Source organism: Bombina bombina, chromosome 3 (assembly GCF_027579735.1).
Source record: "Bombina bombina isolate aBomBom1 chromosome 3, aBomBom1.pri, whole genome shotgun sequence".
NCBI lineage: Eukaryota > Metazoa > Chordata > Amphibia > Anura > Bombinatoridae > Bombina > Bombina bombina.
This window is the reverse complement of record NC_069501.1, coordinates 843,982,579-844,270,936: the sequence shown is the minus strand read 5'-3', so window position 1 is coordinate 844,270,936 and position 288,358 is coordinate 843,982,579. Positions and strand designations below refer to the sequence as shown.

The following is a 288,358-nucleotide window of genomic DNA, read 5'->3' as shown; positions in this document are numbered from 1 at the left end:
GGGTTTTAGAGTAGGGTTGGGTGTGTGGGTGGTGGGTTTTAATGTCGGGAGAGTATTGTACTTTTTTTTACAGGTAAAAGAGCTGATTGCTTTGGGGCAATGCCCCGCAAAAGGCCCTTTTAAGGGCTATTTGTAATTTAGTATAGGGTAGGGCTTTTTATTATTTTGGGGGGCTTTTTCATTTTATTAGGGGGATTAGATTAGGTTTAATTAGTTTAATTTTTTTTTATTATTTTATTATTTTCTGTAATTTAGTGGGGGGTTTTTGTACTTTAGATAATTGTTTTTAATTGTATTTAGTTTAGGGAATTAATTTAATTATAGTGTAGTGTTAGGTGTAATTGTAACTTAGGTTGGGTTTTATTTTACGTGTATTTTTTTATTTATTTTAACTAGAAAGTTATTAAATAGTTAATAACTATTCAATAACTATTCTACCTAGTTAAAATAAATGCAAAGTTGCCTGTAAAATAAAAATAACTCCAAATAAAAATAAATACAAAGTTGCCTGTAAAATAAAAATAAATCCTAAAATAGCTACACAGGTGTCCGAGATTGTTTTCAGTGATCAAAAGAGCCCTGAGACACAATGCCATCCATGAGTTAAACTGAAAAAAAATAATAATAATCTTTGTGACACTGAAATAGATTTTGCATAATAATTTGGAACAGGGTGTAAAATAAACCCTAAGATGGCTACAATGTAACTAATAGTTACATTGTATCTAGCTTAGGGTTTATTTTTATTTTACAGGCAACTTTGTATTTATTTTAACTAGGTAAAATAGTTATTAAATAGTTATTAACTATTTAATAACTTCCTAGTTAAAATAAATACAAATATACCTGTAAAATAAAACCTAACCTAAGTTACAATTACACCTAACACTACATTATAATTCAATTCCCTAAACTAAATACAATAAAATACAATTAAAAACAATTATCTAAAGTACAAAAACAAACAAACACTAAATTACAGAAAATAATTACAATTTTTTTAAACTAATTACACCTAATCTAATCTCCCTAATAAAATAAAAAAGCCCCCCAAAATAATATAAAGCCCTACCCTATACTAAATTACGAATAGCCCTTAAAAGGGCCTTTTGCAAGGCATTGCCCCAAAGTAATCAGCTTTATTACCTGTAAAAAAAAGTACAATACCCCCCAACATTAAACCCAACCACCCACACACCCAACCCTACTCTAAAACCCACCCAATACCCACTTAAAAAAAACCCTAACACTTACCCCTTGAAGATCACCCTACCTTGAGACGTCTTCACCCAGCTGGGCCTAAGTCCTCCACGAAGCCGGGCGAAGTCGTCCTCCAGATGGGCAGAAGTCTTCATCCAGGCAGCATCTTCTATCTTCATCCATCCGGTACGTAGCGGCTCCATCTTCAAGACATCCGACATGGAGCATCCTCTTCATCCGGAGTCTTCTTGAACAATGACGGGTCCTTTAAGTGACGTCATCCAAGATGGCATCCCTTGAATTCCGATTGGCTGATAGAATTCTAGAAAGTTATTAAATAGTTAATAACTATTTAATAACTATTCTACCTAGTTAAAATAAATACAAAGTTGCCTGTAAAATAAAAATAAATCCTAAAATAGCTACAATGTAACTATTAGTTATATTGTAGCTATCTTAGGGTTTATTTTATAGGTAAGTATTTCGTTTTAAATAGGAATATTTTATTTAGATTTAAATTCTATTTAAGTTAGGGGGTGTTAGGGTTAGTGTTAGGCTTAGGTTTAGGGGTTAATACATTTAATATAGTGGCGGCGGTGTAGGGGGGCAGATTAGGGGTTAATAAATATAATGTAGGTTGCGGCGGTGTAGGGGGGGCAGATTAGTGGTTAATAAATATAATGGTGGCTGTGGGCTCCGGGAGCGGCAGTTTAGGGGTTAAACACTTTATTTAGTTGCGGCGGGCTCCGGGAGTGGCAGTTTAGGGGTTAAACACTTTATTTAGTTGTGGCAGGGTCCGGGAGCGGCAGTTTAGGGGTTAATACATTTATTAGAGTTGTGGTGGGCTCCAGAAGTGGCGGTATAGGGGGGTAAACAGTTTAGTATAGTGTGGGTGTTTAGTGACAGGGTAGCAAGAAAGCTGTGAAAAAGCTGAAGAGCAGCAAGATCGATGACTGTTAGTTATCAACAGTCCGCTGCTCATCGCCCTGTACTTGGTGCGTGGCTTTTTGACAGCATTTTTGATAATTTTGGAGAACGTATTCAGTCCGCGGCGGCAATGTTAGGCGATCTTAGGTGAGCGTATTGTTGCCGGAGAATGCAAGAAAGTCGACGGCTTGATACATAGAGGCCACAGAGTGCATTGTCCTCTCAGAATAGTCAGTATTGCCCAGATCAGAGCGCAAAATCCAGTAGGGATTAACCACAAATCCAAGCAAATACTTCAAAAGAATTGTGGCCGAGGTCAGGGAAAAGACACAAAGAGGATATACCATTTATCAACAAAGGGATATAGACCTTAGTATATATAGCTCAGGAATAATTTATGCCAAACACAATAATAGCTGCATTGAAAAATTCCACTCTTTTGCAAAACATTTACCACATATACTTAGAATAAGCACGGCTGCACAGGATAATCATCCAAAATATGACCTCTTTATTTTTTATTATTATTATTGTATGAGATATACAATTCCTATGTATAGTTTTAAATGCAGAGTTTAAGCATTCTTTTCCTTTTAGATCGCTAAAGGATGGTTTCGTTTGGGCTTTTGTTGGTTGTTTCCCTGTTCTATATTACAAAATTCCCTTTATCTCTTATGCACAATAATTGTAAGGATCCAAGAGTGTTCCTTAGCTTTAGTAAAAGGGACAAAAATTAGGACATTTAGACAAGATGTACACTCTCATTCCCTTGATGAATGTATGTCTTGATGAGAATTCAGCTTCTGTAATGTGTATTTCCTCAACAAAAATATTAAAATTAAAAAAAATAAAATGTTGTTTTGTTTATAATGTTTTTTAAACCAAGTTTTTCTCATATATGGTGTGATATTATACTCTGAAATATGTCAAGTCTGGCATTTAGATATAGGGGCATATTTATCAAGCTCCGTACGGAGAGCCTTCAGGCTCGCCAGAAACACAAGTTATGAAGCAGCGGTCTAAAGACCGCTACTCCATAACTTGTCTGCCTGCTCTGAGGTGGCGGACAGACATAGCCGGAAATCAACCTGATCCAATACGATCGGGTTGATTGACACCCCCTGCTGGTGCAATGATAAATGCAGAGAGCATATGCTGTCGGCATTTATCGATGTGCAGCGGACATGATCTGCAATATCGTATCTTGTCCACTTGCACAATGTTAAATCGGCCCCATAAAGTGATCATTATGATAACATTCTTTATGTATGCTAAAAAAATTTTTGACTTTTTAAAATACTGACATAAGGCTTTATCCTGAAATTGTGGTTACACAGAAAGTTGCTATCAATTGCAGTTTGAGTGTGATCAAACTCTTGTGTAGAGAAAACACATAGCTGATCTCCATGTATTAGACTCCGGCAATGATATAGCTAGCAGTCACACTGTGTTAGCTTGCAAGTAGTAGCAACAAATTACATTCTATAGGAGACACTAAAAATAATAATAGTGACAGAGTCTCATACCAGGCATCTTTGTAGTCAGTTATTCATTTATCACATTGGTGACTATGGAACCTATTTATCAAGCTCCGAACGGAGCTTGTGGGCCCATGTTTCTGAAGACTCGCCAGAAACAGCAGTTATGAAGCAGTGGTCTAAAGACTGCTGCTCCATAACCCTGTCCGCCTGCTCTGATGAGGCGGACAGGAATCGCCGGAAATAAACCCGATAGAGTACGATTGGGTTGATTGATACCCCTGCTGGCGGCCCATTAACCGCAAGTCTGCAGGGGGCTGCGTTGCACCATCAGCTCTTGTGAGCTGCTGGTGCAATGCTGAATACGGAGAGCGTATTGCTCTCTGCATTCAGCGAGGTCTTGCTGGCCTGATACGCACTGTCGGATCAGGTCCGCAAGACCTTTGATAAACAGGCCCCTATGTCACAAATGAAGTATTTAACTGCCAAGCAAATGTAAAACCCTCTGTGTCAGGAACTCTAAAGAAAGACAACAGTTATCCCAGTAAATAAAAAGTACAACATATCAACAGACTGCTAAATTATCATATCTGTGCATTCCTTGATATGATTCTTTAAGTTGCAGCTAAACATAAAAACACCAGTATCCATGATGATCATTACCTGTCTCCATATCAAGCAAAAGTATTGTAAGCTTTCCAGCCACTCCCACCTAGAAGATATACCAAGACCGCAGCCCAATCATAATGCTGCCCTCATTTGGCACTCAACTCAAAATGCAAAACACCATACAGTGTAAAAATTGTGTGAAAAGAGTGTATATGGTACTAGAAAAAGTTTAATTCCAGATCCATTGGCTACTACTATCAGAATCAGAATCCCAATCTTCAGGATCTTTAACCACCTTTAGCCATCCATGCTGTCGGTCACCTGATTTCCCAGTGCTTCAGAGTAGAATGGGGTCCCCATATCCCCAAGACATCCCCCTTACTCAACAATCACAACACTCAAGACTCAGTGGCTAATTTTAAGGGGGAAAAACCTTCAGATACTTTCACTAGCACTTAAGATAGTAGGTACGTCTAACAAATGTATTAGACATAGTCAATAAAGTTCCAGAACAGGTCAAATTCAAATACAGATACATTTAAAAAAGAATGGTTATAAATAGGTAAATAGGTTTAACTGTCTATTGCATTTGAGATGCCAACAATTTCTTCTTTTCTTCAAGGTTAAAGGGACATTTACGCTAGATTTTTCTTTGTATACTTTTTTGGTAGATTATGCATTTATATAGCACATTTTGGAGTGTTTTTATAACAATTTATAGTTTTGATTTTTTTTTAATAACATTGTGCTGAGTTTTAGACTCATAACCAAGCACCTAAGTATCAGATGTAGACCCAGGTCTACAGATTCTTGCTTATATTGTTTGTGTAATCTTTCTTTTCATACACAGGGAAGAGCTCTATATAACCCTTCCCACCTCTATGGTAGTTAGTTTTATCTTAGTCTTAATTGAGAAGGTTTCTCAGACTGAGTTGAGCCCCATTTCCCCTCAGAGTGATGTGTTTATCAAGAGAGAAGTTTAAGGAGTTTGAAGTGTGTCTTATTTTTTCTTTCCCATGAAAATGTAAGTTACTATCCTCCCATGGATGTCACAGGGACCTCTCTTTAGCCTCCTCCTATAGGGTCTACAGTTAACTCCTATATTGTGTCCTCTGCTTATTTCTTCAGTACAGGACTGGATTTCCTGCTATTGAGCATAGTAGGAGAGTGTTTTAGGAAAGTCGCTTTTATTGTTCTTTAAACCTATACATGGCATTGTATATATTATATACTGTATAGCCTAGGATCAGAGTTGTTTCCACCCCATACATAAGGTGCTCTCTTTTGGGTAAACCTCCTGGGTAGTATTTATCACAATTTTTTGTAAAGACATCCGTTTTTAAAAAAAAAAAAAAAAAATCCTTTCCTTTGTGTTTCCAGGCCGCATGTGTGCAGGTGGATACGCGCATCATTAAATGTGTGGGGCATGCATAGTGGTGCCCGGTTGCATGCATGTGTGTGCTTGTTTTGGCACTTTTTTGTTACTTTTACATTTTTATTTGTTTGGGCGCTTCCAGCCATAGCTGTGATCCCAGGATTGGGTATTGTATACTCATTTCCTAAGAGCTCTTTTGTTATTTGGGGTTATTTATCTGTGTTTATCACTATGGAAATCTTATAATCTGTTCCTAATTTTCCTTTGAAAGCTGATATTTCTGAACACCTTTCTACCAATATTAAGTGTGTTTATTGTAAACAGGCTGAGCTTTCCCCTCCTTCATACTTACCTGATATCTGTCTTAGGGCTATATTACGAGTGGAGCGATAAAAATAAAAATAATAGTCGGCACACCCATAAAATACAAAATCCTTATTTAATAGTAATAATGTGAACCATGATGTTCAGGATAAACACATCTAACGCATTTGGGCTGACACCTTAATCATAGATGCTAATATACTCCTAGTAACACAATACCTTTAAAACCTGAACTGAAACATAATTGGTACATCAATAGTCACATGATCACTTGATACAGGTTATTACATTTCTAAATTTAAAGCAGTAGTCATCATATTACAAGTCTTTGTAACAAAGACATATAAAATACATTTAATACATGTTATCCCTTAAACATATTATTTTAAATCATATTGATCACGGAAGTTAATCCTCAACTGTGTAAAAAAACATGTTGAAATATTCACAATAAATTATCCAATTTCTAATGCTGCCCATACCCACGTGCTAACCCGAATTGGCATAAGCCCCCTACTCTAGTAACCCCTAACCCACCACATAACCCTTTGCAAACTATCCATAACCCACCACATAGCTCACTGCAAAGTAACCCACTACACTATTAACCCCTAACTTGCCATATAGCCCACTGCAAAGTAACCTAGCACACTAATAACCCCTAAACTACCACAACCACCGCTGCAAAGTATCCCACTACACTATTAACCCTTAAACCCCCACAAGCCTCATGAAAAGTAACCCACTACATTATTAACCCCTACACTGCCACAACCCTCACTGCAAAGTAACCCACTAACATCTAAACCCCCTAATTAGCTAACCCCCCTAAATTACCCCCCATAAATACTGACAGTACCTTTTAAAACAAAACTTAGGTTTTTCCAGTGGCTGATGCTGGAATTATTTCTAAAAAATGGTCTAAACCTGGTAGTTAATTTAATCCTTCTGAAAGGTTTAAAAAACGTATTCTCTTCCAGCTTCTAATTAGACATGTACAACGAGAAAAATTTAGTTTAGTTTTCATTAGTTAAATAAATAATTTTGTTTCGGGAAATTAGTTTAGTTAAGTTAAAAAAAAAAATTGTTTCTGGAAATTTGTTATGTTAAGTTAAATAATTTTTCGGATCCATTCGTTTTTCAGATCCGTTCGTTATTTCGGATCCATTCTTTATTCATATTCATTATTCTATTCTGAAGTTTAGAATAGAATAATGAATATGAATAAAGAATGGATTCGAAATAAGGAATGGATCTGAAAAACGATTTTACTTAACCTAAGGAATATGCCGATTCCCAAAACAAAATGATCTAAAATAAAAATAAAACCTAAGCATAAACTAAAAAAACCTAACATTACCAAAAAATTTAAACTACAATTACAAAAAATAATAAACACTAAAAATATATTGTCACGGATACCAGGCAGCTAAGGCTACCCCCAACCTCCCCTACAACCTCACCCCTGTTGTTTCTCAGTGGTTTTGGGCTCATCAGAGCAACCACAATCTCTGGAAGCTTTTGTTTGCTTGTTTTGGGAAGAGCTGGTGTATGACCAGGAAAACCCTCCTAGGCTGGCCAGGCTCCTGGAACTCCCAGTCAGCTGCCTCACAACGGACACCCGCCTAACTCCTCCCAGGCTCCTGGAACTCCCGGTCGGCCACAGTACAGCAGGACACCCGCTAACTTTACCCCTGGTCGCTCCAGCAGCCCTTTGCCCCAGAGCTTTGCTATTTTGGGGATTGGTAGCCCCTAGGGAGGACAAGAGCTGTGGCAATTATCAGAGGGGAGCTCATTTGGGAACTGGGGGTTTTGGACACCCCTATCCCATAAATTCAACGGACTGTAAATCCAGTCCCCAGTAACAAATCATGCTGATGTTTGGACTGTTGCATCTGGGGAATGAGAGCTTTAAAATGACACCCTGGAAGTGCCGCCGCTCCACCGGAATCACCCCGAAACTGCCACCCCTAGGTATTGGGATTATGTGAGGATGTGGCGGGCTGTCTGGAGGGGCCGGGCTGTCTGGAGGGCCAGGAATCGTGGGAAAATAGTGGGATTGTCCAGGGTCTTATCAAGATGAGCTGTCTGTATAAAAGGAGTGTGTGTTTTCAATAAAATCAGTTTTAGTTTCACCTGAATACTAGTCTATCTTGTTATTTGGGTGAGCTCCTGCTACAATCACTTGCCTGGGCTACATAGCAGCCTGTTCCAGGCAGAGGAAGGACCCTCAGACAGAGCTACCCAGTCTGGGTAGCTGGAGTCTGCCACAGGGTGGGACCCTGAGTACTGATGCTGTCGGGCATCAGGGGTGGCTACAGGCTGTGGTCACTTGCCAGCTACATAGCTGCAGTCGGCAGGGAGGAAGCAGGACCCATTTGGCAGAGCTACCCAGTCGGGTATCCGGGGTATCCATCACATTGGTGGCAGTGGTGGGATCTGCTTCTTCCACATGATTCCTGCTGACAGAGAAGGGCCACAGTAGCTTGTAACTATGGAAGCCGAGTACCTAAGGAGAGTACAGGAGGCACTGACCCAGCTGGATGGTCCTGGTTCTGAACTGGACCAGCTGAGCTGCGGGAGCATTGTCCGCTGGCAACTATGGAGGGAGTGGCTTCAACAAGAAAAGGATTGTGATGGAAAGGACCTCCCCACAGATGATGAGAGGTACTGGGTCCAGTGGGACTTGCGAGTTCTTTTCCTGGGAGAGCAGCCCATGGAGGAATGGCTATCGGAACTAGATCGACTGGTTTGGGCAGAGATGTGGGTGGAGGACGGCTATCGGGACCCCCTCCAGTCTGGGGTGGGAATACAGCCGGGAAACCGGCACTGGCTTTGTTTGTGGGTGGGTCAGCCAGTACTCAACAGAGTGTCACAGATGGAGACATTTTGGCCATGGAACTTAAGGACATTGGAACTTGTGGAACAGCAATTGTTTGGGAGCCGGCCTTAAAAAACTTGTTTGGGACTTTGCATCATGTGACTATCCCTGTGCCCAGGGCGCAGGGTATAAACACCAGTAGGAACCCCCTAGGATGCCCGAAGCTCAGGAGAGATGGGATAACCTCTCCCAGCAACTGAGAAGTGGAGGGCCACCGTCGGACAGCCCCAGGCTGACCCGTTAAGGGTCTAGCCGGGTCTTCCGAACTGGAGGGGGGAGATGTCACAGATACCAGACAGCTAAGGCTAACCCCAACCCCCCTTACAACCTCACCCCTGTTGTTTCTCAGTGGTTTTGGGCTCCTCAGAGCAACCACAATCTCTGGAAGCTTTTGTTTGCTTGTTTTGGGAAGAGCTGGTGTATGACCAGAAAAACCCTCCTAGGCTGGACGGGCTCCTGGAACTCCCGGTCGGCCGCCTCACAATGGACACCCGCCTAACTCCTCTCAGGCTGGCTGGGCTCCTGGAACTCCCGGTCAGCCACAGTACAGCAGGACACCCGCTAACTTTACCCCTGGTCACTCCAGCAGCCCTTTTCCCCAGAGCTCTGCTCTTTTGGGGATTGGTAGCCCCTAGGGAGGACAAGAGCTGTGGCAATTATCAGAGGGGAGCTCATTTGGGAACTGGGGGTTTTGGACACCCCTAACCCCATAACTTCAACGAACTGTAACTCCGGTCCCCAGTAACAAATCATGCTGATGTTTGGAATGAGAGCTTTAAAATTACACCCTGGAAGTGCCGCCGCTCCACCGGGATCACCCCGAAACTGCCACCCCTAGGTATTGGGATTATGTGAAGCTGTGGCTCCTATGGAGGTGCCGGGCTGTCTGGAGGGGCAGGAATTGCGGGAAAATAGTGGGATTGTCCAGGGTCTTATCAAGATGAGCTGTCTGTATAAAAGGAGTGTGTGTTTTCAATAAAATCAGTTTTTGTTTCACCTGAATACTAGTCTATCTTGTTATTTGGGTGAGCTCCTGCTACAATCACTTGCCTGGGCTACATAGCAGCCTGTTCCAGATAGAGGAAGGACCCTCAGGCAGAGCTACCCAGTCTGGGTAGCTGGAGTCTGCCACAGGGTGGGACCCTGAGTACTGGTGCTGTTGAGCATCAGGGGTGGCTACAGGCTGTGGTCACTTGCCAGCTACATAGCTGCAGTCGGCAGGGAGGAAGCAGGACCTATTTGGCAGAGTTATCCAGTAAGTGTATCCGGGGTATTCGTCACATTGGTGGCAGCGGTGGGATCTGCTTCTTCCACCTGATTCCTGCTGACAGAGAAGGGCCACAGTAGCTGGTAACTATGGAAGCTGAGTACCTAAGGAGAGTACAGGAGGCACTGACCCATCTGGATGGTCCTGGTTCTGAACTGGACCAGCTGAGCTGCAGGAGCATTGTCCGCCGGCAACTATGGAGGGAGAGGCTTCAACAAGAAAAGGATTGTGATGGAAAGGTCCTCCCCACAGATAATGAGAGGTACTGGGTCTGGTGGGACTTGTGAGTTCTTTTCCTGGGAGAGCAGCCCATGGAGGAATGGCTATCGGAACTAGATCGACTGGTTTGGGCAGAGATGTGGGTGGAGGACGGTTATCAGGACCTCCGATGGCTCGCTATGCAAGTACGGCCATGGCTGGAGGATTGCTCCCCCACAGAGGTCTTTGGCTTTGGCGGCCCTAGGTTACTATTGGGAAATTTGACAGAAGACCCAGAATTTGGAAATGGGGCGGAACTGAGATTAACAAACATTGGCCACTCCCGAGAGCAGCTGTAGGATCTCTTGGGGGTACCCTGGCTGGTATCCGATATGGTATCGCTTATTGTCCAAGAATGGGGACTGGAGAAGGCATACAAGAGGCTGCTAGACCGAGTTCTGCAGCATGCCACGGAGTCTGCACGGAGCTGTGGTACAGCACTCTGGGAATCATGGAGGTTGGCCCCATTTGAGTGGCAACAGAGCATAAGCGATGATGAGCTGCTAGATACAGATCAGCAGCCTGGGCCTGAGCTTATAGACCTGGACAAAGGAGCCACCCCAACAGAAGCGCTGGCAACAGGACAGAGAGCCGCCGGCATCTGCCCAGCACCTGTAACAGCCCCAGGTAACCAGGGAGAGGAGGTAGGTGTCCTCCCTCCCCTTACAGAGAACCCCTTTCAGGCAGAGATGGATGTTGGCTTCTCTCCCCAGCGGCAGAGCCATCCCCTGGGAGCGGAGGTAGTCATCCTCCCTCCCTCCCCGTAAACATAACCCCTTCCTGGGGGAGGAGACATTCGGTCTCTCTCCCCAGCAACAGAGCCAGGAGCAGGGAGGAGAGACAGTCGGTCTCTCTCCCCAGCAGCAGAGCCATCCCCTGGGAGCAGAGGTAGTCGTCCTCCCTCCCCATAAGCAGAACCTCTTCCTGGGAGAGGAGACAGTCGGTCTCTCTCCCCAGTGGCAGAGCCAGGAGCCGAGATGCTGATTTTTGAACTGTGGCATCTGGGGACCGAGAGCTTTAAAATGACACCCTGGAAGTGCCACCGCTTCACTGGGATCACCCCAAAACCGCCACACCTTGGTATTGGAATTATGTGAGGCTGTGGCTCCTATGGAGGTGCCGGACTGTCTGGAGGGGCGGGAATGGCGGGAAAATAGTGGGGTTGTCCAGGGTCTTATCAAGATGAGCTGTCTGTATAAAAGGAGTGTGTGTTTTCAATAAAATCAGTTCTTGCTTCACCTGAATACTAGTCTGTCTAGTTATTTGGGTGGGCTCCTGCTACAATCACTTGCCTGGGATACATAACAGCCTGTTCTAGGCAGAGGAAGGAGCCTCAGGCAGAGCTACCCAGTCTGGGTAGCTGGAGTCTGCCACAGGGTACTGGTGCTGTCGGGCATCAGGGGTGGCTACAGGCTGTGGTCACTTGCCAGCTACATAGCTGCAGTCAGCAGGGAGGAAGCAGGACCCATTTGGCGGAGCTACCCAGTCGGTGTATCTGTCAAATATATAAATATATAAAAAAAAAAACCTACCATTACAAAAATTAACAAACAAAATAATAAAAATTATTCCTATTCAAATACCCCTGTTTTTTATTAAAAAACACCCTAAAATAAAAAACCCTAATCTATAATAAACTACCAATGGCCATTAAAAGGGCCTTTTGTAGGGCATTGCCCGAAAGTTAACAGCATTTTTGCAAAAAAAACAAAAACAAATACCCCCTAACATTACAACCCCCCCAACTCACGAAATAAAAAAAAAACTGTGCGGCAGCAGCGGTTTATAGGTTAAAAGGTTTATTTAGTATCGGGGATGTAGGAGGGGTAGCAGTTTAGAGATTAATAGGTGATGTGATGTGGGGGGCAGTTTAGGGATTCATAGGTTTAGTTAGTGTTGGCGATGTGGGGGGTGGCGGTTAAGGGGTTAATAGGTTTAGTTAGTGTCGGCAATGTCGGGGAACGGCGGTTTAGAGGTTAATAGGTTTAGTTAGTATCAGCGATGTCGGGGAACGGCGGTGTAGGGGTTAATAGCTTTATTTAGTGTTTTAGTTAGTCTTGGCAATGTCGAGAGAACTGCGGTTTAGAGGTTAATAGCTTTAGTTAGTGTCGACAATGTCGGGGAACTGTGGTTTAGAGGTTAATAGGTTTAGTTTGTGTCGGCTATGTCCGGGAATGGTGTTTTTGGGGTTAATGTCTTTATTTAGTGTTTTCGTTAGTGTTGGTGATGTCGGGGGACTGTGGTTTAGAGGTTAATAGGTTTAGTTAGAGTCAGCGATGTCGGGGAACTGTGGTTTTGAGGTTAATAGGTTTAGTTAGTATCGGCGATGTCGGGGAACTGCGGTTTAAGGGTTAATAACTTTAGTGTTTTAGTTAGTGTTGACAATGTCAGGGAATGGCGGTTTAGATTAGAACAATGAAGAATTCGGAATATTAATAAAGAATAAATTCAGAAACTGATTTATTCGTTTTCTGAATTATCATTATGGTGCCGATTCGGAAATTCAAATTCAACCGGTTTAGAGGTTAATAGGGTTATTTAGTGTCGGCGATGTGAGGGAGCAGTTTAGGGGTTAATAGGTTTAGTTAGAATTGGCGATGTGGGGCGCATCGGTTTAAGGGGTTAATAGGCTTATTTAGTGTCGGGGAACAGCGGTTTAAAGGTTAATTGGTTTAGTTAGTGTTGGAGATGTCGGGGAATAGTGGTTTAGGGGTTAATAGCTTTATTTAGTGTTTTAGTTAGTGTTGGCAATGTCGGGGAACTGCGGTTTAGAGGTTAATAGCTTTAGTTAGTGTCAGCGATGTCGGGGAACGGCTTTTTAGGGGTTAATAGCTTTATTTAGTGTTTTAGTTAGTGTTGGCGATGTTGTGGAACTGGGGTTTAGAGGTCAATAGGTTTAGTTAATGTCAGGGAACTGCGGTTTAGCGGTTAATAGGTTTAGTTAGTGTCAGTGATGTGGGGGGCAGTTTAGGGATTCATAGGTTTAGTTAGTGTTGGCGATGTGGGGGGGGCGGCGGTTAAGCGGTTAATAGGTTTAGTTAGTGTCGGCAAAGTCGGGGAACGGCGGTTTAGAGGTTAATAGGTTTAGTTAGTATCTACAATAAGACTCTGGACTGGTATATGTGCTTCATTTCAATTTTTCAATTTTTAATTTTCAATTTTTAATTTTTCAACTATTTATATTTTTTCACAGCCTTATTATATTTTTTTCAATTTTGTCATATTTTAAAAAAATTTCATTTTTCAAATTTTTCTATTCTCACATTCACACCGTAACACGTGTGGTTTAGCTTCCTTTGAAGCACATATACCAGTCCAGAGTCTTATTGTAGAACATAGACCAGTCCAGAGTTTTATTTTAACTGTTAGCTAGAGCTAGGTGGATCCATCAGTTTATTGTTTTATTGTATCAAATCATTTTTATTGTATATTGTATATTTTTAATACTTTTACCTTTATATTAAACTACATGTATGCTTGCTAATCACATAAAGAGATAAATTAGATTTATTGCACCTGCCGCTTCTAACATCCTACTATCTATTTCCACATATTGGCCGGCTAGGCGTCCTTTGTTTGAAGCTATTGGTGCACAGTTCAGGCGCTTTACCCACCACCGTAGTACTTACATTCACACTCCTAGCAGGGTTAATAGTGGCCGGATGGACACACTGAGAACTTTAAGACAAGAGATTGATTTCGACTTTTCTGCCAATAATGATAATATAGCTGATGATGACCATATAGATACACAGACACTTTTTAAGGAATTAGAAAAATTACTCATATCAGAGGTTAAATATAAAGCGGAGGTATCATTTTTAAAGAAATGTCTAGAACTTAAAATTATCCCTAAAGGTCTATTAGTGAATAAAGAATGTGCTTTTCCAATTACGGAAACACAACTCTCCACTAAATGGAGGGAAGCTCTGATTAAAGTATCTAGAACACTTATGAACATTATCATAGAATATAATGAAACCCTTATCAAGAGTATCGATAAAGATATTAAAGAAAATGAAGAAATTCTAACAAACCTAGACAACTCAGGCACAGATATTTCAGAAGGGAGAAATAGTATTATTAAGAAAGTCACCAAAATTAGGGAAGATGTCATCAATAAGAAAACAAAGAAATTAAAAAGAGAAATGGAGGGGGGCGGAGTTAACCGCCAAAGCTACAGGACGCATTGACCGGGAGCTCCCAACTTCAACCTTAAAATAACATGGTTCACCCCTGACAAAAATTGATTTACACAGCTTATGCCTAAAGGACAATAACACTGGAAGAAGCCTAGGATTTTGAAACAGTGAATTGGTTGAAACGAGAGCAGTGCTGAACAGGAGAACTGTTGTGGAGCTCCCTATTCCTTATTGAAGCGCCATCTTGGAACAGATACACTATTGCCCGCTATGAAGTCTCAGATGCTATACTCTGGCATCAGGGACCTAATCGAAGAATATGGGAGACAGATATGTGAGAGACTCAACACCTTCAATGCCTTAATGCAAGCGGCACGAACACGCAGTGATACCGCTGCTTCACAGCAGGGAACAGCGCTGGAGTTACGGGACGCCGTAACATCAAAAGACCCTCGGAAGTATCCTGTGCCACTGATGCTTGTGTGTGAGGCCCCCAAGCCGGAGCCCCGCTCTCCCTCTATCACAAAAGGCTGCCTGCAAACATGGGCGGTATTACTATGCAGACGCTCACACAAAGAAGAAGGCTCCGTGGAGTATGATGACTGTCGCCGCTGCACTCATTTCTCTTGGGCATGGGCTGTGCGAGCATATCGCCTGGATCGATCGGCTGTGGGGATCCTGCAGAATCGTCTGCGCAACGGTCTGGTCAGGTAGAGCTCTATGCCACTCAGCACGCCACACTACTAAGCCGCTTATACAGAACTGGCATAGGGTAAACTGCCTTTTCCTAATGGGGCTTGTCTTTTAATACTGTGGCCTTATGTCTTTTAAATGACGGCTCTTTAGCCTGAAGATTTGACCCATGAGACCCATCCTATGAGAACAAGCTGTGGGTTTGCACCATAGACAGCTCCATAAGCCAGCTCCTCTGTGGGACTTATCATATGTGAAAATATTTTTTAACTGGAAGCAATTGTTTTCCCGGCACAAATGTCTACAGTTTAACATGGCCACATGGGAGGGGAGCATTCATATTTGGACATAATTGTTGGGGTCTAATTCTTTTTGGATGTCATTGCCATTACTTGTTTGTATGCTCCCGCTGACTAGATGGGGGGTGACCACCATGAGGTGGGGTACTATTATATTCAGATCTTAGCAGAATCCCTACTGACTAAAGGTCACCCGCAGTACCTACAATATGCAGATTTATGCTACCCCTTACCATATATATTTTATAACTAGATCACTCTCTATAATTTACTATAGCTTTCTTTAACCATTTTATTATGTTTAGTTGAAGAGATTATTTACTATGTATTGATTAGGCTGCCTGGTGTACTTGATGAGAGGGAATCCAAACCCAAAGATTTAAATATTGTTAACCTGACCCAGACTATATCACGCGGATCTGTGGGATTCACTCCATCAGTACTCTCAGGTTGAGTCTAAAGAGTTGTTCAGTGGTTTTATCTATATTGTGTGCTTTATAACTGGTGAAAATCTGAGATCTTGAGGGCTGTACTAATTATCAGAGCCTGGTAAAATGGTAGGGCACGCTGTTTTCGGCCTACCCTCCGCCTCCCCACCACTTCTGTGCGGTTAGGGATGATTCTTTTCTCCTCCGCATACCCTTATGACAGAGTTTAGCAGTCTCTGTCCAACCCGAAGAGCCATGACTTAATCTTTCCCTGCATTGTGTAGAATGGCTCTCGGGGTTCCAATACAGGAAATTTAACCTTGTTTGTGATTTCCTGTTTTTCTGTAGTTTATACAAGATAATAGTTCTAATATCGTCTATGTTTTAATAATTGCTCAGTGTTGTTTGATAACTTTTATATCTAGATAGTGTATATCCATATTAGAACTGGCATTTACCCCATGTATACTGAAGCTGCAATTTTATCTTACTACTATCTTCATTAACATGTCCTCAATTATTGTGCTTGAGTACTGGTTCCTTGCTTGGACCTGTTTTGTTTGAGGGCCTTGCGAACTTATAAGATTCAAAAACTGAGGTGCCAAGAGTAATAGGTCATGTCAGTATAAGTATGTTGTGTTTTGTAACCTGTTGCTGAGAACGTTGTATATATGCCATTGTAACCTCAATAAAAAAAAGAAAAAAAAAAGATAAATGGAAGAGAAGAAAAAAAGCAGAGGATAGCTATACAACTGAAGAAATGATTGAAGAAGAAGGAGGTATTACCAGTTCAAGAGAGTTATACAATGAAATACCAGAGAAGGGCGATCCTAAGGGGCATGGACCCAGAACACATGAGTACACACCAGAGACTTTGCCCACTGACAAGGCTTTGGAAGAAGAAATTCTAATCGCAATTGGCAAAGAAGGGAAGACGATAGATACCATGTCCCACAGAGGAACACACATACAAATTGTTACCCCAGAAGACGGGAGAACAGACCATACTACAATCGCCAAAATTATGGAAATTGGGAAAAACCACAACATAGGAATGAGTTGAATTATGAAAGAAGACATTGGAATCATGAAGAACAAAAACAAAGTTGGGACTATACAGACGGAAACGTCAAAGAAAATGATTACCCGAGACAAAATGGATTCAAAGAAAAACGTGACTATTATAATGGGAGAAGAGAATTGAGATGGAATCAGCAGGCCAGATATGGATACTATGAAGACTTAAGGCCATATGGAAGGAATCAAAATAGTTATTATGATGACTATATACCATATAGCGAGAGACGTGAAAGAAGAGAAAATGGGAGAAGACCTCAAGATCCTCCTAAAAGGAGATATTCAAATATCTACACTGAAGGGCAAGATGTTCAAGATACACACAAAAGAAAGAGGGGTGAACATAAGAGAATGGGGGATGAACAGTTAAGAATACCGATCCAGAATAAACAAAGGGGGGTACAAGAAGAACAGATACCTTCAACATCGGCTTTTTTAGAACAGAACCAATCTGTTGCAAAGAACAAAGATAGGAATGCATAAAAGAGGAAGAAATTAGAAGAAAATACTCCATCAAAGATAAGAAGAAGACTTATAGAGGGAAGAGAGGGGGCAAAAGACTAAATAAACAGAAAAAAGAGACCGGAGCATTGACAAAAGAAAATGAACAAAAAACAAAAGATGGGATATTTAATCTAAGCTCATACAAATTGACTAAAGAAGAAAATGAAATACTACAGTATGGACTTTCATTTGCCCCTACGAGGAGTTTAGACAAATTTCAAACCTTTGTAAACACAAAGGAGTTTATTAGAAAGTTGACCCTTAAGAGGTTCTTTCTGAAGTCTCCGCTAGATATGACCATACCTAAAAGTTACAGTATGGCCACGAATCTAGATCCCTTTATACACACACACCTCAAACCGAAGTCAAAGTTTTACCCAATCAACAATAAAGGGACTGCTATTGAAGCATTTGATACTATAGTATGTAAAGAAATAAAAGACATCAAACCAAAAAATCTAAAAAATATGAAACATAATCTTTCAAGAAAACAAATGGAAACGATCAAAGAATTGCAAAACAATAAAAAGGCAACAATAAGACCTGCGGACAAGGGTGGAGGATTGTGATATTAAATAGTGAAGACTACAGTAGAGAAAATAGAAGGATTCTAGATGACGAATCGACTTATGAAAGGCTCCTCAACAATCCAGTGGAACAATACCAGACTGAACTCAAAGTACTACTTGAAAAGGCAAAAGATCTGGGCATTCTAAATGAGAAGGAATTTAGATACATCAACATCAAACATCCAATCACCCCAGTATTATATCACCTACCCAAAATCGGGGATAGGCTCACTTACCAGTAATCTTTCAGAGTATGTGGATAAAATACTACAAAAATACGTAAGACAACTTTGGTCATTCCTGAAAGATTCCACACAGGTATTGAACATATTGGAGGAGAACACATGGGAGGAAGGATATATTCTCGCAACGTGTGATGTAGCCTCGTTATATACGAGCATCCCACACAAGGAAAGATTAGAAACAATAAAATACTATTTGGAGAAGGATCCAGAGATGCCAGAAGAACAAAGCACATTCATACTGGATAGTAAACAATACATCCTGTCCCACAATTATTTCTGTAATGAAGATAGATATTACAAACAGATATGTGGAATGGCTATGGGGACCAGGTTCGCACCGAGTTATGCTAACCTCTACATGGGTAGATGGGAGGAGGTCTTTTGAGACTCTTGCCCAGCGAGCGCGGACCTGGTCCTCTACCAAAGGTATATCAATGACATTCTCATTGTTTGGAAAGGGACAACTGAAGACCTTGAGTACACGATAGAGGTGATGAACAGGAATGAGTATAATCTAAAATTCACACATGAATGGAGTACAAAAGGGATCAATTTCCTAGACCTGAGGATCGAAGTAGCAAGTGGAAAATGGAGCACCTCGACATTCTTTAAAGAGGTTGACAGCAACAATTATATTCATAATTTGAGCTGTCACCACCAGAGATGGAAAGAGAACATCCCAAAGGGACAGTTCTTGAGGATTCGGAAGAACTGCTCCGATCCAGAGAAGTGGGAGGATCAAGCTAAACAATTGAAAAATAAATTCATAGAAAGGGGATATGATGCAGACCTCCTAGATCAAAAACTTGAAGAAGTAAGGAAAATAGAGAGGAAAGAGCTCTTAAGATATAGAAGTCATAACAAACATATCAAAGAAAATGAAGAACTAAATGTACCAATGATCACCAAATTTAGCAGCAACAGACATATTATAGAGAACATCTTTACCAAACATTGGGCACTGCTAAAAGAAGACGACATCATTGGAGACAAATTACCTGAAAGGAAAATATAGGAGAGAAAAAAGGAAGGTATCTTGTGGCACACTTGAATAGGGAGCCTAGGAAACCAGATATATAATTGAGTAGGCACTAAGATGAAAATGAATTCAAACGTAACTTTTATTGAATTGTCAAATAAATAAAAATTGAAGTGTATGCAAAAATTAAAATAGGGTGTATTTGTTCTTAATCATATGTGCAATGAGGCGAGATACCTACTGTCATATATCACACGCGAGGAAAACAAAAATATCTATTGTTAAGGGGTATACCCTATGGTCTGTATTTATTTACATACAGTTCCTCTTGTCTGACTGTGAGTTCACTTACTCAAATGTCAAATATACCATCATTTTCGTATTTATTCACATGTAATTCCTCATAACATGATATGAGTACACTTATGTTAAATGTCAAATACCCCTAGCAATGACAGAAAAACTGTGAAAAAAAGTTAAAAATTAAAATCAGAAAACAAATTAATGTGTTATTTGGGGCCACACTAAAAATATAGAATCAAATGTTACTCTCCTTGTGCTATGAGGAGAAAAACAATCTCTCATATGTGAATTAAACTTAAAGAGTCGTGTGGTAGAGAAACAATAGGTCTGTGTTATTTACACATATATGATAAGAGAGGCTAAATGCTTATGGATATCAAGGGGGGGCGCAATAAGGTCATAGACACACCCCTCAAGTAAGCTCCACCAGTTAGGCTTAGTTTAGCAAGGATAACAGCATTGTTTTCCCCTACAAATAAGAGTTAAGCTAGTATTGTGTCCCACGACTACAACCTAAGGTATCTATTGGATTGCTGAATGTAACCGGCAGGTCTGAGGAGTAAAGTAATATTATTACCACAAGGAAGATTCCTTTACAATAATTATTTTTTAACAAAGTGGTTCCCAAAAAAACACAATATAAACTATGTACAAAAGGTCGCTTCTCTAGCAAGGAGGGAGGGGAATGGTTCCCCAAGTATTACTCAAATAAATGTTGAGTATTTCTAGCTTCAAAAAAGGGCAAGGTGTATGGTATATAAACCGGTATAGTGTTTAAGCAATATAAATCATGTCAAAAAAGGAAATGGACACCGGGACCAGCGTTTATAAAGTCCCACACTATATCATTATTTAGCTCTCAAGCTGTTAGGTAATTATTAGTGCCCATTGTATTTTTGCCATTATGTTATATCAAGAAGATTAAGCAACTGTTTATCAGCGTAATATACCCGTAACCCAGAATTGATTTAAGCTAAAGTGCCGATAACGGCCAACAGAGATTATAAGTTCTATCTGATTTTTTAACACTATGTAGAGAAGCAGAGTGAGCGCCTGACGCACGTTTCGCCTACTGCTTTGTCAAAGGCCTATATATATACCGTATACCTTGCCCTTTTTTGAAGCTAGAAATACTCGACATTTATTTGAGTAATACTTGGGGAACCATTCCCCTCCCTCCTCGCTAGAGAAGCGACCTTTTGTACATAGTTTATATTGTGTTTTTTTGGGAACCACTTTGTTAAAAAATAATTGTTGTAAAGGAATCATCCTTGTGGTAATAATATTACGTTACTCCTCAGACCTGCCGGTCACATTCAGCAATCCAATAGATACCTTAGGTTGTAGTCATGGGACACAATACTAGCTTAACTCTTATTTGTAGGGGAAAACAATGCAGTTATCCTTGCTAAAGTAAGCCTAACTGGTGGAGCTTACTTGAGGGATGCGTCTATGACCTTATTGCGCCCCCCCCCTTGATATCCATAAGCATTTAGCCTCTCTTATCATATATTTGTAAATAACACAGACCTATTGTTTCTCTACCACACGACTCCTTAAGTTTAATTCACATATGAGAGATTGTTTTTCTCCTCATAGCATAAGGAGAGTAACGTTTGATTCTATAAGGTTAGTTAAAATTTAACACTTTATTTAACATATATTCAAAGACAGACAATTTACTTAAATTGGATCACTCCGTAGAAACAAACAATCGTAAATTGTTTCTATATCTTATCATTCCAAGTGACCCAACTGTAACATCATAAAACCAAACCTAAACCGAAAGGTAAAGGTAAAAAATAAAAGGGCTACGTGCTCTATAGAGTACTATGGTGGTGAATTTTGTATTGAATAGGTTTCGAGTTTGAATCGTACAGTGCTCACACAGGCTATGCGCTCAAAGGCGTCCTCCTACCTGCGTACTGCTGAGATTTAACTCAGTCAGCCGATTTCTAGCTGGTCCCTATCAATCAATATCTCAACATTCGTACAATCTCAGTGTATCTGTCAGGATTTGTGTAATACTACAGTTGCTAGGATTTCAAAGGTATATATATATGTATATTAGCGATTTCCGTTCAAAGTGCTTATCATCACTACTTGAACTAGTTCTGAAAAATATATAGGCACCATAAGCCCTTTTATCAAATCAGATTATTACCCTTAGATCGCTATATCTATATATTGGTAAAAATGAACACTTTTGAAGCGGCAACAATAGTAGCCAAACAGATTATTCGTAACTAAGTTTCTAACACCACGCTAGAGTTCCAGAGCACGCCCACCGACGCGTTTCGTCACTTGTACGTGACTTCGTCAGGGCATAGGGCCCGCCCAGCCTCAAATGCCGTCTTTTATCCTCGATAGTTGCCATGGTAACGGCTTTTGTATTGCGGAAGTGTCCACCGCAATATCTACGGCTAGTAAGTGTTATTCGCCGATATTACTGTTAGGTAATGTGTGATATGTCCGATGTAGGCAGAATACATGTCATTTATCTCAGATTGTTACAAGGAGCATTTATGCAGTAATGGAGAGATATCCTCCAACTGACTGAATGATTTTTACAGACACATCAGCAATTACATATGTATTGTTTGTTTTTCACAATAGTGAGTGCGTTCTATTTCTGAAAATCTTTTTATGAAAATGTCACAGCAGATTATGTTAAACAATGTATTGTTTAACATTAGGACGAAGGGTTAGATGTTTATTGAACACAAGTCTATAGGTATACGCATACTCGTTCAAAAGGTTTTTATTCTCTAGTGTCAAACCGACAATTCAGTATGCATCTATTGGGTATACATGAATGTAAAGGAATGTATGTCTATGTGACTTAGTGAGCTTTATAGATGATTTTATCATAGCACATTATTTGAAGTTTCCGCATCCGTTCTATGCTTATATAAATGAAGGAGCCAAATCCTAATTCTGTTGCTCACTAAGCGGATATGCATGTAATTTCCAACTATATATATAGTCATCTTTAGTAGCTACATCCCTTACTTCTTGCTTTATTACCAATATATAGACTTAGGTATAGATCTTTGATTCGATCTTTAAATTAGAGAGTGATCTCTAGAGAAAGCTCTTATAAGAGATTGCCTCATTTAAACCCTTTGGTGATGCAGATTTTAGTTCATGTATCCATCTGCATTCTTTTTGAAGTAAGAGTTTATTAATATCACCCCTTCTGCCCCTAAGTTTTAGTTGTTCTATGGCAAAGAAATGTATCTGATATTTCTCTTGTGGATGAACTGTGTTCATATGCTTAGCTACTGGTACATTTCTGTCCCATTTTATGTCCCCAATATGTTCAAGGACTCTTGTTCTTAATTCCCTTGAGGTTTCACCTACATAGATTAGGGGACATTTGCACATGGCTACGTATACCACTCTCTTTGTTCTACAGTTCATAAATTCCTTTATAGGGTAATTTTTCCCTGTTTTTGGATGAACAAATTGTTTCATTGGGGACATATTTTTACACGCTTGGCAGCGGCCGCATTTAAAGAACCCTTTAGTTTCTTGAAGCCATGTTTTTTGAGGATTCTGTACAAAGTGACTCCTAGTCAGGGTGTCTTTCAAGTTCTGCGATCTCCTATTAGTTATCTTTGGTCTATCAGCGATAACTTCAGACAATTCAGGGTCCTCCTGTAGAACGTGCCAGTGTTTTTGAAATATATGTTGAATACTGCTGTGTTTTTCATCAAATGTACCTATAATTCTAATTTGCTGACTGTCTTTATTTCTGTCAGTATCTATTTTTTCCTGTAGTAGGGGTGCTCTCTCTAGTGCCTTAGCTCTTTGGTAAGCTTTTTTGAGGCATCTATTAGGGTAACCCCTTTCTTTGAACCTTTTTCTTAGCTCTTGAGCTTCCAGTTCAAAATCTTCTAATGAACTGCAGTTGCGCCTAGCCCTCAAGTATTGGCCATATGGGATGCCCATCCTTTGGCTTTTAGGATGGTAACTTTTCCAGTTTAGGAGATTGTTAGTGGCTGTTTCTTTCCTAAATAATTTTGTACTTAGGGATCCATCGCACTCTTTTCGAATTTCTAAGTCTAGAAAGGAAATGCTTGTTTCTTCAATCACAGAGGTATAGTGCATACCATGAGTATTGTCATTTAGCCATAACATAAAATCATTAAAGTTCTCTTTGGAACCTGTCCATAGTATAAGCACATCATCGATGTAGCGAATGAATAAATCCATATACTTCATAAAGGGATTCATTTCCTCATTGAGGACATATGTATGTTCTATCCAGCCTAAAAACAAATTTGCATAAGTGGGGGCACAGCATGTGCCCATTGCTGTGCCCCTTTTCTGCAAGTATACTTTATTATCAAAAAGAAAGTAATTGTGTTGTAACACAAAATCAAGTAGTTCAATTACAAAGTCATCAGCCTCACTGCCTTTTGGGTTTGTCATTTTTAAGAAAAATTGTACAGCCTGTTTTCCTAGAGAGTGTGATATATTTGAATATAAGCTCTCAACGTCAATGCTTGCTAGTAGTGTATTCTCGCTAACATAAACATTTTCTAAGCATTTTAGAACTTCTTTCGTGTCTTGGACATATGATGTCAGTGTGTGTACATATTGTCTTAATTTCTTGTCTAAGAAAGTGCTGACTTTTTCAGTCAAGCAACCGTTTCCAGATACTATGGGCCTTCCTGGGGGTGACAGTAGGTTTTTGTGAACTTTTGGCAGGCTGTAAAATGTAGCTACTCTGGGTTTCGATTCACTCATATATTGATGTTCTGATTTTGTAATAATTCTTTCACCATACCCTTTGTCTAATATAGATTTCAGTTCTTTTATATATATTAGTGTCGGGTCTTTAGATAAAATTTCATAATTATCTTTATTTGTTAGAATATCAAGACACATCTTTTTGTACTGAGGGTTTGACATGATAACCAAGTTACCGCCCTTATCGGCATTCTTAATTGTTATATCAGTGTTGTTGGTTAATTCTGCCAATGCTTCTCTTTCTTTAAAACTAAGATTCTTTTTAGTTTTACTTTTGCGATTAAGGGCTTCAAGTTCTGTAGTTACCAATGTTACAAATTTGTCTATCGTTGGATATTTGGAGATTGTGGGCATGAAGGTACTCTTTGGTTTCACAATGCTATTTGTTTGTATAGCATCAGTGTCATCATTTTCATCTAATAGTGTTTTCATTAGAGTGACAATTTCTAAGTCCTCTTCATCCACTCCCATATCCATAAGGCATGCTTTATTCGCCTCCTTGTGGTATTTGTGTAATTTGTTGCCCCAAATAACACATTAATTTGTTTTCTGATTTTAATTTTTAACTTTCCACACATCTATGACAGTTTTTCTGTCATTGCTAGGGGTATTTGACATTTAACATGTGTACTCATATCATGTTATGAGGAATTGCATGTGAATAAATACGAAAATGATGGTACATTTGACATTTGAGTAAGTGAACTCACAGTCAGACAAGAGGAACTGTATGTAAATAAATACAGACCATAGGGTATACCCCTTAACAATAGATATTTTTTTTTCCTCACGTGTGATATATGACAGTAGGTATCTCGCCTCATTGCACATATGATTAAGAACAAATACACCCTATTTTAATTTTTGCACACACTTCAATTTTTATTTCTTTGACAATTCAATAAAAGTTAAGTTTTAATTCATTTTCATCTTAGTGCCTACTCTATTATATATCTGGTTTCCTAGGCTCCCTATTCAAGTGTGCCACAAGATACCTTCCTTTTTTCTCTCCTATATTTTCCTGATATATATATCTGGTATCAAGGCACTGCCTTCCAGGGATACACAGGTTTACCCTGCAAGGATTTTTCTGGGAGTCCTAGCCTGTTCCCACTCCAATTCCCCCTACTCCTAGGTGGAATTATTCACTTTAAATTACCTGAAAGACCTAAATTTGTCTATAGAAAAACCAACAATCTAAAAAACAGGCTAGAACCAAGTGTACAGCATAACAAAATGGAAAGACAAATGATATCTATGGTAAAAGCATCAAAGGCTTCTTTCCGTGCCCCAGCTGTAAGGCCTGCAAATTTGGTAAAAAGACGACAGAATTCTATTCCAACCATAAACAAGAATCCTTTAAAATCAAAGACCTTATACGATGTAGTGATAAGGGAATAGTCTATTTAATAGAATGCCCTTGCAGACTACAGTATGTGGGGCAAACATCGAGATGTCTGAAGGACCGAATACAAGAAAATCTACTAGCAATAGAAAAACAAAGCAAAGAAACTCCCCTCTATAACCACTTCAAAATGAAACATCAAGGTAATCTAAAAGATGTCAAGTTTTGGGGTATACAGAAGATCAAGAAGAATTGGAGAGGTGGGGATTTCGAGAAGCTACTTTCAGCAGAATCAAAATGGATATTCCAACTGGACTGCCTATACCCCAAAGGACTTAACAACAAAGAAGATCTAGCGCACCTTCTCAATTTCGTTTAATTGATACACATATATGTTTTATCTTACTAATATGTGCATATATTATACAGAAGTTGGAATTTGACCCAATCCCCACAAGTAATTAATCCCATAGTTTGATCCTCTCTTGACATTTTGATTCAAATGACTAAGACCTAAAGAACTTCATTCACAATAAACGAGTAAGCTTAAACACCTTCAATATATCGAATCCAAGAATCATGATAACATGACATATTCTGTAGATACAGTCCGCCCATTAAATTGAATCCCTCTTTTAATTCGAATTCCTCATATATTTTTGAACCATGACAGATATTTTAGGAATATATAGATTATACAGGAAGTAAATCCATAGGTGTTAGTATTTTAAACCTATCAGTTGCTGATGATTAAATCAGCACCCATCCAAATAGGGTCAACACACCTGGTCCTGCTTTACCTACTCTGAGGCTAATTATCTAGTCAATCATAGAGTCTACCTGTAAGACTCCCTTTCCTCCTCTCTTTTGGGAATCGACCTCTTATAAGATCATAGATCCAAGGAGTCTACATTTCTGAACTTTACCACTAGTTCTATATTGATATGGCATTCCCTTAGACCCATCGAAAGCAAAGGGACTGATATGATCCAGGGGACAAGTTACACAAACAGCACTGCCCTATATCCCTGACATCTTCAACTTTTTAGGCAGATATTCTTTAGGCTGAGAACTTTTAGGCTGATGTTTTAAATAAGGTACTAGCACAATCAGAGACATAACTTTCAGATTGTACTTAATCCCAGACACTTTGTAATTATTTTTTAGGCTGAAGGTTCCCAACCAGTACAAACTTAGATCAGTGATACGACCCACAGATCACAATATAAGACCCAATTTTAAAATCGGAGCGACCCAGTTTCTCCATGTTAGTTTCAACCCCCTTCTTTATTATTCTTTAAGCGGGACTAGTAGTCCACACCCTACTTTCCAGCTCTCTATACTAGAGTAGGTCGATTCATCGTTTTTCCTCATAGTTATAAGACAACTAGCTTAGCAGTCACATAGCTTGGCATGAAACATGCTAGATTCCTAATCCACTCTATTCTCTCCCCTAAGACTACACAGTCTATGAGACACTTATCCCTAATTTATTATATATATGTTGCTGTTTTTATATATATATGGTATAGATTTTTTATATTGATATAGATTTTTTATATTGATATATATTTTTATTTATATATATGCGGATATAATTTTATATACGCTGATAATTTTGTAAATATACCTCTGTTCCCTTTCTTATATACCCCATGTTATACAATTGTAATATAAAAGCTGAATCGATCATAAGAACACTTAAAATTCAGTGCCAGTTCTACTTATGTACATTTATTATTCCCTACTACAGCGTGACAACATTAAGGATTGCGGTTTTAAATACCTCTAGTTGTAGCGTGTCAGATTTTGGCATCTATAATAACCCAACACACTGCAAGATAGGTGCCGTACTAACACATAACAAGACTTTTCCAGCGATCAGCTGCGGTGTGTAAACATGGTACGAGGGCCAATCAGGCTCCATTTTCTGTAAATAACAAGCCAATCACAATCCAAACTGTCCGTAGTGGATATGTCAATTATTCGGCTAAACAAAACAAAAAGCCGTTCAAGACAGGATAACACCTGTTAATATTGGACTAGAAGCTGTCCAAAAAATGAGTATATGCTGTACTAGAAGCTGTCCAAGAAAGTAGAACTGTCTGTTAGAATATAAATGATAATGAATGAACTCTGCAACTGAAACGGATATATGTATATAGTACCTGTAATTTCTCTTAATAATTAATATTCATATAAATCATTTTTCATATAAGTTTAAAAGCCTGCCAGACAACATGTTTAGTTACAAATGTGCATTGAAGGGATTAGACATCGCTAAACAGTAATTGAAGCGGCCATGTATATGTATAAAAAACGGCTTTTTAAAATAATGATGTGACAAGTGTACACGCACCCTCCGTGCAGCTCTAAACAATCAGCTGTTGTCGGATACATAAACAAAAGACAAAGACCAATCAGACTAAAGAATCTGGAGAGACTGCATCCAATCACTGGCCACTAAAATCGTAATGCACATTAGCAGGACATGTCAGTTTGAGGATAAGACTCATATTTGTATTTTACTATATTACACATATATATTTGATTAACACCTGTAAGAATTCACATCTGGAAGTATAAAGAAATAATTTGTTAAAAACGGTCTTTGCAGGACTTCCGGTTTTCCCCACTTCCGGTTTTTCACCAGCCCTAATTGATTTCAATTGTAATAGGGTATATAAAGCTGCCAGCTTACAAACAATACCAGTCTTGATAAAGGCCCACATAGCTGGGCTGAAACGCATTGACAGGCAGCTGGTAAGCTCTTTTCCAATCTTCTAATACTAGTTTGGACAGTCTTGTACATGTTATTTTATATTTACAGGACATTATCAGTAATGGAGGACTAAGACCAATAGGACAACCATCACAAGATTTTCACCATCAGGATCACCACGACACTTCTCACCACCAGAAAATAAATATACTACACCACGACACTTCTCACCACTAGGAAACAAGTTTGTGTTTACTTTTTTGTGCCTTTGCTCTTGGATTATAACTTTTATCAGGATTGTGACACTTATATACTTTTTGATATCACTCATTTATTTTCTGACACTTACTTGGTATTTTCAGACACTCACTGTGCTATTTTTTGATGCCCATTGTGTTTTTTCTGTTGCTTTTTTACATTTTTTGTTACATTTTTCAATTTTTCAATTTTTAATTTTTCAACTATTTATATTTTTTCACAGCCTTATTATATTTTTTTCAATTTTGTCATATTTTTCAATGTTTTCATTTTTCAACTTTTTCTATTCTCACATTCACACCGTAACACGTGTGGTTTAGCTTCCTTTGAAGCACATAAACCAGTCCAGAGTCTTATTGTAGAACATAGACCAGTCCAGAGTTTTATTTTACCTGTTAGCTAGAGCTAGGTGGATCCACCAGTTTATTGTTTTATTGTATCAAATAATTTTTATTGTATATTGTATATTTTTTAATACTTTTACCTTTATATTAAACTACATGTATGCTTGCTAATCACGTAAAGATATAAATTAGATTTAGTGCACCTGCCTTTGGCGCTTCTAACATCCTACTATCTATTTCCACATATTGGCTGGCTAGGCGTCCTTTGTTTGAAGCTATTGGTGCACAGTTCAGGCGCTTTACCCACCACCGTAGTACTCTGATTCAGAAATTCATTCATATTAATCTGAATATGCGAATCGGCCAAAATTCAGCCGAAACAAATTGCACATATCTACTTTGGCTAAATATACTACTATCCCTCTGGAGGATAGCACTTATTTTAAAAACCCTTGGGATAGTAAACTTGAATCCTTTCTTAGAAGGGCCTATTTGCAGGCAGGTTATCTTTTTAGACCAACTATTGCTATTGCTGATGTCTGTGCTGCTGCTTCTATTTGGTTGGATAGTCTTTCTGATCAGATTTCTGAGGATTCTGACAGTGAAGATTTTCTTAACCTTTTGGGTTTGCTTAAACGTGCTAACTCCTTTGTTGGAGATGCTATTTTGGATCTTATTAGGATTAATCCATGTCCTTGTCTGTCCTTTCTAGGCTTGCCTTATGGTTAAAATCGTGGTCAAATATCTTTATTGTTCCCAAGAAAGAGAACACTTTCAGACCAGTTTTGGATCTAAAGGCTTTGAACAAGTTTGTCAGAGTTCCAACTTTCAAAATGGAGCCTATTCTATCTATTTTGTCTTTCATTCAGCAAGGGCAGTTTATGTTCACAATAGATTTAAAGGATGCTTACCTCCATATTCCAATTCACAAAGATCACTTTCAGAGGTTTTTCTTTTCTAGACATTTTCAGTTTGTTACTCTACTGTTTGTTCTGGGTACAGCTCCAATGATCTTTACAAAGGTTCTGGGGGCTCTTATGTCTGTCATCAGAGGTCAGGGAATAACGGTGATCCCTTATACAAACAGTATGTTGGTGTGAGGTTCTGCTAAATGTAAGGCTCTATGCTTACATTTAGCAGAAAAATACAGGTGATTTAGTGTAGGCAAACGTTACAAGACTCCACAGACACCTGTGCTGAAGCTCTGTTCATATTATCAGGAAGACATAAATAACTCAAGAGCAACATCAAGCAAAAGGTAGGCACTTTAACAAGGAGTGTAAGAGTCCGGACGTAGTGTGCTAGCAAACCACCATCAGCTGTATACAAAGTCTTATATGAACTTTTAACGTGAATTCCAAGTACAATCCTATAAAGGTATTTTAGAACATCTCACCTACTACTTGAATTAAGCTTAAAGAGTTAAAAGTAACACAATACTAAAGGGACACTTTTAAACTTTCTATGATCTGTGGCACTGGCACTGTTCCTAGAGTAAAAGACATTATATCTACCTTAGCCAAAAAAACTACTATTTCTCTTGAGGACAATTCCTCTTTTAGAGACCCTATGGATAAAAAAACTGAAAAATGTTTCTTCATCAGGGTTTGCAGTGGCAACCAGTTGCTTGCATTGCTACAGTTGCTAGTGCAGCTTCTTATTGGTGTGACTCTTTGTCTGATCTAGTTTTCAGAAGAAACTACTATAGAGGAGATCCAGGATAGGATCAAGGCTCTAAAGCTGGCTAATACTTTTATCTGTGATGCCAGTAGGCAAGTTGTTAGGCTGGGAGCCAGGATTTCTAGTTTTGCAATACTAGCCCACAGAGCCCTTTGATTAAAGTTTTGGTCTGCGGATGTGACTTCTAAATCCAAGCTTCTGTCTCTACCTTTTAAGGGTAAGATTTTATTTAGTCCTGGTCTGGCAGAGATCATTTCCACGGTTACTGGTGGAAAGGGAATTTTTTTTACCACAGTATAAGAAGAATAGACCCAAGGGTCTTCAGACTTGTAATTTTTGTTCCTTTTGTAACTTCAAGTGACAGAGATCTTCCTCGTCTTCTAAATCTGACCAGCCCTGTATCAAGGGTAAGCAATCCAGAAAGCCTTCCACTGAGGCTAAGTCAGCATGACGGGGCCGTCCCCAATCCAGTTTTGGATCAGGTAGGGGTCAGGCTTTTCTTTTTTCAGCAGGCTTGGATTTGCGATGTTCCAGATCCTAGGGCAGTGGCTTTAACTGCGTTAGGGATTTGTCCTCTCTGGGAGTGATTATCCCAGTCCCTCTAACAGAACAGGGTCAGGGATTTTGTTCAAATATTTTTGTAGTTCCCCAAGAGGAGGGAACTTTTCGAGCCATTATAGACTTAAAGGGGTATATTTATCAAAGCGTCAACTGGAAATACACTTGAATCCCGCATAGTATTTGTCGCGAGATTGATCGACTGTAGGTATCAAAGCGTCAAGATAGGCAAATGTTCAAATTAGTGAAGTAATATACAATCCCGCTATCTCAATCCGACGCAGATCGATGCTTGTGTCATTACAGATGTTTCAAATTCAGATTCAATTCTATTTGAGCCTTTTCTCAATTTTTTCAATCAAACATTTAACAGGTACCCTTGCGTGTATTCCGATGCAGCATACCTAGTTTTCAATCCGCCACCCTTGAGGTCGCAGATGCCATAGAACTCATTGGGAGTCTGAAAACACAGAAAGCTTATGTTCGATACTGCAATAGAATGAAGTATATTACATAATAAAAGTAAATTAGAAACTCTATTAAAATTGTATACCCTTTCTAAATCAAACAATATTATTGTTCCACATTTGGTGCACCAGTAGATATAGGGATAAAAATGAAAAATACATTACTACTTATGAATTATGCTACAAATGTGTCTCTCATTACAAAGCAAGGGGACAATATTATTTCTACAAATTTGTTGAAAAGTTTTGCCCCAAACTTGTCGCACTAATAGATATAGAGATAAAAATGAAATAAATACACAACATAATATAGCTAACTTCCTTTTTATTTTTTGTGAAAAATCTATGTGCACCATGTTTAAGCCATGTAATACAAGTGACACTCTCCACTTCGCACCAATTTTGACTCAACACTTTTTGCACCAATTATGACTCAAACTCCAAAACAACCCACACACTAGTGAATTTTTCAACCACTTTTGATTGGAATATGCATAATCACATGATTTATGACATCAGCCAATCTGATTCAAATGTACATTTAAACTATCACTAACTAATCAAATGGCTCGATACTTGTGCTATTGATCACTCATCAGAACTTGTAAGTGCCATTTGTTACATTGTTTATTATACTTTGAAAGTATGTATATGTGAAATTAGTATTAAAGATAAACATTGATGCTGACATTAGGACACACAGTGTAATATTTTAGACAATGATTTTAAAATTCGAATTGATGTTTGATTCAATATAATCTTAAGATGATAGCTCAAAGGGATAGCCCACCTAACATTAAACTGTCATGATTCAAATAAAGCAGAAATTAAAATCACCTCTTTACTTTCATGCTATTTTCAGTGTATTTCTCCCTTCTCTTTAATTTCTTTTTCAGTAAGAAATGTCTTCTTATATGCCAGCCTATTTTATAACAACTGTGAAGGGGTGGTTTTTAAAACTAGATTGCAATCAGGAGGGGTTACAGAGAGAAAACTGGCCGAGCTCTTAAAATATCCATTGATTGCAAATAAATAAATATGATTACATGTGATATTTGCAATTATTCCTGCTCAAAATCATAATAAATTCACACTATATATATAAGTATGTGCAAAGATAAATGTACAAATTCTAGCATTAATAATCATTTATAAAAAAAAAAAACATGAGATAAACGCATATCAGGGTTTCTAGAAATACAAATATACATTAATTTATGTGAAAATATCATATAACAGATTTTTTGGTATAACACATATAAAAATAACTTTCTATGAGATATTGTTTGTTAAGGTATAAATGTAGCTATTTCTTGGAGATTAGCAGATGAAAAATAAAAGATTAGCTTTAGAGAAATGAGCTTGTTCATGGAGAGTAATAAAATGGTATAAATAAAGTTTCGAAAAACCCGAATAACCGCGACATTGATGACTGTTAGTTACCAACAGTCCGATGCTCATCGCACCGTACTTGACGCATGTGTTTTTTATGTTTTTTTTAATAAATAAGGGTATTGTATGCAGATCCACAGCAGCGATGTCTGGCGAGCTTATTGACTCCGGCGAATGCACTGAGATTGACGCTTTGATAAATATACCCAAAGTCTCTCAACAAGTTTCTCAAGGTCCCATCCTTCAAAATGGAGACTATTTATTTTATTCTCCCTCTGGTTCAGGAGGGCCAGTTAATTACCACTATAGACCTAAGGGATGTGTATCTTCATGTGCCTTTCAACAGGGGACATTTAAAGTTCCTGAGGTTTGCTTTTTTGGATTGATATTTTCAATTTGTAGCCCTGCCTTTCGGCCTCGCCGCTGCTCCTCGAATCTTTACGAAGGTTCTAGGGGTTCTTTTGGCTGTGGCCAGATATCTAGGGGTTGCAGTTGCTCCCTACCTGGATGATATCTTGGTCCAGGCACCATCTTTTTTGTTAGCAAGATCCCATACAGATTCTCTGTTAGCTATTCTCCGTTCTCATTAGTGGAAGGTAAATCTAGTTTAAAGTTCCTTGCTGCCAAGTACCAGGGTATTTTTTCTGGGGATAATCTTAGACTCAGTATCTTTAAAGATTTTTTTGACGGAGGTCAGAAAAGTCAAGCTTCTGGAGGCCTGTCATTCTCTTCATTTCTCTGTTTGTCCATCAGTAGCTGTATGCATGGAAGTAATTGGTCTCATGGTGGCATCCATGGACATTAGTCCATTTGCCTGCTTCCATCTGAGACCTTTACAGTTATGTATGCTCAATCAATGGAATGGAGTCCACTCGGATCTCTTTCAGAGGATAGTTTTATCCTTTCAGGCAAGGATGTCTGAGGACCTTTTGTCTCAGGGCACTTATTTCCTGAGAACTTCTTAAGAGATTGTGACCACGGATGACAGCCTGTTAGGCTGGGGAGCAGTTTGGGGGTCCCCAAGAGCTAAGGGAAATTTGGACTGCCATTCCTATAAATATCCTAGAATTGAGAGCAATTCTCTATGCTCTATCAATATGGACTCAACTGAGTTTTAGTCCCGTTTATCAGATTTCAATCGGACAGCATCTCTTCGATGGCATATATCAACCACCAAGGAGGAACAGGGAGCATGTTAGCTATGAAGAAGGTGACTCGCATTCTACAGTTGGCAGAGTCTCACAATTGTCATCTCTCTGCCATTCATATCCCAGGGGTAGACAACTGGAAAGTGGATTATCTGAGAAGGCAGACCTTTCATCCAGGGGAATGGACTCTCCATCCGGAAATTTTCTTGATGCTAACCCTCTAGTGGGGAGTTCCCGGAGCTGGATCTGATGGCATCTCGTCTAAACGCCAAGCTTCCAAGATATGGAGCAAGAGCAGGAGATCCTCAAGCATCTCTGGTAGACGCCCTGGCAGTGCCATGGGATTTATCTGTTTCCTCTGGTTGCCCTCTTTCCTTGGGTGATAGCTCGTATGAAACAGGAGCAGGTTTCAGTGAATCTACTAGCTCCAGCGTGGCCTTGCAGAACTTGGTTTGCGCACCTAGTGAGGTTGTTCTAATTTCTCCCGTGGAAATTGCCTCTCAGGAAGGATCTTCTACTTAAGGCTTCCTTCCTCCATTCAAACTTAGTCTATCTGAAGCTGACTGCTTGGAGATTGAATGCTTAGTCTTGTCCTGACTAGGTTTTTCTATGAAAGTTATTGAGACTATGTTTCAGGCTCATAAGCCTATTTCTTGCAAGATTTTGTTATAAGGTATGGCGAAGATACCTTCATTGGCGCAGATCTAGGGCTTTTTCTTGGAGTCAGGTGAGAATTCCCCTTATTCTGTCCTTTCTTCAGGAGGGCCTGGAGAATGGTTTATCAGTCAGTACCCTAAAGGGTCATATTTCGGCTCTGTCGATTCTTCTGCAGAAGCGTCTGGCAATTTTGCCAGATGTTCAATCTTTTGTCCAGGCTCTGTGTTTAGGTCTATTGCTCCTCCTTGGAGTATTAATCTGGTTTCTAAAGTCCTGCAGCAGGCTCCATTTGAGCATATGCATTCTGTTGATATCAAGTTATTGTCCTGGAAGGTTTTGTTTCTGCTGGCAATTTCCTTTGCCTGTAGAGCTTTGGAGCTTTTGGCTCTACAGTGTGATTCTCCTTATCTTATTCTTCATGCAGATAAGGCGGTTCTCTGTTCAAAATTAGGTTTTCTACCTATGGTGGTCTTGGAACGTAATAGAAACCAAGAAATTGTTGCTCCTTCATTTTGTCCTAATCCTTCCTATAAAAAGGAGCGGTTATTGCACAGTCTGGATTTTGTTTGTGCTTTAAGGTTATATTTACAGGCTACTAAATATTTTCGTCAATCTTCTGCTCTTTTTGTTGTCTTTGGTATTGGTTTCCACTAGTAATTGAATAGATCCGTGGACTCTCCATGCCATTGGAAAGAAAACATAATTTATACTTACCTGATAAATTATTTTCTTTCCTGGCATGGAGAGTCCACAACGTTTTAAGACAGCTTTTTGTAATTTTTCTAAACCTCAGGCACCTTTATAGCCTTTGTGTCTTTCCATAATTCCTCGGCTGAATGACTGGGGATTGTGGGCATTGAGAGGATACTTAAGGCTTTGCTGGGGTGTTCTTTGCCTCCACCTGGTGGCCAGGAGTTTAATTCCCACTAGTAATTGAATGTATTTGTGGACTCTCCATGCCAGGAAAGAAAATAATTTATTAGGTAAGTATAAATTATGTTTTTTTGCTGTCTGCTATTTGAAACACATTGCACTAGAGAGTGGCATACATAAGTGTTCAAAGTAATTTGCTCATTACTTAAGTAAGGAAACAGTAGTGATAACCACTATACTACAATTATACCACTTCAGATTTTAAACCTCCATAATTATACAGATATGGGCATCCACATAAATGTTTCCAGGGGAAAAAAATAATAAAGTCCATTAAGCAATACCATAGGCAACATGTGCAGCTTAAAGTATACTTATTGATCATAAATTTGAAAATGTTGACTGACTGGCATCAGGAGACTGACTCTAGTGACTGCTTATGCTTACAGATAAGAGGCAAAATTATTTCATACACCTTTTACCTGAGCCTCTTCTGGACACCCTATATACAAAGTAAGTACATATAAAGACATATCACTAAATACTGTTAAAGTTTGTGCATGGCTCACTGAGAATATCTTATTGGTCAATTTACTTTGGTTAAATATTTTACATCTTTATTTTCCACTCAGACAACACAAGTAAAATTGTTTTGATTACAGAGAAAGCTGGCAAAGTTTTGAAGCACTTTTACCTTTTTATATTTCATTTCCCAGCAGTCCTGTCCCACTTAGCAAGCCTAAAATATTCTTTTTACACAAATTACTTTAGCTCCCTTGTTTTCATCCTGACCTCCAGTTATTCTTGTATTTTAGTAGCAATTTTGGAAAATTATATAAATGAAAATGATTAATTTTTAATAAACTGTTTCATAATTCATTCTACAGCTCAGCTTTTTCTCTAATGAAATAATAACTAATGCTTAAAGGGACAGTAAACACCTTGAGATTGTTATATAAACGGTTTAGTTATGCATAATGAAACAACTTTCCAATATGGTTTCATTATTCATTTTGCCCTCCTTTCATGTAATTTAACTTTGCTCATTAAGGGTTTTCTTTTGCATGATGTACCGAGTCCACGGATTCATCCTAACTTGTGGGATATTGTCCTTCCTGACAGGAAGTAGCAAAGAGAGCACCACAGCAGAGCTGTCTATATAGCTCCCCCCTTAACTCCACCCCCAGTCATTCTCTTTGCTGGCTCTAAGCAGGAAGAGTAAAGAGAAGAGGTGTTAAACTGTTAGTTTTATTATATCTTCAATCAAGAGTTTGTTATTTTTAAATGGTACCGGTGTTGTACTATTTACTCTCAGGCAGGACATAGATGAAGATTTCAGCCTGGAGGATGATGATCTTAGCATTTGTAACTAAGGTCCACTGCTGTTCCCACAGAAGCTGAGGAGTACAGGAAAACTTCAGTGTGAGGAACGGTTTCTTGCTATACAGCAATGAGGTATGTTCAGTCATATTTTCTGCAGAGACTGTGTTAACTCAGAAAGGCTGACAGTGTCCCCATTAGGGGAAGGGTAAGAAGTAATCCTAGTGTTATCAGATGTTTTTACTAGCTTGCATAAAGGGTTAATTTTTTGTGGGCACTCAGTTTGTTATGTGAATTTGGGACATACGTTTTTGTGTCTGGGAGTAACGTTTTCTGTTTTATGGGACATTTGCTTGAGGGTTCTTTGGGGTTGTTTATTACCCACATGGCTTTCAGGCAGGGTTTGTTAGTTTTGTGTAGGCCCCCGCAACATCGAATGAGATGGGCGGGGCCTGCATTTACAAGCAGCAAGCAACTTCTACTGAGATCCTGAGAGTCTTCTGAGGGACTAATTGAAGCTTTAAACCCCATATTATCGATTCCTAAGGGCAGGTAGGGCCACAGCAGAGATGTGACAATGTGCTTTAGGGGTTTTTAACTGGTTTTAGACATATTTCAATCAGTTTTTTTCATTTGGGGGTTTATTGCTTATTAACTTGTGGTGCAATCCTTCTAAAGCTTAGTGTGTACACTGTTAAAATTTCAGAAAAATTGAAGTAATTTTAACCTGTTTTGCAGTTTGTGTATGCCTTTTTTTCTCTTAAAGGCACAGTACCGTTTTTGCAAATTGTGTTTTTTTCATTAAATAAAGTGTTTTCCAAGCTTGCTTGCTTTTGTGGGTGGCAAGCAAATGTTTGAACAATATATGATACTAACATACAGCAACCAACCGCTTTTGAGTGCAGAATACAGTACAAATCAATCTAATACTGACAAAGTTACTAAATACTTAACCCTTGCGGTTGTTTAGAGTATATATACACGCATATATATTGCAACTATCTATCTAAGTTTGAAACCCCAACATAAAATATTAAAGGGCAAGTAACAATTTTATTTAGAAAAAGGACACATTGCTGTTGCGTGTCCTGGCGTGCTGGTAAAGTCAAGCATAAATATTATAAATACTTGAATTTATGCATATGTGAGTAACATTCAATAATATCTACGAGTATAAATTGACCTACTGTGGATAAACTTTTCAACAATTAACCTTTGTGGTTACTTTAAGAAATACATACATAGATTACAACTGTTGGTCAAATATCAGTTTATGTTTGTATATATATATATATCTCAGTAATTTATCAAAAAGAAAGTATCTACTAATTAATTCCAATGAGGATACTTGAGTGTTTTTAATAATTTTTCCTATTTTATGATATAACTAATAAAAGTTAAATTTTATATCCACTTCCACAAGCTCAAAACAAATGTCCTGATTAACTATATCTACTCAAAGTGTATTCTTTTTAGAGCAAGTCTCTTCTTTCTCTCAACATTTTTAGTTGTTTCAATACATTAGCACCAAGATCTAAATAAATATAAGCATTTTTAATCTAAACAAACAGATCCCAGGTGGCTATATTAAACAAGTAGTGCCGTTGGTCTCTTTTTGTTGTTCATAAGTACTCTTCAAACTGGGTAAAACACCTGCATTTTTAGTAATAGATCATTCAAAGATTAGCCGTGGTTCACTTATGTTACTGATGGTATTCTTAATGTCAGAAGCTTGTTGCTATAATTTGCATTTCAGAATATATATACTATATATATATATATATATATATATATATATATATATATATATATATATATATATATATGTTTGTGTGTGTGTAAAGTGTCCCGGTTTTAGAAGGTCTGAAACCCGGACACATGATTTGAAACTGGGAGATGGCAACCCTACTGAGACAGAATGAACAACCGGGTGGGACACTGGGACAGCACCTCCAAACAGGGACAATCCCAGTAAAAGTGGGACTTCTGGTAAGCCTACTTATGGAGGGTAGTACTCTTCGAAATGGGACTGGAAATTTAAGTAGTCATTGTGTAGTATTGTGTTATGGATTTACAATTTAGACACTCTTCACCCACAAGGTCTGAATTTAGAAATTGAACTGAGAAGTTTTTTCACATAGATCATAACACAATACTACAAGAAATCATAAATACATACAGTCTCTATATTGAGACTGTTTCACCCATCTATTACACATTGGTTTGTTCTATAAAACTTAGAATGTCCAGCTTTATATGTATATATTATTTAGTCCTTTATTACCAAAGAAAAAAACGTTTTTAAAGTATATAAATAAATCGGATAATTTTTCTATCTTAACAAAAAAATTAATTTTTATTTTTCATATGATGCAGGTCATATATAGATATGTACAGTCTTTTTAATGTACAGTAATAACTTGGAAATACACCAGCAAAGTACCAATAGAAATAATAAAATGTAAAAATATTTTTTCAACAAAGGAAAAAAGAGAACTAAGCCAACCGATTCTATTCCAGTTTTCACTATAATTATTTACTTAATCTAAAGTGGCTTTTAAACATATTGAAACCACACACAGTATAGTACCAATATAAATATAAAAAAAAATATCTTTTCAACAAAAGAAAAAAAGAGAACTATTCCAGTTTTTTACTAAAATTATTTATTTAGTTGTTTATTTATTTTATTATTTTTTTCTAATAAGAATACATGAATACTCTATAGCGGCTTTTAAGCATATTGGAAACCACACACAGAAATGATATTGGCTTTGACAATGCTTCAATAAAACAATTAAACAATTTACTCAATCAGGAACAAAGGTATAAAAGATAGGATTCTAAGCAGGTCTGACAGAAGCTTGAGAAAGGCTCTTTGGAGCTGAAACGCGTTGCTTTGGATACAGACTGCTTACTGATCACCTTGGATACAGACTGCTTACACTGCACTGGAGAAACCCTGCTCTTTACCTATCTGTCAATCTCGTATTTGGTGGGCGTGTCAAGACTGGACACGGAAGTGACAGAGGCAACTTTCACAGGAGACATACACGCTGCAACAAGCGCTCCTAGAAACTTTGAAAGGACAAAGAAAGTTTCTCATCTATACCTCATTTGGACACGCAAGAACCTTCTTATATGACTTGGAACTGCAAATAAGGTACCTTATTCAAAGTCTGTTGATTAATAATATCGCAAAAGACAAGCTAAGTGTTCAATAATTATTGTGATATAATTACTGTGACATACAGAAAACGGCTCAAACACCTAGCCTAAATCTTTTGGTCATATCACAAAAAGGCTTATTTCAAAAAGGCTGAAAATAAACACCTATTGTTGAACCAGGTGTCAATAGTTGTCTTCAACAACGATCTCTAACAACTGTATTTCTACCAATTATACCTTATTTTCTACCTTTGGTGCATTTTATGAACGAAAAGCCAAATCTTTTACTAAAAGTATTTTTAAATACCTACCAAGGTATAAACTGGACTTGCTAATTTTATACACTGTTTTTACACACATATATCATATACTAATTTGAGCTACACCTCAATACAATTGGTTGGTACCAACTTTCTCACATAACCACTTTAAGATTAAGCAATTTCAACTGACTGTTTTATATTGATTCTAATAAAAGAATATTATTTTTAACCAATAATCTTTGTATATTTTTTTATTATTTTTTTTTTTATTTTTATTTTTGAATTAGAACTGAATAATTTTAAGATATTATTCTATGAAAATTCTTTAAAAACTAAAAAACGTTTTTTTCTATACATTTCTTTATATAAACATAGACATAGAAATACAAATACTACTAAGACCATTGTCATTTGGTAGATATTAAGCCAGTGTTTGCACACAGGTGCACACATATAAGACAATCATAACTGCTACTAAAACAGGAGCGATGCTACTACCCTGTCACACTTGAAGGGCCGTGTTCCTGTTCCATGGCATTGATTCTGGTAAGATCATTTCATTTATATATATATATACTGTATTTGATAATTCAAGAAGACAGGATCACAGTGTGGCTCCTTTTATCTTTATAGAATACAGGGTAATACCCTCGGAAGAGGGCTGTTGAACAGGCGGGATATTATTATGCATAATATTGTTTATTGTGTTTTTCTACTGCATTTGTGTGAGATGTGACTCCGTCAGTGTGGAACACAGTTCATTAGTGAGAGATTGAGGCAGGCTTTTGTGGTGCGTCCTTCTCTCGAGTGCAGATTGGTCCTGCATGGCACTCCATGTGACCGAGTGTGGCCTCTGCAATTTCCTCTTTCTCGACCTGCGTTCGAAGGAGACAAAAGCGGTTTCTAGTAGTCTGGGTCATAGGAGGTGGTGAGTGCCCCAACCATTGGGATATAAAGGTTCCATTTATTTTTGATCAAGTCCGTAATAAAGGCACAAGCTATGGAGGACTCTGATATGTTAGAGGATACACCCTCTTTATCCAAACCCATTAACTGTGCATATTGTGAGGATGTTCCTGTCGAACTGCCTATGCAACTCTGTTCCACATGCTTTGACAATATTGCTATTTCCAAAAAGAATAAGGTATTTAGTACGACTGAGCTGTCCACCTCTGAGGGCTCCCCGCCCTGCAAGGTGCATTCCCTGCAATTATCTCCTATTACACAAGCAGTTCCCCAAGGCCTTACTAATCCTCCTGTGGGAGGGGTCCTTTGGCCTCCAGACTTCGCCGATCAATTACAGATGGCAGTGTCTGTGGACGTTAATGCTATGCCTCGCCCTACTAAGCGCAAGCGGAAGGTACGGCACTGCTATCCGTCTCAGGGGTCGACTCTGCCGGATGTCTCAGACAGATTATCCACTTAGGAGGACAACTCCAACTCATCGGAGGATGACGCTTCTGGGTCGGAATTGGCTACGTCTAGGCCTCCATCAGCGGAGGAGCCAGATTTCAAATTTAAGATGGAGCATTTGCACTTTTTGCTGAAAGAGGTGCTTGCTACGTTGGAGGTTCTAAAACCCGAAACTACTGGAGGAACCTTTGATCCCTAAACTGGATAGGGTTTATGAGGACAGGGTAGTGCCCCAGGCCTTCCCGGTTCCAGTCAAAATGGCTAACTATATTAAGAATGAATGGGAGAAATTTGGTTCGCCCTTTTCCCCTCTTCTTCTTTTAAAAAGCTTTACCCCATTCCGGACGCACAGCTTGAACTGTGGGGAACTGTCCCTAAGGTGGATGGTGCTATCTCCACGCTTGCTAAGAGAACGACTATTCCGCTAGAGGATAGCTCCTCTTTCAAGGAACCCATGGATAAAAATATGGAGTCCATGCTGCAGAAGATGTTCCAACTCACAGGTTCATTTTTCAACTTGCTGCGGTGGTCGCTGTGTGGCTGGGGCGGCTACCTACTGGTGTGACACTCTATCAGCTATGGTCGAGGTGGAGACTCCTCTCGATGAAATTCTAGAATGAATCAAGGCCTTAAGATGGAGCAATCCAAGGGATCTTGGGAACCAGCTAACTCTTGGAACAAGTCCAAGCAGAATCAAAGTCGGCAAGAAGGGGTGGCTCCCAGTCCCTCTTCGGATCATGTAGGGGCAGATTATCTCCTTTTGCGGAGGCCTGGAGAAGAGATGTTATAGACCCTTGGGTTCTGGAGGTTGTATCCCAGGGTTACAGGATAGGTTTCAAGTCTTATCTGCCCAGAGGCAGATTCCTCCTGTCAAACATATCTTCAAGACCAGAAAAGAGAGATGCCTTCTTGGGATGTGTGAGGGATCTCTCGGAGTAATCGTCCCAGTCCCTCCGGCAGAAAGAGGCCTGGGGTATTATTCAAACCTTTTCGTGGTCCCAAAGAAGGAGGGCACGTTCTGTCCAATTCTGGACCTAAAGGCCCTAAACAAATTTTTGTCAGTTCTGTCATCCAAGATGGAGATGATCAGGTCAATTTTGCCCCTGGTTCAAGAGGGACAATTCATGATGACTATAGACCTGAAGGATGCTTACCATCACGTTCCAATCCACAAGGATCACTTCAAGTTTCTAAGATTGGCCTTGCTGGACCAGCACTTCCAGTTTGTGGCCCTTCCATTTGGTCTGGCAACTGCCCCAAGAGTCTTCACAAAGGTTCTGGGAGCTCTTCTCGCAGTAGCGAGAGCCAGAGGAATTGCAGTGGCACCTTATTTGGGAGATATCCTTGTCCAGGCTCCATCCTACAGTCTTGCGGAGGATCACTCGAGAGCTCTTCTCCTTTTCCTTTGGTCCCATGGGTGGAAGATAAACAAAGGAAAGAGTTCATTGGTCCCCAGCAACAGGGTGGATTTCCTGGGAACGATAATAGATTCTTCAGCCATGAAGATATTTTTGACAGATAAAAGACGCTGCAAGCTTGCGTCCAACTGTCTAGCTCTTCAGACATTTTCAAAATCTAGATTCTCTGAGGCTGACTGTGTGGAGATTGAATGACTAGTCTTAGCCAAGAGAGGATTTTTGGAAAAAGTGATTGACACTCTAGTTCAGGCCAGGAAGCCGGTCACTCAACACATCTACCACAAGGTGTGGAGGACCTACTTGTCCTGGTGTGAGGAACGAGGATATCCATGGCATAAGGTCAGGGTATCCAAGATTTGGCCTTTCTCCAGGACGGTCTGGCTATGGATCTTGCCGCCAGTTCCCTAAGGGGACAGATCTCGGCTTTATCTGTACTGTTGCATAGGTTGCTTTTGGAGCTTCCTGACATTCAGTCCTTTGTTCAGGATCTGGTTAGGATCAGGCCTGTTTTCAGGAATCCAGCTCCTCCTTGGAGCTTAAACATGGTTCTTAAGGTCTTAGAGAGTGCTCCGTTTGAGCCTATGCATGCACTTGACATTAAGGTCCTTTCATGGAAAGTCCTATTATTACTGGCTATTGCATCGGTGCACAGAGTCTCTGAGTTGGCAGCCTTGCAATGTGAGCCTACCTACTTGGTTTTTCATGCTGATAAGGCTGTTCTTCGCACTGGATTGGGATTCCTTCCCAAGGTGGTGTCAAGTTGTAACATCAATCAGGAAATAGTAGTTCCTTCTTTGTGTCCTAACCCTTCTTCTTTGGAGAGATTACTTCATAATCTGGACGTGGTTCGGGCGTTGAAGTTTTATCTTCAGGCCACTAAAGAGTTCAGTCAGACTTCATCCTTATATGTTGTGTATTCAGGGAAGCACAGGGGACAAAAGGCTTGTGCCACTTTTCTATCTTTTTGGTTAAGGAGTATGATCCGTCTGGCATATAAGACAGTGGGACACAAGCCCCCTCAGAGGATTACGGATCACTCGACTAGAGCTGTGGCCTCTTCTTGGGCTTTAAGAATGAGGCTTCTATGGAGCAGATTTGTAAGGTGGCCACTTGGTCTTCCTTACATACTTTTGCAAAATTTTATAAATTTGACGTTTTTGCTTCGGCGGAAGCAGCTTTTGGGAGAAAGGTTCTGCAGGCTGTGGTGCCCTCAGTATAGGGTTCCGCCTCCTTTTACCCTCCTGTTTTTTTCATTCAGTGTCCTCTAGAGCTTGGGTATTTGTTCCCACAAGTAATGAATGAAGTAGTGGACTCTCCTCCCATTAAGATTGAAAACATAAATTATGCTTACCTGATAATTTCATTTCCATCTGTGGGAGGAAAGTCCAGTGCACCCGCCCTTTTTCCGGTGGGCGGACCTACATTTATTAATAATCTTCTGGCACCATTTATACCCTTATATTTTTCCTACTGTTCCTTGTTCCTTGGCAGAATGACTGGGGGATAAGGGGAGTGGGGGAGGTATTTAAGCCTTTGGCTGGAGTGTCTTTGCCTCCTCCTGGTGGCCAGGTTCTTAATTCCCACAAGTAATGAATGAAGCAGTGGACTCTCCTCCCACAGATGGAAATGAAATTATCAGATAAGCATAATTTATGTTTTCCTTTTGTTACTCCACATAGGGTTCACTATATATCCCAAAGAAATCTAAAATTTCAGTGTAACATTGCTTCCTGTATGTAGATTGTGTCTTTAAATGGATATACTAACTGTTTTTTGATGTTGCTTGGTTCTGATTTAATAAAGGGATACAATTTAGCAAAGTACTTAGCTATATTTAATTGTGGATTAGCAATTAGGTCTGTCTGTTCTGTTATCATCTGAAATCTTAATTTAGAAATAAATTTGTTAAGAATGGGCTCTGTCTTTTCTTTCCAAGTTGCCAATATAATTGTACGTCCACATAGAATAGTATTGTTAATTAGTTTAGTATTTAGAGATCTGGGACTAAATTTTTATGTGAGTAGAATATCATGTAGATTAAATCTAATTTTTTGTTTTATAATTTTTGATATCCAGAACGCAACTTTATGCCAAAATCTGTTCACTTTTGGGCAATACCAGATACAATGTATAATATCTGCCCTTGCTTTATGACATCTAGTACAATAAAGTGTCTTGCCCTACAACCATCTGGACATCTCATGGGAGGTTAAGTAAACATGTTTAATTAGTTTGATATGTGTTTTTCGCCATGAAATGGAGAGCGTAGAGTTTCTCACTCTGGTAAGACTTTTCATAATTTGCACCTTAGTAAGATCTATACTTTTTATCTGCCAAATACGGACTATATAATTTAGATTTTTGTCCCCTACCACCTTATGTATCCAGTTATACCAATAAGATATAGATGTGAGGCCGCTTTAATAAAGGTTAAGGCCCGTATCTATCTCTTTCAGTGACTCAAATGATTTAGTTTGTTTATTATCTTTATCCCATAGTTGTGCTAAAAATGTTAAGCCTTGGTCTCTCCAGTTATTAAGTAAGATTCTATATTCTCTATTCTACATAATCGATGCCAAGCCATAACTCTCATATTTTTAACTTCATTAGGTAGATGTTTTAATTCTATATGAAGTAATGCAGACAGTGAAAATGGTTTAACTAAGTTTGATTCTAATTCTAATAGCGAATAATATCCAAATGTCATCCAATCTAGTGCTATTTTCGCAATACAGACCAAATCGTACCATTTTATAGATGGTAGATCAAGACCGGCGTATAGTTTACCCTGAGTTAACCTAACTGCTGATAATCTGGCTTTTTTTATGGACACCCCATAAAAATTCCTGATTTTTTTTTTAAATGATGGATAAATCCCTATTTTTTATAAATATGCGTAGGTTTTGTATAACATAGAGTAATTTAGGAAAGATTATCATTTTTATGAAATTAAATTTGCCTCACAATGATATTTGAAGATGTGCCCATTTTGCTAGTTTTTCTTGGAATTATCCAAAAGTGGTTTAAAATTCAAATCGAATACCAGTGTTCAGGTGACTAAATTTAAATCCCAGGTATTTTATATATTCTTTGACTTCCTGGAATGGAACTTATACTGAAAGGTGGGTTTTTTTAATCCATAAAAATTCTGATTTGTGAAAATTTATGCTATATGCTGAAAAAGAACCAGACGGCTAGATTACGAGTTGTGCGTTAGGGTTAAAAAGCAACGTTGGCCGGTCCCAACGCTGCTTTTTAACGCCTGCTTGTATTACTAGTCTTGAAGTTACAGGTGTACCTTTTTTGGCCAGACTCGGAAATACCGCAAATCCACTTACGTCAATTGCATATCCTATATTTTCAATGGGACTTGCATAGCGCCGGTATTACGAGTCTGACCAAAAGTGAGCGGTACACCCTCTCCTGTCAAGACTGATACCGCATTTTAAAGTCAGTAGTTAAGAGTTTTACACTACAACGCTGTAGCATAAAACTCTTAACTAAAGTGCTCAAAAGTACACTAACACCCATAAACTACCCATTAACCCCTAAACCGAGGCCCCCCACATAGCAAACAATAAAATAAATATTTTAACCCCTAATCTGCTGAACCGGACATCGCCGCCACTATAATAAATATGTTAACCCCTAAACCTCCGCACTCCCGCATCGCAAACACTAGTTAAATATTATTAACCCCTAATCTGCTGGCCCTAACATCGCCGACACCTACCTACATTTATTAACCCCTAATCTGATTGCATCAGCCAATAGGATTTTTTCTACCTTAATTCCGATTGACTGATAGAATATTATCACCCGATCGGTATTGAAGGGACGCATCTTGGATGACGTCATTTAAAGGAACCTTTATTCAGTCGTCAGACGAAGAAAGAAGAGGATGCTTCGCGTTGGATGTCTTGAAGATGGACCCGCTCATGCACCCGGATGGATGAAGATAGAAGATGCCGTCTGGATGAAGACTTCTGCCCGTCTGGAGGTCCACTTCTGCCCGGTTGGGTGAAGACTTCTGCCCGTCTGGAGGTCCACTTCTGCCCGGTTGGGTGAAGTCGTCTCACGGGGTTAGTGTTAGGTTTTTTTAAGGGGGGATTGGGTGGGTTTTAGAGTAGGGTTGCTTGTGCGAGTGGTCAGTTTTAATGTTGGGGGGGTATTTGTACTTTTTTTTTGCAGGTAAAAGAGCTGATTACTTTGGCGCAATGCCCCGCAAAAGGCCCTTTTAAGGGCTATTTGTAATTTAGTGTAGGGTAGGATTTTTTATTTTATTTTGGGGAGCTTTGTTATTTTGTTAGGGGGATTAGAGTAGGTGTAATTAGTTTAAAAATCTTGTAATTATTTTATTATTTTCTGTAATTTAGTGGGGGGGGGGTTTTGTACTTTAGATAATTTTATTTAATTGTGATTAATTGTATTTCATTTATTTAATTTATTTAATTATAGTGTAGTGTAATTGTAACTTAGGTTAGGTTTTATTTTACAGGTAAAGGTGTCTTTATTTTAACTAGGTAGTTATTAAACAGTTAATAACTATTTAATAACTATTGTACCTAGTTAAAATAAATACAAAGTTGTCTGTAAAATAAAAATAATCCCTAAGCTAGATACAATGTAACTATTAGTTATATTGTAGCTAGCTTAGGGTTTATTTTATAGGTAAGTATTTAGTTTTAAATAGGAATTATTTAGTTAATGATAGTAATTTTATTTAGATTTATTTAAATTATATTTAAGTTAGGGGGGTTAGGGTTAGACTTAGGTTTAGGGGTTAATAACTTTATTATAGTGGTGGCGACATTGTGGGCAGCAGATTAGGGGTTAATAAATGTAGCTAGATTGCGGCGATATTGGGGGCAGAAGATTAGAGGTTAATAAATATAATGTAGGTGTCGGCGATGTTGGGGGCAGCATATTAGGGGTTCATAAGTATAATGTAGTTGGCGGCGGTGTCCGGAGTGGCATTTTAGGGTTAATAATATAATGCAGGTGGCGGCGATGTCGGGGGTGGCAGATTAGGGGTTAATAAGTGTAATATCAGGGGTGTTTAGACTCGAGGTTCATGTTAGGGTGTTAGGTGTAGACATAAAATGTGTTTCCCCATAGGAATCAATGGGGCTGCTTAGGAGCTGAACGCTGCATTTTTGTTTTTTCAGCCGGCTCTCCCCCATTGATTCCTATGGGGAAATCGTGCACAAGCATGTTTTAGCAGCTCACCGCTAACGTAAGCAGCGCTGGTATTGAGGTGAGAGAGCAAAAATTTTGCTCTTCGCTCCCTTCTTTGCGGTTAACGCCGGGTTTGTAAAAACCCGTAATACCAGCATTTTCTGCAAGTGAGCGGTGAGCATAAACTGCTCGTTAGCTCCGCACAGCTTCTAATGCAAAACTCGCAATCTAGGTGAGAGTTTTTTAATTTTTTTTTAATAGTTTAGGTATATTTTCCTTTGAATTCCTCACAAAAATAAGCAAATTGTCTGCACAGAGTGCTATTTGGATTTCTGTGGAAGCCACTAAAATGCCTTGTATTTGTTCTCTTAAGAGAATGGCCAAAGGTTCTATTGATAGGTTGAATAATAAGGGTGATAAGGGGCATCCCTGTCTCGTATCCTTTAAAAATATTATATCTGGAGAGATATCGCCATTGATTATCAATGCTGATTTCGGTTTTGCATATAATCTTTGTATGCAATCAAGAGTAAGGTAGTAAACAGATGATCCCATTGTATAGAATCGAACACATTCTCAGCGTCCATAGATATAATCACGTTATCAATGTTATCTAGAGGCTCTAATCTCTTAGACCAATAATACTCCAGAGTTAGTAATACCTTCCTAATATTAATCGCTGAGGTTCTATTTTTCTTAAATCTTGCCTGGCAGGTAAGCTCGATTTAAGATGATTTGCTATAATGCTTGTCAATATTTTATAATCTGTGTGTAAGAGGGATATCGGACAATATGACTCGACATTTTCAGGATCTCTCCCTTTCTTTAATATACGTGTAACTAAAGATTTAGTGAAATTAGGTAATATTTCTTTACCTTGGATGTAGTATTCGTTGAATACATTTTGTAAAATAGATATGATGTTTTCTACTAAAATTTTATAATATTCGTTAGGGAGAGCATCTGGACCAGGGGTCTTATTGAGCAGCATATTTTTAATGACTTTTTCAATTTCTTCTTTTAAAATTGGGGCATTTAATTCCTTTTTTATCCTCCTCTAATAGTGGCATTTTAAGTCCTTCCCAGACATTTTCATTATTTAGTTGGTCGATCTGGTCTGCTGTATATACCTCTTAAAAAAATTTTGTAAATCTTTTTGATCTCTTCTGTATGTACGGCTCTTTCATCTGCTTTTTTTATTGCCTAAATGATCTTCGGTCTCTTCTTTTGTTTTATAATTCTGGCTAAGTATCTCTCTGATTTTTCCCCAAATCTATAATGAAACGCAGTCACCTAGATTACGAGTTTTGCGTTCCAGTTTTAATGCTGAAAAAATGGCAATTTCAGCGTAAAATCTGGAATGCAGCCATTACGAGTCTTGTCGGTATAGCTGTACCGCAAACATTTAAGCCTGTAATGCAACGTCAGTCCCGCATTTAAAAAAATTACGTTTTTGCGTTGGATTTCCATAGCGCTGGCATTACAGGTTGAGCGGTGAGGCTAAAATGCTTGCGTTGCAGCCTATACGACACAATCTGTTCCGCAATCTGAGACCAGTAGTTATGAGTTTTGCGCAACAAAACTGTTACACAAAACTCATAACTAAAGTGTTACAAAGTACATTAACACCCATAAACTACCTATTAACCCCTAAACCGAGGCCCTCTCACATTGCAAACACTAAATTAAACTTATTAACCCCTAATCTGCCGCTCCCGACATCGCAACCACTAATAACATTTGTTAACCCCTATACCGCTGCTCCCTGCCACTATAATAAAGTTATTAACCCCTATTCCCCCACACCCCAACATCACCCACACTATAATAAAGATATCAACCCCTATTCTGCCACTTCCCAACATCGCCGCCACTAAATAAAGTTATTAACCCCTAAACCTCTGGCCTCCCACATCACTGTCACTAAATAAACCTATTAACCCCTAAACCGTCAGCCCCCCACATGGCAAAAATCTAAATTAAGCTATTAACCCCTAAACCTAACAACCCACTAACTTTAAATTAAAATTACAATATCCCTATCTAAAATAAAATAAAAAGTTTAAACTATATATTAAACTAACATTACTATTATACTAAAATTAAAATAACCTACAAATGAAATAAACTAAATTACACATTAAAAAAACCTAACACTACTAAAAAAATTTAATCTAAAATTACAAAAAATAAAAAATACTAAATTACAAAAAATAATAAACACTAAATTACAAAAAGTAACAAACACTAAATTATGCAAAATAACAAACAAAATTATCCAAAATAAAAACAATTACACCTAATCTAATAGCCCTATAACCCCCCCAAATAAAAAAAACCCTAGCCTACAATAAACTACCAATCACTCTTAAAAGGGCCCTTTGTAGGGCATTGCCCTAAACAAATCAACTCTTTTCCCTGTAAAAAAATACAAAGACCCTCCAACAGTAAAACGCACCACCCAACCAACCCCCCCAAAATAAAAAACCTAACTCTAACAAAAACCTAAGCTTCCCATTGCCCTGAAAAGGGCATTTGTATGGGCATTGTCCTTAAAAGGGCATTCAGCTGTTTTCCATTGCCCTGAAAAGGGCATTTAGCTCTTTTGAGATAGCCCAAACCCTAATCTAAAAAAAAGCCCACCCAAAAAAAGTTTAAAAAACCTAACACTAACCCCCGACAATCCACTTTCAGTTTCTGAAGTCCGGACATCCAGGCGGCGAGAAGTCTTCATCCAGACGGCATCTTCTATCTTCATCCCGGCAGCGCGGAGCGGGTCCATCCTTCAAGACATCCGGCACGGAGCATCCTCTTCATACGGTCGACGCCGAACACTGAATCTTCAATGCAAGGGAGCCATTTCAAAATGGCATCCCTTGCATTCCTATTGGCTGATTTGATTTTTGAAATTTAAATCAGCCAATAGGATGAGAGCTACTGAAATCCTATTGGCTGTTCAAATCAGCCAATAGGATGAGAGCTACTGAAATTCTATTGGCTGATTTGAATGTCAGGGTGTTAGGTTTAAACTTAACTTTTTTTCCCCATAGACATCAATGGGGTTGCGTTACGACGATCACCATTCCACGCTTCAGGTGTTAGTTTTCTTTCTAACACGCTCTCCCCATTGATGTCTATGGGGAAAGCGTGCACGAGCATGTATTCTCAGCCCTTGGATTTTGCGCGGCATGGAGCTGATCGCCACCATATCGCACGCACAAGGTGGCTTTTTAAAAACTTGTAATGACAGCGCTATGGAGGGTGAAATAATGCAACTTTTGTTGCGTTCGTTTCAAACCCTCTATAGCGCAAAACTTGTAATCTAGGTGATTGCTTCTATATGACTCATTGGTGACTTTATACGTGATAAATATTTCTCTTTCTTTTTTAGCTTCTTTATATTTATGCCATAGAGCCGAATTTGATGAAGCTAAACATGCATTGTATGCATTATATAATTGATTAGTGAGTTGAGTATCTTTCGCATTTTTTTCCTTAAATTAGAGATGTGCGATTCGGTTCGATTTGGAAATTCTGAAAATTCGGAGATTCAGATCGAACCGAATCTCCGAATTAAAATAGTGGCGAATCTACCGAATAAATCCGAATAACTTCGGATTCATTCAGATTTATTCGGATTTATTCGGTAGATTCGGATGGCCATGGATTACACTAGTATTGTACAGTATATTAGGTTATATCACTCTGCTGTGGGTTACACCTAATGTACAGTACATAATACTAGTCTAATCCCACCTAACACTTACCGAAATTCCAAATTTCCGAACCGAATCAAACCGAATCCAGCCGAATTTATTCGAATCCGAATGAATCCGAAACAAATCCGAACCGAATTTAATCGAATCCGAATGAATCCAAAACAAATCCGAACCGAATTGATTCAAATTTTTCCGAATTCGAATCGCTCTGAACCGAAATTCGAAAAAATCAGAATCTATCCGAACCGAACCGAAATTTTTCGCCATGCACATGTCTACCTTAAATTAATTAGGTATGATTTGATCTCTCCCATCAGAACCACTTTAGAGGCTTCTCAAAATTAGACCATTAGACCATTAATTATTATCTTCTTTATATAATTTAATGCAAATTGTTATACACAATGCTCAATCAAAAAGTGCTTTTACACTACTAAAGTGGTGCTTTACTAAAGCTTTACATTTAATCTAAATAAAGGCAACACATTTCTAAAAGTCAATAAAACAATGCAGCTTCCAAATTCAATTCTTGTTTTACAACGATCTATTATGATTTTTATAACACACTATTAACATTGTCAGTCTAATCAGAACATTTGAAAATGGCACGTTCTATTATTACATAATACTTATCTTTAAAAACAAAACATTGCAACAACACTTCTGTTTGACTCATGCCAAAAAATTCTATAATCTGTTTGACATTCAATCTGAGACAGAATAAAACAATATATATAAATGAAACAACTTACTATTGATAGACTTCTAGAATATCTTCAGGTTAATAAAAAAAGTAGAAATTAAAATAACTAAAAGCTGTAGTTACTGTATATGGTTCAATCTCCTTTATACCTTTTCGCCTCTTAAGTCTTGGCAGATAAATACTTGAGACTGTTGTAAAAAGGTATTTGCTAATTCCTTCATCCCATCAAATCTTTTGGCTTGTACACTATTATGAATTTGTATGGATCAACAGGGTCAATGAACTCAAACATAAAAAACATCTTGTTTATGTGTCTGAAATGAGTGAGATGATGTAACAGGACCTGTTTAAAGTAAACAACATTAGTGATTAGTAAACATTTTACATCACTTGAATTAAATGATTTGGACTGACTAGCTTGATTTTTCTCTAGGGCCTCTATTTATCAAGCCATCAACCGCATATACGCTGGAATTCCGCAGCGTATTTGTGGCGAGGCTGATTCGCCATATTTATCAAGCCCTACAGACCGGCAAAAGTAGAATCTAGTGACGTAACATACGATCCGCCGGACTCAGTCCGACACAGATCGATGGTTACATCACTACAGATATTCCGAATGCAAGTTTGGCACAATCTGACTACTTTTGGTAGTTATCAAAGAACAACCAGGTACGCTCACCACTATTCCGGCCCAGCGTACCTGGTTTTCAATCCGCTGCCCTGGAGGCGGCGGATCCCATAGGAATCAATGGGAGTCTGACAGCAGTGAGTGCTCATGTTCGCTGCTGCCCGATATCCCATTGATTCCTATGGGAAGTGTCTGCACCTAACACCCTAACATGTACCCCGAGTCTAAACACCCCTAATCTGCCCCCCCTACACCGCTGCCACCTACATTATACTTATTAACTCCTAAGCCGCCGCTCCCGGACCCCGCCGCAACTATAATAAATTGATTAACCCCTAAACCGCCGCTCCCTGACACCGCTGCAACTATAATAAATTGATTAACCCCCTAAACTGCCACTCCCGGACCCGCCGCAACTATAATAAATTGATTAACCCCTAAACCACCGCTCCCAGACCCCGCCGCCACCTACATTATACCTATTAACCCCTAATATGCCACCCCCTATACCGCCGCCACCTACATAAAGTTATTAACCCCCTATCCTGCCGATCCCGGACCCGCCACAAATAAATAATTGTTTAACCCCCTAAACCGTCGCTCCCGGAGCCCGCCGCCACCTACATTACATTTATTAACCCCTATCCTGCCTTCCCTACACCGCCGCCACTATATTAAATGAATTAACCCCTAAACCGGAGTCTAACCCTAACCCTAACACCCCCTAACTTAAATATTATTTAAATTAATCTAAATAAATATTCCTATAATTAAATAAATTTATCCTATTTAAAACGAAATACTTACCTATAAAATAAACCCTAAGGTAGCTACAATATTACTATATATATATATAATATAATAGTTACATTGTAGCTAGCTTAGGATTTATATTTATTTTACAGGAAATTTATATTGTATTTATTTTAACTAGGTACAATAGTTATTAAATAGTTTATTTTAACTAGGTACAATAGTTATTAAATAGTTATTAACTATTTAATAACTACCTAGCTAAAATAAGTACAAAATTACCTGTAAAATAAATCCTAACCTAAGTTACAATTACACCTAACACTATACTACCATTAAATAAATTCAATTAATTAAATACAATTACCTACAATTAAATTAAAATAACTAAAATTAACTAAAGTACAAAAAAAAACCCTCTAAATTACAGAAAATAAAAAAATTACAAGAAGTTTAAACTAATTACACCTAATCTAAGCCCCCTAATAAAATATAAAAGCCCCCCAAAATAATAAAATTCCCTACCCTAAACTAAATTACAAATAGCCCTTAAAAGGGCCTTTTGCGGGGCATTGCCCCAAAGTAATCAGCTCTTTTACCTGTAAAAAAAGAAATACAATACCCCCCAACATTAAAACCCACCACCCACACACCCAACCTTACTCTAAAACCCACCCAAACCCCCCTTAAAAAAAACTAACACTACCCCATTGAAGAACACCCTACCTTGAGCCGTCTTCACCCAGCCGGGCCTAAGTCCTCAACGAATCTGGGCGAAGTGGTCCTCCAGATGGGCAGAAGTCTTCAACCAATGCGGCCAGAAGAGGTCCTCCAGATGGGCAGAAATCTTCATCCAAGCGGCATCTTCTATCTTCTTCCATCCGGCGAGGAGCGGCACCATCATGAAGACATCGGACGAGGAGCATCCATCGATCCCGACAACTAAACGAACAATGATGTTCCTTTAAATTACATCATACAAGATGGCGTCCCTTGAATTCCGATTGGCTGATAGGATTCTATCAGCCAATCAGAATTAAGGTAGGAAAAATCTGATTGGCTGATGAAATCAGCCAATCAGATTGAAGTTCAATCCGATTGGCTGATCCAATCAGCCAATAGGATTGACCTTGCATTCTATTGGCTGTTCCAATCAGCCAATAGAATGTGAGGTCAATCCGATTGGCTGATTTCATCAGCCAATCAGATTTTTCCTACCTTAATTCCGATTGGCTGATAGAATCCTATCAGCCAATCGGAATTCAAGGGACGCCATCTTGGATGACGTCATTTAAAGGAACCGTCATTCTTCGTTTAGTCGTATGACTGGGATCTGACATTCAACATCACAAAGAGCACAAAGAGCATATGTACATTTAAGAAAATCCAAAAGGTGTATTATTTTACTGACTGTTACAAAAGAGGAACACGGCTATTTAACTATTATTTTGGAGGATTTGAAATTTGGAAAACAATGTAGTATTGCAGCAGGTAAGGCCAGCAGAATGTTTGGTTGTATGGGTAGAAGTATATGCAGGAATAGTAATGTTCTCTTGCCACTTTACAGATCACTAGTCAGGCCTCATCTTGAGTATTGTGTACAGTTCTGGAGGCCACATTTCTGGATATAGGATATAAATAAACTAGAAACTATTAAAATGAGGGCTACTAAAATGATACATGGTGTAAAAAATAAAACTTTCAAAGAAAGACTCAATGAGAGGATTCAAGATCGCAAGTTGAAGGATATTGGGCTTAGCAGTAATTTTCAAAAGTAGATCTTCACAGGTGGTAAATACAAATACTGTATAGGGCTTAAGGAATGCCAGGGATAAGCAAAGGCAATCCTATGAACTAATTAAGCTTATGCATTTTAGGAAATATGGGCAGTCTTGATAGCCGTAAGGTTCATATATGCCCTCATAATCTATACTATATTTTTTATATAATTTTCAACAAGTAATAATTATGATTAAATTGTAAGCAAATACAGTATGTAATTTTGATTTGTGCAAGCATATTGAACACCAACCAAGGGGTATATTTATCAATGTGCGAATGGACATTATACAAAGTAGCATATCATGTCCGCTGCACATCGATAAAAACCGTCAGCATAAGCTGTCAGCATTTATTATTGCACCAGCAATTCTTGTGAACTGCTGGTGCAATGCCACCCCCTGCAGATTCGCAGGCAATCGGCCACTAGCAGGGGGTGTCAATCAACCCAATCGTATTTTCTGTCAGCCGCCTCAGAGCAGGCAGACAAGTTATGGAGTAGCAGTCCATACGGAGCTTGATAAATATGCCCCCAAAGCTGAAGCTTTAAAGCGACGGTTTATTAGAAAAGGATTATTGCTTTAAAAGATAGATAATCCCTTTATTACCCATTCCACAGTTTTGCATAACCAACACTGTTATATTAATTTATTTTTTACCTCACTATGATTACCTTATCTAAGCCTCTGCAGACTGCCCCCTTATCTTAGTGATTTTTACAAACTTGCATTTTAGTATAATAGTGCTGGTTTCTGCATAACTCCATGGGATTGAGCACAATGTTATCTGTATGGCAAACGTGAACTGATGTAAGAGGCAGCCTGCAGGGGCTTAGAAATATGCTGCGATTTTGAGGTTTAGATGTTTTAAAGCATATTAATATAACAATGTTGATTGTGCAAAGAATGGCTAGTAAATCAGTATTTTGTATAATTTAATTCTGATTTTACGACACTCATCTGTAGATCACACTGACAAACACAACAAGCTAGGGGTGCTGAAATCACCAAACTGGCACTAATCTTCTAATTCACTTGAGTGCGCCAAGGTTCTTTTGTTTGTTTAATTTGTAGTTTATTTGTTTATTTTTTTATATAAACTGCCACTAATCACTACATTACTTGTAGCATATTAACCTTTTTTAATATTTAAATGTACTGCCCAATTATTAAGCAAGATCAATGTGCAACCACTGGATGTAGACACTGGTATGTATGTGTGCATGAAACCACTCTTCTCCCTACTATTAACATTGCTTTTCACAAGTATACTGATCCAGTCCTTAGGCTGCACAATTTTGTGAATTTGTAGTTTACCAGACGTGCCTTAAAAATGATAAAGTAGGCACCTATATATAGAAGAGCAGTTTCAGTATAAAACACTGAAAAAACATACCTAGAGTACATTTTCTAATATGGCAAGTATACTAAATAGAGTAAGGTACAGTGCTCAAACTTAAATTTTAACCTTTATTAAAATTTCAAAAATAAAATGTAGCAAATCTTACACCACAAGTGATTTTATATATTCCATTATTTATTGCCTTGTTATTATTGTTTATTATTGCAATTGTTTCTTATTAAATATATAAAGATGGCTGGAAATATTAACCAGTCTAGGGAAAATAAATATCAGAAAAAGTTTTTGTTTTTTTTAACTAGTGAACTAAAATGTCTTACTAGTCAGGCACTTGCAGTCGTTTAGCTGTCACAACAACTGTTAGCTCACACCTATTAATTCTTAAATCAGACTGCTGACATACACTTTTACGTGGTGGTCTTAATGACAGGAATTTCCCTTAAATCCCCAGGTTTTTTCATTATTTATAGAAAGATAATTTGCAACCTCAGAAGAAACTTCATAGCAAATTATATTTCCTGACACGGAGTCTGTGCTGTTCTCTGCATTCCCCTGGCTTGGTTATCTCTTAACTCTATGGTGTTTCTCACTGTTTAACTTCTATTAGTTCCTCAGATAGTAAGGAAGCCTGCATGTGACAATCCTAAACATTCATAAACATTCAGGTATTTATTTTACAATGATTCTACAACAAAGAGTAAAGTATGACTAAATGTACTGGGATGTTTGAGGAGACACCAGTGCAGAACACATGCAAAATGTTGGTTTGGGATGAAAATAAAGTGTTGAAACTTGTGTATACAAATGGATTGTAGATTTGGACCCTGCAAGAGAAATTCCTTTTCAGGAATTATCATTCCTGTTAACATATTTTTAACATAGATAGGTATTATAGACTTATGGAAAGCTACAAAGGTACTGCGAAATTAAATAGGGTGTGAGATCTTGCAGGGATAAGCAAAGGCAATCCTATGAACTAATTAAGCTTATGCATTTTAGGAAATATGGGCAGTCTTGATAGCCGTAAGGTTCATATATGCCCTCATAATCTATACTATATTTTTAATATAATTTTCAACAAGTAATAATTATGATTAAATTGTAAGCAAATACAGTATGTAATTTTGATTTGTGCAAGCATATTGAACACCAACCAAGGGGTATATTTATCAATGTGCGAATGGACATTATACAAAGTAGCATATCATGGGCGCGATCCGATATAGGTCGTAGTTTTCGGCGCAAGCGAGGTAACCCGCGTCGCCCGCAGTTTCAGCTCGCAACTCGAGCTATCCAATATTCACCGCCGTCAGATGCTAAACTGGCGTAAGTCTGAAAAACCGACGAGCAGGCAAAATGTGCGCAAATACACCTTTTAGTCGTCGCAAGTACTTGCGCCTGTTTTTTGTTCACGTAAAGTCTCAATAAAGTGTAGTTTTATGCAAATTAGCCTACGACTCGTAAAAAATTACGCCAGTTCTAAGAGATGCGCCACGTAATGACGAGATTCAAAAATCATACTTAAACCCCTGCGCAGCCGCAATTTCTTTAGTGTGTTTGGTTGGTTCTTGGAGCTACAGCACACTACAGCGAGTATAGAGATTAGTGGTAAGAGTAGTGAGAAAGGAGCATCATCAAGTTAGTTAGGTCGGATTGTTGGTTGGATTGTTAAGCCAGTACATTTACTTACACTTTTTTTCATATTGCACACATTTTGCATACACACATATACAAAATACACAACACTTTTTTTTTATAACACCCAACACTCTTTATTTATCTTTTACAGTTTGAAAGGCTGAGTGTCTGGTTGTGATTGTGTGTGATTGAAGTGGGAGTGAGTGTGAGTGTGTGAGTGTGTGTAGTGTGAGGATGTCAGGGAGAGATAGGGCTGGGGGGAGGAGGGAAGGGGAGTCGCAGGGAGAGGATTATGTACAGGAGGAGCAGCAGGGTCCCCGTCAGGGAGTGAGCGGAGTGGGGAGAGGGAGAGCCAGAAGGGAGGATGGGAGTGTGGTTGCCCAAAGGCCAGGCACACTGAGAAGAGGGATAGAGGGTGCACATGGGGATAGAAGGGGGGAGGAGGGAGAGGATAGGGAGGAACCCACACCAGGGACATCCCAGGGAGGGAGCCAGGCAGCCCAGGACGAGGAGCGTATGAGGTGTCCCAATTTCAGTTTTGCCGAAAACCTCGCTCTCGTCCAGGCTGTCCTGGAGAACAATAATGCCCTCTTTGGACAAGAGAAGGGCAAAGGAGTTGCCCGGAGGCGTAAGGATGCTTGGCAGAAGGTGGTGGATGCCGTCAATGGAGTGTCCCAACAGAGGAGGAATGTTGACGGGCTTAAGAAGAGATGGAATGATTGGAAGAGGAGAGTCAAGGAGAGGATGGGCCAGGAAGCAATCTCCCAGAGGGCAACAGGAGGTGGGCCTCACTATGAGGCCGAATACAATGAGTGGCAGGAGCTCATTCGTCGGTCCCTGAGCCTCACAGCAGTCCGTGGACTTCCAGGGGCTCGTGACTCAGGGACTGCAACATCAGCACAGCATGCTGGTGAGTAACATCCCACACACTAGTATAATATGTATTTGAGTTATAACATCCTATATTGTTACACATTCATGTACACAATGAGGATCATGGTATTTTGATTACTAACAACTAAATATACAATGATATTTAACATTAAAGGGACATGAAACACAAAGATATTTTTTCATTATTCAGATAGAGAATATAGTTTTAAACAACATCCAAATTTACTTCCATTATCTATATTTAATTTTTATTTTGAAAATCTTAGTTTATTAAATATCAATGCACATGGGTGAGGCAATCACACGAGGCATTGATGTACAGCCACCAATCAGCAGCTTCTGAGCCTATCAAGAAATGCATATCAGCTAAGAATATCAAGATAATGAAGCATATTAGCTAATGGAAGTAAATTACAATTTATTTAGAATACCATGCTTGTCTAGCTGAATCATGAAATAATAAATATGTTTTGCATGTCCATTTAATGCTACTTAACACATTGAAAATCATGATATGAGGTAGAATAGTGAAATACTAACATGTCTCAGAGTAACACAGGCCACAAGCCACATGTAGACCTTTCAGTAAATGGACACCATAGTCATCATAACCATAATGTCACTTAAAGAACACATTTTCTCCATCACTGACTTGTACACAGAACTATTGTATGAAACACATACATGTATAATTAGCATATTCCAAACCCTCATATCACAAATCTCAATGTGCACAAGCATGTTATAGAGTTTGACATGAGAATGTGGATAGGCCATAGCATGTAAATTGTATGCCCACATGGATAGATATGTGACTGTACTAATCACTCTCATCATTTGACTCCTTCACAGAACCTCCAGTCACCAGGGTGCCTACGCCCATGAATCCCCCAACACCGGTTCTAAATATATGTCCACCACAACCACCGGTACAGATAAGAGAGCAGGAGTATGCCAGGCATGAGATGTCTTGGACTGCGTCCATTGAACATCCACATATCATGCCACCTGCATTAGAGGAGGATACCTGGCAGGACCTGTGGCAGGAGGAATATTCCTATGGCTTGGAGGGGGAGCCCCACCAGCCCCAAAGGGTAGATGTATTTCCCCCCCCCCAACAATATCAGGGAACTACAGGAGTATACCAGCAGGCTGAGTGGATGCACACCAGCGGACATTGGGACTATCGGTCCATCCCGACATCTGGACCATCATCTTCAGTTGGAAGGGCTCCACCAACTGTAATCCATCGCCCTGCACCTCCAGCTCATATCCCTGTGGCTGCACCTCCAGCTGAGATATCTCTTCCTGCACGTCCAGCTGCTGTTTTTTTTTCAGGCACCTCAAACTGAGGTTATTGTTCCGGCACCTCCAACTGAGGTTAATGTTCCGTCACCTCCAACTGAGGTTAATGTTCCGGCACCTCCAACTGAGGTTAATGTTCCGTCACCTCCAACTGAGGTTAATGTTCCGGCACCTCCAGCTGAGGTTGTTGTTCCGGCACCTCCAGCTGAGGTTGTTGTTCCGGCACCTCCAGCTGAGGTTGTTGTTCCGGCACCTCCAGCTGAGGAACACGTCATTGAAAGAGTGCCTATTGTCCCTGCTGATGAAGAGCCCATGGATCAATTGAGTTCTGCCATGGGTGATGAATATATCTCACTACAGAGGAGGCAAACTTTGACCTGTGAGACTCTAACAGAAACGTGTATGAATATGCAGAGGGAACAACACAGGTTCCATAGAACCCAACACCGTTTGCAACAGAGGTCGAATGAGCTGCAAAGGGACATGGCAGCATCGCTATCAGCTATGGTCCAAAATCAGAATCAAATGCTACGTGTAATATCGGACATGCAAATCCAAAGTGACCAAAGATGGAGGGAACGAATCAACTGTTGGGGGGCTTTGGTGGAGCATTTTCACCCAACAGCAGGACATGGCATCAAGTATCTCCTCTGTGACCAGCACTCCTAGTGTATCCACACAACCCAGGAGAGGCAGAAGACCCACACCAGGCCCCTCATCTAAGAGGCCTAAAAAAAAAAAAATATTATTCAATTTCATTGAAAATCTTGTCCTCTGTTATTTACTATCTAATTGTCATCCACATCCATGTGAGTTGTGTTTTAGTACAGTAATATTGGTAAAACATATAATAATTCCTGTGTTGAAATGGACCAAAAAGGAATTATTATAATGTTTATGACATATTCATGCTCAATAAACAACATGACATGGTTGTGTCTCAACTGGTACATATAGTAATATTAACTTCTAAGATGTACATCAAGGTTTCTCACATCCAATATAAATTGACACGTTGGTATATATAACTAATAATATATTTAAAGAAGGTGTGAACATAAGGTATAAATATCCATTATCCTCATTCTTAATGATAGTGAACTAAACATGAATAAAACAAATTATAAATATACAGTAATTAGGGTTGTTAAAGGGACATTAAAGCAAATATTTGTACTTCATGATTTTGAAGGAGAAGATAATTTCAAAAATAAACTATAATTTCATTCTATTATTTCTGTAGATTCATTCAATTGATATTCTTTGCTGAAAAACAATATCAAGATATGTTTGGTAGATGATGATTAGTAGCTGTATATAGATGCCTCCTGAAATTTCTTCACTGTGTGCATTTCTATGTCTTCATTAAAGTATATCTAAATAAATAATGAAAATAGGTAATTGATTGAAATTATAAGGTTTGTGAAAAATTATCTTCTCTATCCTTAATCATGAAACAATATGTTTGGGTATAGTGTCCCTTTAAGGGAAGGGGGTTGGGATGTAGTAGTTTCACTTACATGCAGTGGAAATCCAAACTTTTACATTCTGCAAGACATGATATATACACATGCAATGGTTGGTGAGGTACTGTCAAACATCATAATACATGTGAATGTTACGGTTTACTGTAATTATGAATAAGTAACTTACAGGTGAAGTATTCCTGGATGACATAATCCCTCAATTCATTCCCCCTCAGTGTCCCCCTGTCCACATCCTCAAGTACAGGAACCAGCTGCTGCTGCTGCTCTGGGTCAATGTCCCCCAACAAACGTGTGTCCACAGCAATGTTGTGTAGAATACAGCAAGCATTGACAATGGAACACACTTTGTTGGGGTTATACTGTAGTGCTCCGCCTGTAACATCCAGACACCTGAACCTGGTTTTTAATAGGCCAAAGCTCCTTTCAATGACATTCCTTGTTCTTATGTGTGCCTCCTGGTACCTGAGTTGTGGCTCTGTAATGGGGTGCACCAAGGGGGGTTAATAGCCATGGTCTGCAGCCGTACCCGCGTCACCTGTCATGTAACATATGTGTTTGGATTACTACAGGTACATCATGTGCTTTAAAGAGACACAACATGAATCACATATAAAAGATAGATTTCATAAAAAAATTAATGGAAGTAATCAGGATAGTTAATTTAAATTAAAAGGCCTATCTGAATAATGGAAGAGCAATTTATTCTAGACTGTCCATTTAATATGAACCTGCAATTGTTAGCAGCTTGATAATTAACTTTGATTAGATCATTTTCTCCATTCTATAGATAACTCTTGATGACAAGCATATTAGATATGCTCAATAGCTGCTGATTGGTGGCTGCACATAGAAGCCTCATATGATTGGCTCATATATGTGAATTAGTAATTAAAATAAAAAATATATTTAAAGAATGAATAAAATGATATAAGAGAAGTGAATTATAATGCTGTTTAACATTGTATTCTCTATCTGACACATGAGATGACAATATGTGTTTAGTGTCCCTTTATTATAAATATACAGACAGAATGAAGGTACTCACCAAGCAGCCATCCTCCCGAAAGTGTTCCATTTTCAAACATATTGAATAAGGAGGTCTGGCGCAGGATGTAGGAATCATGTGCACTCCCTGGGAAGCCTGCATACACATGTAAGAATTTCAGATTGGTATCGCAGACCATCTGGCAATTCAATGAGTGAAACCCTTTCCTGTTATATAGAGGATTGTCTCCTCATGTGGGGCCACAATACGCACATGTGTGCAATCAATTGCCCCCATGACATTAGGAATACCCCCCAGTCGATAGAAGCCTTGTTTAAGACGGTTCCATTCCTGGGGGGTATGGGGGAAATGAATGTATCGTTGTGTCTGGTTATCTAGAGCAGTCAGAACCTCCCCTAGAATCCTGGAGAAGGTAGACTGCGCTAGGCCAGACACAAGCCCCTCTGTTGACTGGTATGAGCCAGTTGCCAGGAAGTGTACAACACACAACAGCTTCTGCATACCAGTCAGAGCTCGGTTCCTATACGCTTGAGGGTCAATTTCATCCTTCAACACCTCATATAGGTTAATGAGGCTTGCAGATGTCAAGCGATATTTTTCCCTGACCTCCACTTCTGTCATCCCAAACAGGGTGACCCTAACCCTGTGTACCCTTGGTGCTCTTCCCCTCTGCTGATGCCTTCGTCTTATAGGCCCTGCTGGCCTATGGGCAGCTGCAGCAACAGCAGCATGGGGAGCACCAGGAACAGGGACAACAGCAGGAGGAGCAGGGAGGGCAGCAGCAGCAGCTGGAGCAGGGACAGCTACAGCACCATGACCAGGGACCTCAGCAGCAGGGATACCATCCAAAACAGGGGCTTGTAGGGGTTCCAGCACCCCTTGTGCCCCACGACGCTGTCTGACTCTAAATGCAATATACTGCAAGGGAAACATGGTGGCTAATGAGGGTGTGCATTTGCAGGTGTTTTAAGGTTGCAGGTGAGGGGTTGTGCTGTTTGTGATTGGTTTGACACACTTGCAGGGGCAGGAATAATAAATGCTTTTAAGAGGTTAACTATTTGTGAACAAGCTGCTGCTATGTATATTGTTAGGCATGCATTTGTTAGGCCTTCTGAGAGTTACGTTGGTTTCTAAGTCAGTGCAAGGGTACCTGCGCCTTCAATTTGTGGCGAGCTGAGAATGGCGTAGATTTTGAAAAATCTGCGCGCGTAAGTCCTTACGCCGTATATAGGATAGCAAATTGCGCGTGTTTTGTATGTCAGTCTATGGGCCAAAAAACTACGGGCGACGCCAGAAATCTACGCGCGTAACTTCTAGCTTACGCCGTATATAGGATACCAAATCCGCGCAAATATTGGCGTCGCCAACTTTTGCGGGCGACGATTTTTATCGGATCGACCCCCATGTCCGCTGCACATCGATAAAAACCGTCAGCATAAGCTGTCAGCATTTATTATTGCACCAGCAATTCTTGTGAACTGCTGGTGCAATGCCGCCCCCTGCAGATTCGCAGGCAATCGGCCACTAGCAGGGGGGTGTCAATCAACCCAATCGTATTTTCTGTCAGCCGCCTCAGAGCAGGCAGACAAGTTATGGAGTAGCAGTCCATACGGAGCTTGATAAATATGCCCCCAAAGCTGAAGCTTTAAAGCGACGGTTTATTAGAAAAGGATTATTGCTTTAAAAGATAGATAATCCCTTTATTACCCATTCCACAGTTTTGCATAACCAACACTGTTATATTAATTTATTTTTTACCTCACTATGATTACCTTATCTAAGCCTCTGCAGACTGCCCCCTTATCTTAGTGATTTTTACAAACTTGCATTTTAGTATAATAGTGCTGGTTTCTGCATAACTCCATGGGATTGAGCACAATGTTATCTGTATGGCAAACGTGAACTGATGTAAGAGGCAGCCTGCAGGGGCTTAGAAATATGCTGCGATTTTGAGGTTTAGATGTTTTAAAGCATATTAATATAACAATGTTGATTGTGCAAAGAATGGCTAGTAAATCAGTATTTTGTATAATTTAATTCTGATTTTACGACACTCATCTGTAGATCACACTGACAAACACAACAAGCTAGGGGTGCTGAAATCACCAAACTGGCACTAATCTTCTAATTCACTTGAGTGCGCCAAGGTTCTTTTGTTTGTTTAATTTGTAGTTTATTCGTTTATTTTTTTATATAAACTGCCACTAATGACTACATTACTTGTAGCATATTAACCTTTTTTAATATTTAAATGTACTGCCCAATTATTAAGCAAGATCAATGTGCAACCACTGGGATGTAGACACTGGTATGTATGTGTGCATGAAACCACTCTTCTCCCTACTATTAACATTGCTTTTCACAAGTATACTGATCCAGTCCTTAGGCTGCACAATTTTGTGAATTTGTAGTTTACCAGACGTGCCTTAAAATGATAAAGTAGGCACCTATATATAGAAGAGCAGTTTCAGTATAAAACACTGAAAAAACATACCTAGAGTACATTTTCTAATATGGCAAGTATACTAAATAGAGTAAGGTACAGTGCTCAAACTTAAATTTTAACCTTTATTAAAATTTCAAAAATAAAATGTAGCAAATCTTACACCACAAGTGATTTTATATATTCCATTATTTATTGCCTTGTTTATTATTGTTTATTATTGCAATTGTTTCTTATTAAATATATAAAGATGGCTGGAAATATTAACCAGTCTAGGGAAAATAAATATCAGAAAAAGTTTTTGTTTTTTTAACTAGTGAACTAAAATGTCTTACTAGTCAGGCACTTGCAGTCGTTTAGCTGTCACAACAACTGTTAGCTCACACCTATTAATTCTTAAATCAGACTGCTGACATACACTTTTACGTGGTGGTCTTAATGACAGGAATTTCCCTTAAATCCCCAGGTTTTTTCATTATTTATAGAAAGATAATTTGCAACCTCAGAAGAAACTTCATAGCAAATTATATTTCCTGACACGGAGTCTGTGCTGTTCTCTGCATTCCCCTGGCTTGGTTATCTCTTAACTCTATGGTGTTTCTCACTGTTTAACTTCTATTAGTTCCTCAGATAGTAAGGAAGCCTGCATGTGACAATCCTAAACATTCATAAACATTCAGGTATTTATTTTACAATGATTCTACAACAAAGAGTAAAGTATGACTAAATGTACTGGGATGTTTGAGGAGACACCAGTGCAGAACACATGCAAAATGTTAGTTTGGGATGAAAATAAAGTGTTGAAACTTGTGTATACAAATGGATTGTAGGATTGTAGATTTGGACCCTGCAAGAGAAATTCCTTTTCAGGAATTATTATTCCTGTTAACATATTTTTAACATAGATAGGTATTATAGACTTATGGAAATCTACAAAGGTACTGCGAAATTAAATAGGGTGTGAGATCTAGGGGCCGATTTATCAATGTATGGAGGATGATGTGCTATAGCGTATCATATCCGCCAGACATCGTTGAATGCTGACAGCATACGCTGTTGGCATTTAACATTGCACAAGCAGTTCTGGTGAACTGCTTGTGCAATGCCACCCCCTGCAGATTTGCAGCCAATAGGCCGCTAGCAGGGGGTGTCAATCAACCCGATCGCATGCGATCGGACGGATTGATGTCCGCAGCCTCAGAGGCGACAGATGAGTTAAGGAGCAGCGGTCTTAAGACCGTTGAATCTTAACTCCTGTGTCCGTTGAGCCTAAAGGCTCATGCAGAAACATGGGTATTAGACCCCATTCGGGCCATGATAAATCGGCCCCCTATGCTGTAACTCTTTCTGTAAGGTTTATCTAACATGTAGATTTCCCTTAAAAAAACTTGCTCAAAGTATGCACAGGAAGAACTGTTTTTTTAAAAAACAAAAAGGAGCAGGCTTTTGAGAGGCTTCTCAATATATATTTCTCTGACTAGGAGGGGACTGGATGATAGCTAAGCTGAATCCAACTAAAACAACAGTAACCATTATGTCTCTCTTACCAGCATATACTGAGAAGAAGCCCCCTGCTATACATCCAGTACTTTTCTCAGGAAGGTGCCGCCTCAGAAACCCTCCAGCCTGCAGTGAAATCAAATCAATTTGCAGACCTTACTGAATTTTTCCAGGGTCCGAGGAGGTCAGTTCAACCCTGAACAAAGCTTTCATTTCATATAATGCAATATTGTACTGTGCTTGTCTTTGCTTCACATCCAGAAATGAAGGGAACAGTAACAAATTCCCTTCCTAGATTCCTATGAGTAATCTCATATGGAACAAGGTTCTCAAAAAATCACCAGCATGGAGAGAAATCATCAGCTTATTATACTGAGCTTTGTATTGTAAAGTAAATGTCTCTCCCCATAACATAAAGCATATTTTTATGGGCCCCCCAGCAAGCTAGATTTGTGTGGCCCCCTTTCACCCCCCGTAGCCCATACACTTGGCTGTATGGTTAGTGATTCAGGGGTTCGTCTGCTGGGTGACCAATGTCAGTTTTGCATTTATGGCTATGCCTTCCTTTCAGGACTGTAGATACAGCACTCTGGGCAATGCTTGGGTACTCATGTTCAGTTATTAGGGATAGATTTATCAAAGCTGAGGTGGACAGGGGTGCGTATACGTGCCCCTGTATGCCTCAGCTCGCCTGTGGCGGGGCGAAATTACTCACAGGTAATCACCATTGCATACACCATTGCACACAGCCAATCACGCGCGGACAGGAGCTGTCAATCTCCTCGGTCAGACTCGACCGCTGAGATTGAATTTGAGGTTAGGGAAGCGGTGGTCTGGTGACTGCTGCTTGTTAAATTACGGCAAGCAAGTTCTTGTGAGAACTTGCAGCCGTAGGGCTTTGATAAATCGAGCCCTATATTATGTCTAGGAGTTGATTTTGGAAATAATATATAAATGGGTATGAACATATGTCTGTATATGTGCTGCATTTGTCACAGGGCTTTGTCTGAGCTTTAGGAGAGGGCTGAGATATTTGTAAGAAAAATATAGTTACGATCAAACTTACTATAACATTTGAAACAACTGATTTATTGTTGTGTTTGCCTAATTCATATCTAAGCATCTGTGTATATTACTCTAAGCCACATGATAATAAGTCAAAGCAGCAAAACATTTGCCATAGAATTTTTTTTATCTTTGTATGAACAATTCAGATAAAAAATGTTAACTTATAATCAATCACAAAAATAATAAGTGACAAAATAAACAAAAAAGGTGATAAAGCACTGTAGAAGGATATACAATCTTCAGGAATCCTGAAGTAGAAGTCCTTGAAAAAAGGGGGGAAAGAGCAAGTAACAGATAGTGAAGTCCTGTATGGAACAGTTAAAAGATAAGTGGAATAGGTCTAGTCACACTCGATAGAGCTATAACTTAGTTCTCAGTAAAATGGCTCATGTATCAAAGTACAGATGGTTCAGGGGACATCAAGCTGGATAAAAGTGGTTTATTAAATCACAAATCACTCGGGTTAGATAGGAAACATAGAAACAGAATCACACAGCTGACTATTAAATCACCAAACACTGCGTTCACAGAAGGCTTCACAGTGTTTGAATTCAGAGTCCCAACCCTCCTTGTGACATCAAAGTCCCAACAGTCCAATGAAATCCAACGCACGGTTCACTGGTCACTGCTGGTGTTCTGTAATATCTGCCTACTGTGTTACGTTTTCCTACCTACGTAATGCGTATGGCCAGATAGAGCACTTTCATATCCCCCATTTTTGTTTCAAACGGAGGCTGATGTGAAAATATTGATCTGGTGTTTATATTTGGCTGTTTTGAGTGCAGATGTCGCTCAAACATAAAACATTACAACATAATAAAAAAATATTATGTATGTTATTAGCTTGTAATGATAGCATTACTTTTATAAATGTATTTTTTCAGGGTACAGATATGTTTAGATTATTTTTTGTTACATAGCCTGAAAAATACATTAATAAAATTAACGCTATCATCACAAGCTAATACCATACATACGGCTAGATTTAGAGTTTTGTCGGTAACGACCCGCGTAGCTAACGCTGGCTTTTTTTCCCCCGCACCTTTTAAATACCGCTGGTATTTAGAGTTCACAAAATGGCTGCGTTAGGCTCCAAAAAGGGAGCGTAGAGCATAATTTACCACCACTGCAACTCTCATACCAGCGGTGCTTACGGACGCGGCCAGCTTCAAAAACGTGCTCGTGCACGATTCCCCCATAGAAAACAATGGAGCAGTTTGAGCTGAAAAAAAAAACTAACACCTGCAAAAAAGCAGCGTTCAGCTCCTAACGCAGCCCCATTGTTTCCTATGGGGAAACACTTCCTAAGTCTGCACCTAACACCCTAACATGAACCCCGAGTCTAAACACCCCTAACCTTACACTTATTAACCCCTAATCTGCCGCCCCCGCTATCGCTGACCCCTGCATATTTTTTTAACCCCTAATCTGCCACTCCGTACACCGCCGCAACAATAATTAACCCCTAATCTGCCGACCGGACCTCACCGCTACTATAATAAATGTACCCCTAATCCGCCTCACTAACCCTATAATAAATAGTATTAACCCCTAAACTGCCCTCCCTAACATTGCTGACACCTAACTTCAAGTATTAACCCCTAATCTGCCGACTGGACCTCACCACTACTATAATAAATGTATTAACCCCTAAAGCTAAGTCTAACCCTAACACTAACACCCCCCTACGTTAAATATAATTTAAATCTAACTAAATAAATTAACTCTTATTAAATTAATTATTCCTATTTAAAGCTAAATACTTACCTGTAAAATAAACCCTAATATAGCTACAATATAAATTATAATTATATTGTAGCTATTTTAGGAATAATATTTATTTTACAGGCAACTTTGTAATTATTTTAACCAGGTACAATAGCTATTAAATAGTTAATAATTATTTAATAGCTACCTAGTTAAAATAATTACAAAATTACCTGTAATATAAATCCTAACCTAAGTTACAATTAAACCTAACACTACACTATCAATAATTTAATTAAATAAAATACCTACAATTATCTACAATTAAATCTAACACTACACTATCAATAAATTAATTAAATAAAATACCTACAAATAAATAAAAATAAATAAACTAACTAAAGTACAAAAAATAAAAAAGGTAAGTTACAAAAAATAAAAAAATTAATTACAAACATAATAAAAATATTACAACAATTTTAAGCTAATTACACCTACTATAAGCCCCCTAATAAAATAACAAAGCCCCCCCAAAATAAAAAAATGCCCTACCCTATTCTAAAATACAAATAGAAAAGCTCTTTTACCTTACCAGCCCTTAAAAGGGCCTTTTGCGGGGCATGCCCCAAAGAATTCAGCTCTTTTGCCTGTAAAAAAAAACATACAATACCCCCCCCAACATTACAACCCACCACCCACATACCCCTAATCTAACCCAAACCCCCCTTAAATAAACCTAAAACTAAGCCCCTGAAGATCTTCCTACCTTATCTTCACCACACTGGGTATCAGTGATCCGTCCAGGCTCCGAAATCTTCATCCAAGCCCAAGCGGGGGCTGGAGATCCATCATCCGGCTGAAGTCTACTATCAAGCGGCAAGAAGTCCAGAAGAGGCTACAAAGTCTTCATCCTATCCGGGCAGAAGAGGAGATCCAGACCAGCAACCATCTTCATCCAAGCGGCATCTTCTATCTTCATCCGATGACGAGCGGCTCCATCTTGAAGACCTCCGGCGCGGATCCATCCTCTTCTTCCGACGTCCTAAGTCCGAATGAAGGTTCCTTTAAATGACGTCATCCAAGATGGCGTCCCTCGAATTCCGATTGGCTGATAGGATTCTATCAGCCAATCGAAATTAAGGTAGGAAAAATCTGATTGGCTGATGGAATCAGCCAATCAGATTCAAGTTCAATCCGATTGGCTGATCCAATCAGCCAATCAGATTGAGCTCGCATTCTATTGGCTGATCGGAACAGCCAATAGAATGCGAACTCAATCTGATTGGCTGATTCAATCAGCCCATCAGATTTTCCCTACTTTAATTCCGATTGGCTGATAGAATCCTATCAGCCAATCGGAATTCGAGGGACGCCATCTTAGATGACGTCATTTAAAGGAACCTTCATTTGGACTTAGGACGTCGGAAGAAGAGGATGGATCCGCGCCGGAGGTCTTCAAGATGGAGCCGCTCATCATCGGATGAAGATACAAGATGCCGCTTGGATGAAGATGGTTGCCGGTCCGGATCTCCTCTTCTGCCCGGATAGGATGAAGACTTTGGAGCCTCTTCTGGACTTCTTCTTGCCGCTTGATAGAAGACTTCAGCCGGATGATGGATCTCCAGCCCCCGCTTGGGCTTGGATGAAGATTTCGGAGCCTGGACGGATCGCTGATACCCGGTGTGGTGAAGATAAGGTAGGAAGATCTTCAGGGGCTTAGTGTTAGGTTTATTTAAGGGGGGTTTGGGTTAGATTAGGGGTATGTGGGTGGTGGGTTGTAATGTTGGGGGGGGTATTGTGTTTATTTTTCCAGGCAAAAGAGATGAATTCTTTGGGGCATGCCCTGCAAAAAGCCCTTTTAAGGGCTGGCAAGGTAAAAGAGCTTTTCTATTTTTATTTTAGAATAGGGTAGGGCATTTTTTTTATTTTGGGGGGCTTTGTTATTTTATTAGGGGGCTTAGAGTGGGTGTAATTAGTTTAAAATTGTTGTATTATTTTTCTAATGTTTGTAATATTTTATTTTGTGACTTAGTCTTTTTTATTTTTTGTGACTTAGTTCTTTTGTATTTTTTGTACTTTAGTTAGTTTATTTAATTGTATTTATTTGTAGGTATTGTAATTAATTAATTTATTGATAGTGTAGTGTTAGGTTTAATTGTAACTTAGGTTAGGATTTATTTTACAGGTAATTTTGTAATTATTTTAACTAGGTAACTATTAAATAGTTATTAACTATTTAATAGCTATTGTAACTGGTTAAAATAAATACAAATTTGCCTGTAAAATAAATATAAATCCTAAAATAGCTACAATATAATTATAATTTATATTGTAGCTATATTAGGATTTATTTTACAGGTAAGTATTTAGCTTTAAATAGGAATAATTTATTTAATAAGAGTTAATTTATTTTGTTAGATTTAAATTATATTTAACTTAGGGGGGTGTTAAGGTTAGGCTTAGACTTAGCTTTAGGGGTTAATACATTTATTAGAGTAGCGGTGAGGTCTGGTCGGCAGATTAGGGGTTAATAATTGTAGGTAGGTGGAGGCGACGTTGGGGGCGGCAGATTAGGGGTTAATAAATATAATATAGGGTCGGCGGTGTTAGGGGCAGCAGATTAGGGGTACATAGGGATAATGTAGGTGGCGGTGGTGTGTGGTCGGCATATTAGGGGTTAAAAAAAATTAATAGAGTGGCGGTGATGTGGGGGGGGGGGCCTCGGTTTAGGGGTACATAGGTAGTTTATGGGTGTTAGTGTACTTTAGAGCACAGTAGTTAAGAGCTTTATGAACCGGCGTTAGCCCAGAAAGCTCTTAACTCCTGGCTTTTTTCTGCGGCTGGAGTTTTGTCGTTAGATTTCTAACGCTCACTTCAGCCACAACTCTAAATACCGGCGTTAGAAAGATCCCATTGAAAAGATAGGATACGCAAATGGCGTAGGGGGATCTGCGGTATGGAAAAGTCGCGGCTGCAAAGTGAGCATTAGACCCTTTCCTGACTGACTCCAAATATCAGCGGGCGGTAAAAACCAGCGTTAGGAGCCTCTAACGCTGGTTTTGACGGCTAACGCCAAACTCTAAATCTAGGCGATAATATTTTGTATTTATGTTTTAATTATTTATGTTTCAGCAAGATCTGCACTGAAAACAGCCAAATATAACGTGGTCTGAAAATTATACAGAATCTGATCACTATTTTAATATCAGTCTCCTTTTGAAACAAATATGGCGGATATGAAAATTGTCTATCTAGATGTAGGCTTGGTCTTACGCGTTACATAGGTAGGACAACGTAACAAGGTATGGAAATATTACAGAACACCGGCTTTTTCAAGAATATCATTTACTCTCTCTTAGGATCTTTTACAATCCAGGCTTTCTCCTAATTCTTCCTTTCTGATCTTCCTTCTGTTAAGTCTTTGTTCACCAAAGTGTTCAACATATATAGTCCATAATTATAAGGAAAAGTGCCATACTAATAAATAACATATTATACATAAGCCATCATATCATTAAAAATATAATTTAATAACATATATATATGGACTATCTAACTCGAGTGATTTGTGAGTTAATAAACCACTTTTAGTAGGTTGATTAGGTCACGAGGGTTGTCTGATTCTGGCTGAGAGCAATAAAATACAAAAAACAGGGGGTGGAGCCGGCCATGGAAGATCATGGCTGCACTTCAATAGCGCTCCGGAGCTGCTCATCCCACTGGGCAGCCTAATAGGGTAAAACCGAACACAGTTCACGCAACAAAGAAACGGTACTGCTCCATAACAACATGGAGATGCATTCATAGGGCTGCAATTGAACCGAGGAGCAACACCAGATACTGCAGGATCAGAAGCAGTGGATGCGGCCTGGTAAGCAACGCAGCAGAACACACACGCTAATTGCGTACTTTGGAATAAAGCAACCTAGAGGGGGGATCGCACCCTGCAGGCACAGGAGACAATAACCCAAGGCCACAGATCACAGTTTAGGGGTGGTCCCATCCCATAATGTGCCACACGATTGTCCAAACTCTTATGGTGAGGCTAAACAGGGATTATATACTCAAGGTGTGACACACGTATGAAATATATGTTAAAAAATACATATCAAATAGTCCCCATAGGTTTGGCAGAACACAGCCGCTCCTTTAATGAAATAAGTGAAAAAGCACCCGCAGAAAGCACTATAAACCAGGGCAATTATAAATAATTAAGACCTAAGTCAAATGGGAACCTATATGAAACAAAACTAAACTCTCCTATAGATTAATAGCTTTATTTGCCTTAACAAAGTAATACAAACACCAGCAGAAGCAAATCTTCTCTCTACCATGCAAAAGACTATAACGTCACACTAAGCTGGTATAGACCTCTTTCTTTTATAAAAGATACCAAAAATAAAGTATAGAGACTTCCATTCCAAGCCCTTCAAGATGGCAGCAAGAAACAAGTCCAGGACAGATAAACCCACAAAATCAGCAACCCCAGGCGGAGGTAAACTCAACGCATTTTTCAAACCATTTGACATCATAAATGTAGGTGATACAGAAACGCCATCGGCAGATATCTCAGATGGCATATATCAAACTTCACAAAATGCAGACAGTGACTAAACGCCAATCACCAAAGCAGACCTCCACTCTCTGCCTACAAAGGATGATCTTACCAATTTTATGACCCAAGTCAGAAGGTAATAAAAGATGGTCTAGCTGAAGTCAAGCGTGATGTCAATGCTCTAGGAAACAGAGTACTTCACTTAGAAGAACAAGCAGAAGAATCTTCACAAGCATCAGACCTCATGGCTTTAACTGTACAACAACAGAACACAACCATACTCCAACTGCAGTCACAGGTTGAAGACCTAGACAATAGAGGTTGCTGTCAAAACCTACGTATCAGGGGAGTCCCTGAAAAGATTCAGTCTGCGCAAATACCTTCTTATCTACAGAGCTTGTTCAAATTTCTACTCGAACTAGGCACAGACGAGATCATATTAGATAGAGCCCATAGAGCTTTAAGGGCGAAGCCACCACCAACAGCACCCCCCAGAGATAGCATCCTCTGCTGCCACAAATTTACAGATAAAGAGGAGATCCTGCAAGTGGCAAGAAATAAATCCCCCATCTCTTTCAGAGAGGACTCCCTTCAGATCTACATGGATATTAGCCCCATAACACTGACCAAACGCAAGGAAGTGAGATACTTAACCCTTTACCTCTCAGAACTGGGGATCCAGTAAAGGTGGGGTTTCCCATTTGCCATCAGGGTTATAAAAGAAGATATAGAGACCCTGAGGATCTGGATCTTTTTTGTAGACAGCTGGAGATTCCCCAACCATCACTTCCTTCTCTAAAAGACAAAACCACAGAGGAAAGAGCCCGAGGTAACCCCTTGCAAACGACCACAACCTCCTGAATGGACAACAGTTTCAAAACAGAGAAAGAACACTGTGAAGAATGCTCTAATTCAAAAGGGAGCAGCAATAACAGCAGACCCCAGCTGACTGTACAAATTTGCAAGTATAAGAAAATGATAACTTACCTGAGAGGGTATGTGAACAAGGCAAATGCCACCAGTTTTCTAAACATTTGTCAGTGCACTTAAGAGCACATTGTGGGAATACAAGGGAGATTCCCACTAAAGAATGCGATTGTAGCACTCAAAGTCCTAACTACTAGGCAGATTGGTGAGCAACTAAATGAAAACATAACTTTTAATACTGTTATATAAAAAAGGGGTGAAAAACAGTTTAAAACCAATGGAAGGAGTAGTTCCAATTGAATAATCTTAATATATACTGTAGATATAGTACTAATAATGGGCCTCTGTGGTATGAGAGCCTTAGAAAATATTAAGGTAAGATAAACAGCATCAGTTTGTAATTAGATCATGTATAAAGTCATACAGTTTCGTATACGTGACATTCATTCCAGCTTGCTTAGATGGCAGTGGGAGCCAGCTTAAGGGGTACTTATGAATAGAATGCGTATGACATTGTGACTTCAATTTGAATATTGTCAAATCAATCCTTCATGAAGTTCAGGGTCTTGCCCATAGAGCCCTAAGAGTATAGTGTAGTGCTTTAACACGTGTATCTAAATATTATTTTAAATAAAGACGTCTTATGAAGCCATCATACTCAGAATTGCATCTATTGTAGTACATGAGTTAAGTATACTACCATAGTATTGGATAATGTTCACTTGTGTATTTTTATTAATTACTGCTACTGTTGTGTAGCATGTTATACATCAGTGAAAATTGTTTTCACTGTTAGATTGATTACTGTAGCATCATAACGACTATGCAAAGTCCTAATGGATATAGTAATGAAAATTACACTTATATATCTTCAATTATATTTATGTAATGATCAGGACTAGAGGTAAGGTTTTATGCTTTAACACGTGAATCTAAATATCATTTCAATAACATCTTATGAGTCTTGAATGCTTTGTATTAAATAATGTTTAAGTACACAGGTTAAATTCGATACTGTAGCTTTAAATTAGTATCAAAATGAGTTTTGTGTGTTTGTAGATTGCTACTGTTATTATTTATTTTTTAGCATGTAATAAGTATGTGGTTGGTATCCGCATTTTAAATAATAACTGTAGCCATTAAGCATATTGAATCGTAACTGTACAGTGTCTTATCCGTAGGTCATTAGTCCTAGGCATAGGTTACTAGTCGTAAGCTGCTTGGTTAAAATAGTTATGGACAGCTATACTTCATTTGTGTCTGAGTAACCGTCCTAAAAGTCTATATGATAGATTGCGGTAACAGCCGTAAGACTAAGATTCGATACAGTTATACTGGTTACACGTGAATCTAAATATAATTTCAATAACATCTTATGAGTCTTGAATACTTTGTATTAAATAATGTTTAAGTACACAGGTTAAGTTCAATACTGTAGCTTTAAATTAGTATCAAAATGAGTTTTGTGTGTTTGTGAATTGCTACTGTTATTATTTATTTTTTAGCATGTAATAAGTATGCGGTTGGTATTCGCATTTTAAATAATAACTGTAGCCGTTAAGTGTATTGAATCGTAACAGTACAGTGTCTTATCCATAGGTCATTAGTCCTAGGTGTAGGTCACTAGTCATAAGCCACCTGGTTAAAATAGTTATAGACAGCTATACTTCATTTGTGTCTGAGTAACCGTCCTAAAAGTCTATATGATAGATTGCGGTAACAGCCTTTGATAAAGCCCAGTTGGGCGAAACGCGTTAGGAGTCTATAGAGAGCATATGGGAGCTCTTTTTTAAAAAGGACAAGAGTAGTTGTTATTGTAGCATCTAGTTTACTATATAATTGATCTAATAGCACACTATTTAGGTTGCACTCATCCGCTTGGGCTGGGTAGCGTATACCAAAGAACTAGTACAATACATAACATTATTATTTATACGGTTGGAATTAGATATCCTGGGGACACTTTCAAAAGCTGCATGAGGTTGAAATACTATGTTGTAACCAGTATAACTGTATCGAATCTTAGTTTTACGGCTGTTACCGCAATCTATCATATAGACTTTTAGGATGGTTACTCAGACACAAATGAAGTATATCTGTCCATAACTATTTTAACCAGGCGGCTTACCACTAGTGACCTACGCCTAGGACTAATGACCTACGGAGAAGACACTGTACAGTTAAGATTCAATACGCTTAACGGCTACAGTTATTATTTAAAAGGCGGACACCAAACGCATGCATATTACATGCTAAAAAATAAATAATAACAGTAGCAATTCACAAACACACAAAACTAATTTTGATACTAATTTAAAGCTACAGTATCGAATTTAACCTGTGTACTTAAACATTATTTAATATGAAGTATTCAAGACTCATAAGATGTTATTGAAATGATATTTAGATTCACGTGTTAAGGCATAACACCTTACCTCTAGTCCTGATCATTACATAAATATAATTGAAGATATATAAGTGTAATTTTCATTACCATATCCATTAGGACTTTGTATAGTCTTTATGATGCTACAGTAATCAATCTAACAGTGAAAAAATTTTCACCGATGTATAACATGCTACACAACAGTAGCAGTAATTAATAAAAATACACAAGTGAACATTATCCAATACTATGGTAGTATACTTAACTCATGTACTACAATAGATGCAATTCTGAGTATGATGGCTTTATAAGACGTCTTTATTTAAAATAATATTTAGATACACGTGTTAAAGCACTACACTATACTCTTAGGGCTCTATTGGCAAGACCCTGAACTTCATGAAGGATTGATTTGACGATATTCAAATTGAAGTCACAATGTCATACGCATTCTATTCATAAGTGCCCCTTAAGCTGGCTCCCACTGCCATCTAAGCAAGCTGGAATGAATGTCACGTATACGAAACTGTATGACTTTATACATGATCTAATTACAAACTGATGCTGTTTATCTTACCTTAATATTTTCTACGGCTCTCATACCACAGAGGCCCATTATTAGTACTATATCTATATATTAAGGTTATTCAATTGGAACTACTCCTTCCATTGGTTTTAAACTGTTTTTCACCCCTTTTTTATTTAACAGTATTGAAAGTTATGTTTTCATTTAGTTGCTAACCAATCTGCCTAGTAGTTAGGTCTGTGAGTGCTACAATCGCATTCTTTAGTGGGAATCTCCCTTGTATTCCCACAATGTGCTCTTAAATAATTCAATTGTGTGAAGCACCCATCCCTATCATATTATATGAGGATACATTAGGTAATAAACCTGATTACTGTGACGACAATAGGGAGTGTGTCCGCCAGTGGTGCCATTGCTCTATCCATTCCATATTGGTCAGTGCACTACCTATAGCATAGTTGTCATAGTAACATGTTAATGTAGAACCCCCTGTTATATTCCATCCCCGAGATGAGCCGCCTATTGGGATGAGTATGGCATTTGCCTGTCTCTCTCACCCCCAGAGTTATTTGTATTGTTGCTATTTTAGCAATGTTGTTTTTTGTTTTTGTTTCCTGAATTGCAACGCTTTACAATTTGCTTAAGGAAAATGTTCAAATTGTAATTAATGGAAATGTATGTTTTTTGTTAATATTGTTTTTTTGTTTTTTTTTGTGTTTTATGTTCGTTTCCCTTAGTGCGCCAAAGAATAGTTCAAGGTACCATCCTAACATCTGTTTCCTCTTCTGTCCTCCTCCTCCTATCCTGGCTCCCTCAAAAGAGCTTCTAGACCAACTGCCTAAACAACTTCAAAGTCCTGATGCGTTGGTATTTTACCCCTTCTCGGCTACAATCTATATACCCAAATGCGAGTGATAAATGCTGGCGAGGATATGATCAAAGGGGCAATTACCTCCATATGTGGTGGGATTGCGCTAAGGTCAGACCTCTGAGGCTCAGCTTATTGCAAATAGGAATAACGGGAGCCAAATCTTTAATTGCCTTGCATTGAAAAACACAATACTCCCCAACATTCACTAATTGGACAGATAAAGTGTCAAACCTGCTTACATTAGAAGAATTTGGCTACCTGAAAAGGAAAAAACTTAACTTCCTCGCAGACACCACATTCCTTTAGGAAGACTCTTTCAACAGACAGATGACACCTTCTCACAGACCAAAACATCCTCCTTTTGCACCACACCCGCCATAGGGTACTCTTTTCAACTTTACTCCAACTTATCTCTTTTATACCCCCGCTACATAGAAGGATTCTATCTATTCTTCTGTCAAAACCTTCTTTTTCCATCTCTCCAGTGTAGTTGAAATCTAATTTTACAAAGAATGTACGGATGTATGGATAACCTATTTCTCATGGAAAGTAGATCTTTGTTAAAAGGGGAATAGGAGGATAGGGTTTTTATATGTATCAAATTTTAGATGTTTTTAAGTTTATTGTTTAAATGGTAAACTTATCATCTAATGTTCATAACAGGTGTGAATACAACCACATAAACGTGTGTAACAAAATCCAATTGTAAACACCAGTATGTAGCTGTTATTGTCTGGCAATAAAAGATGATTCAATAAAAAAAACAAATACAAGAAAAAACACTTTTTGTAGACCTATTGCACTTATTTTTTAACTGTTCCATACAGGACTTCACTATCTATTACTTGTTCTTTCCCCCCTCTTTTTTTAATACTTCTACATCAGGATTCCTGAAGATTGTATATCCTTCCTCAGTGCTTTATCACATTTTTTTTAAGCAACTGTACTCTTCTGTTGCCCTGTGAGTCACTGTTCATTCACTATCCAGTTCCCTTGACCAGCAAATGCCTCTGGCCAAGCCGCGGGCACCTCTTATTTGCGGGTCCCTCCCTGTGCCCCTTGTTATACTGATGAGGAATTTTATAGAATATTAAATATCAAAAATAATGTTTGCAGTAGCAAAATGGTATAAAAACACAAAAAGTCAATAAAAATACTTTTGCTTTTTCTACAGATGATTTAGTGCAAACATTAGTCTTAATATTCTGTGTTTATAGGATAAGCAGACACCTGCTACTATTTGTATTTTATGGTATCTGGCCAGACCCGAGGGTTTTAGAAAACCGAACCCATGGTGATGGTAATGCTGATGGATTTTATTAGATAATCTAGAGTAATTGTGGAGCTTTTGGGAATCTAGCCTTGACAAATAGACTGTTTACTATAGACCTGTGCATAAAATTATGTGTCTGGGTCATATGTATATATAAAATTAATTGTGAACTGCATTTACAGACTGGGCTGGCCACACATCCCTTTACATCAGGGGTGGGAAGACTTTTGTAAGGCAAGGGCTACCTCTAATTTTATTCCAAGTGACGTGGTCACCTAACAAAAAAAAAAAAAAACAGTCGCTGGCTAAAATTTTTATTTTTGCCACAAATAGGACCTGCTGGCTGAAAATTGTATTTTTGCCTCAAATACGACCTGCTGGCTGAAAATTTTATTATTGCCACAAATAATACAGCTTTAAAAATCAGCCGCACGCTTTACTTACTGTGAGAGCTCTCTCTTTACGTCACGCTGGGACCATCAAGCAACCTTATCTGTGTACTATGCCTGCGTATGAATAAGTAATCTCACAATCACGATGGCTCGAAGCTAGGGCTAACAGAGTAGTCAAGTCTGGAACACATGGGAAACCCACAGCTCAAGTACAATGATGACAATGAACTATTCTCAGCCAATCATAGACAGACTCATTCTACAAAGTAATTTTATTGGCTGGACGCCATATCAGGTTGATTAGCGGGCAGGTCCTGTTGGCTGCTCTCCATCTGTCCGCTACTAGCTGAAGACTACTGCAAATAGTTGGGACAGTGACAGCGGCAGTCTCTGTACCCCCTACACAGCAACCAGAAACTGGTATAGCAGCAACAGCACTGACCTGCACAATTTGGTGACAACAAATTCTGGGGACAGAAAGCTGCAGAAACTAGCACAAAGTATAGCTAATATCAGTGTGAGAGAAAGTATCGGAGAGCAGCATCAAAGCATGGTACAGAGTAAATAAAAGAACCTTAGGGGGAGTAACAGACCCTGGGAAAAAAAGCAACACCAGACCATTCACCCAGCAGAGCCTGATAACAAGTAACGGAGGACAGAACTAGAAAGTAGCAGCAGAATATCAGACAGAGCAGGACCTGGAACTGCCAAGCCCAGGGATACCGAGCAGCATCTTAGCCTGGCGCATGTCTGTACTATGGACTGGCCGCTCTTGAGACAAAAAAGTAGGAGAGTTTGGGACAGGCAGTAACCAAAGATGGAGCAGCGAGTTCAGCTACAGCCATGTCCCACATGCTGAAGTACACAGCCATTATAGACTCATAGCCAATTTCAAAAGTCTGCATAAGAGAAACATTTCTCATACATCTACAGTGGTGAGGCTCTTCACTCAGAATCTATATGTGTGAGAAATCTTTCTCTTATTATGCAGACTTTTGAAATCTTCCAGGCGGTCACCTCAAAATTCACTCGAGGTCCACTGGTAGACCGCGATCTACCTCTTGCCCACCCCTGCTTTACATGTTCGGATACTACAATGCAGAATGTGTGTCCTGCAATCACAGACTGGACTAGGTGCAAATTGCAATGGTATTGTTGGGTATTTGGGCCTATTATCTCATGCCTAAAGTTCACACTATCCTTATTTTTGTTTTTAGTATTTGCTGCATTTTCCCCTGAGTGTGTATAGTTATGTATTTTTTGGCTTACACTTACACTTATTAGAGAATTCAACAATACTGATCAATTTGGTGTGAGTTACAAACTTGTATCTTAAAATATAGCAGGAGGCTTAAAAAGCAGTGCAGTCTGCAAGACAGACAAATTATAATAAAAAGGTTAAATATATATGCAGTTATGGGATATATTAGTTAAGTATAACATATAGGCCAGATTAAAGAAGACCTCTGATTCTAATTCCATGGTAATCAAAAATCGTAGGAACTCAATTGAACCCAACTAAGGATATTTTTATTTATATTAAAGGGAATTCTACCTCCCAAGTAAAGCATAATTAGGGCTAGATCATACACAACTTACTTAAATAGAGCTACTGAAAATAAATTTACCAGTGTCAGTTTTTTTCATAGCATTATACTTATAATGACAGTGGGATAAGTGAGAAATATGTGTCTATTGTAAAACAGACAATTAAAGGGACATGAAACCCAAATTATTTCTTTAATGATTCAGATAGAGAATACCATTTTAAACAACTTTCTAATTTACTTCTATTATCTTATTTGTTTTATTCTCTTGGTATCATTTGTTGAAGGAGCAGCAATGCACTACTGGTTTCTAACTGAACACATAGGTGAGCCAATGAAAATCGCTATTTATATGCAGCGAACCTAGTTTTTTTGCTGCTCATGAGCTTGCCTAGATAAACCTTTCAGCAAAGGATAACAAGAGAAGGAAGCAAATTAAATAATAGAAGTAAATTAGAAAGTTGTTTAAAATGGCATTCTCTATCTGAATCATGAAATAAAATATTTGGGTTTCATGTCCCTTTAAGGCAATTGCAACAAAAATGTTGTTGGTGAATCTTTATTAAAAATTACCCTTTTGTACAGCTCAGTTTTGGTCTAGTCTATAGTTTTTTAGTTGTCCATACAATGTTAATTGCCTTTTTAAAGTTCTTGTAAAACAGGAATATGTAAAAAATATGACAGAAATTTGGGATTCCATTTTTCCATTTTTCTTAACCACAATAAAACCTACTAAAGCAATGTTCTTCAAAATCTATAGATGTACTGATCTACTCAATAGAACCAGTAACAGAAAATGCCTCAAAATAGTAAAAGAACAAAATGTTGTAAATGTTTACATAGAGTTCTATTCTGGATTATGATACTGTATGTTGTAATGTACAGCAAGTGGTTCCGTTCATATGGAAAACACAACTGATTCATTTAGAATACATTACAATTTATATAGATATAGATATAGATATACAGTTTCACTACTACTGATTGATTTTGTTCATTTAGATTATGTTACTTCAATATTTTTCATAGTCAAATTCAAATAGGCTGAGTTTTCTTTTATGACCCAAGAAAAAGCTAAACCTCAAAATGTATTTTGCTTTACTTATTTTTTATAAATAATGGACAAATATGGAAATTAAACACAAGTTTTGTGTCATTTTTATGTGATTTTGGAAAGTAATATTTTTGTCTCTGTAGATCTTCTTTACAAACACATTTCATCTGGTCCATAAACATTCCTGGAGAGGAATTAGGGCATGAATCTCCTTGTTAAATTTAAGGGTCACTTGAATCTCTGGTTATCATGTCATCATTGTGAAAATTGCAGTTTTGTTACCTGTCAGATGCCAGATTTTGTGGATACTAGTATGATGGATCTAAGAGTACCTGTATCACAGCCATAATTAAATCCATAATGTAATTTAAATAAATAAAACAAGACAAAAAAGCTGAGACTGAAGCTTCTCAAAATGAAGACTAAGGTTCATTAGATCCCAAATGAATATGTTTTTCTAATCAATCAACTTTATTCTAAATCATACTTTTTGTCTGGCATAATCAGAAATTCTACTTTTATTTGCTTTGAGCCTAGTTAACAATAACATTGTATGGAATATTTTGAGAACCATTTCATATGTTCTAATAAAACATGGTAGCATGTACACTTCTAAACTGGAAGCTACTAATTTCTCTTACCACTTTAACCATACTCATAGAAAAAAAGAGAGTTAAAGGAACAGTCTACTCCAGAATTGTTATTGTTTAAAAAAAGATAGATAATCACATTATTACCCATTGTTTAGATTTGCATAACCAACATGGTTATATTAATATATTTTTTACCTCTGTGATTACCTTGTATCTAAGCCTCTGCCCCCTTATTTCAGTTCTTTTTACAGACTTCCATTTTAGCCAATAACTGCTGACTCATAAATAACACAACTGGAGTGAGCACAATGTTATCTATATGGCCCACATGAACTAGCATTGCCTAGCTGTGAAAAACTATCAAAATGCACTGAGATAAGAGGTGGCCTTCAAGGGCTTATAAATTAGCATATGAGCCTACCTAGGTTTAGCTTTCAACAAAGAATACCAAGAGAACAAAGAAAATTTGATGAATAAAGTAAACTGAAAAGTTGTTTAAAATTGCATGACCTATCCTGTTAAATAATCACAGAAATTGTTACAAGTAAAATATATTAAATAAGATTTTTTATCATTTGTAAAACCAGAAATGTAATATATATTAGTCGTTGGAGGCTTTAGATTTTAAATTATTTTTATTGAGCATTTATAGAAGTTACAAACCAAAAAGAAAGAAAAGAGTTGCCATATATACATTATTTAGCCTCCTTCTTGAATGAGAATACAAGATATCTATTACAGGCTATATGTTTAAAGATGCAAAGTCTAGTAGTGTTTTACCAGCCGATATCTAATCTTGAACAAGAACCACACACTCATATGTTGGTGAACTACTTAGGGGCTATGGAGATAAGCAGAAATAGTTACACATAGATTACAGTTTCGATTGAATCTTACTCGACCTTCCGAGTTATGGTCTCTTGTAAGAGTTCATATAAGTAGTCATGTGGTGAATCCCCAAAAAAGCAACAACAAAAAAAGGACCCACAGGTCTTTCCAAACAGGCCCTCGTGCAGTTCCAGAATGTGGAGGGAGAGTAGTGGGGGTCCTTTTAAGGAAGGCTGTCAGGTGAGCTTTCGCCCACCTAGCTAAACTCTATAGAAACTCTAAGTATTAAAATACAAAATAATTAACAATGAAAAACAATAACAGTAAACACCACCTGTTCACAAGTAAGTATGGTTAAATACAGAATATATCAATTATCTCCAGTATTCCTGCCCGATAAAATGTTGCTATGTGTCTCTCGCTCTCACAGGGTCTCTTTCTCAGTCTCCCCTAATTCTCTCATTGGGCTAACCGTCTCCTACTCGCATGGTGCCCCCATCTGAAACGTTCTTCCCCTCTCCCCCAAGTATCCAATAATACCAAATTTTTTGGAACGAGTCTGACGTGTTTTGTATATGCGCTGCTGTTTCATATAAGGAGTATGTCTGTCGAATTTTGGTTAGGATTTCAGTCCATGTGGGGGTGCCTATTTTCCAGTATTTTGCTATACTAGTTCTAGTTATAGTGCATAGTATTCTAATAAATGCATTGATGTGTTTGTTTAATCTAGGTATCTTGTCGTGTAGTAAGGCATGGGAGGCTTCAAGGGTTATGTGTTCATCTAGTAAGTCGCTTAAAAGTGCAGATATTTTGACCCATATTTCTCTGACTCTCGGGCACTCCCACCACATGTGTAGGTATGATCCCCGCTCTGTACACCCTCTATAGCAAAGACTAGAGCCTAATCTATTTGAGTGGGATGTCCGAATAGGTGTTAAATACCACCTGAAGGAGGTTTTTATAATATTTTCTCTGAGGTCAGCACTCAGTAGGTTTTTACTTGAATCAAAGAGTACCCTCTCCCAAACCTCCTGCTCCCATTCTATTTCCATTTCTGTTTCCCATCTAAGCATTAGAATGTTTTTGGATTTAGACTTAGTTTTTCGTAATTCTAAGTATATCTGTGAGATTGCGTGTTTCGATCTTTTAGGTGTACTACTTAATCTCTCCAAGGTAGTGGAAGCCTGCGGGGTAAATCCCGATAGATATGTTCTCGTTGCCGAGGCAATCTGTAAGTATTGGAACCAGCGTAATGGAATCGGGTCTAGTTGTTGGCTTAGTTGTAAGAATGATAAGGGGGCTCCTTTTTTAACAATATCTGCGACTCTATAGAATCCTTTATTCTCCCATTTATTGATACTAGGTCTACATTCATCAGGCACTAAATACCTCAGGGGTTTTTGAAGGGAGTTCCTGGGAAACATACCAGGGATCTTGGCTACTATATGCCACTCATGGGCCGAAAGCTTTGTTATTGCGGAGCATCGTCTTGTGTCCCCTCCCACAGCCTCCCAGTTCCATATAATATCTTCTGGGGAATCCAACCCTCCCAATGCCGCTTCCAAGTCCGGCCAAATGTTTATCCCTCCTGCCACACAAAGAAATCTGAGCCAACCTAGAGGCTTTGTAATAGTCATAAAGACTAGGTCATAAAGACTAGGTAATCCCACCCACCCCTAATTTCCTGTGTCGTGATAATATTTGAGATGGGATTCTCGCCTGTTTTTTGTCTCTTAGGAAGCTATGAAGGGCTCCTTGTAGTGAGTCTATATCTTGCTTATTAACTTTAATTGGGAGAGTTCAAAATAAATATAAAATTCGAGGATAGTCTGTCATACCATGAAAAGTTATATGTTTGCCACTTGTTTAGGTCTGAGCGAATCTGTCTAAATAGAGGTATATAATTCTGTTTGTAAAGATCATCAGAATGGGGGGTCAAATTAATTCCCAAATACTTAATGCTTTTTGTCACCCATTTGAATTCGAAGTTGGCTTCAATTAGTTTGATTGTGTGTTTAGGAAGGTTTATAGGGAGGGCCTCGCATTTGTCTAAATTTATTTTGTATCCCGAGATAGTGGAGAATGTATCTATAATATCATATAAGTTAGGTAGAGATAGCAGAGGCTTGGTTAAAGTCAGTAGGACGTCATCTGCAAATAGAGTTACTTTGTGAGTAATCTTGCCAATTTGTAAACCAGAGATATTCACTCTATTTCTTATAGTTGCTGCAAGTGGCTCAATACATAGGGCAAATAGGAGAGGCGACAGGGGGCACCCCTGTCTAGTTCCATTTTTAATGTTTATTGTTGTAGATTTGTGTCCTATTGCCCTGACTCTTGCTGTGGGGTTAGAGTAAACATTTTTGATCGCTGTTAGGAAGGGGCCTCTAATTCCCAAATCTTCCATCACTGTCCACATGTACTGCCAGTCCACCCTATCAAATGCCTTCTTGGCGTCCAAGGAGAGGAGCAGAGAAGGCACTCCCCTCTCAGTCAGATGGTCCACAACTGCTGTCATCCTCCTTATGTTGTCAGGGGCTTCCCTCCCCGTGATGAAACCCACTTGGTCTGGGTGCACTACAGTTGGTATTATCTGTTTAAGTCGATTGGACAGAATTTTAGTCACTATTTTTATGTCTTGGTTTATAAGGGATATGGGTCTGTAGCTAGGGCAATATTTAGGGTTTTTCCCAGGTTTTGGTATTACTACTATTTTGGCTTGAAGAAGTTCTACCGGGATGTCGTGACCTTCCATGATATGGTTTGCGAACTTAACTAAATGGGGAATTAATGTGGATTTAAATAATTTATAATATTCTCCCGGGAAACCGTCTGGGCCTGACGCCTTCCCTGGTTTGAGATCCCTTAAGACTTCTATTATTTCTCCTTGGGTGATTTTAGCGTTTAACCGGACTCGGTCCTGCTCCGTGATTTTACCCGGTGCTGCAGTATTTAGGAAATTTCTGCTTAAATCGCGTGTAGTATTAGAGTGGGATACCTTATTGCCATCATATAGCTGTCCATAGTATCTGGCAAAAGTGTCCACTATCTCTTGAGGGTGGGATGTTGGGATGCCCTCTGTTCCTATCAGTGTTGGGATGGAAGAGGCTTGGTGTAAATCCCTAATTTTTTTAGCCAAATATCTGTCAGGCTTGTTCGCGTATAGAAAATAATTCATATTTAATTTGTGTGCCATTTTGACAGAATTTTCATTCATGTATTTTGCTAGTGCTTGTTTTTTGAGTTGAAGTGAATGAAGTGTGGCATTGGACAATGTCAATTTATGTGTATGCTCTAGTTCCTCTATCTCCGTATTCAGCTGAGATAGATGTGTTTTAATTTTCTTTTTATATATAGTTTTTTCTTTAATTAGTAGGCCTCTGACCACCGACTTATGAGCCACCCAGACGGATATAGGGTTAGAGGTCGATCCCAAGTTAATGTTCCAGTACTCTCCCAGCGCCTTCATAAGAGTAATTTTGGTTTGTGGATTTTGTAGGCAGGAGGGATCATAGGTCCAGGGCTGTAACCTGTTTGGGACTCTCAGCTCCCCCAGTTGAATCTGTGAGATGGAGTGATCCGACCACACACATGTGCGGATGCTAGCTGAACGAAGGACTGGTTGAAGTATCTGGCTTATGAAAATGTAATCTATTTTAGAGTATTTCTTGTGGGCTGCGGAATAATAAGTAGTGTTATTACAAAGTCTTCCATGTGTCTACCAGGGCATGTGGGTTTAAGAGTCCTATAGTGGTGGTTGCCATAGATCTTAGTCTCATATTTTTTTGGACAGGTTATTAGGGTGCTTGTATGCCAGGTTCTGTAAATCTAAGTTAAAATCTCCTGCCAGGATAATGCGCATCTTGGACCAGTTAGTTAGCAAGTGGGATATCAGTCTAATGAATTTATTTTGTTTTTCATTTGGCGCATAGATATTACATAGCACCACATCTACTCCCTGTATTTGCCCTTGGACTAGTAGGTATCTCCCCTCTTTATCTGCTATTGTTTCCCCATGCGTAAATGGGAGTGAGTGATGGATCAGGATAAACACCCCCCTCTTTTTAGTAGGTGAAGTGGCATGGAAGTGATGGTTATAGTCCCGTGTCCAATATTTAGGGGTTGAGGCTGTCGTGAAGTGGGTCTCCTGGAGAAAGATCATATTAGCGTGTAGGTTTTTCTTTAGATTTTTTTAAAACAATATTATTAAAACATCAAAATAATTTAAAATGAAAAAACATGCAGTGCTAATCTATTTTTATAAATTCAACTATTATCTGGATAGGAATTTAGGCACTTAAACCTCATTGGTGGGCAGGGGATTTAGAAACAAAAACACAGTGGATAAACAACATAGGAATTTAGGCAGTTAAACCTCATTGGTGGGCAGGGGATTTAGAAACAAAAACACAGTGGATAAACAACATGAAAACTTATAGAAAATGTGTTATAAAGATATGTATAGATTTAATATTTTTATTTAAAGGGACAGTCAACACCCAGGAAAACGTTATCTCATACCTTAGAGCCACAAAAAAAGATGCGCCTGCACCGCATCCCATCTTCAATACCACTAACATTATATGTCTAATCATTGAAAGCCCATAAAGTTTTCAGCGGTAGATATGGCCGCCAAACTCCTCCCCCTCCTCCTCCGTCCTCTTCTTTTTTTAATTTAATCCTTGTTCACAGGGATGCTGTTCTATTGCTAATGCACATGCACATTATAATTTTAGTCCGCTCGCTATTAGAAATAAAAAGTGTCTCTGTGAATGCGTGTAAAGAATCTAGCCGAGGATTTGATTCCGATTGGCGGATGACTAAGAAGAAGCCTCCTACGTAACGGTGGGGGGAGTTTGGCGGCCATATCTACCGCTGAAAACTGTATGTTCTTTCGAAGATTAGACACATAATGTTAGTGGTATTGAAGATGGAATGCGGTGCAGGCACTTTTTTTTTTTTTTGTGGATCTTAAGGTATGGGATAAAGTTTTCCTGGGTGTTGACTGTCCCTTTAAACAAGACCACTATTACAAACTATTAAATACTGATAGCTCTTTTTTTTCTTCTTCTTATAATTCAAGGGCATATATACCCACTCAGACAAAACTCTACTTTCTATGTGTTCTACCAAATATATCCTAAATAAGGCAGAATATAGGGCTGGATTACGAATGGAGAGCAATCACTTGTGCGAGAAGCACAAACACTATCATAAGATTGTAGTATTTTTTCTGCTGGACTCCGTATTACAAGTGAAGAAGTGTTTAAATTTGCGCCCACTGTATTTTTAATTAAACCCATTGAGCGCAAATCTGGGTGGAAGAAAATAACAGGACAGCCCTAGAGGACTGATACCTTGGATGAAGACCAAAGAGGAGCGCCGCCATGGACCCGTCGCTGCCCCCCTAAGGCAATTTTTTGGGGGAGTTGAATTTTTGTATGAGGGGGTATGCAAAAGAACCAAATCCTTTATGTCCTTTTCAGGGCATTTTTTTTTTTGGATAGTTTTTTTTAAACTTAGTTTTTTTAGGATGGGTTTTTATTTATTTTTTAAGTGCAAATTAGTTAAATCACTCGACCTTTTCAGGGCATTTTTTAGGATAGGGTTTTTTTTTAGGATAGGGTTTTTGTATTTTTTTATTAGGATTTTTTAAAGATATGTCTATTACTGGTAGTTTTTTATGTTTGATAGTGTTTTTTTTTTTAATAGTAGTGCTTTTTTATTTTTGTAACTAAGTGGGTCTTAGGTTTGGGGTTTTGAGGTATTAGCTGTTAGGGGAAGCTCGCGATTGATGGTTCTGGCGGTTAGGGGGTTAATAGGTTAGGGGTACTTTATGATGGAGGTTGTGGTGGTTTAGGGGTTAATAGAGTAGGGTGTTATTGTGGTGGAGTAATGGCGGTTTAGGGATTAAGTAGTGCAGTGTGTTAAGTAGTGTAGCAGGATAGTTTGCATTGGGGGTATGGTGGTTTATGGGTTAACAGTGTAGGGGGTTAAAAGAATAGGGAGATTTTGCAGATTAGGGATTATTAGAGTAGGGGTCATATTGCTAAGGGGGTTAATGCATGAGTATAAGTGTTTTTTTAACATTGCAACATCCTCTGATTAATTTGGCAATAATCGCGCCGCTCTAGCTGTTGCTAGGGATGCGGCGCCTGCTGTCTCCTCGTTGCCTAGGGGGGAGTCGGCTCCTCTCTGTGTCCGGCTGTGACGTCATCGCTGCACGCTTCCCCATTCAGAAGCCGGTCAGGATCTCCTGTGGCGCGAATCCGGCGTCTATGTAGTGGCTTCAGTCCTACCTATCATTGCCCAAGTATAGGTGTTACTTACATTTCTCCTGGGTGTTATTGATTCTTATGCTGAACTGTTATATTGTTGCTGACCCTTGCTTGTCTGACCACTCTGCCTGTTTACCCTTTAACTGCTGGATTGATATACTGCTGCTGAACTCTGCTTGTCTGACCACTCTGCCTGTTTACCCCTATTGCTCTGGATTGCCTTACTGTTGCCAAACCCTGCCTGCCTGACCATCCTAGTGGTTTACCTCTGGACTGCCTTACTATTGCCAAACCCTGCCTGCCTGACCATCCTAGTAGATTGCTTCTGGACTGCCTTGCTGTTGCCAGGTCCTGCCTATCTGATATTTCTGGTGGTTTGCCCCTGAACTACCTTTCTCTGGTTTTCTGCCTGTTGCCACCGAGGACTGTCCTGCCTGTGGTGAGTGCCGCTTACCCCATCTTGCAAACCTTCTCTGCTCTGGGATATTCCCTATCATTCTGGCTCGATGCAGGGATAACAAGACTACTGGCTGAGTTCGGTCTGATAGAGGAGTATCCCACGAGCATTAAAGCAATATTCTCTGATTGCATACTTTATATACGATTTAATCACTCATTTACTTCAGTGTAGTTGTTTTGTTTGATAGTTAACCTCTTAAGGACATATGACGGAATTTTTCCACCATAAAACAATTGAGCAAACTGAAAGCTGTGTCCTTAAAGGGTTAAATAATTTTAAAACGAGTAATTAAAAAAATAGATACAATATTACATAAAATGTAATTATATTAGAATTCCAAAAGGCTCACAAATACAAAGCCAAATTTTCAAGTGAAAATATATTCCAGTGATACATACTTGAAACAAAAATACTGCTAAATAACTGTAAAAAATGTACTTCCGTTTTATTAATAAATGGCATATCCATGTTTTTAAACACTTGATATTATTCTCTTCCTTCTCACAGCTCTATACAGTTGAATAGTTAAGCTAGGGAAGTCATAAACAACTTCCATGTCAAATAACTTCTGAAACTTTTCTATAAATCTTTTTTCTTTAATTCTATTTTCCTTCCTAAATTTCATGGCCCAGATTATTATGGTATTTTCTTGGCATAAGTGATCAAATGTTGCTATAAGTTCTTCCAAATAAGGGTGATCATATACAACATCCCCTGCAAGGATGTAATCTATTTTTAAAGAAGATTTTGGAAATGACTTTTCCAACTCAAATCCCCAAGTCATTTCTCTAACTTGGGGCTCATGCTTGCATTTCAGCTTGGTATTTCGAGAAATATTGTATTGAAGATTGCCAATCAAATCCTTTAAGTCCGTTGCCATGACATGTGCCCCTACAAAAAAATAAAAAATGTTACGTTATCTACCAGTTCTTAGCTAAATGTACAACTATTTCAAAACATATTACAGGACAATTTGTAAAATGTTTTAATCATAACAGAGAACATTCCAACCTTTTTTTGAAAATGCCATTCATTCATTAGCTTTTATTTTTCATTCTTTTCTTTTTTTTTTTTTTTTTTCAATAATTTTTATTGAGGTTTAGTTAAAGGCATACATAAAACATCATAACAAATTCTTATGTCACATGAAATAAGGCTTCAATGTTACAGGAGTAATAAAAAGAGACATAACAAAGACGTATAGCCAACAAGTTACATAGCTTGTAAATATTATACAGATAGGGTGTTGATCCTTCAGGAACCCTCTATATGACATAATAAATTACCCATGAGCCAACAAAAGCAACAGGTAGTAATGGAGCGAGAGAGGGAAATTTTAACCAAGGAGACCACTTTTGGATCTCATTAATAAACCTCAAATTTTTTAATTTTTAGAATAGTTAGGAATTAGTATCGGGAGGAATAATAAGAGTAAATATATAAACTTGCTGTGTAAATAAAGTGGTAAAGTATGTAGGTATAAAGATCTAGAGTATGGCATGGACAAGATAAGCCATATAGATAGCCCCCCAACATTGGGAGGTATATTATAAGGGGGGTAGAGTGGAGCGGAGTGGGGGGGAGGAGGTGGTAGGTTAGCTAAGAGAAACCACCTTTATAATTGTTCTGAAGCTAGGAGACAAGATAAATACTATGGGTAGTGTATATGCCAAATATGGAGGTACAATATAATACAGTGGTGGAGGAGGTGGTTATTGAAGCTTAGTAGATAGCTTATAGGCCAATTGTATATTGAGTAGATACGATATTTGGTGCGTGTATAGCTAGAACTAAATATAAGGATGAGAAATTGCACAGTTTAATGTTATTGCAGGTCCAGCCTGCGATGGAAAACAGGGCAACCAGGGATAGTGGAAATTCACCTATGGGGCATAAGGCTGAATTATGCGGGAGAAGTATTGGGCCCTGAGGTAGGAAAGTCTTCTCATCCTTATCTGTCACCAATGTTTATAAAAATTATTTGCATCCCCTAAGAGGACTTAGCAGATAGATATTGTAACAAAGCATAAGATAGCCATACATTGCAGTGGTGACTCAAATATATACACAAACTGTGAAGTAGTACATTTATGCCTGGATATGCTAGCCACAAAACTCTCTAACCGTGTGGGAATTCTGGGTTCATAACATTGCTTGGGGTAAGTAAATACTGTTTATGTGCCACAAGATAACTTAGCTGATAGATTCTGGGTTCACAACATTGCTTTGGGTAAATAAATACTGTTTGTGTGCCACAAGATAATTTAACTGAAAAATATTATAACAAGTTATAACATAACAGTAAAATGCAGTAGTTAAAAGGAAGAGATTGTATCTGCATCAGGGTTAAACTCCCCAATGTTCACTAAATGACATATCTAATATCTACATGAGTTTTAGGTAGGTTACTACAATAATACCAAGTGACTTAGATACAGAGTTAATGTGATATATGGTTAGGAGAGTACATCGATTATATGGGTAACTAAACATTATTAAGTGGTATATATGAAATAGTAACCAAGTTGGCAGATGAATCATTGCCACGCAAGGTAACTATTATAGCATAGTCAGGATAAATACAAATATACCTAACTATAGGAATTGTAGTTTTTTTTTTTTTTTTGGAAAGGAATGGTGGAGGCTGTATATAATGTTTAGCAACAAGCAGCACAGAGCCATACAAATAAAACATGGTTGAACATATTACTGGAAAAATCATGCCAGCTCTATAGTCACAAGAAGAGCACATTTAGAAGGGCACATTCGACAATATGGTTATAAACTGGAATTTTATAAACATATAGGCTAAAATGTCAATGAATTAAACCTGTATATAGTAGTAAAGGACAGTGGATCAACACATTGGGTTTTTATCATCTGATTTCAAGAGTAAGCTTACTTAAGGCTATGGGTTACTTATGCGAACGGATATGATCCTTCATAAATGAGCAATAATTGAGAGCAAATTACAAATAAACAACATTTCTGCGTTGCTTTACACTTCACTGATGCAAGGTAATTTGTTTATGGCAGTCTGTAAACATGTAATTATTTAGTGTAACATTGAGAAACATGGGTGTCCAAGTTATTAACAGAGTCTCTCCCAAGCCAGCATACAAACCAGGATATATAGGCTAGTGCATCAGGAGGTGACATAGGTAATATTAAATTCAAATTTTTACCCCACACCATACCGCAAGCCAGGACGATCTCTATGGGCAGATTGATCCAGCAGTGTCAAGTTGGCTGTCAGGCGAGCGGGACCGCGTGCGTGACTAGGTAGCAGAGCTGTGGCTAGGTAACAGAGCATGGCTGGGAGAAAGGCCACTTTGCTACTATAGGTATGCTGGCATCCCCATATAGGTTCCCAAGAGGTGCTTGCATGCAGCTGCGGGCCATCCAAAAGGTAAAGTACCGATGCCAATCTAGTACTGCCGCCATCCCTTGGTATGCAGGGAGTTGTAGAGGTAAGTGAGAGATAGGATTCCGGTACTGCTGTCATTCTCGGGCTGCCACTAGGAAGAAAGGGTGATCCTGAAACAAGATGGGAGTGTGATTCCTGTCTGGCCTGTGATCTCCTGCCCTGCGTTGGACTTGGCTGAAGTGGCTTTACTTCGAGGTGTGAGGCTTTCAGAACTGGGTCCATCTGCAAGTCAGGACTCAATAAGCTGAGGGGCTCTGGAACAAAAGAGCGCTTAGCTAGCTCCACGCTGTCTTCTTTCTTCCCTACTGTGCCCTCTAAGCCAGGGAGCCGTGAGAGGTGCTCTGCCGACATCCAAGATGGCGGCTGCTGCGGCTTAACTGCAATTCCTGAGCGCCCCCGCTCACAATCGGCCAAAACTTATGACGAGATAATAAATGTATTGCGGGTCTTGAAGGCATCATCTATTGTATGCAACAGCGCTTCGTTATGGTGCTCTAAGAGTCTCATTATCTGGTTGAGGACGAGCGCAGCCATGATTGCACACGGGCAGCGTGACAAAAAAGGTTAGGATCAGGGTCTATAGAGAGATTTGTAACTGCTGAAATGCCTTAAGTGCAGCAGAAAGATAACCTTCCTCCTGAATCTGTAGAGTGGGGCAAAAAAATAAGCAAATTATGCTATAAAACCTTTAAGATCAAGAGATGTTTTAGGAGCTCTGAAAATGTGCGTCTTGTCCTTGTGGTAGTTGGCTCCGCCCCCATTTTTCATTCTTTTCAACCATATTTCAAACTGCTTTTGAAAGGGGCACAAGCTCTGAAATATCACTATTAATAAACATAGTCCTTGCCTTTCATTACTATTTGGCATGTATATAAAACATTTTTGAAGAAGATATTTGGTGAGAAATTCCATTTTGGATTTGCTTAAATTTAAATGTGTTCATCAGGGATATGCTTCTAATGTTTCTTTCTCTTGCTATCCTTCGTTGAGGGAGCAGCAATGCATTACTGGGGGCTAGCTGAGCACATATGGTGAGCCAATGGCAATAAGCATATATGTGCATCCACCAATCAGCAGCTATCTCCCAGTAGTGCACTAATGCCTCAGAACCTACCTAGGTATGATTTTCAGCAAATTCTACCAAGAGAATGAAGTACATAGGAAATGTGTTTTAATTGCATGCTCTATCCAAACCATGAAATAATTCTTTTGGTTTCATTTAAAAAAAAAAAAAACAATGGGAAAGTAAAACATAATCCAAATTAATTTATTGTTGTACCCTTTATAAGGCCAGGTAAACTGTTTGAATTTTAAATACACTGTAGACGTTAAAGACGGAGGATCAGGTAAGCTTTCGACAAACACATTTGTAAGATGGATTGAAATGGCTTTGTTGACAATAGCTTATTGTGCTATGAACAAAATGTCTTTGGGCAGTTTGGAATTAACCCCAATAAAAATACAAGTTTGGTTTTTAATACTAAATGATTTGGCAATTTGTATTACTCAAAAATTGTTGATGTGAACATTTGCAGCAAGTTAGCATTGAGGTACCCCCTATATCCCACAAATTACATTTTGCTTAGAACTCAAATATTCTGCCGACAATTTAGCACAGGTGCTTCCGGTGGGTGGAGCAAGCAGACGCTCTGCTTCTTACGCTTGGTGCTTTGTGGAGTGCATTTTTCAACTAACACCAACTACTATTTTTCCCTAGGCTGTGGACATTGTTTTTTCATAAAAAGTAGCAGGCGGGTAACAGCAAATTCAATATAATTTATTGTAAGACAAAAAGAGGTGACGTTTCGGGACCTTATCCCTTAATCATACCATGTCTCCCACAAACAAACAAGTGATTTATATACAGGTGTACCACTAGGTGGTGCTGGAGAACATTTAACCCATTAATTATATGTATTACCATTTAACTATTTAACTATTTCATTAGTATCAGTATTAATCACTCCAAAAATATATACAGCACCAAGATACAATACAAAAAAATCCTGTAATAAATTCAATCTTCATAATTATTACATTATCTATATTATTTGATTTTTTTTTTTATAAAAATACAGAAAGATTCCAGTCTTTGTTTAATCCTTTTGGTTCAAGACATTCAAGCTCATATATCCAATAGGACTCTCTTTGTTTAAGCAAACTTTCCCTATCACCACCTCTGCGTGGAATACTAATGCTATCTATAATTTGAAATTTTAATTGACTTATAGAGTGGCCTGCCTTTAAATAGTGGGCTGCTACAGGGGCTTTAATGTTGCCAGTGCGAATATTACTCTTGTGCTCAATTATTCTATCTTTGGCAGCCCTAGTCGATTCACCAATGTAAATCCAACCACATGGGCACTTGATCATATAAATTATAAAAGAACTTAAGCAAGTAAAAAAATTTTTTATATCATATTTTTTACCAGTATGGGGGTGATAGAAAACTGCCCCTTTGGTCATGTTACTGCAACAAGAGCACCCCAAACAAAGGTAGCAACTCTTATTTTTGGTAGTAATGTAGCTACGCCCAGATTTTATATTTGAACCAATATCAGCTCTCACTAGTTTGCTCTGAATATTAGTACCTCTTTTAAAGGCTGACATAGGAGGTTGTTGAAATTCAATGATTGATGGATTACATTCAGATAGAATGCTCCAATGTTTTTTAATGATACGCTGTATTTCTTTACTTTGTGCATTGTATTGTGATACAAAAATCAATCTATCTGATTTCTCATTTTTACCTTTATCTTTGGATTTCAACAACCTAGATCTGGGGATGGATTTCACTGTTTCAATTGCATTAGAAATTAAACTCAAGGGGTACCCCCTTTCTATAAATGTTTCACCCATTTCAGTCAGTCTCTTAACTAATATACTCTCATCAGATATAATTTTACGCACACAAAGCATTTGGCTATGCGGCAAAGATTTAAGGAGAGATGGGGGGTGGGCGCTTTCAAACCTTAACAAACTGTTCCGATCTGTTTTTTTCTGAAATAGATCAGTCTTAAAGCCATTGCCCATTTTAATTACTCTCACGTCCAGGAAGTCTATCTGTTCTTCACTCCAGGTAAGTTTGAATTTAATATAATTGGTAGACAAATTTAAATCATGTACAAAAGATTCAAGGGTTCCAACGTCGCCCAACCAAATACCAAAAATATTGTCGATATAGTATTTGAAAAAAACAAATTCATGAAAATATTTGCGTAATTGGGGGCGACGTTGGAACCCATGGCTGTACCCTGGAGTTGAAGAAAGTAGTCGTCCTGGAAGAGAAAATAGTTGCCACAAAGTACAATAGTGAGAAGCTGTATGAAAAAATCAACTTGTGCTGAAGCGTATTTATTATCAGTTCTTAATAAGGAATCCACTGCATCCACTGCATCTATCCCACTAGTGTGTTTAATATTAGTATAGAGACTTTCCACGTCTAAACTAAATATTATGAATTTATTAGTGGGCAGGTCAAGGGAGTCTAACTTACAAAAGAAATCCCCTGTATCTTTAACAAAAGAACTAGATAGTTCCACATAAGGGCGCAAGATTTTATCTAGAAATATAGAGATATTTGTACATACAGAATTAGTGGAAGCCACAATTGGGCAACTGGGGGGGTTGGTTACACTCTTATGAACTTTAGGAAGAGCGTATATTATAGGAGTGCAAGGATTGTCAACAATTAAGAAAGAAACAACATCTTTACTAATTAACCCCCTATTCTCTGCTCTTAAAACTATCTGCTTAATTTCTTTTTGCAGCAAAAATATAGGGTTATAATCAAGTTTTTTGTATACTGAGGCGTTATTTAGTTGATTTCTAATCTCCTTAATATAGCTGCTTCTATCAAGCACAACCGTTGCACCACCCTTGTCTGCTCTCTTTAGAATAATGTCAGCTTGATTTTGTAATTTCTGTAGTGCTGTGCGTTGGTCAGCAGAAATGTTATTACCTCTTTGTTTAAAGTTTTTACCAACATTTTTATATTTTTCAACTTTCATCTGGAGTTTAGCAATATCCCTTTGGACTAAAGTAGTATAAGTACCAATACTATGATTATTTATATTAGGGTTATATTTGCTTTTATTCCTAAGACCCAATTCTTTTAAATGGACTCAGCCTAATTCAGAGTCTTAAGTTTCAAAGTACTTATAAACCTAAATAAGTCCTTTTGAAGTTGAAAAAAGTCACAGTTTTTATCCGGACAAAAGGAAAGTCCTTTGTTGAGTAATTCCAATTCAGATTGCGACAGTTCATACTTAGAGATGTTAATGACATTATTACGGTGGTTTTCTACAGGGGTATCCCCATCATTATGGCCCAAAGTGTAAGAGCTTATCCTCGGTACTTCACCGCCTCTAGTGACCTCTTTCAGTGTCCTCATCTTGACCGCAGCTGCCTGATTACCTTCTTCTTCGCATCTTTGCTGGAACTGCCGCCGGTGGTGTTTACGTCCGCCACGTCTCTTTCCTGTTCTAACTCCCCCGGCTAGGTGTTTTGCGACTCAGTGCTGCTACCACTGTGCGTCGGCCCCTGATTCTGACGTCTTCAGGTATGCGACGTGTAGCGACGCCGGGCGCCCTCTGGGTCATAGCGCCACTTGTAAACTCTACCGGAGGAGTAGTCCTGCTCATCACGAGCAAACTTTGTACGTTTCCTTTCTTCAATCGTTTTCTTGAGCTCTGCTATCTTGGTGTTTGTTTCCAGCAGCATTTTGTCCAGCTCATCTGATGGTAAGGATTATTCGAGATTACTCTCCATTTCGGATAGTTTGGCATTCTGCTCTTCAATCTCTTGGTTCAGGAACTCCACGGTTAGGACGATAATATCTATTGAACATATGTTAAGTATATGTTCAAATCTGTTGCAATAATTTTGATTGTCCTTCATCAATGTAGGTCTTGCTCCCATCCGTAATCCTCTAGGGATTCGTTTAACACAGTGGTATTCAGCCAAAGTATTTGTATGTAGATTAAATGCCAAATTCTTTTTAGACAGTTTCATATATTCCTGGGCTGTATGTTCAGATGGAGCAGTTTTCAGAAAATCTCTTGAGCCCTTGGTCAAAGTAGTGATTGTTGATGCTTCCATTTCTGTGTAAGAAAAAGTAATGCAGGTGTCTTGTCTTTCTTCCATCTTTAAGGTCAGGTGCACAAAATTAGGCAGGTAAACGATATGAAGCAGAAAAACACTTCAGCACACTGACTCAGGCTTGCACGTAACCCAAGGACCACTGCCCAGGTCCTCAAAAATACATAAAAAGTAGCAGGCGGGTAACAGCAAATTCAATATAATTTATTGTAAGACAAAAAGAGGTGACGTTTCGGGACCTTATCCCTTAATCATACCATGTCTCCCACAAACAAACAAGTGATTTATATACAGGTGTACCACTAGGTGGTGCTGGAGAACATTTAACCCATTAATTATATGTATTACCATTTAACTATTTAACTATTTCATTAGTATCAGTATTAATCACTCCAAAAATATATACAGCAGCAAGATACAATACAAAAAAATCCTGTAATAAATTCAATCTTCATAATTATTACATTATCTATATGATTTGAAAAAAATGTTATAAAAATACAGAAAGATCCCAGTCTTTGTTTAATCCTTTTGGTTCAAGACATTCAAGCTCATATATCCAATAGGACTCTCTTTGTTTAAGCAAACTTTCCCTATCACCACCTCTGCGTGGAATACTAATGCTATCTATAATTTGAAATTTTAATTGACTTATAGAGTGGCCTGCCTTTAAATAGTGGGCTGCTACAGGGGCTTTAATGTTGCCAGTGCGAATATTACTCTTGTGCTCAATTATTCTATCTTTGGCAGCCCTAGTCGATTCACCAATGTAAATCCAACCACATGGGCACTTAATCATATAAATTATAAAAGAACTTAAGCAAGTAAAAAAAACATTTATATCATATTTTTTACCAGTATGCTACAAAGAGAAATTAAGCAGATAGTTTTAAGAGCAGAGAATAGGGATCTTTCCAAAGAATTCTTAGGATTAGGACACAAGGAAGGGAGAACAATTTCTCTACTAATGTTGTTAGAATTCACAACCTTAGGTAAAAATTGAAAAGAAGTCCGCAAAACTGCCTTATGCTGATGAAAAATCAGAAAAGGAGACTCACAAGAAAGAGCAGATAACTCAGAAACTCTTCTAGCAGAAGAGATGGCCAAAGGAACAACACTTTCCAAGAAAGTAGTTTAATGTCCAAAGAATGCATAGGTTCAAATGGAGGAGCCTGTAAAGCCGTCAAAACCAAATTAAGATTCCAAGGAGGAGAAATTGAATTAATAACAGGCTTAATGCGAACTAAAACCTGTACAAAACAGTGTATATCAGGAAGTATAGCAATCTTTCTGTGAAATAAAACAGAAAGAGCGAAGATTTGTCATTTCAAGGAACTTGCAGACAAACCCTTATCCAAACCGTCCTGAAGAAACTGTAAAATTCTAGGAATTCTAAAAGAATGCCAGGAGAATTTATGAGAAGAACACCATGAAATGTAAGTCTTCCAAACTCTATAATAAATCTTTCTAGAAACAGATTTATGAGCTTGTAACATAGTATTAATCACTGAGTCAGAGAAACCTCTATGACTTAGTACTAAGCGTTCAATTTCCATACCTTCAAATTTAATGATTTGAGATCCTGATGGAAAAACGGACCTTGAGATAGTAGGTCTGGCCGTAACGGAAGTGGCCAAGGCGGGCAACTGGACATCCAAACCAGATCCACATACCAAAACCTGTGTGGCCATGCTGGAGCCACCAGTAACACAAATGATTGTTCCATGATGATTTTGGAGATCACTCTTGGAAGGAGAACTAGAGGCGGGAAAATGTAAGCAGGATGATAACACCAAGGAAGTGTCAGCGCATCCACTGCTTCCGGCTGAACATTCCTGGACCTGGACAGGTATCTGGGAAATTTCTTGTTTAGATGAGAGGTCATGAGATCTATCTCTGGAAGACCTCACAACTGAACAATCTGAGAAAACACATCTGGATGGAGAGACCACTCCCCTGGATGTAAAGTCTGGCGGCTGAGATAATCCACCTCCCAATTGTCTACACCTGGGATATGCACCGCAGAGATTAGACAAGAGCTGGATTCCGCCCAAACAAGTATCCAAGATACTTCTTTCATAGCTTGAGGACTGTGAGTCCCACCCTGATGATTGACATATGCCACTGTTGTGATATTGTCTGTCTGAAAACAAATGAACAGTTCTCTATTTAGCAGAGGCCAAAACTGAAGAGTTCTGAGAATTGCACAGAGTTCTAAAATATTTATTGGTAATCTTGCCTCTTGAGATTTCCAAACCCCTTGTGCTGTCAGAGATCCCCAAACAGCTCCCCAACCTGAAAGACTCGCATCTGTTGAGATCACAGTCTAGGTTGGCCAAAAAAGAAGCCCCTTGAACTAAACTATGGTGATCTATCCACCATGTCAGAGAGTGTCGTACATTGATTCAGTATACAAAGCTGTGGAGGTATGGTAAAATTTCCATGCACAAAGCCACTGAAGGGAATGACTGAGACTGAAGGTGCCGGTATGCTGCAACCAATTTTAAACGTCTCTTGTCTGTTAGAGACAGAGTCATGGAAACTGAATCTATCTGGAAGCCTAAAAAGGTGACCCTTGTATGAGGAATCAAGAAACTTTTGGTAAATTGATCCTCCAACCATGTTTCCAAAGAAACAACACTAGTTGATTTGTGTGAGATTCTGCAGTACGCAAAGACTGAGCTAGTACCAAGATATCACCCAAATAAGGAAACACCGCAATACCCTGTTCTCTGAATACAGAGAGTAGGGCACCCAGAACCTTTGAAAAGATTCTTGGAGCTGTTGCTAGGCCAAATGAAAGAGCAACAAATTGGCAATGCTTGTTTAGAAAAGAGAAACTCAGAAACTGATAATGTTCTGGATCAATCGGAATATGAAGGTATGCATCCTGCAAGTCTATTGTGGACATATAATGTCCTAGCTGAACAAAAGGCAGAATAGTCCTTATAGTCACCATCTTGAAAGTTGGTACTCTTACATAACGATTAAAAATTTTCAGATCCAGAACTGGTCTGAATAAATTTTCCTTCTTTGGTACAATGAATTGATTTGAATAAAACCCCAAACCTTGTTCCTGAGGAGGAACTGTCATGATTACCCCTGAAGACTCCAGGTCTGAAACACACTTCAGGAAAGCCTGAGCTTTTACTGGATTTGCTGGGATACGTGAGAGAAAAAGAGCTGGAATGAGGGCCACACCTTCATGTGGAAGGCTTCCAATTGGAAGCAGACTCCTTGGGGGGAGGATTGAGTTTTTGTTCCTTATTCTGACAAAAGGAACGGAAACGGTTAGAAGCCTTAGATTTACCCTTAGGTTTTTTATCCTGAGGCAGAAAAACTCCCTTTCCCCCAGTGACAGTTGACAAAATAGAATTTAACTGAGAACCAAATAAATTATTACCTTGGAAAGAAAGATATAGTAATCTAGATTTAGATGTCATATCAGCATTCCAAGATTTAAGCCACAAAGCTCTTCTAGCTAAAATAGCTAAAGACATAGATCTAACATCAATTTTGATAATAACAAAAATTGCATCACAAATAAAATGATTAGCATATTGCAATAGATAAGTCAGAATCCAATTCCTGTTGCGCTAAATTCTCCAACCAGAAAGTTGATGCAGGCGCAACATCAGCCAAAGAAATTGCAGGTCTGAGAAGATGACCTGAATATAAATAGGCCTTCCTTAGATAAGATTCAAGCTTCCTATCTAAATGATCCTTAAAGGAAGTACTATCTTCCATAGGAATAGTGGTACGTTTAGCAAGAGTAGAAATAGCCCCATCAACTTTGGGGATTTTTTTCCCCAAAACTCTATAGATTTTGCTGGTAAAGGATACAATTTTTTAAACCTGGAAGAAGAAATAAAAGAAGTACCTGGCTTATTCCATTCCCTAGAAATCATATCAGAAATAGCCTCAGGAATAGGAAAAACCCCTGGAGAAACCACAGGAGGTTTAAAAACAGCATTTAAACGTTTATTAGACTGAACGTCAATAGGACTGGTTACCTCAATATCCAAAGAAATTAACACATCTTTAATAAAGAACGCATATACTCTATTTTAAATAAATAAGTAGATTTGTCAGTGTCAATGTCTGTATCAGATAGATCCTCATCAGAAGAGGATAAATTATGTTGTTGGTCATTTGAAATTTCATCAACTAAATGAGAAGTTTTAAAAGACCTTTTACGTTTATTAGAAGGTGGAAATGCAGACAAAGCCTTCAAAATAGAATCAGAAACAAATTCTTTAAAATTTACAGGTATATCATGCACATTAGAAGTTGAAGGAACTACAACTGGCAATGTACTATTACTGATGGATACACTATCTGCATGCAAAAAGTTTATCATGACAACTATTACAAATGACATTCGGTGAAATAATTTCAACAATTTTACAACAAATGCACTTAGCTTTTGGTAGGACCGATGTCAGGCAGCAATGTTCCAGCAGAAACTTCTGAGGCAGGATCAGATAGAGACATCTTGCAAAATGTAAGAGAAAAAACAACATATAAAGCAAAATTATCCATTTCCTTATTTGACAGTTTCAGGAATGGGAAAAAAAGCATAGGCCTCTGATAGAGAAAAAAAATCAAGAGGCAAACATCAATGGGGTATTGAAATAATGAAAAGGTTTGGCGCCAAATATGACGCACAACGTAACGTAAACTTTTTGGCACCAAAAATAACCTGAAATGACACACTCATGTCACTAATGACGCAACCGTGTGAAAGGTCTCGGCGTCAAGTATGACGCCGGAAATGACGAAGTTGCGTCATAGGCATATTTTTTCGCATGAAAAATATTTTCGCGCCAAGAATGACGCAATAAAGTTTAGCATTTGACGCACCCGCGGGCCTAATGCAGCCCGCAATTTGCAAGAAGTAATCAATTGAAAAAAGACTAAACCCCAGGTAAGAAAAAAAAAAATCTTTAAAAGATGTTTAAATTACCCAAATATGAAACTGACAGTCTGCAGAAGGAAATACATGAACCTGACTCATGGCAAATATAAGTACAATACATATATTTAGAACTTTATATAAATGCATAAAGTGCCAAACCATAGCTGAGGTGTCTTAAGTAATAAAAAACATACTTACCAAAAGACACCCATCCACATATAGCAGATAGCCAAACCAGTACTAAAACAGTTATCAGTAGAGGTAATGGTAGATTGAGAGTAATATTGTTGATCTGAAAAGGGAGGTAGGAGATGAATCTCTACGACCGATAACAGAGAACTCATGAAATAGACCCCCGTTAGGGAAATCATTGTATTCAATAAGTGATACTCCCTTCACGTCCCTCTGACATTCGCTGTACTCTGAGAGGAATCGGGCTTCAACAATGAGAAGCGCATATCAACGTAGAAATCTTAGCACAAACTTACTTTACCACCTCCATAGGAGGCAACGTTTGTAAAACTGAATTGTGGGTGTGGTGAGGGGTGTATTTATAGGCATTTTGCGGTATGGGAAACTTTGCCCCTCCTGGTAGGATTGTATATCCCATATGTCACTAGCTCATGGACTCTTGCCAATTACTCTTGCCAATTACATGAAGTTTTTCTCATGATTGAAAAGAAAAAACTTAAACCTTAAACAGAGGAATCAAACTTAAACAGCTGCCTGAAGAACTTTTCTACCAAAAACTGCTTCCAAAGAGGCAAATACATAAAAACGGTAGAATTTAGTAAATGTATGCTTTGCAAATCTGATCAACTGAAGCTTCATTCTTAAAAGCCCACGAAGTGGAAACTGAACTGATCTAGTAGAATGAGCTGTGATTCTCTGAGGCGGGGACTGACCTGACTTCAAATAAGCCTGATGAATCAAAAGCTTTAACCAGGATGCCAAGGAAATGGCAGAAGCTTTCTGACCTTTTCTAGGACCAGAAAAGACAACAAATAGATTAGAAGTCTTCCTGAAATCTTTAGTAGCTTCAACATAATATTTCAAAGCTCTTACAACATTCAGAGAATGTAAGGATCTCTCCAAAGAATTCTTAGGATTAGGACACAAAGAGGGAACAACAATTTCCCTATTAAAGTTGTTAGAATTCACAACTTTAGATAAAAATTTAAATGAAGTCCGCAAAACTGCCTTATGGAAAATGGATGGAAAATCAGAAAAGGATATTCACAAGAAAGAGCAGATTATTCGGAAACTCTTCTAGCAGAAGAGATAGCCAAAAGGAACAACACTTTCCAAGAAAGTTGTTTAATATCCAATGAATGCATAGGCTCAAAAGGAGGAGCCTGCAAAGCCTTCAAAACCAAATTAAGACTCCAAGGAGGAGAGATTAATTTAATAACAGACTTGATACGAACCAAAGCCTGCACAAAACAGTGAATATCATGTAGCTTAGCAATCTTTCTGTGAAACAAAACAGAAAGAGCAGAGATTTGTCCCTTCAAGGAACTTGCAGACAAACCTTTATCCAAACCATCCTGAAGAAACTGTAAAATTCTAGGAATTCTAAAAGAATGCAAGGAGAATTTATGAGAAGAACACCATGAAAGATAGCTTATAAAAATTACAGACACACACAAGCAGATGATGATATGAAAATATGGAGACTCCAACAAAAAAAGACTAAGCAGTTAATTAGGAAGGTTAAAGCTCATGCAGAAGAGAAGATAGCACAGTCAGTAAAACATGGGGACAAAACATTCTTTAGATATATCAGTGAAAGAAGAAAAAATAAGGTAGGAATAGTAAAATTGAAATCAGTTGATGGTAGAATAATAGAAGGAGATAAGCAGATTGCAGACTGTCTCAATGATTACTTCTGTTCTGTTTTCACTAAAGATTGTGAAGATACAATGTCTACATTAAGGGATGCAACGCAAAATAGAAACAAGCTTAACAGTAATCTTTTTACAGAGGATGAGGTTTTGTTAGCATTATCAAAAATAAATGTTACAAAGGCAGTGGGTCCTGATAATATTCATCCAAGGGTTTTAAAAGAACTTCGATCAGTGCTAACTGTCCCATTAACTGATCTGTTTAATCAGTCACTATTAACAGGAGCTGTCCCAGATGATTGGAGAATAGCAAATGTAATACCCCTTCATAAAAAGGGCAGTAGAGAAGAATCTGGCAACTACAGGCCAGTTAGTTTAACTTCAGTAGTAGGGAAATTAATGGAAAGCCTCTTAAAAGAAAGAATTATGACTTACATAAAGACAAACAATTTAGAAGACCAAAATCAGCATGGTTTTACTTCAGGGAGATCATGTCAGACTAATCTAATTGACTTCTTTGATTATGTAACAAAAGTATTAGACAAGGGAGGAGCAGTTGATGTAGCATATCTAGATTTCAGCAAAGCATTTGACACCGTCCCACACAATAAACTTATTCACAAACTATATCTCCTTGGTCTAGATTCAAAAATTGTGAACTGGGTGGAATGCTGGCTTAAGGACAGAAAACAAAGTGTCTTAGTAAATGGAGTTCATTCAGCAGAGGGGGCTGTTACTAGTGGTGTTCCTCAGGGGTCAGTTCTGGGGCCTGTTTTGTTTAACATATTTATCTGCGATATCAGCAAAGGGCTACAGGGGAAAGTATGTCTCTTTGCAGATGATACAAAAATTTGCAACAGAGTGGATGTTCCAGGGGGGGTAGACAAAATGAGAAGTGATATACAACAATTGGAGGATTGGACAAATGACTGGGGTCTAAAGTTTAACACAGCAAAGTGTAAAATAATGCATTTAGGGAAGAAAAATCCAAATGTTAATTACAGACTCAATGACACTTTACTGACTGTTACAGACGAGGAACAGGACTTGGGAATTATTATTTCAGATGATTTAAAACTTAGTAAACAATGTAGTAATGCAGCGAGTAAGGCTAGCAGAATGCTTGGATGTATTGGTAGAGGTATTTGCAGCAGAAATAGTAAGGTTCTTATGCCACTTTATAGATCATTAGTTAGGCCTCATCTTGAGTATTGTGTGCAGTTCTGGAGACCATATCTTCAGAAGGATATTAACAAACTTGAATCTGTGCAAAGGAGGGCTACCAAAATGGTACATGGTCTAAAAAATAAAACTTACCAGGATAGGCTCAATGACCTAAATATGTATAGCTTAGAGGAGAGAAGGGAAAGAGGTGATATGATAGCAACTTTCAAGTACATTAAAGGGTTTAGTAAAACTGAGGCTGTGGGTATTTTACATAAAATGGAAAATTCAAGAACAAGGGGTCATGAGCTCAAGCTAAAGGGTAGTAGATTCAGAAGTAATTTGAGGAAGCACTTCTTTACAGAAAGAGTGATTGATTTATGGAATAAACTTCCTCAAGAGGTAGTAGCAACAAACACTGTGGGGGACTTTAAAAATGCATGGGACAAGCATAGGGCTATCCTACGAACTAGATAAGTTTATACTGTTAGGTAAGGTCGGGCAGACTTGCTGGGCCTATGGCTCTTATCTGCCGTCAATATCTATGTTTCTATGTTTCTATGTTTCTATGAAATATAAGTCTTCCAAACTCGATAATAAATATTCCTAGAAGCAGATTAACGAGCCTATAACATAGTATCAATCACTGAGTCAGAGAAATCTCTATGACTAAGCACTAAGCGTTCAATTTCCATACCTTCAAATTTAACGATTTGAGATCCTGATGAAAAAACGGTCCTTGAGACAGAAGGTCTGGTCTTAAAGAAAGTGGCCAAGGTTGGCAACTGGACATCCGGGCAAGATCCGCATACCAGAACCTGTGAGGCCATGCTGGTGCTACCAGAAACACAAACGATTGTTCCATGATGATCTTGGAGATCACTCTTGGAAGAAGAACTAGCTGCGGGAAGATATAAGCAGGTTAGTAAAACAAAGGAACTGCTAACGCATCCACCGACTCCGCCTGACTATCCCTGGACCTGGACAAGTACATGGGAAGTTTCTTGTTTAGATGGGAAGCCATCAGATCTATTTCTGGAAGACCCCACATCTGAACAATCTGAAAAAACACATCTGGATGGAGAGACCACTCCCCCGGATGTAAAGTCTGACGGCTGAGATAATCCACTTCCCAATTGTCTACACCTGGGATATGTACCGCAGAAATTAGACAAGAGCTGGATTCCACCCAAGAAAGTATCCGAAATACGTCTTTCATAGCTAGGGGACTGCGAGTCCCACCCTGATGATTGACATATGCCACAGTTGTGATATTGTCTGTCTGAAAACACATGAATGATTCTCTCTTCAACAGAGGCCAAACCTGAATAGTCCTGAAAATAGCACGGAGTTCTAAAATATTGATTGGTAACCTTGCCTCTTGAGATTTCCAAACCCCTTGTGCTGTCAGAGATCCCCAGACAGCTCCCCAACCTGAAAGACTTGCATCTGTTGTGATTACAGTGCAGGTTGGACGAACAAAAATGGCCCCTTGAACTATACAATGATGATCCAACCACCAAGTCAGAGAGAGTCGAATATTGGGTTTTAAGGATATTAATTGTGATATCCTTGTATAATCCCTGCACCATTGATTCCGCTTACAAAGCTGAAGAGGTCTCATATGAAAACGAGCAAAGGGGATCGCGTCAGTCATGAGACCAAAAACTTCCATGCACATAGCCACTGAAGGGAATGATTGAGACTGAAAGTTTTGACAAACTTAAACCAATTGTATTCGTCTCTTGTCTGTGAGAGACAGAGTCATGGACACTGAATCTATCTTTAAACCTAAAAAGGTGACTCTTGTCTGAGGAATCAAGGAACTTTTTTGGTAAATTGATCTTCCGACCATGTTTTTGAAGAAACAACACTAGTTGATTTGTGTGAGATTCAGCAGAATGTGAAGACTGAGCTAGTACCAAGATATTGTCCAAATAAGGAAACACCGCAATACCCAGTTCTCTGATTACAGAGAGTAGGGCACCGAGAACCTTTGAAAAAATTATTGGAGCTGTCGCTAGGCTAAATAGAAGAGTGACAAATTGGTAATGCTTGTCTAGAAAAGAGAATCTCAGAAGTGGTCTGGATTAATTGGAATATGAAGATATGCATCCTGTAAGTATATTGTGAACATATAATGAAGTTGCTGAACAAAAGGCAGAATAGTCCTTATAGTCACCATTTTGAAAGTTGGCACTCCAGAACTGTCCTGAATGAATTTTTTTTTGGGACAATGAATAGATTTGAATAAAACCCCAGACCCTGATTCTGAAGCGGAACTGGTATGATTACCCCTGAAAGCTCTAGATCTGAAACACACTTCAGAAAAGCCTGAGCCTTCACTGGATTTGCTGGAACGTGTGAGAGAAATAAATCTTCTCCTATTTGATACCCTTGAGAGACAATACTCTGAATGCGCATTTCGCCGTACTCGGCTTTCTCAAAGGCTGACCCAACTTGGAAGAGCCTTCCTGCCTAAGTAAAAACTATTGACCAATCAGGGGTGAGAAGATTCTCACACCCCTGTGGGGAACCAATAGCGGACGCCCTCCTATCATTGGATAGGCGAACATCACGTGACCGTAACATCACTGAAAGAGGGAATTGAAATTAAATTAACCTCTTTGAAATTATGTGAACATATGTTAAGGCACAATCATAATGATAAATTTAGTTAGATAGTGAAGCAGGTTACCGCATCAAAGTACAGTTTAAGACCTAGTAATTACCGCTTCTTCTTTATGAAATAAAACTTTACGATTACAGTGTTCATCAAGTACTAATAAAGTACGATAGGAAAATAGCCTAAACTACAAGATCAATAAAAATATTGGAATTGAGTAAATAAATAAGGTCATAGGGGTCAATATATGTTATTGTTAGACCATAATCCAGAGATATACCAAAATCATAGTTATAAGATGGAACTCCTTGAATAATCATTTAAGGAATCAGTTGTGGAATATTAAGATCTGCAAGTGTTAGTATTTACTAGGCAAAACATATGACAGATTTAGGATAAAATGGTATATACCTCTGAAAATCAGAGATTAAATAATAAAGTACACAAATTATTAACTGATCGAAAGATACCCTGATACTCAGCCATATAGCAGTCATTGATAAAATATGAACATAAAATATTGATTGATTAAATTGTAATTATATCAACCAGATAATGTAGCCAACTGTGGCTATAGCTAAATAACAAGAGGGAGAGAGTAGTTGCGAGGGAAAGGTACGTTCTATAACAATGAATATGATAATAAAGTTATCACTGTAGATGCCAGACACAAATTCATGACACAATGTGTGTACAAGTAGGTGATTGTCAATATAAGACAGGGCCCTCAAAGTATTTCTATCAAATAAGTAAGATGTTATATATCGTATAGACATGTGGTTAATTTATATGAACATTGGTCGATACATATTAATGTCGGGTACCGGATATGTGATAAATCCCTTACAGTGAGTAACAGTTAGAGGTAAATCCATGTTATTAATTTATCCTGATTCATCCCAAGGTTACTATATATCAATGTGTTATTACCATATAGTATATTAAATCATAGAAATGAACCATATCCATCTTGCTCATTGAGTCCCATCGGTGTCAAAGTGTTCAACCAAAAAATCCATCTACATTCAGCTTGGAGCAACATAACCTCAATATTACCACCTCTGATACCAGGTTTAATCACTTGTAAGACAGAAACCTTCAGATCTGGTTTGGTTCCATATTTACTGAGGTAATATCTGGCAACAGGAGTAAGACTTTTGTCTTTTCTCTTATTGGTTATACAGTTTTTAATACTGTTAATATGTTCGCCAAGTCTGACATGTAGCTCACATGTTGTTATCCCTATGTACCTTTTGCCACATACACGGAGAAGGCCATAGACAACATTTTTGGTTCTGCAATTTGCAAAGCCCAACATTCTTTTGGTACTACCAGTTAGGGTCACGTATTCTCTTTCATTATGGATGTATCTGCAAAAACTGCAAGAACTACATGAATATGTCCCACATACATACTTGTTACTTGGTTTTTTTCTAATGAAATTACTTTTCACTAATTTATTACCAATAATGGGATCTCTCCTCCAACTGGTACTGATTTTGTCTCCAATGAATTGTGATAAATCTTTATCAGATTTAAGTATTCAGCAATGGTGATTTAGTATGTTACTTATGATCTGATGGTCAGCATTAAAAGTTGTAACAAATCTGGTTTCATTGTTTAAGAGCTTAGATTTCTTTTTTGGAATCAAAAGTTGATCTCTTGGGGTTCTCTTTGCTCTCTGATAGGCTCTGTGAATTATCCTGCGGGTATAACCTCTTTCCTTCAGACGTGACTTTAGTTCTTTAGCCCTTTTATTGAAAACAGTAATATCAGTGCAATTCCTTTTGATTCTGAGGAATTCTCCTGTCGGAATTGCTTTTTTAGTCTGTACAGTATGACAGCTGTCAAACTGTAAGATGGAATTCGTTGCTGTGTCTTTCTGTAAAGGTCCGTTTTTAATAGGTTGTCATTAACTTTGTAGATTGTCTCATCTAAGAATTCTACTTTCTCTTTACTTAAATTATAAGTTAGTTTCAGATTCATTTTGTTTATATTCAAAATAGTTATGAATTCCTTAAATATATCCTCACTGCCTGTCCATATTAGAAACAGATCATCTATATATCTGCACCATAGACTTATATGTTTCGTATATTGGGACATATTTTCATTGAATACAATTTCCCTCTCCCACCAGCCCAGATAGATGTTGGCATAAGTGGGTGCGCATGACAAGCCCATTGCGATGCCCTGGATCTGAAGGTAAAAGTTGTCATTGAAAACAAAATAATTATGTAACAAACGTTCCGCATGACAGGAAGGATTAGGACATAGAGAAGGAACAACGATTTCCTGATTAATATTCTTGTTCGAAACAACTTTAGGAAGGAAACCAAACTTAGCACGAAGAACCACCTTATCAGAATGAAAGATAAGATAAGGGGAATCACACTGCAACGCCGAGAGCTCCGAGACTCTCCGAGCAGAAGAAATAGCAACAAGAAACAGAACCTTCCAAGATAACCTCTTAATATCTAAGGAATGCAAAGGCTCAAACGGAGCCTGCTGTAAAACTTTAAGTATGCGCAGAGCTAATAAACCAAACTCCTAAAGATCCTTATAGATCCCCTACAATTAGGAAAAATAAATATAAATAATACAAGTATACTTAGGAGCGCTCAAAAGCTAAAGGTTTATGGTAATTGTAAAAAAGCTGCTTTAAATTAATACCTTTAAGCAGACAAGTAACATAAAATTGATGATAAGCTCATTAATAAAAAGCCAAGTATAGAGCTGCTTCAAATTAATATTCTAAGACAGATAAGTGACATAAAAATATATTTAATCTGGTATATTAGCAATAAAAATCAGGCATAGGCAACACAGTACAAATTAAAAATGAATCAGATACTAGTTACTATGTAACTCATATACAGCAATAGCAACAATGTATATACTAAAATATCGGACATCTCCGATTGTGTGGAAAAGAAGTGTGAGGAGAAAGTGTGGATTAGAAAATTATAAATTGCCACCACTTTAAATAAAAAAATATATTTATGTTTGCAAACAAATAAAGGAATGTCGCCTAGGCGATTAAATATAGGCAGTTCAAGCGTTCCAAATTAGAACAAACGTCTCAGGCAAAGCTGTATATTCCAAATCACAAGATCGTGAGTATTATATACAATACTGATGCAGATCATATACCCCAATACCTGACTCAGAGAGGTAACAGTCCGGGAGCCACAGCTGTTTGTTAGCTGTTAGACATTCGTGTGTTGTGCGCCTTGTTTACCGTTGGATCAACGTCACAGGTCTCATTGAATGCTCCGGTCCGATTGGACAATCTTACATTCAAACACTTTGGGCAATTTAGCCTGTCAGGTGTCGGAGGTGGTATCCTGCTCTTAGTGCAACAGCACGCTAGAAATTCACAATGTTAACGATGAAACGACTCAGATGAAACAACTTTATCTTTGGCACTAAACAGTGCAGTCGTTATGAAAGTGTAACAGACTAGACCGTTGGATCAACTTCACAGGTCTCGTCAGCTGCTCCGATCATTATGATTGTGCCTTAACATATGTTCACATAATTTCAAAGAGGTTAATTTGATTTCAATTCCCTCTTTCAGTGATGTTACGGTCACGTGATGTTCGCCTATCCAATGATAGGAGGACGTCCGCTATTGGTTCCCCACAGGGGTGAGAGAATCGTCTCACCCCTGATTGGTCAATAGTTTTTACTTAGGCAGGAAGGCTCTTCCAAGTCGGGTCAGCCTTTGAGAAAGCCGAGTACGACGAAATGCACATCAGGCAACTTTAGAGCTCAGCTATCCAGCATATTAGACAATAATTATACACATTGATATTATTATCTTTGGTTAACTTATTTGGTGTCATATTGGTACTTTGTAGTGACTACTCAGAGCGGCCTGCACCGCTCCAGCATTGCACACAGATAGCTTCATACGTTGTGAGGTTAATCCTCTTTTTTTAGATAGTTTTTGTGCAATCCGTGAGCCTTTTCTGGTGCACACCTGCATGAGGCTATCTATTATATACATATTTACCTATGGTACTATCATTTACCCCTAATTATATTTATACTACCTTAGGCTCAGATTACGAGTTTTGCATTAGAGGCTATGCGGTGTTATCGAGCAGTTTTGTCTCACCGCTCACTTACCTACAGTGCTGGTATTACGAGTTTTCAGAAACCCGTTGTTAAAAGACAAAAAGTGAGCGTTGAGCAAATTTTTGCTCATTACCGCACTCCAATACCAGCGCTGCTTAAGTCACTGTTTAGTGCCAAAGATAAAGTTAAGTTTCATCTGAGTTGTTTCATCATTAACATTGTGAATATCCAGCGTGCTGTTGCACTAAGAGCAGGATACCACCTCCGACACCTGACAGGCTGAATTGCCCGAAGTGTTTGAATGTGAGATTGCCCAATCGGACCGGAGCAGCCGACGAGACCTGTGATGTTGATCCAACGGTAAACAAGGCGCACGACACACGGATGTCTAACAGCTAGCTCCCGGACTGTTACCTCTCTGAGTCAGGTATTGGGGTATATGATCTGCAATATAGTGAAAGGAAGTATTTCAGCACCCCGACCAGTTTGCACGTTACCCAGAGACCACTGCCCAGGTCTCCAAAAAATCCATATAAAGAAGCAAGCGGGTAACAGCAAATTCAATTTAATTTATTATAGTAAGACAAAAAAGGTGACGTTTCGGGACCTTAATCCCTTAATCATACCATACCTCTTACAAACAAACAAGTGGTTTATATACAGGTGTACCACAAGGTGGTGCTAAAGAGCCATTAACCCATTAGTGGTTGAAATTACTGTTTCACTATCAGTATAACTAAATTCCATTGTAAATTCCTCTTGAAAATTCTAAAATAAATAATATGCAGATGTAGTACTTTAACAATTACCACAATTATGTTTAACATAATCTTGGAAATGTAATACTTTAACGATTATCACAATTATTGTAATGTTTAACATAAAACCACCAATGTTATATAAATACAGAAAGATCCCAATCTTTGTTCATTCCTTTAGGTTCAAGACATTCCAGCTCATAAATCCAGTAAGCCTCTCTTTGTTTAAGGAGATTTTCCCTATTACCTCCTCGCCTTGGACTGACAATACTATCTATGATTTGAAATTTTAATTGACTAATAGAGTGGCCTGCTTTTAAATAATGAGCTGCTACAGGGGCTTTAATATTGCCTGTCCGAATGTTACTCTTGTGCTCAATGATTCTATCTTTGGCAGCCCTAGTCGATTCCCCAATATAAATCCACCCACATGGGCATTTGATCATGTAAATTATAAAAGAACTTAAGCACGTAAAGAAATTTTTAATATCATATTTTTTACCCGTATGGGGATGATAGAACACTGCCCCCTTAGTCATATTACTGCAACACGAGCAGTTCAGACAGGGGAAACAGCCTTTATTTTTAGAAGTAATGTAACCAGGCCCTGATTTTTTTATCAGACCCAATGTCTGCTCTCACTAATTTGCTTTGAATGTTAGTACCTCTCTTAAAGGCTGACATAGGGGGCTGTTGAAATTCAAGAATAGATGGATTGCACTCTGATAGAATGCTCCAATGTTTATTAATGATACGTAGTATCTCTTTACTTTGAGCATTATATTGTGATACAAAGATTAGTCTGTCAGACTTCTCATTAACATCTTTATCCTTGCAATTCAACAGCTTAGATCTGGGAATTAATTTAACTATTTCTATTTCATCAGAAATTAATTTAGGGGGGTAGCCCCTTTCAATAAATTTTTTTCCCATTTCAGTAAGTCTTTTACCTAATATATTCTCATCAGAAATAATTTTGCGAACCCGCAACATTTGGCTATGTGGCAATGACTTAAGTAAAGAAGGAGGGTGAGCACTTTCAAATCTTAACAAACTATTCCGATCTGTTTTTTTCTGAAAGAGATCGGTTTTAAAGCTATTATCTTTCTTAATTACTCTCACGTCCAGGAAGTCTATCTGTTCTTCACTCCAAACCAATTTGAACTTAATATAATTAGTAGATGAATTTAAGTCATTGACCAAAGATTCCAGGGTTCCAATGTCGCCCAACCAAACACCAAAAATATCGTCGATATAGCGCCACCAAGTGGCGCCATATCGAACAAATAAAGGATTTGAAAAAACAAATCTTTCCTCAAAAAAATTCATAAAAATATTCGCGTAATTGGGGGCGACGTTGGAACCCATAGCTGTCCCTTGGAGTTGAAGAAAGAAGTCGTCCTGAAAGAGAAAGTAATTGCCACAAAGTACAATAGTGAGAAGTTGTATAAAAAAGTCTACCTGTGCTGAAGTGTATTTATTATCAGTCCTTAATAGGGAATCAACTGCATCTATTCCACTGGTATGTTTTATATTAGTATAAAGACTTTCCACGTCTAAACTAAATATAATAAATTTATTAGTGGGTAGGTCAAGAGAGTCTAATTTCCTAAGGAAATCTCCTGTGTCTTTTACAAAGGAACTAGATAGTTCCACATAAGGGCGTAAAATTTTATCAAGGAATATAGAAATGTTTGTACAAACAGAATTAGTAGAAGCCACAATAGGGCGATCGGGGGGCTTTTTGATATCCTTATGCACTTTGGGAAGAGCATATATTACAGGTGTGCAAGGGTTCTCAACAATCAAGAAAGTAACAATATCTTTACTGATTAATCCCCTATTTTCAGCCTTATACACAATTTGTTTTATTTCTTTTTGTAACAAAAATATGGGGTTATAATCAAGTTTTTTATATACAGCAGTATTGCTTAGTTGATCTTTAATCTCCTTAATATAACTATTCCTATCAAGTACCACCGTTGCACCACCCTTGTCCGCTCTTTTTAAAATAATATCAGCTTGCTGTTGTAAATTCTGTAATGCTGTACGTTGTTCAATGGACATATTATTACCCTTTTGTTTAAAAAAATTTCCAACATTTTTATACTTTTCAACTTTCATCTGGAGTTTAGCAATATCTCTTTGAACTAAGGTGGTAAAGGTACAATTACAATAAATATACCGAATATCACAAAGAAAAAAATGTGAAATAAATGTGATAACAAAAATCATAAAAGGAAAACCAAATAAAGTTCTGAATCAAGGATATGTCTGTGTCCTCTGGATGAGTTTTTCAGCTTGTTAGCATTCCTCAGTGAGATCCCATAAAAAAGGAAACAGAAAATTGCAACATAGTGTGAATCTGTAATGGCACTTTGAGGAAGTAGTTGTTTTGTAACAAATGACTACTCACATTTGTTGGAGCTTTCCACTAAGCTCAAGGATATGCGCACTCCCACTTTATACTGATGGGAAAACAGTACACTAGGCAAAACTTGGATACAAATTTATTTTAAAATATATAAAAGCGTCACATAAGCCTTGATAACACCACAATGTAAGGGTACAAAAGCAGATATGCTGTAACAAATGCTTCAAATCGCCAAACTTGCAAAGAGGTAAATGGATCAGCAGGAGTGTGACCGCTGAAACCAAAACCTTTTTAGTAGCAAGACAATAGCGCTAAGCCCCCAGGTGTCCTGGCTAGTGTAGAGACGCAATAAAACTCAATATAGAACAGTTCAGTTCCGACGTACGTTTCGCTGGTATGCTTTGTCCCTATTACCTCCTCGCCTTGGACTGACAATACTATCTATGATTTGAAATTTCAAATCATAGATAGTATTGTCAGTCCAAGGCGAGGAGGTAATAGGGAAAATCTCCTTAAACAAAGAGAGGCTTACTGGATTTATGAGCTGGAATGTCTTGAACCTAAAGGAATGAACAAAGATTGGGATCTTTCTGTATTTATATAACATTGGTGGTTTTATGTTAAACATTACAATAATTGTGATAATCGTTAAAGTATTACATTTCCAAGATTATGTTAAACATAATTGTGGTAATTGTTAAAGTACTACATCTGCATATTATTTATTTTAGAATTTTCAAGAGGAATTTACAATGGAATTTAGTTATACTGATAGTGAAACAGTAATTTCAACCACTAATGGGTTAATGGCTCTTTAGCACCACCTTGTGGTACACCTGTATATAAACCACTTGTTTGTTTGTAAGAGGTATGGTATGATTAAGGGATTAAGGTCCCGAAACGTCACCTTTTTTGTCTTACTATAATAAATTAAATTGAATTTGCTGTTACCCGCTTGCTTCTTTATAGGTATATGATCTGCATCAGGATTGTATATAATACTCACGATCTTATGATTTGGAATATACAGCTTTGTCTGAGACGTTTGTTCTAATTTGGAACGCTTGAACTGCCTATATTTAATCGCCCAGGCGACATTCCTTTATTTGTTTGCAAACATAAATATATTTTTTGATTTTAAGTGGTGGCAATTTATAATTTTCTAATCCACACTTTCTCCTCACACTTCTTTTCCACACAATCGGAGACGTCCAATATTTTAGTATATACATTGTTGCTATTGCTGTATATGAGTTACATAGTTACTAGTATCTGATTCATTTTTAATTTGTACTGTGTTGCCTATGCCTGATTTTTATTGCTAATATACCAGATTAAATATATTTTTATGTCACTTATCTGTCTTAGAATATTAATTTGAAGCAGCTCTATACTTGGCTTTTTATTGTTAATGAACTTATCATCAATTTTATGTTACTTGTCTGTCTAAGAGTATTAATTTAAAGCAGCTTTTTTACAATTACCAATATAAACCTTTAGCTTTTGAGCGCTCCTAAGTATATGTGTATTATTTGTAAAACTTTAAGAATAAGGTTAAGACTCTATGGAGGAGTAACAGGTTTAAACACAGGCCTGATTCTGACCAAGGCCTGACAAAAAAGATTGCACGTCTGGCACGTCCGCCAGACGCTTATGCAACAAAATAGATAATGCAGAGATCTGACCCTTCAGAGTGCTTGCTGACAAACCCATCTCCAGACCTTCCTGGAGAAAGAACAAAATCCTAAGAATCCGGACTCTAAGAGAAACCTCTGGATTCACCCCAATACAGATATTTATCCCATATCTTATGGTAAATCTTTCTTGTCACAGGCTTGCGAGCCTGGATCAAAGTCTCAATGACCGACTCAGAAAACCCACACTTAGATAAAATTAAGCGTTCAATCTCCAAGCAGTCAGCTTCAGAGAAACGGGATTTGGATGAAGGAAGGGACCCTGAAGTAGAATGTCCTTCCTCAGAGGTAATCTCCAAGGTGGAAGAGATAACATTTCCACTAGGTCTGCATACCAGATCCTGCAAGGGCACGCCGGTGCTATGAGAATCACTGACACTCTCTCCTGCTTGATCCGAGCAACAACTAGTGGAAGGAGAGCGAACGGAGGAAACAGATATGCTAGACTGAAATTCCAAGGGACCGCCAGAGCATCTATCAGAATGGCCTGTGGATCCCTTGATCTCGAACCGCACCTTGGCAGCTTGGCATTCTGCCGAGATGCCATGAGATCCAGCTCCAGCCGCCCCCATTTGAGGGTCAAGCTATAAAACACTTCCGGATGGAGTTCCCACTCACCGGGATGAAAAGTATGTCTGCTCATAAAATCCGCTTCCCAATTTTCCACTCCTGCAATGTGCATCGCACATAATAATAATAATTTGAGCCACCTCTGTCATGGCCAAAGAACTCAGAGTTCCTCCCTGGTGGTTGATGTAAGACACCATTCTTATGTTGTCCAACTGGAACCTGATAAACCTGGCTAAAGCTAACTGAGCTAGTATAAAACCAGCAGCAAAAGAGAAGTCTGAGGGCCAAATGTAAAAATAAAAAGGAACTTTATTTCAACATAGAATAAAAGCAAAATCCATATGACCAATGTTTTTGATATGAAAGTACAAAATATTGATTGTATAATGTTTCCTCCCAGGGGAGGTGATAGATGTAAATTATTACTCAAACAAGAATTGTATTGGATATATAAGTTGAGGACTATCACCAAGAAAATGAAGACAATTTGATAATAGGAGTAAATTAGAAAGTTGCTTAAAATTGCATGCTCTATCTGAATCACAAAAGATTTTTTTTGGCTACTGTGTCCCTTTAAGCAACAATTTTTCCAACCGAAAAAACAAACCCTTGAGGTTATTACTTGTCCCCCTGGGGTTTCACTTGTCATAAAAAATGTTCAAATAAACTTTTCCTGTGTGCTGAACCGTGAATGGGATATGAGTTATTTTGTGGAGTAATATTAGGGATTAGATAAATTTATGTTTTGAATACTTATTTTTTATTTTTATTTTTTTATTTTTTTTTACATTTTTGTAATACAGATATGCACCAGAGGTCTTTTATGGTCATCAGAAACATACCAGAGAACCAGAGATATATGTAGCACATTTTGAGAACCAGAGATATATGTAGCACATGGTGAGGTTTTGGTATAACATTGTTTTTGATTGTTTGGTGTATTCAAAGTGATGATGTATATTGTTATATTCTTTTACCTTTTCCCCCCTTTTTTATAGGAATTCTTTCCCATTCAGTATGTCATATTTATTTTATTGCACTGATTTGTCCATTCCATAGCAAACACATTTAAGAAACTAATTTTGTAGAATTTTTAATAACAATGTGATGTTGTATTTTTAATTAACATGTTAAATTGTTAACAGGTGCACTACCCCTTTAAATAGGGAATGTGCACTGAACAGACTCACCCTATGATTAAGTGCTCAAGGAAGCACGAAACTAGTCAGGGAGTCTGTTAGCCTTGTACCAGCTTTTATTCTATGTTGAAATAAAGTTCCTTTTTATTTTTACATTTGGCCCTCAGACTTCTCTTTTAAGTGCTGCTGGTTTTCTACTAGTACATTTTATACGGCTTCACTGGCCGTTTTTTTCGGCAAGCACCCCTGCTACCCACTTGCTGTGCTATCTCCATTAATGGCATGACGTCAGGACTTCCGGATCAGTAGCGGATTGGTCAGTGTGTTTGGAGTTCCGGTGTTACTTATCAGCTCGATCGGATACCTGAAGGAGACAAGAGGGATGTGTACAAAGAACACGAAGGGAACTAAGATATATCTCTCTCTTTTTTGTAATTATCGCAAATACGAACTGTGAACTGTGGATATGTGTAGTGGTAAACTCTAATAAGAAAACGGTCTTTTGAATTTTATCATAGCGTTGCAGCATTAATCCAATAATATAACCGCAACATACACATCACTGTTATTATGGATACTTGGAGAGTTTTAACATTGGGTTCACAGGTTGAAAGTGATTTTTCTTATACGGAGGCACAGCAGTACTACGGTATTATTTTGTGGGTTTTGACAGGGTTAGAGTTGTCTGGCTTATTTTATGCATTCAGAGTTAATGCTCATATGTTAAGGGCTATACATTTTTCTTAAAGGTACAGTCTGGCGAATTTTTTTTAGTGTATTTGCTATGGAAGGAGAAAATATGAGTTTCAATAAATCTATTTTCAATGTGGAACACAGGAAAAGTTTATTTGAACATTTTTTATGACAAGTGAAACCCCAGGGGGACAAGTAATAACCTCAAGGGTTTGTTTTTTCGGTTGGAAAAATTGTTGCTTAAAGGGACACTGTAGCCAAAAAAAATCTTTTGTGATTCAGATAGAGCATGCAATTTTAAGCAACTTTCTAATTTACTCCTATTATCAAATTGTCTTCATTTTCTTGGTATGTTTATTTGAAAAGCAAGAATGTAAGTTTAGATGCCGGCCCATTTTAGGTGAACCACCTGGGTTGTTCTTGCTGATTGGACAGCCCCTTTAAACAAGTGCTGTCCATGGTCTGAACCCACAATTTGCTGTCTCCTTAGCTGAGATGCCTTCTTTTCAAATAAAGATTGCAAGAGAATGAAGAAAAATTGATAATAGAAGTAAATTAGAAAGTTGCTTACAATTACATGCTCTATCTGAATCATGAAAGAAAAAAATTGGGTTCAGTGTCCCTTTAATAATTTGAGACTGATGTGGGATGTTGTCTTGTTTGACCACTATATTCATGCTAATAAAATCCCTAGGGGATTGCGTATCAAAAAGTATCCTTCATTTGATTTAGAGGCTCCTAAACTAACATAGGAATGGAATGAGGCCCTAACCATTTGCTCATTAAAGTTAATGGACATTGTGAACAGAAGTAAGAACTTCAAGAGGGATAAATTAAAGGAGCAGATAACCTCTGTGAAAAGTGACCTTAAAGCATTTAAATCAGATGAGAAATATAAGGAATTCAAAACTGTATTAAAGAACAGAATAAAGAAATCTGATGAGGAATTGGCTTATAGAAAAGGCACCAAATTTAGCCGTGATCTGGAAGATTATGCAAACAACAAGGTTTATAATTGGTCACAATTCCAACGAAAATCAAATGGAAGATATGTAAAGAAGAGTTTTGGTAAAAATAAGAAGAACATGTCTGCCAATAATGAAGAAAACTCTAAATTAGATAGAAACACAGATGAAGTTCCAAACGTGGCCCCCGAGTCCATTTTAAAGAAGAAAAACAAATGCAGAGTTGTTTTTCCTCGACAGAAAACTCTGAGCAGGAATCCAACATGTCTGATGACAGTGGCGCTTCAGCACCTCTTTCTGTTTCACTCTCTTCTTCTTCTTCCTTACTTTCTTCTTCTTCTCTTTCCTCTGGTTCTTCCATGTCTTTGCATGTATCCAATGGAGGTGGTGATGGAGACTCTGAGAAAGAAGATATGGTGGTTCGTCCAAAAGTTAAAGAACTTTCAGTTGTCCCTTTAGGAAAAAGACAAGAAGAGCTGGGAGAAGAGCCAAGAAAGTCGGGAAGGAAGTCCAATGTGAACAAGAAGGACTAACTGTTCTTAATCTTTCAGACATTACTTTAACCAGTGAACACATTTCTTTGTTGTCTAGGGCACTTGGTTTTGCACCAACCAATACCTTTTCTGCATTCAAAACTTTATTGGATGTGAACAAGTTTATAAGAAAGTTAACATTGAAGAGGTTTTTTTCGGTGCAGAAAGGTAGTTCCCCCATAAATGCTGTACAGAACGAGGTTGTTGGTGTCAGTGGTTGTGGTGATGTAAGTGATGTGTGTACTGAAAATTTGTTGGATTTTAGGGATAATATTTTATTAGAAGATCTTAGAAACATGGAAAGTGATTTTGGTATGGAGGATAAAGATATTCCTATCCCTAATAAACATTCTTCTAGTTTTTATCCAATCCAATTAAGAGGTTCTGCGCTGAACTTATATCAGAAGAGTTGAAAGAGAGGTGATAGCATTGGAAAATAATGTTAGACAAAAGAAAAAAACATTTAATTTGACTTATAAGGAAAGGGTTGCTTTAACATCACTTGAGAATGATAAAAGTATTGTCATCAGAAACTCAGACAAAGGTGGGAATGTGGTAATTCTTAACAAGGATGACTATGTTCTAGAAAGTAAAAGACAGCTTAATGATTGTAATACGTATAGAAAATTGGGTTCTAACCCTATGCTTTTGTTTAAATCTAAGTTGTTGAGAACATTAGAACAGACTATTACTGTTGGACTTCTCACCAGGGATCAAGTAGAGTTATTGGTTCCTGAGAATCCACGGATTCCGATATTTCATTATTTACCCAAAACCCACAAGAGCATGACCCAACCCCCGGGACGTCCTATCGTCTCGGGGATTGGGTCGTTGTTTGAACCTACCTCTGAATGGGTGGATTCAATACTACAACCCCTGGTGAGAAGTCTGAAGAGTTACTTAAGAGATTCGACTCATCTTTTACAACTTTTAAAAGATCTTAGATGGGAAAAGGAGTACAGGTGGGTAGTGGTGGATGCCACTGCATTGTACTCAAGTATACCCCACCTCTTGGGTGTTCAGGCCATGAGGTACTTCTTTGATAGACATACTAGATTCTCTGAGGAGACTAAGTTGATTCTATGCGAGATTATTGAATTTTTGTTAAAGCAAAAATTTTTTATGTTTGACAGGGAATCATATAGGTTTGCGGGACAGCTATGGGGGCAAAATTTGCTCCCTCGTTCGCAAACCTATATGTGGGATGGTGGGAGAACCTATATCTGTACACTGAGCTAAATCCGTTCAGGGATCAGATTGTATTTTATATGCGTTTCATAGACGACTTGAATTTTGTTGTCAGGGAACCATTTGATCACACAGGTTTTCTTGTCTATCTTAGTCAAAATGAATTTAATCTCAAATTTGTAGGTGACACTTATGGAATTACAGCAAATTTCTTGGATCTTACTCTTACAGGAGATGTTGACACTGGGGTAGTTGTAAGCGATACTTTCCATAAGCTGACCGCTGGGAATACAATTTTACATGCTAAATCATGTCATCCGCCACATTTAGTGCAATCTATTCCCAGGGGTCAGCTTATGCGCTTACGCAGAGATACTAATTCCAATGAATTATTTGACAAACAAGCAAAGGCATTAATCAAACACCTCAAAATTAAGAGGTTATGAAGAACAAATTTTGAACCAGACATACAATGATATAAGAAATAAGTCTCAAAGTGAGTTAATTCAGGGATCAAGGAGACAAGAATCAATGACTCAGGAAACGGTGGTTTTCTCAACAGAATATTCAAGTCAATTTTACCAAATTTGTTTTATTATGAAGAAAAATCTCCATTTACTTGAGGATGATGTTACACTTAGACCTTATATTGGCACCTGTAAATTTGTGCCTAAAAAAACGCTAACATTGTCCTTTAGGTTGTCACCCAGTTTGGTTTGCTCTGACCATATTGACAGGAGTAATTGGATTAAGAAGAAGGGAGCATACAAGTGTGGTCATGGTCCATGTGTTACTTGTGGTTTTGTATATGTTCCCCCTTTTTTATAGGCATTCTTTCCCATTCAGTATGTCATATTTAGTTTATTGCACTGATTTGTCCATTCCATAGCAAACACATTTAAGAAACTAATTTTGTAGAATTTTTAATAACAATGTGATGTTGTATTTTTAATTAACATGTTAAATTGTTAACAGGCGCACTACCTCTTTAAATAGGGAATGTGCACTGAACAGACTCACCCTATGATTAAGTGCTCAAGGGAGCACAAAACTAGTCAGGGAGTCTGTTAGCCTTGTACCAGCTTTTATTCTATGTTGAAATAAAGTTCCTTTTTATTTTTACAATTGGCCCTCAGACTTCTCTTTTAAGTGCTGCTGGTTTTCTACTAGTACATTTTATACGGCTTCACTGGCCGTTTTTTTCAGCAAGCACCCCTGCTACCCACTTGCTGTGCTATCTCCGTTAATGGCATGACGTCAGGACTTCCGGATCAGTAGCGGCTTGGTCAGTGTGTTTAAAGCTAACTGAGCCCATAGACCCTGAGCCTTCAATGAGTCCTAGATTTCTCCCCAGCCCAGCAGGCTGGCATCCGTGGTCACAATCACCCAGGAAGGTCTGCGGAAGCAAGTTCCCTGGGAGAGGTGTTCTGGAGAAACCACCACAAAAGAGTCTCTTGTCGCCTGATCCAGATCTATTAGTTGAGACAGATCCACATAGTCCCCGTTCCATTGTCTTAGCATGCATAACTGCAGATCTCTGAGATGGAATTGAGCAAACGGGATGATGTCCATGGAAGCTACCATCAGACCAATTACCTCCATACATTGAGCCACTGACGGCCGAGGAGAGGACTGAAGGGCAAGGCAAGAGTCGAAAATCTTGGATTTTCTTACCTCTCTCAGAAATATCTTCATCGATAGGGAATCTATTATGGTCCCTAAGAACACTACCCTTGTAGCTGGAATCAGGGAACTTTTTCCCAAATTCCATGGGAGCGAAGAAAAGACAACAAGATCTCCATATGAGAGTTTGCTTGTTGAAAAGACGGCACCTGAACCAGAATGTCGTCCAGATAGGGTGCCACTGCAATGCCCGAGACCGGATCACTGCCAATAGAGCCCCCAGAACCTTTGAGAAAATTCTGGGAGCTGTGGCAAGGCCAAACGGAAGAGCTACAAACTGAAAGTGATTGTCCAAAAAGGTGAATCTCAGAAGTTTGTGATCCTCCCTGTGAATGGGAACATAAAGGTACGCATCCTTTAGGTCTATGGTCGTCATGAACTGACCCTCTTGGACCAAGGAAAGATTGGAACGTATAGTTTCCATCCTAAAGGACGGTACTCTAAGGAACTTGTTTAGACATTTCAGGTCTAGAATAGGTCTGAAAGGTCCCTTTTTTGGGGAATCACAAACAGATTGGAATAGAACCCCAGACCCTTTTCCTGAATTGGAACTGGAACTATCACTCCCAGGTCAGAAAGATCCTGAACACATTTTAAGACTACCTCCCTTTTAATCTGGTCTACAGATAATATTGAGAGGAGGAACCTGACCCTGGGAGGAAAGGTCTTGAATTCTAACTTGTAACCCCGGGATATGATGTCCACAGCCCAGGGATCCGCGACGTCCCGTATCCAAGCATGAGCGAATTAAGTAAGTCTGCCCCCTACTGGATCCGATCCCGGATTGGGGGCAAACCATGCTGACTTGAAATCAGCTGCGGGTTTCTTTGATTGCTTCCCCTTGTTCCAAGACTGATTGGGTTTCCAAGAAGGCTTGGACTGTTCCTGCTTGGAAGAGGGAGGGGAAGGCTTACCTCTGAAGTTACGAAAGGAACGAAAATTACTCTGACGTCCTTTCTGTCTATTCCTCTTATCTTGTGGCAGAAAAGATCCCTTTCCACCTGTGATATCTGAAATTATTTCAGCCAGGCCAGGTCCAAACAAGGTCTTACCCTTCTAAGGGATTGCCAAAAGCTTGGACTTAGATAAAACATCCGCAGACCAGGAGCAATAAGGCTCTGCGAGCTAGAATAGCGACACCAGATATTTTTGCCCCCAACTTGATGACTTGTAAGGAAGCATCAGTGATAAAATAATTGGCTAACTTAAGACCCTTAATCCTGTCCTGGATCTCCTCCAGGGGAGTTTCTGCCTGAATAGCATCAGACAATGCATCAAACTAGTAGGCTGTTGCACTGGTCACAGTGGCAATGCACACTGCAGGTTGCCATTGAAGGCCTTGATGGACATACATCTTTTTTAGCAAGGCCTCCAGCTTTTCATCCATTGGATCCTTGAAAGAACAACTATCCTCTATGGGAATAGTGGTTCTCTTAGCCAAGGTAGAGATTGCTCCTTCCACCTTAGGAACTGTCTGCCACCACTCCTTAATGGAATCAGCCACTGGAAACATTTTCTTGAAAATTGGAGATGGAAAAAAAGCAATTCCAGACCTCTCCTAGTCCCATGCCATAATTTCTGTAGCACGGTCCAGAACAGCAAATACCTCCACTGCGGAGGGAACATCAAAGTATTTATTTAGCTTACTCGATTTCTTTGGGTTGACTATGATATTCATATCAGAGTCGTCCAAGGTAGCCAAAACCTCCTTTAACAACATACGGAGGTGTTCCAGCTTAAATCTGAAGGATACAACTTCAGCATCAGCAGTAGGAATTATACTGTCTGAGTCTGAGATTTCACCCTCTGAGGCTACCGACGTGTCTTACTCCTCAGACTTCTGAGAAAGAGCAATCTGGTTAGCTACAACTGGATCAGAAACCTTACTAACTGAATCTTTAAATGTCCTCTTGTGTCTTCCCTGAAGCATGGGAAAGGCAGATAATGCCTTAGATACCGCAGGATACCTGGGCAGCAATGTCTTGCAAAGAAACTCCTACAGGAGCATGAGAGGAACCGCAGGGCACTGCATGAGGTGACAATAAGGATTGGGACGTTTGAGGAGAAAGCTGTGGCATATCCGATACAGGAGAACCCTAAACAGCATCAGCCTTAGAGAATAATGGCTCAGATTCAAAAAGTCTGTCCTTGAAAATTAAAGTTCTTTCAATACATGAAGAACAGAAAGGGAGAGGTGGCTCTACTTGGGAGTTAAAACAGAGCTTGCATGCCACATTAAGCAAAGCTTCTTGGTCCATCTTGCAACAATAACACTTGAGATTAAAAATAATATACAGGGAGTGCAGAATTATTAGGCAAATGAGTATTTTGACCACATCATCCTCTTTATGCATGTTGTCTTACTCCAAGCTGTATAGGCTCGAAAGCCTACTACCAATTAAGCATATTAGGTGATGTGCATCTCTGTAATGAGAAGGGGTGTGGTCTAATGACATCAACACCCTATATCAGGTGTGCATAATTATTAGGCAACTTCCTTTCCTTTGGCAAAATGGGTCAAAAGAAGGACTTGACAGGCTCAGAAAAGTCAAAAATAGTGAGATATCTTGCAGAGGGATGCAGCACTCTTAAAATTGCAAAGCTTCTGAAGCGTGATCATCGAACAATCAAGCGTTTCATTCAAAATAGTCAACAGGGTCGCAAGAAGCGTGTGGAAAAACCAAGGCGCAAAATAACTGCCCATGAACTGAGAAAAGTCAAGCGTGCAGCTGCCAAGATGCCACTTGCCACCAGTTTGGCCATATTTCAGAGCTGCAACATCACTGGAGTGCCCAAAAGCACAAGGTGTGCAATACTCAGAGACATGGCCAAGGTAAGAAAGGCTGAAAGACGACCACCACTGAACAAGACACACAAGCTGAAACGTCAAGACTGGGCCAAGAAATATCTCAAGACTGATTTTTCTAAGGTTTTATGGACTGATGAAATGAGAGTGAGTCTTGATGGGCCAGATGGATGGGCCCGTGGCTATATTGGTAAAGGGCAGAGAACTCCAGTCCGACTCAGACGCCAGCAAGGTGGAGGTGGAGTACTAGTTTGGGCTGGTATCATCAAAGATGAGCTTGTGGGGCCTTTTCGGGTTGAGGATGGAGTCAAGCTCAACTCCCAGTCCTACTGCCAGTTTCTGGAAGACACCTTCTTCAAGCAGTGGTACAGGAAGAAGTCTGCATCCTTCAAGAAAAACATGATTTTCATGCAGGACAATGCTCCATCACACGCATCCAAGTACTCCACGGCGTGGCTGGCAAGAAAGGGTATAAAAGAAGAAAATCTAATGACATGGCCTCCTTGTTCACCTGATCTGAACCCATTGAGAACCTGTGGTACATCATCAAATGTGAGATTTACAAGGAGGGAAAACAGTACACCTCTCTGAACAGTGTCTGGGAGGCTGTGGTTGCTGCTGCACGCAATGTTGATGGTAAACAGATCAAAACACTGACAGAATCCATGGATGGCAGGCTTTTGAGTGTCCTTGCAGAGAAAGGTGGCTATATTGGTCACTGATTTGTTTTTGTTTTGTTTTTGAATGTCAGAAATGTATATTTGTGAATGTTGAGATGTTATATTGGTTTCATTGGTAAAAATAAATAATTGAAATGGGTATATATTTGTTTTTTGTTAAGTTGCCTAATAATTATGCACAGTAATAGTCACCTGCACACACAGATATCCCCCTAAAATAGCTAAAACTAAAAACAAACTAAAAACTACTTCCAAAAATATTCAGCTTTGATATTAATGAGTTTTTTGAGTTCATTGAGAACATGGTTGTTGTTCAATAATAAAATTAATCCTCAAAAATACAACTTGCCTAATAATTCTGCACTCCCTGTATATATTTTTTAATTTGCAAACAATATCGATTATTGTCCCTTTAAGGCACAAAATATCTCAATTATACTGAGATTCAGGGCTACCGAAACCCCTCTGACACTCTACAACTCAATTATTCAGCTGAGGTGCCTACCTGCTGACCAAAGATCTAAACGCACTGTCAGCAAAGGAAAATGCAGCCATTCACTACAGAACTCCTTCTGATCTTTCCGATCTAGATGCGAAGCCAGAGACTCCTTCCGGCTGTCAGAATAAATTGCGCCTTTCCTCTCTGAAAAGCGAGCGTTCTCTATTAAACTGCTGCCACAGTGAAAAGGACCACCTCTCTGTAACATGGGCGGTCCAGGCGACCATTAAAGAAAACAAACACAGCACTCCCGTGTTAACAAAACCTGCCACCGCAGTTAGAAAACTCCGGTAACCGGTAGCTACACCAGAATAAGGAGGAAAATAATTCACAGTTTGAGCCACCAAAGTAGGGTTAAACACAAACTCCTTCTCTAGCAAGTAAACAGTGCCCGCTCTTCTACCATAAAACAGATAATCCCCCATGAAATTAATGTAAATGTCCCTGTGCAGCAATCTGCTTAAAGTGCCATAGTCCCTGTAAAAAACAAAACTTTTTGGCACTTACCTGCACTTCATGCTGTCCGGTAGAAAGGACAGCTCAAACAGTTTGAGAGGATGCCACGCCTCACATGGACCTGTGAATAAAAAAAGATCAGAGTATACTTACTCAGGCTTTCTGATTAGGTCAGCAAACCTGTTGAGAAAACGCAGTGAGAGTTTTACCTCACAAGATCCCAACTGCTTAAAAGTCACCACTTACCTACTGAAAAGACTGACGTGGGGTACGGCTAGACCCAAGTAAAGATCAGAGCAAATCTACTCTGCTTTTAAAATAATAAAATCTTGATTGAAGTAAACTTCTTTTCAGACACCAAAAAACTTCACCTCCTCCTTGCATCGCAGGCAAAGAGAATGACTGGGGGTTGTGGGTAGGGAAGTTATACTTAACAGCTTTGCTGTGGTGCTCTTTGCCTCCTCCTGCTGGCCAGGATTGATGTTTCCAACAGTAATTGAAGATTCTGCCGTGGACTCACCATATCTTAGGAAAGAAATTAAATTGTCATCTCAGACCATGTTATTATTTCACTCCCCTAATAACTCTGAGAAATTTAAGTTTTTCCACATATTTAATAATATTAACATTCAACATTGGCTGAGGAACAAGTTGAAGGAATATATTAAAAATAACTATGGGTCAGTTCAAACCTTCTGGAAAGCTTTACTAAGGGGTGAAATTAAAGCCTATTTGGTGAAACTGAAAAGAAAGCTAATACAGCGAGAAATGCAATTATCAAATCAATTAAAGAATAGATACAGAACCTATGTACAGTAAATCTTCCCAATAAAGAAAATTTGGAAAAATATATTAAGGCCAAGAAAGAAAGAGAATTATTTCTAAGACAAAAATTAGCACAAGAAGATAGTAGACTTAGAGCCATATACTATAGATACTTTCCTCAAAATAGCAAACTTTTTTTTTTTTTTAAATTATATTTATCTCCAACAGTATAAATCATAAATCTATATTTTCCCTTGCAACACGCAGGATGCCACAGAAAAAAAAGGACAAGAAGTGAAAACAATAACAAAAAAATATATACATTGACATAGAGGTTAAATAATTTCTGAGTTCAATATACAGCTAAACATCGACCTTGTGAGAGAAACAAAAAAATTTTTTAGCATACATAATACATAATACTGAAAACCTCAGAAAAAACTCTATTAATACCTCAAATATATTCTAAGATTAGGGTCACTTCTTGAATCTATTTTCGAGAATTATTAATCATACTGTTGGGGGTTTCGGGGGTGGGAAACCCCCCTTTTTTAATAAAAAAAAGAGAAAAAAAAATTGAGAGGGGGATGGGGAAAGGGATGGGAACATCCTCCCCTTCTGCCGGATACACTCTCTTTTACTGAAGAGCGTTATGATTACTGATAAATTCATGATCTCAAGGGGCTATCTCCCTAGACCTTGCTAACCACGCTGGGGGGGATAAATTCGCTATAACAAGCTCTGCAAATGCAATGGTATTTAAAAAAGGCATAAGGATACGTCTTTGAATTGGAAGTGGATAAGACTTAATTAAAGGTAGCCAATCCAGAAGGAAGGTTTTCAGTCTACGTTCCATTAAGAATTTTGTATGATAAGATTCAAACAGAATCTGATATTGAATTTCTTTAAGGAAAAGTAGAATATTCTGGGCTACATGATCTTTCCAACTTTTAGCTATTAAATGTCTTGCAGTCAGAATAATAGTATCTAGAGCTTTCATCACCCTCCTAGGTCTAAAATCAGAGTAAGTTAAGAAAAATATCTCTTCGGCTGTAAACTGGCTCAAATCTTTATAATATTTGCTATACCAATACCTGATCTTCTGCCAGAATTGTTGAATTTTGGGGCAAGACCAGAACAAATTAAAACTATCAGCCTAAATAAATGAGCAATGTGGGCATCCAAAGACTTGAGTAGGGTAGAATCTAGACATTTTATATGGAGGTAAATAATAATTATTAATTAGTTTTATATGTGATTATTTCCATGATATAGAAATCTGTACTTTGTCTAGCTCCAGAAAACTTCATTTTATGCTGGTCTCCTCTAGAGAGGGAAAAAACCCTCCCCAGAAACTATATAATTTGTCTACACATAATTCACCCTGTTTAGCCAGCAAAATATCATAAATCAGTGATATTGAAGAGCAACCCAATGAGAATTTCCGTATTACATTCTTAATATCAGACCAGTCCGAGAGAGCAATAATATCCCATTTCTGAGAGAAAACATAGTGCCGTAGCTGGAAATAGGCATACAAATTTGAACTAGGAAGATTAAACTTTTGAAAAAGAGACTCTGAAGTAAACATTTGATTAAGATCAAAAATTTGAAGAACATATACTAGTCCTAGATCCACCCATCATCTAAATACCACTTGGTTTATGCCAGGCATAAATTCCGGATTACCTACTATCGGTAGAAACACCGAAAATGCTGGAGAAATTTTCAAAATACTACAGATTTTATGCCAGGCTAAAATAACATTTTTAATGGAAATCAACTTATTTATATTAGAAGGTAAGGCCTAGATTTAGAGTTTGGCGGTAGCCGTGAAAACCAGCGTTAGAGGCTCCTAACGCTGGTTTTAGGCTACCGCCGGTTTTTGGAGTCAGTCAGGAAAGGGTCTAACGCTCACTTTTCAGCCGCGACTTTTCCATACCGCAGATCCCCTTACGTCAATTGCGTATCCTATCTTTTCAATGGGATATTTCTAACTCCGGTATTTAGAGTCGTGTCTGAAGTGAGCGTTAGAATTCTAACGACAAAACTCCAGCCGCAGAAAAAAAGTCAGTAGTTAAGAGCTTTCTGGGCTAACGCCGGTTCATAAAGCTCTTAACTACTGTGCTCTAAAGTACACTAACACCCATAAACTACCTATGTACCCCTAAACCGAGGTCCCCCCACATCGCCGCCACTCGATTAATTTTTTTTAACCCCTAATCTGCCGACCGCCACCTACGTTATCCTTATGTACCCCTAATCTGCTGCCCCTAACACCGCCGACCCCTGTATTATATTTATTAACCCCTAACCTGCCCCCCACAACGTCGCCGCCAGCTACCTACAATAATTAACCCCTAATCTGCGGACCGCAAAACGCTGCTACTTACGTTATCCTTATGTACCCCTAATCTACTGCCCCTAACACCGCCGACCCCTATATTATATTTATTAACCCCTAATCTGCCCCCCACAACGTCGCCTCCACTTGTCTACACTTATTAACCCCTAATCTGCCGAGCGGACGGCACCGCTATTATAATAAAGTTATTAACCCCTAATCCGCCTCACTAACCCTATAATAAATAGTATTAACCCCTAATCTGCCCTCCCTAACATCGCCGACACCTAACTTCAAACATTTACCCCTAATCTGCCGACTGGAGCTCACCGCTATTCTAATAAATTTATTAACCCCTAAAGCTAAATCTAACCCTAACACTAACACCCCCCTAAGTTAAATATAATTTAAATCTAATGAAATTAATTAACTCTTATTAAATAAATTATTCCTATTTAAAGCTAAATACTTACCTGTAAAATAAATCCTAATATAGCTACAATATAAATTATATTTATATTATAGCTATTTTAGGATTTATATTTATTATAGGTAACTTTGTATTTATTTTAAATAGGTACAATAGCTAAAATAGTTAAAATAATTACAAAATTACCTGTAAAATAAATCCTAACCTAAGTTACAATTAAACCTAACACTACACTATCAATAAATGAATTAAATAAAATACCTACAATTACCTACAATTAAACCTAACACTACACTATCAATAAATAAATTAAATACAATATCTACAAATAAATACAATGAAATAAACTAACTAAAGTACAAAAAATAAAAAAGAACTAAGTTACAAAAAATAAAAAAATATTTACAAACTTCAGAAAAATATTACAACAATTTTAAACTAATTACACCTACTCTAAGCCCCCTAATAAAATAACAAAGACCCCCAAAATAAAAAAATGCCCTACCCTATTCTAAATTACTAAAGTTCAAGCTCTTTTACCTTACCAGCCCTGAACAGGGCCCTTTGCGGGGCATGCCCCAAAGAATTCAGCTCTTTTGCCTGTAAAAAAAACACATACAATACCCCCCCCCAACATTACAACCCACCACCCACATACCCCTAATCTAACCCAAACCCCCCTTAAATAAACCTAACACTAAGCCCCTGAAGATCTTCCTACCTTATCTTCACCATACCAGGTTCACCGATCGATCCAGAAGAGCTCCTCCGATGTCCTGATCCAAGCCCAAGCGGGGGGCTGAAGATGTCCATGATCCGGCTGAAGTCATCATCCAAGCGGGAGCTGAAGAGGTCCATGATCCGGCTGACGTCATCATCCAAGTGGGAGCTGAAGAGGTCCATGATCCGGCTGAAGTCTTCTATCAACGGCATCTTCAATCTTCTTTTTTCCGGATCCATCTTGCAGACCTCCGACGCGGAACATCCTGCTGGCCCGACGGACTACCGACGAATGAAGGCTCCTTTAAGGGACATCATCCAAGATGGCGTCCCTCGAATTCCGATTGGCTGATAGGATTCTATCACCCAATCGGAATTAAGGTAGGAAAATTCTGATTGGCTGATGGAATCAGCCAATCAGAATCAAGTTCAATACGATTGGCCGATCCGATCACCCAATCAGATTGAGCTCGCATTCTATTGGCTGATCGGAACAGCCAATCGGATTGAACTTGATTCTGATTGGCTGATTCCATCAGCCAATCAGAATTTTCCTACCTTAATTCCGATTGGCTGATAGAATCCTATCAGCCAATCGGAATTCGAGGGACGCCATCTTGGATGACGTCCCTTAAAGGAGCCTTCATTCGTCAGTAGTCCGTCGGGCCAGCAGGATGTTCCGCGTCGGAGGTCTGCAAGATGGATCCGGAAGAAAGAAGATTGAAGATGCCGTTGATAGAAGACTTCAGCCGGATCATGGACCTCTTCAGCTCCCGCTTGGATGATGACTTCAGCCGGATGATGGACCTCTTCAGCTCCCGCTTGGATGATGACTTCAGCCGGATCATGGACATCTTCAGCCCCCCGCTTGGGCTTGGATCAGGACATCGGAGGAGCTCTTCTGGATCGATCGGTGAACCTGGTATGGTGAAGATAAGGTAGGAAGATCTTCAGGGGCTTGGTGTTAGGTTTATTTAAGGGGGGTTTGGGTTAGATTAGGGGTATGTGGGTGGTGGGTTGTAATGTTGGGGGGGGGCTTAGAGTAGGTGTAATTAGTTTAAAATTGTTGTAATATTTTTCTGATGTTTGTAAATATTTTTTTATTTTTTGTAACTTAGTTCTTTTTTATTTTTTTTACTTTAGTTAGTTTATTTCATTGTATTTATTTGTAGATATTGTATTTAATTTATTTATTGATAGTGTAGTGTTAGGTTTAATTGTAGGTAATTGTAGGTATTTTATTTAATTAATTTATTGATAGTGTAGTGTTAGGTTTAATTGTAACTTAGGTTAGGATTTATTTTACAGGTAATTTTGTAATTATTTTAACTATTTTAGCTATTGTACCTGGTTAAAATAAATACAAAGTTACCTGTAAAATAAATATAAATCCTAAAATAGCTATAATATAAATATAATTTATATTGTAGCTATATTAGGATTTATTTTACAGGTAAGTATTTAGCTTTAAATAGGAATAATTTATTTAATAAGAGTTAATTAATTTCGTTAGATTTAAATTATATTTAACTTAGGGGGGGTGTTAGTGTTAGGGTTAGACTTAGCTTTAGGGGTTAATACATTTATTAGAATAGCGGTGAGCTCCAGTCGCCAGATTAGGGGTTAATGTTTGAAGATAGGTGTCGGCGATGTTAGGGAGGGCAGATTAGTGGTTAATACTATTTATTATAGGGTTAGTGGTTAATAACTTTATTATAATAGCAGTGCGGTCCGCTCGGCAGATTAGGGGTTAATAAGTGTAGGCAGGTGGAGGCGACGTTGTGGGGGGCAGATTAGGGGTTAATAAATATAATATAGGGGTCGGCGGTGTTAGGGGCAGCAGATTAGGGGTACATAGGGATAATGTAAGTAGCGGCGGATTACGGAGCGGCAGATTAGGGGTTAAAAATAATATGCAGGGGTCAGCGATAGCGGGGGCGAAAGATTAGGGGTTAATAAGTATAAGGTTAGGGGTGTTTAGACTCGGGGTACATGTTAGAGTGTTAGGTGCAGACGTAGGAAGTGTTTCCCCATAGCAAACAATGGGGCTGCGTTAGGAGCTGAACGCTGCTTTTTTGCAGGTGTTAGGTTTTTTTTCAGCTCAAACAGCCCCATTGTTTGCTATGGGGGAATCGTGCACGAGCACGGTTTTTAAGCTGGCTGCGTCCTTAAGCAACTCTGGTATCGAGAGTTGAAGTTGCGTTAAATATGCTCTACGCTCCTTTTTTGGAGCCTAACGCAGCCATTCTGTGGACTCTCAATACCAGAGTTATTTAAAAGGTGCGGCCAGAAAAAAAGCCAGCGTTGGCTTTTCGGGTCGTTACCGACAAAACTCTAAATCTAGCCTAGTTTTTTGTAGGACAGTGTAAAATTGCCTTTAGGGAGAAGGGTGCAACCAGGAATGCTTCTAACTCTAGGGATACAAACCTGTTTAGCTCCATAATCCAATCAAAGGCCAGCTTAGCCAAAGAAGCCCAGTTATACAATCTTAGATCTGGTAAAGCCAGCCCAGCTGATAACCGCTTTTGCATTAGTCTATTTAAAGCAATCCGGGGCTTTTTATTGCCCCAGATAAATTTAGATTGCCAGGCCTGTAAGTCCAAAATGTCTCTGTTGGACAATAATACTGGAAGATTTTGTAAGAGATAAAATATCCACGGAAAAATAATTGTTTTTATTAATTTAACTCTTGCTGACATAGAAATTAAGAGAGAGGACCAGTTTTCCAAGTTGTTCTTATGTTTCTGCAGCACAGGCAAAAAATGTAGTTTATACCACTTTGCAGGGTTTCTATGTTAGACAATACCCAAGTACTGAAAAGACTCCACCACTTTAAATGGGTGATATACAAACTTGGGACCATTTTTACAGAGCCAAAGGAGTTCACTCTTATCAAAGTTAATTTTATAACCTGAAAACGATTAAAAAAAGTTAAATAATCATAAAACTAGCGGAATAGACTGTTGTACATTATCAAGAAAATCCAGCAAATCATCTGCATAAAGAAGAATTTTCAATCTAGCCGAACCTAGAGGAATCCCGGGTAAACTATCCCTCAACCAAATAGCAAAGGGCTCTAATGCTAAATTAAAAAGTAGTGGGGAGAGGGGACATCCCTATCTAGTCCCTCTTTTGAGGGATATCTTTGGAGAAAGGGAACCATTGATTCATAAATAAGAGATGGGGTTATTATAAAGGTTTGAATAAACTAAAAAAACTGATTCTTAAATCCAAATTTCTCTAGTGCTGTAAATAAATAATTCCAATTAACTGCATCAAATGCTTTTTCTGCATCAACAGTAAGAATCGCTGCATCACTAAAACATTTAAAGTCGTCGCTGTTTGAGTCTGCATTCCAAACATAATCTAAAAAAGATGTGACTTTCCGAATATTTTTGAGTGAATTTCTGGCTTTCATAAACCCTGTCTGATCTGGATGACTGACTTTATCCAGCAACTTCGCTAGCCTAGATGACACAATGGCCGTCAATAATTTGTAGTCTGCATTAAGCACTGAAATCAGTCTATAGGACCCTGGATCCTCAGGATCCTTACCTTTCTTCAATATCAGTGATATACGTGCAGCAGAGAAATAGCTTGACATTGTGTTATTAGAATAAAAATAGAAATTGAATAAACTGACTAGTGGAACTTTAATTTCTTCTTTTAGAATTTTACAGAACTCTACCGGCATAAAATCTGGCCCTGGAGCCTTATTAGCACTGGCTGATTGAATAGCCTCTAAAACCTCTTCCTCTGTAATGGGCTGATTCAGAACTAACAGTTCCTCTTCAAGGATCCTTGGCATTTTAACCTTAGTCCAGAAATTCCTGGCGTTATCCAAATTGATATTTGATTCTGAATACAGATGTTGAAAGACCTTAAAGAATACTTTATTAATATCCTCAGTGTTAGTGTATTTTATTAGCTGAAATAAGATTTCTATACTTTCTGATTTTCACTAGTTTAGCCAGGTACTTCGCCAAATTCCCATAGAATCCTCTAAACTGATAATTAATTTTCTGTTCTTCTTCCTGCGATCTTTGTTTTAGAAAGATGGCCCTTTCCCTTTTAAGCTTACAATATCTGTCCCAGTTACCAGGGGATTTATCAATATAGTAACTACTGAGTGCGCTTATGACTTGGGCAGCTAATTGAGATTCCATCGCAAGGACTTTCTTTCTCCAGCTACACAGGTAGGATTTAATTTCCCCCCTCATCACAGTCTTAGCTGCCTCCCAAAAAGTCTCAATTTTACTAAATTGACCTATGTTAAATGTAGTGTAATCCTTCCACTTCTGTCTTAACCAGTTAATAAATCTAGGATTCTCAGACAAGAAGCAGGGGGGGGGGGGAATGAGATATTTCGATTCTTAGGGGTGGAAGCAGCAAAGAGTGTAAGTGAAATTGATGCATAGTCCAAAATCACAATATCATAAATATTTTTTTCTAATCTACACAGGGCCAATGGTTTGGAGATCAACAGCTCATCGATTCTAGAAAACGTCTTGTGGACTTTTAACTCACATGTAAAACTGCGCACATCAGGATTTTTAAGCCTCCTGTGAAATCTAAGCCTTTAACATATAGAAATACATATTAAAGAAGGCAGTCAAACAATAATAATATACCTCTATAGACTTAAACAGGGCACATACCCTACCTTCTCCTAAACTAAACACAATTTATCTGAAACAAAGTAATTTAGTGCAAATTACTAGAGAAGATAATAAAATAGCTAGCACTAGGTTAGGCATACACAGCTAGACCTTCTTTAAATTTTTCATTTTACTTCTCCCAGGTTCTTCTTAAAGTCTCTCTCATAAAATCCTTTTTTTCCTCTAAACCCCTTTTTTTCCCAATATTGATAGGGGCCAAACAGAGAATCAACGTCCTCCAATCAAGATAGGGAGCGCAACAAGATAATGCAGAAACAAATAACAAATTTAGATGGTTCAGCCAGCTGTTCCTGCACTGGGAGATATCAGAGCGTTCTCAGATGTATACTGCTACCCATTCTCAGATGTATACTGCTACCCCTAGCAGTTGTAATATGTATGATTTTTTCAACAAACAAATACAAGAGTAGTAAAAATCATTAAATACATACTTGCAGTAGACCGCTCCTTCACGATCTTGCAGCGGTTCAAACAGGGCATAGTAGCAAGTTGGCCTGAGCACCTTCACACTCTTCTTATCAGAACACACGCCGCAGGACCACCAAGTGATATATGGCCGCAAACAAATAGGGCACTTTAAAACAGAGCAATCCCGCCTTGGGGCATACAGCAGCAGAACCGGAGTCTTCCAAACCTTAGAGTGACCCTCCTCCTGCAACCAGATGATGCTCTCCACCGTGAGGAAGAGGCGCTGCCCACAGATCGCTCTACAGCCAAACAGCCCCGACCTACAAGCGGCTGCACCACTTACGTGACCCGGAAATTCAGCAGGGTTCGGCTTCTTGACCTCCTATAACTGGCACAGCACTCCTCTTCACTGATGCTCCTCGGCGGCAGATGTGGTATATACCACTGGGCTTGTCAGCCAAAATAGAGCTTCCACGACACAGGCTCAGACACAGCCTGAAGTCCCGTAGCAAATCCCAGAACACGTTGGGTGTAATGGGGTAAAACTGCTGGTGCAAGATTCCACCGCTCCTGGTCTCAAGAGCTCAATGATCTGCACAACGTGTCTGGCAGCTCCGCCCCCAACAGAAGTTCCCCAAAAATAGCAAATACTTATCAAATCTGGCAAAAACACAAAGAAAAAAAAAGAATAATATAGGTGTCTTACAAGTTGATAAAATAAGGATTACTAATCAGGAAGAGATAAGTAAAGACATTTTAAAAAACAAATGTATGCCCAAGGACCAATTAATGAAGACAGTAAAAAGACTTTCTGGAACTGTATGAGTACTCCGAAAATCCCAGTAGAGTGTTTGAATTATTTAAACTGAAATTACAATTATTACAAAGAAACATAAGGATCCGGAAAATCTTGCGATTACAAACTATTAACTGGTATTATAGATGATACACTCAAAAAGAAATATGCACTGGGTAATACACGAGGACCAAACAGGTTTTATGTGTGGCAGAAATTCCACTAGGAATATTAGGAAGGTCCTACTATTTTTGGAATACTGGTGGCAAAAATATTTAAAGAAAAAGAGGCATGGTGAATACAAAGCCGATATATCATTAATAACAATAGATGCAGAAAAGCATTTGATTCCATCACTTGGGATCATCTTTTTACATCACTGAACAGTTTTGTTTTTTCTGGACATTTTAATCAGTTAATAAGGTTATTATATAAAAATCCTTCCACTTCAATTTTAATTAATGGAACCCCATCCCCTAGAATACATATTTTCAAATGGAAAAGACAGGATTGTCCACTCTAACTTTTACTATTTAATCTAGCAAAAGAACCCCTTGGGAGAGGAAAATTAGAGGGAGTAAGGATTGGAGGGGAGAAATTAAATCTCTCACTTTAGGCCGATCATCTATTAATTTATATGTATAACTCACAGGTAACTATTTCTCTACTTTTACAAATAATTGAAGATTTCAGTTAATTTGCTGGCTACAAGATCAACAAAGAGAAGTCTGAAATTCTTTGGATCTACAGGGATACAAATATTTTAGAGAATGTTCCTTTGAAATAGGTCCAGGACTGGATTACTTATGTAGGCATCAAAGTAGGAATAAATTCTAAAAACTGGTATAAATTAAATTATACATTTCTTTATGCCAAATTTAAAACAGATCTTGACAAATGGACGACTTTCCTGATCTCATTGACATCTCGGATTAACATGATAAAAATGATCAATCTACCGAAAGTTCTACATTTGATGATAAATTTGCCATTATTTATGCTACGAAAAGATCTCAATAAAATGTGTATGAGATTTATATGGTGAGGCAAAAATACATGCATCGTTTTAAATAAATTGTCTCCATTTTGGAACCTTGGAGGCCTGGCCTTCCCTCTTTCAAGGTATATAATCAGATCTGTTTAGGTAAAATTGCTATGGATTGGCTAACAGAAGCTAATAGTGTACCTGGGTAAAGCTAGAAAATAATCTAATCTATCCCTCCTCCATTAAAGTACTTTTACACGTACCGCCAGATAAGATTCCTGTAGAAGTAAAAAATAAGTATTGAATAATGTGATTATGGCATGGTAGAAAATGAGCAAATAAATTTCTTCCTATTATTGGTTACCCGGAATTTCCAGAAGGTCTCGGCTCTAAAGTTTTTAGGAGTTGGAAAGATAAGACTAATTACTACAGATCAATGCAGGAACAAGGGAGATAGTTTAATTAAATCTTTTCAAAATCTTAGAGACGAGTTCTCAATAGCAAAAAAAAACATTTTTTGCATATCTCCAGATCAGACATTTTATCCGGGATCTTATTAAAAAATATGGGTATAGTGGGGAGTTGGTCTGAGGTAGATGGATTTAAAATTATAAAAAGGTAAAACAAAAATAGACCCCTGGTACAGACTGGTCATGCATACAATGGGGCAGCACTATTTTCAAAGCATACAGGATAACATGAGTAATCTATTAGAATCCAATATTAGGATCCAATGTAAGCAATTAACTATTCTTGTGTGAATTAGAATTGTTCAATATGTTAGTATAAGTTTGTAGATATTAATTTTAACCAACTCAAAATGAATGAGAGGGTTGTAATAGGAATAGCAATTTTGTATCGATTAGTATTTGTGCACAAAATAACAACAGATTGTTTTGTGAAATACAGCTTTAGTTGCAAGTGTGTAGCTGTGAACAACTAGTGGTATAACTTTGTGGAATGTCTCTCCTTAGCAAGTGAAGTAGCTTTTCTCTGAGTAGAATGAGCACATAAACAATAGAGAGAGTAGTTCCTTATTTGATCTTATAAGAATATTAAACAACAGTGAAGTTTCGTCATAATTGCAGCTAATATACAGTCATTTGGTAGCATAGCATATAATTATACTTGCGGTCAGTATGAGAGTGGAGTCCAGTGAAGACCTGCAGCGACCAGATGTAAAGCAGAAGGAACAGCGTTTATCGACGCTGTGAGAGGTGGATGAGCGATCCGCTAACTGAAGTGCCACTGAGTCGGCTCTGGATGATGTCAGATCTGGGTGAAGTTCAACATGCTCTTATGAAAAACACAGTGCAAGTGGATATTCCGGAGCCAGCTTCAGGGGATAACGGCACTTCTGAGATTTGCCACACACAGGCAGCAAAGAGATCCGAAGTTATTAAGGTGATAGATATTTTCAGCAGATAAGCGGAGAGACACTCTTTGGTATTTTTTAAACTAAGTAGTACCTAGGGCCGATTTACCCAAGGAGTAAGTGAGTCTGGTGTATTTCTACATCAAACAAACTTTAGCTAATAATCAAGCAGTTAGTGGTTGTTATGACTCCACCTTATATAGGAATTAATGGCTGAGTGGAGACTTCCAGTTAAAGGTGTAGTGTCATGACAGATCCCCCTTTTAGGAGGCCCCCATTGAGGTTCCAAGTCCTGGTTTAGATGGGTACTTGGTATGGAAGGCAGATAGTAGCCGGGTGCATGTATATCACAAATGGGTATCCAGGAATCTTCCTCCGGGCCGTAACCTTTCCAATGGACAAGATATTCTAACTTTCTCCGTCTAAATCGCAAATCCAATATTTTCTCAACTTCATATTCAGTGTGATCATTGATGACTATTGCAGGTGCCGGACTTCTTGGATTAGCCGGATCATTATTTTGCTGGGAAGTCGTAATACAACTGCATTTTTGTTTATGATTTTTTTTATTTTGAATGTGCCAATAAATTGGTTTACCAAGTTTTTGCATGGTACTTTGAGTTTAAGGTTTTTGGTAGAGAGCCATACAAGGTCACCAGGTTTGTAGATGGGAGGAGCACAATGTTTTCTGTCAAAGTAAAACTTTTGTTTAGCCTTAGCTTCTTCCAAATGCATCTTTAACAAAGTCATAGTATTCTTTATATTTCGAGTGTAATCCAACGCAGCAGGTGAGTTTGACACAGATTCTATGCTTGGAAGGGATTTTGGATGATAACCATAAGTTGCGAAAAACGGCGATGTCTTTGTGGAAATGTTCACAGAATTATTGTAGGCGAATTCAGCCAAGGGTAGCCATTCAGACTAGTCTTCTTGTAAATGGGAGATGTAGCACCTTAAGTATTGTTCGAGTGTTTGGTTGACTCTCTTGGTAAGACCATTAGACTGTGGATGAAATGCAGTGGATAACCTTAGGGTAATTTTTAACATTCTACACAATTCTCTCCAGAATTTAGAAATGAACTGAGTCCCACGGTCTGATACAATGGAAGATGGTAAACCATGAAGTTTCATAATTTGAGAGAAGAATACTTTCGCTGTTGTTAATGCAGTTGGAATATTTTTGAAGGGTATGAAATGGGCTAGCTTTGTGAGATGATCAACCACTACTAGTATAGTGGTTAAATTTTTTGAGGGTGGTAAGTCCACAATAAAATCCATGGCAATCATACTTCAAGGAGTGTCTGCAACTGGTAGTGGAGACAACAATCCAAATGGTTTATGATGCTCTTTTTTGTTCCTTGCACAAATGTGACAAGTTGTTACATAGTCATAAATGTCCTGTTTTATCTGAGGCCACCAAAAGTTTCTAGTGATGAGTTATTTTGTCTTTGTGATTCCAGGGTGGCCTGATAGGGGAGAATCATGATAATGTTGTAATAATTGTTTCCTTAACGTGTTCAGAACATAGGTTAAGTTCTTATGAAAATAGAGACCAGAGGTAGCATCTTTAAAGCAAGATTGGGGAATCTTGTTGTCAGTGCATAGGGCGGCTAGAATATCTGATTGTAGAGTAGTTAATACTGCTAGAATTTTGTGTGGAGGTACGATGTGCATTTTCTCACTCTCTTCAGGTAGGGGTTCTAATGATCTGGATAGAGCATCCGCCTTTATGTTTTTAGAACCTGGTCTGTAACTGATGAGGAAGTCAAACCGATTGAGAAATAAAGCCCATTGTACTTGACCAGATTATAGCGTTTTATTATTTTTCAAATACTGCAGATTTTTGTGGTCTGTATAAATGAAGAATGTTTTTTTAGTTCCTTCCAACAAGTGTCTCCAGTGTTCGAGTGCACATTTGATAGTGAGTAGTTCCTTATCCCCCACAGAATAGTTCCTCTCTGCTGCAGTGAGTAATCTTGAGTAGTAAGCTATGGGGTGGAGTTCCGGTGAAGTAAGGCTTTGTTGTGAGAGAATTGCTCCCATACCAACATTTGATGCGTTGACTTCCAGAGTGAACTGGTGATCAGGATCAGGTAAACTTAGAATGGGAGCAGTGGTGAAACCTTGTTTCAATAAATCAAAAGCTTTTTGGGCATCATCATTCCAAATAAACTTTTGTTTTCCAGTTAGTCTGGTTAGGGGTTGTACTAGTGTTGAGAAATGGTTGATAAACCATCTATAAAAATTTGAAAACCAAAAATCTCTGCAAGGATTTTACTGTTGTAGGTTTTGGCCAGTTAATTATTGCAGTTACTTTGGATCCATATCTATTCCCCCAGGGGAGATGATGTAACCAAGAAACTTTATTGTCTGTACATGAAAATGACACTTCTCCATCTTAGCATATAGGTGATGTTCTCTTAATCTGGCTAATACCCATCGTACGTGTTTTATGTGTTCAGAAATATCCTTTGAATAGATCAGGATATCATCTAGATAAACCACAACACATACATCCATCAAATCTTTAAAAATATCGTTAAAAAACTGGAAAGTAGCTGGCGCGTTTGACAAGCCAAAAGGCATTACATTGTATTGAAAAAGTCCATATCGAGTTCTGAAGGCAGTCTTCCACTCATCCCCACTCTTCATTCTGATCAAATTATACGCCCCCTTCAGGTCCAGCTTAGTGAATATTGTAGAACCATTTAATCTTTCAAGAAGCTCAGGGATAAGTGGAAGAAGGTAACAATTTTTTTAAAGTTATAGAGTTTAAGGCCCTGTAATCAATTATAGGTCTGAGGGTGCCATCCTTATTTGTGACAAAGAATATTCCTGCTGCAGCTGAGGAGGTTGAGGGGGATATTAACCCTTTCCTAAGATTTTCATCTACTGTATTCCCTGAGATATTTCAATTCTTTCTGTGAAAGTGGAAATATTCGCCCAAATGGAATAACAGCACCTGGTTTAGTATGTATAGGGCAATCATATGGTCTGTGCGGGGGTAGATTCGCTGCATTTTTAAAATTAAATACATCTGAAAATTCTATGTATTCTTTAGGTAACAAAGGTTCAATGTGTTAAATTTCCATATAAGGAAAATAGGTAGATGAACAATAGGGTGAGGTGAAAGTAATTGTATTAGTTAACCATTCAATAGTATGTTTGTGTAATCAGGGATAACCAAGAATAAATGGGTGTAAGGAGCTGGGTATAATGTCAAAGGATATGTACTCTTTGTGCGCAGTATCTGTAGTAACGAGTAGTGGTATAGTGTGATGGGTTATAGGCCCTTTAAGGAAATGTGAACCATCAATAACTCTTACAAAAACTGGTGTGTTTTTTTTTTTACTTGGTATTTTATTTTTTGATACAATCTTTTGGTCAATAAACATCCCGTAGGCCCCCGAGTCAATCATAGCCTCATTCTGGAGTAGTTGTTGATCCCACTGTAAAGACAATTGAATTTAAAGGTGAGTTTCTTGTTTATTATTATTTTCTGAACAAACATGTAATATCTTACCCTTTTTCTGCCGCTGAAGTATTGGGCAAGTGAATACGTTATGATCTTTTTTTGCACAATACATACAAAGATTATATAGTCGCCTCCTTAACGTCTCCTCTTGGGTAAGAGGTCCTTTAATAGTGCCTATTTCCATAGGTACTGATGGGTTATTTGGTTTTTCATATTGAGACGGATAACATTTCTTGGCTAACAGGTCTGGATGTTGTTTTTCAACCTTTCTTTCCCTGTAACGCCTATCCATAGATGTGGATATTTTGATAAGGGACTCTAGTGTCTCAGGTAGTTCAATTCGAGAGTGTTCATCTTTAAGATATTCTGACAGTCCTAAGCGAAACTGATTCTTTAGACTTATTGAATTCCACTGGGAATCAGTAGCCCAAAGCTGAAACTCTGCAACATAATCCTCAACGGCTCTTTTGCCCTGTTTCAAGGATCTCAGGTTATTCTCTGCAGTTTGTTGTTTGTTAAAATCCTCGTATAACACTGCCATTGCCTTAAAAAAATGTTTGAGTGAGTTCAGAATAGGATCTTCTGTCTCAAAAAATCTGTCTGTCCAGGATCTAGGTTCCCCATTCAAGTAGGAGATAGTGGTGCAAACTTTTATCCTTTCTGTATGGTATGTCCTGGGTTTCATCATGAACAATAGCATACATGCATTTCTAAACTCACGAACACGTGATCGGACACCTGTGAATGGTATAGGAGGATTTATGTGTGGTTCTGGGTGTTCGTTTGATTATTGTGTGAAAAAATCATTCATAATACGTTTTAAGGTATTATTTTCATTTTGAACTTCGATTAATCCCTGTGCCAGAATGTCTATCTTTTGGTTTAAAGAAGCAATCTGATTTGACATTTCTATGGGATCCATTTTAACCGAAAGAAAAAAAATGCAAGGGCTTGATTATTCTACAATGGACTATTCTTGTGTGAATTAGAATTGTTCAATATGTTAGTATAAGTTTGTAGAAATTAATTTTAACCAACTCAAAATGAATAGAATGAGAGGGTTGTAATAGGAATAGCAATTTTGTATTGATTAGTATTTGTTCACAAAATATCAACAGATTGTTTTGTGAAATACAGCTTTAGTTGCAAGTGTGTAGCTGTGAACAACTAGTGGTATAACTTTTTGGAATGTCTCTCCTTAGCAAGTGAAGTAGCTTTTCTCTGAGTAGAATGAGCACATAAACAATAGAGAGAATAGTACCTTATTTGATCTCATAAGAATATTAAACAACAGTGAAGTTTTGTCACAATTGCAGCTAATATACAGTCATTTGGTAGTGTAGCGTATAATTATACTTGCGGTCAGTATGAGAGTGGAGTCCGGTGAAGACCTGCAGCGACCAGATGTAAAGCAGAAGGAACAGCGTTTACTGACGCTGTGAGAGGTGGATGAGCGATACGCTAACTGAAGTGGCACTGAGTCGGCTCTGGATGATGTCACATCCGGGTGAAGTTCAACATGCTCTTACGAAGAACACAGTGCAAGTGGATATTCCGGAGCCAGCTTCAGGGGATAACGGCACTTCTGAGATTTGCCACACACAGGCAGCAAAGAGATCCGAAGTTATTAAGGTGATAGATATTTTCAGCAGATAAGCGGAGAGACACTCTTTGGTATTTTTAAACTAACTAGTACCTAGGGCTGATTTACCCAAGGAGTAAGTGAGTCTGGTATGTTTCTACATCAAACTAACTTTAGCTAATAATCAAGCAGTTAGTGGTTGTTATGACTCCACCTTATATAGGAATTAATGGCTGGGTGGATACTTCCAGTTAAAGGTGTAGTGTCATGACATATACAATCAAGCCTCAGTGCAGTAATAAAGGCAACTAAATCAATGTCTTTTAGGGAGTCACATATTAGATTGCGGCATAAATCTTATATTACCCCTCACATAATGAACAAATGGAATAAGAAAGATGACAATTTCTGCCCCAGATGTAGTGCAATTAAGGCAGGCATTGGGCATTGCTTCTGGCATTGTCCAAAAAAAATTATATTTCTGCTCACAGATTAACTATTGGATAAATACATTTTCAGATGGGGAAAATAAAAATACAGAAAAAAACAATTTTTTCTTTTAGTAAATCAAGTAGAAATTACTAATGCAGATCTGACAAATTCAGCCATCTTAGTAGGACGTCGTATAATTCTGAGTTAATGGAAATCGCGAAGACAACAATGCAATGTTCCCTAAGAGAATGATTTCGTAGTTGACTACAGAACAATTTGATCCATACACATCATCAGAAAAGGGAATTAAATCCTTTCTCACTCCTTCCCTAAAGAAGCTCAGAAACAAATAATAACTCCCATCTTTAAATCTAACAATGTAATAAATTATTAGCAAGAGGAAATTATTCAATAGAAAAGTGAAGGAATACAGCCTACCCTCTGGTCACCTAGCAACTTCTCTTTCCTTTTTTTCTTTTTTCTTTTTTTGTTGTTTTGGTCATTTTTACTTTTTTGTTTGATATTTCTTACACAGTATCGTGGTTATTGACTAAATGTATAATATTGAAATGGTATAAAATTGATAAATTATAGAGGATATCTATAAAAAAGAAAAGGAGGTAATACAATGAGGCCTATTTAACAACGGTCTAATGGACCTGATCCAACAGACCTCGCTGAATACGGAGAGCAATTCATATTCAGCATTGTGAGCTGCTGCTGCAACGCCACCCCCTGCAGATTCGCGGTCGCCAGCAGGGGGTTGTCAATCAACCCGATCGGGTTGATTTTTGGCGATGTCTGTCCACCTGCTCAGAGCAGGCAGACAGGTTATGGAGCAGCGTTCTTTAGACCGCTGCTTCATAACTGCTGTTTCTGGTGAGCCTGCAGGCTCGCCAGAAACACGGGGCGTCAAGCTCCATACGGAGCTTGATAGATAGGCCCCTTTATCTATTATTTTATCTATTATTTGTCAAGTGAATTACAGGTTTATTTTTCTGTTTGTTTTAAAATTAAGTATATCATTTGACTTTGATTGTTTAAAATTGAATTTTACTCTTAAATGATACGTTATGATTATTTTGGGCTTTGTGAAATAACAGCTGTAAACATATTGTGTTTGACCTTTGCCTATTTACCTCAATAAAAAATAAAAATAAAATAACTCAGATATTCTTTATGCTCATTTTTGCATGACCATTCAGTCTAGCTGCTATTGGGTAAGATTACGAGTGAAGAACTAACAGTTACACACAAGCAAAAAAAGAAGAAGGGATGCTGCCACTGTAAATAGCAATACTTCCATTCCCAAGCACATATATAATTAATAATGTATTTCTATGTCCCAACTTATATTCATTTGGACTCCCAGACTGTTTATTGTTTTCTGTGGTATTTGATTGTAGACATGTTCAGAATACACATTCATTATACACCAATTTATCGTGTAACGTTTGGCTTTTAGCCAATTGATTTCATTCAGACTTCAGGATTATTGTTTTCTATGGTGTTTGTGACAAAGCAGGTGCAAAATAGACAATTGCTATCTGGGAAGATTTTTACACGTGACTTTCAGACAAGACAGTGTGATACCTTTGAAGAGAACTCCTCTTTCTATTCAGCAATTGAAAAGTAAAGCAATTGTGCTCTCCCTTTTAGAGTATTATGAGGAAATAAAGTTTTAGTGCTTACTCAGTGAAGAAGCAGATTCCGATAGGATATTGGGTTTGTTATGGAAACAGGATGTCAGTAGTTTTATGATAGTGTAAGTGTAAAATTTGTGTCTTATATGAATAAATAGGCTCACTGCTTTAAAAGAAGCAATATTGATTTAAACTCATGAGACACTGTCTGATACAAATGTTGCTACAATGGCTATCATGATACCACTGCTAATACATTTGGGACCACACTTTATGTCACACTGAATCTACTGTAAAGGCATCATAATTATTAGACATTAATACCAAGGGGCATATTTATCAAACTTCTTATGGAGCTTGATGCCCCGTGTTTCCGGCGACCCTGAATGCTCTAAAGACCGCTGCTCCATAACTTGTCTGCCTGCTCTGATGCGGCAGACAGAAATCAACCCGATCGAATACGATCGGGTTGATTGACACCCCCTGCTAGGGTTAGTTTAAGGGATTGGGTTTGAGTTAGGTATTGCAGCTAAAGTTAGAATAAGGGTTAGAGTTAAGGATTGTGTTTTTGGTTAGAAACTTGGGTTATGGCTAGAGTTAGGAATGTGGGTTAGTTTTAGGACTAGAGTCTGGGTTAGTAGTTGAATGTTATGGCTAGGTATTGGCATTTTGAGTATTGATTAAAGTAATAGGTGGAAATAGGATGCAGTTCTCTTATGCATCCAAGGGGTTAACCTGAATAAACACACCACACTAACTTAACCCCTTCACACTGCTATGTCAAAGTGGGAAGCTGTAGGAACCTTGTATATGGTAGGACGTTCCCTGTCGTCCTTACGGCATTAAAGCCTAGTGCTGTTAGGACGGCATGGAACGTCCTACCATATATGGCGTTCCTGCAGCTACTTTACTACTCACATTGAAAAAGGCCAATACTTGTGCCGAAACTAGTTTGTGCTTTTTATTAGTGTTATTGCATGTTTTTTCACCCCTGGCACCTGATGCCGATGACTGCTGCTATCGGCCAGGAAACAGGGGAGTGAATACATGCACTTTTTATCTCACTTGATTATTATTTTGGTTGGTGGGGTTCAATTTATTATATAGAAGTTGTTTCCTAATTTTTACCTTTAATTATTAAAAGTTATTTTTTAATTCCTTACTACGTAGACTAGAAAAGAGTGCTTAATAAACCCTAAACCTTTATTCTTAACTTTTATTGTTTAAACCTTTTTTGGGGGGTAGCACCGGACTGTTACATTTAGCTCAGTCTTTTTTCCAGGGTCACTGGGTCCTAGTGCCAATACCATTCTCATATTATTGTTCCTGCAGCTACCCCACTTTGACTTAGCAGCGTAGGCAGTCCCCCATGATCCAATGTCTGTCTTGAAATCACGAGATCGAATTGACAATCACGTGATTTCATTTCTACTAATAGTGTTTACATCAGAACATCATTCCGATGTAAACACTATTATACCAGCATAAAGTGGTTAAAGGGACAGTAAATACCTTGAGATTGTTATTTACAATATTGACTTATGCTGAACCAAACAATATTGCAATATAGTTTAATTATTTATTTGCCCCTTTTCATGTCACTTAGCTCTGAAAACTGATTTTTTTTAATTCTCAGAACTTGAAATGCACTCTGCTAACTTCTCAAAGCTTACTCAACTAAATATCTTTCCCTAATTGGCTTTTACTGAAAACAACTACTAAATAATGAATTTCATAATAACATTATAACCATAGTTAGCTATATTGTCCACAGACTCAAGCCAGGATTGGTTCTCCAGATTTTGTCTATAGATAAACTATTGCAGAAAACAAGATGTCAATTTGTTTTAAAATGTTTAGACTTGGCTAATATGTCATTCTATAGCAACACAACATAAATAATTTGGCAAATAGATTGACAGTGATCATGATCTGGCCACATTCTAGCCACCATGATATTGTGGCTGAAACATGTTGGTTATCATTATACAATAGTCAAGACAACTGATGATATCAATGATGAAGAGGTTTCTTTCCTGCGACAGTGTTCTGTTGGACCTATTCACTGCCAGTGGTGTGCTTTATCCATATTATAACATAGAAACTGCTAACCAACCTTTAAAATTGGTCACATAGTAAAAACTTTTTAAAAATCCCAGATGTGAAATTTTTTAACATCATTTATACCTACCAAGGAGACAAGCTACTATAGAAGCAAGTCCAGTCCCAGCTCCTATCTCCAGTACATGCTTGTCTTCGATATTAATCTGTTTTCCATGTTTTTCCAGAAAATAGCACAAGACAAGGGCCTGAGAAAAGGGGACATAAATTACATACATCAGACAACTTTTTCAAGAACATATTTACAAATATATTAATGGGTTGGTGGCTTAGATTTACTTAACCCCTTAAGGGCAACGCTTCAGTTTGCTTAATTGCTCCATGGCGGAATAGTTCCATCATTAGCCATTATGGGGTAAAATAGATAGTCCTCCCTCAAGCAAGGATAAAAAAAAAATGCTTTTTGGTTCTATAACACATATGACCTAAAATGGGGGGGGGGGGCTATCTTTAATAAACAGTATTATTAAAATAAAAAACAAATCAGAGATGATTTCCTAACTGGAAATTAATTTCCTTTTAAATAATTGTTATCAAGACTGCATTGGTTAAAAATACTGTTTACAAGTCGTTGTCATCAAAAACTATTGACTATTGTTCATTTGGATTAGAAACTCTGTGTTCTTACTAACCATCGCAGTGTATGTCTTTCAGAGAAAGGAGCTAGGGATTAACTTTCCAGAACAATTTAATTTAAAGTTCCAAACGATTTTAGAGAAAAAATATTTACAGATATTATAGCAGATACATGGAATAGCTTAAAACATAAATGGTAAAGTATAAAAAGCAAATGATTGAAAAGATGCTTGAATATGTCTAATTATATTATTTTACTCTAAACTTCTAGAGGCCTATTAATCAAGCCGTCAACCGCAAATATGCTGGAATTCCACAGCGTAATTGTGGCTAGCCTGATTCGCCTCATTTATCAAAGCCTAGAGACCAGCAAAAGTTGAAATCTGTGATGTAACATACGATCCGCCGGTCTCAGTCCGACACAGATCGATGCTTACGTCATTACAGATGTTCCGAATGCAAATTCGGCACTTTCTGACAACTTTTGCTAGTTAACAAATATCTAACAGGTACGCTCGCCACTATTCCGGCCCAGCGTACCTGGTTTTTAATCCACCGCCCTGGAGGCCGCGGATGCCTTAGGAATCAATGGGAGTCTGAAAGTAGTGAAAGCTTATGTACGCTGCTGCCCGATATCCCATTGATTTCTATGGGAGAATAAAAGTTATGTTTCTTTCATGTAATTAGCAAGAGTCCATGAGCTAGTGTCGTATGGGATATACATTCCTACCAGGAGGGGCAAAGTTTCCCAAACCTCAAAATGCCTATAAATACACCCCTCACCACACCCACAATTCAGTTTTACAAACTTTGCCTCCGATGGAGGTGGTGAAGTAAGTTTGTGCTAGATTCTACGTTGATATGCGCTCCGCAGCAAGTTGGAGCCCGGTTTTCCTCTCAGCGTGCAGTGAATGTCAGAGGGATGTGAGGAGAGTATTGCCTATTTGAATGCAGTGATCTCCTTCTACGGGGTCTATTTCATAGGTTCTCTGTTATCGGTCGTAGAGATTCATCTCTTACCTCCCTTTTCAGATCGACGATATACTCTTATATATACCATTACCTCTGCTGATTCTCGTTTCAGTACTGGTTTGGCTTTCTACAAACATGTAGATGAGTGTCCTGGGGTAAGTAAATCTTATTTTCTGTGACACTCTAAGCTATGGTTGGGCACTTTGTTTATAAAGTTCTAAATATATGTATTCAAACATTTATTTGCCTTGACTCAGAATGTTCAACTTTCCTTATTTTCAGACAGTCAGTTTCATATTTGGGATAATGCATTTGATTTAATCATTTTTTCTTACCTTCAAAAATTTGACTCTTCCCTGTGGGCTGTTAGGCTCGCGGGGGCTGAAAATGCTTCATTTTATTGCGTCATTCTTGGCGCAGACTTTTTTGGCGCAAAAAATTCGTTTCCGTTTCCGGCGTCATACGTGTCGCCGGAAGTTGTGTAATTTTTTGACGTTATTTTGCGCCAAAAATGTCGGCGTTCCGGATGTGGCGTCATTTTGGCGCCAAAAAGCATTTAGGCGCCAAATAATGTGGGCGTCTTATTGGCGCGAAAAATATGGGCGTCGCTTTTGTCTCCACATTATTTAAGTCTCATTTTTCATTGCTTCTGGTTGCTAGAAGCTTGTTCTTTGGCATTTTTTCCCATTCCTGAAACTGTCATTTAAGAAATTTGATCAATTTTGCTTTATATATATGTTATTTTTTCTCTTACATATTGCAAGATGTCTCACGTTGCATCTGAGTCAGAAGATACTACAGGAAAATCGCTGTCTAGTGCTGGATCTACCAAAGCTAAGTGTATCTGCTGTAAACTTTTGGTAGCTATTCCTCCAGCTGTTGTTTGTATTGATTGTCATGACAAACTTGTTAAAGCAGATAATATTTCCTTTAGTAAAGTACCATTGCCTGTTGCAGTTCCTTCAACATCTAAGGTGCAGAATGTTCCTGATAATATAAGAGATTTTGTTTCTGAATCCATAAAGAAGGCTATGTCTGTTATTTCTCCTTCTAGTAAACGTAAAAAATCTTTTAAAACTTCTCTCCCTACAGATGAATTTTTAAATGAACATCATCATTCTGATTCTGATGACTCTTCTGGTTCAGAGGATTCTGTCTCAGAGGTTGATGCTGATAAATCTTCATATTTATTTAAAATGGAATTTATTCGTTCTTTACTTAAAGAAGTACTAATTGCTTTAGAAATAGAGGATTCTGGTCCTCTTGATACTAATTCTAAACGTTTGGATAAGGTATTTAAAGCTCCTGTGGTTATTCCAGAAGTTTTTCCTGTTCCTAATGCTATTTCTGCAGTAATTTCCAAAGAATGGGATAAATTGGGTAATTCATTTACTCCTTCTAAACGTTTTAAGCAATTATATCCTGTGCCGTCTGACAGATTAGAATTTTGGGACAAAATCCCTAAAGTTGATGGGGCTATTTCTACCCTTGCTAAACGTACTACTATTCCTACGTCAGATGGTACTTCGTTTAAGGATCCTTTAGATAGGAAAATTGAATCCTTTCTAAGAAAAGCTTATCTGTGTTCAGGTAATCTTCTTAGACCTGCTATATCTTTGGCTGATGTTGCTGCAGCTTCAACTTTCTGGTTGGAAACTTTAGCGCAACAAGTAACACATCATGATTCTCATGATATTATTATTCTTCTACAGCATGCTAATAATTTTATCTGTGATGCCATTTTTGATATTATCAGAGTTGATGTCAGGTTTATGTCTCTAGCTATTTTAGCTAGAAGAGCTTTATGGCTTAAAACTTGGAATGCTGATATGGCTTCTAAATCAACTTTACTTTCCATTTCTTTCCAGGGTAACAAATTATTTGGTTCTCAGTTGGATTCCATTATTTCAACTGTTACTGGTGGGAAAGGAACTTTTTTACCACAGGATAAAAAATCTAAAGGTAAAAACAGGGCTAATAATCGTTTTCGTTCCTTTCATTTCAACAAAGAACAAAAGCCTGATCCTTCATCCTCAGGAGCAGTTTCAGTTTGGAAACCATCTCCAGTCTGGAATAAATCCAAGCCAGCTAGAAAGGCAAAGCCTGCTTCTAAGTCCACATGAAGGTGCAGCCCTCATTCCAGCTCAGCTGGTAGGGGGCAGGTTACGTTTTTTCAAGGAAATTTGGATCAATTCTGTTCACAATCTTTGGATTCAGAGCATTGTTTCAGAAGGGTACAGATTTGGTTTCAAGATGAGACCTCCTGCAAAGAGATTTTTTCTTTCCCGTGTCCCAGTAAATCCAGTAAAAGCTCAAGCATTTCTGAAATGTGTTTCAGATCTAGAGTTGACTGGAGTAATTATGCCAGTTCCAGTTCCGGAACAGGGGATGGGGTTTTATTCAAATCTCTTCATTGTACCAAAGAAGGAGAATTCCTTCAGACCAGTTCTGGATCTAAAAATATTGAATTGTTATGTAAGAATACCAACGTTCAAGATGGTAACTGTAAGGACTATCTTGCCTTTTGTTCAGCAAGGGAATTATATGTCCACAATAGATTTACAGGATGCATATCTGCATATTCCGAGTCATCCAGATCATTATCAGTTCCTGAGATTCTCTTTTCTGGACAAGCATTACCAGTTTGTGGCTCTGCCGTTTGGCCTAGCTACAGCTCCAAGAATTTTTACAAAGGTTCTCGGTGCCCTTCTGTCTGTAATCAGAGAACAGGGTATTGTGGTATTTCCTTATTTGGACGATATCTTGGTACTTGCTCAGTCTTTTCATTTAGCAGAATCTCATACGAATCGACTTGTGTTGTTTCTTCAAGATCATGGTTGGAGGATCAATTTACCAAAAAGTTCTTTGATTCCTCAGACAAGGGTAACCTTTCTGGGTTTCCAGATGGATTCAGTGTCCATGACTCTGTCTTTAACAGACAAGAGACGTCTAAAATTGATTGCAGCTTGTCGAAACCTTCAGTCACAATCATTCCCTTCGGTAGCCTTATGCATGGAAATTCTAGGTCTTATGACTGCTGCATCGGACGCGATCCCCTTTGCTCGTTTTCACATGCGACCTCTTCAGCTCTGTATGCTGAAGCAATGGTGCAAGGATTACATGAAGATATCTCAATTAATATCTTTAAAACCGATTGTTCGACACTCTCTAACATGGTGGACAGATCACCATCGTTTAATTCAGGGGGCTTCTTTTGTGCTTCCGACCTGGACTGTAATTTCAACAGATGCAAGTCTCACAGGTTGGGGAGCTGTGTGGGGATCTCTGACGGCACAAGGAGTTTGGGAATCTCAGGAGGTGAGATTACCGATCAATATTTTGGAACTCCGTGCAATTTTCAGAGCTCTTCAGTTTTGGCCTCTTCTGAAGAGAGAATCGTTCATTTGTTTTCAGACAGACAATGTCACAACTGTGGCATACATCAATCATCAAGGAGGGACTCACAGTCCTCTGGCTATGAAAGAAGTATCTCAAATTTTGGTTTGGGCGGAATCCAGCTCCTGTCTAATCTCTGCGGTTCATATCCCAGGTATAGACAATTGGGAAGTGGATTATCTCAGTCGCCAAACGTTGCATCCGGGCGAATGGTCTCTTCACCCAGAGGTATTTCTTCAGATTGTTCAAATGTGGGAACTTCCAGAAATAGATCTGATGGCGTCCCATCTAAACAAGAAACTTCCCAGGTATCTGTCCAGATCCCGGGATCCTCAGGCGGAGGCAGTGGATGCATTATCACTTCCTTGGAAGTATCATCCTGCCTATATCTTTCCGCCTCTAGTTCTTCTTCCAAGAGTAATCTCCAAGATTCTGAAGGAATGCTCGTTTGTTCTGCTGGTAGCTCCGGCATGGCCTCACAGGTTTTGGTATGCGGATCTTGTCCGGATGGCCTCTTGCCAACCGTGGACTCTTCCGTTAAGACCAGACCTTCTGTCACAAGGTCCTTTTTTCCATCAGGATCTGAAATCCTTAAATTTAAAGGTATGGAGATTGAACGCTTGATTCTTGGTCAAAGAGGTTTCTCTGACTCTGTGATTAATACTATGTTACAGGCTCGTAAATCTGTATCTCGAGAGATATATTATAGAGTCTGGAAGACTTATATTTCTTGGTGTCTTTCTCATCATTTTTCTTGTCATTCTTTTAGAATACCGAGAATTTTACAGTTTCTTCAGGATGGTTTAGATAAGGGTTTGTCCGCAAGTTCTTTGAAAGGACAAATCTCTGCTCTTTCTGTTCTTTTTCACAGAAAGATTGCTATTCTTCCTGATATTCATTGTTTTGTACAAGCTTTGGTTCGTATAAAACCTATTATTAAGTCAATTTCTCCTCCTTGGAGTTTGAATTTGGTTCTGGGAGCTCTTCAAGATCCTCCGTTTGAACCTATGCATTCATTGGACATTAAATTACTTTCTTGGAAAGTTTTGTTCCTTTTGGCCATCTCTTCTGCCAGAAGAGTTTCTGAATTATCTGCTCTTTCTTGTGAGTCTCCTTTTCTGATTTTTCATCAGGATAAGGCGGTGTTGCGAACTTCTTTTGAATTTTTACCTAAAGTTGTGAATTCCAACAACATTAGTAGAGAAATTGTGGTTCCTTCATTATGTCCTAATCCTAAGAATTCTAAGGAGAAATCGTTGCATTCTTTGGATGTTGTTAGAGCTTTGAAATATTATGTTGAAGCTACGAAATCTTTCCGTAAGACTTCTAGTTTATTTGTTATCTTTTCCGGTTCTAGAAAAGGCCAGAAAGCTTCTGCCATTTCTTTGGCATCTTGGTTGAAATCTTTAATTCATCTTGCCTATGTTGAGTCGGGTAAAACTCTGCCTCAGAGAATTAAAGCTCATTCTACTAGGTCAGTTTCTACTTCCTGGGCGTTTAGGAATGAAGCTTCGGTTGACCAGATTTGCAAAGCAGCAACTTGGTCCTCTTTGCATACTTTTACTATATTCTATCATTTTGATGTATTTTCTTCTTCTGAAGCAGTTTTTGGTAGAAAAGTACTTCAGGCAGCGGTTTCAGTTTGAATCTTCTGCTTATGTTTTTCGTTAAACTTTATTTTTGGGTGTGGATTATTTTCAGCAGGAATTGGCTGTCTTTATTTTATCCCTCCCTCTCTAGTGACTCTTGTGTGGAAAGATCCACATCTTGGGTAGTCATTATCCCATACGTCACTAGCTCATGGACTCTTGCTAATTACATGAAAGAAAACATAATTTATGTAAGAACTTACCTGATAAATTCATTTCTTTCATATTAGCAAGAGTCCATGAGGCCCGCCCTTTTTTGTGGTGGTTATGATTTTGTATAAAGCACAATTATTCCAATTCCTTATTTTATATGCTTTCGCACTTTTTTATCACCCCACTTCTTGGCTATTCGTTAAACTGAATTGTGGGTGTGGTGAGGGGTGTATTTATAGGCATTTTGAGGTTTGGGAAACTTTGCCCCTCCTGGTAGGAATGTATATCCCATACGTCACTAGCTCATGGACTCTTGCTAATATGAAAGAAATGAATTTATCAGGTAAGTTCTTACATAAATTATGCTTTACACCTAACACCCTAACATAAGCCCCAAGTCTAAACACCCCTAATTTGCCGCCCCTACACCGCCACGACTTACATTATGCTTATTAACCCCTAATCTGCCGCCCCAACACTGCCGCCATCTACATTATACTTATTAACCCATAATCTACCGCCCGACACCTACATAAAGTTATTAACCCCTATTCCGCCGCTCCCAGACCCCGCCGACACCTACATAATGTTATTAACCCCTATCCCGCCGCTCTCCGAGTCCACCGCAACTAAATAAATGTATTAACCCCTAAACCTCTGGCCTCCCACATCACTAGCACTTAACTGTTATACTAAAATTACATTAAACTGCAAATTAAATTAAATATATTATATAGTTAAAAACCTAACCCTACTCAAATAATTTAAATCTACAATTAAAAATTACAAAGTTACAAAACTAAGTTATAAAAAAAAAAATACTATGTTACACAAAATAAAAAATAAATTTTCAAATATTTAAAGTAATTATACCTAATCTAAGAGCCCTATGGTAATAAAAAAAACCTAGCCTACAATAAACTACCAATAGTCCTTAAAAGGGCCTTTTGCGGGTCATTGCCCCAAAGAAATCAGCTCTTTTACCTGTAAATAAATAATACAAATACCCCCCCAACAGTAAAACCCACCACCCACACAACCAAACCCCCCAAATAAAAACCTAATCTAAAAAACCTAAGCTCCCCATTGCCCTGAAAAGGGCATTTGTATGGGCATTGCCCTTAAAAGGGCATTTAGCTCTTTTTCAAAAGCCCAAACCCTAATCTAAAATTAAAACCCAATAAACCCTTTAAAAAGCCTAACACTAATCCCCGAAGATCCACTTACAGTTTCTGAAGAGCCGACATCCATCCTCAATGAAGCGGCAGAAGTCCTCATCGAAGCCAGCAGAAGTCTTCATCCAAGCGGGTCGACGTCTTCATCCAACCGAGCAGAAGTCTTCATCCAGACGGCATCTTCAATCTTCATCCATCCGGCACGGAGCGGCTCCATCTTCAAGACATCCGGCATGGAGCAATCTCTTCTTAGGACGTCTTCTTCTGAATGAAGATTTCTTTATATGACGTCATCCAAGATGGCGTCCCTTAGATTCCGATTGGCTGAGAATTCTATCAGCCAATCGGAATTAAGGTTGAAAAAATCCTATTGGCTGTTGCAATCAGCCAATAGGATTGAGCTTTCATCCTATTGGCTGATCCAATCAGATTACAACAGCCAATAGGATTTTTTCAACCTTAATTCCGATTAGTTGATAGAATTCTATCAACCAATTGGAATCTAAGGGATGCCATCTTGGATGACGTCATTTAAAGGAAACTTCATTTGGAACAAGACGACATAAGAAGAGGATGCTCTGCGCCGGATGTCTTGAAGATGGAGCAGCTCCACGTCGGATGGATGAAGATAGAAGATGCCGTCTGGATGAAGACGTCGGCCCACTTGGATGAAGACTTCTGCCGGCTTCGATGAGGACTTCTGCCGCTTCGTTGAGGATGGATGTCGGCTCTGTAAGTGAATCTTCAGGGGTTAGTGTTAGGCTTTTTTAAGGGTTTATTGGGTGGGTTTTAATTTTAGATTAGGGTTTGGGTGCTAAATGCCCTTTTAAGGGCAATGCGATACAAATGCCCTTTTCAGGGCAATGGGGAGCTTAGGTTTTTTAGATTAGGTTTTTATTTGGGGGGTTTGGTTGTGTGGGTGGTGGGTTTTACTGTTGGGGGATATTTATATTTTTTATTTACAGGTAAAAGAGCTGATTTCTTTGGAGCAATGCCCCGCAAAAGGCCCTTTTAAGGGCCATTGGTAGTTTATTGTAGGCGAGGTTTTTTTTTTGGGGGGGGGGCTTTTTATTTTCATAAGGCTCTTAGATTAGGTGTAATTAGTTTAAATATTTGATCATTTATTTTTTATTTTGTGTAACTTAGTGTTTATTTTTTTTGGAACTTAGTGTTTGTTATTTTTTGTAACTTAGTTGTTAGTTTTTTGTAATTTTGTAATTTTTAATTGTAGATTTAAATTATTTGAGTAGGGTTAGGTGCTTAAATATATAATATAGTTAATTTAATTTGTAGTTTAATGTAATTTTAGTATAACAGTTAGGGTAAATTAAGTATTAATTTAATATAGTTTAATGTAATTTTAGTATAATAGTTAGGGTAGGTTAATTATTAGTTTAATATAGTTTAATTTAAATCTAAATGTAAGTTTTAATTTATTATAAGATAGGGATGAGTTAATATTTAATATAAAGTTAGCGGGTTGTTAGGTTTAGGGGTTAATAGGTTAATTTAGTTTATGGCGATGTGGGGGCTGGCAGTTTACGGGTTAATAGGTTTAGTAGTAAGTGCTAGTGAAGTGGGAGGCCAGAGGTTTAGGGGTTAATACATTTAGTTAGTTGCAGCTGTGTCGGGGAGCATTGGAATAGGGGGTTAATACATTTATTAGAGTTGCGGTGGGCTCCGGGAGCAGCGGGATAGAGGTTAATAAGTTTATTAAAGTTGCGGCGGTGTCGGGGAGCAGCGGGATAGTGGTTAATACATTTATTTAGTTGCCGTGGGTTCCGGGAGCAAAGGGATAGGAGTTAATACATTTAGGCCTAGATTTGGAGTTCGGCGGTAAAAGGGCTGTTAACGCTCCGCGGGCTTTTTTCTGGCCGCACCATAAATTTAACTCTGGTATCGAGAGTTAAAACAAATGCTGCGTTAGGCTCCAAAAAAGGAGCGTAGAGCATTTTTACCGCAAAAGCAACTCTCGATACCAGAGTTGCTTACGGACGCGGCCGGCCTCAAAAACGTGCTCGTGCACGATTCTCCCATAGGAAACAATGGGACTGTTTGAGCTGAAAAAAAAACTAACACCTGCAAAAAAGCAGCGTTCAGCTCCTAACGCAGCCCCATTGATTCCTATGGGGAAACACTTCCTACGTCTGCACCTAACACCCTAACATGTACCCCGAGTCTAAACACCCCTAATCTTACACTTATTAACCCCTAATCTGCCGCCCCCGCTATCGCTGACCCCTGCATATTTTTTTTAACCCCTAATCTGCCGCTCCGTAAAACGCCGCCACCTACGTTATCCCTATGTACCCCTAATCTGCTGCCCTAACATCGCCGACCCCTATGTTATATTTATTAACCCCTAATCTGCCCCCCACAACGTCGCCGACACCTACCTACACTTATTAACCCCTAATCTGCCGAGCGGACCTGAGCGCTACTATAATAAAGTTATTAACCCCTAATCCGCCTCACTAACCCTATCATAAATAGTATTAACCCCTAATCTGCCCTCCCTAACATCGGCGACACCTACCTTCAATTATTAACCCCTAAACTTCCGATCGGAGCTCACCGCTATTCTAATAAATGGATTAACCCCTAAAGCTAAGTCTAACCCTAACACTAACACCCCCCTAAGTTAAATATAATTTTTATCTAACGAAATAAATTAACTCTTATTAAATAACTTATTCCTATTTAAAGCTAAATACTTACCTGTAAAATAAATCCTAATATAGCTACAATATAAATTATAATTATATTATAGCTATTTTAGGATTAATATTTATTTTACAGGCAACTTTGTAATTATTTTAACCAGGTACAATAGCTATTAAATAGTTAAGAACTATTTAATAGTTACCTAGTTAAAATAATAACAAATTTACCTGTAAAATAAATCCTAACCTAAGTTATAATTAAACCTAACACTACCCTATCAATAAAATAATTAAATAAACTACCTACAATTACCTACAATTAACCTAACACTACACTATCAATAAATAAATTAAACACAATTGCTACAAATAAATACAATTAAATAAACTAGCTAAAGTACAAAAAATAAAAAAGAACTAAGTTACAGAAAATAAAAAAATATTTACAAACATAAGAAAAATATTACAACAATTTTAAACTAATTACACCTACTCTAAGCCCCCTAATAAAATAACAAAGCCCCCCAAAATAAAAAATTCCCTACCCTATTCTAAATTAAAAAAGTTACAAGCTCTTTTACCTTACCAGCCCTGAACAGGGCCCTTTGCGGGGCATGCCCCAAGAATTTCAGCTCTTTTGCCTGTAAAAGAATAAATACAATACCCCCCCCCCAACATTACAACCCACCACCCACATACCCCTAATCTAACCCAAACCCCCCTTAAATAAACCTAACACTAAGCCCCTGAAGATCTTCCTACCTTGTCTTCACCATCCAGGTATCACCGATCCGTCCTGGCTCCAAGATCTTCATCCAACCCAAGCGGGGGTTGGCGATCCATAATCCGGTCCAGAAGAGGCTCCAAAGTCTTCCTCCTATCCGGCAAGAAGAGGACATCCGGACCGGCAAACATCTTCTCCAAGCGGCATCTTCGATCTTCTTCCATCCGGTGCGGAGCGGGTCCATCTTGAAGCAGACGACGCGGATCCATCCTCTTCTTCCGATGTCTCCCGACTAATGACGGTTCCTTTAAGGGACGTCATCCAAGATGGCGTCCCTCGAATTCCGATTGGCTGATAGGATTCTATCAGCCAATCGGAATTAAGGTAGGAATTTTCTGATTGGCTGATGGAATCAGCCAATCAGAATCAAGTTCAATCCGATTGGCCGATCCCATCAGCCAATCAGATTGAGCTCGCATTCTATTGGCTGATCGGAACAGCCAATAGAATGCGAGCTCAATCTGATTGGCTGATTGGATCAGCCAATCAGATTGAACTTGATTCTGATTGGCTGATTCCATCAGCCAATCTGAAAATTCCTACCTTAATTCCGATTGGCTGATAGAATCCTATCAGCCAATCGGAATTCGAGGGACGCCATCTTGGATGACGTCCCTTAAAGGAACCGTCATTAGTCGGGAGACATCGGAAGAAGAGGATGGATCCGCGTCGCCTGCTTCAAGATGGACCCGCTCCGCACCGGATGGAAGAAGATCGAAGATGCCGCTTGGAGAAGATGTTTGCCGGTCCGGATGTCCTCTTCTTGCCGGATAGGAGGAAGACTTTGGAGCACCGGATTATGGATCGCCAACCCCCGCTTGGGTTGGATGAAGATCTTGGAGCCAGGACGGATCGGTGATACCTGGATGGTGAAGACAAGGTAGGAAGATCTTCAGGGGCTTAGTGTTAGGTTTATTTAAGGGGGGTTTGGGTTAGATTAGGGGTATGTGGGTGGTGGGTTGTAATGTTGGGGGGGGGGGGGTATTGTATTTATTCTTTTACAGGCAAAAGAGCTGAAATTCTTGGGGCATGCCCCGCAAAGGGCCCTGTTCAGGACTGGTAAGGTAAAAGAGCTTGTAACTTTTTTAATTTAGAATAGGGTAGGGAATTTTTTATTTTGGGGGGCTTTGTTATTTTATTAGGGGGCTTAGAGTAGGTGTAATTAGTTTAAAATTGTTGTAATATTTTTCTTATGTTTGTAAATATTTTTTTATTTTCTGTAACTTAGTTCTTTTTTATTTTTTGTACTTTAGCTAGTTTATTTAATTGTATTTATTTGTAGCAATTGTGTTTAATTTATTTATTGATAGTGTAGTGTTAGGTTAATTGTAGGTAATTGTAGGTAGTTTATTTAATTATTTTATTGATAGGGTAGTGTTAGGTTTAATTATAACTTAGGTTAGGATTTATTTTACAGGTAAATTTGTTATTATTTTAACTAGGTAACTATTAAATAGTTCTTAACTATTTAATAGCTATTGTACCTGGTTAAAATAATTACAAAGTTGCCTGTAAAATAAATATTAATCCTAAAATAGCTATAATATAATTATAATTTATATTGTAGCTATATTAGGATTTATTTTACAGGTAAGTATTTAGCTTTAAATAGGAATAAGTTATTTAATAAGAGTTAATTTATTTCGTTAGATAAAAATTATATTTAACTTAGGGGGGTGTTAGTGTTAGGGTTAGACTTAGCTTTAGGGGTTAATCCATTTATTAGAATAGCGGTGAGCTCCGATCGGAAGTTTAGGGGTTAATAATTGAAGGTAGGTGTCGCCGATGTTAGGGAGGGCAGATTAGGGGTTAATACTATTTATGATAGGGTTAGTGAGGCGGATTAGGGGTTAATAACTTTATTATAGTAGCGCTCAGGTCCGCTCGGCAGATTAGGGGTTAATAAGTGTAGGCAGGTGTCGGCGACGTTGAGGGGGGCAGATTAGGGGTTAATAAATATAATATAGGGGTCGGCGGTGTTAGGGGCAGCAGATTAGGGGTACATAGGGATAACGTAGGTGGCGGCGATTTGCGGTCGGAAGATTAGGGGTTAATTATTGTAAGTAGCTGGCGGCAACGTTGTGGGGGGCAGGTTAGGGGTGAATAAATATAATACAGGGGTCGGCGGGGTTAGGGGCAGCAGATTAGGGGTACATAAGTATAACGTAGGTGGCGGTCGGCAGATTAGGGGTTAAAAATTTTAATCGAGTGGCGGCGGTGTGGGGGGAGCTCGGTTTAGGGGTACATAGGTAGTTTATGGGTGTTAGTGTACTTTAGGGTACAGTAGTTAAGAGCTTTATAAACCGGCGTTAGCCAGAAAGCTCTTAACTCCTGCTATTTTCAGGCGGCTGGAATTTTGTCGTTAGAGCTCTAACGCTCACTGCAGAAACGACTCTAAATACCAGCGTTAGAAAGATCCCATTGAAAAGATAGGATACGCAAATGGCGTAGGGGGATCTGCGGTATGGAAAAGTCGCGGCTGAAAAGTGAGCGTTAGACCCTTTAATCACTGACTCCAAATACCAGCGGGCGCCCAAAACCAGCGTTAGGAGCCTCTAACGCTGGTTTTGACGGCTACCGCCGAACTCTAAATCTAGGCCTTAGTTAGTTGTGGCAGTGTCGGGGAGAGGCGGAAAAGTGGTTAATAAGTTTCTTAGAGTTGCGGCGGGCTCTGGGAGCGGCGGGATAGGGGTTAAACATTTTAGTATTGTGGCGGTATTTAGTGACAGTATATAAATAAAGCTGTGAAAAACCCGAATAGCGGCGAGATCGATGACTATTTAATTAACAACAGTCCGCTGCTCATCACCCCATACTTAGTGCGCAGCTTTTTGACAGCTTTTTATATAAATATGGAGAGCGTATTCAGGTCTGCGGCCACGATGTTAGGCGATGTCAGGCGAGCGTATTGGTGCCGCCGAATGCAAGTAAGTTGACGGCTTGATAAGTAGGCTACTAGATGATTTGAAGACTCAGGGGCTGAATTATCAAGCTCTGAATGGAGCTTGATGCCCCTTTTAGCAAGCCAGCCTCCAGGCTCGCCGGAAACAGCAGTTATGAAGCAGCGGTCTAAAGACCGCCGCTCCATAACTTGTCCGTCTGTTTTGAGGCTGCGGACATAAATCCGCCCGATCCTATACGATCGGGCTGATGGGCTCCCTCCTGCTAGCGGACGATTGGCCGTGAATTTGCAGGGGGCTGCATTGCACAAGCAGCTCACAAGAACTGCTTGTGCAATTATAAATGCAGACAACGTATGCTGTTGGCATTTATCGATGTGCGGCGGACGTGATAGGCTACATCCTATCATGTCTGCTCGCACTTTCATAAATCGGCCCCTAATGGTTTTAATAGTCCTTATCCACTGTTAAAATATGTTTAAAAATGTCTAAATGTAATTTCTATTCAGTTATCTAAGCAAATCTACATCCACATGTTATCTAGGCCAAAATTTGTCTAATGTAAAGTCCCATTTAGGGCTAGAATACAAGTGGCGTCCTAGCTGCTGCACGCAAGCAAAAAGGGGTTTATCTTGGCTCTTTGCACGCACAAAATTTACGAGTTGAAAGTAAATGTGTTCATTTGAGCGCTAATGAATTTAACGCACATTGGGATAGCGCAACTTCAGAGCTCTGGTTAACTGTTACTTGAGACAAAAAAGTGGGAAAAAGACATCTAAAGTACAGTTACATTCATTGAAGCCCATTGAAGTCAAGTAGCTGAAAACATGGAAAATTATATTTATGCAATATTTATATTTAATAAAGTTTTTAACTATATATTTAATGTAAATATTTCACATTAAATAATAAATAGATATTCCTATTTACCTGTATATGCATATATCTATACCTATATATAATTATATATAATGTGGGGAAAAGGGAAACTTTCATAGTATATGAGATAGATATTTCTCTGTTTTTTTTCCTCTGTACTTACTTCACTTTATGTATTTAGAGTACATGCCAGGAGTCTCCCCTTACAACTATGCTACAGTGATTAGACTTGGCAATGTAACATTGGAGGATCACCAGTCAAACAAAGGGTATTTTTCTAGACTGAAAAAACATCAGAGCCCTGAGTCTCTGCATATAATGCATTGATAACGATAAATTCTAAATCGCTGCCCTTTTTAACATTCCTTAGTTAGGCAAACCAGCATTCTGGAGGGTGGCCATTATGACAAGCAGCATTTCTGTGTTCAGCTATTCTTACATGCAGAATTTTAAAAGGGACAGTCAAGTCAAAATTAAACTTTCATGATTCAAATAGGGCATGCAATTTTAAAAAACTTTCCAATTTACCTTTATCATCAAATTTGTCTTGTTCGCACAAATGTAAGAAAATTGATATTTTGAAATATACAATTTTATTACACAATCTGTTTTGGACTTGAACATACATGTTCACACTAACGCGGAAGTCCAGTCTGTGAACAGAACTTATTCAGCCTTAGCCCAGAGTATTACTGGAATAGTGTACTATGGCAGCACGTTTTATTCAGTTTAGGGAGGATTTAAAACTATTTTATTTTTTTACAATTTCTTAACTTTAGCTAAGTAGTCTCAGTGTTGGTTATGCAAAACAGGGGAATGGATAATAAAGGGATTATCTATCTTTTTAAACAATAAATATTGGTGTAGACCATCTCTTAAGTAATCTTAAATTGTTTTTTTTTATCCGATTAATCAAAAAAATAATCGGCCAACTAATCGATTATGTGAATGCTGAGGTATCTCACAGCGCTAACACAAAATTCCTACTAGCTCCTAGGTACTGGAAGGGTACCTAGCTACCCTTAAATGAGTACTATAAAATAGGAAAGGGACCTAGGAGCGCCAAAAGTAGGCGGAGGAACTAGAAGTGGGCTAATAAATATCAAAATCAAAATCGGGCCCTCAATTAGCAAGTGGTCAAATATCATTCAAATTAAGTGAAAAAATGGATACAAACCATTAACAATATAAGGTACAATTTAATCAATTAAGGTACAATTTAAACAATTAAAACATAGATAAAATCATGGATCCATGGTACAGTAACATCAATGACATATAAAATTAGCATATGATAAAAACAATACGTAAAAAACAATACGTAAAAACAATCTGATTAAATGATGCTGGTATGGGCAAGAAAAATGGGCAAGAAAAGATGTCAGTGGGAACCGTGTTCCCTATATAAGGTGCGGATGTGCCTCTAAAAAATTATTCCAAAACATAGGTAAAAGTGTGCGTAGGGGGGTACCCCCTCAAAAAATGAACAGTACCAAAAATTGTGACTGTGATAATCCAAAACACAGAAAAAACAAAATATCAAATATCAAATATCAAAAGTCAAAAGTGTGAAAAAAATTGTGTAGAAGGCTGTATATAAATGTGTCCGTGTAAAAAGATTGTGGAAAAAACAATGATAAACAATGTCAGTAAAATAAAGATCCAAATAGTATGTGTGTTGTTAGGCAAAATTTCCTTCAGTTTCCTCAAAGGAAGGTTCCAAACAATATGATGATAGTGGGTGAGGGAGTGTCCGGTAAAACCTGGTTGTAGTCCCTATATCCAATCTGTAAAAGAAACATACAATAGTGCAATAAAGCTAATGGATATGTGTATATAATAGGAAAAAAGCTCACCAAATTGCCAACGCGTTTCAGCCCAAAACTGGGCCTTTTTCAAGACTATGAAAATAATCGTTAGTTGCAGCCCTAATGGTTTCCCTCCAGAAATTATTCTAGCAATACGGGGACACTATATTCAGAACCTTCAGCTAGGGTGAAAGTAATTGGCTTTTTTCCATCTGAGTTTTCCATAACTAATGGCACACGCCAGGGCTGTCCCCTATCCCCGTTGATTTTCACTCTAGCCATCGAACCTTTAGCCCAAGCCATCTGCAAATCCACAAAAAATTGAGGAGTACCGGTTAGCCGGGAGGGAGAAAAGATAGCCTTTTTTGCAGATGACATTACCCTGTTCCTATCCAATCTGATCTGGACGTTACCAGTAGTATTTAAGATGATAGACTCCTTCAGTAAAATTAGTTATTATAAAATCAACCTTGCCAAGACGGAAGCTTTGCCAATCCATATTCCCAGATTCAAACTTGAAATTTTACAATCAGCTTATGATTTCCTTTGGTCCACTGACACTTTAAAACATCTAGGTATACAACTAGGCCCTGATCTTAAAGTGGTAAGAGATCAAAACTACAATTCCTTATTAGACAATGTTAACACGTTAATAAACTCATGGAACTTTAGAGAGGTCGCATGGCTGGGCCGTATTGCCTTGTTAAAAATGACCATATTACCCAAAATTCTATATTACTTTCGATGCCTACCCCTCAACCTCCCTAAAGGCATACTAAATAAGTTTCAGTCTCTATTCTTAAGATATGTCTGGGGGGAGGGAAGACCAAGAGTTGCAGGGAAAATCCTTCAAAGAAAATTTGGATGAGGTGGTGCAGCCATGACAAATATTTTTATCTATTATGAAGCCTCTCATCTGACCCATATTTTTGCATGGGCTAAAGGGGAAACTCAGAAATGGAAAGGAGTTGAACAAGCTCTTCTCCCACTGGGAAGTAACTTACCTTGGATTCCAACCTACCATTGGGAAGATCTAGGGAAAATAAACAAAATAGTACTGGAAAAATCTCAAGTCTTGGAAGTCTTTAAGACACTATTCAGAAGTGGCCCCCCATCCCTCCCAAATATATTCGATCCAAGGCCTACTTCTTGGCATTCCTGACACCCATGACAACCTCTGGAAATCATGGGACATTAAAACGATCACTCAATTATATCCATCTGACTCACTAGCATCCCCAGGTCAATTTAATCCTCCTACTTATGGGACCCCCTCGTGGTTTCCATTTGAATATGCTAGATTATATAACCTACTCATATCCTGGGGTTTCGCTAAATCTAATTTGAGATCATTAATGAATTGGTAGAGAGTTTGGGGATCTAAAACTAAACTTCCTAAAACGCTGTCATGGCATTATGAGATGATCCTCTCATCCTCTAATACAGGCAAAATATGGCAACTTAGAGCTTGGGAATATGTCAATTACTATTTTAGACAAAGAGTTACAAAGAAAACATTACATTGTGCCAATTACCTAGAATCCTACATGAAAATGTTGCTAAAATGGCATTACACCCCCCTCAGATTGTCCCAAATGTTTCCTAACCAATCACATCTATGCTGGGGAGACTGTATGGAGTGGGACAGAGGCTCTGATATACATATCTGGTGGAATTGTCCCTCACCCCCTATATTGGGCGCTACTTTGTCATTGAACCCGGAAATTGCCCTATTCCATATTCTACCCCTTAAACTACCCAAAACTTTATCAAGCTTAAAAGTCTTTATTCTAGCTGCCACAAAAATATGTATAGCACGATCTTAGAAAAAGACCACTCCCCCTGATATCTCAGAAGTTATTGCCACTGTACATTATTTTGCTAAGATGGAGAGACAATTTTATCAAAATCTAAATAAAGAAGATACCTATTGGAATATTTGGGATACTTGGTTACAATATTGGGAAAATGTAAAGATGAGTAAGATCTTTACCCCTACATTCTTTCCCTTAATCTTCTAATTCATAGATAATCCTTTGCCCCCCTTCCCCCCTACCTCAGTGACCTAACCCTTCCACACACCTCCTTTGCCACACCTATAGATGGGGAAACTCTACATAATATCTACTCAGCTATGCCACTTTGTTTTTGTTATGTTATTTTTTTTTTAACTGTATCAAAAGTTATTGCTTTCACGCATCTCCAAACTGGTTATTTACTATGTTGTTTATTTAACGTTATTGTTAGTTCATGTAACACTGTCAGAATCCATATCCTTTTGTCCTGCTGAATTTGCACTATTTGATGGCTATCCATTAGTCAGCTAACCTAGTAAGTGAATTTAAATGGACGATGTACTTTCTACGCCTAATGCCCTGGATAACTGGATTGTTCTGATATGGCTTCACATTATAAAGGACTATCAATTTTCCGGGAGAGCCATTACTGGACATGAAAATATAATCTGTATTCCCCAGTTCTGTTCAGGGAAAAGATTTTGACATGATTCTACTCATAATCGATGCTATACTTGTATAATGGTACACACTATTAAGCATGCTGTACTGTATAATGGTACACACTAATAAGCATGACTGTACTGTATAATGGTACACACTAATAAGCATGCTCTACTGTATAATGGTACACACTAATAAGCATGCTCTACTGTATAATGGTACACACTAATAAGCATGCTGTACTGTATAAGCTTACACACTAATAAGCATGCCGTACTGTATAAGGGTACACACTAATAAGCATGCCGTACTGTATAATGGTACACACTAATAAGCATGATGTACTGTATAATGGTACACACTAATAAGCATGGCTGTACTGGATAATGGTACACACTAATAAGCATGCTGTACTGTATAATGGTACACACTAATAAGCATGCTGTACTGTATAACAGTACACACTAATAAGTATGCTGTACTGTATAATGATACACACTAATAAGCATGCTGTCCTGTATAAGTGTACACACTAATAAGCATGCTGTACTGTATAACAGTACACACTAATAAGCATGCTGTACTGTATAATGGTACACAGTAATAAGCACGCTGTACTTGTATAATGGTACACAGTAATAAGCATGGCTGTAATATATAATAGTACACACTAATAAGCATGCTGTACTTGTATAATGGTACACACAAATAAGCATGATGTACTGTATAATAGTATACACTAATAAGCATGCTGAACTGTATAATGGTACACACTAATATGAATGCTGAACTGTATAATGGTACACACTAATAAGCATGCTGTACTGTATAATGGTTATGAGTATTCTTACACTGAGAATGAGCATGCTGCACTATACAGCAGTACTGAGTTTCTATACACTGATATTAAAGTGAAGGTCAATTTTCATCAATGAGTGCCTGGTTTTTAAAAATACTTTTAAAAACAGGGGCAATTTCATTAACATTGCACTGGATTTGAAGAAATACTTACCTTTTACTCCTGCAAAGCCGGATCAACGATCCCCCCTCCTTCTTCTTCCTGCTGTAGACCACAGCAATGTTGAAACTGGCTTCCTCCAATCACAGCCGGGCATCACGAGCTGGACGCTCTGGGGTGCAAGCCATGATTGGAGGAAGCCGGTTTTGTCATTTCTGACGTCAGTACAGAGGAACTGAGGCTAAGATCGGCGATCCGGTTTTGCAGAAGTAAAAGGTAAGTATTTCTTCAAATCCAGTGCAATGTAAATTTTTATGAATGAAAGTGCCCCTGTTTTTAAAAATATTTTTAAAAACCAGGCACTCATTGATGAAAATTGACCTTCACTATAAGTACATTGTATTGCATAGTGGTGACAAATTATTTCTATACATATATTAAACATATTGTGCTGTCCCTATAATGGATATCAGTGCTTATTTGCTGATAATAAGCAGACTATACTATGGGCTAGATTACGAGTGGAGCGCTATTTAGCGCTCCCACATTAAATTCGCTAGACAGTGGCTTTTTGCGTGCATCGGTTTGTGCTCGTATTACAAGTTGAAAGTAAAAATATATTGCGACTGCATTAACTTTTTCCATAGAAGTCGATGGAGCGTGAAAACTAAAAAACAAAACACTCGGGCGCAAACCTGACAACGTATATTCAAGAGCGCTAAACCAGATATGAAATATTAATATTTCACATTCCAATGTTCTTCACATAGCAGAATATGTTCAATTTATTTTTAAATTCAGATTTCTATATATATTTATATATATATATGTATGTATATACCTATACCTCTATATCTATTCTTATAGATATATAGGTATAGATATTTTACATTAAAGGAACACTCAGGTTTTATTAAATGTTCATGATTCAGATACAGCATGTAATTTTAAACAACTTTCCAATTTACTTCCATTAAAAAAAATGTGGACAGTCTTTTATATTCACACTTTTTTTGAGTCACCAGCTCCTACTGAGCATATGCAAGAACTCAGACTATACGTATATGCATTTGTGATTGGCTGATTGCTATCACATGGTACAGGGGGGGTGGAAATATAAATAACTTTGAAATGTGTTAGAAAAGAATCTACTACTCATTTGAAATTCAGAGTAAATGCTATTGTATTGTCTCTTTATCTTGCATTTGTTGATTATGCAAATCTACTGTGTTTACTGGTCTTTTAAATATATCAGATATATATATTGAAATATACAGTACTGTGCAATAGTCTTAGGCCTCCATTAGATTTGTTGTTTTAGCAATGTTATAATGACCATATATAATTATTTATCAGTCCCTATTAGCATACAACAAGAGAATACAAGATATTTGTATACAGTATTAAAAAAAGTCAGAAAAAACAGCTTCTATAGGCTAAAGCGGCAAGTTTTTAGTGTGGCCTACCCTTACACTTGAGCAATAGCAGGAACATGGCTCTCGTAAACCTAAATGGAATGGAACCCTAATTAATGTCATAGCTAACAACTGTATTTGTCCTACTATTTCATGTCAAAATGACTGCTGTGAAAAAGGTCTATTACACCAGGTTTGTGCAAGACATGCTTGAGCATTACATACACATGTTGTATGAGTTTAAGTAATTGGAATCTTGCTAATAAGACCAACTTTCAATCACATTGTTCCATTCAAAATGCCAAAGATCACAGAATTTGACAGACCTAAAATTATACTTTTGCATCAGCAAGGCCACTCTCAAAGGGAAATCAGCAAACAAACTGGATACTCAAGATGTGTTATTCAAGCTGTTATAAAGAAATTTGAAGAATCAGGAGAGGTGAAGGACAAAACAGGATTGGAAGGCCAAGAACACTTTCAAAATCTGATGAGAAGTTTCTCAGAGTTTCTTCTTTGAGAGATCGGAAGAAGTCCAGCAAGGAACTGGCTCAGCATCTGGCAGCTTCATCAGGATGCCAAGTTGACCCTTCTACAGTCCAAAGAAGCTTGATCAGGAATGGTCTTTGTGGAAGGGTAAGCCAAGAAACCACTTCACAGGGTGAAAAGGTTAAGATATACTAAAGCTTTCAGTGAAACATGGAGGAGCGTTTGTCCTGGTTTGGGGGTGCATTTCTGCCAGTAGTGTTGATGATATTGTCCAAATTAATGGGATCATGAATGCTGAAAAGTACAGACAGGTCTAAATTCATCATGCCATTACTTCTGGAAACACCTGATTGGGAATGGTTTTATTTGTCAGTATGATAACGATCCCAAGCCCAATGCTAATGCAGTTAAATCATATTTGGAGAGAAAAACAGCTGATAAAACATTGACATTCATGGACTGGCCTCCACAGAGTCCAGACCTGAATATTATAGAGGCAGTATGGGATCACCTGGACAAAGAAATAAATAAAAGACAAATTAAATCTAAAGAAGTGCTGAAAGAAGCCTGGTATAATATACCAGAAGATTACTTCAGAAAACTTCAGGACAGTCTCCCCAAAAGAGTGTGCGAACCGGCATGATACAAAGTAGCGTATCATGTTCGCCGCACATCGATAAATGCCAACAGCATATGCTGTCGGCATTTATCATTGCACCAGCAGTTCTTGTGAACTGCTCGTGCAATGCCCCCCCCCCTGCAGATTCAATGCCAATCAGCCTTTAGCAGGAGGTGTCAATCAACCCAATCGTATTCGATTGGGTTGATTTCTGTCCGCCGCCGTCTTTAGACCGCTGCTTCATAACTTCTGTTTCCGGTGAGCCTGAAGGCTTGCCAGAAACAAGGGGCATACTGAGCTTGATAAATATGCCCCTAAGAGTAAAATGTGCTTAGTGCCAAGGAGGTCACACTAAATACTGACTTTTGCCTGAAGAAGCCATTTTGTTCTGAAAATTGTGTTTTTTTTTATATTTTGTGAACATATTTCATGTATATTCTGTTTTTATCTTAATAAAGAGACCGAAAAATAAATATGTATGTTCATTTAAACTTTGCTACAACAACAAATCTAATAGTGGCCAAAGACTTTTGCACAGTATTGTATATTTAATAATATAAAGTACATTATTTTCTATGTGAAGAATATAGAAATGTAAAATTTGCGTTTTGTGCATTGGGTTTCGCAAATTTAAATTTTAATACAGTCGGGTTAACTCACATTCTTAAGGCATGTTATTGAAATATTACATATAAAATATTTAAAAATATATAACAATTACTTCAAAATATTAAACATACTGTAAACTATATAGATACATACTATGGATTATTTAGAATATTTTAGCGTATGTCTAAAATTTTTTAACAATTTTTAATTTTGTTTTATATTTTATTTGCAATATTTCAATAACACGCCTTAAGATTTCATGCGCGCTAAAATCCAAATCACGAAACACAATGCATAAAATCGATGTGTGTATGTGTGTATAGATATATATATATATATATATATACACATATACACACACACACACACACAAATTAGTATTTGCCAAATAGTGTAGGTAGTTTTCTAATATTTGTAACAAAATACCACTGATTTTATCAAGAAACATAAATGAAAGGGCTAGTTGAGAACCTAGCGAAGCGAAGAGGGTAAGTCGCGCAGCGATGGGCAGCAATTTTAAATATATATGAATATATATATATTTATGTGTTAATATGTGTACACACACATTATAGTCACTTTACCAAAAACTGCAGCTTTCCGCAGAAATTTCAGACCATGCATAAAAATAGGGTTGAAAAGGTATGTGGTATCATTGCACTGGGTCTTGGGAAAAAAAGTTTGAAGAACCCTGCACTAGAGCTTCTACCTACTTTGCTTGAGGATCCCTGGACCTCACAAAGTACCTTGGAAGTTTGTTGTTCAAACAAGATGTCATCAGATTTATCTCTGGGAGTCTCCAAAGATCCACAATCTGATTGAACACATCCTGGTAAAGAGGCCACTCTTCTGGATGTAGAGAATGACGACTGAGAAAGTTTGCCTCCCAGTTGTTCATCGCAGAGACTAGAAAAAAAATGTTTATGCCCATGAAAGAATTTGAGACACCTCTATCATTGCTAGGGAACTGCTAGTTCCCCACATGATGGTTGACATAAGCTACTGTTGTGACATTGTCTTTCTGAAAATGGAGATGAGACTCTCTTTTCAACAGAGGCCAAGCTTGAAGAGCACTTAAAATTGCATTTATTGGTAACCTTGCCTCCTGAGGATCCCAAACTCCCTGTGCTCTCAGTGACCCCCAAATAGCTCCCCAACCTGAGAATCTTGCACCTGTAGTGATAACAGTCCAGGTAGCATGAGCAAAAGAATCCAGCTGAATAATAACTGATGATCCAGCCACCAAGTTAGAGACTGACTTATACTGGGATCAAAAAATATCCTTTGAGACAGCTGAGTATAATCTCTGCACCATTGACGCAGCATACAAAGTTGAAGAGGCCTCATGTGAAAATGTGCAAACAGAATTACCTCTAAAGCTGCAATCATGAGACCAAGGACTTACATACAAAGAACAACTGAGGGAAAAGAGACAAGCTGACTCAAATTTTAACCTTCTCTGTTCTGTTAAAGAAAGATTCACGAAGACTGAATCTATTTGAAATCTCAAAAAAGTTACCTTTATTTGAGGGACCAATTCACTTTTTGGAAAATTGATCCTCCAACCAACCATTCTGTTAAAAAAAACAACAAGAGTCGTTTGGTGTGAGATCCTGCTAAAGGAAAAGACAGAGCTTGAACCAAGATGTTGTCCAGGTATGAAAACACTGCAATACCCTGAGGCATGATCACAGACAAAAGGGCAACAAAAACCTTTGTGAATATTCTTGGAGCTGTAGCCAGACTAAAAAGTTGAGCAACAAACTGAAAATGCCTGTCCAGAAAAGCAAACCTCAGAAACTGAAAATGTTTTTGTGAACTGGAACATGAAGGTAAGCATTCTTTAAATCTATCGTGGACATAAACTGACCTTGCTGAACAAAAGGCAGAATAGTCCAAATAGTTTTGATTTCGAAAGATTGAATCCTTACAAATTTGTTCAGAGCTTTCAGATCCAATATTGGTCTAAAAGTACCTTCCTTCTTTGTAACAATGGAGAGTTTTGAATAAAATCCCATCTCCTGTTCCTGCAAAGGAACTGGAGCAATCATTTGCATAGCTTCCAGATCTGAGACAGACGTGATTCTTTGGAACATAGGACAGCAAAAACCTTCCACTGGGAGGCCTTGTTCTGAATCATATTTGATATCCCTGAGAAACTATATTCAGAACCCAGGTATCTGGAACAGACTGAAAAAGCCTCCTAAATGAGGCTTAATCTGCCGTTACCAGAATTTCTGAATAGAGTGCCTCGCCTTCATGCAGTTTTGGTAGTAGGGATAGATTTCATACCCTTCTTTGACTTCTTCTAGTTAGCACTGGGTCTCCAAACTGAACCAGAGGTGTCTGCTTCTGAGTAGAGGAGTCAACCTTTCGTTCCTTATTCTGAAGAAAGGAACTAAAACAATTAGATTTCCCTCTAGACTTTTTGTCCTGAGAGAGAAAAAAACGCTTTACCTCCAGTAACAGTATATATTATAGAATCTAAATCATAACCAAACAACTTCTTTCCCTGAAAGGAAATAGATAATAATCTGGATTTTGACACCATATCAGTAGACCAGGATTTAAGCCATAATAGTCTCTTGGCATGAACTGCCTAAGACATGCTATTGACACTAATCTTCATAATATCAAATACAGTATCACAAACAAAAGAATTGACACGCTTGAGTAAATTCAAAAGATTTCACTAGCAGAATCCAGAATACTTCTCTGAAAGACTAGACAACCAGTTATTAAAAGCAGCACCAACTAAGCAAATATCCTGCTTTTAAAAAGGCCCTTCTATAAAAAGACTCTAATTTTCTATCTAAATGGTAATTAAAAGATGTACTTCTTCCAAAGTATGTCTATCCAGAGTAGAAATGGCCCCATCAACCTTGGGAACTATTTCCCATGAATCAATATTAGCAGCAGGGAAATTATATAACTTTTTAAACCATGCAGAAGGATTACATGAATTAACTGGGTTAGACCATTCCCTAGAAATCATGTCAGAGACAGCATCATGAATAGGGAAAACCACATAGAGATAACAGCAGTCTTAAAAACTAAATTTAAATTATTACAAGGCTTATCATCAGAAGCTTTAGGATCTTTAACCCCTAAATTAATTAAAACCTCCTTTAAAAGAGAATGAATATGTTCAACCTTAAACAAAAAAGAGGAAATATCCAGTTTAACATCAGTTGAAGAGTCCTCATCACCAGAGGAAACTTCACCATCTGAAGACATAACAGTATCCCTGGTTTCAAGGCACATAGAACTTATGGAAGGTAAAATCTATGAGCAGATAACGCTCATCAGAGAGCATTAATGCGCAAAAAAAACAAACTTAACAGCTATAAGGAATTTTAGTGCACCAAATCCCCAATGTGCGCATAGCCGAGGGCAAACGTCGCTAACTCAACGTGCATAAACCGCACAACGCACAAATGAACTATAGAAAAAGGGATGTGCACTAACCCAACAAGCCTTAATCCGAAGTGCGCAACCGCGAAGTGCATAAACCAACAAGCGAAATGTAAACTAAGCGCACCAAAAAAGCAGACATGTGCACAATAGCAAGGGATTAGTGAAAATTATTCTGTCCAAGGGCCATATATATTAACAAATATATATATACAAACTAAAATAGTGCCCATAACATAGCTATAGAGTGTCTACAATGTTGAATAAATTATACTTACATCCACCAGCAAATAAGCAGCAGATAGCAAAACCAGTACTGAAACATATCATCAGAGGTTAAGGAATAGGAATATATTGTAGATCCATAAAGGGAGGCAAAAGACAAGTCCCTGAGTCCAAATATGCAAGGTTTATGAAACATTTCCCATGAGGTGAAATATACATATACATCCCTATGACAAGCACTGTACTCTGAGGGGAAACCAAGCCTCAACAAAGACTGAAAATCCCTCTCTCTAAAGAATCAAATGCACATCTTCATTCTTCAACCACCTCCAGCAGAGGCAAAGACTAAGTAAAGACGAAGGCCTCTATTTATCAAGCCGTTGACTTTCTTGCATTCAACAGCACCAATACGTTCTCCAAAGTTACCAAAAAAGCTGTCAAAAAGCCACGCACCAAGTACGGGGCGATGAGCAGCGGACTGTTGTTAACTAACAGTCATCGATCTCGCTGCTCTTCGGCTTTTTTACAGCTTTATTGGTACCCTGTCACTAAACACCCACACTATACTATACTGTTTACCCCCTATACCGCCACTCCCGGACCCCGCTGCACCTAAATAAAGTTATTAACCCCTAAACTGCCATTCCCGGAGTCCACCGCAACTCTAATAAATGTATAAACCCTAAACCGCCGGTCCCGGAGCCCACCGCCACCTACATTATACATATTAACCCCTAATCTTCCGCCCCCTATACCGCCGCCACCTACGTAAAGTTATTAACCCCTATCCTGCCACTCCCAGATCCCGCCACAACTAAATAAAGTGTTTAACCCCTAAACTGCCGCTCCCGGAGCCCACTGCCCCCTACATTATATTTATTAACCCCTAATTTGCCCCCCTACACCGCCACCACCTACATTATATTTATTAACCCCTAATCTGCCCCCCCTACACCACCGCCACTATATTAAATGTATTAACCCCTAAACCCCGAGTCTAAACACCCCTAATCTGCCCCCCCCCTACAACGCCGCCACCTACTTTATACTTATTAACCCCTAAACCGCCACTCCCGGACCCCGCCGCAACTAAATAAAGTATTTAACCCCTAAACCGCCGCTTCCGGAGCCCACCGCCACCTACATTATACTTATTAATCCCTAATCTGCCCCCCCTACACCGCCGCCACCTACATTATATTTCTTATCCCCTAATCTGCCCCCCCAACGTCGCCGCCACTATATTAAATGTATTAACCCCTAAACCTAAGTCTAACACTAACCCTAACACCCCCTAACTTAAATATAATTTAACTAAATCTAAATAAATTATTCCTATTTAAAACTAAATACTTACCTTTAAAATAAACCCTATGATAGCTACAATATAACTAATAGTTACATTGTAGCTATCTTAGGATTTATTTTTATTTTACAGGCAACTTTGTATTTATTTTAACTAGCTACAATAGTTATTAAATAGTTATTAACTATTTAATAACTACCTAGCTAAAATAAATACAAAAGTACCTGTAAAATAAAACCTAACCTAAGTTACAATTACACCTAACACTACACTATCATTAAATTATTTACCTACATTAACTACAATTAAATAAAATAAATAAAATTATCTAAAGTACAAAAAAACCTCACTAAATAACAGAAAATAATAAAATAATTACAAGTTTTTTAAACTAATTACACCCAATCTAATCCCCCTAATAAAATAAAAAAGCCCCCCAAAATAATAAAAAGCCCTACCCTATACTAAATTACGAATAGCCCTTAAAAGGGCCTTTTGCGGGGTATTGACCCAAAGTAATCAGCTCTATTACCTGTAAAAAAAAGTACAATACCCCCCCCAACATTAAAACCCACCACCCACACACCCAACCCTACTCTAAAACCTTACACTACCCCCTTGAAGATCACCCTACCTTGAGACGTCTTCACCCAACTAGGCAGAAGTGGTCCTCCAGCCGGGCAGAAGTCTTCATCCGATCCGGGCAGAAGACGTCCTCCAAATGGGCAGAAGTCTTCATCCAGACGACATCTTCTATCTTCATCCATCTGGAGCGGAGCGGGTCCATCTTCAAGCCATCTGACGTGGAGCATCCTCTTCCATCTGATGACTAACACTAAATGACGGTACCTTTAAGTGACGTCATCCAATCGGAATTAAGGTAGAAAAAATCCTATTGGCTGATGCAATCAGCCAATAGGATTGAAGTTCAATCCTATTGGCTGATCCAATCAGCCAATAGGATTGAGCTTGCTTTCTATTGGCTGATTGGAACAGCCAATAGAATGCGAGCTCAATCCTATTGGCTGATTGGATCAGCCAATAGTATTTTTTCTACCTTAATTCCGATTGGCTGATAGAATTCTATCAGCCAATCGGAATTGAAGGGATGCCATTGTCAGCCGTTTAGGAATCAGTCCGGGGTTTAACCCAACTGCTAGCGTGAAAAGTAAAACACACGCTAGCACACTGAGAAATAACCAGGACGTGACCCACTCAGGAAACAAATACGATAGGTACAAAAAATAATAATTGTTCCTTTAAGCAGAATAGCCACAAAAGAGTTAGTGTTCCTTTTAGAAGATGTGAATCAAACAAGTGATAAAAGTTCACTTAGCAATTTGTAGAAGTAAACGTCCCTTTAAGCAGATTTTGCAATATATAAAAGATAATGTTCTCTTTAAGCAGCTTGTAAAAGTAAATGTCCCTTTAATTAGGTTTGCAACGAACAAAAAGGCAAAGTTCTCTTTTGTAACTTGTAAAAGTAAATGTCCCTTTAAAAAGGTCTTCAACAAACAAAAAGACAAAGTTCTCTTTTGCAACTTGTAAAAGTAAATGTCCCTTTAAGCAGGCTTGCAACAAACAAAAGATAAAGATCCTTTATAGCAGTTTGTAAAAGTAAATGTCCTTTAAGCAGGTTTGCAACAAACAAAGATAAAGTTCTTTTTAGCAGTTTGTAAAAGAAAAATGTCCCTTTAAGAAGGTTTGCAACAAACAAAAGATTATGCTTACTTAAAGCAAGGCTATAGCAGGACAAGACTGAAGCTGACAGGCAAAGGCAATATATATCCAGAGATAGATAAAGGGACTAGGCAAAAGCAAGGTCAGGCAGGCAAGAGTCAGTATCCAGGCATCAGTAGTAGGGATAAGGCATAAGCTAGGTCAGGCAGGCAGTAGTCGGTATCCAGAATCAGAAGCAAAGTCAGACAGGTTCAGAAATAGTACTCACAACGCCAGAGTAATCAAACAAACGAGCCCCGAGTAAGATCTCCCGCCGTGGTTTAAAGGCAGGAGCGGTGACGTCATCAGAGGGAGTGTCAGAGGACGCGTCACGTTGCTAAGCAACGAGACGTCATTCACACTGAGAAGATCCGGGAGCCGCGGCGACACGGCGATGAACGGTAGGATCATGACAGCACCCCCCTCCTCAAGGACCCCTCCGGGGGACAGGACCAGGCCTAGCAGGGTGAGACTTGTGGAAGGCCTTTATCAAGGTAGGAGCATTCACTTGATGAGCCGGCTCCCAGGATCATTCCGTGACTGGATAACCTTTCCAATGAATGAGATAATACAATTTCTTGCCACGGAGTTTGGAATCTAGAATGTGGCTGACCTCAAACTCAGGGTGTCCATGAACAAAAAGAGGTGGAGGCTTGGAAATAGGTTTAGAATACCTGTTAGACAACATAGGTTTCAGAAGAGACACGTGGAATACAGGATGGACTTTGAGAGTCTTGGGTAAAGCCACCCGGTAAGCAGTGGAACACACTTGACCCAGTATTCGGAAAGGACCCACATATCGTGGTCCCAGTTTGGTAGAAGGTTGTTTTAGGCGAAGATAACGGGAAGAAATCCAAACTTTGTCACCACGACGGTACTTGGGAGCCTTCTTCCGTCGAAGATCTGAATAGAACTTGTAACGTTTGGAAGCCACAGAAAGAATATGATGTATTCTCCGCCAATGACGAATTAATCTTCGGGCAGAAAGATCAGAAGCAGGATTTTCTGTGGAAGAAGTATGCAAAGGAAATGTTCTGGGTTGGTATCCGTAGGCCGCATGAAAAGGAGAGGTCTGAAGGGAGGAATTATACCGGGCGTTATGAGCCAATTCAGCTAATGGGAGATAAGAGGTCCAGTTAGAGTGAAAATGATCCACATAATGTCTAAGATATGTTTCAAGACACTGATTTACCCTTTCAGTCTGGCCGTTAGACTGTGGATGATGTGAAGTAGACAGAGAAATTGTTGTTCCAAAGTGTTTACAAAGTGATCTCCAGAATCGGGAAACAAACTGTACCCCTCTATCTGAAACGATATCCAGAGGAAATCCATGTATTCTCACAATATGCAAAATAAAAAGTTCAGAAAGTCTTTTGGCAGATGGTAAGCCGGGTAAGGGAACAAAATGAGCAGTCTTAGTGAACCTGTCGACCACTACCCAAATAGTGTTGTTTCCAGCTGAAAAAGGAAGGTCGGTAATAAAGTCCATGGATACATGAGTCCAAGGCTGATGAGGTATGGGCAACGGTTGGAGCAAACCAGAAGGAAGTTGACGAGGAGACTTGTTAGTGGCACATTGTGTGCATACTGAGACATAAACTTTAACATCTTTAGAGAGAGTGGGCCACCAGACATGTTGTTTGAGATTTCGAGCAGTGTTACTAATGCCAGGATGTCCAGAGAGGGGACTATCATGAGCCCAAAATAGGATCTTGGAACGAAGGCGTTCAGGAACAAAGAGTAGACCATCAGGAGGTTTACAGGACAAAGGAAGATTCTTTTGAGCAGACTGTAAATCTTGTATCCAGGAAGTTGATAACTGGGCTATGACTTCATGAGGTTGGAGAATGGTACCAGACTCAGGAATTGGGTATCTTGAAATTGTCTGGAAAGGGCGTCTGCTTTAATGTTTTTAGAACCGGGTATATAGGACAAATTGTAGTGAAACCGGGAGAAGAATAAAGACCAACGTGCTTGCCTGCAATTCAATCGTTTGGCCGTTTGGAGATAAAGAAGGTTTTTATGATCTGTGAGTATGGTAAACGCCAAAGAGGTACCCTCCAGCCAATGCCTCCATTCGTCCAGGGCCATTTTAATGGCAAGCAACTCTTTATTGCCTACGTCATATTTAAATTCAGAAGCAGTGAACTTTTTAGAGAAGAATCCAACAGGATGAATTTTTCCAGTATCAGGAATTCGTTGGGAAAGAACAGCTCCAGCAGCAACAGAGGAAGCATCAACTTCCAGGATGAACTGAAAATCTGGATTCGGGTGACAGAAAATAGGTGCAGAAGAAAAAGCTTCTTTGAGAGACTCAAAAGCTTCAATAGCCTCAGGAGGCCATTCTTTACAATTTTGCCCCTTTCTAGTGAGAGAAGTAAGAGGAGAAGTAATAGTAGCAAAATCTTTGATGAACTTCCTGTAATAGTTGGCGAAGCCCAGAAAACGTTGCAGAGCCTTCAGAGAATCAGGTCTAGGCCAATCCAAAATGGCAGAAAGTTTAGTAGGATCCATTTCAAATCCAGATGCAGATATTACATAACCCAGAAAGGGTATGGATTTTTGATGGAATGAACATTTCTCCAGTTTAGCAAACAGATGGTAATCTCTTAAACGTTGAAGTACTCTCCTGACGTGGTGCACATGATCTTGGTGATTTTGAGAAAAAATCAGGATATTGTCAAGGTATATGATGACAAAGATATTCAAAAAATCACGAAAAATCTCGTTCACAAAATGTTGAAAAACCGCAGGAGCATTACATAGCCCAAAAGGCATAACCAGATACTCGTAATGCCCAAATCGAGTGTTAAAAGCAGTCTTCCATTCATCTCCCTTGCGTATACGGATAAGATTGTATGCACCACGTAGATCAAGTTTGGTAAATATGGTGGATCCTTGAAGATAAGTAAACAGTTCAGGAATAAGGGGTAGAGGATAACTGTTCTTGATGGTAATTTGATTTAGTCCTCTGTAATCAATACAGGGTCGTAGTCCGCCATCCTTCTTTCCTACAAAAAAGAAACCAGCCCCTACAGGAGAAGAGGAGGGTCGAATAAATCCTCTAGCCAGATTGTCTTTAATATATTCTTCCAAAGCCACGTTTTCAGGTCTAGAAAGTGGATATGTCTTGCCTCGAGGGTAAGTAGCCCCAGGAAGAAGATCAATGGGGCAATCAAAAGGACGGTGAGGAGGAAGACGTTCAGCTTCCTTCTTGGAGCAAACATCCACAAAATTATGATAAGGCATAGGAAGAGAGTCCGGAGTTTCGATTGTGAGAGCGATAGTGAGTGGTAACTTAGTGATCTTTTGAAGACATTTAGTCTGGCATGTTGAGCCCCAGGAGGTGAGTTCGCCAAAAGTCCAAGAAAAAGTAGGATTATGTACTTGGAGCCAGGGAAGTCCCAAAATGATGGGAAATTGAGGAGTAGAAATGACGTCAAAACAAATCGTCTCAGAATGAAGTATTCCAACAGTAAGAAGTAAAGGTTTAGTAGCAAACTGAATGAATCCGGAACCCAAAGGATCTCCAATAACCGTAGAGACAGAAATAGAATACTTTTTCTTTAGTAAGGGTATAGCTTGAGTAGAGACAAATGTGGAGTCAATGAACACACCTCCCGCACCAGAGTCAACAAGAGCTTGGGTATGTATCTTACTATGTCCAACTTGAAGGGCTACTGGAACAAAGAGTTTCTTGTATAGGGAATGACTACTTTTTTGGCTTAACTCAGTTCCCTGGACAAAAGTTAAGCCCTGGCTTTTACTGGCCTGGTAGGACAATCCCTTAATAAATGCCCTTTAAGGCCACAGTACAAACACAGGCCAAGAGAACGTCTTCTCAAGCGTTCAGTCTCTGTTAATTTTATGCTTCCCACTTCCATAGGTTCAGCCTGATCAGGAGTAGGAGAGACAGGAGTGACTGGATTAGAAAAACGAGGAGCCAAACGAAAAGGAGTTCGAGTTGATGACCTCTGTGTTCTATCCCTTTCTTGTTGGCGTTCACGAAATCTGGCATCGAGACTGATACAAAGATTTATTAAGGCTTCCAAGGATTCTGGAAGTTCCCGATACACCAATTCATCCTTGAGACGCTCAGAAAGTCCTTTACGAAAAGCGGCTCTAAGTGCTCCCTGATTCCAAGTAGTTTCAGAGGCAAGTGTGCGGAACTCAATAGCGTATTGAGAAACTGGTTGACTTCCTTGTCGTAAATCTAAGAGAGTCGCCTCAGCAGCGGAAGATCTTCCAGGTTTATCAAATACATTTGAAAATACAGAGAGAAATGCATCTACATCCAAAAGTATAGGATCATTCTTTTCTAGCAAAGGCAATACCCAAGCCAAAGCTTTTCCTTTCATTAAGGAAATAAGGAATGTAATTCTTGAAGAGGGAGTAGCAAAGAGAGTAGGGCTATTTCGGAAATGGAGACGGCACTGATTCAGAAAACCCCTACAGTCTTCAGGATTCCCATCATACTTATCCGGAAGAGGTATCCTGGGACTCAGTTGTACTTGAGACTGGTTGTTTGGGATCAAATGAGGTAATGCCTCATTAGGATTAGGATTGGGAGGTGCGGGAGGAACCAAACTTAGAATCCAGCTTAGAATCCAGGGATTGCAAGTGGGTAGCATGAGATCCCAGTAGTTGTCCCTGGTGAGCCACGGCCATGGATAATTCAGTGGGGTCCATTTATTGCCCGTTTGTAATGTCAGCCGTTTAGGAATCAGTCCGGGGTTTAACCCAACTGCTAGCGTGAAAAGTAAAACACACGCTAGCACACTGAGAAATAACCAGGACGTGACCCACTCAGGAAACAAATACGATAGGTACAAAAAATAATAATTGTTCCTTTAAGCAGAATAGCCACAAAAGAGTTAGCGTTCCTTTTAGAAGATGTGAATCAAACAAGTGATAAAAGTTCACTTAGCAATTTGTAGAAGTAAACGTCCCTTTAAGCAGATTTTGCAATATATAAAAGATAATGTTCTCTTTAAGCAGCTTGTAAAAGTAAATGTCCCTTTAATTAGGTTTGCAACGAACAAAAAGACAAAGTTCTCTTTTGCAACTTGTAAAAGTAAATGTCCCTTTAAGCAGGCTTGCAACAAACAAAAGATAAAGATCCTTTATAGCAGTTTGTAAAAGTAAATGTCCTTTAAGCAGGTTTGCAACAAACAAAGATAAAGTTCTTTTTAGCAGTTTGTAAAAGAAAAATGTCCCTTTAAGAAGGTTTGCAACAAACAAAAGATTATGCTTACTTAAAGCAAGGCTATAGCAGGACAAGACTGAAGCTGACAGGCAAAGGCAATATATATCCAGAGATAGATAAAGGGACTAGGCAAAAGCAAGGTCAGGCAGGCAAGAGTCAGTATCCAGGCATCAGTAGTAGGGATAAGGCATAAGCTAGGTCAGGCAGGCAGTAGTCGGTATCCAGAATCAGAAGCAAAGTCAGACAGGTTCAGAAATAGTACTCACAACGCCAGAGTAATCAAACAAACGAGCCCCGAGTAAGATCTCCCGCCGTGGTTTAAAGGCAGGAGCGGTGACGTCATCAGAGGGAGTGTCAGAGGACGCGTCACGTTGCTAAGCAACGAGACGTCATTCACACTGAGAAGATCCGGGAGCCGCGGCGACACGGCGATGAACGGTAGGATCATGACAGCCATCTTGGATGAAGTCACTTAAAGGTACCGTTATTTAGTGTTAGTCATCGGATGGAAGAGGATGCTCCACGTCGGATGGCTTGAAGATGGACCCGCTCCGCTCCGGATGGATGAAGATAGAAGATGCAGGCTGGATGAAGACTTCTGCCTGTTTGGAGGACCTCTTCTGCCCGGATCAGATGAAGACTTCTGCCCGTCTGGAGGACCACTTTTGCCCGGTTGGGTGAAGACGTCTCAAGGTAGGGTGATCTTCAAGGGGGTAGTGTTAGGTTTTATTAAGGGGGGATAGGGTGGGTTTTAGAGTAGGGTTGGGTATGTGGGTGGTGGGTTTTAATGATGGGGGGTATTGTATTTTTTTTTTACAGGTAAAAGAGCTGATTACTTTGGGGCAATGGTTTTTTTTTCGTACTTTAGTTTATTTTATTTTATTGTAATTAATTGTAGTTAGTTTAGGTAATTTATTTAATGATAGTGTAGTGCTAGGTGTAATTGTAACTTAGGTTAGTATTTATTTTACAGGTATATTTGTATTTATTTTAACTAGGAAGTTATTAAATAGTTAATAACTATTTAATAACTATTGTACCTAGTTAAAATAAATACAAAGTTGCCTGTAAAATAAAAATAAACCCTAAGCTAGCTACAATGTAACTATTAGTTATATTGTAGCTATCTTAGGGTTTATTTTATAGGTAAGTATTTAGTTTTAATTAGGAATAATTTAGTAATAATAATAGTAATTTTATTTAGATGTATTTAAATTATATTTAAGTTAGGGGGGTGTTAGGGTTAGACTTAGATTTAGGGGTTAATATATTTATTATAGTGGCAGAGACGTTGGCAGCGGCAGATTAGGGGTTAATAAGTGTAGTTAGGTGGCGGCGACATTGGGGGCAGCAGAGTAGGGGTTAATAAAAAAAAAGTAGGTGTCGGCGATGTTGGGGGCAGCAGATTAGGGGTTCATAGGGATAATGTAGGTGGCGGCGGTGTCCGGAGCGGCAGATTAGGGGTTAATAATATAATGCAGGTGTCCGCGATGTTGGGGGCGGCAGATTAGGGGTTAATAAGTGTAAGATTAGGGGTGTTTAGACTCGGGGTTCATGTTAGGGTGTTAGGTGTAGACATAATATGTATTTCCCCATAGGAATCAATGGGGCTGCGTTAGAAGCTGAACGCTGCTTTTTTGCAGGTGTTAGACTTTTTTTCAGCCGGCTCTCCCCCATTGATTCCTATGGGGAAATTGTGCTTGAGCATGTTTAGCCAGTTCACCGCTAACGTAAGCAGCGCTGGTATTACAGTGAGATGTGGAGCAAAATTTTGCTCTCCGCTCACTTTTCGGAGGTTAACGCCGGGTTTGTAAAAACCTGTAATACCAGCGTTTTCTTAAGTGAGTGGTGAGAATAAAATGCTCATTAGCCATTACCGACAAAAACTCGTAATCTAGGTGTTTGGGTTTATTTTATAGGTAAGTATTTAGTTTTAAATAGGAATAATTTATTTAGATTTAGTTAAATTATATTTAAGTTAGAGAAGCTTGAGAATATGTGACCTAATATAGCATATTTCAAACAATTTGTGTGCATTACATTCATGAATAAAATGCTGACTAGGTCTAATTGTCTGGAAGTGGCATTAAAATTAATTCATTTTTAGTCTGAATGGAACACATTTAAATAAAAACATTGGCATATAATATAAATTGATAATACATCCATGTGTGAAAAATACAAAACAAAAGGTTTTTATAATCATACATAAATCACAGCATGACAAATGCAGAATTCAAAGAAAGTAGTTAAGCCTCTGAATAAGTGAAAAAACGTTTTCTACTTGGTAAATGAATTGGCATGCTAACTATCTTTATATTTTAACTATCCTTTTACTTGCTAAAACTATTTTTAAATTATACATTTTCTATCATTTGAATAACTATACTTAAAGAGAAAGTCTACTCCAGAATTGTTATTGTTTAAAAAGATAGATAATCCCTTTATTACCCATTCCCTAGTTTTGCATAACCAACACTGTTATACACTTTTTACCTCTGTGAATACAATGTAACTAAGCCTCTGCAGACTGAGTCTTATTTCAGTTCTTTTGACAGATCTGCATTTTAGCCAATCAGTGTTGACTCATATATATCTACAAGAGTGAGCACAATGTTATCTCTATGGCACATGTGAACTAGCGCTGTCTAGCTGTGAAAAATTGTCAAAATGCACTAAGATAAGAGGCTGCCTTTAAGGGCTTAGAAATTAGCATACGAGCCTACATAGGTTTAGCTTTCAACAAAGAATACCAAGGGAACAAAGCAAATTGGATGCTAAAAGTAAATTGGAATGTATAGTGAAAATTAAACTATCTGAATCATGAAAGTTTCATTTTCACTAGACTGTCCCTTTAAGACATATAATTAGAGGGACATAAAAACCCATTTTTTTTCTTTCATGATTCAGATAGAGCATACCATTTTAAACAAATTTCCAATTTACTTCTGTTATCAAAATTTGTTATTCTTTGTTGAAAAGCTGGGATGTAAGCTCATGAGTTTCCTAACTCACTACGCATACCTCCCAACTGTCCGATTTTTGCGGGACAGTGCCCAATTCTGTTGTCTGTCCCTCTCAGATAGCCCAAAGTCCTGATTTACCTTGGCCTGCTGTGACATTCAGTACCTCTTTCACTGTTCCAGCACAGGGGTTCTTATGACATAGCCGATTACTCTAGCTTCCCTCTTCCCCATGTGCAGTCCATCCAATCCCTGACTGGTAAATTAAAGGGATATGAAACCCAAAAACTTTCTTTCATGATTTAGGTAGAACATACAATTTTAAACAACTTTCCAGTTTACATAATTCTTTTCATACTCTTGGTATCATTTGTTAAAGGAGCAGCAATACACTACTAGTTTCTAACTGAACACATGGGTGAGCCAATGACAGTCAGTATATATATGCAGCCACCAATCAGCAGCTGGAACCTAGGTTCTTTGCTGCTCCTGAGCTCTCCTAGATAAACCTTTCAGCAAGAGAAGGAAGCAAATTAAATAATAGAAGTAAATTGGAAAGTTGTTTTAAATTCTATGCTCTGTCTAAATCATGAATGTCTAATTATGACTTTACTGTCGCTTTAATTTAACTAATCTGGTCAGGAATCAAAAAAATGCCCCTAATCGCCCATAAAACAGTGCTCTCTTTTCCCAGATGCTTAGCGCCTTCACTTTGGTCTCCCTGACACCTGCACATTTCAGTATATATCCCAATTAAAAAGTTGTAATAATGCCCAAAGAGCATTGCAGCTCTCATCAAGAGTCTCTAACACAGCAGTGCAGATGTTCAGTGCATGAAGAGGAGCTCAGCAGCCTCCCATGCAGGATTTTAATGAGAGTCTTTAGAATACGCTACCGTCGGGCCACTCACCAGCTCGCCCTCTTCTCCTCCAGACACCGTTTAATTGACAGCCATGGAAACAGATGCACATTTTGAATGCAGTGGCCCAAAAGTGAATGACTCTGGTTAACTGTTTCCCAAAACTAAAAAGTTTCACAAAACACTTCAAAAACACAAGACAAAGTACAGTTGCACTCATATTAACACTGCCTGATAAAAATGATTTAAAATATTGTTCAAAAAAGTTATTAGGGCTCCAAGATATGAAATCTCGGGTGTTAGAAAAAAAAAGCCTTTAACATTGAGACACATACACATACATTGCTAAAGATTGCTAAAGATGTATTTATTTGTATGTATATAGATGTGTACATATATATTAATGTGTTTATATGTACTTATATATATGTATTTATAGTCATATATACACATAAATATATATGTATACACATATATAGACATATATATAAGTGCATTATATCCCTTTGCCATTAAGCAGATAAAAACATAATAAAACATATACATGCAATATTCATATTTATTAAATATGTATTTAATGTAAATAATACACATTTACTAAAGCGAATATGCTATGTTGTTTGTGCTATGGGTGTTTGTTTTTTAAAAAAAATATTTTTTTCTATTGACTTCTATGGGGAATGTGAAAAGGTTATGGAGTTTGTGCAATCTCGGGTGTTAGTTTTTTTCCCCCACTTTGTTTCTCCATTCATCTCTATGGGGGATTACATGCACATGAAAAATTAAGTTTTTTGGGGGTTTTTTGCGCTATTAGGGGCCAATTTATCAAGCTCCTTATTGATATAAGGGCCGCAGACAGAAATCAACCCGATCGAATATGATCGGGTTGATTGACACCCCCTGCTAGCGGCCGATTGACCGCAAATCTGCAGGTGTCTGCATTGCACAAGCAGTTCACAAGAACTGCTTGTGCAATGACAAATGCTGACAGCGTATGTTGACGGTATTTATCGATGTGCAGCGGACATGATACACTACATCATATCAAGTCTGCTCGCACTATGTTAAATATACCGCTTAGGCTGAACGCAAGCACAAAATACTTTTTACTTGTAATATGAATGCAACTAAAAAAATGCAAAAATGGAAATCTAAGTGGAGTTTTCACTTATGCAAAAAAAATAAAAAAAATAAAAAAATAACGGGGCACTTGTAATCTAGCCCTTAGGATTTTAACTAGGTGCATTTCTAAAGTTGAAAAAGTTATTGTTAGATGTAAAAGTGAGGATTCTAAGCCCCTCAACAAAATGAATCTGTGATAATTCTGGAGGAGCACTAGTTGCATCCTACTCTAAGCTGCATGAGATTGAAATGTATGTTGTTTTATAAATATATTTAATCTACTATATTTCTCTGTATTATTTATACTTCCAATGCCTTTTAATGCAGGGAAGAGTGAAATAGCCATTCTAAACTGTTCTCTGTAAATATACACTTATTATTATTATTATTATCATTAGGCAAGTGTCATATATATCATGCTGAAAATGGAGCCATCTTAGTAAATAGTAATAAAAATAGAAAAAAAGTCAGTGTACATAGTGTGTTTGTCCCTACTACTAGAAAAACCCTTCGCTCTGATGGATGACCCCTAGTGGTCAGAAACGTTAAAGGAAAATCAGAAAATATCTAAGCGCCAGCTGACCGGCAGGGTTCAAAATGTGAAACCAATTCCTTCACAACTTGGTAAAAATAAAGAGTTTATTCAAATCAGGACACAGCTTTTAACAATTTATGAACAATTCTTAAAGCACAGCTTATTGGGCTGCTTATGAACAATTCTAAAAACAGTTTAAAACAATCTTTTGAACACAACTAGTGTTTCTAAGACAAATATTATGCAAATTTGTTACATATAGTGGGTTATCTTCCATGGATCCACATATTACATTGGCAATTTGAATAAAAACACTCAGAATAAACAATAAGACAAACAATCCTATAACAGTGTCACCTGCTATAGTTATCGCACAATATGAACCAGACCGCTTATGGTAACTCTAATGTGATTATTTAAAAACACTCAATTATACAATAAAACAATGTGGTTATTTAAAACACTCAGTAAGACAATAAAACTAACGATCCTTTGTCTTATTGTCTATTTTGGAGTGCTTTTAAATAACCGCATTAAATAACCAGTCTGGTTTATACTGTGTGATAACTATAGCAGGTGACACTGTTATAGGATTGTTTGTTTTATTGTCTAACTGAGTGTTTTAAATAACCACATTGTTTTATTGTATAATTGAGTGTTTTTAAATAACCACATTAGAATTACCATAACCGGTCTGGTTCATATTGTGTGATAACTATAGCAGGTGACCTGTTCGTTTGTCTTATTGTTTATTCTGAGTGTTTTTATTCAAATTGCCAATGTAATATGTGGATCCATGGAAGATAACCCACTATATGTAACGAATTTGTATAATATTTGTCTTAGAAACACTAGTTATGTATGGATACAAATATATATATATATATATATACACAGTATATATATATATATATATATATATATATATATATATATATATATATATATATATATATATATATATATATATATATATTATATATATATATATATATATATATATATATATATATATATATATATATATATATATTATGTGTGTATCTCTCTCTCTCTCTCTCTCTATATATATAATCAATGTAAATATTTGCATAGGAAATTAGTACATCTAGGCAAGTATCCCCGCTTGCTTTTCCCCAGAAATTCTTAATATACAATGTTTCCAATGCACAAGAGAATTGTGGGTAAGATATGCAAATTAGATATGCAAATTCTCAGGTTTTTTTGCTTCAAAAATACTGTTTTGACACAGCGATCCTTTTAAACAGGATCCTTTTAAACATATATATATATATATACACACACACACATATTATGTGATGAACATATTTACTGATATTTAAGCCTTATACATACAGAAGGCCAAACTGTAGCTCCATAGAGATCCGTGGCTTCCACAATTTTAATTTCATTTCCAACAAAGTAGAATCCTTCCCAAGCCACACTGGTTAGTTTTGAAGGTATGTATCTCCGATCTAGTATAGATAATGCGATCAGATCATTTTCACTGCAATTTTCTGTAAAGATATGTATAAATAAATATTAATAGTATATGGTTACAGCATGAAGAGGATAAACTATGTTATCATTCTTATCTTTTATTTGTAAATTGATAATAGATTAAACAACACAGAACAGTTGCTATGCACACAAGTCATCATATATATCTTATTATTTAAATTGCATTAATTGATATGGCAGATATAAGTATAATGTGGAGCCTATTTAAAAGTGAACTTATAATCTAGAGCAGTGATGGCAAACTTCCTAAAACATGGAAATGTAGATCAATATTTTAGAAGCCTTAAGGAACGCATATACATTTTAGCTATTAAATAAGCATAATATCTTTAAATGTCCAGTGATGCAGGTCCAAAAATGTCTAGTGACACAGGTCAAGATTTAGGTAAGGTTGCAAGAGACACTCTGTATGTTGTTTTTTCATGGAACCGCAAAAACTTTGGCGTGCATAATTAGTTCTTATTTTTACCAGGGGCCACAAAAAAAAACAGTTCAGAGAGCCACAAGCTGCCCATTCCTGATCTAGAGGAAACTGTTTTTCTGTAATAATGAAATAGTCAAACAAACTGGGTTGCCGGCAGCAAGAGCAAGTGGGACTTATAAAGGAAGTTGGAGAAATCATACGTAAGAACACAAGAGCCAAAGGACTCTAGCGAAAAAACAGGGCTAGCTTTGTAATTGGACGAAGGGGGAATACATGACTCAGGTGACATTTGATAGCGTTAGCACATAAGGAAAACATATTCAAGCTACTTGTGCCTCTCATACAGGGTGCCTGCAAAGCCTCAGCATGCTCTCATGTGAAACATCAATCTACTTAACTTTAGTTTTCAAGACTGCTGGGTTTAGGTTGCAGTAAATGGAGAATTGAGGGCTATAGTTCTTTCTTGGATTTAGGTAGCAGGATGTCTTGAAACAGCACTGGGAATAACCATAAGTATTTCTGAGACAGATAGGGTTTTAACCATGGGCATCAATCCAAAGGAATTTTTCTGGGGGGGGGCGACAAAAAAAAGAATAAAAATGCCCTGATCAAAATGATATATGTAGTAATGTGCAACAGCAGTGGCAGGTGGCGTTCTCAATCCCTTTTTATTACCTTTAAAAATAAGTGTTTGGGGCATTGAAAAAAAAACATAATAAACATAATTTATGTTAGAACTTACCTGATAAATTAATTTCTTTCATGGTGGCGAGAGTCCATGAGCTTGTTATTGATGCAATATACATTCCTACCAGGAGGGGGCAAAGTTTCCCATACTCAAATGCCTATAAATACACCTCACTCATACCTCAGTTCAAAGTATAACCAAGTTGGTGAGGTGTAAAAAGGAGTAAAAGCCTTGTGGACTTTCACCACCATGAAAGAAATGAATATAGTAAGTTCTTACATAAATTATGTTTTCTTTCATATAGGTGGAGAGAGTCCACAAGCTTGTTATTGAAGGGATATAATACCCAAGCTGTGGAAGTCCACGAGTAATAATAAAGGGAGGGATAAAATGATGAGAAATTAAATCCAAAAAATAATTAAGCTTCTTTGAAATTCAAAAATCTTAAATTATAGGGACTAGAATCAAACTGAGACAGCTGTCAGAAGAACTTTTCTACCAAAAGCTGCTTCTGAAGAAGCAAAAACATCAAAATGGTAAAATTTAGTAAAGGTATGCAAAGAAGACCAAGTGGCTGCTTTTCAGATTTGATCAACTGAAGCTTTATTCTTAAAAACCCAAGATGTGGCAACTGATCTTGTAGAATGAGCTGTAATTATCTGAGGTGGAGACTGGCCCGCCTCCAAATAAGCATTGTGAATCAGAAGTTTCAACCAAGATGCTAAAGAAATGGGAAAGCCTTTCTGATCTTTTCTAGAACCAGAAAAAATAACAAATAGCATCAACATAATATTTCAAAGCTTACCACATCCAAAGAATGCAAAGACCTTTCAAGAGTATTCTTAGGATTAGGACACAAGGAAGGAACACTAATTTCCATATAAATTTTGTTAAAATTCACAACTTTAGGCAAAAATGTGAAAGAAGTCTGCAAAACTGCTTTTTCTTGACTCAAAAGAGAGAGAGCAGATGGTTCAGACAATTCAGAAACTCTTCTAGCAAAAGAGATTGCCAATAGATGTCCAAAGTATGCATAGGCTCAATACCATGCAAAGTATTTAATGCCAAACTAAGACTCCAAGGAGGAGAAATAGATTGTAATAACAGGTTTAATTTGAATTAAAGCCTGGACAAAACAGTGAATATCAGGAAGATTAGCAATTTTTCTGGTCTGTAAAATAAAACAAAAAGAGTTCAGATTTGTCCTTTCAAAGAATTGGCAGACAAACCCTTATCCAAACCATCCTGAAGGAACTGGAGAATCCTAGGAATTCTAAAGGATTGACAGCAGGGCCGTCTTTAATATTGACTGGACCCTGGGCAAAAAATTTCTTGCCCCCCCCCCCCCTGCCCCCTGCAATTTCGTTCTCTACCCCAACATCCCAAAAAAAAACTAAATCAATTTATTTTATAATTGTTTTTAAAATTATTAGCCCAGCAGTGGATCATCCACTGCTGGGCTAATCATTTAAAAAAAAATGAAATAAATTGCAATATTTGAAGCTGTACCTAAGCAGTATTAATACGTAAATAAATATATAAATTCCTCCACTGTGGATTTATTTAATATTCTTTTGAATGTGATTCTGGTGTGAGGTTAGCTGGTTAAAGAGATTTAGGGCAGCCAACAGGAGCAAAGCAAGTTAAAGACTGAGGAGGAAGCATGGAGGTGCAGACAAATATGTTTACTGTCTGGAACAGCAGAACTGCTATGGGAAACCAAAATCTGAGACAGAGAGAAAACAAAAACTATAAAAAATAAACCTTACATTAATGTGTGAAGTATCAGCATGACACTATACATCAGCCACAGCAGCACATGTCACTTCTTTGCTAGGAACAAGTTCCCTCTCACCCTGCACTAGACAATGCTGCATGAGGAGGGGTGTGTGTGCACTCACTTATTCTTGCCACTGACACCTTTCTACAAAGCACTGTTCCCCTAACCAACTTCAGTTAGTTGATCTTAGGGCCACAGCAGAAAGAGCAGTGCTAAGGGGACCAGCAGACTGGATGCTGTCTGCCCAAGGCTGCATGGATACAGTGTGAGATGTGTCATACAGCCTCAAGACTGAAGAGAGCAGTTTATGCAGCTGCACAGATGCTCAAATCCTCATGTGCCTGCCGCTCCAGCTTTCTGCTGCATGCGCCTACAGTCAGCCCTACCCAGAAACAATCCCCACCACCAGAGCAGTTACCTGGTAACTGTGGTAACCCCAGTAGGACCTTTTCTGATGCAGTGGGAATGGCTGGATGCCAAGTTAGGGCTTTGCATTCAGTGCTGCACAGTGCACATCTAAAACAGCATATGGCAATAGCTTGGCATGTCAGCATGTCAGCTGGGCACTGGGCAGCTGCCCCTTTTGCCCTGTGTTAAAGACAGCCCTGATTGACAGCAATAATCATGTGTAGAACACCAAGAAATATTTATATATTTATATAATATATGTATATTTTCCTTGAAACAGGCTTACGGGCCTGAATCATAGTTTTAATCACGGAGTCAGAGAAACTTCTGTGAATGAGGACTAAATGTTCAATTTCTATGCCATCAAATTTAGAGATTTGAGATCTGAATGGAAGAACGGGCCATGAGACAGAAGTTCTGGTCTTAGAGGAAGAGGCCAAGGCTGACAACTGGACATTCGGACAAGGTCTGCCTACCAAATCCTGTGAGGCCACGCTGGTGCTATTAGAAACACATAAGATTGTTATATTGTTCCATTATGATCTTTGAGATCAATCTTGGAAGAAGAACCAGAGGGGGGGGGGGGGGGGAATGTAAGCAGGCTTGTAAGACCAGGGAACTGCTAGAGCGTCCATTATTTCCACCTGAGGAGTCCTGGACCTGGAAAGGTACCTGGGAACTATATCTGTAGAACCCAACATCGGTACAATTCAATAGAATACATCTGGGTGGAGAGACCACTCTCCTGGATGTAGAGATTGCTGGCTGAGATAATCCGCTTCCCAATTGTCTACACCTGGGATATGTATTGCAGTGATTAGGACAGAATTGTATTCCGCCCAAGAAAGTATGTGAGATACTTCTTTTATAGCTAGGGAACTGTGAGTTCCCCCTTGATGTTTTACAGAAGTTACTGCTGTGACATTGTCTGTCTGGAAATGGGGATAAGACTCCCTTTTTAACAGAGGCCAAGCTTGAAGGGTCCTGAAAATTGCACAGAGTTTTATAATATTGATTGCCAACCTCACCTCTGAGGATCCCAAACCCTGTGCTGTCAGAGACCCGAAAACAGCTCTCTAACCTGAAAATTTGTATCTGTGGTAATCACAGATCAGATAGGAGTAAGAAGCTTCATGAATAACAAATTAATGGTTTAGCCAACAAGTCAGACACTGGTTTGTAATGGAATCTAAAATATCTTTGGAGATAGTTGGAAATAAACCTTGCGTCATTGACGCAGCATATACAATTGAAGAGGTTTCATGTGAAATTGAGCAAATGAAAATTATGAGACCTAGTACTTCTATTCACATAGCCACTGAAGGGAGTGAAAGAGACTAAAGTTGCATATAAGTTAATGCAATTTTATTCGTCTCTACTCCGTTAGAGAAAAATTAATGGACACTAAATTTGTTTAAAGAAACAATAATTGTTTTGTGCGAATTGCTATTAAAGGAAAGGACTAAGCTAGTACCTAGATATCATTCATGTAACAAATTTGTGTTTTGAAAGCACTGCAATACCTTGAGTTCTGTTATAGACAAAAGGTTACCCAGAACCTTGATATTATTAATTTTCAGGTACTGACCAGGCCTGGCCCTGCTTAACTTCTGAGATCAGAAAGGATCGGGTGTATTCGGGCAGTGTAGCAGTAGGCTAGATTTGTAGCTAGACCATAGCAGAAGAGCAAAAAACAAATCCCAGAAACAAAATGTTTTTAGTAAATTGTATTAGGAAGGTAAGCATTCTTTCAGCTAATAGAGACATAAACTGACCTTGCTTAAGGTAGAATAGTTCTGAATGTTTAATTCTAAAAGATAGACTTTTTACAAACTGTTTAGAGTTCAAGATCCAAAATTGGTCTAAAAAGTGTCTTCCTTCTTTGGAACAAATTAAGAGATTTGATTAAAACCCCATTCCCTGTTCTTGCATTGAATTGGAATAATTTATTGCCAAATATCAACAAAAGCCAAAATTGAAGGGCCCTGGATTTTGAGACAATTTAAAGATTTAAAAAAAAATCTTTAAATATCCCTGAGAATAAGGTTCTGAACCCAGAGGTGTGGGACAGACTGAACCCAAGCCTCCTGTTAAAAACTGCCCCTAGCAGGTTTACTAGATCTGGGGCTGCACTTATAATACATTTCACTGCTTAGAATAGGAGAGGTATTTAAAGGCTGGAACACAAAGTATTGGAGCATATATGCATATGCTACTGAAATAGTAGTCTTGGAGGTGGGAACCGACTTTTTATCCTATTTGGACTTGTTCCAAGGGCATTAGGTCCCTAAAGTAAACCATAGGAACCTTGATTTGAACAAAGGAGTCAGTTGTCTGTTCTTTATATCTTCAGGAATAGTAGAGATCCCTTTATTTGAAAGGAAAGAGACAATCTAGATTTTATTTTTATTTTAATACCCAAAGAAACATTAGATTGGTCAGTATGTATTTAGTAAATCTAAACATGAGTCACATAAAATGAGTTGAAGAAAGTACTTCAGTTATTTTATAATAAGCACATAAGCAATAATGATAAAAAAAAACGTGTTCAGGAGACTCATTTTCTAGGGTAAGTTTAGGGACAGAGTTCGCTGCTCCTTATAGCATAAACCAAAGCAAAGCAATAAGAACTAAAAAAAACCTTAAAGGGACACTGAACCCAAATTTTTTCTTTTATGATTTAGACAGAGAATACAATTTTAAACAACTTTCAAATTTACTTCTATTATCTAATTTGCTTCATTTTTCAGATATCCTTTGTTGAAGAAAGAGCAATGCACATGGGAGAGCCAATCACAGGAGGCATCTATGTGTAGCAACCAATCAGCAGCTACTGAGCCTATCTAGATAGATATGCTTTTCAGCTAAGAATATCAAGAGAATGAGGCAAATTAGATAATAGAAGTAAATTAGAAAGTTGTTTAAAACGGCACGCTCTTTCTAAATCATGAAAGAAAAAAATTGGGTTTCATGTCCCTTTAAGAAAGCTATTTTGAGGAAAGGAGAGAGAAAAACAAAAACACAAATTATTCTCCCTTTAAGTAGCTTTACAGATAGTTAATGCAGGTATACCAGTATCTCTTGGAACATGTTCAGACTAGTTTTGAAGGCACAATCAAGATACAAGTACCTGCAGCTGGTATTCCTTTTCTAAACTTGTCTGGTTGCTAGGTACCTGAGCTAATCATTGGGCTACTACAGCTGGCTTGCAAAAATAAAGCATGCCAAAATACAGCTGTGTACAAAGCAAGGGTAATAGTGATATTCAGTCCCAGGGCCGTATATACATAATATATAAACATTTAACAATTAAAAGTGATCACAATATGGCTACGACTGTCTATATATACAAATTTAAAACATACTTACCCCTAGACACTCGTCCACTAATCATCGAGTAGCTGACTGCCAAACCAGTACGGAAAAATATCAGCAGAGGTAATGGTAGAGGAGTATTATGTCGATCTGTAAATGGAAGCAGCAGATAAATCCCTGCGACCGAATTTACAGAGAGCCTTATGAATAGATTTCCCATAGGTGAAAACATGGTATCATCAGGCAATACTCCCTTCACATCCCTCAGAAAAACACTGTACTTAGAGAGGAACTGGTCTTCAATATGCTTAGAAGCGCCTTTCACTGAAGAATCAGGTACATCATGCTTCAACATCTTCTTAAGGAGGCAAAGGTTTTAAAACTGAGGTATGAGTGAGGTGGGAGGTGTATTTATAGGCATTGGAGGTTTGGGAAACTTTGCCCCTTCCTGGTAGGAATGTATGTCCCATCAGTAACAAGCTCGTGGACTCTCGCCACCTATATGAAAGAAATATTCATTCATACTTTTTCTTTAATTCCTTTACTGTATTTGTCCCTTCTGCAGGTCATTATGCTATGCATCAACTACTTTTGTCTAAATTACTGAATGAAATTACTCCTAAAACTGATACCTTTAAAGTGATGGTAAATCCTAGCTTTTGTGAAACGCTAGGATTTACCATTGGAACAAATAAAGGGGACCAAGCCGGATTTCCCCAAAAGCTATTGGCTAAGAGGTGGAAATGTCCCCTCTCTGCCAGAAAGCAAAAATAGCGTTCTGCCGGTGGGCTGCCTTAGCAGCTCAGCGAGGGCAATCACTTGGAACAAATAAAGGAGCTTTCAGCATGAAGTATTTTAAACTTCATGAATGAAAGTCCCCTTTTTTTGTTCCAATGGTAAATCCTAGCGTTTCATAAATGCTAGAATTTACCATTACTTTAAATCTAAAATTACAGCCTCCTGTTATTAGCAAAATACCAATGATCAAATACAAATAAATGAAGCTAGCTTTGTTGCCAAGAGAGACATTACGTCAGATGCATGGCTCCTGCAGTCCACCGCCCCACCCTCACCAGTAACATACCCAAATTAGACCTGAATTAGATGCATAAACCCTGCAGCTATACCTTACACTTCTCCTTAACCTAATGATCTAGGGAGAGGTACCAGGAAGCACTGAGCTTAGGTATAAATGTCAGATCATTCTTGATGTACCTTTTTTGCAAACATTTGATAAATATTTAAAGCAATACAGTATTTGCAAAATATGTGGTCCATTTCCCTTTGCAGGGGTTAAAAACATAGGCCTAGCTTACAAGTAGCACACTTAAGTTAGCGCGAGTCACAATACGCAATATCGCTAAATAGTGCGCATATTGCAAGTTAAAAGTAAATGGTTGCGCTTGAGCCCAAGATCGCTAAATGCCAACAGCATACGCTCACACTCACCAGCCACTTTATTAGGTACACCTTGTAACCTTGTAACGGGTTGGACCCCCCCTTTGCCTTCAGAACTGCCTGAATTCTTTGTGGCATAGATTCAACAAGGTGTTGGAAACATTCCTCAGACATTTTGGTCCATATTGACATAATAGCATCATGCAGTTGCTGCAGATTTGTCGGCTGCACATCCATGATGCAAATCTTTCGTTCCACCTCATCACAAAGGTGCTCTATTAGATTGAGATCTGGTGACTGTGGAGGCCATTGGAGTACAGTGAACTCATTGTCATGTTCAAGAAACCAGTTTGAGATGATTTGAGCTTTGTGACATGGTGTATCATCCTGTTGGAAGTATGGGTACACTGTAGTCATAAAGGGATGGACATGGTCAGCAACAATACTCAGGTAGGCCATAGTGTTTAAACAATGCTCAATTGGTACTAAGGGGCCCAAAGTGTGCCAAAAACATATCCCCCACACCATTATACCACCAGCCTGAACCGTTGATACAATTCAGGATGGATCCATGCTTTCATGTTGTTTACTCCAGATTCTGACCCTACCATCTGAATGTCGCAGCTGAAATCGAGACTCCTCAGACCAGGCAACGTTTTTCTAATCTTCTATTGTCCAATTTTGGTGAGCCTGTGCAAATTGTAGCCTCAGTTTCCTGTTCTTAGCTGACAGGAGTGGCACCCTGGCAGACCTGTGGTCTTCTGCTGCTCCAGCCAATCTGCATCAAGGTTCGACGTGTTGTGAGCAGTGCCGGATTAAGGGCTTTGTGGGCCTGGTGCTGAAGATTTTGGTGGGCCTATTTTCAGAATTTAATTTAAAAATTAAACATCTTGGGGGCAGAGCCAAGCCACGAATGGAGATGGCTGCCTGCTGAAAAAGCTCCGTTGTCCCTGTTGTTCTCACTACAAAACAAATGCCCCAATTATCACTTTATACCCTATAATTAGTAGTAATCGAGGTCCTAAACAGATTCCCTTGACAAAGAAATCATTTTTTCTGTGGCGGTTTGAAGGGGCCGGTGTACTGTGAACTACGCGCCTGATTGTGGCCTAAAGATCTTACCCTGAGGACTAAAGGAGCAACATTCTAAAGCTCGGAAGCTAGAGATCAGTCGCCCCATCTTACCCCTTTGCTTATGTTGCTGGCCGGAGATAAGCCGCTTTAACGGATTGCAAGTTCGGCTGCTGCCCCGCGGTAGAAAGTGACGTGGCGATAGCCGAGACGGTGACTCACTCGGTTCACTGAAGGGTAACAGCAGCGGAGCGGTGAAGAAAACCTCTAAGGGATACAAAAACCCGATAGCCCCGGACTTTGTGAGTACCCACGGCGGGAGGGGCAGACAAGAAAAGAATAACTGCAAATCACTGACCGGAGAGGTCGGCCCCGACTCACACACAAATAGGGCGATAGCTTGGGCCTGTAGCTGCACAGATAGACTAGTGGGGGACACTACACCTTAGCTACTACACGGACAAAGGGAAGAAATCCCATAATACTGCAGAAACTTGTGTCCTCACTGATAGTGTACGCAGCTTCCTCAGAGATAGGCCGCACTGGGCCTAGAGCCTGAGCCTGGCCCAGTGAAGATTTTCTGACTCTCACTGCGACAGAGTTAATAAAGGTACTAGTGAGTAGCAGAGAGAAGCTGTGGGGATTAATCCCAGTGTAGCTCGAGGGGGCTCCTATTTTCATAAAGCACTATATCCCCTATATTACTTTTTGGTACCACAGAAGCCCTTAAAAATAAAATAATTTCATAACCACTGCATGAGACTACCTCTGCCTTAGACATAAGAAATTAATAGCCTGCCTGGGCACACTGCAGCCTCTTACATAGTATACTGATATTATCAATTGATAGCGGCGACAAGGGCTGCATCTGGGCTGTAGTGGATGACTAGTAAAAGAAATTCTAAACCTGCAAAAAGTACCCAATCCTCTATGATGGAGAACTATTTAATTGTTGCGGATCCAGCTACCCCAGCTACCAGGCCTGATCCACACACCATAGCGGCCAAAGCACAAGTCCACAGTTCTGAGCCTGTTGCTGGGCAACAAAATTTTCTAACAAAAGAGGACATGAGACACCTCTCTTCCAAGGATGATATAAAGGAGGCTATGAAGGACTTTAAGTCTATGTTTGGTGAGCTGGAAGAAAGAAATTTGCTGCAGTTGACCACAGAGTTCTTCAAATTGAAGAGGAAACATGAGGCACTCAACTCAGATCTCCAGCTACAGGCCATCTTCATACAGGCCCAAGAAAGCACAGTACATACTTTAATGGGACCGTATAGTGACTTGGGAAAATTGAGGGGAGTCCCGGAAACGGTAGAAACCCCGGCTATCCAGGCCTACATACAGGACAGTAATCAAGTACCTCAAGAATACTGAGCAGGGGCCCTGAAATTCTGATAGAGAGGGCTCAATTGGCCCTGCGTCCTAAACCGCCAAACAGGGACATAATATTAAAACTATTATCACTTTAAGGACAAAGAGGACATTTTACGGATGGCCAGAGCAAAACAGCAAATAGAATTTAGGGGATCCGAAATACAGGTCTATTCTGATTTATGTCCTGCTACCCTACAGAAAAAGACGTGACCTCCGTTTTATTACTTCCCACGGCTGAAGGACAAAAAGATTCCCTACAGATGGGGCTTCCCCACTTGTCTCATCTGTAACAAGGAACAATGCAACACATGTTTTTAGAAACATAGAGACCTGCCTTCCTTTTATCAAGCCTTAGGACTTCGCATACTACCTCCGCCGATAAGGGGCGGGAGCCCCAGGGGACCAAGCTAATGAAGAGCATGCTGAGATTCAACAACTTCCTGGTTGAATCAGGGTTCTTTAAGTGAAATGTCCTTCTCTGGACTCGGAGTCAGGTTTGGTCTCAAAACCTCATTACTATGTCCCTCTTGGGATATATCAAGTCACTAACATTGATTCTTTACCTTTAAGACTTGGACAATTTCTATGTCTAGGCATATTGTTTTACACATTTAAGCTATCAGTTCTTATATGGTTAATGGTTTGTCTTATTGGGAATGAAGCACAGGATATAGCAGAGGACTCTCTCAAAAGATAGGGTGGGAGGATGCTATAGACAAACTTATAGACAGGATACACTCTGCAGTTACATGACAATAGCTTTTTGTCTGGTTCATTAGAGAGTTTGGCATAGTACATAAGCTCATACATAATGTTAGACTCTGACCCTCTAAATATAGAAACATTATCACATATGATGGGGTCAGAGCACTGTATAGAAGTAGTGTGACTTGACAAAAGCTTAGGGATCATTCCTGCATCTCATGCTAGTTTGTTTTATATAATTTAGTTAGGAATAATGGGTTTAGGGAAAACTGACTAATAGGTTTAACCTGAAGAATGTATTTGTTAAATGTTTAATGTTTAAAAAGTCCATAGGTCTTGTGAGAACTCAGGGAACACTTTCCCTAATTGGTAAGTTTAGTTATTTAGATTGCACTCGAATCTTTGATCGAGTCTGAATTTGTGCCTTTACAAGTTCAAGGATTGTAAATTGTTGTTCACTTAATTGCAATGAGTCTTGTACTACTTAGCTATATTACTTTGCACTTTCAGGCGATTTTCTATTTTGATTCTTCTCTTTCCTTTAATCCCCTTGAATTATTCTTTCCTCTTTACTCCTCTCTCTTCTAACATTTCTCCTCTTTCTCCTCCTAGCCTCTCTCCAATCCTTCACTTGTCCTCTCCCATTTCCCCCCCCCCCTTTTTTTTTTTCTCTCTCCCCCCCCCCCCCCCCCCCAGGTAGGCATGGCATCGTTACGGCCTACAGCCGGGCACCAGCCCACTGAACTGATTTCTGTTAACGTCAAAGGTCTTATATAGCCCAGGTAAGCGCTCAAATAGTGTTAAGGACTTACATAGAAAAGGGGGGGATGTCATCTTTTTACAGGAAACTCATTTTTCTGCTGCTCATGAGCCTAAATGGTTTAGTCACCACTATCCTGTAGCTTATTTTGCATCAGGTCCCAAGAAGCAAAACGGGGTGGGTATCCTCATTAATTCCAAAACCCCTTTCCAGCTCACACAGGCATATGTGACCCTGAGGGTAGATATATCATTCTACGGGGTCACTATGTGGCACACTGGTCACACTTGCTAATATATATTGCCCCAATCAGGCTCAACACCTTTTTCTCCAGAAAATAACACATAAAGTGTTGGAAGTGCAGTGTGGCCTTTGTTTTTGGGAGGTGACCTGAACGCATCTTTAAACCCAGCATTAGACACTTCGAACGGCCTCTCCAGTGTCCCCCATAGAAACCTTAAACGGATGATCTCCTCATTGAGAGAATTAGCTTTACATGATATTTGGCGTGTACACCACCCTACCACAAAAAAATTTACATTCTATTCCCACCCACACAAGAAGTATTCAAGAATAGATCACTTATTTACAGACTCTGCAGGGCCTTACCATAACGACAAGTAGTAACATTCACAATATCACATGGTCTGACCATGCGCCAATCAGTTGTACCATCCTATGGCCTGATGTGCCTGTCACTCCCCTATATTTGGAAGTTGGACGACACTTTATTAGAAGATAAGGTCTTTCAGCTGGAGGTTGAAAAGGCCTTAGTAGAATACTTCCGTAACATGTGAATACTGAATCTCAAGGATACAGTTATCTGGGAAGCCCACAAACGTACAATTCGTGGTCTCTTGATAAAACAAAGGGCTAGACTGATGAAACAAAGAAAAATCAATACCTGCCCCTGTTGTCTAGAGTGGACATCAATGAACGGGAGCATAAGTTGCACCCCACAGACGAGAAAATACAAGGGGATTTAGCTGTGCAAGGTCAGCCTTGCTCGAGTTCCTTCAAGTGGACTATCAAAAAAAAGCACTGTTTCTGAAGCGTTTCTTTGAACAAGGGGATAAGGCAGGTAGGTTGCTGGCCAGAGCAATCTCGGCGTAAACGAACAAAACATTATGTGCACCAAATGGTGAAACCGGGAGGGTGTCTCAAAGGAAGATGGGAAGTCAATAGCGAGAAAACCTTGGTGTATCCTATGAGTCCCTCTATAATATTCAACCACAGGGCGGAGGAGGATGGTTTGATCCCCCTTTGTCTGATAAAGTACAGAGGATAAAACATTACCTGCTGGAAGCAGACTTGCCCAAGCCTCAAAATCGAGACTCTGAAGCTCTTGAGTCCCCATTTACGTTAGAAGAGATTAAACAAGCTATAAAGGACCTTACTGCAGGTAAGAGCCCGGGGCCGGACGGCTATGGAGCTAAGTACTATAAGCTCTTTGTTGATATTCTGGCTCCAGAGATGTTGAAAAATGTTCATGCTCTGGCGGAGACCCACTTTTTGCCCCATACCATGTTGGAGGCACACATAGCTGTTATCCCCAAACCAGGGAAAGCAGAGGGACAGACCGGAAAATTACCGTCCCTATATCCCTGCTAAATTCGGGACATTAAGATTCTGGCCAGGATTATCGCCAATCGTCTCAACAAGTTCCTCCCACAGCTAATCTCAAGCGGACCAGGTTGGATTTATTCCTGGACGTGAGGCTAGGGATAATACTATAAGAGTCATACAGTTAATCTCGCATGCCCATAATAATAAGATCCCAATGGCTTTGGTATCAACCGACGCTGAAAAAGCGTTTGACACGATTGATTGGTCATTCATGCAACAAACTTTGGTCAAATTCGGTTTTGGGCCCCAAATTTATTAATAGAACAAGTGTCCCTGTATTCAGCGCCAAACGCGAAAGTTAGGGTGAATGGAACCCTATCTAACACCTTCACTATTATAAACGGGACACGGACAGGGCTGTCCCCTCTCTCCCCTCCTATTTGCCCTTACGATAGAAGTATTGGCTAGCAAAATCAGAGCACATACACAAATAAAGGGAGTGTTCTGTGGAGGCTCGGAACACAAACTCGCATGTACGCGGATGATATACTCTTAACGATCACCGAAACCCGACCCGGTCTCTTCAGCCGCCCTTGATGAATTCACCAAATTCGGTAGTGTGTCCAATTTCCTGCTTAACCCCTCCAAATCTGAGATCTTGAACATCTCCGTCCCTCATAGGGAATTCGAGGCTCTCAGCCGAGATTGCCCGATCAAAGTTGCACACCATACCTTAAAATATCTAGGTATCTCCATCACACCGAAAATAAATGACTTAACAGAGATCAATTATAAGCGTATCAGGGATGAGGTGCTACGAGATATGACAGATTGGAAGAATAAAACCATCTCATGGTTGGGCAGGGTGGGGGTGGTTAAAATGAATGTGCTGCCTAGGGTCCTCTACATCCTCCAGACTATTCCTTTGGCAACAGCCTCACATTATCTGCACCAAATCCAGTCAGCCATGGAGTCATACATATGGAATGGCTGCAGGCCTAGGATAAGGAAAAAAACTACTTACATGCCTAGGGAGGAGGGGGGGCATTGGAGTCCCTGATCTGCGGATCTACCAAAAGGCTATATCACTCCAAAGAATAGTGGAATGGTGCCAAAACTCACAGCATAAGGCCTTGGATTCAATTGGATATGCAATTTTACAGAGGGGTAACACGGGCACATTAGCGTGGATATCCCCTGCTAACAGACCAAATATAATCAAAAATACCCACTACTGGACGAACGTGTTACTGGGTGGGACGAGTTAATTAATAAAGACACCGGATTGTCCACCCCATTGACTCCCCTGTCACTCCTATAAGAGAGAACCTGATATGGGAGTAGTAACTGGGCCATATTTCCCAAATAAGGTAATCAACCTAATGGACGCAGCAATGCCTTAATATCCTCCATCAGGATAGGATGAAAGCTAGACCAGAGCTAATCGAATGGGATGGTGCACTTTTTTCATCTTGGTTAGAGAGGGCGCAAGGTTAGACATTACTTTAATACACATAAGAACAAGAAAGCCCTAACCAGAGGCAGGACGCCTTTTGAGATGCTTTGTACCATGTCACACACCCCAACACATCTGATTTACACAGATTATAAAAATTTTGGTCCTGGGTAGCAAGGACCCCCCTACCATCTTACACACAGGCCTGTCAGGAAGACCTGAGACAAGAAGTTTCTGACAAAGAGTGGTTAAAGATATTTGAGAGGGCGAGGAAGGCTTCGGTTTCAGCCAGAATTCAGGGAATCACATTATAAATATTAAGCAGGATGGTATCTTCACCCCCAAAGACTCAAAAAAAATATACCCACAGACTGGTGGGGGATGCTGGAGAGGATGTGGTGAGGAAGGTACTCTCATTCATATCTGGTGGTCATGCCCATTTCTAAAAAAATTACTGGGAGACGACCCTGGGGGAAATGAGCAGAATACTGGGAGTGATTATCCCCCCAAGCCCCAACTATTTAATATATCACCACCTGCCCAAGGTTGTAGGAGAGGATAGGTATCTGCTTCTCCTCTTAATATTGAATGCTGCAAAGGGTCTCATCCCTTTATACTGGAAAAAACAAATTATTGCCCGAATATGTTGGAGTGGAAAAGCTAAAGTGTAGTGAGCTACTGAGGTTAGAGAGATATCATTATTTAAGAATTGGTAAGCTCTGTACTCACGAAATGATGCTACTGACCCTGGGAGGGCCGTGGAATTTGATTCAGCAGATAGCGGTTGGGTAGTGGCATATCAAACTTTCCCCCCACCCCCCGCTTTTTTTTTTTTTTTTCTCCTCTCTTCTTGCTCTCCCCTTCCGACCCTTTCTTATTCGTTATTCACTTGTCTCTTCACACTTCCTCCCTACTATTTTACTAATTTTCTAGTCCTGGTTGACTTTCTCCTTCTGCATCTGCAGAAGAGCTAATATCAGGGTGTCCAGATACTCTCGGCAATGTAATGAGTAAAAGCTGAGGGTCTGCTGAATGTTACCATTTCTTATAAATTACCTGATACCATTTGTTTCTTTCAAAGTTTATCGTTTAGATCTTAGAAAGAGTTATTTATATGTATAGTAAAAGATTAAATTCTAATCACATAGCAGTACGCTATCAAAGGAAACCGATATAAAAAAAAAAAGAAGATAAGCTAAGAATAATGCATATATTGTAAATGATACTATGTCATAATGGCTGTCATGTGCATGTATACTTTGTCAAATCTTTTACCAATAAAGCTTTATTTTGAAAAAAAAAAAAAAAAATTAAACATCTTATCAAAATAAAAATGCACTTTGTTTAAATAAAATATCTGATTTCTCTTTATTGTGCAGTAACTGAAACTAATGGAACAGCAAATCAATATTTTCAAACTCTCTTTCTCATCCTCTCTCCCACTCCCCTCTCTCTCTCCCCCACTCTCCTCCTCTCTCTTTCTACCCCACTCTTCCCTTCTCTCTCACCCCCCACTCTCTTTCACTGTCTCCCCCACTCTCTTCCCTCTCTTTCCTCACTCTCTTACTCTCTCTCCCCCACTCTCTTTCTCTCTCTCTCCCCCAGTCTCTTTTTCTCTCTCCTTCCCCCACTCTATTCCTCTCTCCCCCACTCTCTTCTCTCCCTCCCACCCCACTCTCTTCCACTCTCTCTCTCCCCCACCACTCTCTTCCTCTCTATCCCCCCCCACTCTCTTTATCTCTATCTTTCCCCCACTCTCCTCCTCTCTCTCCCACCACTCTCTTCTCTCTCCAACTCTCCCTCCTATCTCTGTCGTCTCTCTTTCCTACCCTCCCCCTTTATTTTAGGCACACAATCTAAAATGCGGCATATATGTACAGCCACCAATCAGCAGCTCCTGAGCCTTCCTATTTATCATTTTCAATAAAAGATACCAAAAGAACAAAATGAAATAAGTACATGGAAAGTTAATTAAAATCACATGCTCTATCTGAATCATGAAAGTAAAATGTGGGTTTCATGACCCTTTAAACACAGGTTCCCAGCTTATGTGTTTCTATGTTTTATCTGGCATTTGTGTGTGTATTTCTATGCATATTTGTGCGCATGTATGTGTGTATCTGTGTGTATACATGTATATGCATATATATGTGTGTGTATACATGTATATGCATATGTGTGTCTATCTGTGTGTATACATGTATATGCATATGTATGTGTGTGTATCTGTGTGTATACATGTATATGCATATGTATGTGTGTGTGTGTATCTGTGTGTATACATGTATATGCATATGTATGTGTGTGTATCTGTGTGTATACATGTATATGCATATTTATGTGTGTGTGTGTATCTGTGTGTATACATGTATATACATATGTATGTGTTGTGTATACATGTATATGCATATGTATGTGTGTGTGTGTGTGTATCTGTATGTATACATGTATATGCATATGTATGTGTATGTGTGTGTGTGTATCTGTGTGTATACATGTATATGCATATGTATGTGTGTATGTCTATCTGTGTGTATCCATGTATATGCATATGTATGTGTGTGTGTATCTGTGTGTATACATGTATATGCATATGTATGTGTGTGTGTTTATCTGTGTGTATACATGTATATGCATATGTATTTTGTGTGTGTGTATCTGTGTGTATACATGTATATGCATATGTAGTGGTGTGTATATCTGTGTGTAATACATGTATATGCATATGTATGTGTGTGTATCTGTGTGTATACATGTATATGTATGTGTGTGTGTATCTGTGTGTATACATGTATATGCATATGTATGTGTGTGTATCTGTGTGTATACATGTATATGTATGTGTGTGTGTATCTGTGTGTATACATGTATATGCATATGTATGTGTGTGTGTTTATCTGTGTGTATACATGTATATGCATATGTATTTGTGTGTGTGTATACATGTATATGCATATGTATTTGTGTGTGTGTGTATCTGTGTGTATACATGTATATGCATATGTATGTATGTGTGTGTATCTGTGTATATACATGTATATGCATATCAAGAGCGGTGTACCGGTACACGGTCAAATACTCCAGATCGTGCAGTAAGATACACATTAACAGCAGTTGTAACCTAAACATACCCGGAGTGCCATAGCAAGCGGCGGATCAGGCCAGAAGATAAAACATGGGTGCAAAAAGCAGCAGGCACTACTCAGTCAGTAAAAATAAAACATATACATTTATTGGTTCCAATAAAAATGAAGAGTTCACAGACAGGGGACAACACAAAAGAAATGTCTTACACGTTTCACGCCCCCTAGTGGTGCTTAATCATAGACTGCAGGTGAAGTTAAGAGGCCACCTATTTATGCAAACAGGTTAACCCCTAACAGACCACAAGAAAGTTAAAAACATACTCAGTACAGACTAAAATATAAGAAAGCAACATTGCTTGTACAGTATAATAACAGTGATATGGTAAAGAGCAAAGAATTACAAACTAATATATGTGTAAATATATGCATACTTGTGAAATTATCTTTAAAAAATATCTTTAATAAATATACGTAATAAATATTTTACTTTACACAATAACCTAAAAATAATGGCAAGTACAGGGGAGGACCATAATGTTAATAGAGATCATAAAATACAAATCTATTGTGCATAGGTCCAAATATTGAAGGGAAAAGACTGATACTAATGAGAATAATAAAGTTTATATGTGTATAGCAAGATAGACCTCAGTCATCAATAAAATAACTGATGTCAAATTCTCCATTCATGCCTAAGGGTGTTTTAGTTTGAGATTTTAAAATCCAAAACAATTCTTTTTATCTAGGATTTTATGTTTGTTGCCCCCTCTATTGGGTGCCCGTGCCAAAATCTATTACTTGTACCGAAATGTCTGCTTTGTTTGTAAAATGTATGCCATTAAAATGACTGGCAACTGCAGAGTCCTTCACATAATTTTTAACATCCCTGACATGTTCTCCTACTCTTTTCTTAACTCTCTGGATGTTTGTCCTGTGTATTGATTTTTACTTAAATTGCCACATTAACAAGTATACAGCCCATTGGGTACTGCAATTGGCATAGAAATCAATATAAAAAATTTGATTAGTGACACTAGAAGTAAATGTATGACCTTTTAAGATTAAGGCACAAGTGTTGCAGTTTCTACTGCCGCACCTGAAATTACCTTTGTGAGTTAACCATCTGGATTCTGACTCTGGTGTGTTTCCTTTTAACCATACTTGGAGAAAGTGACTGACCCAAGGTTCTTGTTTTTTTGGGGACAAATTTGCAATTGTCAACACAAGATTTTAATATGTCATCTCCCAATAGAAGATGCATATGTTTTTTGAGTATTTTGACAACTGAATCAAATTGTGTGGTTTATTCTGTGGTAAATACCACAGAATCTGAGAAATCATTATTGCTTTGTTTTTTCTTAGATTTATGATTTATTCTTAAAGTTTTGACCTGTTGGCGACAATTTAGCTAAGGTGTCCTTCTTATAGCCTCTTTGTGTCAGTCTATTCTCAAGCTCTATCGCTTGTTGATCATAAACCTTGACAGATTTGGTATTATGTCTGAGTCTAATGAATTGACCTTTTGGTATAGCTGTAACAAGATGTTTGGGGTGTTGCGATGTAGCATGCAATATTGTATTCCCTGCCGTTGGTTTTCTGAAAGTTTTTGTGCAAATTTGTCATCTTCAATGTATAAGGTTAGATCTAAAAAATCTACCTCTGTACTGCTGTATGAGCCAGTAAATTTTAACTCCATATTATTTTTGTTAAGATAGTACAAGAATTCATGAATGTGGAGTCATCAAGTGGTTTTTTAACAATGAACAACACATCATCAATGTATCTTACAAACTTGATGATATCCTCATGCCATGTATTCTGTGAAGTGTAAATATGACTCAGTTCCCACCAGGCACATACAAATTGGCAAACGATGGGGCAAATTTTGCCCCCATCGCCGTGCCGCAAATTTGTTGATAAAACTCTTGATCAAATAGAAGTACCTGAGGATGTCACCAATGAAAAGTTTGGTAGTATTATCCAGATTGAATTCTTTAGCTAGGAAGAACTCAATGATTTGTACTCCCAAGAGATGTGGGATGCATGTATAAAGTGAGGAAATATCAACCACTATCCAAGTGAAATTAGGCTGCCATTGAATATGTTCCAAGCTTTCAAGTAGATGGGAGTTATCCTCCAGCTCAACTGTCTTGTGGCAATGGGTTGCAATATGACATCCAGCCATGCTCCCATAGGTTCAAAAATGGAGCCAATGCCAGAGACAATTGGTCTACCCAGAGGGTGCTCACAATCCTTGTGCACCTTTGGCACATGATGAAAGATTGGAATAATGGGATTTGCTGGAACTAAAGTGTTCAAATACTTTGTGCCAAAGATGCCCAAGGAAATGCCATCTTCGACTATTCATGACAGTTCCTTTTTAAATGTCACAGTCAGGTTAGATGGTAATTTACAATAAGTCCCTCTATCGGACAATTGTCTGTTGGCTTCTGAAAAATAGTACTCCTTATTCATGATGACAATGCTCCCGCCCTTGTCCGAATTTTTAATGATAATGTCATGATTATTATGTAGAGATTTTACTGCCATACGTTCTCTATAAGTCAGATTAAAGGCGGGAGCATTGTCTCTAATACTTTTTTCTAGCTTCAGGATGTCATCCTGTACTGCTTTTTGATAGGCATTCAACATAGCGCCTCTGTGTTGAATGGGATAAAAGTCAGACCTAGTTTTTGAGGGTTTTTATAGTGGTTTTGTGCTAGAAATAGATGCATCATTACAATACAATTCATTCAAAGTTGCTAGTGCACAGGCATCTGAGAAAGCTAAATGGGGATGAATGTAAGAAATGTGTTGAATTTCACCACTCTCAACATGTTCCGAAATATCACCACTATCATCTAAGAGAGAAAAAAACCTCTTTAGTGCTAATTTTCTGATGAATTTATTTACATCCAGAAGAGTGGTGAAGCCAGTAAATCTATTGGTTGGAGCAAATCCTAACCCTTTGGCTAATACAGATTTTTCACTGGTAGTGAGATTATGTTGGGACAAATTGATAACACTGAAATTTTCAAATGAGGAAAAATTATCATTTAATGTCCCTTTTTCTTCTTCTTTGCTTTTTCTTTTCCTCTTTTTTTCTCCATCTGCGTCTTTGTCTTTTTCTAACTGGGTGGTTCTGCGAGTCTTTGGGCGGACCACTTGCTGGCATTCCTCTGACTCCTCTCCTGAGCTGTCCTGTAAAAAAGAAGAAGAAGAACAGAAAGAGGAAGATGAGGGGAAAGAGGAGGAGGTGGGAAGGGAAGAAGAGGAATGGGTAGAGTGGCTAGAATTAAAGTTATTAGCATCAGTAGAATCTCCTTCTGAGGCACTGAAGACCACTCTTCTTTTGTGGTTGTTCTTTTCAAGAATAGATTTGGGGATTTTTTCGATGTTATATTGTCCTTGATTAGACTGGGATTTGTGAGCATTTTTTTTATATTTGTTTTTATTCTCACGTTGTTTACGGCGTACTGCTGCCCAATTATATACCCTATTTTGCTCATAGTCATCTTTATCCCTGGTGATTTTTTTTTGCCTTTAAAGTGTGCCTACTCTCCATCGACCTTGGCAATAAATTCATCCATTTTCTTCTTATATAGAGGGAACTTGGAGTGTTTTTCAAAAGGTTTTAACTCTCCTTGATTGACTTCAATAGCTGGTTTGATTTTGTCCCTCTTCTTTTCTTTTACTCTCACCAGAATTTTAGGCAACTTAAGGGAGCACTCAGTGAGTGCTGTGTTCCAGTCTTCCATGTCTGTCCTATCTTCGAATTCAAATGATGGATATTTTTTTATCCTTAGTCCCCTTGGGATTTTCTGAGATTCAATATATTTTTTAAACGCTATAATGTCCCACATGAATTTCAGATCAGTGACTAACAGTTGTTGTAAGGATTTAAAATTATTTTTAATCTCATTTTCTTCTCCCACATAAACTTTTTCTTGAAAAAACTTTGTCAAAGAAGTCTTGCCTATTGTTAAAATAAAAAATATCTTGTACTGCCATTTGTGTAATTGAAGCTATGTTGTTTGCAGATACCATATCATCTGCTTCTGTTTTTGTGCTTGCCATGTCTGGGAACACTAACGCCTAGATTTAGAGTTTTGTCAGTAACGACCCGCGTAGCTAACACATGCTTTTTTTTTCCCCGCACCTTTTAAATACCGCTGGTATTTAGAGTTCACAGAATGGCTGGGTTTTCAGTGCGTTAGGCTCCAAAAAGGGAGCGTACAGCATAATTTAAACCCACTGCAACTCTAGATACCAGCGGTGCTTACGGACGCGGCCAGTTTCAAAAACGTGCTCGTGCACGATTCCCCCATAGAAAACAATGGGGCTGTTTGAGCTGAAAAAAAACCTAACACCTGCAAAAAAGCCGCGTTCAGCTCCTAACGCAGCCCCATTGTTTTCTATGGGGAAACACTTCCTACGTCTGCACCTTACACTCTAACATGTACCCCGAGTCTAAACACCCCTAACCTTACACTTATTAACCCCTAATCTGCCACCCCCCACTATCGCTGACCCCTGCATATTATTTTTAACCCCTAATCTGCCGCTCCGTACACCCCCCGCCACCTACATTATCCCTATGTACCCCTAATCTGCTGCCCTAACATCGCCGACCCCTATATTATATTTATTAACCCCTAATCTGCCGCCCCCAACGTCGCCTCCACCTAATCACATTTATTAACCCCTAATCTGCCGACCGGACCTGAGCGCTACTATAATAAATGTATTCACCCCTAATCCGCCTCACTCCTGCCTCAATAACCCTATAATAAATAGTATTAACCCCTAATCTGCCCTCCCTAACATTGCCGACACCTAACTTCAAGTATTAACCCCTAATCTGCCGACAGGAGCTCACCGCTACTCTAATAAATTTATTAACCCCTAAAGCTAAGTCTAACTTTAACCCTAACACCCCCCTAAATTAAATATAATTTAAATCTAACAAAATAAATGAACTCTTATTAAATAAATTATTCCTATTTAAAGCTAAATACTTACCTGTAAAATAAACCCTAATATAGCTACAATATAAATTATAATTATATTATTGCTATTTTAGGATTTATATTTATTTTACAGGTAACTTTGTATTTATTTTAACCAGGTACAATAGCTATTAAATAGTATTTAATAGCTAAAATAGTTAAAATAATTACAAAATTACCTGTAAAATAAATCCTAACCTAAGTTACAATTAAACCTAACACTACACTATCAATAAATAAATTAAATAAAATACCTACAATTATCTACAATTAAACCTAACACTACACTATCAATACATTAATTAGATACAATACCTACAAATAACTACAATTAAATAAACTAACTAAAGTACAAAAAATAAAAAAGAACTAAGTTACAAAAAATAATAAAATATTTACAAACATTAGAAAAATATTACAACAATTTTAAACTAATTACACCTACTCTAAGCCCCCTAATAAAATAACAAAGACCCCCAAAATAATAAAATGCCCTACCCTATTCTAAATTAAAAAAGTTCAAAGCTCTTTTACCTTACCAGCCCTGAAAGAATTCAGCTCTTTTGCCTGTAAAAAAACACATACAATACCCCCCCCAACATTACAACCCACCACCCACATACCCCTAATCTAACCCAAACCCCCCTTAAATAAACCTAACACTAAGCCCCTGAAGATCTTCCTACCTTATCTTCACCTCGCCAGGTATCACCGATCGGTCCTGGCTCCAAAATCTTCATCCAACCCAAGCGGGGGCTGGCGATCCATAATCCTGCGGCTGAAGAGTTCCAGAAGAGGCTCCAAAGGGGGGTAGTTATCAAGCCGTCAACCTCAAATACGCTGCGTATTCCGCAGCGTATTTGTGGCGAGGCTGATACGCCTTAGTTATCAAAGGCTCGAGACCGGCAAAAGTAGAATTTTGTGACGTCAGCTTCGATCCGCCGGACTCAGTCCGACACAGATCGATTCTTACGTCACTCCAGATGTTCCGCACACAAGTGCGGCACATTCTCACTACTTTTGCTAGCTATCAAAAAACTAGCAGGTACGCTCGGCACTTTTACGGCCCAGCGTACCTGGTTTTCAAAGCGCCAGCCTGGAGGCGGCGGATCCCATAGGAATCAATGGGAGTCTGACCATAGCGAAAGTACAAGTTCGCTGCTGACAGACATCCCATTGATTTCTATGGGAGCTGTCTACACCTAACACCCTAACATGTACCCCGAGTCTAAACACCACTAATCTGACCCCCCCTACACCGCCGCAACTAAATAAAGTTATTAACCCCTAAACCGCCGCTCCCGGAGCCCACCGCAACTATAATAAATGTATTAACCCCTACCCCGCCGCTCCCTGAACCCGCCGCAACCTATATTAAATGTATTAACCCCTATCCTGCCCCCCCTACACCGTCGCCACCTATAATACATTTATTAACCCCTAATCTGCCCCCCCTACACCGTCGCCACCTATAATAAATTTATTAACCCCTATCCTGCCCCCCACTACGCCGCCGCCACTGTAATAAAATGATTAAGCCCTAAACCTAACCCTAACCCTAACGCCCCCTAACTTAAATATTAATTAAATAAATCTAAATAAATTAACTCTTATTAACTAAATGAATCCTATTTAAAACTAAATACTTACCTTTAAAATAAACCCTAATATAGCTACAATATAAATAATAATTATATTCTAGCTATCTTAGGATTTATTTTTATTTTACAGGTACCTTTCAATTTATTTTAACCATGTACAATAGCTATTAAATAGTTATTAACTATTTAATAGCTTACCTAGCTAAAATAAAGAGAAATGTACCTGTGAAATAAATCCTAACCTAAGTTACAATTACACCTAACACTACACTATACTTTAATAAATTATTCCTATTTAAAAATAAATACTTACCTGTAAAATAAACCCTAAGATAGCTACAATGTAATTAATAATTATATTATAGCTATCTTAGGATTTATATTTATTTTACAGGTAACTTTGTATTTATTTTAGCTAGTTAGAATAGTTATTAAATAGTTATTAACTATTTAATAACTACCTAGCTAAAAGAAATACAAAATTACCTGTAAAATACATCCTAACTTAAGTTACAATTAAACCTAATACTACACTATCATTAAATTAACTAAATAAACTACCTACAAAGAACTACAATGAAATACAATTACATAAACTAACTAAAGTACAAAAAATAAAAAAAGCTAAGTTACAAAAAATAAAAAATTAAGTTACAAACATGTTAAAAATATTACAACAATTTTAAGCTACTTACACCTAATCTAAGCCCCCTAATAAAATAACAAACCCCCCCAAAATAAAAAAAATCCCTACCCTATTCTAAATTACATAAATTTCAAAGCTCTTTTACCTTACCAGCCCTTAAAAGGGCCATTTGTGGGGGCATGCCCCAAAAAGTTCAGCTCTTTTGCCTGTAAAATAAAAATACAACCCCCCCCCCCAACATTAAAACCCACCACCCACATACCCCTAATCTAACCCAAACCCCCCTTACAAAAACCTAACACTAATCCCCTGAAGATCATCCTACCTTGAGTCGTCTTCACTCAGCCGAGCCACCGATGGAACTGAAGAGGACATCCGGAGCGGAAGAAGTTAATCCTCCAAGCGGCGCTGAAGAAATCTTCCATCCGATGAAGTCATCATCCAGGCGGCGCTGAAGAAGTCTTCGATCCGGCCGATGTCATCTTCAAAGAGGCGCTGAAGAGGTCTTCTATCCGGGCGAAGTCATCTTCCAAGCCGGGTCTTCAATCTTCCTTCCGCCGACGCGGAACCACCTTCTTCACCGACGGACTACGACGAATGACGGCTCCTTTAAGGGACGTCATCCAAGATGGCGTCCCCTCAATTCCGATTGGCTGATAGGATTCTATCAGCCAATCGGAATTAAGGTAGGAAAATCTGATTGGCTGATGGAATCAGCCAATCAGATTCAAGTTCAATCCGATTGGCTGATCCAATCAGCCAATCAGATTGAGCTCGCATTCTATTGGCTGATCGGAACAGCCAATAGAATGCGAGCTCAATCTGATTGGCTGATTCCATCAGCCAATCAGATTTTCCTACCTTAATTCCGATTGGCTGATAGAATCCTATCAGCCAATCGGAATTGAGGGGACGCCATCTTGGATGACGTCCCTTAAAGGAGCCGTCATTCGTCGTAGTCCGTCGGTGAAGAAGGTGGTTCCGCGTCGGCGGAAGGAAGATTGAAGACCCGGCTTGGAAGATGACTTCGCCCGGATAGAAGACCTCTTCAGCGCCTCTTTGAAGATGACATCGGCCGGATCGAAGACTTCTTCAGCGCCGCCTGGATGATGACTTCATCGGATGGAAGATTTCTTCAGCGCCGCTTGGAGGATTAACTTCTTCCGCTCCGGATGTCCTCTTCAGTTCCATCGGTGGCTCGGCTGAGTGAAGACGACTCAAGGTAGGATGATCTTCAGGGGATTAGTGTTAGGTTTTTGTAAGGGGGGTTTGGGTTAGATTAGGGGTATGTGGGTGGTGGGTTTTAATGTTGGGGGGGGGTTGTATTTTTATTTTACAGGCAAAAGAGCTGAACTTTTTGGGGCATGCCCCCACAAATGGCCCTTTTAAGGGCTGGTAAGGTAAAAGAGCTTTGAAATTTATGTAATTTAGAATAGGGTAGGGATTTTTTTTATTTTGGGGGGGTTTGTTATTTTATTAGGGGGCTTAGATTAGGTGTAAGTAGCTTAAAATTGTTGTAATATTTTTAACATGTTTGTAACTTAATTTTTTATTTTTTGTAACTTAGCTTTTTTTATTTTTTGTACTTTAGTTAGTTTATGTAATTGTATTTCATTGTAGTTCTTTGTAGGTAGTTTATTTAGTTAATTTAATGATAGTGTAGTATTAGGTTTAATTGTAACTTAAGTTAGGATTTATTTTACAGGTAATTTTGTATTTCTTTTAGCTAGGTAGTTATTAAATAGTTAATAACTATTTAATAACTATTCTAACTAGCTAAAATAAATACAAAGTTACCTGTAAAATAAATATAAATCCTAAGATAGCTATAATATAATTATTAATTACATTGTAGCTATCTTAGGGTTTATTTTACAGGTAAGTATTTATTTTTAAATAGGAATAATTTATTAAAGTATAGTGTAGTGTTAGGTGTAATTGTAACTTAGGTTAGGATTTATTTCACAGGTACATTTCTCTTTATTTTAGCTAGGTAAGCTATTAAATAGTTAATAACTATTTAATAGCTATTGTACATGGTTAAAATAAATTGAAAGGTACCTGTAAAATAAAAATAAATCCTAAGATAGCTAGAATATAATTATTATTTATATTGTAGCTATATTAGGGTTTATTTTAAAGGTAAGTATTTAGTTTTAAATAGGATTCATTTAGTTAATAAGAGTTAATTTATTTAGATTTATTTAATTAATATTTAAGTTAGGGGGGGCGTTATGGTTAGGGTTAGACTTAGGTTTAGGGGTTAATCATTTTATTACAGTGGCGGCGGCGTAGTGGGGGGCAGGATAGGGGTTAATAAATTTATTATAGGTTGCGGCGGGTTCATGGAGCGCCGGTTTAGGGGTTAAACTATTTATTTAGTTGCGGAGAGGTGCGGGATCAGCAGGATAGGGGTTAATAATTTTATAATAGAGGGCGACGGTATAGGGGGGCAGGATAGGGGTTACTAGGTATAATGTAGGTGGCAGCGGTGTCCGGGAGCGGCGGTTTAGGGGTTAATACATTTATAAGACTTGCGGCGGGGTCTAGGAGCGGCGGTTTAGGGGTTAGTAACTTTATTTAGTTGCGGGGGGCTCCGGGGGCGCCGGTATAGGGGGTAGAACAGTGTAGTTTAGTGTGAGTGCTTAGTGACAGGCTAGCAATAAAGCTGGGAAAAAGCCGAAGGGCAGCGAGATCGGATGAGTGATAACTGTCACAGTCCGCTGCTCATCGCCCCGCGGCTTTTTGACAGCTTTATTTGATAACTTAGGCGAACGTATTCAAGGTCCGCGGCGGCGAAGGTAGGCGAGCTTAGGCGGACGTATTGGGCCGGCGAAGCCAGAAAAGTAGACGGCTTGATAAGTAGCCCCCTATGTCTTCATCCTATCCGGGAAGAAGAGGCGATCCAGACCGGCAACCATCTTGATCCAAGCGGCATCTTCTATCTTCATCCGGTGAGGAACGGCTCCATCGTGAAGACCTCCAGGGCGGATCAATCTTCTTCCGACGACGTGAAACTGAAGAATGACGGTTCCTTTAAGGGACCTCATCCAAGATGGCGTCCCTCGAATTCCGAATGGTTATAGGATTCTATCAGCCAATCGGAATTAAGGTAGGAAAATTCTGATTGGCTGATGGAATCAGAATCAAGTTCAATCCGATTGGCTGATCCGATCAGCCAATCAGATTGAGTTTGCATTCTATTGGCTGTTCCGAGTTTTGTCGTTAGATTTCTAACGCTCACTTCAGCCACGACTCTAAATACCGGCGTTTGAAAGATCCCATTGAAAAGATAGGATACGCAAATGACGTAAGGGGATCTGCGGTATGGAAAAGTCGCGGCTGGAAAGTGAGCGTTAGGCCCTTTAATGACTGACTCTAAATACCGGCGGTAGCCCAAAACCAGCATTAGGAGTCTCTAACGCTGGTTTTGACGGCTACCGCCATACTCTAAATCTAGGCCTAACTAACTTAATACGGGTAGTAAGGAACAGAAGTATTGCTGCACATTAGAAAGGTTGCTGTTTATCACAGAAAAATAAGGTAGAAGCAAAAGTTCAGTTCTTTTATGTGAATTTGTAATTGCCCATTTCTTATAAGCATTCACAACTGTGTTGCACCACCTTTATATAACGTCTGTAGTATACAAATGGAAAGAGATTATAACAGCATTTCAAATATGTATAAAAATGCTTGTACTCACAGATAGAAGATCTAAAGTCTATTTTCCTTTTTAGAAGAAACCACTGTGTTTTCAAAACAATCTGATTCTCCAAACGACTGTATCAGTGATAGCAGCTGAAAACTCTGGGTGCCAAAAACCGGAAGTGGAGTGATCAAAATGAGCGAAACAAGAGGGTACACGGTCAAAAACTCCAGATCCTGCAGTAAGATACACATTAACAGCAGTTGTAACCTAAACATACCCGGAGTGCCATAGCAAGCGGCGGATCAGGCCAGAAGATAAAACATGAGTGCAAAAAGTAGCAGGCACTACTCAGTTAGTAAAAATAAAACATATACATTTATTGGTTCCAATAAAAATGAAGAGTTTCCAGACAGGGGACAACACAAAAGAAATGTCTTATGCGTTTCACGCCCCCTAGTGGAGCTTAATCATAGACTGCAGGTGCAGTTAAGAGGCCACCTATTTATGCAAAAAGCAACAGGTTAACCCCTAACAGACCACAAGAAAGTTAAAAACATACTCAGTACAGAGTAAAATATAAGAAAGCAACATTGCTTGTATAGTATAATAACAGTGATATGGTAAAGAGCAAACAATTACAAACTAATATGTTTAAATATATGCATACTTGTGAAATTATCTTTAATAAATATGCATATTAAATTTATACTTTACGCAATAACCTAAAAATAATGGCAAGTACAGGGGAGGACCATAATGTTAACAGAGATCATAAAATACAAATCTATTGTGCATAGGTCCAAATATTGAAGGGAAAAGACTGATACTAATGAGAATAATAAAGTAGGAGAACATGTCAGGTATGTTAAAAATTATGTGAAGGAATCTGCAGTTGCCAGTCATTTTAATGGCATACATTTTACAAACAAAGCAGACATATCGGTACAAGTAATAGATTTGGCACGGGCACCCATTAGAGGGGGCAACAAACATAAAATCCTAGATAAAAAGAATTGTTTTGGATTTTAAAACTTCAAACTAAAACACCCTTAGGCATGAATAGAGAATTTGACATCAGTTATTTTATTGATGACTGAGGTCTATCTTGCTATACACATAGAAACTTTATTATTCTCATTAGTATCAGTCTTTTCCCTTCAATATTTGGACCTATGCACAATAGATTTGTAGTTTATGATCTCTATTAACATTATGGTCCTCCCCTGTACTTGCCCTTATTTTTAGGTTATTGTGTAAAATATAAATTTATTACGTATATTTATTAAAGATAATTTCACAAGTATGCATATATTTACACATATTGGTCTGCATGGCTGTCGTCCCAGAAGGAAGCCCCTTCTAAAGATGATGCACAAGAAAGCCAGCAAACAATTTGTTGAAGACAAGCAGACTAAGGACATGGATTAGTGGAACCATAAAAAGAGAGAAGCGCTCATGAACAATAGCATAATAGCTTGTTCTATGGCTAGTTACCACCCTAGAAGCAAGTGTGATGCGGGAATCCAGACGTGGACACGTTGCTCGGTGTTCCTAGAGGGATATGGCTGCACCTCACTGACGAGGCCCACAATAGGCCAAAACGTGCGTCTGGGGTTTTGCTGTTTCTCTCATTCAGAGAGGGATTGCCATGTACAGTGTCATGTGGCCCCACAAAATCTAACGGTTGTCTAGTGTCTACATAGAGTGATCGGACCTAAGGTTTATGGAATGAACCATTTACAGATTTAAATAAATTGATGTATTTGCAAAATTATGTCTTAGAAGAACACAGTTTTTCTCCTGCCAACTCCAACACTCCCATTTAATATATAGGTGTTCTCAATCGTTGTACATAGCTCCCCTAGGTTTCTGATTAGTTAAATAATTTTCCAAATACATACATTTATTTAAATCTGTAAATGGTTAATTCCATAAACCTTAGGTCCGATCACTCTATGTAGACACTAGACAACCGTTAGATTTTGTGGGGCCTCTCATTCAGAGAGGGATTGCCTGGTATTTTGGGGCTAGACTGTACTGTGAACTCAGGATCAGACTGATATGCTTCAGGAAAGTTCTTCTCTGTGAAAGGCACATGTTGAGCAAAAAGAGGCTGCTTCTTGGGTGGTAACTAGCCATAGAACAAGCTATTATGCTATTGTTCGTTCCCAGGTTGAGCGCTTCTCTCTTTTTATTTATGCATTTAAAAATTAATCATCTCGGGGGCGTGTCCGAGCAGCGTTCCTGACAGGACGCATCTACTATTAGCTCTGAAGGAACTCTCTATAATCCGCAGATTTAGGAGCCATTAACAACTTTAACACCTAGTCATCTTATTATATAGGAGCCACTGAAGCAGCGGTGATCATAACATATCAGTGGTTTTGTTGTTTCTATGATATCGAAGCTTTAGTTTGGACGAGCAAGACCTAGGGCGGCGGCCTGCTAATAGGTAACGACCCCCCCCCGGCTCCCCCGGGTAACCAGTGCAGGCAGAAGGTATCTGCCCTACTGACTTTTATTTTCCTGATAACGCATTGAGTTACAAGAAGCTACCCACCTGTGGACGTATATAACCCTTCCTTCCGAACACAAAGCAACACAGGCATACGGTGCCTAATACTGCATGGACAAGATAGCCGCTATGGGAGAGACAACAGCACACGAAAGCCTTCCAGCACGATGGCGCAAGTTTGAAATACTGTGCCAACAATTAATTGAGAAGGCCCCGTTTGACAACCTTATGAAGTTCTTTACTCTTACACCGGCCGATAACGCTACAAAGCCTGTCCCCGCTAAGATATGCAAACAAGAAGGGCCTTCGGTAGCCATCTTACCCCGCGAATCCCAGCGGGCCGGGTCAGCTGTGAAGATGTCAGATGGTTCACGTACAGCGGACCCGGAGCCAACAAGCCCAACTAGCTATGAGACCCTGGATCCACCCGGCAGTTCTATCTATCCTCAGTGGAAGAAGGCGCATAACTTACTTGCGGTAGTTGGAGGAGGTGCCGGGAGGGTCCTCCAGGAGGCAGCGGCTGAGCTGAAACTTCTATCCACATGGGCAGCCATATTGGGCACCACTGACCTACAACGTCTGTTTCCAGATCCAGCCCAAGCAAAGCCGGGCGCTTTACAATTGCCATCGGACCCGGTGACTACAAATAGATCTTCTTTGCTTCTGCGGAAACATCCTCCTAATACCCTACTCAAAGACTCACATAATATCACTGGAATAATCCCAAATGGGTAAACGGAGACTGATGGCATATTATAACACATAATGTTATCTTGCAAAATGTCGGTCCCTAACCTAGTTATTTTGTTATATATGTTTTAGTCACTTGTTTGTTAATAAGTTTGAGTCTATTGTATGCTGTGATTAGCAACCTCTCCACACTGTTGGGCTCCACAAGACATCGTCTTATGATAACTGTACTGCAGTACACCTATTAATATTATTGCGATGCTGCTTTCCAATTAATATCATAATAACACTCTGCTTGTCTCAGCTCCTGTTGAGGATACGGGGGGGTCCCTGAGGGAACATAATAGGCAATAACATCATATCCTAGGACAACACAGTATATACCCACAGATTGTTATGTCATACATTAGCTTGTTGGCCAGCGGCCGGGGCACCGGGTGAAGCAGGTTATAACTTGCATTTTATAATGTGCTGTGGGCTTTAATGTAAATAGAATTGGATAAAATGCAGGTAGACTATAAAATGTACTATCATATTTTACTTGTGGACCACACATAACTCAAACGCGCTGTAGACAATGAGGTTGCTATTAAGTTTTTGTACATCCATCACAATTCTAACTCCCAGACCTGGTACATAATGAGCAGCAATTTTCTCTTCATGATTGGGGTTATGTTATTTTGTATAATGATAAGATATAGAATATGCTAATAGTACTCTTTTCCAGATTGATGCGGGAGGGCTCAGTCCACGCCACCTCTTTTTGAATACTTAACTCTTTGTGTGTGTTACATTTTCTTATCTTTTTTTTTTTGTTTTCCTTTTAATTCTTCGTTTCTATTATGACCCCCTGGACTTTTAATAAGTTAACAGTTAGGGTCCAAGAGTGACCTGCATTTGTATTTTATGGGGTCAAAAAAAAAAGAAAAATGAGGACTTTCACTACTTCTGTGCAATAGATGAATGCTGTATTATTTTCTCTATATGATATGCTGTGCATTTGTTGTTTGCTGCAATGCTTCATATATATGGCATGCATAAATTTATCTTTCCTCAATAAAAAAAAAAAAAAAAAATCTCATCAGAACATAGGAAAAGGTACTCTCAGACTTTCAATATGAGCTTATCTAAGGTGGTATACCAGGTTGAGCGCTTCTCTCTTTTTATTTATGCAAATTATGACATTTAGGGAAGTCTCCCTAAGTGTGATGCAGGAATCCAGACGTGGAACCGTTTATCAGTGTGCCTAGAGCGATATGGCTGCACCTCACTGACGAGGTCCACAATAGGCCGAAACGTACGTCTGGGGTTTTGCTCTTTCTCTCGTTCAGAGAGGGATTGCCTGGTATTTTGGGGCTGGACTGTACTGTGAACTCAGGATCAGACTGATATGCTTCAGGAAAGTTCTTCTCTGTGAAAAAGAGGCTTATTTTTATACACTTAAAAGTTAATCATCTCATACATAGGAAAAGGTACTCTCAGACTTTCAATATGAGCTTTACTTCATTTGACATTTTAGGTTGTTTCCCCATTTTAAGAATAAAAGATGATATTTAAAACTTCTCCTATGTGTGTGTGTGTGTTCTGAAATATAATTTTGGCATATAATTGGGCTAAAATGGTAGTCTGATTTTTGCTTACAGTTGACACTAGGTGGGCTGAAAAACTATAAAATTCTCTGAAATCTAACCTGGGCTTAAAGCTTATTTAATATAAAGAAGACAGAAAATATATTATTCCCTCATAGTTTATTTTACGTCAGCATAATCATGTTTTTTTTAATAATAATAAAATTTAAACAGTTAAAAAAAAATACACACACTTGATGCAGATTGCTTTAAATTTATGATGGATTTGACCAGCAATTGTAATCAACTTCTGGTTAAAACCATAAATAGTTTTATTTTTTAATCTGCATAAAAAAATGTTTGCTTAATATCTATATCTACCTATTTTTCTTGATGTATATAAATCAGGAAGAGATTCCCCACATACAGGAGTTAAATAGAAAGCATTAAAAATAATGTAAGGGAAAAAAAAGTGTTAAAACTTTTTAAAAAAAAAAAAAAGAGCATTAGAGTCAGTGATTTACTACAAATTTTATTATGCAGCACACTGACCTCTTATCTCACATCATCGCATTCTATGGCACGAAGGTTGAAGGGGCAGAATACACCGGACGGCCTGATTAGTGAGGGCTCCGATGTTCTGGAAAAACAGTGAACTTGTAAAATTAGCGAACCACGTCACTTCCTGTGACGTGGGATCAGTTGTTTCACAAAGTTTGACCATATTGCGCATGCGTGCCAGCATCATTACATACCTGGCCGCATACGTCACTGCTACAGTTTCGAGACCCGTGAAATTACTGGACCCTCTTTACCGTTTTCCATTAAAAAAACTTCATGTACAGTGTCATGGGGCCCCACAAAATCTAACAGTTGTCTAGTGTCTACATAGAGTGATCGGACCTAAGGTTTATGGAATGAACCATTTAGAGATTTAAATAAATGTATGTATTTGCAAAATTATATCTTGGAAGAACACAGTTTTTCTCCTGCCAACTCCAACACTCCCATTTAATATATAGGTTTTCTCAATTGTTGTACATAGCTCCCCTAGGTTTCTGTTTAGTTAAATAATTTTGCAAATACATAAATGTATTTAAATCTGTAAATGGTTAATTCCATAAACCTTAGGTCCGATCACTCTATGTAGACACTAGACAACCGTTAGATTTTGTGGGGCCTCTCATTCAGAGAGGGATTGCCTGGTATTTTGGGGCTAGACTGTACTGTGAACTCAGGATCAGACTGATATGCTTCAGGAAAGTAATTCCATAAACCTTAGGTCCAATCACTCTATGCATCTATGTAGACACAACCATTAGATTTTGTGGGGCCACATGACACTGTAAAGGAATTTTTTTAATTGAATCCGCCTAATACTTTAAGTGTTGATAATTTGCGATTCCATAAACCTTAGGTCCGATCACTCTATGTAGACACTAGACAACCGTTAGATTTTGTGGGGCCTCTCATTCAGAGAGGGATTGCCTGGTATTTTGGGGCTAGACTGTACTGTGAACTCAGGATCAGACTGATATGCTTCAGGAAAGTAATTCCATAAACCTTAGGTCCAATCACTCTATGCATCTATGTAGACACAACCATTAGATTTTGTGGGGCCACATGACACTGTAAAGGAATTTTTTTTTTTTTTTTTTTTTTTTAAATAATAATTTTTATTGAGATTTTCATAACATACAACGGTAGGTAAAATTTTTGGAAACATAAATAAATACATATACAACATGTTACTTTAGAACAATATATAGGGCTACATATCCATCTTAGTTTGAATTGAAAACAATCATGGCCCTATTACACAAACAAGGGTATAGCCATTTTTCAGTGTCCAAACCAACATGTCGGTATTACAAGTCATACCGTCAGAACACATCGTGACAGGAGGAAAAGAAAAAAAAAAAAAAAAAAACCCTAAACAAAAACCAAAACAAAAAGGAAAAACAAAACAAAAATAAAGAGCAAAAAAGAAAAAGGCATTCATTAACATCACTGTCTTGATATATATAATCATACAATTGTCTCAAGTATTTGCCGTAGAGTAAGCCAAAGTTATGACATTTATATAAAGCTGAGTAAGAAGAGACTGAAGGGGAAAATGCGATAGAAGGGGATAGAGGAGGATGATATATAATGGGAGAGGGTGAGAACCAAGGGTGATAAGAAGAAAAGGACTCCTTACTGGAAACATCTATTGTGTGTGAGTCATTTATCTGTAGTACCTAAGAAAGAGTCCCAATAAAATTTGATATCATAAAATCTAGTCAGGGTTCCCCGTCTATAATAGACATATTCCTCATGGGACAGCAAGGTAGTTGTGTTTTGTATCCAGTCATTCCTAGAGGGGATCCGAGAAGACTTCCAATTTCTAGCTATCAAATTCCTGGCGCTATTAAGTCCTATCAACAATAGGTTCCATCGAATTTTGCAAATGTTTTTTGGTTTATAATTTAGAATTGCGGTCAAAGGGGACAGTACAAAAGCGTCTCCTATTATTATTTGAAAGTCCTTCTCAATCTGTGTCCAAAGTGGTCTAAGCCTGTCACATTGCCACCATATGTGGGACATGTTACCTTTCATGCTACAACCCCTCCAACATCTGTCGTCTGCGCTAGAGTAAATATGTTTTAAACGATTAGGGGTCATGTACCATCTAGTCAGTATTTTGTGGTTCAGTTCTAGTGTCTTTGGTGAAGCTGATGACTTATGGGTATTATGGAATATGTTCTCCCAATCTTCCTCTGAAATGGAAATCTCCAGTTCTCTCTGCCAACTTAAAGTGTAAGGTGGAAGTGCCTTAGTTATGGTGTCCTCTAGTAGCTGCTTGGTTAAAGATAAAGTTCCTGACATAGGTACCTCCAATAAGCATAATTTTTCAAATCTTGTAGGGGGTCTAAGTAATTCTGACTTGTGTTTAGAATTGTGAATTAAATGGCGCAATTGCTCATGTTTTAGCCATGTAGAGTAGTTTCCGCCTGCTATCTCCCCCATTTCATGTCTATGTCTCAATCTACCGTTAATGGTCAATTTAATGAACGGGATCGTATATCCCAGATCGCCTTGGGTATTTGTTTTAGGTTCTATTCCGCCTAGAAATTCTGCGTTATATGATATAGGTGAAAGAGGCGATACCCCAGATGAAATGCCCATTTTAGAATCTCTTAAGGTATCCCAGCTGTCGAAAATATGTGTATATAGTAAGGAGGTTCTAGCTAGCTGAGGTCTTATGTGATGTGGAACCCAGCATAGAGCCCCTAACGATGTTGCCTGTAACAAATGGGAGTCAATTGTGGGCCATGCTTTGTTTTCGATTTTACCGTGCCAATTCAAAACACGTTGGAGTGTCACAGCGTTGTAATATCTTTCTATGTTCGGTACCCCTATACCCCCTTTACCTAGAGGTCTGTGCATGGTGGCTTTGTTTATCCGTGGTCTAACTTTTCCCCAGATGAATGCATTAATTTCTGACTGTAGTTGTGATAAAAACGATTTATTAAGGTGTATAGGAACTGTTTGGAGTATGTATAAAATCTGTGGGAGCGTGGTCATTTTGATGGCCTGAATTCTACCCCACCAGGACAAAGGTTTGTCTTGCCAGAGCCGAAAATCATTTTTTAACCTATTTAGCAGAGGGATATAGTTGTGTTGAAAGAGCATGTTGGACTTTGGTGTTAGGTCAATACCTAAATATTTAAGCTTACTATGTTGAAGTTTATACGGGCATAAGTCTTTCAACTTCATAAATAGATCACTGGCCATATTAATATTGAGGATTTCGGACTTCTGAGGGTTTATTAGAAAATTAGAAAGTTTACCGAACGTGACAAATTCAGCTAGTAGGTGTGGTAGGGATTTGTCCGGTGAAGTCATGGATATAAGGACATCGTCAGCATATAGTGTAAGCTTATATTCGTTTGGTCCGATTTTGAGTCCTTGGATATTGTCATTGTTTCTGATGTGTGCTGCTAGAGCCTCTATAGACAGTGTGAACAGGAGTGGAGACAAGGGGCACCCCTGTCTCGTACCGTTATGGATTTGGAAAGTGTTAGAAAGAATACCGTTAACCCTAACCCTTGCTGAAGGGCTGTTGTAGACACTAAAAATTCTCTCAACCATTTTGTGGCCAAAACCAAATCTGGACAGACAGGCTTTAAGGAACCCCCAGTCTAAGCGATCAAACGCTTTTTCAGCATCTGTTGAAATAAGAACTGTGGGCTCCCCCGTCCTATTCACATGTTCAATGAGGTGTAGGGTTCTGATGGTATTATCCCGTGCCTCGCGACCCGGGACAAACCCTGATTGGTCTACATGTATTAACTTGGGGAGTACTGAATTCAGTCTGTTGGCTAACACCTTCGTGTATATTTTAAGGTCAGTGTTAAGTAGGGAGATGGGTCTATAGTTCTCCACCTTCGTGTTGTCCTTCCCTGGCTTTGGAAGAACAGATATATGTGCCTCCAAGACGTGTGTAGGCCACTTTGTGTCGTCATCTATTGCTTGGAACATGGTAGTAAGGTGTGGTGCAAGGATATGTTTAAACTGTTTATAATAGGCGTTGGAAAATCCATCTGGCCCAGGACTTTTGTGAGATGGTAGATTTTTAATCACCGCCAGCACTTCTTGCTGAGTGATGGGATCTTCCAATTGTTTTGATAATTCTGTTGGAATTGTGGGGAGATCTATTTCGTTTAGATATGTAATAATTGCATTAGGTGTGTCCGTCGAGGTCGGGGGAGGAAGGTTATATAAGTTTTGGTAATACATTTTGAAAGTGTCAGCTATCTTAACAGATTCTTGAGAGTAGTTTCCATCAGTATTCTGTATCTTATGTATATAGGAGTTGGTTCGTTTTATTCGCAACAGTCTCGCCAGGAGGGTACCTGTTCTATTTGATTCTGCATAATACAGTTTTTTAAGATAAAATGCTTTATCTTGTGCTTCTTTATATAATATGTGATTCAAGTCATTTCTGGCTGTTTGCAATTGTTTACTAATGTTGAGATCCCGAGGATTTGCTTTATGTATAGATTCAATCTTATGTAGGGTATTTATTGCTGCGTTATAAGCCGTCAAATATTGTTTACGCAAGATAGATTTATGTTTAATAAGTTCTCCCCTCATTACAGCCTTGTGTGCTTCCCAGTTGGTAGTAGGGGAGGTTAGGTGTGGAGGGTTAAGGCTAAAGAACTCTTGTAAAGCTAGTGTGGTTTTGTTCAGAATCAAAGGTTTTTTAAGAAGTGTTTCGTCTAACCTCCACACATATGGGGAGAGCGGTTTACCCATCCCTTTTAGATCTACGCTTATGGCTGCATGGTCAGACCAGCTAATGTGTTGGATGTCTGAATCCGTTACTAAGCTGTAGGAAAGTTGGTCAATGAAAATGTAGTCAATGCGGGAGTATGACTTATGTGGGTAAGAGTAGAAGGTAAAATTTTTCTGACTGGGGTGTTTTGTTCTCCATGCGTCAATTAAGGAGAGCTTTCTAAGGTTGACACTGATTTTACGTATTGAAGATGAGGTAACTGAGCTCTGCCCTGTAGAGCAGTCTAATTCTGGTTCCATCGCCACATTAAAGTCGCCAGACACTATCAGTGCGCCTTTTTGTATGGACAATATTTTGTTTGTTAGTTTCTGGAAGAATTTGTATTGATTATTGTTCGGCGCGTAAACATTAACTAGTGTGATAAGTTGGTGGTGCAGGTGGCCTACCAGTATGATCCATCTACCCTCGTTATCTTCTATTCTATGCTGCAACTGAAATGGGGTTGATCTACTAAACAATATTCCCACTCCGTTTTTTTTCTGCGTGTGAGATGCAAAATAGCCTACAGGAAACTCTCTATTGTGGAATTGGGGCATCTTATCCCTAGGAAAATGTGTCTCTTGTATGAAAATAATATTCCCTAACATCTTTTTGAAACTAGATAGGGCGACTGACCTTTTTGTAGGGGAGTTTAGTCCCTTGGCATTTTGAGAAACTAATTTGATTCGGTTGTCAGCCATATTTAGTGTTGAAGGAGCAACTATCATTCTCTATTCTAGGCCTATTATGTTGATTAGTACTCTTTCTGTGATTGTCAGTCTGAGGGTTTACCTTGGTTCTGTTCACCCTTGGGTAAGGAGAGAGAAGTAAAGATGAGACTAGGGAGAGAGATGAAGATACGGCAATACAAAACTCACAGGATCTCTGAAATAATAAAAAGACAGTATTAGATTCAACGATAGCATGTTCGTTGACAGTCAAAGACATTGAGATTAATATGAAAATTAAAAAACAGTAGGGATACAACATGGAGTCCCCTGTAATAGGGGGGTCCTTGTAAAATAACATTGGGGGGGGGTTCTCGTCACACAGTAGTGTGACTCAGCAACCTGTAGAATTGAGATATCCTATATGGGTTTAAAGTTAAAAATTAACACTAACAAAGAATTCAATATATCATGTTGTTCGAGTAGGGGGACAATTCTAATTGTAGCTTTGACATAGCATCTGTCTATGTTTTAGTCTAAGGACAAATTAAAAGATGGGTCTATCAGTCAAAACTAAGCAATTCTTATATTCATGTCCATCTTTGACATTAATTCGGTAATACTTTAACCTTGAACTGAGCAGCTAAGGCCCAAGTATGGACTGTTCATTCTGGGAGTTGCAGAAGGTCTGAAGTCTGATTTTTAGATTTCCTTTTCTTGGTTATTTTATTCCAGCCGGACTCTCGTGATTTTGATGGGCCATCTTCGTTATCAGCATGTTCTTCTCCTTTATTCGATATGCTAGGCATTTTTGGCTTTGAGATGCCCAGTTGTGAGCAGAAGAAGTCCATGTCATCAGGTGATTTATAGATAGCTGTGACATTTCCTTTGATCACTCTCAAACAAAATGGGAAGCCCCATCTGTATGGGATCCCCAAATCTCTCAAATGTGAGGTTAGATGTCTGGTCTCCTTCCTTTTATTCAGGGTCATGGGGCTAAGATCAGCAAAGACTGAGAGGGAATTGTCCTCAAATGAGATTGGATGTTTTTTCCTGGCCGCTGTTAGAATGTTTTCTTTATCCCTGAAGCTGGAAAATTTAATAATGACATCTCGAGGTGGTGCTTTATCTTTAGGGGCAGGTCTCAGCGCCCTGTGATATCTATCCATGGGAAATTCTATATCTTCTTCTGTGTCCAAGATAGTGTTAAACAGTCTATTTAAGTATGAGAGAAGGTGTCCTGTCTGTACCGTCTCAGGGATGCCTCTTATCCTAAGATTCTGGCGACGGCCTCTGTTATCAAGGTCTTCCACTTGATCTTGCAGTTGTTCTATTAAATTTTGATGCAGGGTTGATTGTCTGGCTTGGGTGTCTAGAAATCTATTGGTTTGTTCTGCATCCTCTTCCAGGAGTTCTATCCTGTTACCAATTTCATTAATGTCCTTTTTCACCTCTGCGAGGCTAGATTTAATGATCTTGCTTACATGTGTGATTAGGGACGTGAAATCCTCCTTGGAGGGTAAAGCTTGTAAGTCAGCTCTTGTTAATGGAGCCTGTTTATCAGGATCAGATGTAGTATCAGTAGTGTCACTTATGATGTCTTCCACCTCAGTTGTCCCCTCAGTCGCAATCTCAGCAGTTTTAAAAAAATTATGCAATTTGTGCGTTGGGGTATTTAAGCCTCTGGGTGGCTTATCCGATTTAGTGCGTTTTGATGTCATATTCATGTGATGATGGGGTTCTATGCTTATGTATAGTCCGATATTTTATTGAGGTGCAATATGGGCGTACTTGTGGCTGTATACGCAGTAAATTGTGATATAGCGTGTGGTTTTTCAATTTTGTGAATACGTGTACTGCGTATTATATGATGGCATTGACCCCCCTCTCAAGTGATCTCAGATGAGTAATATGCAATTATTTGCTGTTATATCAGGTTAAGACAGCATGTGAGTGCTTGTTGATCTGTCGCTAACACTGTGAGCACCACGTAATATATAAATTAGGCCGCTGCGTGTAATAAGGAATCTGGCTTATCCTTGCATGTAATAAAGTTTATTTAGAAAGTTATGAGCCCATCGGTACCTGTTTAAACCGTGTGGTAAGCTGAACAGTGATCATTGCGGTCTGAGCGGTAGTTAGTGAAATCGCTGCACTGACATGCTGCTGTAATTATTCTTTGCTACTGCAGTGGATGGCAAACGCCATGCGGCTAGGCCTCTGTCGTCGGCATGTTCCAAGATGTGTGTTGAAAGCCGACTTAATCCGCGATACGGTATATTACCCAATGTCTCCGGAGCTTCTGTACCCGATATTTTGGGTTTAGGTCTGCTTTTAGTCGATTTTCACTCCTAGATTAGCTCTATTTGGTTGCTGGTCTCACGGAGCTTAAGCTTCACACGACCATCTTGGCTGCTGGTCGGCTCCGCCCCCCGTAAAGGAATTTTTTTAATTGAATCCGCCTAATACTTTAAGTGTTGATAATTTGCGATTTACATATTTTTTAATATTATTTCAAATTGTATGTTTGTTCCTCCCCCATTGTACGTCACCGCGCGCATGCGCACTGAAGGCAACTCGCCTGTATAAATCCTGGACCCTCTGATGCCGTGCGCATGCGTGGAGTGTGTCGGGAGCGCATGCACAATAAAGACTAATGTCCATATAACTCCTCGACCCTTGCTGCTACTGAAACAGCTGATTTTGAGAGGTTGGGCCACTTGCGCATTCTCAATGAGTGCGACACACCTCCAACAGCTGATGCCACATCACCCGAAAGTGACGTGGTCCTGCATTCTTATGCGTCGAGACAAATTTTAAAACACCGGACTGCTACATTACAAAAAAAACTCCCTCCTAATAGAACTGATCTTCCACCATACAAAAAAAAAACACTCCTAAAATAAGACCCTGACTGCCAGCCTTATATAAAAAAAATAATAATAATAATTAAAAAACAAGTACACAGAGGACTAGGTGCCTATTTATAGAAGGGGGCCATGAGCTGCAGCTCCTGTAGCCCCTATGTTAATCCGGACCTGGTTTTGCATTCAGAGATGGTATTCTGTATACCTAGCTTGTAACAAGTGTTTATTTGAGTTACTGTTGCCTTTTTATCATCTCAAACCAGTCTGCCATTCTCCTCTGACCTCTGACATCAACAAGGCATTTTCTTCCACACAACTGCCCCTCACTGGATATTTTCTCTTTTTTTGACCATTCTCTGTAAACCCTAGAGATGGTTGTGCATGAAAATCCCAGTTGATCAGCAGATTTTTAAATACTCAGACCAGCCCATCGGGCACCAATAACCATGCCATGTTCAAAGTCACTTAAATACATAAATCCCCTTTCTTCCCCATTCTGATGCTCGGTTTGAACTTCAGCAAGTCGTCTTCACCATGTCTAGATGCCTAAATGCATTGAGTTGCTGCCATGTGATTGGCTGATTAGCAATTTGTGTTACCAAGCAATTGAACAGGTATACCTAATAAAGTGGCTGGTGAGTATATACTCTATATATATATATATATATATATATATATATATATATATATATATATATATATATATATATATATATATATATATATGTGTGTGTGTGTGTTGAAATCTATAGGAAAATATGTATAGATTGGGTAGTACTTGTGTAGAATGTGTAGTACTTGTGTTTAGTTGGAGTACAAAGTAATGATATGGGTCTAAAGAATATTTTTTTCCAGAAGGCCAACTCTTTGAAAGGTTTTGTGTTACTGTGTTGAACTTTTTCAAAGATGATCTTCTGGATACAATACATTTTGAAAATTATTACTACTGTGTGCACAAACCAAACTACTGCAATCTATATAAAACAATTGCAAGACTTTGATGTCTGGTGGGATGTACAAAGTAATTAAATGCTTTCATTTCTTCCCTCCAAAAGCTCATGTTAAACTTTTTTGTGTTACTGACTTGATTCTGATTTGGTTTGGTGTTATATAAAAAAAAAAACAGCTGTGCCTGTATTCTTCTTTCTAAAACCAGACTATTTTCAGCATTTGTCTGTGTTTAAGTTATGGAACATGTGTCTACAGAGTTTATATAAAGTAATGGGTGCAACCATGTTTAAACTGAAGTTTACCCATTGACTATCTCTCCTGTTGAGGACAATTAGGGACACCAATAAAATGAAACAGGCAATAAGAGACAAGCATCCAGAAACAGTGAGCAGCGCTCAAAAGAACCGTCTCCTCAGCTTTGGTACAGAGCCCACACTGAATTTCTCTTGAAGGAAATTCAGAAAGGAGGGGATCTCTTCCCTCTTACCTCTCCAAACAAATAAGAGGTCATCGATATATCGACCATAACACAGTATACTCTCCCTTAATGGATTACTATCTCCAAAGACGCGAAAAAGCTCCCACCAACCTAAATATAAGTTGGCGTATGTGGGAGCAAAGGCTGTGTTGAACATAGAATTGTTAAAGCAATTATCTAACAGGATTTCCTCACAGCATTATCTGCACAGTATATTTAATTGCCTATCCCTAATTGTCCTCACAAAACTGATATATTAGGGGATAAATTAAAATGGAAAGGTCAAATCTGAAATGTGCATTTCAATTGGAATAGAATATTTGTCAAAAAGTGCTTCTAGTAGAACTTATAACTGTTTTTAGTGAAATTTGCACATATGCTGCAAGGGCCCATACACCAGTATTCATACAACAACACCTTCTCAGAGTCAAGTTGCTTAAATGACACAACATAAAGTCTTTACAGATGGTGAGCTGGCATGGTGTTTGAATACTGGTGCACAGACCCTCGGCATATGTGCAAATATGACTAAAAAACAGTAATAACGTTTACTAGAAGCATTTTGCTAACAGAATTATACTATTCTCTGGATAATCTCTGATTTGGATATGTTATTATACAGGGAGTGCAGAATTATTAGGCAAGTTATATTTTTGAGGATTAATTTTATTATTGAACAACAACCATGTTCTCAATGAACTCAAAAAACTCATTAATATCAAAGCTGAATAGTTTTGGAAGTAGTTTTTAGTTTGTTTTTAGTTATAGCTATTTTAGGGGGATATCTGTGTGTGCAGGTGACTATTACTGTGCATAATTATTAGGCAACTTAACAAAAAACAAATACAGGGAGTGCAGAATTATTAGGCAAGTTGTATTTTTGAGGATTAATTTTATTATTGAACAACAACCATGTTCTCAATGAACCCAAAAAACTCATTAATATCAAAGCTGAATAGTTTTGGAAGTAGTTTTTAGTTTGTTTTTAGTTATAGCTATTTTAGGGGGATATCTGTGTGTGCAGGTGACTATTACTGTGCATAATTATTAGGCAACTTAACAAAAAACAAATATATACCCATTTCAATTATTTATTTTTACCAGTGAAACCAATTGTCAGGACATTTATCTGAATTAACTTTATGGTCCAGCAATCACTGTGCCTTTAAGATTTCTCCCTGTGTCTCCAACTCCACCCTATTTATAACTGATCTAGGCCCTACCTACTTTGCTTAGTATTGAAGCATTGCTGCCTTTGGTATCCAAGCCTCCTCATCTGTTTTGAACGCTGTTCATTTCAGTTGCCTTAAATTGTCGCTTACCGGACCGGAGTTCCATCTCTAATTCCTTACTAACTTTTGTCTCCATTTTCCTCTCCTCTCAGAAGCTGCTGCACGTCTCACGGGGAATACATTAGACTTACTCACTAACTGCCGTCTTCAGTCTCATCGCGGTGACGTCATCCGCCTGCTGCATACTGCTCTGCAACTGAGCGCTCTCACAAACCGGAGCTCCGTTCTAACAAGCCGAATGTAAATGCTAAACCTCCTATTCTAAATCGCATTACATTCCGGTATATATACTTAAGCTGTTACCTTTCAATTCCTCTTTTTGTTTCTTGTTGCGTGCGTTCACATATACAATACCAGATACCAATCCTATTCCCTGAACCAAGTAAGGGTTTCCTAAGGGCAGTTTATTAACTTGCTGGTATCTTATACACGTAGGCATACTATACTACTTAATAATTCTACTCTGGGCCATTTCACCTTGCCTTGTTCTATAACAAACATTTGTTAAGTTTGCATAATCTGCTCCTATGGATTTCCCGGCATTATTCCTCCCTCCTGCAAATATTTTAGTGCTTACACAGAGCACAGGTGGCAGGCATAGGGAGAAATAGCCAACAAATCCTACAACATTAATTACAGCCTGGTGATATAAGAATACAGCTGCTTTCCATAGTAGCATTCTGCTGTATTCAGTATCTTTTTGCTACACTCAATACTTTTATACTTTCATGTTGAACTCAGCTAATTGTGGTCCTATTCCTCACTGGTACACTTCTGTAATTTTAGATTCCAGAATAAGGACTGTGACAGAATACTAAGCAAACATAACTATGGACCCAGCAGAGATCAACGCTAATATGCAAACTCTAAAGCAAAGGGTTGATTTGCTAACAGATGGCCTCAACACCTTAAAATTAGAGAATGACACGCTCAAAGCCTATATCAGGGATGTAGTGGATAAAAGAGTACCCATTATAGAACCCCAGGTTAGTGCTCCCGAAAAATTTTATGGAGACAGATCTCTCTATAGAGAGTTTAAAAATGCTTGTCTATTGATGTTTGCACTTAAACCACATACATACCCAAATGATAGGGTCAGAGTTCTCACCACTATTTCCTATTTAAGGGGTGAACCCCGTAATTGGGCTAACTCATTTTTTGAGAATAACGAAGATGTTTTGAATTCTTTAGATAATTTTTTTGCAGCTATGGGTCAGCTATATGAGGACCCATATAAACAGCTTACAGCTGAAAATGCAATGCGTAGTCTCAAACAAAGGAAAAGGGTTGTAGAGGACTACATCACCGAATTTAAAAAATGGGCAAAGGATTCCCAATGGAACAATCTTTTGCTCAGGAACCAGTTCAGGTTAGGGCTCTCTGATGGGATTAAGGATGAGCTATCACGTTCAGAACTGCCCCCTACCCTAGAGGAGCTTATGACCCTTTCCATTACCATCGATAGACGCCTAAGAGAAAGGCATCAGGAAAAATCCACACATGATCCATATCAAAAAAGACCAGTATCTATATCCCATAGCTCAGCAACATCAAAAACTACTACAGAACCTATGGATATCGGTTTTGTAAAGGGCCCTTTAACCCCTCAGGAAAAGCTAAGAAGACGATCTAACAACCTCTGTCTTTATTGTGCTTCAGAAGACCACACAGCCAGAGATTGTCCATCCCTTCTCAGACAAAACAAGGGTAAGAACTTGCAACCTTCTTATTGCTGTACTACTCAAGATACCAATGCTTTATACCTAAAATTACCCCTTCTCTTGCAGTGGGATCAACACCGTCTCCCCGCATCCGCGATAATTGACTCCGGTGCCACAGCTTCTTACATTGACAAAGAATTCGTTGATGTTAATAAAATACCCTTGATGCAAAAAAGGTCTCCTGTCTGTTTGAGAGGTATAGATGGCAAAACTATAACTACAGGGCCAGTAAAATACCATACCATCCCTTTACTTGTAACAACACATGATCATCATAGAGAATACATTTCTTTTGACGTAATCTCTTCACCTCTTTCTTCTGTTATCCTTGGTGTTTATTGGTTACACACTCACAATCCACACATTGACTGGAATACTTCTACACTTCAGTTTCACTCTGATTATTGTGAAAAAACCTGTTTCCCACCTGCTATTTTACACACCTCAGTAGCTCCCATTGACCTCACCATACCCGAAGTTTATCAAGACTTTGCAGATGTTTTTAGTAAAAAGGAGGCTGAAAGTCTACCTCCACACAGGAAGTACGATTGCCCCATTGAAATATACCCAGGTTCAGAGATCCCCTGTGGGCACATATTTCCCCTTTCCAATCCAGAACTCGCACACTTAAAAACTTATCTTGACGAAAACCTCAAGAAGGGTTTCATCCGACCCTCAACTTCCCCTGCAGCAGCAGGTATATTCTTCGTTAAAAATAAAGATGGCTCCCTCAGACCTATAGTTGATTATCGACAACTAAATAAAATCATGGTCAAGAATAGTTATCCTCTACCTCTAATCCCTGAGCTTATAGAGAGATTAGAGGGAGCTAAATATTTCACAAAACTTGATCTCAGAGGTGCTTACAACCTTGTCCGAATTAGAGCTGGAGACGAATGGCTGACGGCGTTTCGGACACGCTACGGTTTGTTCGAGTACGTCGTCATGCCATTCGGGTTATGTAACGCCCCTGCTACCTTCCAGCATCTAATCAATGATTTATTCAGAGACATCCTAGATATATTTATCGTTGTGTATCTGGATGACATTCTGATTTACTCCAAAACCTTAGAACAACATGTCTCCCATGTTAGGCAAGTTCTTTCTAGACTCAGAACAAATTTCTTGTATGCAAAAGCTGAGAAATGCATATTCAATTCTCAGACAATATCATTTCTGGGGTATGAGATATCTCCCCTAGGTATAAGGATGGAGAATAACAAAATAAAGGCTGTCCTAGATTGGCCTACACCTAGAACTCGACGTCAGGTACAGTCCTTCATGGGATTTGCTAATTTTTACAGAAAATTTATAAAAAACTTCTCTAAATTAGCAATCCCACTTACCAGACTGACAAAAGCCAATATACCTTTTAAATGGACAGATGAATCACAAAAAGCCTTTGATCTGTTCAAACAGAAATTTACAAGTGCTCCCATCCTGCATTTCCCAGACCCAAAACTTCAATATGTCTTAGAAGTCGACGCTTCCAACTATGCAGTTGGAGCGGTTCTATCCCAGAGACAGGATATTAAGCAACCTTTACATCCAGTTGCTTTTTTTTCAAGAACCCTCAATACGGCGCAACAAAACTATCCCATCGGAGATAAGGAGCTTCTAGCTATAAAACTCTCACTGGAACACTGGCGTCATCTTCTAGAAGGCACTACCATCCCAACATTAATATACACTGATCACCGGAATCTTCAGTATTTGAAATCCACAAGAACTCTTTCTGCAAGACAGGTCAGATGGAACTTATTCTTTTCTCGATTTAATTTTCTGATAACCTACCGACCGTCTGCAAAAAACCATAAAGCTGATGCCCTCTCACGCCTACCATTGGACACTCCGTCCCACCTGCATCATCAATCCCTGCTTCCATCACAAAACTTCATCTGTTTCACATATGATTCCATACCTATTGTTCGCCATGAACAACAAAAGGACCAAACTAAACCCCTACAACTGTTACAGCTCCATTCTGATGGTTGTTATTATCATAACAGTAGGTTATACATTCCCCCAACTCTCCGAACATCCTTACTACATTCAGTCCATGATTCTTTGCTCGCTGGTCACCCTGGCATCGCCAAGACGCAAGAGTTAGCAAAAAGGAATTATTGGTGGTCTAACATGACTAAAGATATCGTAAAACATGTATCATCATGTGCCATTTGTACTACTTCAAAAAGGAAGAAACAACCTCCATACGGCCTCTTACTTCCGTTACCTACTCCAAAGAGACCCTGGTCAGAAATAGCTCTAGATTTCGTAGTGGATTTGCCTTTATCCTCAAAATGCAATACTATCTTGGTCGTTGTAGATCTGTTTTCAAAGATGTGTCACTTCATCCCTTTTAGGAAATTACCTACCTCTCTGGAGACCGTTCACTTACTGATCTCACATGTAGTTAAACTTCACGGTCTACCCAAAACCATCCTCAGTGACAGAGGCACCCAATTTTCCAGTAGACTCTGGAATGAATTCTGTAAATTATTTAACATTGATAGAAGGTTGACCTCTGCATATCATCCACAGTCCAACGGACAAACCGAACGCTGTAATCAGTGGCTTGAACAATTCTTAAGATCTTTCTGTTCCTCTCAACAGCATCTCTGGGCGGACCATCTACCATTTGCAGAATTCTGCTACAACAATACCTTACATTCTACAACTAACCAAACTCCGTTCTTTTCCAACTATGGTTTTCATCCTAATTTTCAGCTACTTCCTACCCAGGATTCCTTATCACCTACCATCTCAGAATTTTCGGATACGATCTCTTCCAACTTCAGAATTATTGAATCCTCTATTGAAAATGCAAAGAAGACGTACAAAAGGTATTACGATAGACACAGAACCCCTCCTCCGAAATATGTTGAAGGCGATTTAGTGTGGCTCTCCACAAAAAATCTCAGGATGAACACTCCCTCAAAGAAACTCTCTCCCCTATACATTAGACCGTACCCGGTTGAACATGTGATTAACGAAAACGCTCTTCGTCTCAAATTGCCTGACACCCTGAAAGTTCACCCAACGTTCCACGTATCTCTACTGAAGCCTTATCGAGCACTTAGAGATTCTTCATCTCATCTTTATCACCCCCCTGTCACCGTTGATCCCGAGTTGCAATATGAGGTTCGAGAGATTCTTGATTCTCGTATTTTTCGTGGAGCTTTACAATACCTTGTGAGCTGGAAGGGCTACTCATCAGATGATGACTCCTGGGAACCGGCTACTAACATTTCTGCCCCTAGGCTTGTAACTCGGTTCCACCAGAGGAATCCGGATTCTCCTGGTCCCTGATCACCGGGGGTGCTCCTTGAAGGGGGGATCCTGTCAGGACATTTATCTGAATTAACTTTATGGTCCAGCAATCACTGTGCCTTTAAGATTTCTCCCTGTGTCTCCAACTCCACCCTATTTATAACTGATCTAGGCCCTACCTACTTTGCTTAGTATTGAAGCATTGCTGCCTTTGGTATCCAAGCCTCCTCATCTGTTTTGAACGCTGTTCATTTCAGTTGCCTTAAATTGTCGCTTACCGGACCGGAGTTCCATCTCTAATTCCTTACTAACTTCTGTCTCCATTTTCCTCTCCTCTCAGAAGCTGCTGCACGTCTCACGGGGAATACATTAGACTTACTCACTAACTGCCGTCTTCAGTCTCATCGCGGTGACGTCATCCGCCTGCTGCATACTGCTCTGCAACTGAGCGCTCTCACAAACCGGAGCTCCGTTCTAACAAGCCGAATGTAAGTGCTAAACCTCCTATTCTAAATCGCATTACATTCCGGTATATATACTTAAGCTGTTACCTTTCAATTCCTCTTTTTGTTTCTTGTTGCGTGCGTTCACATATACAATACCAGATACCAATCCTATTCCCTGAACCAAGTAAGGGTTTCCTAAGGGCAGTTTATTAACTTGCTGGTATCTTATACACGTAGGCATACTATACTACTTAATAATTCTACTCTGGGCCATTTCACCTTGCCTTGTTCTATAACAAACATTTGTTAAGTTTGCATAATCTGCTCCTATGGATTTCCCGGCATTATTCCTCCCTCCTGCAAATATTTTAGTGCTTACACAGAGCACAGGTGGCAGGCATAGGGAGAAATAGCCAACAAATCCTACAACATTAATTACAGCCTGGTGATATAAGAATACAGCTGCTTTCCATAGTAGCATTCTGCTGTATTCAGTATCTTTTTGCTACACTCAATACTTTTATACTTTCATGTTGAACTCAGCTAATTGTGGTCCTATTCCTCACTGGTACACTTCTGTAATTTTAGATTCCAGAATAAGGACTGTGACACCAATATAACATCTCAACATTCACAAATATACATTTCTGACATTCAAAACAAAAACAAAAACAAATCAGTGACCAATATAGCCACCTTTCTTTGCAAGGACACTCAAAAGCCTGCCATCCATGGATTCTGTCAGTGTTTTGATCTGTTCACCATCAACATTGCGTGCAGCAGCAACCACAGCCTCCCAGACACTGTTCAGAGAGGTGTACTGTTTTCCCTCCTTGTAAATCTCACATTTGATGATGGACCACAGGTTCTCAATGGGGTTCAGATCAGGTGAACAAGGAGGCCATGTCATTAGATTTTCTTCTTTTATACCCTTTCTTGCCAGCCACGCTGTGGAGTATTTGGACGCGTGTGATGGAGCATTGTCCTGCATGAAAATCATGTTTTTCTTGAAGGATGCAGACTTCTTCCTGTACCACTGCTTGAAGAAGGTGTCTTCCAGAAACTGGCAGTAGGACTGGGAGTTGAGCTTGACTCCATCCTCAACCTGAAAAGGCCCCACAAGCTCATCTTTGATGATACCAGCCCAAACCAGTACTCCACCTCCACCTTGCTGGCGTCTGAGTCGGACTGGAGCTCTCTGCCCTTTACCAATCCAGCCACGGGCCCATCCATCTGGCCCATCAAGACTCACTCTCATTTCATCAGTCCATAAAACCTTAGAAAAATCAGTCTTGAGATATTTCTTGGCCCAGTCTTGACGTTTCAGCTTGTGTGTCTTGTTCAGTGGTGGTCGTCTTTCAGCCTTTCTTACCTTGGCCATGTCTCTGAGTATTGCACACCTTGTGCTTTTGGGCACTCCAGTGATGTTGCAGCTCTGAAATATGGCTAAACTGGTGGCAAGTGGCATCTTGGCAGCTGCACGCTTGACTTTTCTCAGTTCATGGGCAGTTATTTTGCACCTTGGTTTTTCCACACGCTTCTTGCGACCCTGTTGACTATTTTGAATGAAACGCTTGATTGTTCGATGATCACGCTTCAGAAGCTTTGCAATTTTAAGAGTGCTGCATCCCTCTGCAAGATATCTCACTATTTTTTACTTTTCTGAGCCTGTCAAGTCCTTCTTTTGACCCATTTTGCCAAAGGAAAGGAAGTTGCCTAATAATTATGCACACCTGATATAGGGTGTTGATGTCATTAAACCACACCCCTTCTCATTACAGAGATGCACATCACCTAATATGCTTAATTGGTAGTAGGCTTTCGAGCCTATATAGCTTGGAGTAAGACAACATGCATAAAGAGGATGATGTGGTCAAAATACTCATTTGCCTAATAATTCTGCACTCCCTGTATGAAGCATCACATGTAACTACTGCTTTTTTCTAAAGTTATTCAGGGGTTGCAACCACCCTATGTTTAAATATTTAAACTATGTAAAAAAGTCAATTGTTTTCACTGAAACTTTTTCTCATGAAAATAATTTGGATTTTTTAATATATATTTTAAAGGGACAGAAAAGTCAAAATAAAACTTTAATGATTCAGATAGAGCATGCTATTTTAAACAACTTTCTAATTTGCTTGGTTCTATTGGTATTATTTGTTGAAGAGAATACTTAGGTGGGCTCAGGAGCAGTAATGCACTACTGGAATAGAGATGTTATTTGGAGGCTGCGCACATATGCCTCTTGTTATTGGCTCACCTGTTGTGTTCAGCTAGCTCCCAGTTGTACATTGCTGCTCCTTTAACAAAGGATACCAAGAGAAGCACACTTGATAACAGAAATAACTTGAGAGTTGTTTATGGGGTTCTATGCCCCTTTAATTGATTTTGTGTGTTGGTTTCCAATTTATATGTTACCATTTACTAAGAACTTGTTATGCATGCTGCAGAGTATGAAATGTATTTGACATTGCTCCTTTCAGTTAATTTTGGTATATACGAAACACATGACGTGTTGGCAGGCTTAATATATTTTGGCCAAAATATAAGAGGTGGGGGGGGGGGGGGGGCTTACTACTGTCTCAGTCAGGGGCCTCAACATTTCTAGAGGCAGCCCTGATCAACATACAGGTACTTCCCTACTGGTGATGTAATCGCTAAATCTACAAAACTGCAATTGTGCTTTTCCTTAATCCTGTGCATTTGGTTTTTGGATTACAAAATTGGAAGATTAAAATGAAGATAATTATTTTGTGTTGTTTTCGGGAGGTAAAGATTTTGAAATTAAGGGATATTAATGGCAGAAACATTTTGGGATTGTGATCACTGGAAAAACACCCTGACAATACCGACTGACACTATCTACCAAAAATAAACACAAAAAATCATTTTCATTTTATGCTTTAGAACTGTTTTCCGACAAACAAATAAATAATACAATAAATGCTAGAATTACATTACATTGTGTTAATGTTACCTTGATTTTCTTCCATTTTTGACTCATTAACAGGCTTGGTTAAATATTGTGCTCCATCCATCTCTGTAAGACAAATATTAACATGTTAAAAAGAATAAATACAAGAATAATGTCATGGAAAAGTATATTTTCCTTTTTATTGAAATTAATGACAGTCTAGGTATCAGATTATAGTGAGCCTAAAACCCACGTAATATCACAGTCCTCTAATTAAGCTTCTGAGGCTTGTGCCTCTTAAACAGTATTTCTGTTATACATCATTTATGATTATACAAATATCAAAGAGACGTCTATGCTATACAGTTTGGTCATTAAAAGGACATGAAACCCACATTTTTTCTTTAATGATTTAGAAAAGCATGCCATTTTAAACAAGTTTCAATTTATTTCTATTATCAACTTTGCTTTATTCTCTTGGTCGTAACGGTCTCCAAGGTCAGTGGCTGCTGATTGGTGGCTGCACATAGATGCCTCGTGTGAATGGCTCATAAAAAAAAACCAACTTAACACCTATTGTTCATGCGTTAACCTGACACCACGTTAGACCTACAGCAATTTAACTATCCAAAATATATATATTTTGGATAGTTAAATTGCACACAAGGGTTCCTGAAGGTATTAACAAAAGAATGGATGTAGATTTATTTGTAGAATAATACCATATAATTAATGGTCATAATATTCTAGCATTCTGATTAATAACCATGTTCCAGTAACAAGCTAAAAGCTTAAAGTAGTATAGTATCATTATTCATTTAGTTTTTGTTTTGTTCTCCTTAGCAATTCAATTGATTTTAATGATTATATAATCTTTGTATCATATAAGTTATTTCTTTTTTACTCTTTATTTTTTTAATTTATTCATTATATATATTTTTTTGTTTACTAGGGAATGTCCTCTATTTTTACTTTTTTATTTCTATATAATGTTAATCAATTCTCTTAAGACATAGGAGTTCGTCTTTTTCCCTTTGTCTGTTATGTATGATAAGTTTGTATAATCTTTTGCCCTGTATAAATATCTTCATGATCAGTACTACTGGTGCTGTTTATTATCAGCTAACCTAATTGGCCTGTAATGTGGGATCTTACTATGAGCCCATTGGCTGGCTATTTGTATATAAGGCATAGTATTACCTGTGATCCTTAGCCTCTGATGAAGCGCATGTGTGCATGCACAAAAAGCGTCAGGTGATCGTTGAGTTACTCACCTATGTATCCGGCAACTGCTGCTGAATAAATACCACTTTTTCAAGCCTCAAAGTCTCCGGTTCTCCCTTTCTCCTTACGGAACCTGGTTTCATATATATATATATATATATATATATATATATATATATATATATATTTATTTATTTTTATATATATATATATATATATATATATATATATATATATATATATATATATATATATATATAGGTAGAGAAAAGATAGGTATACAAAGCACTAGAGAAACACTACACAATTACACCTAAATAAGATATAAACACATATATACAGCGAGATGCTGAAATACAATGTCCAATAATTGTTCACTTGATAAAGGAATCCAGGAAGGGGAGTCAGTCTACTTACGGACAGACCTTCAATCAAATTAGGTATTTAGATAGTAATGACATCACTGTCAAAGGATTCCCCTGGTTTTTTTTTGTTTGTTTTTTAACAGGTAATTTTTATTGATGTATTAAACATAAGATACATTGCATACTTCAAAAACTAAGTACATAGCATAGAAACAACAGCACAAAGAGAATTTTTTCTATAATAATTTCACACTGCACATCAGTTTTCTTAAGCCTCATTTTTACAGAGGTCACCTTCACAATTACATATGAACTGTACTAGTCTATCTTTTTCCATGTAGGAGGTAAATATAGGGTAACCTTTAGTTTAGCAATATAGTCAATTAGGGCATCCATTCCATCTCTCCTCGGGGTTCTGAACAGGGGGGCCATATATACCTAACTTCACTCCACTAGATATATTAGTCAGGAAAGCTGCGTTATCTGCTTAGTCATGTCCGTATCTAGTCTATATATATGTGTGGGATAATGGGGTGGTTCATAGCGCAGTTGCTGGTTATTAGGGGATTGGAGGATTGGGAGTTTACAGAGATCGGTTCCTAGGGTTGTTCCTATAGTGTCTGCATTTAATCTGGAGGAGGTAACATACGTGTCCAATAAGTTTCCCATGGTTCCCACATTAAGCAGTAGTCATTCAGTCGTCTGAGTTCCCTATAGACATAGTTTTCCATATTTTTGATATGGTTGACATTATCTATGACACCTTGCCATCTAGGGGCTTGACTTTTCTTCCAATTTCTTGCAATAAGTAGTTTAGTGGAAGTAAGGATTCACAGAAGTACATTTTTCTTTGGTTTGGGGAGTTTCCCCACCCCAAGATGCAATACTGCTAGGGCCGGTGTTAATTTATCCAATAGTTCTAGCTCTCTACTGACCTTTTCAACATTGCTCCATATACTGGTCAACTTTGGGCAAGTCCACCAGACATGGAGCGGGGTGCCTATTTCCCCACAGTCTCTCCAACACAAAGGGGATGATCTGGGTAGAGTCTCTCTAGTTTTGCAGGCACTAGGTGCCATCTCGTAATTATTTTGAAAAATAGTTCATACAGGGTGACACAGTGAGTAGCTTGTTTAGTTAGGGCTATTGCCCTGTTCCACTCCTCCGGCTCATATGTGCATTGGAGGTCTCTTTCCCAGGCATCCATATGTACTGTTTTGGGTACAATGGATTCTGTAAGTAAACATTGATAGTGTACTGACAGAGGTTTATATAGTTGAAGGTTAGTGTCCCATCTTTGTTCCCAAGGGGTGAGCTCTCGCAATTCACTTTCCAAAAACCCCCAGGATTTCATCAATGTCCGCAATCTCAATAAACTGAACTGAAACTTAGGGGTCAAAGTGGTTAGTTCTAGCATAGATGTATGCGTTTTTAGCTGTTTGTTGCCATAGAAGTCTTTCAAGGAGACTATACCCGTGTTAGGCCAAGCACTAAGGTTAATGTCTGGGAGTCCAAGAAGCAGGCCCTGCACGGGATGTATGGGTGAGGGGTGTGGGGCAATATATTTATTATGCCGCAATTTCAGCCAGTGCTCCTGACATCCTCTAACTATATTGTTAGCAACATGAATTTTCGATTGCCAGTGTGAGGGCAGCCAGAGGAGATCCTCAAGGTTGACGTATGCTGGCAATGAAGCCTGCTCTAGTTCCTTCCACCTAGTCATGGGGAGCTCTTTCCCCCACGCTGAAGCATGGGTGATCATAGCTGCCTCATGATATTTTCTTATATTTGGTAAGCCCAGTCCCCCTTTTTCAATTGGTGCCTGGAGGATGTGGGCAGCTACGCGAGGTCTTTTGTCATTCCAAATGTAGGAATTGAATAGAGTCTGGGTAGTGATGTGGGGATCGGCATAGGGATGCAGCGGAATAGGTAAGTAAGCTTGGGAAGTATCATCATTTTAAGGGCTGCACCGCTACCCATCCACGATATCTCACTAGACCTCTGAGAGTTAAGCTCTACGTTAATTTTTTTTAATAGGGCCTCGTAATTTTCCTTAATGATGCTAGATCTCATATGAGAAAGAAACACTCCTAAGTGTCGTATACCTCTTGTATAGCATTGGAAAGAATAGAGAGATTGAATCCTACTTCTCTCATGCGAGGGAATATTAAGAAAATATGCTTCTGTTTTGCTGACATTGATCTTGTAATAGGAAAGTTCCCCAAACCTTCTTAATAGGTGTAGAAGGGGGGAGAGGGAGTCTAATGGCTCTGTAAGGAAAACTGTGAGGTCGTCCGCGAACAGGGCCAGCTTCTGGACGGTGTCATGTAATTGGAGTCCTTGTATATTAGGGCATGCCCTAATAGCTGCTCCTAGGGGTTCTATTGCTAGAACAAACAGCAGCGGGGACAAGAAGCATCCCTGCCTAGTGCCATTACTTATCTGTACCCTGGGGGAACAGAACCCTAGTCCTCTCACTAGTGCTGTGGGGGATGAGTACAGTGCCTTAACCGCATTCCGGTAACTTTTCCTGGACGCCAAATATCACCAGAGTTTGAAATAGATATTCCCTGTCAAATGCCTTTTCAGCATCTAATGACAGGGTGAGCATGGGGAGACCAAAATCCGCAGCTTCTGAATAAATGTTTAATAAGCGTCGGGTGTTGTCCGAACCTTGTCTATGTAGGACAAAGCCCACTTGATCTAGGTGTACAATGGATTCGAGATGACTAGTTAGTCTATTGGCTAGTATTTTAGCGTAAATTTTGGCATCTACGTTAATAAGCGAGATTGGCCTATAGCTCGAGCACAGTGTAGGGTCTTTGCCCTCTTTATGTATTGTAATGATATTGGCTTCCAAATATTCCAGGATAAAGCTACCTCTCTCAGCAACTGTTGTGTATAGTTGAAGTAGTATTGGGGACAGTATAGAACTAAGGGATTGATAGAAGGTAACAGTAAACCCATCTAGGCCTGGAGCTTTGTGGGGGGAAAGACTGGCTATAGCTACTTTAACTTCCTCTATCGTGAATCATGCTTCTAGGGCTTCTCTAGCATCCTCTGCCAAGGTGGGTAGGTTTAGCTCCCTTAGAAACTTGGCTATATCATCAGAATTCGCTCTATCTAGTGACTCTGAGGTCGCTATGTTGCATAAGGAAGAATAGTAATGGGCGAATGCTGTTCCAATTTCCATAGGTGAGTGAGCAATTCCATTTTGTGTTTTGATTGAGGCAATCCTACTCTGTTGCGTTCGTTTACGAAGTTTGTTGGCAAGTAACCAACCTGCTCTGTTCCCCTTAAAGTAGTACAGTTGTTTAAGTCTGTGCAAATTATCCTGCACTTTTAAAGTTTCTCGTTTGGCTATTTCCTCCCTGATAAGGCCTATCTGTCGGGCTATCTGGGGCTTAGGGTTCTATTTATTGGTAGTCTCCAAGTTGCGGAGTTCTCCATACATTTTAGCTAGTGAGCAATGAGCTGAATTGGGCTGTTTTCTTAATAAAATGTCCACAAAGATAGGCTTTGAAAGCTGCCCATATCATGTCTATGTCTGTAGTACCTATGTCGTTATGTGTCATGAAGTCTGTTATTGTCATAGTAAGTGAGGGAAGTTCTACATCTGATATCCATTCCTCAGAGAGCCTCCATGGGGGTCTACTGGTCAGTGATGGTATGCCAGTAAAGTCCAGACAGACCATGTCATGATCTGACCATGTGCATGGTTTAATGTATGGGTTTGCAAATTGGTCTAGGGTCCATGAGTCACAAAGTATGTAGTCAATTCTCAAATAGGAGTTGTGGGCCTTAGAGAAATTTGTAAAATATTTTTCTGTGGGTGCTAAACATCTCCATGCATCATAGAGATCATACTGATACATGAGTTTGCGAAATGCATTAGAGGTCGAGGAGATATTACGGTCTGCATGTGTTGTCAAAGTTGATCGTTTGTCGTGTAGTGGATCCCACACCATGATGAAATCCCCCCCAATAATCAAATGTCCCCTTTTGAGTTGACTTATTCGGGATAAAAGCTTTCGTAAAAAGGGGATTTGTCTGGAGTTAGGTGCATGAACGGAGACCAGGGTGTACAGGGTCCCCTCTAAATTACAGACAAGTATCAGGAACCTTCCCTCTTCATCCCTTTCGATGTGTTCTAGTTGGAAAGTCAGATCTTTACTAATCAGGATAGCTACTCCTCTGGACTTCCCCTCTGCATTAGATGCAGTTTCACATATTGGGTAATTCTTGAACACCCTGACTGTCCAGGCGTCTCTGGTCCAGTGTGTCTCTTGGAGGAATAGGACATGTACTTTATGTGTCTGTAGATAGTTCTGTAAGAGCTTTCTCTTCATGGGCAAATTTAAACCCTGCGAGTTTAGGGTGGCTAATCTAACTGGTGTCATGGCGTGAGTAAGTATAGGGTAGAGGAAGGTACACAGGTCTGAAGAAAAAGGGCGCTAGCGACCAAGCTAGTAAGTCAGGGAGATCAGGAGTAGGAATCTCCCTAGCTAAATATTTTCACAATGGATAAGATATCAGGTGCCCTAAAGACTATGTCTAAAAGTGGTAAGTAAACACTTTCACAATGAGTGTTCCCGTTGGTACATGACCAATGGAACACAACTTAAATTGGTGGGGTGGAGTTTAGCAGAGAGGAGTCTTGCTCCCCGCCAGTCCAAAGTATCATTAACAGTATAATAATCATAAATTTATGTATAACATATATAACACATAAAACATAATATACAAAACAACAGCAACAATATTTTAAATTGTAAGCGAGACCCTGCTGTCTAGACAGGGAGAGGCTATAAGTTATACAACGCTCCTATATAGCGACATCAGATGGGAAAGTCACTAAGAGTGCGTGGTACTCTACTGTAATCTACTGACTAATAATTTACTGCAAGGTATTCGTTAAGGTCTGGCGTTGTGGTCTGAATTTTATTTTTAATCCGTCATATTGACTGTTGCAAGTCTAATCAGTCTAAATTTATATATTGAGCACACACATTCAGTAGGGTTTATGGCACAACTGAGTATTTCTAGTAAAACAGTATTAACTAAGATGGCATTCTAATGTGCATGAAGTCAGTGTCTATCTTTGAAAGATTACCCCGCTCTTAACTAATGGGTAGTGATTGACTATGGTGTATGTACTAGGGTCATGCATCAAGGCCCGAGTTATACATTTTGCCTAGTCAACCTTATTTATGTCTGCAGGGTTGACCAACCTAAATTTATACATTTAATTTATACGTTTAACAGATCTTATAGCATAGCATAGCATTTCTAACATAACAATAGTAACTGAGTTAACATTCTAGTGCAGATAAATTTAGAGTCCATTCTTTACTTTATATGCATAGAGCAACCATTAATTTATAACATCTATGTTCAAATGATCTCACCCATCTTCATCTGTCATCTCAAGCCTCCTCCGGATGTGGTGTGAGGGCTTTCCTCACAGAAGTCTCTGAACTTATGACCTGATGTTTAATGTGGCTATGATTATGAGCAGATCCATCATGAACTCTTAGGTGCAGATGAGTCTCTGAGTACCTGAGCCTTTTTTAAAGTTGAAGCAGACCTTTGTGGGAGTGGGTCCCATACAGGTGCCGAAGCCCTCAGGCCGCTGTCTTTCACTTGTCCGGATGGTCAGTCCTCCGCATCTGCCGGGGGGAACTTCCACCTATGGAGCAGCTCTCGTGCCTGTTGTGGAGTGGAAGCTATAAATTGTAGGCTGTCTTTAGTTATGAATAACCTCACTGGGAATCCCCATCTGTATTTCAAGACGTTTTCTCTCAGTATTCTGGTGTATGGCTGATAGTGTCTCCGCAGCTGAAGTGTATGTGGTGAAAGGTCCTGGAAGATCTGTAGTTCAGAGTATTTGTCTGGCAAGGTTTTGTCTTTAGCCATAGTTCTAAGAATTTTTTCTCTGAATGTGTAATAATGAATTTTGGCTATGACGTCTCGTGGCTTCCCCTCGTCTGCTGACTGAGGTCTGATCGCCCTATGTGCTCTGTCTATGAGTGTTTCATCACCCACAGTGTGTCCCAATATTGCTTTGAATAGTTCTTGCAGATATACTTCTAAGTCTTGTTGTAGGACTGTCTCTGGGATCCCTTTTATGCGAATGTTGTTGCGGCGAGATTGGTCCTCCAGATCCGCCAGTTTTAATTCCAGATCTGTGATCTGGTTTGCTAGACTCTGGGAGTAGTTAAGAAGGTTGGTGTGATCAATTGTCAAATCCTCTTGTTTTCACTCCAGCGCCTCAGTGCGCTCATTAATTATGCCAATATCTCTCTTAAGGTTAGCATGTGACCTATCGAATTTTTTCGATAGGGAGTCGTGATGGGATGCCAATAGTGATCTAATTGTGTCCATTGAATTATTGGAAAGATTATCAGTTGCTGGTAAATGGGACAGCTGCTGCGACATGGCTTTACTTAGCTGATTATCTGGGATACTACTTGTATCTGAACCTTCATCTTCTGAACCGGTATGGGTTTGTCTGGTTATGTGTTGAAAGTGGTCAGCCACTGTTCTTTTCGGTGTATTATGAGCTTTCTGCTTCCGCTTGTGGGCTTGCAACATTGTTATATAGAGATTTCTATTTATCGTGGTTCTGCCTATTGTAAATGGAGACCTGCTGATCTGCTAATATGTTACTGCTGTTTCATGGACCGGCGGGGGGTCAGACTTTCGTTTGGTATTTTACATGTTATAGCAGTCTGGCATCAACAGAGAGAAAGGGGCGCCCAAACCTGCGCTGTAAATCAGGCCTCTGTATCAATGGCTAGGGTACTGTCTTCTGTACCCCTCTGGAAGGTGTTTCTTTGTGACAAATGGGTCTCTCTCCAGGGGAGGTGTCTCCTATAGACGACGTGGGGAAGGGTACTCAGGGTATGACCCGCAGGCAAAAAGGACCGGCGGGAAAGGGGGGAGAGAGACCAGACTCCCAGGGTTCTGAGGCTGTAGAATTCTAGGTTTTCTTATTTTCCCCCTGTTTGTTTAGAAGGCTAGTAGCGTTAAAGGCTTGGTCTAGGAGTGTCTATTTGCCCAGATACTGTGCAGGGTCAGTTGTGGTACTTAAAAATAAAAGAGCAGTGTCTCTCTTTGTCAGGGCACACAGACCCACTGTTAGTGTGTTTCAAACTTCCAGCTTCTTATGCAGCTGCTACTATGGTATTCTTCGGGGCTTTTTATAACACCCTTCTTAGTACACAGTTCGTATTTGAGGCTCCTACCAGTGAGCCAGAACCTTCGCCCCCCGCTCTGTCCTCAGTTATGGGCCTCTCGAGCACTCTTATCAGATTCCCACAGCGGCCCTAAAGAAGCATGAATTATGGCAAGAGGTATGGCTAAATGTCTCTCCTACCCCTTTCTCAGGGGGCTATATATTTTATAGTGGGTCCTCTTTTCTCCTGTGGCTCCCTTTCTCTTGGAGGGTGGCGGTAACTGTTGCGCGGCTAGACCGGGCAGAAGCAGGAGGCCGTACTGTGAGTTACAAGGCCCTGGTTGTCACGTGGGGTATGTGGACAACTATACTTGTGGCCGGGCAGCTAGGCGTGTGGATGGAGATGGTCAGGATGTATGTGATGTTGCGGTTTCTTACCCACTTGCTGAGCCTCAGATGTGTCAGGATCGCTCCTCTGTAGTTACTTCACACACTTCTTGTGGCCCGCCTCAAGCTCCCGTCAGGGACGCTGCAACTAAGATGGCGGTGTTTCGCGCCAAAGATGGTCCGGTATAGGTGAGCTTGGTTCCCTGCTCTCCCCTCTCTCCTGAGCCGCAGTGTCTTTGGAGCTTTGGTGTGACAATCTCCTGGGTGCTAGGTCGCTCGTAATCCGCTTCTGTTGCCTTCTTAGGACCTCAATGTCTTTCTGCTCTCTGCGGATTCTTAGTGCAGATCACCCTTGCGAGCTGTTAGATCCTCCGACTCTGTGTCTCAGCCCTCCGGAGCGGGTCCCCGACCCTCCGGAGTGTAGTAGGCTGGTGGTCTGAAGTCTCGATGTTAGGGTTCAGATCTGGAACTGATGCAGCTTCCAACACAGGCTTGTCCGCTTCTCGTGCTGTATAAAGTCTTTAAAATGTGTTGGTTACACAGTTTTTTTTATGCCCCAGTACAGTTAAAGACTATTATCCAAGTATATCAGAGTCCAGATTTTAGAATAAAGTAGTTATAACTTTGGTTTATGAGTAAACCCACAGAGAGCTCTTTCTATGTACGTCTTCTCTGCTTGGCAGCTAACTCCGCCCCCCCCCCGGATTCCCCTGTTTTTCAAATAACCCTCACATCTCCTGGACAAACCCTCAATCAGATAGGAAACGGCACAGCATTTGAAAGGAGGGGGTGTTCCGCCTGCGTCGTTCGAATAATGATGACGTCACTGTCAGAGTGTTCTTTTGGATATCAAGCGTCCCTCACGTCTTCCATACAAGAAAACATCAGAAGCAGAACATAATGTAATTCAGTTTAATAAACGCATTTAACACAAACTGACAGGAGAATCTTACTCTAGATTCTATAACCTCAATCAGGTATGAGGTATCAAAACAGCATGTAACATAAAATCCGCTCCTATGGCAAAAAAATTGTCTCTCTCTGTGCTCGGGCAAAAAGCGCTGAGTAGAAACTATGTATAAAAGGTGAATAAAATGTATATAAAAAACATAATTCCAGTAGCCAGGAGTCCCACAGAATAAACCTGACGCGTTTTGAAGATGAAAATCTTCTTCCTCAAAGGTAATAGGACTTGTCAATTAACCTGGCATGTGTAAACTAACTAGCTTTAAAGGTACAGTGGGCGTGTGTCATGGCGTATCTGCTCATGATTGGCTACTGCGGTTTTACCTGTTCACAGGTGTAGGGTCCTGATTGATAACAGGTTTGAGCAAATAAACATATATATATATATATATATATATATATTAAAAAAAACATATATAAATATATAGAAACCATGTAAAAGCAGTAATATATACAAATAATATTGATTATTGCACAATTGTCCGATTTTTTTACTTTTTTTTAAAAACACAGTGAAGAGATAAAATTCAATATAAATTATTACAAATGATATTAGTCTTGGGTGCATAGGTACAGCTTTAAAATTACTACCCAGATTATAGCGCATGCATATTTAAAACAAATTGGCGACCGGGCAATATAATACCAATTAAAGGTTAGGAGTGGGCATAAACAGTATCTCACAAAAGTGAGTACACCCCTCACATTTTTGTAAATATTTTATTATATCTTTTCATGTGACAACACTAAAGAAATGATACTTCGCTACAATGTAAAGTAGTAAGTGTACAACCTGTATAACAGTGTAAATTTGCTGTCCCCTCAAAATAACTCAACACACAGCCAATAATGTCTAAACTGTTGGCAACAAAAGTGAGTACACCCCTAAATGGAAATGTCCAAATTGGGCCCAAAGTGTCAATATTTTGTGTGGCCACCATTATTTTCCAGCACTTCCTTAACCTTCTTGGGCATGGAGTTCACCAGAGCTTCACAGGTTACCACTGAAGTCCTCTTCCACTCCTCCATGACAACATCACTTTGCTGGTGGATGTTAGAGAACTTGCACTCCCCCACCTTCCATTTGAGGATGCCCAACAGATGCTCAATTGGGTTTAGGTCTGAAGACATGCTTGGCCAGTCCACCACCTTTACCCTCAGCTTCTTTAGCAAGGCAGTGGCCGTTTTGGAGGTGTGTTTGGGGTCGTTATCATGTTGGAATACTGCCCTGCGGCCAAGTCCCTGAAGCAAGGGGATCATGCTCTGCTTCAGTATGTCACAGTACATGTTGGCATTCATGGTTTCCTCAAATAAACTGTAGCTCCTCAGTGCCAGCAGCACTCATGCAGGTCCAGACCATGACACTCCCACCACCATGCTTGACTGTAGGCAAGACACAATTGTCTTTGTACTCCTCAACTGGTTGCCGCCACACACGCTTGACACCATCTGAACCAAATAAGTTTATCTTGGTCTCATCGGACCACAGGACATGGTTCCAGTAATCCAGTCTGCTTGTCTTCAGCAATCTGTTTGCAGGCTTTCTTGTGCATCATCTTTAGAAGAGGCTTCCTTCTGGGATGACAGCCATGCCGGCCAATTTGATGCAGTGTGCATCATATGGTCTGAGCACTGACAGACTGAGCCCTCACCCCTTCAACCTCTGCAGCAATGCTGGAAGGACTCATACGTCTATTTCCCAAAGACAACCTCTGGATATGACGCTGAGCACGTGCACTCAACTTCTTTGGTCAGCCATGGTGAGGCCTGTTCTGAGTGGAACCTGTCCTTTGAAACCACTGTATGGTCTTGCCCACTGTGCTGCAGCTCAGTTTCAGGGTGATGGCAATCTTCTTATAGCCTAGGCCATCTTTATGTAGAGCAACCATTCTTTTTTTCAGATCCTCAGAGAGTTCTTTGCCATGAGGTGCCATGTTGAACTTCCAGTGACCAGTATGAGAGAGTGTGAGAGCGATAACACCAAATTTAACACACCTGCTCCCCATTCACACCTGAGACCTTGTAACACTAACGAGTCACATGACACAGAGGAGGGAAAATGGCTAATTGGGCCCAATTTGGACATTTCCACTTAGGGGTGTACTTACTTTTGTTGCCAATTTTTTAGACATTAATAGATGAGTGTTGAGTTATTTTGAGGGAACAGCAAATTTACACTGTTATACAGGCTGTACACTAACTACTTTACATTGTAGAAAAGTGTAATTTCTTCTGTGTTGTCACATGAAAAGATATAATAAAATATTTATAAAAATGTGAGGGGTGTACTCACTTTTGTGAGATATTGTATACCATAAGTGCGCAAATGTATGTTTGTATATGGCCCCCCAAAATTATACAAAGAGGGGAAGAATTTAGTTGAAACTACGCTATTAGAGTATGTGTGTATTGGTAGTTAGAAACAGAAAAACCAAAAAAAAAAGGAAGAACAAAGACAAAAACAAATACATATACAGGAAAGTGAGGGGATCTTTTTATAGGAATGCTACAATATCGATATCGATATTTAGACCTTCTGGTTGTAATGTATTCATATGATGAATCCAGAACATCTCTCTTTGTCTTAGTTTTAACATGTGATTACCTCCATTTTGGGGGGGGGGGGCTACACATTCTAAAACCGTACCTTTTAGACAACTAGGATCTTGTCCATGAACATTTCTAAAATGATTGGACAAAATGTGTTCTTTTTTCTCCATTTTTAATGAAAGGTCTTTTTGATCTAGAAAAATATATTGCAGTTTGCAGCTGCATTCAAGTAAATAGACTATATATTTAGTTTTACAGTTTGTAAGGGAGTTTATCTTACACATTTTAATATTAGTGTTTGAAGTTACTGATTTTGTTGGTTTATTTCTATTATAGGCATGTATACAACCTTGACAGTGCGCTCAATTGCATTTGAAAAAACCTATAATTTTTTTGTCCAAACCAATTTGTCTTACCTTTTAGTTGTTTAAGTCTACTTGGGGCTAATAAATTCGTCAAATTTTTGTTTTTCTTAAAAATAAAATGTGGTTGTCCTTCAAAAGTGGGTCTTGTTCCAATATGGGCCAACGTTTTTTTATGATTTGCTTAATTTCTGGAACGGCCTCATTGTATGTAGTGATGAAGCCTATTTTTGTATATAACCTTTGAATCTTTTATTATTTTTGTTTTTATTTTTATTGTTACTCTCAATAGTATTATCTGTCAGTTTTCCTGTGTTCTTTTTTAGTAGACTAGCTCTATCCATCTTTTTGACTCTATGGTATGCATTATTTAACAGCTTAGGGGGTATTTATTTTCGATACATTTTGATTTAAGAGTTCGGGCCTCTTGTTCAAAATCTTCCAACCTTGAGAAATTTCTACGAATCCTTTGTAATTGCCCAAAGGAATTATTGCATAGGCATGGTTGGTAATGTACGCTGTCTGTAGAAAATTTTACATCTGGTGCAATTAATATTTTGAGCATTACAGAGGCAATAAACCTGTTAACATGCAAGCACACACAAAAAAAAGAAAGCAAAATATTGGCACTTATGTTTACCAGCAACAATATTTTGTTGTGACGCAAATAAAATTTTAAAACACAAAAAAGGCCTCCTTTGGCTATAGTGGCAAAATTTTACACGTTATAATATATTGTTCTTGATGCATCGTATGAAGAACAAAGGAAAAAAAGTACTAAACCTGTTCCCCTCTTTACATTTTCCTTCTCTTATAGTTTTAACTAGTCACCTAAATTGACAACCTAATTGCAACTAATATTCATAAAACCTAGGTGACCATAAGCAGGATAGTGTCCTGAAAAAATAGGACAATACTACTGAACAGTGGCCGCTGAAGGGAGGGGGAGGAGGAGAGAGGAGAAATGAAAGAAAAAAAGAGGAGAAAAGAAGGAAAGAAGAAAAGAAGAAGAAAAAAAAAAAGAAAAATTTTTTGAATCACCAAATCCCTAATAAAACTAATTCTGAATTCCAAAATGGAAATATCAAATGATCAACTTCTCCAGGAGGTAAACTCTTTAAATATGGGGACCATTTTTGAAAAAAAGAGACTTAAATCACAATCATTGTTCATATCTGTATCATGTTGTTCAATAATACATTGTTTTCCCAGATAACCTTTAATTTCTACGAGACTGGGGATATTACCCTTTTCCAATAGTGAAAAATTACATTTCTAGCTGAGAGGATAATCATGTTGACTAATTTCTTGTGAGTATTACTTTGCTCTCCCCAATAGAAAAATAATATGAAATAAGGAGAAACCACTATAAGAGAGCTTCAAACCCTGAGGATCCAGTACTCTAGTTTCTGCCACATTTGTCTAACTTTGGGGCACCCCCATAACATATAAATCAAGTCTGCCGTATAGAAGGAACATTTTGGACATGCACAGAAAGTCAAATTCTTCCATCTAGCTCCTTTAGCTGGGGTGTAGTACGCCTGGTGCAACAGTTTCATGTGGGACTCTCTCCATGTTGAGGACATCGTGGTCTTAGCAACCATTTCCATAGATTTTTGAACTATCCCCTGATCAATAATAAATTGAAAATTATGGACATTCCATTGTTGGGACAGTTCAAGGAGATTTTGATCACCTCTTTTGGAGAGTAGAAGTTGATACCATAATGAGATTGAATGTATTACACTTCTAACTAATGGAAACCATTTTTCAAAAAGTCCCCAGGACCTGATCTAATCATGTTCACTAGCAAGACTAAACACATAATGCCTCATTTGCAGATATGCAAACGCTATTGGGAAGGTTATATTCAATTTTAATTGAATCAAATGATTTGATTGATAATAGGTTTAAGTCAACTAGTGCAGAGACCTTACTTAATCCCAGATGTGCCCATCTGGTAAATAGAGGGGACTGAGACCCTAGCTGAAAATCTGGGTTGCCATTGAAGGTTTGAAACCTTGAAATATAAGAATCGACACCTATTAAAGAAAGGAGCTTCCAAAATGCTTAAATTGGCGTGTAAATAGTTTTGAGCTGTTTGATGGTTTTAGGTATAAATTTAGCTCTGCAATGAACAAGGGAAATAGGAGAATATGAGTGGACTATTACGTTCCAGAGCATTGTTGGTGAAATAGTCAGATTCCAATATCCAGTCGGGTATTAGTCTTGACAAGAATACCAAGTTATGGAGTCTCAAATCTGGAACAGCCAGCCCTCCTGATTCCTTTGTCAAAAAAAGTTTATTCAAGGAGATTCTTGGACTTTTATTTTGCCAAATAAAACGACAAAGTGCTGTATTGATCTCACTTAGATCCTTTGTCTTAAGTAAGACCGGAGTTTTCTGAAGGACATACAACAACTTTGGTAACAGGATCATCTTAAATAAGGCAACTCTCCCAGATAAAGAGAGTGGAAAATTCTGCCAGTTTTTCATGCATCCTTTCATCTTCTCTAAGACTGGTGTGATATTAAGATTGTACCATAATGCTGGGTTGAGAGAGATGTAGATACCTAGATATCTGAAAGCTTTGGTTACTGGCTGGAAAGGAATATTAGAAAGAGAGTCCAAATCTTTCTTTAGCCACATGATCTCTGATTTAAAGGCATTGACTCTATAGCCAGAAAAAGAGCCAAAATGATCGATAATAGAGAAGAGTTTAGGAAAGTTGGTATTAGAGTTAGATAGAAATAGCAGGATGTCATCCTCATATAAGGCTACTTTCAACTCAGCTTGTTTAATCCTAATCCCCTCTAGTTGGTGTCTAATCATGATAGCCAAGGGCTCGATCACAATATCAAATAGGAGTGGTGAAAGAGGACACCCCTGGCGTGTTCCCCGGCCCAGAGTTATCCCCAACGACTCTAAGTTGTTAAAGGGACAGTCTAGGCCAAAATAAACTTTCATGATTCAGATAGAGCATGTAATTTTAAACAATTTTCCAATTTACTTTTACCAATTTTGCTTTGTTCTCTTGGTATTCTTAGTTGAAAGCTTAACCTAGGAGGTTCATATGCTAATTTCTTAGACCTTGAAGCCCACCTCTTTCAGATTGCATTTTAACAGTTTTTCACCACTAGAGGGTGTTAGTTCACATATTTCATATAGATAACACTGTGCTCGTGCACGTGAAGTAATCTGGGAGCAGGCACTGATTGGCTAGACTGCAAGTCTGTCAAAAGAACTGAAAAAAGGGGCAGTTTGCAAAGGCTTAGATACAAGATAATCACAGAGGTTAAAAGTATATTATTATAACTGTGTTGGTTATGCAAAACTGGGAAATGGGTAATAAAGGGATTATCTATCTTTTAAAACCATAAAAATTCTGGTGTAGACTGTCCCTTTAACGATCAATTTTGTAAAAGGATTATGATGTATTCTTTTAATAAATTCAACAAAATTGTCTTTAAAGCCAAAATGGGTTAACGATGTTACTATGTGGTCGTGATGCACTGAGTCAAAGGCTTTTTCAGCGTCGATTGAAATAATCGCAGCATCTGACTCACCAGTTTCATTTGCTAAGCCTTGATTATCTAATGAATTAAAATAATCAACCGTTAGATATAATTTACTGATTTTGGCTGCCGAATTTCTGTTATGAAGAAATCCCGCTTGATCTTTATGAATAATGATAGGTAATACTGACTCAGAGGTTTTAGAGGTAAATATAAGATTAATTTAGTTTCAATTGATGTGCTTCACAACCTTCACAGTTCGCTCGATTGCATTTGAAAAAACCTACACTTTTTTGTTCCGACCAATTTGGATGCTAATAAATTAGTAAAAATTTAGTTTTTCTTAAAAATAAAATTTGATTGTCCTTCAATATGTTTTTTTAAAAGTGGGTCTTGTTCCAATATGGGCCAATGTTTTTTTTTTATTTGCTTAATTTCTGGAACGGCCTCATTGAATGTAGTGATGAAGCCTATTTTTGTATATGACCTTTCAATCTTTTCATTATTTTTGTTTGTTTTTATTTTCATTTTTATTGTTACTCTCAATGGTATTATCTGGATGTTGCAGCGCTATATACAAATATACCACACAAGTTTGGAGTAAATACCATCAAAAAGATTCTGAAAAGTAGTGATCTCACAGAACAACATCAAACCATTTTCATTTTTATTGTTACTCTCAGTGGTATTATCTGTCAGTTTTCCTGTGTTCTTTTTCAGTAGACTAGCTCTATCCATCTTTTTGACTCTATGGTATGCTTTATTTAACAGTTTAGGGGGGTATTTATTTTTGCTAAATTTTGATTTAAGAGTTTGGGCCTCTTGTTAAAAATCTTCCAACCTTGAGCAATTTCTACGAATCCTTTTAAATTGCCCAAAGGGAATATTGCGTAGCCACGGTTGGAAATGTACACTGTCTGCCCTAAGGTACTCGTTGCTATCAGTCTGTTTACTATAGAGTTTTGTATAGATATTGTATTTTTCATGGCAAAGAATCAAGTCTAAATATTTTATTTTTAACTCAGAGGTTTTAGAGGTAAATTTAAGATTCATTTAGTTTGAATTGATGTGCTTCACAAACTCCTCTAGTAGTTTATTGTCCCCTTTCCATTTTATGGAGAAAATCAAATGGGAGGAAGGATATAAATGGGTGACATTGGATGTTGCAGCGCTATATACAAATATACCACGCAAGCTTGGAGTAAATAACATCAAAAAGTTTCTGAAAAGTAGCGATCTCACAGAACAACATCAAACCTTTTTGATAGAGGCTGTGCAATTCTATATGTTTAAAGATAAATTCTATCTACAGAAAGAAGGTATGGCCATGGGCACTACCATGGCCCCCAGCTACGCAAATTTATATATGGGGAACAAGACCCACTTTTGAAAAAACATTTTGAGGGACAACCAAATTTTATTTTTAAGAAAAACAAAAATGTGAAGAATTTATTAGCCCCAAGTAGGCTTAAACAACCAAAAGGTAACACAAATTGGTTGGAACAAAAAAGTGTAGGTTTTTTTCAAATGCAATCGAGCTAACTGTGAAGGTTGTATACATGCCTATAATAGAAATAAACCAACAAAATCGGTCACTTCAAACACAAATGATAAAATTTGTAAGATAAACTCCCTTACCAACTGTAAAACTAAATATATAGTCTATTTACTTGAATGCAGCTGCAAACTGCAATATATTGGTAGATCAAAAAGACCTTACAAAGTGAGACTTTTAGAACATATAAAAAAACATTAAAAATGGAGAAAAAGGACACAGTTTGTCCAATCATTTTAGAAAGGTTCATGGACAAGATCCTAGTTGTCTAAAAGGTACTGTTTTGGAATGTGTATCTCCCCCCCAAAATAGAGGTAATCGCATGTTAAAACTAAGACAAAGAGAGACGTTCTGGATTCATTTTATGAATACATTACAAACAGAATGTCTAAATATCAATATCGATATTGTAGCATACCTATAAGAAGATCCTACACTTGTATGATCGCCTCCCTTTCCTGTATATGTATTTGTTTTTGTCTTTGCTCTTCCGTCTTTTTGGTTTCTCTGTTTCTAACTACCAATACACACATACTCTAATAGCGTAGTTTCAACAAAATTCTTCCCCTCCTTTCTTTTGCTTGTACAGATAATTTTTGGTTGTATATGAGTAATGAGATCTATACATAATATGTGTCATTTTTTTATGTATAATTTTGGGGGACCATGTACAAACATACATTTATGCACTTATGGTATATATGCTAGATTGTAAGTTCCCACAGGAATAAGGCCCTCAATCCCTCCTGTATGTGTTTGTAAATTTTGTCCTGTATTTTACAAGTCTTGTATTGTTTTATTTAAATGAATTGTATCCATGGACAGCGCTGCGGAATATGTTGGCGCTTAATAAATAAAGTATAATAATAATAATAATATGCCCACTCCTAAACTTTAATTGGTATTATATTTCCCGGTCGCCCATTTGTTTTAAATATGCATGCGCTATAATCTGGGTAGTAATTTTAAAGAAGTACCTATGCACCCAAGACTAATATCATTTGTAATAATTTATATTTAATTTTATCTCTTCACTGTGTATTTTTCAAAAAGGAAAACGGACAATTGTGCAATTATCAATATTATTTTTATAAAGTACTGCTTTTAGGTGGTTTCTATATATTTATATGTTTTTTTTTAAATATATGTTTAAAACCACAGTAGCCAATCATGAGCAGATACGCCATGACACATGCCCACCGTACCTTTAAAGCTAGTTAGTTTACACATGCCAGGTTCATTGACAAGTCCTATCACCTCTGAGGAAGAAGATTTTCATCTTTGAAACGCGTCAGGTTGATACGGTGGGACTCCTGGCTACTGGAATTATTTTTTATACTGTATACATTTTATACATAGTTTCTACCCAGCAGTTTGCTTTTTGCGTGAGTGCAGAGAGACTATTTATTTGCCATAAGACCAGATTTTATGTTATGTGATGTTTTCATACCTCATACCTGATTGAGGTTAAAGAATGTGAGTAAGATTCTCCTGTCAGTTTGTGTTTAATGTGTTTATTAAACTGAATTATGCTATATTCCGCTTCTGATGTTTTCTTGTATTCGAGACGTAAGGGATGCTTGAATTCCAAAAGAACACTCTGACAGTGATGTCATCATTATTCAAACGACGCAGGCGAATACCCCTCCTCTCAAGTGCCGTTTCCTATCCGATTGAGGGTTTGTCCAGGAGTCGTGAGGGTCATTTGAAAAACAGGAGAATCCTCTGACAGTGACGTCATTACTATCCGAATGACATGGGTGAAATACCCCCTCTTCTCAAGTGCCGTGCCTTACCTCATTTGATTGAGGGTCTGTCCATAAGTAGACTGACTCCCCTTCCTGGATTCCTTTATCAAGTGAACAATTATTGGACATTTTATTTCAGCATCTCGCTGTATATATGTTTATCTTATTTAGGTGTAATTGTGTAGTGTTTCTATAGCGCTGTGTTTACCTCTCTTTACTCTATGAATTTTCCTTTTTAAGACACAGGATTGGTCTTACACAATTAGCAGCTTATGAAATACTGCATATTTCGTAAAATACACCATCAGGTTTAGAGAATTGGAGTTGGTGTTTTTCTATTACTATCCATCATTATTCACCATATTCGCCTATATTATAAAATATCTGCTTATAGCATAGAAGTATTCCATTGCGCCACCATAAGATCACTTCTGTTGGGAATTTTGCATCCTTCCAGGATTGTTCCTTTTTTGCGCTTGTTTATAAAATATATAAACACACACATTAAAACCCTTTCAAATCAAATACCTTGTCATATACCATATACCTTTTAACACTTACAAAATGTTTTTATTAATATTTATGTAATTTTTTTTTTTTACCAGAAACTGTAAATGTGAGTGTACCACTTTATTTAAATGTATTTAAAACATGGCATCTTAGCAGATATTTTTTTTCTGTGTTAAAACCATTCCTCAAATTGTAACTGCTTACATCATCTATGTTTTGAGCTAGAGGTGAACATAAAATGTGTGGTTACTATTCATCGTTCATTGGGGAATTCTACAATAACAGATATATTAAAGATAACATAAAAATAATGTAGCAAAGAGTGATCCACTCATCTACACCTGTTAGGCCCTGATATTCAAAACCTTTACACTCAGGAGAGATATTCTAAAATGGCCCTCCAGCACTGTGAGATCCCTAGTGAAATAGTCAAAAGGCAGATTTTGATTTACTTCTACAACAGGCATTCCCTGCATTTCTCTATGAGAAGGAGAGACAAGCCCAGTGCAATATAGCACTGCATAATATGACAGTTCTGCTGTATTTACACTTTGTGCTTTATTTTTTTATATCACTTTCTGCTTCAGATTAAATTTTATTACATTTAAACTTTGCACTTTCTATTTTGTATTTTATTTTATTTAGGACTGTGATTTTACATTATTATGCCTTCACAGTTTATGTGTATTTTTAATTCATTAGGCTCATGCTTGGTATATATAAATATTTAGTTTATATATACCAAGTTCCAAAACATATGGGGGCCCAAGTTTGCTGAACCCTGATCTGTATGACACACATGAACTAACGTCCTCTAGCTGTGAAAAACTGTCAAATGCATTCAGATAAGAGGCGGCCTTCAAGGGTTTAGAAATTAGCATATGAGCCTTCCTAGTTTAAGCCTTCAGCTAAGAATACCAAGAGAACAAAGCAAATTTTATGATAAAAGTAAATTGGAAAGTTGTTTAAAATAACATGCCCTATCTGAATCATTAAAGTTTAATTTGGACTTTACTGTCCCTTTAAGGGCAGTACTTAAACCACTAATAGCATCACACATTACATCATAAATTATATAAAGAATGGTATCACTTTTTGGAACAAATGTACATAACCAATTCCATTACTGGTAAACACATATATTACATTGAGAACAAAGAACAATGTTTTTCTGGTGCTTTATATTATATCCAGCGTATTGATAATAATTCTACCAAAATGGCATGTCATCACTGTTAGCACTACGTACTCATTACCATGCAGCAAGATTCAAAATAAACATGTCCTTACTCACTTGCCTTAGACAGTGTTACCAGATACTAAGATTGCACCATACCAGGGATACTGATCAGCAATATGCACTAACAAGCACTTAAGAAATGACAAATGGCACAACATTCTATACATATTCTGTATCTGTTATCACTGACACTGCAACCAGACACCAAACTGCTGCATTGCCATTGTGACAAATCAGTATTACAAAATACCTGTTTTATAATTGAGACCATTCAGTTGGTACATAATATATTTATTAAGAATTAATGTGAAAGTGTGTTTCATAATAATGGGCTACAGAGAAAGAAGGCAATCACAAAAAAATGTAGATCTACTAGTAAAAAGGTAGAGATCTACTGATAGACCTCAATCTACCATTCGGACACTCATGAAGTAAAAAACATTTTCAAATATTTTGTATACACAAACAATCTTCCCTGGAGATGTTAAAGCCTTAATTATTAAATTACATAGATGTAAAATATTTAGATCTCCAAATTAAAAACAAAAGAGCTATATATTAGTATATGTCATATGGAGCATATTATCATATAAAGATTATTTTCATAATACAAAATCAATTTGTTGCAGACAATTAATGACAAGCAGGGGATAGGGGATATAATTCAAAAATCCTAAATAAGGCATGTAATGAAGCTGACATACTATCCAGAGATGATTTATTGATATACAAAGTGAAACAATTGATCATGTCCCTGTATCGGAAAGAGGAGGTGATAGGGAGGAAAAATTATGTCTCAGAGAAGTGTTCTGGATATTTACATTGAATACTTCTATACCATTTGGGTTAAACTTCAGAAGCGACATAGATTTATGTGTTTAATCTTTGGGACTGTAATAACATGTATTTTTCTAAAGTAGAATATATACAGTTGTGCTCATAAGTTTACATACCCTGGCAGAATTTATGATTTCTTGGCCATTTTTCAGAGAATATGAATGATAACACAAAAACTTTTCTTTCACTCATGGTTAGTGTTTGGCTGAAGCCATTTATTATCAATCAACTGTGTTTACTCTTTTTAAATCATAATGACAACAGAAACTACCCAAATGATCCTGACACAAAGGGGTTTCAATGGCTATTAAATTTAACCATCCTCACCTGTGATCTGTTTACTTGTAATAAGTGTGTGTATAAAAGGTCAATGAGTTTTTGGACTCCTGATAGACCCTTGCATCTTTCATCCAGTGCTGCACTGAGGTTTCTGGATTCTGAGTCATGGGAAAAGCAAAAGATTTTGTCAAAGGATCTGCTGGAAAAGGTAGTTGAACTGTATAAAACAGGAAAGGGATATAAAAAGATATCCAAGGAATTGAGAATGCCAATCAGCAGTGTTCAAATTCTAATCAAGAAGTGGAAAATGAGTTGTTCTGTTGAAACCAAACCACGGTCAGGTAGACCAACTAAAATTTCAGCCACAACTGCCAGAAAAATTGTTCAGAATGCAAAGAAAAAAAACACAAATAACTTCAGGTAAAATACAGGACTCTCTGAAACATGTGGTGTGGCTGTTTCAAGATGCACAATAAGGAGGCACTTGAAGAAAGATGGGCTGCATGGTCGAGTTGCCAGAAGAAAACCATTGCTACACAAATGCCACAAAGTATCCCGCTTACAATACGCCAAACAGCACAGAGACAAGCCTCAAACCTTCTGGCCCAAAGTCATTTGGAGTGATGAGACCAAAATTGAGCTTTTTGGCCACAATCATAAACGCTACATTTGGAGAGGAGTCAACAAGGCCTATGATGAAAGGTACACTATTCCTACTGTGAAACACGGAGGTGGATTGCTGATATTTTGGGGATGTGTGGGTTACAAAGGCACATGAAATTTGGTCAGAATTGATGGCATGATGAATGCAGTATCTTATCAAAAAATACTGGAGGAAAATTTGCATTCATCAGCCCGGAAGCTGCGCATGGGACGTACTTGGACATTCCAACATGACAATGATCCTAAACACAAGGCCAAGTCGACCTGTCATTGGCTACAGCAGAATAAAGTGAAGGTTCCGGAGTGGCCATCTCAGTCCTGACCTCAATATCTGGGGAGATCTCAAACGTGCAGTTCATGCAAGACAGCCCAAGAATTTACAGGAACTGGAGGCTTTTTGCCAGAAAGAATGGGCAGCATTACCATCTGAGAAGATAAACAGCCTCATCCACAAATACCACAAAAAACTTCAAGCTGTCATTGACGTTAAAGGGGGCAATACACAATATTAAGAACGGGTGTATGTAATCTTTTGAACAGGGTCATTTGGGTAGTTTCTGTTGTCATTATGATTTAAAAAGAGTAAACACAGTTGATTGATAATAAATGGCTTTAACCAGACACTAACCATAAGTGAAAGAAAAGTTTTTGTGTTATAATTCATATTTTTTGAAAAATGGCCAAGAAATCATAAATTCTGCCAGGGTATGTAAACTTATGAGCACAACTGTATACCATTTGGTTATTGAATCCAGTCACATATATGTACTATTCCACTTTGGATAAATACTTTGTGTACTACATATATATTTTTAATTGCTGAGTATAATGAGGACATTCTATACTGTGAGTATATGGCTTTAAAAATTAAGTACTTAAGGAACAGAGGAGGCTGGGAATCCTGTGAGCAGTGAACAAGTGCTGTTGGAGCACAAAACATGTCTGCTGCACGGAGTCCAGCAGTCCTCATTTACTGTGCGCTAGTGTCTGAATATCTTTGCTGTTTGTAGAAGATTGATACTTACATTATCTGCTTTTAACAAATATATGGAATAAAATTTGAGACTTTTTTACCCTAGGAGTGCCCGAATATCCTTTTGTACTTTTGCATTTTGTGAGCACTGTGGACTGACAGTGCCTTTTCGTGGAGCATTCCTAGTAAGAAAATAAGAACGTGTGACGTCACCACCCACACTCTATTGTGCCGCTGAAGCGTGCAGGGCTACACTGGGTAAGGCAGAGAACAACGCTACAAACAGTGTCTTGGAGGATTATATATGTATATATGTCTGTAAATAAATATATACACATTAAAATACATATGTACACACATATAAATATATACATATATATATATACATACATATATATATATATATATATACACACACATACACATACGTAAAAACATTGTTAGACGTGTATATGTATGTATGTCAATGTTAAAGCCCTTGCCTGTCTTTTTTCTCTCTAACACCTGAGACCTCATATGTTTGAGCCCTTATAACATTTGGGTGCAATATTTCTTTTGAATAATTTTTATTAGATGGTGTTATTATGACTGTAACTGTACTTTGTAATGTATTTTTGATGTGTTTTGTGATACTTTTTTGTTTTGCGAAACACTTAAAGGGACACTGAACCCAATTTTTTTCTTTCATGATTCAGATAGAGCATTACATTTTAAGCAACTTTCTATTTTTTCTTCGTTCTCTTGCTATCTTTATTTTAAAAGTAGGAATGTAAATCTTAGCAGCCAGCCCATTTTAGGTTCAGCACCATGGATAGCGCTTGTTTATTGGAGGCTTACATTTACCCACCTATAAGCAAGCATAACCCAGGTTCCTAACTAAAAATGGGCCGGCTCCTATGCATCACATTCCTGCTTTTTGGTTGCTGCACATCGAAGCCTCGTGTGATTGGCTCACCCATGTGCATTGATTTTTTTTTCAACTAAGGATATCTAAAAAATGAAGCAAAATAAATAATAGAAGTAAATTGTAATGTTGTTTACATTTGTATTCTCTATCTGAATCATGAAAAAAAGATTTTGGGTTTAGTGGCCCTTTAATAGGAAGTGGGAGTAAACTGTTTAGGGGGAATAAACATCTGATACTCACTGTCATCTGCATGTAATAATGTCTTCACATACAGTGCACTCTTAATTGTGTACAATGGTTTTGCTTTCTATAAATATAATCATACATGATAATCTGCACAGAAAGTCTAACCAGTTGCCTGCATCAAATATGTAAAGTGCATATTACCTGCTGTGACCAAATGCACTAACAACTGTAGTTAAAAATAAATTATTTAGTTAAAAATAAAATGTAACCATTAAAAAAATAGTTTTTCTTATTTGTACCAGGGTCATAAAATTATTTGTGTTTAAGATGTCAGAGAATTAGAATATGAAGATAATACTGTATATACCGAATAAATAACAATGTTTAATATGTGCATATAAAGTAGATGACCAACATAATTCCTTAAAAAGGCACATTACCAGACAGATATTTACTATTAAAGTGAATTAATGATTTACTTACAACCAAGATTTTGGGTACATGCGCACACACAGGGCTTTTTATTAGTTCAGCTTTCATGAGAATATTCATTTTGTTAAACATACAATGCAAAAGGGTTATACCAGGGCTGAAAAACTAAATGACCTATGTAACTGATACCCTACTGCCATAGTAACAGCACAGAAAACACTGCTGACTCTTCCTATTGCTTAGACTAAGCTGACAGATATAGATGCTAATAGTATTTGCTGATGACTAGGCAATTAGCATTACACTTTTGTAAGTCTGTTTGTAACTGAACTGCTTAGGCATTCATAATGAATACATAGCTTATGGCAGAAAGTCTGAAAAGTGATATTGGTTATAATATTATTAGAAATTGTGTCTTTCAAAATTGTACGTACATCAATAAGTGAATCATGCAGTCTAAATGGTATCAATATAACTGTCTTTATAAAGAGACGGTAAAAAATGTGTAAATGTAAATGTGTTTAATCACTGTAGTAAATAAGGATTGCCAAATTTAGACTTGTACATTTGGATATGGACAAGTGTAAAACATTTAAAAAAAACAAAACAAAAAAAACTATTTTTTTATTTGTTGCATTCAACTGAAAATAATAAACATGCAGTCCATTTAATGAAGGGACAAAAAATGTTTGACTTGTTCATGCAGTTAAAACTGTAACACTAAAGGTGGGATATTTACATATTCAGTAATAATCCAGCATTGTCATTGTCAGTTATTTGATTCATTCATCAGTTTATAAGTACTAAAACTTCATCTTTGTTCATGGCCAGTCCTGATCCCAAAAATATTTAGTTAAAAAAAAAGAATGTGAAAGTCAAGAAATATCACCAGCCTTTGTAGTGGATATTGTACTATTTTTATATAAGGCTATAAACTGCCTTAAAGTATTTTTGTCTCAGTGTAGGTGAGATTCTCTATTGTATATAGTGAGCGTATTGCAATAATGGAATGAACTAAAAATTGGTCTTATTCCATATGTGCTGTACAATACGCTGTTAACAAGAGATTTTAATCTACCCAATATGATTAGCGTGCTGCCTTAGTATTGACACAGTGTACCCATGTCACTGTTAGAGATATAAGGAAAAAGAACAATCAATAATGGTTATAAGGCGCTCTGCTATAGTCACTTTTTTCCAAAACACAGTATGTGAAAGTTCTTCATAAACTAAAACAGTTCTTAAAAAATAGCTGTATGCTGTTATTATGAATTTCTTTTGTTGATAACTCCTTCAATTTGTATAATGAAGTAAGGCATTCCTGCTTACCAGCTCAAACCTCAATCTTCTGAGGTAAGGTTTCTGCTCTGCGTGATTTAAAGATGTTTTTGTTTTTCAACCCCAGTATGGTATCCTTTAGGTTTCTTGGTCCACTTTATTTCCCTTTTTGTTGGAAATAGTCTTTGTATTCAATGGTAATCCTGGACTCTCTGCTGTTCTTTCATGTGCTGGTGAGAATCTTTTCTCCCCTCTGGTGTGTAAGGAGCGATTGGCCCAGGTTCCCTCATCAACGTTGTTTCCGTTTGCCATAAAGGACATGTTTCCTTATTTTCCTTAAGATGAGCAGGATAAATGTAAAATATAAACTCTTTACATGCATTGTTATTATATTTGGAGTCACTTCCACAGCAATGGTTTCAATAGGAATCTGCTGCTGGTCGTGCTTCCCACTTGCTCATACACTGAATGCAAGATTGAGGTTTGAGCTTGTAAGCAGGAATGCCTTACTTCATTATACAAATTGAAGGAGTTATCAACAAAAGAAATTCATAATAACAGCATACAGCTATCTTTTAAGAACTGTTTTATTTTATGAAGAACTTTCACATACTGTGTTTTGGACACAAAAAAGTGACTATAGCAGAACGCCTTATAACCATTATTGATTGCTCTTTTTCCTTACATATATGCGCATGTATACACATTAATAAATATGTATATATACTTTGGAGCCCTTTCCAATCAAATACCTGAAAACAATAACAATTATTTTTAATTAATAATAAATAACGTGTTTTAGTGTGTATTTATTGTAAATATTTTACATTTAAATGTTCTTCACATTGGGAATGGTAATGTTTCTTAACTTAAATGAGGAATCTGGCAAAGGTAGTAAGGTACTCTATATTATATATTTTTTTTCTCTTAATTTGGAGCAGACAGTATGTCCATGCACCTTTAGATATACAATATATTCTTTAAATATATAGAACTTTCTAGGTGTACAATGTAGGGTATACAGCTGGTGAAGATAGATAGATAGATAGCTATAGATAGATATAGATAGATAAAAAAAATACATAAGGTAAATATACATAATTTATGTCAGGTATAGCACACTTGGTCGGGTTAGTGCACAAGCAATAGGTGTTAGTTTATTCTCTTTGCACTCTCCATTGAAGTCTATTAGAATAAGTTAACATGGTTGTAATGCTGTTCTCATGCACAATCCAAAATAACAAATTCTGTTTTACTGTTTTTGAAAACCAGACATTGTGTTAGAGTTTGCTGCGTTCAAAAACATGAGTGGAATTTTGGCAATCCATTGTTTTTTTCACTCTAGTATTATCTAACATGAATTTTAAAGTGGGCCCTCATAGAAATCAAGTTATCTAAGAAAAATGTGGCATTTGGGGAAGATGAATCAATGCTAAAGAAAATGTTTGAAATACTTAAGAAATAATGTTGTTTTTTTCTTTGTTTTTTTGGTACATTTAATTGACTTTCTGCTACTGCAAGCCAAATGTTATTCTGCAGTAGTGCTCAGTGTACTAGGTAAGCAAGCTGTGATTTGTTTAAAGGGCCATAATACCCAAATTTTTAAACACTTGAAAGTGATGCAGCATTTTACACAGAACTTACTCTGCTGAGCTGAGGAAATTGTGAGGTAAAATATCTTCCTTTTTTACAGAGATGCTCAGGTGATATTTTCCTGTCAGCTTCTTACAGTTATACTGCATCAGTTTCAAGTCATTTATTTAGCATATGAGTATTATGTCCCTTTAAGTGTAATGAGGGCAAAATAGCTAAAAAAAAAGCTTCTGCACAGGAGTGTGAAATAGGTCAGCAGCAAAAGTGGTGAATACAAAGTATTTTATACTGTATGTTAATTTAATACAAAACATTACATGGTGACACACAGAAGGAAGATGAAACATTTAAAAAAAATATAAAAGTGCACAAACTAATCAATTGCAAATTATTCAGTTGAAGCCTTAATATGTAGTGTGAGTTACTTTCTACAGATATAAAGCTGCAATGTGAAGGTGCTACCCACCCCCACTCAAATTCTAAAGTAACTGTATTTTATTCCTATTTTTTTTTTTCATTTATACCACTATGGCAAATTGCTAATGTACTCATTTTAAATTGGTTTTAAATGGATTTGGAAAACAATTAGTTTCTTTAATAAATATGAAATTAAAAGAGGCACGCAAGACAAAATAATCTATCATGCATATGAAAAAAACAGCAGTTTATTAAAAAAAGAAATGTGTTTCCCTATTCATGCTTATCCAGCGCTACGGAATTTTGCAGCACTATACAGTGTCTGAAGAAATGTTTCTGGGGGAGGGGGAAAAAACTCACAAAGGACAACAAAAAAACACATTATTCCTCACAGGATAATTATAATTTTAGCAAAAATCAGTGTACAATTTTAGATTTAGCAATGCAAAAAACCCCACATAGTTTTTCTTATGGACTGTAATGGCTTTTAAATTTAAAAATCTTCAAGAAATCCATGGAAAGCATTTTGCAAGGAATTTCTAATGAATTGGACCCTGTTGTTAGATGGCTGTGGCTGGAGAACAAATTATCTTAACTTTACCTCATTGCTTTAATTTTAAAAAAAAAGTGATATAATTTTATTGTCTAATCTGTATCAAATATTTAGTCAAATAGCCAAAGTTGAATAAAAAAAAGAACAAACAAAACTTTGTATAAATGTAAAAAAACAGAAACATTCTAAACTATGATAAAATTAGAAAGTTAATCCTAGCCTTTCACAAACAGTAGGATTGACTATTGAAGCAAATAAAGGGGACTTTCATTCGCAAAGTATAAGATACTTCACGTAGAAATCTCCTTTATTTGTCTCAACCGATCAGCGATTTGAGCTACTAACAAAGCCCACAGCTAAAAAAATTTTTTGCTAAGAGGTGACATTTTAACCTCTTAGCCAATAGCAGTGCGGTAAATCTGGCTTGGCGCCCATGGGAACCGGATTTACCACACTGCTATTGGCTAAGAGGTAAAAACGTCACCTCTTAGGAATTTTTGTTTTTGCCGTGGCTTTTGTTAGCAGCTCAAATCGCCAATCGGTTGAAACAAATAAAGGAGCTTTCTACATGAAGTATTTTTTACTTCATGATTGAAAGTCCACTTTATTTGTTTTAATAGTAAATCCTACAGCAGAGCACACACTAAAAAATTAATGGTACAAATACACAAAAATCTAAGATATTAAAAATGCATGGGATAGAAATATAATATTACTATTTTATATTCAAATAAAACTGTATAAATAAAATGATATTGCTCTGTATAACTTCAGTTATCTTATTTTGAACTCCTATTTGCACACCATAATTTTCTTAAGGAATCAATTTATTTAAAGGGACACTGAACCCAATTTTTTTCTTTTGTGATTCAGATAGAGCATGCAATTTTAAGCAACTTTCTAATTTACTCCTATTATCAAATTTTCTTCATTCTCTTGGTATCTTTATTTGAAAAGCAAGAATGTAAGTTTAGATGCCGGCCTATTTTTGGTGAACAACCTGGGTTGTTCTTGCTGATTGGTTGATAAATTCAACCACCAATAAACAAGTGCTGTCCAGGGGCTGAACCAAAAACTGGCTGGCTCCTTAGTTTAGATGCCTTCTTTTTTAAAATAAAGATAGCAAGAGAACAAAGAAAAATTGATAAAAGGAGAGAATTAGAAAGTTGCTTTAAATTGCATGCTTTATCTGAATCACAAAAGAAAAAATTTGGTTTCAGTGTCCCTTTAATATAGCAATTCAACATTTTACGTAAGTACAGTATCAGGTATCACTTGTTTATTAACGCAAGGACGCAATAATACCATTGAATTGATCACTGCAAAGACAGGTAACAGTTTTGTGTTTCAAGTGTAACAAAAGGTAAAATAAATAAACAATGACATTACCTTCCGTAAGCAGCGCAGTATTAGCACAATGAAACAAATATAACCAAGATATCCTATGGCACTAGTTCCAGTGTTCCCTGTTGGAAAATATTTGGATGCTGGCCTTGATTTCTCCTCTAGAGGCTTGTAGAGAGTGCACCCTCCTAGTGTAAGTTACAGACTGCTAATGTCATGGTTAGGTTTTCCTTACAGGGAAATGCTTTATTAATCCTGACAGCTGCAACTCCAATCCAAACATCTTTCTTGTTAGAACACACCATCTCTGAAAATGACTGACAGAGTTTTTTTTGTGAAGTCAGAACTCATACTGAATATAGCCCAAGATTTTTTTGCTTTAAACTATGCGCATTCCATGCATTAGAAATCCACAAACTGGTACAAAGTAAATAAAAAGGATGGTTATGGTTATTATAAATTCAATACATATATAAATACACACACACATATATATAAATATATATACACACAAACACACACACACACACATATATATATATATGCAAGAATCACAGTAAAATTATTTACTGTATGCTATATTTTATATGTTGTGCTATTCTGATTAAATTCTTTTTTATTTATTATCATACTATTTAAAGGCTACTTAAAGGAATACTAAAGTAAAAATTAAGTTTTTTATGATTTAGACAGAGCTTGCAGACATTCCAGTTTACTTCCATTATCAAAATGAGCACAGTGTTTTATATGCAAACTTTCAGAGGCACCAGCTACTAGTGAGTATGTGCAAAAGTTTACATTGTATATGCATTTGAGGCTGTGATTACCTGATTGCTTTCACATGATACAGAGGGCGGCAAATTGAAGTAAATTTTGAAATTTGTGAGAAAAAATCCACTGCTCATTTAGACTAAGTGTTATTGCATTTTCTTTTTATTATGCACTTGCTGACTACACCATTTTACTGCATTTTGTGGTCCTTTAATTTTCATGATACCGGTGGTCTGAAAAAAATATAGGCTTCCGTATTCAGGCACTAGGAGATGGACTTATCATAAATATAACTCATTAAAGTGTAGTAATAATTGAGAAACAAATTGTGCTATAATGACACTAACAACATAGTGCATGACATTATAGCACAGTCATTTTGTCATTTTAAAGGGACAGTTACAATATAAAATATTTAGTTAAAATAACATTGCAATATACTTTCATTTTTTTCTTTTGCCCTATTTTCATTGAATTTAACACTAAAAATTATGGATTTTCTAATTACCAGAGCTGAAAATGCACACTGCAGACTTCTGAAAGCTAACCCAATGCACTCTATACTAACATAATGATCCTGACTAGCCTTGTCAACTGCAGAATCAAGCCCAGAATGGCTCCTCTAAATTAGTGAAGATTGTCTGTTAAAAAACTAAAGCAGCAAACAAGAAGTTAATTTGTTTTAAAAATGTTTATACTTGGCTGATGTTATTGTCATGAAGTTAGTATAAAATGAATTGTTTTGCAGTTGTTATCTGATAAATCCAATTAGGTATAGATATGTAGCAGAGATAGCCTTGAGAAGTAAACATTATGTAAATATATATATATATAAGTATAAATATATATTTCTTTCATATAGGTGGTGAGAGTCCACAAGCTAGTTACTGAAAGGATATACATTCCTACCAGGAGGGGGGAAAGTTTCCCAAACTTCAAATGCCTATAAATACAGCTCCCACTTCACTCATACCTCAGTTTTAATAACTTTGCCTCCTTAGGAGGAGGTGAAGCATGATGTGCTTGATTTCTTCAGTTAAAGACGCTTATAAGCATATTGAAGCCTAGTTCCTCTCTAAGTACAGTGTTTGTCTGAGGGATGTCAAGGGAGTATTGCCTGATGATACCATATTTTCACCTATGGGAAATCTATTCATAAGGCTCTCTGTAAATCGGTTGCAGCGATTCATCTGCTGCCTCCCTTTATAGAACAACAATATATTCTTGTACCATTACCTCTGCTGATATGTTTCAGTACTGGTTTGGCTGTCTGCTATATGTGGATAGGTGTCTAACATGGTAAGTATATACTTTTTATTATATAACACACTTCTAGCTATGGATTGGGCACTTTTTAAGTAAAGTTGTTATACATTGTTTGTATACATGCCTTGAGTCAGTAATTCAGTGCTCTTTTTTAGTGACTTTAATTAGTGGCTAAATTACAGTTAAGGTTTGTAGAGTCTGTGAAACATATAAGGGTCTCTGGGAGCTATAATTTATTTTTTCTAAATCAGGCTTTAGATATCATAACGTTAACTGGAAGGTAACTTTAAAATTATGTTTCAAAAGATTTTAATTTTTTTATGTTACAGCAACTCTTTTCCTTACCTCTGTTTTCAAACTGTTATTTTCAAAATTTGCTTTATGTTATGAGTGATGCATCACCATTTCGCACCGTTTTTTTGGCGCTAAACTTTCCCGCCTTTTAGTAGCAATATAAGTTCTGCCCCAGTTCTTTAAGTGCTCTTAGAAAATGCTAGAGAGCTTTTATGAAGCATTGTTTTTTATAAATCTTCTTTATAATTATTCGCTCTGTTTCCCATTCTCTCAAGCCTGTTATATATGTTATATATAGGAGCATGGATATAAAATTGCAGAATTAATTTATTTTTTTAATTTTCTTTGTTTTTTTGCAATTATGTCTCAAACTGAACCTGCCTCAGATGTTTCCATAGGATTTGAGCTGTCTGAACATGTTTCTGCCAAAGCTAAGTGTGTTTGTTGTAAAAAGACTGATCTAAATTCTTCAGCTGAATTATGTGGCTCTTGTTTTGACAATTTGTTAGATGTAGATAATATATCTATGAGTACAAATGTACCCACTATTATTCCATCTCAGTCTAATGTACAAAGCATCCCTGCAGAAATAAAAAATGTTATTGCTGCAGCTATAGAGAAGGCAATGACTGCTATTCCACCTTAAAATAAACATAAAAGGGTTTTGCATAATTTTCCTAACCCTAGTGAATTAAAGGGACAGTCTACACCAGAATTGTTATTGTTTTAAAAGATAGATAATCCCTTGTTTACCCATTCCCTAGTTTTGCATAACCAACACAGTTATATTAATATATCTTTTACCTCTGTGATTATCTTGTATCTAAGTCTCTGCAGACTGACCCTTTATTTGTTCTTTTGACAGACTTGCAGTTTAACCAATCAGTGATGGCCCCCAGGTAACTTCATGTGCACGAGCACAGTGTTATCTATATCAGTGTTTCTCAACAGCCTGCTGGTGGGCCGCGACCCGACATTGCCTCCAGACACTCGCTCTGAAAGGCCCGCCTTTACACATCTCCTAAATTTTGGACGGGCCTGTCAGAGTGCCACTGCGCATGTCAGTTTGCACACTGTGAGCATGTAGCGGCGGGCGGGCGCACTGTGACCGGGTAGAAGCGGCGGGCGTCATGCAGAGCGTGAAGTATCGGCTCACAGATAAGTAAGCCCACTGACACAAATGACATAATTACGGCCACTGACACCAATGTGTATTTGTAAACTGTGTGTGTGTGTGTGTGTATATATATATATATATATATATATATATATCCCACTGATACCAATGAATTATAAAATATTAACCCACTGTAAACTATATATATATATATATATATATATATATATAGATCCCACTAAATGAATTATCATATAATTAACCCACTGTAATATATATATATATATATTATAATTATATGATAATTCAGTGGTGTGGGATCCATATATAATATATATAAATGGTTTATAGTGGGTTAATTTTATAATTCATTGGTGTCAGTGGGTGAGGGAGGAGAGAGAGAGAAAGAGAGGAAGAGAGGGAGTAGAGAGAGAGAGAGAGGGAGGAGAGAGAGAGAAAGAGGGAGGAGAGAGAGAGAGAGGAGATAGAGAGAGAGAGAGAAAGAAAGAAAGAAAGAAAGAAAGAAAGAAAGAAAGAAAGAAAGAAAGAAAGAGGGGAGGAGGGGAGGAGAGAGAGAAAAAGAGAGAGAGGGGAGGAGAGAGGGGAGAAGAGAGGGAGAGAGAGGGAGAGAGAGAGAGAGAGAGAGAAAGAGAGGGGGGAGAGAGAGAGAAAGAGAGAGGGGAGGAGAGAAAGAGACTGTATACATATATATATTTCTTCCAAACCTACTGCAACCCACTCCCGATGCTTACCGGGCCCTGGACCGGTCCGGCTAAAACTTACCGGGCCTTGAGGTCACTTAGGTTGAGAACCACTGATCTATATGAAAAACATGAACTAACACCCTCTAGTGGTGAAAAACCTGTTAAAATGCATTCTTAAGAGGCAGCCTTCAAGGTCTAAGAAATTATCATATGAACCTCCTAAGTTAAGCTTTCAACTAAGAATACCAAGAGAACAAAGAAAAATTGGTGATAAAAGTAAATTGGAAAATTATTTAAAATTACATGCCCTATCTGAATCATTAAAGTTTTTTTTGGACTAGACTGTCCCTTTAAGTTCTGGCCTTCAGCATACTGATGTGTCCTCTGATGGGGTTTCCTCTGATTTAGACAGATATGGACAAATCTTTTTAAATAAGATAGAATATATTCACTCTCTCTTAAAGGAAGTTTTGTTTACTTTGGGTATTGAGGAGTCTAAACCTCCTAATGATAAAGCTAGTAATTGTCTAAATTCTGTATTTAAGACTACTGTTATTAATCCTGAAGTATTTCCTATTCCAGATGCTTTCTCTAATGTGATTGCTAAATAATGGTCTAAACCTGGTACCTCTTTTAACCCTTCTTCTAGGTTTAAGAAATTGTTTACCTGTGGCTAATTTAGAGCTTTGGGAAACAGTCCCAAAGGTCGATGGGGCTATTTTCACTCTTGCCAAACATACTACTATTCCTATGGAAGACAGTGCTTCTTTTAAGGATCCTTTAGAAAGAATGCTTGAATCTTATCTAAGAAGGGCATATTTACATACTGGCTATATTCTTAGACCAGTTATATCTATGGCTGATGTCGCTGCTGCCTCTACTTTTTGGTTGGACAGTTTAGCACAGCAGTTGTCTTCAGATACTGAATTATCTAACATTATTCTTTAACTTTTATATGCAAGTCATTTTATTTGTGATGCTATATTTGATGTTATGAAGATCAATGTAAAATTTATGTCTTTAGCCATTCTAACTAGAAGAGCTTTATGGCCTAAATCGTGGAATGCTGACAGGGTGTCTAAAACTAGATTATTACCTCTCTCTTTTCAAGGTAAAAATATTTTTTGGTCACAATTGGATTCTATTATCTCCACTGTTACTGGGGGTAAGGGAGTTTTGCTGCCCCAAGACAATAAATCTAATGGTAAATTTAAAGCTCCCAATAATTTTCGTTTCTTTCGACAGAATAGAGAACAGAAAATCACTCCTTCCCCTAAGGCCTCTTGCTCTAATTGGAGACTATCTCCTAATTGGAATAAATCCAAACCTTATAAGAAACCAAATCATGCCCCTAAACCTACATGAAAGTGCAGCCCTCAAGCCAGTTCTTCTGGTAGGGGGCAGACTAAAGCTATTTCAAAGAGTTTGGACAGACTCTGTCCAAACTCAGTGGATTCAGAATATCATTTCTCAGGGGATTTCTCAATAGGATTCAGAATAAGACCTCCCTTGGGAAGATGCTTTCTTACCCATGTACCAAAAAAACCTGGTAAAAGCTCAAGCCTTTCTGAAATGTGTTTCAGATCTAGAACTTTCAGGGGTAATTGTCCCAGTTCCACAGCAGGAACAAGGATTGGGTTTTAATTCAGATCTATTCATTGTACCAAAGAAGGAAGATTCTTTTAGACCAATTTTCAAGATGGTGACTATAAGGACTATTCTGCATTTTGTTCAGCAAGGTCACTTCATGTCCACAATAGACTTACAGGACGCTTACCTTCACATTCCAATTCATCCAGATCACTATTGATTTCTGGGATTCTCTTTTCTAAACAAATATTACCAATTTGTGACTCTTCCATTTGGCCTTGCAAATGGCACCAAGAATATTCTCAAAAGTTCTAGGTGCCCTTCTATCTGCAATCAGAGAGCAGGGTATTGCGGGTGTTTCCTTATTTGGAAGATATCTTGGTACTTGCTCAATCTTTTCATTTAGCAGAATCTCACACAAAACAACTGCTGTTGTTTCTTCAAAAACATGGTTGGAGGATCAATTTAACAAAGAGTTTCTTGATTCCTCAGACAAAGGTCACCTTTTTAGGTTTCCAGATAGATTCAGTGTCCATGACTCTATCCCTAACAGAAAAGAGATGATTAAGATTGGTTTCAGCTTGTCTAAACCTTCAGTCTCTATCATTACCTTCAGTGGCTATGTACATGGAAGTTTTAGGTCTCATGATTGTAGCATTGGAGGCAATCCCTTTTGCTTGTTTTCATATGAGACCTCTACAGCTTTGCATGTTGCACTAATGGTGCATAGATTTTACTCAGATATCAGAACTGATATACTTAAATCCTAACACTCAACTCTCTCTGACTTGGTGTTTAAACCATCACCTTATTGTTCAAGGGGCCTCCTTTGTTTGTCCTACCTGGACTGTGATCACAACAGATTACAAGTCTCACAGGTTGAGGAGCTGTCTGAGGGTCTCTGACAGCACAAGGAATCATTGAGAGGCGAGGTTACCAATGAATATCTTAGAACTCCGTGCTATTTTCAGAGCTCTTCAGGCTTGGCCTCTATTAAAGAGAGAACCATATATATTTGATTTCAAACAGACAATAGCACAACTGTGGCATATGTCAATCATCAAGGGGCGGACTCGCAGTCCCCTAGCAATGAAAGAAGTATCTGTAATACTTTCTTGGGCAGAAAACAACTCTTGTCTAATCACTGCAATTCATATACCAGGTGTAAACAATTGGGAAGCTTATTATCTCAGCCATCAAACTCTACATCCAGGGCAGTGGTCTCTCCATCCAGATGTATTCTATCAGATTGTGCAGATGTGGGGTATACCAGACATAAATCTGATGGACAGACGTCTAAACAAGAAACTTCCCAGATACCTATCCAGGTCCAGGGATACTCAGGCGGAAATGATGGATGCTCTAGAAGTTCCCTGGTTTTACCAACCTGCTTACATTTTTCCACCTATGGTTCTTCTTCCAAGAGTGATCTCAAAGATCATAATGGATCAATCTTATGTGTTTCTAATAGCACCAGCATGGCCTCACAGGTTCTGGTATGTGGACATTGTCCGAATGTCCAGTTGCCAACCTTGGTCATTTCCTCTAAGACAAGACCTTCTGTCTCATGGTCCATTTTTCCATCCGAATCTCAAATCTATCAATTTGAAGGCATGGAAATTGAATGCTAAGTCCTTACTCATAGAGGCTTGTAAGCCTGATACAGGCTCGTAAGCCTGTTTCAAGGAAAATATATCACAAAGTTTGGAACACTTTTATTTCATGGTGTTCCACTCATGATTATTCTTGGCATTCTAATATAATTCCTAGGATTCTTCAGTTTCCTCAGGATGGTTTGGATAAAGGTTTGTCTGCCAACACATTCAAAGGACAAATCTCTGCTCTTTCTGTTTTATTTCACAGAAAGATTGCTAATCTTCCTGATGTTCACTGTTTAGTACAGGCTTTGACTCATTTCAAACCTGTTATTAAATCTACCTCTCCTTCTTGAAGTCTAAATTTGGTATTAAAGACTTTGCAGGCTCCTCCTTTTGTGCCTATGCATTCTTTAGACATTAAACTACTTTCTTCTAATTTCTCTTGGCTATATCTTCTGCTAGAAGAGTTTCTGAATTGTTTGCTCTCTCTTGTGAGTCTCCTTATCTGATTTTGCATCAAGATAAAGCATTTTTGCTTATAGTTGTGAATTCTAACAACATTAATAGAGAAATTATTGTTCCTTCCTTTTGTCCCAATCCTAAGAAAACTCTTAAAAGATCTTTACATTCTTTGGATGTGGTAAGAGCTTTGAAATATTGCTGCTACTAAATAGACTTCTAGACTATTTGTTATTTTTTTCTGGTTCCAGAAAAGGTCAGAAAGTCTCTGTGATTTCTTTGGCATCTTGTTTGAAACTTCTGATTCACAAAGCTTATTTG

General features: G+C 38.4%; 1 protein-coding gene across 1 annotated transcript; it reads right to left on the bottom strand.

Moving 5' to 3' along the window:
* Positions 1-92,622: 92,622 nt before the first annotated feature.
* LOC128651951 (protein-lysine methyltransferase METTL21E-like) lies at positions 92,623-280,436 on the bottom strand. The gene is made up of 5 exons (XM_053704912.1): positions 280,284-280,436; positions 249,240-249,302; positions 195,367-195,527; positions 153,228-153,345; positions 92,623-93,093 (listed from the first exon to the last, which is right to left on the bottom strand). The coding sequence occupies exons 2-5, from the start codon at positions 249,298-249,300 to the stop codon at positions 92,675-92,677; spliced, it is 759 nt and encodes a 252-aa protein (XP_053560887.1). The 5' UTR covers positions 249,301-249,302; positions 280,284-280,436; the 3' UTR covers positions 92,623-92,674.
* Positions 280,437-288,358: the final 7,922 nt, after the last annotated feature.

Coding starts and splice junctions, on each gene's coding strand:
- LOC128651951 (XM_053704912.1), bottom strand. CDS start 249,300: ATGGATGGAGCACAATATTTAACCAAGCCTGTTAATGAGTCAAAAATG. Junction 195,528..249,239: donor AAAAATGGAAGAAAATCAAG/GTAACATTAACA, acceptor ATATCTTTACAG/AAAATTGCAGTGAAAATGAT. Junction 153,346..195,366: donor GAGCTACAGTTTGGCCTTCT/GTATGTATAAGG, acceptor CCCTTTTCTCAG/GCCCTTGTCTTGTGCTATTT.